This window comes from Stigmatopora argus, chromosome 9 (genome assembly GCF_051989625.1).
Source record: "Stigmatopora argus isolate UIUO_Sarg chromosome 9, RoL_Sarg_1.0, whole genome shotgun sequence".
NCBI lineage: Eukaryota > Metazoa > Chordata > Actinopteri > Syngnathiformes > Syngnathidae > Stigmatopora > Stigmatopora argus.
In genome coordinates this window covers 15,084,772-15,373,129 of record NC_135395.1, presented here as the reverse complement: position 1 = coordinate 15,373,129, position 288,358 = coordinate 15,084,772, and the positions used below count along the sequence as shown (strand labels likewise).

Below are 288,358 nucleotides of genomic sequence, written 5' to 3'. Positions count from 1 at the left end.
TTACTAAAATACAGTGACCATTATTTAGTCATTCATGCTTGTGCATTTTGTCACTGTGCAAAAAAAATAACAGTTAGCCGAGGAGGATCTAATAATGTGCATGCATGGTTTTAATTTGGATCATGCTGTGAAAACACACTATAGAAACCACATGTTTTTACAGTTTCAAACTAAAACAGCACTTAGTAAACCATATTTATTATCACAGGTTTACAGGCGGTGCGCAATAAGTGTGGAACACACGAAAAAAAAAGACAAGCATTGAGTTGTGTCTGGGATTTTCACAATTGTCTTAAATAATATTCTTCTTCAAGTTAGAAAGAAAATAATCAGGTTGAAGGTTTGGAGACATGTCAGTTCCTAAAGATAAGAGAGCCACCCCCCCTTTTTTTTCTGCTCCCACACATATGATGGTTTTATTGCTGGCACTCACAAGTAGAACTCACACAAGTGCACGCACACAAATGTAGCCACAGATGAGAGTCGGGCCCAAAGTACCAGAATTTACAGTAGAATTTAAGAAAACGAATAACTGTCAAAAGGAAAAATGTCTGTAAGAGAGAAAAAAAGTGTACAGGGAAACATCTGTGAAGGGGATCCACAGCTAGAATGAAGTCAAGTAGTATGTGATCCTGTTTTCATAAAGGTTTATCCAATCTAATGTAACTGTAAACAAGTCAACCAGATGTAGATGAGCTAATGGAAATTTAGTAACAGACTTTTCAATTGATTGTGTTATGTGAATTCGTTTGGTTTTGTTTCTATCAGTTTATATTTTGCGCCCGAGACAAAAAGGGGCCGATGAGGATACAGAGTGAAAAAAAATTAAATGCATCAAAGAAATAGAACATCCTCAGAAGATAAAGATGATTATGATAATCATTATTAAGGCACATTTAGTGTTTAGGCGAATATTCATCCACTTGACCCTTTAAAATAAGACTCTTAAGAATAGCATATGGGCAGGTCAATGTACAGGCTGAAACAAAGAATAATGTTGCAGGTTTTTTTTTACAAATTTGCTCACACTATTTTTTTAAACACATGATTATACAATATTCCAACCTTAAAATGTAAAAAAAATGTTTGTTATTTTACATTTTTAAATATCCACTTCACCATGCATAGTTTACATAGTAAATCAATGTGACTTAGTAAATGTACACATCAAATCATACATAATTATTATATGAGTGAACATGCCCCAAATAGTTTTGTTACTAGGAGCCACTCAATGAGATGTTGTTGTAGTTCCCCTTTCTCTTGTGAGATGTAACCTTAAAATCCTCCATCATATCAGATGCGCAATCTGATTTGCATCAAAATGTTCCTTTTACTGCAATTGGCTGGAAGCCAATTCAGGGTGTCCCCTGCTCACTGAATTTACTTGGCTGGGATAGGCTCCAGGGCCCCTCGTGACCCTTGTGAGCGTAAGTGGATCGGAAAATGAATGAAAGAATGCCCCTTTTCATGCTCTTCTAAAGTGTTTATCCCATGGCAGCTGAGATACCCGGAGTTTTCATTAATGTGCAACCTATACACCAAATAAGATGAAATATTTGCTATCGCCGTTATCTCAGCACTCAATCTGTTAGACTCACATTTTGATTTACTAATGCCTTCACTGCAAAACTTCAACCAGGTCAAACACTCATGTTGTTATGCATTAAACATTGGTAAAAGTTGGATTTTTATGTACGGTGATCATTAATGCACTTGTCTCTTGAAAAAAAAGAAGAAAAAAAACAGCCATCACAAATGAACAACCGGAGAAAGGATGGGGGTGGGAAGTGTCCCATTTTTCTATTGTCACATGTGTGACTTCATTCATGTGATTTTTTCTTTGTGTAAATACAACAAGCCTTTGTGTTTGGGACATTAGTGCATCAATCCTGGCTACTGGATATTTGGCAGGTTGTGCATTCAGCAACATTGTAGTTGAGACAGGCTAAAACTTGAGGTGGTGATGTGCTGACTTTATCTGCTAGAACTTCTAAGCATGGGACATATTATAGACATTTTGTTATTCTAAGAGTTGCTTCTGGCAAATCATGCAACAGGCTGCACATGACTCACCCACGTGTGCACACTCAACATACTAGTTTCTCATCCAACTCATAAATTGGTTTAATCATCATCACCATTCCATTTGTTTGACATTTACCTCTGCAAAACACATGGCAAAACTCTCTGTTCAATTCATCATACGAAAATGTTTCTATTAGGGTATTTGTTTCTGCCAGCTGCTCAATTCACCCATGAAAAGTCAAGAATACAATACAGTTCCTTAAAAATTACCACCGGATAGTTGTGTCAGTAGCATATTACTTCCATGTCCCCGCTTTTTGTATTAAAGACAACTGTAATCTAATGCATTATTTTTGCTATTTAATTTGCCTAGCGAGTATAATTACTTTAACAAGTAAATGGGCAGTCTGAAATGCTTCATGGCTTAAGGATGTAAGAGGATTAGCATCATGGATCAGTTTACTCTTGCCTTGGATGAAAGTTTCATTAGAAAAGTTGAATATAGCCATTTCTTTCGGTAATGGTGAACATTCACTACAACAAAAACCAACAATGTATTACCAAGGATATCCTACCTGAAGAAAAGACATAGAACAAACACCTTTCTCTTATGATAAGCACAATTAAGAGCAATCTTAATTGTACAGTGTGAACTGTGATGCCTTCCAGGAATGCTTACTGGCTTCACTTGCCAACAGGGATTGAATGAATTAATGGAGAGATGTACTCCAATTAGGATGAAGTCAAATGTTCAAACATTAAAAAAAACATTTAACGTGATCATAAATTGGGCTTGATCAGGTCATTTTTTAAAGATCGGAATGGGGTGAAAAAGATCAGGTTTTTAAAATGTATTTATTTATTTTTTCTATAAGAATTAACTCATTGGCTGCCATTGACAGTGATAGATGTCCAATCCAATTTAACTGAAGGAATGGCAGCGATCGTATGATCAGGACGGGCATGATCACTCAATATCAGCATTCTTGAATGTCATCAGGACAACTCCTGTAAAGCCCTCGATTGTAGGAAACAGGCCACATCATAGAATTTACATTTAATACAGCGTTGGTTAGAAGCCATGCATTGGGGTCTAATCAGGATATTCAGTCCACATCTTTGGCAATGCTCGCTCAGTGGTTTCCATCTATTCGAACGAAACGTGACTGAAAGTGTGTTCAAGGCAAGGGGTATTTTTCCCCTTAAACTCGATACATTTCATGTACATTTGTCATCTATTAATACCTGTGCAACCAATAAATTTGCCCATTTTTCTTTTTAAATGACAAATAGAATATATTTAAATAGCGACAAACTCATGCTCCAGAGTTACACCCAATGTTTGGCAATAATGCACAAATGAAATGTTCAGATATTTATAATTGAAGATTTGTATACATTAAAATAATTCTTAGAGAGACAATTTTTTATTGTGCGCACCTAAATGTATCACTACAACTACTACAGAATGCTTTTATTGGCCAACAACTCTTTATAAAACCTCACATTCACTTATTTGGAAACTGTCTTTTTAATCAAATTACACATAACATTGGGTTTTATGACTACTGCATTGTACAATCATGAGGTGTGGGATAGAATACACAATTTACGGCAGCTTACAATGACTAATAAATTAACTCTTTCCGTAGCAATGACAAGAAGAACAGAATCAAATTGTTGAGTTCTGAAGACAACATTTTCGTCATTTACTTTATTTGACTCATTCAATGCCGTTTAAATGGTAGCCTAGGCACTGATCATTCATTCCCAACCCTCACAGTTGAAGTGAATACGATGTTTATCACTGGTAAGAAATTACCGTGTACGTAATGGAAATTTCAGCCTCGGGCGTTAATGTGATAAGATTACAAGTCGTTTTGATGGCTCACTTGTAAACACAGACAGCTGTTTTTCGTGTTGTCCTACATCATGATTTGTCTATTTTCTCTGCAGGACAAACAGCAAGGATCCAGGCCAAAACCCAATAAGTGTGGAAAATGGGTGTGTGAGCTTAAATGTTACGACTTCTGCGTGCCCTTTACTAAGGAAACACCTCCCAGTTGAAGAAGCTCCCTTGCTTCACAATGAAAGCAATCTCTTTGCTTTGTTTCCTGATGGCTGTTGAGGTTCAGACCTCTCGGTTCATCCGGGACTCCCCGACTGTGTTTGACTCTTCGGAAGTTTTCAAGAATAATTCTTCCATCCCTCGCCTATACTCGCAGCCAGCCGGGCCGAGGGGCTCCTCACCCCCCATGTGTTCAAAGCCCACAGAGATTAAGCATGCCTTCAAGTATGTCAACACCATTGTGTCCTGCCTGATTTTTGTGGTCGGGATCATTGGCAACTCTACACTGCTAAGAATTATATACAAGAACAAGTGCATGAGGAATGGGCCCAACGTCCTGATTGGCAGCCTGGGATTGGGGGACCTACTATATATCGTCATTGCAATCCCCATCAATGTGTATAAGGTAAAGTGTGTTATTCTGGGTTTCTGTTTGTGGTTTTGCTTCCCTGTTTCACCAGGCAGAAACAGAGCTGAGGGTTACATAATGATTTAAGACTCAATAAACCCACTTAAGTCCCCTAGAGAAAGGCAAAACTCTGATATAGTATATGATGTGGTAAAGCTCCCGTTTTGCTTGTTTTGGCAGCAAGTTTAGCTCTAATATTTGTTCAATTCAATGTCCTATGAATGAAATGATCTGATTAAATCAGAATAGTATTCAGAAACACGAGAATAAAACTACTATTCTGACCTTACATCAATTGCCGTAATTTCCAGTCTATAACCTGTACCTGACTATAAACCGCAAGCAAAAGGTAAAAAATAAAAGTTTATCGTCTGAAAATTACAGTACTATAGCATTTCTTCCCATTTTTAAATAGTATGCAAGTAACTTATGGATGACCAATAGCTTCGAAAATGATTGACATGTAACAGAAGACACATACTCTTCGCAAAACACAGGACTCTTGGGCCAGAAAAAAAATCTAAAGAAAAAAGGGATTGAATGAAAACTCCCATATGACTTGAAATTAGACTTGGGGCTTGAATGAATGTTATTGTTCTGTCTACGAAGAGGGGTCAATTGCCTCGCTAGTGCTAAACCTCATTACACCCTGCCATTAGGAGTTGTCATGAGGTAAACACACAAAAACTAAAACTTGGCCATTTTAATGCAAAGTAGTGTTTTAAAAAGGTCAAACTTCAACAAATTAATTATAAGGGATTTTGTTTACCACAACTTCACAAAGTGAGATAATAGCAGGTTTATGTGTGAACCTCATTTTTAACCTTTATTAAACCAGGAAATATCTCCTTGAGTGTCCAAAATATTTGCCATAATCTTACAGGGACTAAAATAAAGTAGCATTTTTATACTTTGTATAAGACTCCCCAACATTTTGACTACTGCTGTCATTACACCACAACATTTCAAGATTTTATTATCTTCCGGACAGTATTTAAATTATTATGTCTTTGCGCTAAATTGATTCCCTATGTGCAATTTGTTACAGCCTTGAAAAATCTGTGTTAAATTGTGGCTTGTTGGATTGTCTGAAGTAGATAACCACAGTTGTTTTGAATCAAGGGCATTGTTGCCACACGTGTTGAAACATCCAGTTGGCTAGAATCCAGTGGAAGGTACAATCAAATGGACTAATTACACAACCAGTCTGCGCCTTTAAAAGGGAAAAAAAAATACATATAGTATACATATTACAATTGGCTGGAAACCAATTCAGGGTGTATCACACCTACTGCCCATAGTTATCTGGAATAGACTCCAGCACCCCCACAGCCCTCATTTGTGGCCTTTGTTTATTTTTTTCAAGGTAAGATGGGAAAAAGTCTGAACATAATCAATGTTCAATTGTCTCATGAATCTAACAGAATATCAATGAATGTGGATGTTTTGTTTCATTTAAAACAGTTTGAATCTTGAATATTGAATACTTCTGTTATTCCTGTGTAGTGAATGTTAGTGTAACAACAATGGGAAGCAGTCAGAAGTGAGATTAACTGTCAGTGTGTGTTCAAAAGGCCATCGAGGTTTGGAAAAGTAGAGCTTTTTTGCACAAAAAAACAATAACCTGAGACACTGCCCTGATGCTGAACTGATTAGATCACCCCTTGGGAGGAATAATTCATCTGTAAGGAGGCTCACACCAATGTTTGTTTTGGCTTTAACTTTCATATAATAAGAGGAAACACAGAGGAATAGAATTTAGCCCAAAAGTAATAAACTGTTCTCTAACCACAAATTTGTCTGTTTTTATCATTATCCCCAGTTAATAGCAGAGGACTGGCCATTCGGAGTGTATGTCTGCAAGATGATACCATTTGTCCAAAAAGCTTCAGTGGGTATTACTGTCCTTAGCCTTTGTGCTTTAAGTGTGGACCGGTGGGTTTTATTGTAATTTGCAAAAACTCTGCAGAACTGAAGTGCTCAAAGTGCTTAAACCAGATTTGCTTGCAATGCATCCGTAGCTACCATGCCGTGACATCATGGAGTAGGGTGAAGGGAATAGGCATCCCTGTGTGGAAAGTTGTGGAGGTGACTCTAATTTGGGTGATTGCTGTGCTGCTAGCAGTACCTGAGGCACTTGCGTTCGACATGATGGAGATTCCGTATCGAGGCAACAAGTTACGTGTGTGTCTGCTGCATCCAGAGCAGACCTCCAACTTTGTAAAGGTACTGACCTGAATCCATCACATTTGCAAAAAAATGTTATGCCCCCATAATGTAAAATAGTCTTTCAATACCTTAAATGCTGAAGGACAATACTTTTATGAAAGTTAAGGTGTTTGCAACATTGGAAAATACAGTTACTATGAGTTTTTCCATTGTTCCAGTTTTACCAAGACATAAAAGACTGGTGGCTGTTCGGATTCTACTTCTGCCTACCGCTTGCCTGTACAGGAATCTTTTACACGCTCATGTCCTGCGAGATGCTGAGTCGCAAAAAAGGCATGCGGATTGCACTCAATGACCACATGAAACAGGTATAACTGGAAAAAACTGTGGTATGGTGTAAGGTGGTTAATAAGCATAGCAGAAATAATTATAATGATTATTTTATGCAATGTTGATTCTGAATTTAAAAGTGATTATTGATTTATGATCTTGGTGTTAATTTAACACACAGTAGGATGTTTTTCTCTCCAGCGATTCTGACTATTGCTATTGCATATAGACTCCCAAAAATACTGAATTCAACAATATCATTTTTTATCAAGATCTCTTTATATTTTTACTCACAAAATTTAAAAATGACAGTCATTTTCAATCCGATTTGTAGCAGCTTGAAAATACTGTACATGACAGCTTGTTAAAATCACGAAAAATGTAAGTTTTTACTTAAATGTAGAAAACCTTCATTCATAATTATTGTTAATAAAAACATCCATTCATTCATTTTCCGAGCTGCTTATCTTCACAAGGGCCGCGGGGGCATATCCCAGCCAACAACGGGCAGTAGGGAGTAGCCCACCTACTGGGCTACACCCTTAGTTGGTGCCCAGCCAATTGGAGTGCACAAGAAGACTAATAACCATCTACTAATAGCTAGGGACAATTTTTTGAGTGATCATTAAGCCTACCATGCCTGTTTTCGGGATATGGGGAGAAACCGGAGTGCATATATAAACTCCACACAGGAAAGTCAGGAACCACCAGGGACTTAACACTTGATCTCAGAACTGTGAGGTCGATGTAATAACTACTCAACCTCCATGACACCATCCTAAATGTTTGTTTTCTACGACAATATAAATACATACACCAATTTTTAAATCTGATGACAAATATTACATTGTGATTTAAACTTCTCCAGTTTGTTTACAAAAAAACTGTAGTGTAAATGCTTCTGGGGAGGAGGACAACCATTCAATAATTGAATTGAATTTTAGTCCTTAAAATCTGGCAAGATATTTTAACCACTAGCAGCTAAGGTCTGAATTTTTGTATCCTATTTTCTTTTTCTAGAGGAGGGAAGTGGCCAAGACAGTTTTCTGCCTCGTGGTGATTTTTGCTCTCTGCTGGCTTCCACTTCACCTCAGCCGCATTTTGAAGAAAACAGTCTATGACCCAAATGACCCAAACCGCTGTGAACTCCTCAGGTAAGCAAAAACTTTACATCAAGAGAACTCATTGTTCTCAATCTTGGTGACTTCCTGTTGAATTCACTGCAAACTCGTGTCACCACACCCCACAACTTTTAGCTTCCTCTTGGTGATGGATTACATCGGCATCAACATGGCTTCCCTGAACTCCTGCATTAACCCCATTGCCCTCTATTTTGTGAGTCAGAAGTTCAAAAACTGCTTCCAGGTAAGATTGCTAAAACAGTTAAAAGGATATATATCAAGCCAAGCCAAATGCCAGAAAAACAAAAAAATAAAAAAAATAATAACACAAGACGGACGTCCTCACTGTTGGTTTTGTTTTGTTTCTGCTGTTCCTGCAGTCCACTTGCACGTCAACACATATCCCCATTGTGTGTCAGTGCATGTGAAAGTCCTCTCGGGCTGACTCACTGGTTTCCTGCATTAATAACCATTGTGTTCCTGCAGTCTTGCCTATGCTGTTGGTGCTACGGAACATCTACACTGGATGAACGAGGCTCGGGCCTTGGTTGGAAGGGTTCCTACCATGGCAACGGACTAAATCGCTCCAGCTCCCGCTCTAGTCAGAAATACACATGCTCCTCATGAAAACCCAACTGCACACTCACCTCTTCTTTTTTAAACCCAGTGTAACTGTTTGCAATGACAGTCAATGGGATAACAGAGCTAATGTAGGTAGAAGGTTTTTTTGTTTTTTTTGCTTGAAATCTGAAGTGGACAGAAAAACATCAATGGATCAGCCCAAACAGGACTATACCCACAGAGGGATGACCCTAATGTTTCCCTCATTTATTCACAAATTGTGGGAAGGCTCTGGATACACAGTGGACACTTAAAAAACATTTATCAAGACACTTGAATGTCTGTACAGGAATACTTCTAAATTGCAGAAGCACAGTCGGCTAGATGTAAAAAGTTGTAGAACAGAAAGTAACAAGAGATAACTATGCAGGAGCTTTTATAACTTCAAAGAGGATGGAAAGAGACAAAAGTGACTTAGTTATTGCTTTATAAATACTAATCATGCTTATAAATCTAAATGTAATCATTATCCAAAACCAAGCAATGTTTTTGCGTGCCTTTAACAACACAATTTTCCAGAGAAAATCGTATGTCATGCTCCTTGATATGGAGGATAACTACAGTGGTGTGAAAAAGTGTTTTGTCACTGAATTATTTCTTCTTTGTTGTTGTTGCATAATGTTAAAATGTAAGTCTTGTGTAGTAACACAAAACAAAAATACATACCTGAATGAATATTTTAAAGAAATATTTTATTATTTTCATTCTCTAGAAGGAAAAAATTCTAAACCTACATCATTCTTGGTGAAAAAAGTGATTAACTTAAGTTATCATACAGTATTCTTGGACCTTCTCAGTCTTTTTCTGAAATCCAGTGTTCGCTTTAGTACATATAACTTTCATGAAAATGCAACTTTTGACTCCAAAACTTATTTTACCAAAGATCTTGGAGATCATCAAAAGGTCTTCAGGCAACACTGACACAGGACCCCTAAGGTTAGGAATATTTTTCTCCCTTTATAAACAGATACAAAAATTCAAATAAAATAGATGTCTTTCATGAAGGGACCAATCATTTTTTTACACACAAATGCATGTGTATGTACCAAATAATAGCTATTTGGGGAGAGAAATGGCTGCTGTTTTTCTACATTCCCTGCTTGTTTAAACTTATGATAATGTGTTGCAAGAAAACATTTTTAAGATGGTCATCATGTGGTTAGAGCTCTTATTTTCACAACTGTTGTATGGTTGCCGTCATTGGAACTTTCGGGTTGATTGATCAGTCAGGAAGGAATTCACTTCAGAGACCAATGGATAAGTTGTTTTTCATTAGTTGTGAATGATTGTGCTTTGTTTTTAAGCAACCAGTTTTGCTTTTGTTTATACATATGTATGGAGCATATTTTTTATATATATTCATATTTCTATAATATGAACAAATTGTAATTGATAAATTAATTTTGTGTAGACCAGGAGTCTTGTTTAAAGACGTATTTAAATAGACATTGCAAGTGTTCTGAAAGCACTCAATATATTTCATTATACAGAATATTATACAAAAAAATGTATAGCACATGTATAGGATCAATTGCAAATGTGATAAAAGTGCCAATACTTCTATAACATTTTGGATTAGTTTGTGATTTTATTCCTTGTTTTCAGGTTCCACTCATTCATTCATTTTCTGAACCTCTGAACCACTTTATCTTCATTAGGGTCGCGGGGGGGCATGGGTGCTGGAGCCTATCCCAGCTGACTTTGGGCCAGAGGCGGGGGACACCCTGAATAAGTGCCCAGCCAATCGCAGGGCACGAGATGGACAACTATTCACTCTCACAATCATACCTAGGGGCAATTTAGTGTCCAATCTGCCTACCATGCATATTCTGTTTGGAGTGAGGGAGGAAACTAGAGTACCCAGAGTAAAAGCATCTTTTTCAGCTTCTGTCCAGGCAGCGCAACATAAAATAATATTCTTCAGGTAATGGAGTTTTAAGATCGAAATGTCACACCATTTAACAAAAGAACAGATGAGAACAATTTAATGTTTTAAGGGTTATATCAATGTTTTCATACATAAAGGAATGACAACACATCCCAGCGAATGTTTGTGTTGAGGAAATCAAATGTATTTATTGTTTTAAATGTAAATGAACAGTGTTATTACATTATCATTTGTTGCCCACTGTATAAAACAACACTACATAAGTTAAGACATGTTTTATATACAGGATTTTATGTTGATTTTTAGGGCTGATGGTCCTCATTCCATGGGTTGCTCCTGATTCTCTTTGAACTCATTTACTTTTGCCTGAAACAAGCAGAAGGAACATGAATTCCTTTGAGAATCATATGAAAATATTACTTGTGCCTAATTGTGTGTTTATCAGCCAGTTGGTAGCCTTGATTATAAACTGTCAATTCATCAGGAGCTTAATTAGTTGTGCTCAAAATCCTTCCACGGTAAACCAAAAAACATCAAAGTGCACCATTTCCTACATTGGAATTATGATGTGTGACATTCCGACAAAGCCGTCCTTAATCTCTCTCTGATCTGGAGATTTCACAATTTGGTTCGGACATCTAATGTTCTAAAAGAAAGAGCTGTCATAACTAGTTTTAGAGTTGAAGAGATTACTTGAGCTGAATGTTGTTGACCGAGTCATGTGGAGGCTATTTAACGTGTGCTGCTGTTTGCATATTTCTTATCCATTTGGTTTCTACACCACAAACTGTGTAAATACAGGAAGGAAATAAATAAAAAATCATTCCAAACTAATTTATTTTTCACAGTAATTTAATCTTCATTCCCTTCCAAGCAAATCAGATGAGTAAACCATTATAAATTTGACTCACGCGGTGAATTACTTAGCAGAGCGGAACCTTGAAATGTATGACTTCGTATTTTCCTAAAAACTTTACTGACGACTAACATGGAGCAAAGATCAAATAACTCCAGAAAGTGAAATCTATTCATACACAGTGTGAGAGAATGCAAAATTGAGCAACTTAATTTGATGCTACAACTAAGTCTTTCGTGGTATGCAATATGTTAATTCATTGCACGATAAATTTTTAAAAAGAAAAAAAAGAGGTCGGTTTATCTGCGCGCCAAAACCATTCCAAAAATATTTTTGGGTGATTACATTTGCTCATTTTTTAAATTTAGAGAGTATTGCTGACTTTGTTGAGATTTTAAGTCTGTGAATGTTTACCTCAAATGTGTTGAGAACATGCTGGCAAACATCTCGGAGCTGTGTCAGACCTCTCCTTAGAGGCTCCACTGCAGGAGTCCCATCTGAATAAAAAATAAAGCATGTACATGTAAGAAAATGATGACCCACCCAAAAAAAACGAAAATAAAACTGGAGAGTCAACAATCATTTACTTTTATCTCAATTCTAAGACTGCTATCAATTCAAATCTATTGGGACTGTTTTGAGCCAGAAGGCCAAAAGAATGTCTTTATATGACTATTAATGGGTCATGATGGAGAGTGGACAGCAAACATCTTGAACATGAGTGCTTGCTAATTTGCAACACAAGACTATTTCTTCACAGCCAAATTCAGTTTTTTTTTCATTGAAACCAAATGTCTTTCCTTGAATGCCGTCAGTACTTAATAAAAACAACAATTTGTGAAACGTGATATCATTTGCGCCCCAGAACAGAATTCAGATGACAAAAAAAACATTAAGGTTGGAATCTGTCTCTAATCAGCTTGAGTCAAATCAGACTGCATCTTTCAAAAGAGGATCCATACCTGTCAACTTCTGCCGATAACTGCCCTTATAAATGATTATGATTCCCCTTACAAACCCCCCAAAAACCTTACAAACACCGTACGACTTGTACGGTGTTTGTAAGGTTTTTTGGGGGTTTGTAAGGGGAATCATAATCATTTATAAGGGCAGTTATCGGCAGAGGTTGACAGGTATGAGGATCTAAGTGTAACGTGCTCGGAGGGGCATTCTGCATGAATTTATCAAGAATCTATTGATGGGAATGTCATACTTCCAAGTGAGAGTACAGCTAAAGTATTTCATATAGACAAATATGAATATTAATTGTATATTTTCAAACTACCACATGTATTTATACTGCAGAGGTGTTAGTTTTTTATATACACAAAATAGATTACAAGAACAATGCAATGTGGCATAAGTGTAATAAAAACATGGCTGTAGAATATGGCAATCTACTGTTAAATGTTGAAAGAACAAAAGAAAGCGAAAGAGAATTTGCTTGTGTAAGAAAACAAGTCAGCAAGAAATGCATGTGAAAACTAAAAGTTCCTTAACAGACCCATTTAGTAGTTTCACGTTGCAAGAGGAACAAAATAATATCCAATAAACAAGGCACATGTGCCCTGGCTGATCCTGGGCAGCTAACTTGTTTACAGGATGATTTGCATGAGGCCAAAAATTCTCCAAGAATTCAATCTTGAGCCAAAGATATAAAGATGTCTCAGTTTTGTGTTGACATTGGTTGTGATGAATGGTACTTGACTTTTGTGTTAAAAGATTGTTCTCCATTATAAAAATTCAATGTTGGGTTTATTAAAAGCTATGGGACAACTTTTTTTCTTGGCAAAGCCTCATTACAGCTGCTACCCTCGTGAGGATATGCTTTTATGAAAGATAAGGAAGGTATGAAAGTCACATTTCCAGTCCAGGCAAAGCAAATGTCAACTGACTTTCTGAGATCCAAATTTCTGCTCAAGGCAACACACAGATTGTGGAAGTCTAAATGTTAAACAATTCACATTTGTGCAAATGTAATGTAAAAGTTCTCTTTTATCTTTAATTTAGCATTAAATGAATGTAAAGTTTAATGTCAATTCAACCACATCCACAAACAAAAATTTGATGAGACCAAAGACTGAAGACAAAATAAGTTTCAAGATGAGATGCAAGTAATGCCAAACCCAACGCAGCTCAGTTAAAGGGGTTATTTTCCCCCCCAACTTTCTGACTGATTCTTTGCATACCTACATGGGTGTTGTCTTCTCTCTGGGGTGTGCAAAACATAAATACTTTGGGGGGAAAAGGAAAAGTTGATTTTGTTTATATTTTCCCTTAACAGCGGTTACCACAGGTTACTGAATTGGTATGATTTGTCTGGAACAGTTATTCCTCCGTTTGAATTTTGAAACTATGATGATTTTCCTGATGCAACACACCCATTTTCATATGGGATTGGTAAGGCAGGGAGAATTGGCGCAGAGTACAGTAGACTGAAATTTTAATGCCCATTTGAGGGATCACAGCAGGGTGGGGGATTCTAATAAGACACTGGAACAATGTGTTGTTATTCTGGGCCAGTGTTTTGTGAATAGAAAAGTACATGATCCCTAGTTTGTCTTTCATTCATCTGTATTCCATTCCTGTGCTTTGGGGAAAGGCTGTGGAAGTGCTCTAGCACACGCAAAAAAATATCTTATCATGTTGCACATCTGGTCAAAGACACAGAATATTCAACAATACAAATACTAGTCAGGATCAGGTCAGTTTTACCTCGTGTCTGAATCCGAAAGTTGATCTTGCTCTCTGATGGATGGGTGATCGTGTAGCCACAAAACTCAACAGACTCACTAGTGTAAATAAAGAAAGCAAGACATTGTGGATTTTGGTTTCAAATGAGTTTAACATGACTTGAATTTGATCGAAATACTGACTCTTTCATGATCATATATCGCAGTGAGTTCCCCAGTGTGTGGTCTTCATCATGCATCACAAAAGTCACACTGCCCTCATCGGAACCATCAGCTTGGACCTAAAATGACATTGCAGAAAATATTTAAGCAGAGTACTACTACAAATATTTAAATATTACTCTTCAACAGCGCTACCTGGTGGGTCCCACCGCGTGTTGAACTAAGGGGATACAGAGATCCAATTCGAATATCAAATCATTGCTTTTCCAAAATGGTAAACAACGTAGAATTGAGATCGCTAAGTAAAGTCTGGGGTTTGAGTGTACACGTGGTGCTTATTTTGATGGTGACTGGTCCACGTGTAAAGGATCATTTCAACTTACCCTCCGCCACTGTAGCTTTGTACTGTATCTTGGTGCGTAAGTTTACAATCAAACATAATTATTGTCGAGTAAGAGGTAAGGCTATTCACAAAAATCACGGTCATAAATTATTTGTTTGTTTTAAGTTTCTTACCATTTCTAGAATACGTTTCTTCTCGCTTTCAGCAGCCATGCCGATCGCTAACACCTCCCTCAACAATAAGCGTTAAACAACTTGCGGTGATGTCTGTCAGGCAACTGTGTGATGAAGTGATCTTTTTTCTTCTTTTTTTAAAGGATTAATAAAGAAAGGAAAATCGGGAATAAATACATTTTCCTGTGATTTTTTGCTTTCTTTTAAATGTGAATTATGAATCTAAAAATGTAAAGCCCTTCGCTCTAAAATCCTGTTAGGCAAAGACAGAGGTAAAGAGAAAGATGCACGTTACTGTCGCAGTATTATGACGCAACACTCGCTCAACCTGACATTTACGGAAGTAGTTCAACATCAACGAGTCTATATAGTTACTAGAATATGAATTATAAAAATAGACTACATTACCCAGCAATCCTAGTCAATTTCTTTCCGGTCCGGAGGTTGAGTGCTCTAAGCAGAAGTCACTCGAAAGGGATTTGGTAGGTGCGGAAGTCTTGTTATTTGGTCAATTTTTGCGTAACCATGCCTCTTTGATCACAACTTATCAAAACCTTTATGTAATAATTTCATGTGCGTTTTCCTTTACTGTTGGGGCATTTTTTTTACCAGTAACCACTAACATTGGATGTACAACGCTTGGTATTGTCATCATTAGCAAAGAAAATATAACTCCTCTATGTCATCATAGTTTGTCATTCGTGTCCTTTGGGAATATTCGCAATGCGATTTGAATCTCGACCCAGGCATTTTCAGGGCTAGCTATTATCAGCATTCATCCTTCTGTTTTGATTCTACCAGATCCGTAACATCTGTTACCATGGCAATTCTATTTGCCGTGGTGGCTCGTGGAACCACCATCCTCGCCAAGCATGCTTGGTGTGGCGGAAACTTCCTCGAAGTGACAGAACAGATCCTAGCCAAAATTCCATCCGAGAATAACAAATTGACATACAGCCATGGCAGGTAGGTGTGCAGTTGTGCATTTGCTCACAGATTTTATGCTTTCATTCTCATCTTTTAACTCCATATGGTGCTTTGCATGTTGTATAATTTTAGCACTATACTGTCTCACCGAAACTCCAATGAAGTAGTATTACTGTGTTAAAATACAAATATATACTATCAAATGATGGGCGGCTGGCTGGAGCGAGTGGTTAGCGCGTCGACCTCACAGCTCTGAGGTCCTGGGTTCAAATCCAGGTCATGTCAATCATTCTGGATTTTGCATGTTGTTCCCGGGCCTGTGTGGGTTTCCTCCGGGTACTCCAGTTTCCTCCCACATTCCAAAAACATGCATGGTAGGCTGATTGGACACTCTAAATTGCCCCTAGGTATGGGTGTGTGTGCATGGTTGTCCTTCTCCTTGTGTCCTGCAATTGGCTGGCCACCGATTCAGGGTGTCCCCCGCTTCTGGCCTGAAGTCAGCTGGGATAGGCTCCAGCACCCCCGCGACCCTAATGAGGATAAAGCGGTTCGGAAAATGAGATGAGACTATGAAATCAATGAAAAAGACAAAGAATATAGTACACTAGGTTGACGAAGATTTGAAATTCAGCATATTTTTTGGTCTGTTTTTTTAACATAGGGTCTCGACTTCATTGGACTCGGGGTTGTATGAGTCGATAAGCTATACATTGCTATTTTGTATCAATCAGCTACTGTCATTTTCAGCTTTGTCTTAATTTCCTGTGAACCGGGTCTGTGGTAGAGTATTAATATTCTTTAACATTTTTATCTTTCAGTTATCTCTTTCATTACATCTGCCATGACAGAATCATATACCTGTCCATCACCGATGATGTAAGTATTGGTTAACATTATGCTTTAATACAGTATTTCATTGTTTAACGTGCTTCTCATCTCAAGCACTTTACAATTAAACACTTACACTGAATACAATTTTGATTTCACAAATAGTTATAAAATGGGAAAATGTGCTGTTGGTGGGAGAGTTGCATTTCTTTAAAATAAATGGCCTCTTGTGTCTGTATTTATTTATTCCTATTCATTTTTTTACATTTGAAAGGACTTTGAAAGGTCACGTGCATTCAGCTTCCTTAGTGAGATCAAGAGGCGCTTCCAGACCACATATGGGTCACGAGCGCAAACAGCCCTGCCATACGCTATGAACAGCGAGTTCTCGTCGACAATGGCTGCCCAGATGGTAAATTAGAGAACATTTTAATTTTAATTTATTTTTCATGTCATGGAATACATGTTTTCGGGGACAAGAGGTGCAACATAATATGGGATCTCATTTAGTTATGCCTTTTCTTCTGCAGAAACATCACTCAGATCCACGAGGATCAGACCGCCTTACTGAAACACAGATGCAAGTAGATGACCTGAAAGGCATCATGGTCCGCAACATAGGTGGTTCAATACAGAATACAGAATTCTTGGACTGATTAAAACAAAAAAAGATTTTTTGGGGCTGTTTTTGTGTTGTTGTCCCTTTTACCAATCTCCATATTTGTTTTGCAGACTTGGTTGCTCAGAGAGGGGAGAAACTGGAGTTGTTGATTGACAAAACAGAAAATCTGGTCGATTCTGTGAGTAAATGGCCCTTAATGTTTCTTGGAGAGCTGGCCTGGTTTTTCAACTAACATGATGAAAACCTCTCTGTTTTTGTATTTAGTCCGTCACATTTAAGACCACAAGTCGTAATCTGACCCGAGCCATGTGTATGAAAAACCTCAAGTTGACCTTTGTTGTTGCGGTGGTGTGCCTGGTAAGTTATTGTAGGTCACATGGTTAGTTTTGTTAGACAAATTATCATTGGATTATTATGATCCTTGTTTGCTAGGTTTTTTTTAGCCATTATTTTTTTCATAAGAAACTAATGCTGCCCTTTTCAAAAGTTCCTAAAAACAGTTAGGACACTGTGGCAGGCTAAAACTGACTTTAGAGATACTTTAAAACTAAGGATTATGATGTTGCTGTTCTCTTTAGGACAGGTCAAAAACACCAGAGTAGCATTTAATTCATTAAGTTTTTTAAGTGTTGTTCTGCCACATCTACATGTCAACATATTTTTGATTACTACCTCATGTTAAATGTGAAATTAACTTTTTTCTCCACTCCTTTCAGGTGGTTATTTACATTATTGTCTCTGCTTCCTGTGGAGGCCTCACTTGGCCCTCTTGTGTCTAATGAGGAGACAATCGGCTAATGCCCAAAAGGAAAGAAGCGCTTTTTCAACCATTGTTGCCAGTGGACAGAAAAAGGACATTATTCTTAATTTACTTCCTCCCACTGCTGCTACTTCAGAAGAAGTCCCACCCACCCAGGCAGACGGCAGAAAGATGGCCTACAACAGAGAGTGACACTGTAATCTTGTCTTAAAAGAGTTTGTTGGTCTACTTTGTAGCATTCACTTTACTGCATCTGTGTATTCAAACGGAAAACAAAAGGCACCAAAAATATGACTGGTATTTCAATGCTTGTTGTGCACTGAAACTTAATGTATGGAAGCATCAATCTTCAGAGAAGTGCGGAAGACCTACCAGACAAACATTGTCCTGAATATTAATATTGGACAAAAATATATACAAAGAACATAACAAATCAGTGCTTGGAACCAAGTAATATCAAACCCAGATGTTATGAATCTTTGTTTCTTACCAATCATATAGTATGCCATATAGTAAAAGATGTACAGTAATACTATTATACATAAAATAAATCTTGTACATTATTGTGATTATGCAGCTAATATTAAATACCTGTCCTGTGATTAATGATGATTATTCCTAATTGCCAAAAAGGTATTCTTGTTGATGATATCCTGTTTTTGTTTTTACTGATTACAATGATAAACCTAATGACTACATACTATGAATGCGTATTGCATTCACTTAAAAAAAATGCGCCCTGACCGTTATCAAATTAATGTATTTTTGGGGTTGTTTTTTTTAAATTATTTTTTGAAACGCTTTTTTTCTAAAGTTATCTTCTAGGGTTGTTTTTTCTAATAATTTTTGGCCTTCTGTGCATTACATACCGATTTGAAATAAATATTTTATTGAGAAGTTACAGAAGTTAATACTTCCCATGTTAAACTTAGAAGAAAAAAACATTTATAAGTGTTCAGTCTAACTTTTAATAGTATTGTAGATTTTGCTTCCCTAAAACTCGGAATTTAAAAAAATCCCAATATCGGGACTAATATAAACCAATTACAAAATTAATGATGAGGTCATGTAAAAACTCACAAGAAAGGACGATTGCCCTGACGTTGAATCGGCGTGAGTAAAGTGACACGGGCATCAAAAATAAACATTACTCCCGCCCCAAAAAATAAATTAAAATAAGTCACGTGTGCCAAATGGTTAAACATGAAATAGGAGGGAGGGGGGAAAAGGAGCCTTCCATCAATCTCATTAAGTGCGCGTTCCTGGTGTTGGTGCAGGCTCCTGTCACAGGTACTGCGCACTTATACTTTAATGTTTGTTTTAGTAGGTAGCCAAATTAGATCATTAACACCACGACACCGACGTTATTGTGATTAATAGTTAAAGACGGTTTAACGCCAGTTCTAGGCATTTGTTATTTTGAATTCCGTTTATATACGCACTTTTAGTTCATTGATTCCATGCGGCAGCGTGGGTGTGCCGTCAATTTGTTGAGTTTTAGGGAACCACTAATCTGGGCAGGTATGTCATGCCCCATGGGAATCACTTGGTGGAAGATAATCCGTTCATAATGAATGCCTGTCAGTCTCTTTGTGAAAACAGGTGATTTTTTTTTAAATAACGTGACTGTAAATAAAAATAACCCTAATTAGATTCCCATTCTCTGCTAGAAGCACCCTTGTGTCAATACCAAAAGCCAAGTAAGATCATTCATTATTTGGCTGCCACATTTAATTGATTTGAATTCACTTAAATCCTTGCTGTTTATTTTATGGTGTAAGAGTGAATATTTATTGGATCTTTAATCACATTTAACCATAATCTGCTGTATTGTTTTGTTGAAATTTGATTCAAATGCAGACCAGTTTGGGTCACTGTTTATAGCAGCCTTTGCTTTCTTTTTTTAATTTATTTGTTTAATTTTTATCAATTTAATTAATTTATTTTTTGCTTGGAATGCCACTGGAACTGCAAACTTCCTTTTTGCCTCTAATAACAGCACTGTCTGATGCTGAACTTTGGAAAGAGCAGGGGCGACAATAGAAAAACTGATCAAATTGAACTCTCACTTAAATGCTTGTGAAGTAGATGTTTGTATTTTTGATAAAGTTTGCTCTTATTTTTTTTTTGTAAGAGGTAAACCACAGGGAGTTTCTTGACAATTTAGCCATTTTAACTGTGTGTTAACATGTTTCCTGCCCAGATTAGACCACAGTCCTTGAGCGTGAGGGACCTTGCACAGATTAAGCATGAATAGTAAGTGTTTTAGGGGGTCTTACACTCTTGTGCCACAATACTACTCTCATGTTGAGATCTGGTTTCAGGCTCTGTGTGCACTCAGCATTGGGTTATGTCATCCAACTCCGATGTTTTCTGTAAACAATCATTCATGGTGTCTTGCCCAAGAAAGTAAGTTGACTTAAAAACTGGTTAGATTTTTGGATTGTGCCACATCATTCTGTGACACTATAGTCAAATCTTCTCTTTGCTTATCCATTGCTAAAAAGCAGTCTGATCCATTCCCTCATAAAATAGACTTTGGCTGCTTAGCAACAGTGAATGCCATCTAAGCCTAAATGTCTTCGGCCACTCCCCCTGCACTGGGATCAGCAGGGATGTAGTTCTATGTTCACTCTTGGTTGACTAGGAGCTGGGCAGTGCTTGACCATTTGATCAGTGTAGGTCTGCCTTAAACAAACAGCCATTAAAGAAAGAAAAAAAATAGGTCCAAAGTATCGCATATGGGTTTCTTGACTCAAAATGTAACATTATCTTTCCACAGGTGACTGAACACGAGGAGAGAGCTGTTTCTGGACAAGTGCTAAAAGTGAGTCTACTTGGTACTCAGTTTATGGGACTTTTTTGTCTGTCTGTGCAGATTTAGCTATTTATTGAGTGAAATTTCATTCATTAGTTTATTTAGCAAGGTATTGTGGTCTGTCATTTAATTTGACATTGAATAAACAGTATTTCTGCATCAAGATTTCCTGATTAAGAAATTATAGTGCTCAATAAATGAATAAAATTTAAACCTGAGACTTGCAAAATAATCTTTGAATACCACTATAGTATAGTATGTTATGCCCCCAAGCAAAAATTATACTGATGCTAGCTCGAATTGCATTTTGGTTGAAAAAGTCATAAATAATTTGTTCATCCAACTCCTGTTACAATAGTCATCGTTGGTGAGTGCAAGCAAATTCCCTTTCGAAACTGCAAGCTTGATTTTACAACCATCAGTCTTTTTCCATTGGCGTTTTACATATGTTGCTGCCAAAATGGTTTATCCTTTTCAATCTTCTGCATCCTCACCCTCGTACCCATTTGCCCTCATGTCATGGCTTGATGATGACCAGAGATGTAGTTGTTCTTCAATTCTTTCAAATTTCAGCACTTAGTAAATTGTTTACCAGGCTTATCCAGTGTAGAATTTTTATGAAGAATGCTCAAAAATTCCTAGCAAAGTCAACTTTTCCTTTAAACACAGCATTGATCTGGAATTTTGACCTGATTATGCTTTCCCTGATGTGTGCACTAGCACTAGCTGCATTATGTTACAACCATTCTTGTTGCATGGTAAGCTGTGTCAAAACATTTCTTCACCACCATTATTTTTCACCCCCATTATAAACAGATGTCCATTGACGATCAGCACACTGAATGGATTTGTGGAAGCAACAATATTACCCCATCACTCAACTCGCCAGCAGAAGACCAGCTGGGTTCATGTGAAACTTTTCAGCGAAGCTCACCTGAGAATGATAGGTGCTCCGTGAGCTCTGGTGAAATGGTTCTAAGAAGCAACAGTTTTTGTTTGGTGGACCAGTCTCTCTTGACAGTTTCATCCCTTGATGAATCATCTAGCTCACCATCTGCAGCGTGTGCATCTCAACACAATGTATCTAATATATTGACTGCACCCATCTTACTAGATGTATGTGAAAAAAATACTGAGAATTTAGGGAATTCATGTCTTGGCAGGACTATCATACTGTCTGACAACAGTGAGCTCCCCACTGAAGAAGACAATTTGAGGATGACTACATCTATCACTATGCCATCTGAAAATCAGAGGTGTCTTCAGCTGACCATTTCATGTGAAGAATCGCCAGCTGGAAAATTATTGACTTGTGATGATTCAGAACCATTGGTGCATTTCTCTAACACTTTCACACCGGAAAAGTGTATTGCCTTCGAACCTGCTTTGTCAACTATACAGGACATTGTTCGGGTCTCTACACCAATAGTAAACATTAAGAATAACATGCTTCCCCACTTAGAATCTTCTTGCACTGAAAATGTATGCAGCCCAATATTTTTCTCTGGAAAAAAAACAACTTCCACTCTGTCTAAACACTGTGTTGTGGGACAGTCTCCATCAGCCAAAAAGAAGAAAATGGAGGTCAACTGTTCCAAATCTGACTTGACTAATAGAATCTCTAAAGTTATGACAAGAGCATCAAATGACAAAATTGATTCAGCGTCCTCCCCAAAGCATAACGGAGTTCAAACAAATATCCTCACCAAATGCACGAAAAGTGCGCAAGGAGCTACTGTGTTTACTCCAACTAAAGTATGGGATAGCAATGTTTTTCTGTCTGTCACAACTAAAAAGGAAAACAGTCCTCACAGACATGTTACTCCAAGAGCTATGCCATTGGGTGTAACAATCAAAAACTCATCCAAGAATACTATGGGTATTGAAACAAGCAATGGTAGCATTGTCACAGGGCAAACAGCTTCATTCCAGGCAGAAGGCTCTCCAGCTCTGGGTGCTGGCATCCAAACTTTCTGCTCACCATTTGCAGAACCCCCCACTGATAAGTGTTCACGGAAAGATCAGAAACCAACTCCACAGAAGAATGCAGCAAACAAAATTGAGGTCCGGGCACTTTCAGCACTGCGTCAGGGCATGAGGCAGTCTCAATCTTCAACAAAATGTTTGCAGTCCTCACCATGGCCACAAAAGGATAAAAAAACAATACCCACTTTCTCAACTGCTGTTAATATTCCAAGACCTGGGAAGCAAACAAAGCCAGAACCTGTAAACAATTCCTTCCAGAGTAAACTCATCTTGCAAAGTGAGGACGCAAGAGAGCTGACAAACATCAACCTAGAGGTAAGTAGAAATTAATTCTGTGTGTATTTAAAAGTATACTGTTAAATCGAGATTTTGAGCATGATGTATTTGCATGTTTTTGCGTAGGAGTGATGTATTGGGTATGACTGAAATATTCAAAAGCTGGGATTTTTAAGTCACCATTTTTGCAGGTGGAATCTGACAAGGTGGGAACAGGCATCTTGGAAAATAGCAGAAGCCGACAACAGACATCTCCAAACCAACCACGGGGAAGATTTCTTTCTCAAACACCCGTTTCCAGGACTGCTACGCAGCCTATCAGGCAGCAACCAGGAAATAATTTGGGGGTCGACAATAGGGTGTCTAAAGGGGTAGAAACCCCACCTTCTAAGCAAAGAGGCTTTGCAGGTGAAAACACACTGCAAGTACATTTTAGAGTTGTATAAATGAATATACCCTATAGACTTGGTTGCTGTATTTGGGATGATTTTACAGCTTTTCCATTGTGGGATGACACTTCTAATACAATAATCACACTGATCAATCTCCAGTGTTTTTGTGTCATCTGCCAAGCTTTTAATAAGAGCAGTTCTAAGAAAATAAATTCTTAATATTTTTGAGGTTTTATTTATAGGTCTGTAAAAAAATAATAATGGAGGCAATATCCTAAAGATTTGCTATATTTCAGTTGTGAAATTGGGCTCAGAGATTGCAATACAGAATTACGGTAAATTATACATGGTTATTTGTTAGAGGTTTTTAAGTCCTAGTCCTGAGAAATGCAACACCATGTCCCCTGTCTCCATCCTAACCACAGTTCTCCCATTACTTTCCATAGCAGGAAGGCAGCAAAATCAGGCAACAAATCTCAAGCAACAGCAGAATTTATCCCAATCGCCTTTTACTCCATATGCTGGCTCTCGACTACCACGAAAGACTCCGGTGACAACCAGGAGTGGAAACAGGGGTGTGCTTAAACAAACTCCTATTCAGACTGTTTTGGTCAAAGGAAAATTGACATCAACCCCAGGAAGGAGGCCTGGATCAAGTAAGATCACACTGGTGTATATACACGTTTTTTAAATGTATAGTCTTTTTAGATGACCTTCAGTGACAGTGTTCTTGCTCTTGTAGCTGAATGCTTAAATGCAGGTTATTTTATTTATTTATTTTTGATACTACGTTAAAGCACTAATGTGATGAATATTTCCCAATGTACATGCACTGCAAGCTGTTCATTCGAGAGAGCCCCACACTTGTAAGCCCTTTTCAAGGTTTCTTGTTTTTCACCAGATGGGGTTTGTTTGTTCTTGCCTTTTTAGGGTTTTGTATCCTCATATGTTGTAGGCTAATTATTTGTCAACTGTAGACCTGTATAAAGTTGGATGAGAGATTGTTGTGCTTAAGGGCAATATGAATAAATATAACTTTCAAATATTTATATTCTAAATAGTTTCATTAATTTGACTTTAGTAATGTAATTTTTTAACAGAACCAAAACCCCTTCACCTAGTTTTTCCTCAAACATGTTTTTTGCCACAGTTGTACCCACCACAAACACATCTACTAAAACCAACAAAGGAGCTTCTCCGCTGATTCCTTTCAAAAGAACGCCATCATCACGACTTACTCCTCCAACACCAATTAAACCAGGTAAGAAATTTCTTTCTAATTGCATTGAGAATTCCTTTTTGCTGTGTAAACTTGCGACAATAGCTCACCATTTTTATTCTAAAACCAACAAAGGAGCTTCTCCGCTGATTCCTTTCAAAAGAACGCCATCATCACGACTTACTTCTCTGACACCAATTAAACAAGGTAAGACATTTCTCTCTAATTGCAATGATAATTCCTTTTCTTTGTGTAAACTTGCCAAATTAGCTCACCATTTTTTCACCAAGAGCTAAACCTTTGACCAAAAAAAAAACCCCGTTGTGACACTGTTTGCATTCATAGACAGCTACACAGTAACCTACACTGCCATTGCCAAGGACAGGTGTGTCAGCAGTTCAAGTAATAGGAACAACCTTGCTGAAAGCTGGCTCATCTCGTGCTCATCTCACTACTTAAGCGGAGAAATTAAGTACACAGTGAGCACAAGGAGGGCTACAAATTTCCCTATTGGTTGCCCTATTGCTACTTGGTCCTCCCATAACCAGTCTACCCTACTTTACCCCTCCATTTCTAAACCCTACTATCCTGCCCCTACTTTTACACTTCCCCCATCAAGATAAGTGTTGCTCATTTTTGGCCAAAGACTGAAGACTGGCTTTACTAGGATTAAGGTCTTTAAGGACTATGCAATATTGATGTCCTAGCTGGGAATTACATCATGATGACGTGGATGCTTTCTCTTTTCTTTTTGTCTCAGTGGCAAGACTGATTTTTTTTGGGGGGGGAAGCTGTCGAATAGCTGAATTGTCTTACATTTTTAGACAAGAACTTCACTTTTTTGTTATGTACATGGTGACATCCTACATTGATTAATAAGATATGTTTTGGTCTCCAAAGCTTTCCCTTTCAAACATCCACATACGGCTCACAGCTAAAGGATTAATCCGAAACATTCAGTTGTTGTCAGGATCTTGGGAAAACACGTTGGTTTTCCAAGTAGGTGAGTCTGTTTACTTTGTTATATTGACAATATTGGCTTTTTGGCCCCTGGTAAGTAACATTTGCTGTTTTTGTTATTTGCTGTACTTGACTTGTGTTGGGAACTTTGAACTTCTATGTTTAGTATGACTGTTTACTTGCCTGTTAAACAGGGGGTTCATCTTTCATTTCTCCACAGCAGTCATTTTAATTTCATTTAAAGTAGTATACAGTTGGATACCTATGATTAAAGTGAAATCATTATTTCACTAGAATATATATTTTTTATTTTTTTATTTTCCCTTTTGTATACATTACCATTTCATATAAAGCATAAGAAAGAAAAGAGCGCTTTATATTGCCCACATGGGGGAGACCTAGTTATCTTCTTTCAGTCTGACATGAACCAAGGTTATTTTTGGGCTCTGTTGAGCTCCAGTTTGCTCTTCATGTCCTTGATTACAAAAAACAGAAAACTATACCAAAGTATATTATAATTATTCAACTAATGAGTTATTTTTAAAAAGTACAACTAATTAAATGTTGACACGAGGTACACAAATATGGCACTATTATTATTTTAGGACAACAAATGTAGTGTTCCATGTAATGTGAATGAATTATTCCATTGTGCTAACAGGGCTCAAACAGTGACTGATTGTATTTTAATGAACCATGCACGCCATGACCAGTTCTGTGCTGTGATATCTCCTTGACAGGCCAACAAAAAAATCTCAGTAATGTGAAATTTACGGTCCTCTGATTCTTCAGTTCCCGTTTGTTTTGTGTTGACAATTGCAGCCTACAGCAAGTGATTCAGTCTAAAGCCACTTCATATTCGTCTAAAACTTATGACACGGCTGCTGTGAAAAACATCAGCATTAAATTAAAATGTCGTGAAAAATGAATGTCAAGCTAGTGTTGTAATGGTAATGAATGATTGCAATGCTTCTATTTGTAGCACTTGATTGAGGCAATTTTTAGACATTTCATTCCAACTGAGAGGACACATTTTCACCAATCTGGTGTCTTGAAAGTGTTATCAGTTTATTGCCGTCAGGTGCTGCTGGTTTCAGAAGAAACCTTATTGTTTAAATTGTCTGTTTGAGCGGTAGGAACAAAAATCTGCACCCACTGCGGAATATTTTGGATACCCCTGACTTACTGCATGTTTCAGAGGCCTAGTGCTTGTGCAGACAGCAGAGGGCAACCTCATTCAAATAAACCAATCTTGCTGAGAAGAGCTGGTTCAACACTCCCTACCAGTGTGTACTGTTCCTCTGTCAACAGTCTGCAGGGGTAGCCTGCAGTACTCCTGCAACCCCAGTGAGGGGAAGTAAAGAGAGTGGATGGGGAAGTCTTTATCTCACAGTTATGGACTTTCATTCATTCATCTTCCGTACTGCACATCCTCGTAAGGGTTGTGGGAATTGCCGGAGCCTATCCCAGCTGACTTCGGGTGAAGGGCAGACTACACCCTAGACTGGTCACCAGCAGTCAGCCATAGGGCCAGTTATGGACTTTATTTTCCTATTTATGATTTCCCTTCAAACAAATAATGCTTTTCATCTATTGACTTACACAAAAAAAAAAAACATGACACAGGGATGTGCGTGTTTAAGGCTTTGCAACTGACATTGCTGTATTCATTTCACTAATAGCATGCCTCTGTTTTATAGTTGGTAAGCCATGATCTCTTATTTGTCTGTGTCTTCCAAGTGAGTGCACTTGTTGGTCGGGTACGAAATATCGTCATGAACTGATCTAAATCCAGACTGTGTGAGCTAGGTGACCCCTCCTTGTTTACCAGGTCCGCATTGTTCTCGATTGGATTAGTAAATGGAAAAATAATTGCATTCAGGGCATGACGATGCTATCTGCGAAGCAGCACTGGGTATTGCCAGTCCTGTTGATTGAACAGAACATCTGTGGACCATACAACCATGCACAACTTTACAGGGAAGCTTGCTGCCTAAAGACTGTACTGGACTGAGGGTGTTGTTGTCGGACAACATACAGTACTGGTCTTATGGAAGGAGGATTGATGATGATTATGAATGATGTCACAACTCTTGATGGATATTATTTTGCAGTAGAAAAGAACAAGCCCAAGACCTCTACCTGGCAACCAGCATCATCGTCCCCATCCACACACAATCATGGACCTCCAGATGTGGTACCACCCAGTACCCCTAGGGATGACAGAAATGACCAGAGGCTACAGAATCTTGGAAAACTCCTTGCCGCCTCAAACTGCAGATTTGAAGCCATTGCTATTGTCCTGCAGCAAACACTGGCTAAGGTAGGGTAATTCTTTTTGGTATTATTTTAATTAGTTAGTTGTTCTTTATTCCATTCAGAACTAAACAAACAAAGTTCCAGAACATTTCTTAAAGAAAATAGTTTTATGGCATCTGGCGGTGCCGCATGGTATCCTTGTGATGCTTTTGATCGAATCACTCTTGTGCTTGGCAGGTTTGTGAAATTGATCACATCCATAATTGTAGGGTGATGTCAGTCGCCATATGTGAAATGCAGAGCAGTATATGTCAGATCTAATTGCAAATTATTGAAAGTACAATTTCATTTTATTGCATGGTGTAAGAGGTTTATATTTAGACAAGGTTTTGTTGTGCTGGTTGTACGCAGTGGAAACCAGTAGCCCGAGAATAGAAGGCTCTTGCTATCATAGTGGGAGAGTGCCCCCAGCTGTTGACTTGATATGGAAAAATGAGCTTGTGGCTACACCACTTAGACAGCAATGCACATTGTTTCTTATCTTCTGTTTGAATGGCATGACAATGGTCATGGGAGGTAGACAGTTGGCTCTTAGACCAGACGCCTAAATAAGCATATTTAACTGCTTAAAATGATGAAAACATCTAGTAATTTTATTAGTCTTTTTCAGTAACTATAAAATTGGTCATTTGAATATAATATTTGGTTTTATTCTGTCCTCCCAAGTTACATTTAAAGACCGAAACACTGCCACACTCTTAATGATCACATTCAACTACAAGTGTGTTTAATGGTCAGTACAGTAATATTGACAAAAAATAGACTTGTATCAAAATAATTTTAAAAATGCATATAAAGGGCACTGTCACCATTTACTGTCAGTGTGCGACAGATGAACTTCGGGTACTGTATTTTAGCAGGTTTTTGGGAGGGTGGGAAAAGAAACCTTGTGATGTTTAAAAACTGTTTTTTCATTTAATTCCTTGGTTTGGTTAATCTCGGTCCACGTGTAGCAGATTGTTATTGACTGTGAAATGACTTACCATAAAGTGAAACTGGACACCCGATGTGTCACTTTAGGAAAAGGGTGTGCTTGTGTAACAGTGGAATTGTGAGCATGAGGTTTATGAGGTCCACAGAGGTAGTGGTGTGGAGATCTAGTGGATGATTTAATGCTCCTTGGGATGAGATTGGGGGGGATGGTGGTAATGAAGTCGCTGCCTGTGTCCCGCCGGGAAGGTCACTTGGCATCTTAAGGTCTGCTCCATCATCTTTACAAATGATCAAGCTGCTCTATTGCGACTGCTCGCATGTGCCCTCTTAGTTCTCTCACCTCAGTAGGGAGGAGCCTCTTCTTCCTTTGGAAGCCTGCCCCTTTTTGTGTATTGTTTTTAATACAGCAGTTCACTTGGCAGCAAGTTACCTCAGCTATACAAGTGGCTTTTTCCAGGAGGATGTAAGTGGAGGTGGTGTGCCCATCTGGACTGCTTTTTGTCCTGGCAAACTCGATGTGTCCAAACCCCAGTGGGGGTGGGGGACCCAGACATCGAAGCCTGATATATGATGGGATGCTCAGGCAGCAGAGTGTGCCTTAATTCCCCCTGTGCTGCAAAACAGGTATCTTACTTCTAGCTAATTTGCAGGTTCTGGTGTTAGCAGCATATAAAAGGCTTTTGTGCATGATTGCTATTCAGTAGGGAAGTGATGTTAGGTTATGTTTTGTTTTTTTTATTTACAATCATGCCTGACATCATCATTATCTGGTATGTTACCCTCATCAGTACAACAGATGAGCCATTTTAAATTCACTCTTAAGTTATACATCATGATGCAACCGTGAAGAGCAATGCAGCAAGTGCTGGTTCATTACATGGTCAGATGGGTGGAATTAAAGGAACGTTGCTAGCAAAATATTCTTTAACTAAGACTAAATTCAAATTAATATAAAATTTGACTTGTAATACTACTCCCTTGATTCCCTTTCAGTCAGTATTTATTTAGCTTTTTATTTTCATCGGGAGGGATTTATTGTACTTATAAAGATTCAATGTGTGTATATTCTGCTTCACTTTTTTTTTTCATTGTGATGTCAACTGTTTATCAAATTTTACTTTTAGTTTATCTTCATCACCATGTTTTTTTACTTCGTTTTAACCTTGCAGCGTGATGAAGAAGAGGGGAAAGGCCGGGAACTTTCCAAGGAGTTGGTCAAGCTACGAGAAGAGCTAGGTAAGTAAACCACCTTTGCCATTGCAATATGGGAAGTACACATTACATTATCTTTTCTTGTTTCCTTACTTTTTAATTGTCTTTATCTTTAAATCAATTAGCAACTTTTTTTTCTTTTGTTTGCTTGGTTCAAATGCCACGTATGAATCTTAATTCAAATTTTAAGCAAACCATGGGCCCTGATTCCCAGCAAAGATCTTTAACACTATCCAACATCGCACGGACATCTAAAACAAAGATTTTTGTTGATTTCCTCAGTGTTATAAATTGTTTTATGTAACATTTTTTCAGTCATGTGAACTATTCTTTGATATTGGCTGAAAACCCCCTATGTCCCATGTTTTACTCTTTGTCACATCATAGGAAGAGTGTAAAGGTGCGATTTGAAATTAGTATTGCAGTAGGGAGAAAAAAATATTGTGTGGATTAATATACTTCAATGATCTCTGTGATTTGGTATGACAATATTTATCATTGTCGTTTACACTTTGAATGGTAAATGTATTTACTACAGTTTATAATCTGCGAACCCACAAAGGCAAGCATATTTAAACAAGCCTGTCCACTGACTTGACCCATCTAATGAAACAAATCCCACCAAATATTTTATTTAGTTATTCTTAGGAACCCATACACGCCCCACGCACCCCCACACCTTGTTATAAGTGCCTCGGGACTTACACATGACTGCTATTAAAAACTGAGCACTGTTCTAACACATTCTTTAGTCAAGTGGTCTGTCCTCACCTCAAGTAGACTTTGTTACATGGACTATAGCAACAAATATAAGAAAGTTCATATTCACTTTCTTCTGCAAGCTTCCCATAAAACAATAGATTCATGTCTTCATCTTGTAATGCAATACTCTCGGTGCCACTTATCTCAATGTTTGCCATATATTGCCTCTACGAATTTGTTGCCAGAGCATCTAACTTTAGTTGTGGTAGAAAATAGACATACATTCACCATTTGAGCCAAATGGTGTGCCTTTCAAGGGGCAGAATTGGACTAAAGACTCATATGACCAGACCACAGTTGCACATACTTGAGGAATGCAGTTTGTTGGTCTCTTTGTGCCAGAGTCTGATAACTGGTTCCAGTATTGGCTTTGCCTCTTTTCTTGGATCTGGTACGCTTATTCCACTCTGAGGAAGGTGGCGTAGTCACGTTTAATTCAACTAAAGCACAACATCTTAACAGACGATTGAAACCATCAGATCATGCGGGCATCATGTTAGTTAAAAATAGCTAGATTAATCTGTTATTGATTGTCTTGGATGAGCAGGATTCTGGATTGAGTGTTACCACTACTGTTGGTCTGAGCAACACCCTCTGTATGCACAAAGTTAAAGGGCCAACAATAACAAGGCAATAGTCTATGTGAAATCTTTTACTTATTGCCTAATTTTTGCAGTGTCAAAATATGCAATTGCAGTACCTTTCCCCGCATTATCTAGTTACATAAGCCTTATTATTTAAATCATATTTAATTTACAAAACATTTCTTTTGCCTTTCTGAGCAAAAGGCTTCCTAAATATTACAAGTCCATAACCTCTCCCAGCAACTTGGATCTACCAAATACTCTCATTTTGCAGTGAGTGCAGTAAATTCATCCCAGCGGCTGGAAAAAGAAAAGCAGGATTTGCAAGATGCTTTGGACTCTGCAATGCAGAGAATGAAGGAGCAGCACCAGATGGACAATGAAGAGATGGAGCAGAAACTGCAGCTCTTCTACCAGTCTGAGTTTGACAAGCTCCACCTTAGCCACCAGGAGGAGGCAGACGAGACCAAAGCTGTGCTAGAGAAGCAGGTTTGCCCTTCTGAACTCAATGTTGATCTATTAGTACTCGTTTACAGTAATTGTATGAAAACAGTGTATTAAAAATAGTCCATCACATAACTTGTTACATATTATGGATGTACAGAAGTAATTGTACCGCTTCCAATTTTGTTTTTTTTGGGTTTTTTTTTCAAAAGATTGACCAACTCAAAGTTAGTCATGACTTCATAAAGCTGGAATTGGAGAACAGCCATGTGGAACAGATGCAACGTGTCCAACACCAATATGAACAGTCGGTGGAAGGTGAGAGAGTGGAAATTATTTTCATTTGAAAAGATCAACTTCATTTGGCCACTTGAAGATGTTGGTCAACCTAGGATTTATTCATGCTTGGAAAGAAAATATGGTGAATTTAATCTGGAATCAAACTTTTAATTACATTTTAAGAATTTACATTGAGCCCATTTCTTTTCATGGTATACATGGTGGCCATTTTAACTCTGATTTTAGATTTCCACTAGTATATAGAAGCTGACACCAAACATCATCCATCTATCTATATTTGATGGATTGAGCCATGACCCATAATAGGTTTTTGTTGTAATAATATCATGACTTGTTCAGAACTCAGGAAAAGCCTCACTCAGCAGCTGGAATCTTCTTCTGCCAGTTTCAAGGATGCTGAGGCTGCACTCAATGTGAGTTGGAGTGTTGCACTTCTAATGTAAGTAAAATGTCCCTATGTCATGCATTGAACAAATTCTGCATCTTTTCTGCAGGCTCAGATTCACACGCTGACTCAGGAAAATGCTCAATTGATGGAGAAGCTAAGAGCAGAGGAGAACGAGCATCGAGAGCTACCTGAAAGTCAGGTGCCAGTCTCCTTGTTATACAAGTGGGAAAATCATAAACTAAATCAGCACATCCTATCCTTTTAACGGTCATCTTCGTAATCTAGACTGGGATGTTTTGCTAACTCGCTAAAAACATTGCTTTCAATTTCATTGCTTTCTCCTATTCTATGGCACAGCTAGACCGCCGTTCATCAGTATTGAATGAGAGCCAACTCAGGCATCCATATAACTAAGAAAATTGATTGAAAGCCCTCCCCTCCCACTATTGTAGCTGAAAAACGTGTGCAACTTGCAAACCCTATTGGCCATGAGAAATAAGTACCACTTGCTAAAAGAAGCATAAAATGGAAAGTGGACATATTATTAAATAAATGAGTTGCTTGCCCCATCGAAGATAAAACAGGCTTCATTGCTCTGCAGTCCAAGGAAGATTCCTTCTTAATGTCCTAAGGAGTCACTAGATGAATTTTGTTTGGTTTATCTGTCTGTAGAAGGACTCCCATACTGTGTTTCTGGAGCAAGAGTTAAAAAGCCTAAAGGTGGTCCTGGATATTAAAAACAAACAAGTTCAAGAACAGAAAAAGATGATGATAGAAATTGACGGACTGGTAAGATGGAGCTAAAACAATTGGAAAAGATAAAAATTAAGGATTGATCCAGTGATGGCCTTAAGCATTACACTTTTCACCTTATTTGTTTGCCAGATTGAGAAAAATGGGACGTTAGACGAGACCCTTAAGAAGGTCCAGCAGGAGAACGAGGACCTCAAGGCTCGCATGGAAAAAAATTCTGCTCTCTCAAGGTAGGTAATCTGAATCTATGGTGTGTGTGTGGTGTCCATGAGAATTAAATTTATTGTACAATGATTAAAACTTGAAGATTTATCCTCTTGCAAATCTATAATACCTGAGAAATTCCTGATCATAAAATGTGATAATGTTACAACCATTGCTATAAAATTTTAATTAGTAGCAGAAGTGTAGGATTGTTCCTTTTGCAAGCTGTCTAAGATGCTATGTTTTTGGATGCAGGCAACTGTCGTCAGAGCATGCCATGCTGCAGGAATCCCTCCAAAAGCAGTCAAATGTGAACAAGCATTTGTCAATGGAGATTGAAGAGCTGCTTTGGAAACTCCACAATGGGGAAACGGGCAGTCCCCAGAAGTTGTCCCCAGCCTCTTCACCTCCTTCCCACTCTTTTAGCTTCCAGCCATCTCATAGCTCTGACGCCTGCTCTGTCTCCCCGCTCCCCCCCAGATAACCACAGCCCCCTGCTTCCAGGAAGCAAACAAATCAAAAATTTCTGTCACTTGAGGTCACCCTACTGACCCATAAGCCTATGGGGGTGGTCTAATATGGACAAGAAAGACTAAAAATGAAGCACACAAGCACTTAAAATGTAAATTCATGTTCTTGGGCTTTCTTTAGAGGGATGGGAGTGGGGGCATCTCAGGACTTGAATGTCATAAAACACTATTTTTCTTCTTTGTAGTCACTGGATTATTGCCCGTTTGTTTGTTGCTACTATACACTGCATGCACGTAACGACCAAGCTTTGGTGTTTTCACAAGTAGTATGTGGTAGTGGGATCCTACCTGTCTAGGTAAAAGTACACCTAACAGTTACAGCAAGATAAAGCTGGACACTTGAGCAGGTCCAGTATCCCTTCAGAAGATTATGTGGCCTTAAACATGTCAGCTTTCCTCCTTTTGTTGTTTTACATGAGGACCAAACAAATTCTATGCATGTGTTTTGTGTCATCTCCTAATTGGAGCTTTAAAGTTGGGGTTTTTTTTGGCAGGAGGCGGCTACATTTGTATACTAAATATTTTTTTGTGTGGTTATTTGATATTATACCGCTGAGATATGAAATTAATAAACTTGTTTTAAACTTGTTCCATGAAATATACAGGATTAATTTGTTCTTTTGGTATAAGGCTCGGAAAATGTTTGATCTATTTAGGTACTAGGTGTATTTTGTTTTCTTATTTGAAATTCACTGTAAATGTTTCATCTGGACTTTTGTTATCCAAATTTGGTTGCACGTCAAACCTGCTGTTAGGAGTCCAGCGACAAAATTGACCACAGCTGTGTAGATAGGAATTGCCAGTACATTGCCTAGTTCAATTTCATATTTTTAAAAACATGAATTTTGCGATACTTGCTCCATTCCAGAAGTTGTTGCCTGTAGGTTATTAGTTAACCAGTGAAGGCCTTTCGCGTGTTTTGGGAGTGAGCCGGGAGAGCGTGTTTCATTTTGAACTTGTTTAAAAAATGCTCCACATTTAGCTTGTTAAATTGTTTTTGTTAAATATTGGCAAGTTGTCCAACAAACTGAACATTTGGATTTAAAAATTAAAGCTCATAAAAAGTGCTAACGGAAGTGCAATTTGGGTTAATCCTTTATTTAACTTGGAAGCCAAAATTGAACACTTAAAATTGTCCCAGCTGTGCGTGCGTGGGTGGAATTTGTATTTTTCTCCGTAATTTGGTGAGCTTCCCTCCAGCAACACTTATGGGAATAAATGCCTGTAGATGAATAGTTCTGTTTATCAGGGGCATAATGGACTAATATTAGTTACTTTTATTGTTTTTCTATCCATTGTTAAAAGAAAATATCACAATTGATCATTCAGCTTTTTGATATGGCCAGGAGTCTTAAGCTTTCTGTAGTGTTGCTGTTGAGAAAGTGGTGGGGGAAAGAAGCACTAAAATGAAACGCGTTCTGGGCAACTGCAACACATTCCACATGTGGAGTGCATTAGAATGTCAGTCTGGCAAAATTTTCTTCTTGATCCAGATTTTCCTGCTCGTGACTTACAAAGCCACAGCAAAGCACCTAATGCTGCTCTCATCTTTTCCAGTGTCACACTTTAGCATGGAGTGCAAAAAGGAAGTGAAGGTGTGTCGTCTTAATTGGACCCACTAAGTACTCAATCATTCACAATAATAGTTATCCTTGAAAAAAAATGCACACCATGATTTAGCTTCTTTGAGCATGTTTTTAATCAATCAATGAAATCAATGCAGAAGCTATTTTGACATGATGCTGGTCATCACAAGTGTTTCGCCATGCTGATTTTTGGCTTTGCAGACGTACTTTCCGAAATCGATGGTTTCCATGTCTTCCACATTGAGTACGCTTTGTGTGATGCGTATCGTTTGACCCCGCCCCCGATTGATCAGCCTCCATGATGTCTGGACATGAACAGGACGGTGCCCCTACAAAAAGAAGAAAGAAAAAAAATATTGTACATATACCATAGAATGGTACACCCCTGTGAGTTTTACAAATACATAGTATTTTTTTTGTATTTCCTTTTCACAATACATTCTTGGTCTCCAAAAATATATAAAGGTGTGTTCAAACAGATTTTTTTTTGTTTTAGTATGCATTATTCAAAAATGAATAAATTTGCGTAGGAAAGCCATTTTGGCTTTAACATTTGTCATTAACTAATTTGTATATACCTAGTTTCGATCTAATATCAAACTGAAATGAGTGTCTGATTTTCATTTTAAGCCTGGTAATGCTCTTACCTCTCCAGGAAAAGACCAAGTGAAGCTCACGTCGACATCCGGCTCCCCTATCACACTGCAGGTTACATTGATGTTTTCACCTCCGCTGACCAGATCAGAGGAGGCTTTCAGGCTCACAAATGGTGGACTATTGGGGACTGTTTAAAACACAAAGCATGCAACAATATTTTTTGAACCGGTTGGCTTCACTTTAGTTCTCTATTTGAACCACTAAGCGTACAGGTGAAAAGCACAAATAAAGTCAGCTTTACCCTCCACATAGAGCAGCTGGTATTTAGGTGAGACCTGTGGTGTTCCATTGGTCACAGCCCTGCAGTAGAACACCCCCTGATACTCGACTCCAGGTTTCTGCAAGACAAAACCTTTGGCGGGGTCATAGATCACCAAGGTCTCATTGGAAGGAATCTCCTCAGGAGGAACTTCTCTATGGAGCGACACTTTGGCTTGCGGGGTGGTGACACGACACGGCACCACAGTCGGTTTATCAGGACGTAAGTACACGATCTGGAAGTGAATGTCTGATGGGACAAACAGGTTGTCCTTGTCTGCAACAGACGCACAGATGTGTTGACCAACATGTTTTTTAATTATTATTACTGATGTACATGGTTTTAATTCATGTCACCTGAAAAATAGATTTGGGAGGAATACACATGTTCGAGGTCTTTGTGGCACTCTCGACCATCACACACCACCACCCAGCAGCTGTACTGTCCGGTGTCGGCAGCTGAGGGTGACGTCAGGAGGAGTTGGCTGTACTTGCCGCTCTGTATGATGCTGGGGGTGGAAAAGATAGAAAGGGTTTTCAACTTGCAAAAGCATCAAAATGACCACAGGTCTACTGCTCACCTAAGACGAGAGTCATTGAAGGTGTCCAGGTAGGATGGATAAGACCACCCGATGTTGCTGCCTTTGCAGCGGAGCTCTATATTTTTCCCGGGAGTCAGAATTGTGCTCTGGCTCAGACGTAGGAAGCGACCCTTTTCTAACACCTGTGTCAGCAAGCTGTGGCTTCTCCCACCGCCCTCTTTCAGTTTAGGGTGACGAGTCTTCCCACGTTTTCCACCTGCTCTGATGCGGTTCTCACCTGGATCCTTTCTTCTCTTGGCATGCTGACAGGAGCCTTTGAAAAGAAAGGAGGGCCAATTTTGATTAAGTGCACAGTAAAAATAGTTCAGTTTGGAGATGTATCTGTTAATAGTTATAAGATTTTAGCATTCCACAGCTTACAAGTTAATTGGAAACAAATGAGTACATTTAAGTTTCATAAGTTTGTGAGCAACTGCATGAGCAAAAAAGGCAATCAGTTTAAAATAAACTTTTGAAACGTACTGTACTATTAAGGAGTTTTGTAATCCCAACATTTCTGGTCCACGTTATCATCTAAGACTGAGAATCTGGAGAAATCTCTGAACAGATGTCGCAAAATAAGGCCATATACTTTATCAAACACTGGCTGTGATGGACCGATGGATTTAATTATTGTATTCCATTTTTATATGCTTCTTATGCAACATCCCCACTTTACTGGATTTGCCATTTGTGTTATATGTTAATAATTTTACCACATTGGATTTTGAGCTGCTGCTCTTGAGGACTATTTGAGGTTTTCAACAGCTGTAACAACATTGGAGCAGAATGTTTGAAATCCTTTTCCTCTGGCACGTGACCAGTTTCACTGTCTTCTCCATGAGCAGTGAAATTAATCTACAAAAATAATAACCTTCATGCTGGTGAAAACATGTCATGAGTAATACTTTACGATGAAAGAATGAAGGACGGCTGCTAGTACAGGTCAAAAACAAAAGTAGGTTTAATCAGAAAATATCTGCACTCTAGTGAAACTACAGACTGAGAAAACTGCGTGTATGATTGTACTGTACAGCAGTGCAAAAATCAATCCACCTTTTTTTAAAGTGGGTCTTGGGTCAGCTGACTTTGGATAAGCAGTAAGGCACTAATACAATATACTAAAAAGGCCATTGGTATTAAACTATGTATGAACTATATGGTTTCACCATCAATGGCAAAGGGTCCTGCTTCAACCAGGCTCCCCATATTAAATTCAACACATTCATCCATTTTCTATAAGTCAAATTGAGTTGACGGTTGCAGTAGACTTACCATGTTGGAGCTCAACCCAAAACAATGCCAGACAAAGCACAACACAGAGCTTCATGCTGTGCTGTATGTTGGTTCCCAAGGATCTGCAGGGCAATCGTATTCCCAAGAGAAGGTGTTTAAAAGGACTTCACAACAGTAAGGATGTCAGATTTTTAGGTTTGCCAGAACTCTGCAGGCTCCAGCTGCATTCTTCAGCCCTCCAGCTCCATCTCTCATCGAGAATGAGAGAAAAGTTAAAATGGGAGGAAAGTAATGAGGAACTTCTGTTTGCTCCATCTACTCACTGAGATCTGCTGGGGGAAATATCTTCAACGCTCTCTGCTGGCCAAGAGTGCATCCTTCTCCTCATCTTGCCATAAATATAGACAGCTTTCCTAAATAGCGGACATATATGCAATATCCTATCCTTCTCATGTAGGTAATGGAGTGTGACAAGCTTGAAACCTATGTCAAAGCTTAAATACACTTTGTAGACACTTGAAATCTCCCAAAAGCATGTTATGGTATCATGTCTCCAACATAAAACTAATTATTTAACCTAACTAACTGTATGTTTGTGTTTCTGCCATGGCATTGTGATTTTTTTTCCCTTGATGATGAGGAGTATTGTTTTGCAACATATTTAGTGGAAGCTCATGCCCTGCAGATCCTTATTCAACAAATATGTCATACCACAGAAAACCAGTAGGTTGTAGTGCAGTGCAGGCAATGAATAAGCTAGTACGTATAAGAAAACCATGTCTTTGAAACCAGTCTATAAACTATTTATCGGAATCTTAATTTCATCCCTTCACATTTTATGAAGCTTCACAGACAGAATAAGGTCAGTACATTCCAGATACATAATATAATCATACATAATCATAAAAGTTGTAAGTGTAGATGCCCAATATTACAATTCATTACATAGTAGTGTGATAACAAATTGAAGGCAGACACTGTATTAAATTGTAATCAAATATCATCATTCATTCTGACTTCAGCAATTACAACAAAATACATATTCTATAGAAACACTGCTTAACAATACCCTTACTGGCAACAGCTTAGAATATAGGGACTATTAATTGTTACATAACACTAACAGGAACATTTCCTCCCTTTTCTGGTATACAAAGACTGTACTAAACCTACCAAATAATGGTTTAAAAAAGTAAGACTGCAAAATAAAGTAAACATTTATTGAAAGGTTTTTAACCTATGACAGAATGCCGTAAAATTTTATTTTTCTAGTATGTATGTATATGTATGTTCAAAACGTTTTTGGGGGGGCATTTTTGCTATTTAGGCCTGCCATGAAACTGTTTTAATTTTTGCAAAAATGTCCATTAGGCAGTCAAAGTATTAAGCAGACAAACCTGCTTATGAGAAGCGACATTTCTAACAAGTAACATCCATGGTAAACACATCCACCTTGTACTGACAGCTTTAGCCTGCGTGAAATTTACTGTCCAGTGTATTACCTGTCCTTTCCACTGTGTCATAAACACAATGTCTCATACATAGTTTGTGGTCCATTTCAATGAAAGTAGTTTGTGGTCCATTTCAATGAAAGTGATCAAATGAGAGCAGCTGCTCATCATGTGACCAATGACACATAATACTGACATGGCTTTCACAGACTTAATATAGTGAGCCTATGTTACGTAAGTGTTTGTACAAGTTCCTTGAGGCTTTAGTTGCATGTGTTTTGGGCCTGTGTTTCATGTCACAGTCTATTGGTGCTAAAATTGAGTATAATAGTCTTAAAACTGACTGGTCTTCTCTGGGGAGATGAACCGTTCTTCTTGGTTTTCCATTGCAGAAGAGCTGGCAGGCTTGGCACTCCTGCTTTTACCCTGGAGAAAGCGGTGGCGTTCCACACTGTGCCACATGCCATAGCCAAAGTAGATCAAGAAGCCTGAGCGAGAAGATGGAATGTTGAAACAGGATTGAGGAAGAACACAGTAGCATATAAAAATATAAGTGCTTGGAGTAAGGTAAGGTTATATGTGTAGCGCCAGCTTATTATTTAAGATAGACTTACCTATTGCCATCCACACAGAGAAGCGTATCCAGGTGTCACCACTCAGTTGAACCATTAAGTAAATATTAACAAATACGCTCAGAATTGGCAGAAATGGCAAAAGTGGAACCTGTCATAACAACAGACACACATCCATACATAACCTTGAGATTTTTCCAGTTCATCAACCTCAGTTTGTTTCCAGATGTATAATACATACCATGAAGGAAACTTTCTGAGTCGTCTGAGGCTGTCTGCATATCATGCCAATGCAACCAACCAACACAACGAGGCATGCTGACAGTGATACCAGGACCCACACTTCAATACAAATGATGGCCTCGTTGTGGTAAGTGGTCAGATAGCTGATCGCACATACCAGTAGTACTGTTTGGACAACAGATACCCACATAAGCACTTCATTTTGAATACATAAGGTATATCTTCATTTTGTTAATGATACTTATTTGAATATTTATTGAAGAACAGCAGGTTTATTAAAGTCAAAGCTATAATAAGATGTCTCACCTAGCAAACAAATGGAACTGTTGACCACTCTCGAGGAATGCTCAGAGGGAGAGGTGGGTGGTTGCAGAACTGCCTGCAGGACTGAGTCCCCTGCTTTTAGTGTGTTGAGGTGGGACTCAGATTCAGTGAGTTCAGACTCTCCTTCCTCAGAAAACCGATAGTCCCTTTTAGAGGCTTCCCCCCCTCGCTGCTCCATAGCGCCGTCTGGCTGGTACCTAGGGGTGAAGGTTGTATATTAAGACTGATTGACTTTCAGCTAATGGATTCAGGGGTTGCCTCAAAAAACAATAAGCCTCATTTTTGTTATTTGTAAAGAATGCCTGAGGATATGTATGTTTATCTGGAGTTCACCAGATAAAATCTCACTCTTGATTGGTTTGCCTAGGCATCGTCCAAGTTAATTACACACACAGTGAGGACTAACGCATTGAGCAAACACTCTAGAAAGCCTTACCATTCATACTGCACAGTGTAGTCAAATTCAAATGTATGACATCACAAGGTGAACTTTCTTTAAGGGATAATTATCCATGTGGGTTCTCAAAGAAAATTGTACGTAAAAAAGCACATGTATTGTTGGTTACTATGCAAATGCACCTACCTGAGAATTAGTACACACACAGCAACCAGTGAGTAGGCCAGAAGAGTACCAATAGACATCATATCAACGAGAGCTTTGAGGTCAAACAGGAAAGCCATGATGGCTGTACAGAAAAAGACACAACACAATTAAACACGTCACCTGAACATGTGCAAGATCAATCCTTTCTGAAAGGCAGGCAGCACCAGATTATATACAAAACCATTTGCTTTTGCAGGTATATAGTGCATGCAGTCATTTGCACACAAATGATAGCCATACATTTCCTTCATCTAATTAAGTAGCAGGCATAATTGTGTACTATATGTCTTTTGATGTGAACAGTGGTGCTGCTTAGTTTCTCTTTTGTTACAGCTGCGGTTTTCAGTAGGGAGATATGCTGTTCTTTACAACGTCATAACATAAAACCATAATTCAACAAGTTGTTTTTAAAACAACATGACACAAATACGCATGGTGCACGGGCTTTCTACTCAAAAAGAGGATTGTTGATTGTAAAATCGCTGCACCTTGAAAGCAATTTGTGATGACAAATTGAAAGAGCAGCCGATTCAATAATTGCTACCAAAAATAAAACAAATCTGGTTGAATTCCGAAATAAAGATCTTGCATAAGTGAAAGCACTTTAGAACACACTCAACAGTGATGTCCCAGCAACAAAAAGCAAAACAAAATGATTAAAGGTGCATGTTGAATGACTTGTTAGGACGTCAGTCTCACAGCTTTGCGATCAAAGGTTTAAACCCAGAGTCCAGTCACACTGTATGGAGTTGACATAGTGACTATGTGCTTGCGTGGGTTTTCTCTGAGTTGTCAAGGTTCCTCCCACTTCCCATCGACGTACGCATTGGTGGTTAATAGAGAGCTTTACCCTGTCCATAGGGGTTATTGGGAGTGTGCCCTGTGTTTGGCTGGTAACCAGTTCATGGTGTACCCATGGTAAGATGCCATATATACTACTAACAGGCCTCACCGCCTCTGCAATGTGTGTGAGTATAAACAATGCAGATAGTGGATTCATGGATTGATGAATAATACAAATAAAGGATAACTAAAAATATGTTTTGGGATGCCTGATACTCTTCTTACCTTCTCTTCTGTTTTATTTTGGCCTCATCCAATAAAAACATATATAAACCAAAAATTTCAAGACAAACATTGACAGTCATTGGATAGTAAAACGTGATATAGTGGTTATCATGTGCACTTCACAGTTCTGAGATCAAGGGTTCAATCCTAGGCCCCAGCCTTCCTGTCTAGAGTTTGCATGTTCTCCCTGTGCCTGCGTGGGATGTAACCCAGTTGTAAGATGCAGTACAACTTGAGATGAGAGAACACTTTACTACCATCCATTTCCAATACTGCTGATCCTCATTAAAATGTGTATGCGCTGCTGTATGTGTATGGTGCTTGTGCAATTTCATGTTTATTTTCAGAAAATATATATATATATAAAAAGTGGCTGCCTCCATGATTAATAAAATATGAAAAAATGAGACACAACAAAAAGTCTACAATGGCCACCTCACTTAAAAACAACAAAAATAAAAATACACATGCACTTGAGCAAACAATCATAAACTTAAACATGCAGCCATCACCACTAACTCCATATGACAATTGAAAGACGAACCAAGTTCACAACACAAGCCCCTACAATAAGCTATTCCTTGTCTTGGCTGCTTACCCGCAGTGGTACCTGCCACCATGGTGGCAGCCACAGGCGATTGCCGCTTATTCACTTTGGACATAAATTTGAACAGAATGCCATCTCGTGCCATGGCAAAGAGAATGCGTGGTAGGGGAAACATGGCACCCAACAGGCTATGGAGAAGAGGGTTCATGGTTAACTGAAGAACACTGAGGAAAGAACACACTTCACCTGCACAACTGTGAAAGCCCATGTATATAGAGGCATGTGGTAATGAAGAGTTTCACAAGAAATTGTTCAAATGGGGAGCCATGATTTTTGTTATTCAGTACTTTCTTTCACAGTTGATTGGTGTAGAAGCTTATCGCTCCCTGGATCTCACCTGCTACTACACCGGAGCTCATAGTGGCAATAAGAGGGGTCTTCGTTTTAGGATTGATTTGGGCTAAGGCTTTGAAAAGCACACCATCCGCTGCCATAGCATAGATTACACGAGGCATTGGGAAAATGGAGCCCAGCAGACTGCATGAGACAGCAAGAGACATGCAAGACCAACATATTAGTCGAAACACCCCAAAGCACACTTGAGTACACACAACAAACACATTTCACAGCTTTACAGTGGAAGGGGTGTGCCTTTCTTTCCTGAAGGAGAATTGTCCACAAGTATCACTTATTGAAATTTGATGAGCTCCACCAAAGAAAGCACAAATTTCTGCTTAGTTAGTGTTGTCATTAAATCTCAATGTACTTGTATAATGACAATAAAGGCATTCAATTCAGTTATTTTATTGTTTACGTGTCACGGCTATTTGTGCTTTTTCAAAAGCAAACATCAATCAACTAAATGAAGCCAATCAAAACACTAAGTAGATAGCAAAACTGCACAAACAACACAGTTATGACTTGCCAATGACCGGATATGAGGACAATCGCAGATAGCAGACTGTCAATCCATCCATGTTGAATTTTTTTTTGAAGAATGCACAATGAAAGCTCTATGTTCATTGAAGAAAAATGAATAAGAACTAGTTCAAATCAATATGAACTTTCAGCAAGAAAGGCACAATTGGCTCCAGACTTGTTTTCTGTTTTGGTGTAAGGGCCTTTTATTTAGTCACACTTTGTTTTTGTTATTGAAGTGGTTTGTTGTTGTTATATTATATGATTTATTTTTGTTTCAAACTAAATAATTGGCATTGTATTCATTTTCATGGCAGCTGATGGATCTTGACTATTTCTCTTTTATATTAATCCTATGATCAATATACTTTTTAGTACTATTGACAAACACGGATTGCTGAATGTTTTACATGTAATGTGCTTCTCTTTTAATGATTGAGATTAATCTATATATACGCTTGTACCTAAAAAAAATCACATGACATACAATATCTGGAGCCTACCCTAGTCAATCATTTCATAATTGAGAATGATTGGCCATTTAGATTTTAAACAGTCCAATACAATGCAATGCAGATATTGACAAGAGGAAGCCCTTCACCAACAATATCCCATAGCAGCAAAAATCATTCCAATATTAAGACAGCATGCACAATGATTAAATATGTGTATCCAAAATACAATAAAGTCAGTTGGCTACCTTGTAGACAGGGCACATAGAGAACCTACAGCGACCACATATTTGGCAGGGCTCCATCCCACATATTCAAAAGCCATTGGCAGAGGGCTTTTCTCATCCAACAGGTAATATGGCATCATGAGTGTGAGTGCAGCGGAAACACCAAAGTATGCCAGGAAACATACAGTCAGTGACACTACAATGCCGATGGGAATGGCCCTCTGAGGGTTCCTCACCTCCTCACCTGCAGGGATAAACAAGTCGAACTTGTGATCTAAAATCTGGGCCCATCCCTACACCCCCCACAAAAAAATAAGATGTACAAAGTATGATGATTACATTTCACTTGGTCAACTGTGTGGCAAGTCCATATGTTGACGGTAGATTCACAATATATATATATACATTGCGCTGTGTTAGATACTAACTAACCGTATAGATTGTATATAGTTTTAGGGCTGGGTAATTATTTGATTTTGATTATTGATCTTGAAAAAAATGGTTGATTTCAGCATACAGACCATATTTTCTCGATTAAAGATGGCAGAAATGTATGTAACAACAGCCAATCAGTCGACCTTTTGCTCCTCAAGTTCCACTTGAAGGAATCTAAACTCAAAGAAATGACCCAATATAGCATTTGTCTAAACAGAGCCATGTCTTGGAATTACCCTCTGAAAATGACACTACTGTTCTTATGTGTCACGTTTTGTTGGGGTTTTGGATGGATGGGTGTGTTTTCCCTTGTATGTGTTGTCGGCGTGATTATGAATGTATTCCACCTTCTGTGTCTTTCTGGTGCTACTTCCCTCGTGTTTGTACTGGTCTTGTCATCTCCTGCCAATGTATTTAAACCCTGTGTCTTTGTTAATCTGTTATGATTTCGTTATGTTATGGCTGCGCAGCGAAGTGGAACCCAGGAGCAGGAAGCAGGCAAACGCGAAGGAGGTACTGGTGCACAAACTTAAGGTTTTGATGAAGAAATAACAGAACAACCTTACATACTTATAACTGGGTAAAATTAACAAAGAAACAAACTTACCGGGGAATGACAAATACGCACACAGACGAAAAAGATCATTTAAAATAAAATATTATAGGAAAGATTGGTCTTTTTTGTTACCATATCACCCAGCTCTAATACAAAAAAAGAGAGTCGTCAACTACACTCTATACCAACAACGATGAACGTCAAAACATTCATAAGACCAAGCTCTATACCTGTAGTTGCTATGCAGTCAAAGCCCACAAAAGCATAGAAACAGGTTGCAGCTCCAGCTAATGTCCCACTAAAACCGTATGGCATGAATCCTCCAGCTCCATAATCACTGCTCACATTGCCAACGACTGATAGGTTCCTATAACAACCAAATGGCATTATACAGCAATACTGACAGGGTGCTTTGCATTGTTTAAAAAATGTTTAGACTGGTGTTGCTGGTGTTAACATTTTTAACTCATTTAGTCCAATGCAGATCTTTAAATGAAAATCATTACCTGGCTACTATGGTGACATTTACCAGAGATTCTTCTGTTATTCTCCAGTTGTTACTGTCTCCTTTGACAAAGCCGGAGATGATGACAAAGAGAAGTACGAGCACATTGACAGAGGTGAAGACTTTATTTACCCAGGCTGACTCTTTGACCCCAAATGAGAGAAGTCCTGCAGGAGCACAATGAAAATAATTACAAAAACTAACAATTTTGAATCGAACTGACTTTGCATCCATTGTTAATGATAAGTCTAATTAAGACTCTCCCAATAGTAACACGGTTTCCTAGAAATGTAAGTATTAATTTAGTAAGTAATAGAAATGCGACTTTTCCTATTTCTTACCAGACAGCAACAATATCAGACAGACTGCAAAGAAATCAGGGTACGGAGCCAGACCCAGCGAGTTCATGCTGAAGTAAGTTTTGCAGAAAATTTCAATATGTCCTCCTATCATTTCATCAAACGTCCCGCTCCAAGCTCGAGCTACGGAGGATGTACCTGTGACACAAAAATAGAACAAACATCTAGAAACCAGGATCAATACTCACACTTACAGCCAAATACGCCAGTAAAGGGGCAGTAACTCACCAATAACATAGGAGAGGATCAAGTTCCAACCTGTGATGAAAGCCCATATTTCCCCAACTGTCACATAACTGTAGAGGTATGCTGAGCCAGTCTTTGGGACACGAGCTCCAAACTCAGCATAACAAAGGCCAGCCATGACGGAAGCCAGAGCAGCAACGAGGAAGGAAATGACAATGCTGGGTCCAGAATTTCCCTTGGCTACTTCTCCAGCCAGGACATAGACACCCGCACCCAAAGTGCTGCCAACTCCCAGGGCAATCAGGTCCACAGTTCCAAGGCAACGACAGAGCTTGGACTCGTCCAAGTTGCTGAGGTCAACCAACTTTCGGCGCACCAAGGAACGGCCAAATGAGAGAACTTGCGCTAACATGTTGTCACTGTTAACACAGAGGAGAATTTCTAAGAATATCTGAGCATAAATACTTGAACTTGGCATTCCTTTGTGTGGATAGGCACATCCTTTAGTAAATGCTGAAAGGTGTGTTATATGATACAAAAAGACAAAACATGGTCAGACCAAAAGCTTTTGAGGGATCTGAAGTGCGTCTTTCTAGTAGAAATGACTTACAGTTTAGGAATACTGCCAAAACATGTTGCTGGGTACCATTCATTGAGCGAGCATCCCATTATAAATCAATTGTTTGGCGTTATGCTGGCGATCGGACAATTCAAAGGGCTGTACACTAACAAGATGAATGCATCACTACGACCCAGCAACCGCATTCCAATATTGCCGTAGAGCAATTACACTACAGTACACTAAAAGTAGAACGACTGCAGGCTCCTCTAACTGTCTTACCAAAGTGGAGAGGAGAGAAAGTGATCTCAAATTACCTACCTAAAGGAATATAAATATAAAAACTGAAAATAAATATATCTGATAATCATTGTTCTCTCGTTACTTTCTTTATTTAAAACTCAATTAACCATGAAAACCATACAGCTACACATTAATCTCTGCAGAGAACCATGCAATGTGAATTTTTGATGTAACAGCTCATTTCTATTATAATGTATGTATTGTGTTACAGTGAAAATAGTTCATGAATATGGGCCAAATGAATGGACCTATTTTTTTTTGTTCGCCCCTCAATATGTTAAATACTCTTTTCTTCATATTTTCTTATAATAATGATCCGGCTATGGTTGTAAATACAATTAAGAAGGGCAGGTTGACAATCTGAAACATTTACAATCATGGATGTTCAGAAATATGTTCCTACCTGTGAGGTTAATTCAGCAAAGGGAGTCCAAAATTCAGATGGAAAAAGTGCCAAGTATCAAGATTTGCCCGCATGGAACGTTCGCACCTCCATAAAAGTCAAACTGGTGGTCCTTTGAGCTGCAGCCTAAAGTTCTGACTGAATGCTGGACTCGTCACTAATTCACTGCTTAACTGTGGAAACTGCAGTGCAAGTTTTTTACTCCTCCCCTCTGTCCTGAATATTCTTTTATATGAACTGCATAGCCTTGGGGAGGATGTCCCCATTGCCAATTTCCATGCTTGTCATGTGGAATATTATCATTGTGTATCACAAGTTGTTACAAGTTGGCATTGTGCGTGTGCCACATAGGCAGACAGAGTAGAATGGAGTTATAGTGGGAGTAATTGCCTTTAAACCCACTGAGTTCAACAAATGCCTCCTGCACAGGTGCAGATGCTTAGCAAGCACTGATAAATGGTTAGGCAACTGGCATTGACAAACAATGCGGCAAACACTAGTGTTTACCCAGTGCAGGCGAGAGGAGTGCTGCTAAAAGCATAGCTGCTGATTGGTCACTGAAGGATGGACGGACAACAGTAAGGGTGTTGGATGGTCAGTGGTCCTCCATAACAGATGACAAGTATACTATTGCTCAATGTTGTCTGAGCTATTGGACACGTAGATATGAATCGATATTCTGACTGACTTTTGCTCACCGGGGTTATATCAGGGAAAAGAAATCTTGGTAACTTCAGATGCACGTAACTCTTGAGGAAAAGGAAAATCTTACCACCATCTCTCAATACAGCTGTTGTGGAGCGATTGGTATTATTCATTCATTCATTCATTTATTTTCTTATCCTCACATTGGATGCAAGGGTGCTGGAGCCTATCCCAGCCAACTGTGGGTAGAGGACATCCTGTCACACTGGGACATACATCAAAAGTGTTCAACCAGCGGCTTATCATGCATGTTTTTGGGATATGGGAGGAAACCGGAGTACTGAGTATCCAGAGAATACCCATGCGTCCTCCAGAGGAAGGAGATTCAACCTTTGATCTCAGAACTGTGAGGCGGACGTGCTAACCAATTGGCCACTGTGCCGCTTGCATCTGATAGCAGGAAATATTTCTGCGAAAACCAGTTCAAACCAGCTTCAAACATCAGTGGGAAGGTGACAGCTGTCCTGCAAAGAAACCATGCGCATTCCAAACTAAAAGGAATGACAAAAATAAAAGACTGTTCACTGTGTTGATGGATGAACAGATAGACAGACGAATCTATTGTATGCATACAAACAGACAAAAGAAAATTTAAAGATAAAGGAAAAACAGTGTTGTAGCTACTACATAAACCACATTTGAGATCCTGTTACCAGGGAATGTTAGAAAGCAACCCCCTGTTCTCCCGACTCATTGTTGACTCACACTAATTGTGAAGCCAATTGAATTCATTTGCCCACCGATGGCTGCGTGACCTGTCTCAAAAAAGTGGGTATGGTCAACAGAGTGAGTGATGTTTGCCTTGTAGACGCCAGACTGTTCCAATTAACCACTGTTGTCACCAGGGAATGCTCGAGTGAACTTTAACACGGATGGCAGGTATCACCTTCATATATAAAAATGAGGCAGATAAAAGTATATGGACAATTTCAAAGACAGAAGTGAATACAGTATCTTAAGACCATGCAAATGGTCAAGAGTTTTCAGATTGATCAGTGCTGAAGTATAAATTAAGAATAAAAAATAAATAAAAAACTTCACCCCATGCTTTTTTGAATTGAGGTCAACATTACAAAGGTTTCATGTATGACTTTTTAATATCAGCGCAGGAGCCTGCAGCCATTACCTGTGCTTACTTAACGTAATTCTCTTTTTATTAAGCAGGATGAGGACTAATCTGTGCATTCGTTGTTCCATATGTTGACCTCAGTGAACTGCTGAGAGCGATTTCCTTTGTGCAAACAGGTGAAGTCCAAGAAAAAGTACGACTCAATTACGGTAGCTGTGAGGGTGGCTACAAGACAAGGACCTTGGCACTCTACTTTCCAGTTACAGAAAATGCCCCCTTGAAGATTATGTGTCAATTCACTCTCAGGGCAGTTGACTGATCTTGTGAGCAAGTTTAAGACGTTAAAAAGGGCCATTTGCTGATTTATACTGTGTAAGTACTTTGTTTTTGGGGGGGGATTACATATGACAATATTAATAGATAATACAAGCTCTTACACATTAACAAACAACAAAACATTAACAGTAACCATTCTGCAAATGAAGTCAAAATTGGACAATCATATGTAGGTCATGTTTGTCCAGGATTACAACCTAAGCATTAAATAACTGGCTCAAAGGGGTTTTATGACATTACAACCCTAGGATAATTAAATATTTGTTTTAGGCTCTTACGCTACACTGCCGAGATAAAGATACTCCGACAGCCTTTGACATTTTATACATGACTCAATAAGTCCTAAATTTACAGGTGATGTAACATATATCAGTCATAAAACATATGTTCCAAAACTAATATATACATGTAGTACATTGCAGGGCACAAGTAGATAAAGCACAACATTCACGCTCTCATATCGAGGCCCAATTTAGAATGTTCAACTAGCCTATCATGCATGTCTTTGGGATGTGAGAGAAATCCAGAGTACCTGGAGAAAACCCACACAATCCTGGGGAGAACATGCAAAAGTGATGCCTAAAACAACACTGTAGGTTAAAAAAAAGAGGAGAAAAGGGGAAAAAGAGTTCGATTTACTGCTGAATATATAATATAACTCATTGGCTGCCGCTCTGCCACTGACGTTCAAATACGTCTAAAACATATTGACTGGAAGGGGGTGACAAACTAGTATATTATATTCTATCTTTTACCTGCAGAACTTGCTTAGGGCTTTAGGACCCAGCAGTGCAACGTAACTGAGAGGGTGTCCCTGGCACATCATCATGGCTGTGTTTGTATTAACTGTCTCCGTCTTTACCTGGATCGAACCCCACCTTTGACTTTTGTCTATCGTCAGTATTGATTTATTTTTATCTGTGCTTGTGGTTTGCTTCATACCAACCAATGGAGCACATCCGACTTCCAAAGGTAATCACCAATCTGAATGTTTTCATCATTTCCGCAGCGCAAACCTCACTCACTCGTGAAAACATCACCATTTCTGCAAGATTTTTATCCATCGGAAAATGACATACAGGCATCGTGTTAAATAGCGAGGGCCACGTAGACAACCAGCTTGGTGGGCGGGATGGGGGGGCGTATCCTCTATCAATTCATGTCAGTCCACTGCTGTGTCAGAAGTGATCTAAAGTGACGTCATTGGTGCTGAATATTGGTGCTTTTGATTCTTCTGCCTCCACCAGGTGGAGAAGGTTAGGCTGCTGGACAGAGTGTTCACCAAAAAGAGCAGATTGGGCACCCTGTATTTGACGGCCACCCACACAATCTTTGTTGAGAGTGAAGGTGGTATGCGCAATGAAACATGGGTAAGAAGGAGCTGGACAGAATATATTTTTTTGCAACAATACATGAAAAATTCCCATGAATAAACCTCTGGTATGCACTTTCTGTCTTTTCAGGTGCTTCACAGTTTGGTTTACAGTGTGGCAAAACAAGCTGCAATACCATTGGGATGCCCTTTGGTAATACACTGCAAAAACTTCCAGGTTCTTCATTTTGTCATTCCTCAAGATCGGGACTGTCATGATGTTTACGTTTCACTGCAGAGACTCTCCGAGCCAGGTGAATCGCTATCTTCATGTCTTGCAGTTTATAGCCACCACCAAACATGAAAAGTGGCTATGAATTACCAGACCACAGTTTACACAGTGTCTCACCTAAAGACCTCTCTGATAGCTTCCATATCTCCTCCAATAGTGAAGGTGAAGCAATTTCAGAAGTGGACGGATTGATGTTTATTCTCCTTCCCATAAGGGACGTCCCAATCCAATGCTCAATATTGCCGTCCAATATGGCTATTTTGGGAGTATCGGACAGTATTGTATTTGGTCCCAATATCAGATCTGATATTTCTGAGATTTCTTGTGGAGTTACCAAGAACACAAGTTTTCATTAAAACGTTAGATCATTATTTGCCTGCGATTGGTGTGCCTGCCCTCCTTCCTGTTGTTAGCAGGGATAAGTTCCAGCACCCCTGCTACCTTCTTAATGATAAAGCGGGTCAGAAGATGAATGAATAGATGAAATTATACTTTGCATTATTTTTACTGGTCTAAAATTTATGGGGATTGGCACTGGATCGCTATTGGATTGGAATCTGCAAAACACATCTTGAGATAGTCTTCATCTCTCCCAGAACCTGCATGAGAAATAGTTGTATAAAAATTGGTTGATGAATATATAAAATACACCAAGTTAAAAGGCTTTATAAAGTTAACTAATACCCGGCTATATTTGGGTTTTATGCTTTCTAAATAAGCCAGCATATAAATTATACACAAAAAAATGCAATGGATTTTTCTTTCCAGAATAATGATGGCAAAGTATAAAAAAGATTGATTTTTTTATTCTAAACCTGATATGCTATGTGTTAAACTGACACGTGTCCTCATTGAATCATTCTCTAGAGCGATATGAGGAGCTGTATTGCTTTTCCTATAAACCAGACTTTGATGAAAAGGAGAGACGGCAGGAATGGGATTTCTTGGATCTCAGGTCTGAGTATAGCAGAATGGGAATCCCAAACTCCCTGTGGAAGCTCTCCTTGGTAAACCGGCATTACAAGGTCAGGCCACTGGGATTTGTAACCAAACGCACAAACTTAAATACTAAAGTGAACATTGCAATAACTTAGTCGTGTTTATTTTTCTAGGTGAGTGACACTTACCCTGCTGAACTCTTTGTACCCACGTCAACAACTCCGTTAGTCATCACAGGAAGCTCCAAATTCAGGAGCAGAGGAAGATTTCCTGCTCTTTCATACTACTCCAAAGAAAATCATGTAAGTTGGTTGTGTTTATTTTTAATTTTTATTTGCTTATGATTTCCTCATAGGATTTTATTTTTCTTTGGAAGCTAACTGAATTTATAAATCAAGCATTGTCTTTACAGTTGTGTGTCAGGGCAAAAGCCTTTTTTTTTCAATAGAAAAAAAACTGTTAAATATTTGTTACTTAAACAAGTATTTAAATATTCTTCTGGGTGAATCAGAGGAAACATCTCAGCCCCATTTGTATTCATCACCCTTAATTTTCATAAATCATTCTCTTCATCCTTAACACAACAGTAGGGAGTGCTTTATGAGTGTGAGGTCAACTTCCCAGGGTTGAGTGTCCAGTATGTGGAGCACAAAACATACAGTGGTCACGTTTGTTAATCACCCTGGAGGGAGAACTGAATAATAATTCCGATGCTCGTCCCCTGTGGCTAATAAATGGAGATATGAGAAGATGATAGCTTTTTATATGCATGTCAGTGTTTTATATGTTGTGTATTTGCCCCTGAAAATGTCCATTTAAAGTAATGTTAGTAATAGTTGGCCAGATACACTTAATGTAATTGATTAATGAGAAAAATAAGATCCACATGTGAAGTTTCCTTTCACCTCCTCCAAGGCGGCCATCTGTCGTAGCAGCCAACCTCTTTCAGGCTTCAGCGCTCGTTGCATGGAGGATGAGCAGATGCTAGAGGGCATACTGAGGTCCAATCCCCGCAGTGACTTCATGTATGTGGTGGACACTAGACCCAAGGTGAGGCCCATGGATGAAAAGAATGCACTGTAATAATATAACTCCTGCAGTATTGTTGTGTGTGTTCAGTTGGGCTTTGTTTTCTGAACAGCATTTTTGCAGCTGGGTGTTGGCAGAGATGAAACACTTGGAGAAAATCTTGGCTTTACCCTAGGAACGCTGCACTATTATACATCAATACTTGATATGAAACAAAAAACTGTTTATTCATTTTCTGAACTGCTTATCTTCAACAGTAGGCCTGGGTGATATGACAAAAATTGTTATCACGATAAAAAAAAAAATATCAGTCGATAATTATCACAATAACACACATTTTTTCTTTCAAATTTGAAATGTTAAACTTCTGTGAATAAGTAAATAAATTACTTTCCTGGTTATTCAATTATGAAAGTAACTATGTTACCTTATTTTATAAGAAAAGAGACTATAAAATGTGATTTTTTAAAGTATTTTGTTGTTCTGTTGTGCAACTCCCTCCTTACACTAGGAAAAGTAATAATGAAACCTACAGAAATCTTTATTTGTATAAATGTGCCTTCAAACCAAATGTTGTTGTCCAATATAAAATAAATAAAACAATCACCTGTAGACATCATCACCAGAACCTATAATAATATTGAAATTTTCAATAAGGCTGCTGTTTGAGCACAGGTGATTAAGAGGCCTTTAAAAAAAATGCCAAAAAAAGTTATAAACTGATATTCTAACAGCCATCTAAATGCATTTCCAGTTAAATGCCCTTGCAAATCGAGCAGCGGGAAAAGGCTATGAAAATGAGGACAACTACTCCGACATTAAATTCCGGTTTGTTGCAATTGAGAACATTCATGTGATGAGGAGCAGCCAACAAAAAATGCTGGAAGGTACTTTAATCACTAATTCTCACAGACCATTTCTTTTTTTGAGTGTTTCCATGGTGGTGCATCCATCACTGTCTTAAATGCTTTCATCACTTCGCTGTTTATGGAAAAATGTATGATATTTGATATCATATTTTGAACTCTGTCATTATTCTCACATGAGTACAGCAATGTTAAGCCCTACGGCTTTCAAATTCACTCAACGAGATGGCACTGTGCTCCAATCAGGCCTCAATTGACCCCACAGGAAGAATTCTGGTTATTGCGACATGGTGAGCCCCGGAAGACTTTGAATCCATCTGGGTTTTATGTTTGAGCTATTTTGGTTTCGTAGAGTGCACAATCTTCGACATATCCCCAAACCAAAACGGAGGGCGTGAGAATGATATGATTTTGGAGCTGATAAGTTGTTCTGCTTTCCACTGGTCATAACTCTTTGCCTTCTGGCAGTTCAGTAAAATGTTGAGACAAAGCCTCTTTGCTCCAGAGACTACTGGTGAGCCTGATTGCAGCCTTAAATAGAATTATTAGGACCCCCGCCTAGCTGCATCAGCTTAAATGTTTCATTTAGGTGGTAGCCTTGCTCTACTACATTAAATTATCAGAGTAAACTAAAAATGAACCTGTTCACCTGCTCCTTTTCATTGACCCAAAGACATACAAATCTGCACAACTTCATATTACCAGTGAAGATGAGCATCTAAAGTTGTGTCTCAGTTTCGAGACGTCAACAATCAAAAGTACAAAAAAACATCAGTTGACGAAGAAATGTCTTTTGAGTAAAAACAAATATAGATGTGTTGTTTAATAAAGTCTAGTATTCTGTGTGTTTCCTGCCACTGAGACAGCTGTGTTGTGAATGCAGTGTGTGAGCTGCGTTCCCCCTCTATGTCTGAGTTCCTGGATGGCCTGGAGAGCTCAGGCTGGCTGAAACACATCAAAGCTGTTTTAGATGCGGGTGTCTTCATCGCCAAGGTCAGTTTAGAGATTTATCCCTGCTGCGTTCTTCACTACTACTTTCAATATTGGCTTGCATCTGCTGTACTTACTTTCTAAGTTGATAGAAAATGCATTACTACAAATATTGTGTAGTTAAATATACTGACCCAGATTACTACTACACTTTCGGCTTACTCTCGCTCCTACAGTGACCCTACAGTCACCAAACTCCTTTAAGATGATCCGTCTACCTGTGTGCTCCTCCCTCCACTCTTATAATTCACCATATGTTCTACTTTCTTCTGGAAATAGGTGTTAACTATAGTAATTTTCATCGTTTTACTAAAATCCACCACCATCCGTCCTTCTAGGTTCTTATCGTGAATGCCAAACTTGCCCATAATTTTTTCCATCTCCTGTATTTCCTTCACCAACATGCCCATTGAGGTCTCCCCCAATCACTACTCTCTCATTTCTAGGAATGTTGTGAACCACCTGATCTACTAAATCACTCCAGATCTTCTCCTTCTCTTTTAACTCACACACTAACTCTGGAGCATACCCACTAACGAACTATGTTTACCATGACACATCCTATGTGTCTGTGTATACATGCAGGCAATTGCAGTGGAGGGTGTCAGCGTCCTTGTTCACTGTTCAGATGGTTGGGACCGTACTGCTCAAGTTTGCTCTGTAGCCTGCGTGCTATTGGATCCATACTATCGGACCATCAAAGGACTAATGGTACAGATTCACTTTAGGATTCAGAGAAATGCTAACTTTGAAGTAAGATGGTAATATTTATCTGGCCCTTTGTACTTCAAATGTTTCAGACTGGTTAGAGTAAAATACAGTATGACCATGTTCACAGAAAGATCCATGCTAAAGTTGTCCAAGTTGCCATTGCTTTCCCAAAAACTAAAAAGGGAAGAGTTTTGACTGTTTTTCTAGTTAAGATCAGTTCCTCGGGAACAAACACCTTCTATTTGAAGCAAGTAATTTTTCTGAAATGCATAAATGCCCAAATATCATTAAAATCAAACTAAGAGGATGAGTTAGTCTGGTATGTCCAATATTGTTCTTCCAAACCTGCATGCAAAAAAATCGAAGAATTCAACAACCACCTAATTTTTAAAAATATTTTAAGGGCTAACCCAGAAAGCACACACACACACACGTGTTTCAATACTTTAGCCATGATAATATTTCTTTAAAGTCTGTTTTTCTATAATACGTGTGAAGGTACATAGCATACATGACCAAAAATTATTCTCTGTTGAAAATTTCTAACACGACTGACATCTCTTTTTGCACCTAGGTTCTCATCGAGAAAGAATGGGTGTCATTCGGTCACAAGTTTTCTCACAGGTATGATTAAGTTATTGGTTCCGTGACATACAAGTTGCGTAAAGCTCCCTACTTTCTCTCCAGATCCAGCCACCTAGTTGGAGACCCTAAAGAAGAGTCCCCTGTGATCGATCAGTTCTTAGAGTGTGTGTGGCAACTGATGGAGCAGTTTCCCTGCGCATTCGAATTCAATGAAAGGTTTCTGATTACGATTCATAGCCACATCTACTCTTGCCAGTATGGCAACTTTATTGGCAACAACCATCGGGAAAGGAGAGAACTCAGGTAAGAATATCGTTAAAATAGGGTACAAATTTCAACACTTCTTCTTTACCGATTTTGATCTTCTGGCTAAAATTGAATTCGACATCATGTAGACTGCCTGAGAGGACCCATTCCCTTTGGCATTATCTTTGGTCAAACCGGGCAGATTACACCAACCCCTTGTACAGAGCAAACCACAGGCAGACACAAGGACTCCTTCAGCCATCTACCACTCCCTGTTGGTTCAAGTATGTAAAGACATAGAGCAAACATTCATTTAGTAGTTTCACATAAGAAATAATACAAATGTAGTACTTCACAGACATGGTCATCCTAAAGTTTTAGTTTTTGTGTACAGATTTTGGAGGGGATTGTATAACCGCTTTGACCGTGGGATGCATCCTCGTCAGTCTGTAGAGGATTATCTCCATGCCATTCAAGAAGAAACAGAACAGTTGGAGGAGCTGCTTGCCTCTCATAAACAGGTGAACATGTCAACATTTTATTTGTATTACAATTTCAACACTAAAGATGCAATTATCTCTCAAAATTGATAGAGAATTTCTAAACTGGAGGAGAAGCAGGCGTGGAATTCTAGCCCGAAAGCTACTTTTGATAAAAGCCCCACTGCCTGGATTCTTGGTAATGATCTTGAGCTGGCAAACACCCCTCAAGACTACACATCCGATTTCCTTACCAGCAGCCCTTGTCAACTAAAGCCGCCATGCAGCAGCCTGACCTTCTCGCCCCAAGACTTCAACAAAACATACAACTTCAGTCACTCCAATGACAGTGATCGGGAGTCTGGGATAGTGGACCTCAGCTCCCGTTCACCTTTTAGTGAGGAGAGCACCAGAGATCAAGACTCTGACGATACTGCCTAAACAAATGTATATAGTTGTAGCATCTACCACCTGACACACAGACCCACATGGCAATTCAACAAGCACTACCCATATTTATTTTTTTGCATGACGTGTTTTGAATGTTTCCCTGTTGGTTCATAAATCTGTTTGCTGTAATTAAGCACGGAATACTTCCAAATGATGAAGAGTTTAATTGCTTCTTGTCTGTAATGATTTGAGGTCAATTTAAAGTATTGTGTAGACAGAGTATAACATAGTGAAGTACACTCTGTGCCTCTGGGGGTCCTTTATGGTTCCATTATCCACTCCAAAAACATGATTGTACCCCTAGTGATCCACTCAACACATCATTTTGTGTTGAAGAGGATTACATACAAGTGGTCTTTCGGATGTGAATGCATCAATATTTTTCGTAGTAATATGAACACATAAAAATACATGAAATAACAAAATAAAAGATGATCCACTACTATGAACAGGTAGCACTTCACTTAACTAGGCCCAGTGGTTGAGGGGTTAGCGTGTCCGCCTCACAGTTCTGGGGTTGAGGGTTTGATCCCAGGTGTATCCTCACTGTGTGGAGTTTTAATGCTCTCCCCGGGCTTGTGTGGGTTTTCTCCGGGTACTCAGGTCTCCTCCCACATCCCAAAAAACAAGTAGGGTAGGCTTTGTTGAACACTCTAAATTGCCTCTAAGTATGCGTGTGAGTGTGAATGGTTGTTCGTCTCCTTGTGCCCTGCAATTGGCCCGTCACTGATTCAGGGTGTTCCCTGCCAATGGTTAGCTGGGATAGGCTCCAGCACCCCCTGTGACCTTTGTGAGGATAACCTGTTCAGAAAATGAATGAATGAACATTCCAGTGCCACAGTAAATGACTGATGTAATTACTGTACTGTATAGTACAGTTCTGTCAATGAACAAATCACCTTGCAAAAATATTTTTGTATTTTGTAATTATTAAATATTGTTGATGTTAAATGTAATTTATTATAAACAGTGAATAAGTATTAGAGTGTTAATATTATTTTGACAATGCACTTATTTATTCATGCGGAATGAAAGCCTGCATTGTTTGTATTATAATGTTGTCATTTTATGTGAAGTAAAATAAGGTAACACTGTTCTCTCCACTGTCCCAATAAACTCCATATTATTACTTTTGCTACGTCTTTGCGTCGCAAATTCAATAACAATTACACTAATACAATTGCATTTATCCTTGCGATATGTCAAAAAATATCTTGCTGGTGGCAGTTAGAAACCTCATAAGCTTAGGAAAAAACTTATGCTTGTCAATGTTGCATGATGAAAAGAGAGTTTTTTTAATTTTTATTTTTATTTTTTTTACAATATGTCATATTGGTAAAATGCCAAATAGTAGGCTTGTACTTTATTGTGATTGTTTTAGGTAAGATGTTTACTATGGAATCACAGGAGTGCTAAAAAAATGGAAATGAGTTACAACCAATTTAAACTTATTTTGCAATATGAAGTGTTCATTTTCCTACTTAATGTGAGCGCTGAATGATAACTTGTAGTATTTTACAATGTGTGACAACGGTGTAGTAGGAAGGGGCTATTCTCAGAGAACTGCACGTGAATGACGTAGGCACGCTGCGCAATGGGCTACGTGATTACGTCACGCCGTAGGTTAGCTATGATGGCAACGGCAGGTTGACATCAATCTAATGCCGAATTGTAGACTATTAAAAAGTTAGAGGGACAACCGCGGCATAATAACTAAAGTGAATTTAAGAGTTTGAGATAGTATACACGCTTGAAACACACACAAGCGCGCGGTTTGGGGAAGGGTAAGTTCACGTAGCTTCAGTGAGTTGAAGTGGCACCCGAGTATGCGTGAGTGATAGTGTGTGCCTCCGGCCCTAACTTCACGTCTCACGTCAACACACACTCTTGTTTATTCGGTGAACAAGAAACAGGCGTGGGAATGAAATACTGCCAATGCTTAGTGTGAAAGTAGCTAGCCGCTAGTTAGCCCAAAGTGCTGCTTCGAGCTAATGTTACGAGCAGCTTCTATACAGAGACAGCTGCACTCACTCCACACTGTTTGCTTAACTTGTGAATTTCGCTATGCAGGTTGACACGAACACAAATAACCTAATCGTGACTATTAATAGTCAGAGGATAATCTATTTTTCACAGTGAGTGCGTGACAATTACTTTGTCGACATCTATGCATCAATTTCCTTGTCATCTCATGTTACTTAACAGCATGTCTAGTCAAGAAACCATAATGAGGCGCTTTTTTTTTTTTTTTAATTTTTTTTAAACAATTCTCTGTTTGCATGTTGTAGTGGCACTATGCCCGCTGCTACTGTGGATCACAGCCAAAGAATATGTGAGGTTTGGGCAAACAATCTGGAGGAGGAGCTGAAGAGAATCAGACATGTCATTCGAAAATACAATTATATCGCCATGGTGAGTGATCCATTGAGGTCCTGTTATTGCTTGTATGGTTCTCTGAAAGAATGCAATTTAGGCATGGCGGTCTCCCTTTTAGGTAACAAGTTTGTCCTCCGCAGGACACAGAGTTTCCAGGTGTAGTAGCAAGACCAATCGGAGAATTCCGAAGCAATGCTGATTATCAGTACCAGTTAATGCGCTGCAATGTGGATTTGCTGAAGATAATCCAGTTGGGCCTCACCTTTATGAATGAGCAAGGAGAATATCCTCCAGGAACATCGACATGGCAATTTAATTTTAAGTTTAACCTAACGTAAGATGACTTTCCTGTCGCTCTAACTTTGGCATGTTGTTTATCGTGAATTTCATCAAAACTTACCACACGAATTGTATCACGCAAACTGGCATGGAGGTATTAATGCCAGAGTGATTTTGTAGTATGTGTCAAATGTGTTTCAAAAACCAACATTGAATCATCAGTGAAAACTATATTTCTTCCATCTCCCATTTAGAGAGGATATGTATGCACAGGACTCAATTGAACTACTGACAACTGCTGGGATTCAATTCAAGAAGCTCGAGGAAGAAGGCATAGAGTCATTGTACTTTGCAGAGCTGTTGATGACATCAGGATTGGTACTCTGTGATGGGATCAAGTGGCTGTCATTTCACAGGTATCTCGCCACATCTTTGTGAGTATTGTCATTTTTATTCAAGCTGCCTTAAAAATATCTATAAGACCTATATTTACAGGCTTTATTAGGAAATGGTATATGACTAACTGTCCTTCATCCATTCATTTCCCCTAATGCTTTCCCTCATGAGGTGCAGGGGGAGTTGGAGTCTAGCCTCATTGACACTTGACCATGAGATAGGGTCCACTCTGGACTAGTTAACAAGTCAGCTAGACTCACATTTGACTTAATTGTATTTTTTGTAGAATTATAAGGAGCAGTAGATTGAGCATTTACAAGAATAGTTCTACCCTGAGCAGGACAGTGGGTCAGCGTGGATAAATGTCCTATGGCTGTGCTGCGATTTTTCACATCACTAACTATAAAAGTTAAAGCAGAATTTATAGTGCCCCCGGTGGTTACGACCGGGAAGAGCACTCTAATTTGCCTCCAGTTTCTTACGCTACTCTACATTTACTCTTCTTAATTCCAGACAAGTTACATATTTATGAACCATCACTTAACCGATTTATACAACGTATACACCTCTATTACCACTGTTTTTGTGAACACTGTTTGCCGAATTCCTCCGCAAACTAATATTCTTTGCCATTTTCATTTGGTCTGGATGAAGGCTATGCGTTGAGGCCACATACTATTTTTTTTTGTCTAGCCCACATAATGTGTGGCTGTTTTGCAGTGGGTATGACTTTGGATACCTGATCAAGGTTCTCTCCAACACCAAGCTGCCTGAGGAAGAGATTGATTTCTTTGAGCTAATCCGCTTGTACTTTCCAGTCATTTACGATGTCAAGTATCTTATGAAGAGCTGCAAAATTCTCAAGGTAAGCAGCATTCTCAAATACTTTCATCATTCATGGGCTTGACATTTAGCTGGTGACATGATTGACAGGCAATTTATGTGTTTAGGGTGGACTACAGGAAGTTGCTGAACAACTAGAGCTCGAGAGGATCGGACCGCAGCATCAAGCGGGCTCTGACTCTTTGCTCACAGGCATGGCTTTCTTCAAGATGAGGGAGGTAGGTCTCTGCGGAAAAACAAGGACTCTATCACCCTTTTGCAGAGTTTAAATGTTTTTATTGATTGATGCAGTAAGCTTGGGTCTTTTAATAGGCTATAAATTCACCGCCAACAATAGTAGTCAAGGCAAACACAAAATAATGCATTGCAAATAAAGTCCATTATTCAGACACAGCTTTTGATAAATGAAATCATCCCGTTACTCAACAAGGTGCCCAAAATGTTTAAAATGTGCAGTTTCGCACTAAGGCATCGTAAAGTCGGACTTAATATGGTACATGCAAAGTGCAGTTGTTTGTAGATGTCTATGCTCAGTGTGTGTTCTTCCACCAGATGTTCTTTGAGGATCATATCGATGACGCAAAGTATTGTGGCCACCTGTACGGGCTTGGCTCCGGATCCGCCTACGTCCAGAACGGAACAGGGAACGCTTATGAAGAAGAAGCTAATAAGCAGCAGTCTTGACATGACACTCTCGCCACTCTACGATGGGCAGGGCGGGCCAAGAGGTCAAGCTCGGACAACCGGATCATAAGAATGGAGTAGTTGCTTCATTCAGCCAGCTGTTTTTCCTGGGTTCTGTTTGTCTTAGGCAATTGTTATAATTGCTAATAGTGAAAAAGTTCCACAGTTGGCCTCACCAACACGACAGTCCAAATGGTGTGAGTTTCATCTTTCACCCCTGCAAAGCAGTGCAGGCATCTGGATGGTTCAGTGTAATTTAACATGCTTGAAAAAATGGGATTTTAGTTTTACTAAAATATTCAGTAGATTTTTTTTTTTTGCACTTTAAAGTTCTCACTTGATTTTATATGGAATGTTTCAAATGTCTTGTTGCTTTCTTTACTTTCCCATTTTGTTGTGAACCAGCATCGTTCACTTAATGTTCTAACATTTTGCCAACCACAGCCTTAAGAATAACTTTTAAACATTTTAAGTTGTTGTGCCAGTTATCCGAAAAGATGCACAGTTGTACGCTAAGATACCACACTTTGCCAATATTGCCTCAAAACGAGAAAGGGAACTCTTAGTGGGTGTGCAAAATTGCACACAAATAACATTTTCTTTGCAATCCTCTGCTCTCTTTGCTTGTTAGCTTTTTTTCTATCCAAACACTACAATGGGAAGTCTTTAATCCATCATTATGCGTATATCTGAGAAATCTTAAGGCTTGGATTGGAGTTTGTGTGCACATCCTGTCTTTCGTTTACTGTAGCAAATGATTGCACATGTACTGTATGCCCACGTGGTGTCACGCTGATTTCTGAATTGAAATGTTAAGAAAACTCACCTGAAGTACATGCAGTGGTAATCCTGCTAAAACACTGTTGAGAGTACGTATTCATTTTATTTTACTTGAAGTTGCTTTTGTGGAGTTTTAGTGTTGTAATAAAAAGAAAGTAACAAATTTTACTCATTGAAAAAAACATATTGTTACAATTTAATATTTTGGAGTTCTTTTGGATGTTTTTCTGTTTGTGTGGCTTTCCTGCGCCAATCAGGCTGTGTTCGGAACACGAGTATGCAATCTGATACAAAACATTGTTTTGCAAACAAAATCTCAAATTGTTTATAATGAAAAGTTACAACTTGGAATCAATGTCTGAACATTTCTCTGATTTGCAGATTGAAACAGGATGAAAATCACTTTTTTAATTAAAAAAAAGACTTGTAAAGATTGCACAAAAGGATGCCATGTCTACACACCATATAGACAGATAGAAGAATAGAAAAATATCGCTGTCACAGTGGGGCTTAAAGGAATAAAACAAGGTTACATTCTTATGATTAGAGTGTGGACATACAGGTGCATGTCAATAAATAAGAATATAGCAGGAAATAAAAATACAGTAACTATTCAGTAGTTTTGAGAATGTCAAACTAAGATTGCCAGGTTTCATTCAGTTTGGCTTCCTATAGAAATTTCAGCTGAAAGCCAAACCTCTTTGTGAGTGTTATAGATATTTTTTTAATTAAATAAAAATCTTTTGCCAATGCCTACCCAATTTCTGCATTTGCCACGATTCATCTGTGTTGTGTGACCACTTAAACCCGAGTTAGCATTTTGATTATGATAAAATGCAAAATCTATATGATTATATAAAAATACTTCATTCTTGTGTGTAGTGAATCCACAGTCTACCATATTGAGTCACATCTTGTATTAAAATACAGTTCTTGGTTAAACATTTCCATAATATTCCACTTTATTGAGACACACCCATAGTGGGAAACAACCGAACGGTCTCAATTTGTAAAGAAGTAACAACAATGTATAGTACATACAGTTATAAACAGTCATTTGCAGCCAAGCATCAAAACCAAGCTATTATAGCCTCCCATTTCACTGTGCTGGGCTGTTATGAAATCATTTAATATATATTTTAACCTAGTGAATGAATAGCGCATCAGCCTCACAGTCCCTGGGTCGAATATTTGATTGCAAGACGGTCCTCACTGTGTGGAGTTTGAATGTTCTCCCCAGGCTTATGTGGGTTTTCTCCAGGTACTCCGGTTTCCTCCCACGTCCCAAAAACATGCAGGGTAGGCTGGTTGAACACTCTTAATTGCCCCTAGGTATGGGTGTGAGCATGTATGGTTGTCTTTCTCCTTGTGCACTGCGATTGGCTGGCCACCCAATTCAGGGACTCACTCTCACATCCATATTTCACAAAAACTGAATAGCCCTTAATTTTATATTACAGTCACTAATATACTGCATTTTTTGTGTTTCCGGTAGTACACATAACCAGAAAAAACATACAGTTCATTTCATCACATGCAAAGGTTTTCATTCCTGCTGCCACCCCTCAGGGTACACAATTTTCTGATGTGCAAACATTTGGCAAACATATTTGGCATACTGTATTCATCATAACCATGTCTCACTGCAAAGAACAAGGGGATAGGCAACTCTACAGTACATTCCTGCCATCTCTCTGTGCTTTCTCACAATCATCAAAAGGAAATCAAGATCATTGGAATACAAATTGAGAATGATTACACTTTACTATGAAAGTCCATAACTTTTCAAACAGCAGCATACATGCTGATAGACATTAACACTTGTAAATATACTATGCAAGTGATGTCACCATCGTGATACATCCCACATAGCAGGAAGCAGCATTGACCTGTTCAATTCGAAGAAAAATAAATAAAAAAGGGAGGGGGGTTACCTAATGTTTTTATAAATTTTAATCAGATGCAGTAGTATTAAACTTACACGTCTGGAATTGTCTGTGTCCCTATCCCTCATTTTCTGAGGTCATCAGTGGGTTATGGGCACCTAAACAAATAAACAGAGGAATAAAAATGATCATATGATGTCTGAAAAAATGCTCATTTGAAAGCATTGTTACAAAGAGAAAAGCATACCGTTCTTGTCGTCTGCCGCAATTTCACTTTCAATCCATGAGGCGGTACTGCTGAGCAATCGACTTTGACTCTCCCTCATCGGCTTGAAGGAAAAGTGGCATCCGTCTGCATTGCTGGAAAGTAAAAATATACATTAGGAGCAACACACTAATCCACTTAAATAAGGCCTCTCTTGTTCTTTTCTTTAAATCATGAATTAATTATATTTGAGGCATGTTACCTCATATTAAAAATAAAAGTTATATTGCTGTTTGTAGCCATGGTTTCAAATCTCTGATCATGTAGTCACCCAAGCTTCAAGATAATTAGAAAATGTGATGAAGGAAAATTTAAACTATTACATATACTATTATATGGAGATTACCTCCTTATGAATTATGAATTTTCCATCAACATACCGTTGCATTATTATTGCCAGAACATTGTGAACAAACCTTTTTTGTCCAGGGTTGTAGCTATTAGGAGAGGAGGGTTGCTCTGGGTCAGTATTCACCAGGCATGTTGGGAATGAGCAACCATCCCCTAAACTGGAATGTTGAGAAGATAAACATGTTAACATGTCTGCCCAATGGTCTACATTTCCTAACTTTAAAGTTAAAGAAGTAAGATATCTTAAACAATTAAGGTCTTTGCGCTAATATTTTTTTCATTTGTATCCAATGACCTTACCTGGAGAAAATTGGAAAAGGCCAGTATTTAAATTCATCGCCAAAGACTTGACGAAGATTTTTACTGGAGCCCAGACTGAATCCATTCTTGTCAGTTCCGTGGCGAAACACTGGCGCGCGAACAGCCTCTAAAAAGACAACCAAGGAGAAGAAGGTTTGATGAAAGAGAGATGCAACGTCTTTTCTGGACCATAAGTCACACTTATTTTCATAGTTTGGCTGGGCCTGCAACTTATATCTTTTATTTTTTTTTCACTCTGACCATCAACAATCCTATCATTCAGTGTATTTTGGCTACAGTTGTCAAAAAAAAACTGTTACATTATAGCTAACATTAACAGAGGCTTACTTTGTCTGTTGTTCCCTATTTTCCCATTACTCTAATGCACATGTGTCAAAGTGGCGGCCCGGGGGCCAAATCTGGCCGGCCGGCCGCATCATTTTGTGTGGCCCGGGAAAGTAAATCATGAGTGCCGACTTTCTGTTTTATGATCAAATTAAAATGAAGAGTATAGATGTATATTAAATTTCCTGATTTTTCCCCTTTTAAATCAATAATAGTAAAATTTTTAATCATTTTTTTCTGTGTTTTTAGTTCAAAAATCATTTTGTAAAATCTAAAAATATATAAAAAAAGCTAAAATAAACATTGTTTTAGATCTATAAAAAACTGAATATTCAGGGTTTTTAATCCAGTTCTTTTAATCAATGTATTTAAAAAAATCTAAATATTATATCTAAAATGGTCCGGCCCACATGAGATCTGGTCACCATGAATGTGGCCCGCCAACCAAACTGGGTTTGACACCCCTGCTCTAATGCATAATGTTGTACTATAACGTATACTCCAGCGCAACTTATATTTTAAATTCCCTTTTATTGTGCATTATGTGCATTTTATGGCTAGTGCAAATAGTCAGAAAAATACGGTATATTAATGGGAATAACAGAATGGTGTCAGGGCAGGTGTGCATTCTCTAACTACAGTGTAGGGATGCCTGTCATGTTTTACACTTCAGAGCATTTTCATCTGGTTTTAAAATTACATAACCCACTGCTCCCTGCACACATACAAGCATGACTAATAACCACAGAGGTTCATTAAACAAGTGCACTGATGAGCAGATTCATCAGATCCACAATGAAGAAGCAAACAGACACAATATGGACAACACCCACCGAGAGTAGATCTGTTCTTGAAAACAAGCCAGCAGTGATAGATGAAAAGAGAGGAGAGGCTGACTGAAAACATGGAGGCCGAAAAGAAGAGGAACAGAATGTGGAATTTGGCCTGAGAGTCTGGAAAGCCATTCTGTGGAGAATAGCATTACAAATACACAGATACATGATAAAACAGTGGACTACAAGCAGGCAGGGGTGGTCATCTAATATTAGGTAGGATAGCTAAAATTATTTTCTAACATTTTCTATGAAATGTTTCAACCATTTACCAGGTATTCTTTCAGTCGAAAATGGGCTTTACCCCCAGCCTTGCGGAAAAATGTACATATTTGTTATCACTAGGCTAATATCATATAACTACTGCAAAATTCTTCCATAAAATAAATGGCATGTACTTACCATCCAAAATTTAATAAAGTATTGTAGGTCTGTAGCAGTTATAAAAAGGCAATATAGCAGCGAATATGCCAAAAACAGCATGAATGATTTATAATTAGAGAATCCCACACAGTTGTTAACCCTAAGGGAATAAAAAAAAAGGAAATAATGTTAGACAAATACCTTTTCGCCTGTAAATATCACACCATGTATGCCTATCAATCTAGCTTGAAGATGTAAAGAACTGACAATATTTAGTAAGCTTTAGGTTTTGCTTATTCAAAATGACAAAAATATGTTGGTTAATATTCTCATAAAATAAAATCAATTGTGATTTTATTAGTGCCTTGCCATGATAATGTTGATAAAAGATTGATTTTAATTAGAAACCTAACAGTTTATGCCATTCTTTGCTTCTTTATTACTTCTATGAATTTATAATGCCTGTGAAATCAGAGTATGTAAAGTCACAAACCTATTTGAAAAAGATTATATATATAATTTAATAATAATTAAACTAACACTATTTTGCATGAAAGATTGAAAAAGCTTTAGAATCTACAATTTAGTTATTTCAACAGACCTTCCTACATCTACAAAACATACCAGGGACAGTGGTGATCCATCTTCAGGATGCATCTGAAACACAGAGTGGTCAAACACACACATTATTGAATTTCATTCTGTCAGTCACTATATCAGAGTCCAGTTTTTTTTTTCTTGCAGAAAGAAAGCCATACTTATCACAAACAGAACAATGGTGACATCGATCAGGCTTCAGCAGCTGGCAACGATCACAAAAACGGATTGCTGAGGAGACATAGACGATTTAATCAAACCAACGTCAGCCATGCCCAGCAAGCACTTTCAATTCAATTAATTCCTTAAATGAATGCTTATGAACTTGGCTCATAAGATTGCTGCCTCTTAGTGGATCAGTTTTAATTTGACATCCTTTTCCCGTCCATACATTCTTATGCTGCAAATTCTGCCTGACCAACATTTATTTTCCATAAAAACAACCAGACTGGACTTGACTCACCACCAGAGTTGGTGCGTGTGTAGATAGGCAGCTCCTTAGCGATTCTTCTCAGGATCTCTTGCTGAGATTCACCCCGGTCTTCACGCTCCAGTAGCTCCTTGTCCGAGTAGGACAGGCAAAACTTTGTAGAACAGCGTGCAAAGAAAATACAAAGCAAAGCTGTCTTGGCAATGCTTTTTCATATTTCTCTAGAGATTTGTAAACGCTGGTGCAAACATTTTATAGCTTTGCATATTAAAGCAATACCCAGTAAATAAGAGAGACTCAATTGTTTTGTCCTTTTTCAGTTATTCATTCCATTAATGTTCTTAACCGATTAATCTCACCGGGGGCACGGGGGGTGCTGGAGCATAACTCAGCTAACTACGGGCACTAGGCATGGGTCACCCTGACTCAGCTAGCCAATCACATTGCTTTTTTGTCATACTATAGCCAAATGTAAGTTATGTGGTTACTCTAAGAGCTCAGGCTCAAAATGCACCGATCGGCATTCAAAAGTGCAGGATTTTAGCACACCGTGAGGCAGTTTTTTGCACTACCCACAACGCCTCGACTCAAAGTGTCAAGAAAGCTGTATCATCTCACTTACCTCCCGAAGAGGGTTCATGGGCTTGGTGAAAATTGTTTGCCAGTAAGCCCAGATAAACATGATGAAGATGACATGGTACACCATTAAATAAATAGCTGACAAGAGAAAATAAAAGCACAAGTGATCAACTGCCTACCTACTGGACTGGTTGCAGAAAGTGAGTTTTTTCAGCCATTTGAAGCAAATGTTATGGGAGTGTTGCAGTTGACTTAGTAATGAAATATAGCAGTATGGGAAATTATATGTGTTTGAATCGCAATTGTAATTTTTTTTCCTGATAAATGTTATCTTCCTGAAATGTTATAATTAACTTCCATAGCTTCAGAAAACATCATCCAACAGTGTGGAATTTCATTCACATTAACCATGCATGTGAGGTCATGAAAAGTATGTCAGGATAAAGATAAGAAAGACTACTAAAATGTTTTGAGAGAGGGATCTAAACTAGACATCTAACACTTAGAGATTAAATAATTCCTCTTGATTTTAGACATTTGATGAAAAACGTACCCTTTTCCCAGGTGTCTTCAATTGAAACTGCAAAATGAAAAAGGTAAACACATGTAATAATATTCTGAAACAAAAGTCTTATTTGAGATCATGTCCTATAAAGTATACCCTCCACAGTATAGGCTTGTGGCTTCAAACATCTTAACTTTCTTCTACACATTATACTTATAAAAAAAGTCAGTTTCATTTTGTACATGTAATGATGAATTACACTCGTATGTTTATCAAGAGGATGTAGTACATATTTTTAACAATTGCCACCTCTTGCAAATAAATAGATGGTGTGAGTGTCTGTTCAAAAGCAGATGTTGGTTGCTTAAAAAAAATGGGTCAACCGCAGATTGCTTGAGGTGAATTATATAAACCCGACAATGGGATTAACTGAGCTGCTGAACGAAAGTGTCAGCTGACGCTAGATCCACACAACTGTCTCAGTGTCTGTCTGCAAAGCACATGCAACCTACTGTCCGATCCTCATGTTTTTATTAGTCTGTCCCATGTGACTGAATCCATCACAGTTATGGAAAACATTACTTTATAAACAATGTCACCCTCTCTCATGACTAACACTTGAAACAAGCCATCTTCAAACTGAAGAAAGTAATTCCAGGACTCTAAATCCCCTTGTCTGGGCCAGTGTAGAAGAGTGCAAGAGTGTTACTTTGCTTCCAACCCTCATTGACATATTTTTTAAAGGGAGGTTTGCTATTAGTACTAACTTTGCAGGTCAACTGTTTTAGAATTTAGAAATTATTTGTGTACACTCTATTAATTAATGTTCTGAGGGCTGGAAGAGTACAAACGAGACATTTTTGCCAATGCAGAATCTTGTACTCATTAGAATTCTCATTATTAAAATAGACATGAACATGACAATAGGTGTTACAATGTTATATAAATAAATAAATATATATATGTATATTATATATATATATATATATATATATATATATATATATATATATATATATATATATATATAATATACATATTATATATGTATATATGTATTATTTATATGTATTGTTTATATATATATATATATATATTATATATATATATATATATATATATAATCTTGTACTCATTAGAATTCTCATTATTAAAATAGACATGAACATGACAATAGGTGTTACAATGTTATATAAATAAATAAATATATATATGTATATTATATATATATATATATATATATATATATATATATATATATATATATATATATATATATATAATATACATATATATATTTATTTATTTATATAACATTGTAACACCTATTGTCATGTTCATGTCTATTTTAATAATGAGAATTCTAATGAGTACAAGATTATATATATATATATATATATATATATATATATATATATATATATATATATATATATATATATATATATATATATATGAGATCTATACAACTCTGGCAAAATAAATTATGTATTTCAAAATGGTGGCTGAGCTGTCATGACCACATGTGAATTTGTACTCATTTAATCCCCAATAATTCAAGACAATATCATCTTGGCCAAATGAAGGAAACTCCCTCATTGTTCATTAATATAAATAAATATCAAGCTCTCAAACAAACGCACTCTCTCCCTCTCTCACTCACCTTCATACACATCCGAGAGCAAATAGGCATTTCTTACCTAAACAAAGCTGCACAACGTAGGCGAAATATGACCAAGCCACTATGAGTGCGATGAATAGGACCGGGATCCAGTAGAGAACTCTCTTGCAGCCCCGTTTGACATTACACGAACCTGACGGAGCCATAGTCTAGGAGCGGATCATATCCAGTGTGGGTTCACGCGTGTGTGTGTGTGTGCGTGTGTGCGTGTGTGTGTTTATTTGCCAATAAGCACGCGTCTCTGTCTGTGCCCCTAAGGACTGTCACTGCATCGTCTCTTCGGATGCGATCAGCTTTATCAATCCCCCAAATCCCTCCACCATGTGATGCTGCAGCATGCTCAGACACTACACACTACAACAGATCAGTAGCCCCGCCCACCGACATCCATCGCGCCCTCACCGCCCCCTTGCGCGTTGCCATGACGGCCGCAGGATGCTGCAAGGTTGGCACCTTTTTTCCACCTTAGCCAGATGGGTTCAGTGGGTTCATCCTCCAGCGTGGAAATGTGAGAAGTAGACACGCCCATTTATGTGAGTCATGCTGCGTGGCATTTCATGGAGACAGTTATAAATTGAAGAAAAAAAATGTAAAGGCAATATGATTCTGTTAAATACAATTTGCGGGGATTCCTTTCAAGGTTTATTTGAATTTTGAAAGCCATCGGCGCTGCCACCATGAGGTCTAAATGAGTATTGCATTGGAATTGTGCAACGGTCATTTTAGTTGCGGAGCCATTAGTCAAGTGAAATTATTTATTAGATATGAAAATATATCCAAATTAAAATACACTCTAAACTGGTCGCCAGTCTGTCTTAGGGCACACATAAACAGACAACCATTCAGTCACAATCCATGGTCACCGAGTAGGAATCGAATCCGCACCTAGGACCGAACCCAGGGGATACAACCACTTCTTCAATCTTTACATGACAAAATTCAAATATAATAGCCATTTAGATTCGTATATACAGTACTACGTACGTACTATGTTTTCGTTTACTCAAGTGTTTCCGCCCCAGAGGGCTGCCCTGAAGGCAAAAACATTCGAACCCTTCCTCAGTTTGGCCCCACATGCCTCATAAAGCGTAGCACAAAAACATCACGAGTGACTTGCTTCCACTACAGCACATGGCGATACTTGACAGCTGGGCACAACGCGACCCCAAGTAAAATTAAGTTTGGTTACAGACTTTGGGTGGGAAACAAACTCGCGAAGACCTAGAGTGCTTGCCTCAGGACTGAGCATTTAGAGGGTTTAAAAAACAAAGCGATCATCTCCTGGCTGCTCCAACATGTCGACAAAACAAGTGAAGAGTTGCCCGATTCCCACCAGGGTGCTCACCCTGAAAGACTGGTCTCAACTTCCTGACTGTTACAGCCAGACACCCGGGGGGACCCTCTACTCCACTACTCCCGGTGGTAAGAAATGTTATCCCGAATAATGTTGCATTCTGTTGATGGAACGGAATGTACTGTGGAGTTGCGTTAGTAGAGTCGCAAAAAGCTAATCTCAAGTTTAGATTCAGCGCGTCTTATAAAAAACAAATAAAATACAATTAAAATTTATATTAGATATGTATATATATATATATATATATATATATATATATATATATATATATATATATATAATTTTTAATTGTATTTTATTTGTTTATATATATATTTATATTATATATATATATTATATATATATATTATGTATATATAATATATATATTTTTTAATTGTATGTTTTTTTTTATAAGACTTATATGTCTTTTATTTATTTGGTTTATTTTTTTATAATATCCATGTTAAATTGCCGTGGCTTCTATAATACGGTGGTTCATGATTAAAACAATTTCAAAACTATCATATTAATATCCAACAAATATTTTCAAAATTCTAGGTCATTGGATATTGTCTTCAATAATATTCATTTGGATACTTTGCAAAAATAAGAAATGTGTTACTAGTCTTTTTTTATTTTAAAAGTTTTCGAATCTTCCTCAGAGTAAAAGTATTCCATATCTGAATTTGTCCAATATTGGATTGTTGTCTTAGATTTAAAAACAAATAAACACGTGTCTTAGTTACATCAATCACCCCACCCCCAATGTTGTGCAAAGCAGCCAATTTACTTTTAGCAGTTGTAAACATGGTTTCTCCCACATGGATATGGTTCTTCAAGTGGGTGTGTATAATTTGCTGCCAGCACAGTGAAGCTATTGGATGCACGCATAAAAGTGACATTATGATCTATTCATTTTTATGACAAATGTTTAAAATAAATTTCTCTCAAGTGTCCAGTTGGTATTGGGGAGTCCTACAGTACAGGCAAGCAGAAACTGTTGTAAAGATTGAAAGATTACAATGTGCATTTTTTTTGTCACCCCATTTATCAATTCTACCACCCCACATTTTTCCCTTTCCTTTTTTTGTGGACACACTGGTCAGAATGCAATCATTGCATAACATGTTTTTACCCTTTACCCTCAAACGGAGAGGCTCATCAGATGTATACAATAGGTCAAACTCCAATGACGAACACGAGGAGCAGATCACCCCTCCTTTGACATGTCATGGCCAATCATAACAACATTTTATAGCTCACCTTGTTGCGGAATGTGGCTGAACGCCAAATCTTGGTAGAGTGAAAACATGACTGGTAAACAGCTTTTAATATACGATCAATGATGTCGATTAAAAAACAACAACAACAACAACAACAACAAAAACAAATGCATACTTGATCAAGGTATGTTCTCTTTCATAGAAATGTTATAACTGAGCCAAGGGCCATGTGGCTTCAATCTCCAAGTGGCTTTTGCAAAGGGAATGTGATGTACTCTCATTTCCTAGAAATCATTGCACGCCCCCCCCTTAACCCCGCCTCTCTGCACTCTCATACTTGCATGTGCATACACACGTTTGCGCCTCTACAACAATGTGTCTTTTTATGGGAGGGAGAGGGTGTTTGTTTTGTTTCTCCAGCAGAGTTTCATCACATGGATTTCTTTCTTTCTCAAGCAATACCATCTCAGCACGTCCATTTCGAAAAGATAATTGAAGTGCAACTTTGTAAATGAAAAGCAAATTAACAATACATCTTGAAGAAGGCCAATCTTTGGAATTCAGTTGCAATTATGAAGGCTTAAAACTCAAATCAAGACACATTTATAACAGCCACATTATACACAATGAACGTCACTTAAAACAAGAACAACTGTAATAATGTTCAACTACTTATACTGTTTATATCCCCAGGGCAATGCGGCAAGTTTTATAATATTTAACTGTATTTTAGACTTTAAGAGTGAAAAATCTTCATTTTCTTGAACTCATTTCTAAAATATGAGCAGGAGTTTGGACCTGAATTGTGAGAAGACTTTGTGGATTGCAATTCCACGGTGCACCAAATCTAAATATCTCCTAAACCAATTTCTCTCTCAACACAGGTACCCGCATCATCTATGACAGGAAATTTCTCTTGGATTGCAGAAACTCCCCTATTGCACGCACCCCCCCATGCTGTCTTCCTCAAATACCCGGTGTGACGTGCCCTGCTACACACCCTGGAAGCAAACTGCAGGACGTCAAAGAGGAGGTCGAAGAGGAAGAAAAGGACATAACAGGTAAATCTTTGGCACGCCAAAATACCCCTGCGACGAATAAGTGTTAAAGAAGCGATATGTGACAGCAGTGACCAAAAATAGTACTGCAACTAGGATCAAAATATTGATGAGCACAACATAGTATCCGTTTAGGGTTTCCAGATAAATATTTCAACTTCGAGTTTTATGCTGCGTTGTTACACCAAGATTACACTTAAATCCGAGAAGACAGAGACTAACAAATTCCACATTAACGTAAGCAATGACCTTGTGAACATACAGCATGGGTTGTCTACAAATATTTAGACTACATACCAAAAATGTCATGAGTGTAGGCTACAGTCTTTGAACATAAATGTTTCAAACTGTATTGGGTAAAGTGAAGTCCAATTTGTGCATTGGTGCTTTAAATTGCAATTACTTGAGTTGTGTATACATTATTTTGAATCTCTTTTTCTTTTGTCGTCTCAATGGTAATGTAATTGATAATGGATGCAGTTTGTTTTGCGCATTGCTTCTGTTAGCATGTAGTTCTCTTTCGTGTTCTTGTAAATGTAATGAACTCTGATCTTTCTTTTCTGCCATTTGGAACAGATGATCACCAGTTTGAGATGGACATCTAAGCTTATATTTGGCCTCCTATGGAGAGTCTTCAAGTAAAACACCTCCATGGTCAGTACTGACCAAAAAGCGTTGCCTATAAGCTTCCTTTCTTCTTTTCTTTCTCTTTTTGTTCTTTTTTCCCAAACTTTTATTTTAAACAAAGGTTTTTTTGGAACCAAAAAGAATGGAGGATAGAAAAGTACAAATGTATAGTAAAGACATAGTACTGGATTTGTTGCTTGCTCACATGAGAAACAACAGGATTGGAAAAGAGTACTTTGATTTAACTTTTTATATCTTTTGTATATACTACGATGTACTGTCTTGTTTTTTTAAGTTAGCAGATACAAATGACATGATAATTGACATAAAAATGGATGTCAAGGCAGCCTTTTAAGTTTTTTTTCATAAAGTTTCTCTTATGTATGACACTGAATTTGCCACTAAGTGTCTACTTTATTTAAGGGGTCATGCTCTGCTAAAATGTGCCCCTTGTTTTCACAGGAGGGCTTAAATGTAAATAATACATAAAGGAATAAATAAAGGCTGTCAATATGCCTGCGGTTGTTGCATTATTTTTTTATGTGTTGATTTACTTAACTATAAATTCTCATCTTGATGATGTTCTAGCTAGTGTAGATTTGGAACATACCCAGGCTAATCCTTCCTATTACCAATTTCTGGGGGTGGTTCTTGATAAGAATCTATGGGGTGAGGGTTGTCATTTTGGAGCCTGGAATTTGATCCCGAAGTTGCAAAATCACATGTGCATATCACGTATTTAGTTTGCCCACAGTGCTGATCTAACACTCCAGTCCAACTTCCATAATCGGGGCTCGTGACATGTTTTTCTGCCCCACGGACCTGAAGATAACCTGTGTGCAGTCCATAACAGATTGTCTTCCAATGTACATTATCCCCCATAATATCTCGGTTGGCTTGAAATCTATAAATAATGACCTTCAATGATTGTGGTCAGGAACAAGTTTTCGATGTTTTACAAGAACACAATCTACAAACTTCTCAATAGTTTTATTATTCTCTATACGCATTTTGTCTTTTACATCATTTACCTTCAAAAAAAAAGAACCCCACAGCTTAAAGTTGACTATCTAATTGATCGTTACGAAACATTGTCGCAAAAATAAGAAAATGGGAGTCGTTTCTTTTTGTTTTGTTTGTTTAGGCAATTTAATGCATATTCATAACAGGTTTTGCTAGCTCATTCAAAAAGGTTTTATTAAATTCCGACGTGTAGGTTGAGTTTAATGGAGCGAAAAGGATGAACGCTACTTTGTGTTCTGGAAAATCATCTACAGTATTTATTTGTAGGCTTTCTGCTGAGCAAGGTAAATAATTACATAACTGGCTTAAGTGTTTATTTCATTATTTTCTTCACTGGTGGTATTGATACCTGATCCCTCAGGCTGGTATAGTAACTGACTATAGTAGAAGGATCGTATCCCGAAAATAATAGTATTTTAATGACACACTTTATAGAATTGATATTAAAAGCCTTGGTACTAATTTGGTGGTTGAAAGGTGAGTGGAAATACAGTTGTTTTTGCTTTGTATGAATTACAAAGGCATTGCTTGAGTGTTCATGTTCCTGGTTTCCCAGTCAGCATCAGATGGTTGGGGGTGGGGGGTCACTAATCTGTAGATTAAAAGTGGGTCTGGTCTCAAAGAATGAGGGCAGCTGCAGGCATATAGGATGCAAGAATTTCGAACTGCAATGTGCTACAATCTAAACTATTTTAACCAGACATTTTCGTCACACAACAAATAATGTTAAGGGTTTCATAAAATAACTGGTGGCACTATTAGCGCCATAATATCAATGAATACAGTCCTTTTAATTTTTTTCTTAAAGATTAATTGTAGGGTTTTTTTGCTTATCTGTTCTTACAAGCCCATCATTCACGACCTACAGCTTTCATATAATGCATTTTAATATATACTTGCTACATACTCTTTAAAATGTTTCCCCAAATTATGACTAAAAGTTTTGACTTAGTATATACACTACATACTTATTAGATGGCATTATAAAAATGCAATATTTTCATTCAGCTTGCCCTTTTCTACTTTTTAAATTGCATATCTATATGGTAAGAATGGATAAAGGACGTAGAAAACATTCAAACTCCGCTATAGTAATTACATTCTGATAGTATTTTTGACGCTCACACTAAGTGAATGCAAGTTATAGTTACATGCGCTTGATATGGCATTAAACCATGTAATATATTTAATTTTCCTGTATATCTAGCACACAGGGAGCATCAGAAATGTATATTTAAAATACATTTACTGCACAAATAAATTAATCATATAAGATTACAATAATGCATTCCCAAAAGTGACACCCCATAATAAGTAGGACTATTACGCACTTGTTTATCGTGCAAGATGCCACAGTTCGCCAATCATTTTCTTAAAAACTTTCTGTTTACTCCCAATATAAAAATTCCTCATCTTTGTGGGCAACCAAGAAGTCAAAACCTCAGCTCCAAGGTGCTCATTAAATGTTTTGGGGAAATATTTTCTTATTGCCTCACTGTAAACAACTTGACATAAGGGAGATACTCCTACCTGCACATTGAGTTTAAAATGAGTTTGGGTAATTGCTCCATCGCCCTTTTCCACACTCAGAATATTTCTCTTTTTCCATTACCACCTCCCCCTCTTCCTTCATCTCCCTCTCCAGTTTCAGTGTAGGAAGTCTGCTTCAACTGGGGATGATCGACAAGGCTCTATTTTTGTCAGCTACTCCTGTTCAAGGGAGTGGGGGAACATTGCTGGGGTGACAATGTAAACTGACACTCAAACACACGTCCTGCTCGTTGGCATCTATCTTTGAATGAAATGGAGAGTAGAAGTGGCATACGACCATGAGGTATACAATATCTGGATTGGGTTGACAACTTTAGGACCACTTGTACAACATAATGATATTCAATGCAAAGCTCTGTTTTAAAGAAGCATTGTTTATGATTGTTTTTCAATTATTAACATTTCAATAGGCATTAGAGAAACATGTTTTTTTGGGAAATAGTGGTAATACGGTTCTCAGTGGTTAGGCCATTTTGAAATATGATTTGCGGCTCGATCAGTTGTTATTGGTTGATTCAGTGTTTACTAGGGATGCCTCAACCTTGACTATTAGCCAATTACCAAATATGTTCTGTCATAGTTAAAAGGCCACATAAACTAAGGTTGCTACCATATTCACAGTCACAGTAAACAATGTTGTGTACAAATAAGGCAAAACATGAATGTTAAATAGGGCAAAAAATGAATGTTAAATAAGTCATGACCAATTCAGAAACAAAACAAGGATATGTATTGGAAACAAATGATAAGAAGGAAAATATTGACAACATCCACCAAGATTGCACGACTTCCCCTTAAAGGTGATGTACATTACAATTTTATTAAGATATTAATCTCATAAGATTCTGCTAGTGGTTTCAATGTTTTGACTGGAGTAAGAATATCGTCGTCTACTGTAATAATGTTTCTTCCTTATGTATTGCAGATGCTTCATGTGCCTCAGATCACGTGACAAATGTCTGTTTTAACAGCTGCTGCCAAACAGAATATGGCTTCATGTATAGCCACTAGCCAGTAATAGAAATCTTCACTAACATATTCTGCATAGATAAATTTGACTGTGTCGCACCATGTTGTACATGTCAAATGTCAGTTTCCGAATATAACTCTTATTTTAATTTGTTTTTTGGGGTAACTAAGCAACGCAGAACCCCACTGGATCTGTCTCAAGTAATTTCAGAGAAATGCAATCACAAAGCTTTATTTTTTAAATTCCCCCAAATTACTTGTTAAATAAGTTATCTAACTGAAATTCTTTTGTAAAAAGTTTATATTCTTAATTGTGATTGCCTTCTGTTCTATGAAAGCAGACTGCTTTCCTAATGGATACAACAAATTTAAAATAGAATTAATTTACATATGTTTTATATATACTTATTCAGCTAGGTTTAATATGCTTGCAGTTCAAAGGTCATGGATCTATTTATATTTAATGGTAGATGTCATGCTCTAAGGCTGGTAATTTGCTACTATGGTATATTCATAGTATATGCAACATCACGTAATATAGCACCCTTACTAATGTTTTATAAACAAGTCTCAACTCCACCAAACAGGGTACGTGCATCAAACATAACATGCATGCTTGCGCAGTTCTGTGTCTTGTCAATAAATTATTCAAAGTCAAATAAAATGTTTTTTGCTTTAGTAAATGGTGACAAACACTGCAAACCTGTTTGCAGGTACCATCTCATCTCATCTCATCTCATTTTCTGAAACGCATCATCCTCATTAGGGTCACGGGGGGTGCTCGAGCCTATCCCAGCTGACTACGGGCCAGAGGTGGGGGACACCCTGAATCTGTGGCCAGTGCTCAAGGAGACCAACCATGCACACTCACACTCATACCTAGGGGGAATTTAGAGTGTCCAATCAGCCTACCATGCATGTTTTTGAAATGTGGGAGGAAACCGGAGTACCCGGGGGAAACCCACGCAGGCCCAGGAAGAACATGCAAACTCCACACAGATGGAAATGACCTGGATTTGGACCCAGGACCCCAGCGCTGTGAGGCCAACACGCTAACCACTCGCGGGCCGCCCTGTAGGTACCATGAGTACATTTTAAATAGATGCACAATGTTTACCATTTACAACCCCTTTACAACACAACATGCTTGGTAAACACATGCAGTCATGCATAAAAATTGAAAAACTAATGCAAATTTCTATAATTTACAATCATAGAGGATGTATTATCAAATAAATTCTAGAAAAAAACATTAATACATTCAGATTAAATACATTCTAATCTATAGTTTAATTCAATTCAACAATGATGAATTCAGGTATATTTATTTGTGAAGCTCTTGTGAATTTTTTATTATTATTTGCAGTTCTACTGCATGTTTGGAATTGCACTCAGTTGGAACATGCTGCCATCTGCTGGGAAAATACTAAAACTGCAGTCCCCTGATGTTCAATGCATAAGAAGTATTTTTGCGTAATCGTAGCTTGGTCTGGTATGATCTTACAAACGACCTTTCAACTCTTAATGATTAACATGACTTTTTGTCATCTATGTACGTATTATTTTTTTATGTATTTAACTGACGTAGGTCTTCCGGATGACGTCAGATAAGGAGTCACTGGGGGTCGTAGGTTTTGAAATTGCTGTCGTAGACATACTCCATGACAATCGCCTCATTCAGCCAATACGTATACGTCGACAAAGCAACGTTGTTAGTGGTTTTGACTCTGAAGGTTTACCAACGTTTTACACCCGGGTCTCGTGCCTTGTTAACTTTTAGTTACAAATTAACAATTACTTTTGAATAGAATTTTCTGACTGTCGTTAAACAAAGAAGTCTGTCCAGCTATTGTAATTGTTGTCATGGCAAAACTAACTTGTCTCGTGATGTCTGTATTTCTCATGGTAAAAGGTTGCGAAAAGTTGGAAACAAATTGCTAAAAGGCAAGGCTTTCAATTAAAATAACTGGTATCTATGTAGCTTAATATAACTTGTTTTGCTTTGAAAATATTTTGGTCATTCACTCAGATAAAACATTCGGCGTCTATGTAGGACTGTGTAAACATAAATACACACTATACATTTCTCTTCTCTTTTATTTGTGTTTGCAATCATATGAATTTTAAGTCCATCTACCAGCATTTTACTGCCAGATCGACACATCCAATATGGCGGATAGCCAGCATTCAAATCCACTCAAAGAGGGGTCTGTGCGAATATGACTGCATTCAGAATCACGTGTTCTATTTCCCACTAATAAACACCCACCCCCCAGCTAACGTGCTGACGTCATGTTCCGCTAGACGCACTGGACGCTGTGGGAAAGAAACGCTTGTTCGCTGCAGTGGAACAACAAACTTCAAGGACGGCGTTTCATCCAAGAAACAAATCGAATCCAACTACTATTTTCCTGAAGGTAAAGCTTGGAAAACGTTGAAAGCTGACAGTTTGTTGTGTTTTTAAGCCGAGTCATCATTAAGTTCAGGGCGTTTACTGTGCTGGTTTTGGCCTACAGGTGCAATTCGATTGTTTCGTCGACGTCTTTATCATATCGGATTGCAACTACAATTTTATTTTACTGATATTTTACTGATTTTTTAATTTTTTTTTTTAATGGTAAATAGATTTGAATAGAAACCTTGTTAATGGATCGTTATTTTAAAAAGATCATAGGACACAACTGTGTTATGTCGTTGTTTCATTATATACTAACATTGAGGGGCTTAAAATACTATGTTAATAGTTAGATTTGTTTTAGTACTTTATAGGATCATCATGAAAAAAAACAAAAGAAGAAAAATACTGGGATCGACCCGGCCGCCAGTATTTCCTTGTTTTATAAAACGGACGTAAAATATGGAAGGTACGACACGATTACAATGTTTCTTTAACACTGATGTTTTTCCAAAGGATAAATCTACTACAATTACAATTGTGTGCAAAAACGTAGTAGAAAAGAGAAAACTAGAGGAAACTAACCGTGATTTTGGAATTAACATTTGATCACCATAACAATCATAATCAAACAGAGTTTTGGTCTTTTGTTACCAGGGCCTTGTTACAAATACAGGGGCTCGCCATCTGTCAGTAGTGCTAAAAAGATTTTGAGGAAACAGGTTTTTTTTTTTTTTTTTTTTAAAAGCTCTGTCCACTCTTGCTCGTTGTGTGTTTTTGCCACTTTTCTGTCATAATGATTTTATTTGGTGATTCTTAATGATCACATTGACTTTGATTTGCTTTGTACTTTGTTTTCTGCTTTTGCTTTGTTGTTCTGCGGCCTTTGCGACTGTACTGTCTAACTTATAACTATGCCTTTTCTTGCTACTGTCACAATGAAATTTCCCAAATACGGGATGAATAAAGTTATCCAATCCAATCCAATCCAAAAATAAGCACACATTGAGGAAATACACAGGGAAGTGTTGACGGAAAACATGTAACTCCACTCAAAACTGTTTCACTGAACCTAAGCCTCAATTTAAGGGATTTGTTTTCCGATTACAGATACTTATCTGAGATACACTAGTCTGCTTGCATTTCTTGTGAACCTTGGACAAACAATAAACCTGTTTTATTATATTGTTTTATTATATATATTTTTCCCGGGAGAGTGATTATAGCTACAGAGGCTGCCCTGAAGGCAGTCGTTGGTGTTAGCTGTTTATAGTGTACATATAGTGAGTGACAGAGGAGTCTTTCATTTTCTGTTGCTAAAAGTGTTCTGCTTGAGCAATTCCAACCGAGGCTCAAACAAAGAGCACCGATGTTCCAGGAGCCATTACTGTTTTTTTGGGGGTGGGTAGATAGGTAAATGTTTGATTGTTCCAGGTGGAAATTCTGGAAATGCAGCTTGTGCATTAAAAAAAAAAAACATCCTACTCACAAGGTCCAGAGTGGAGCCAATAACCTCGGGACACTGCTTGGGACATGTGAAACTGATTATGCACTTGTAACTCGACACACAGCAAGCTCGGTGTCTTTCAGAGACTGAAACTCTGTGGCACCACGCTAAAAATCAGTCCGTGTCTTCTTTGCATTTCTCTTTTCCATGCTGAATGTCATTAGGCTCTTGCAGCACACTGTGACACTAGCCCCTCCATTTGTGGAGTCTGTGTGAAAAGCAAGTTGATGCTGATAATCTGCTGAGTTGTGATCTACAAATGCATCACAACGCATTCCATGCACTGTAAAATTTCATTTTTCCAGCGTGTAGAATGTGTTGCACATCATTTATGACTACAACAGGCGTGTAACTAGATTATAGAACCATGAAACCAGCTAATGCTGTGGTGTAGGGAAGGAGTTGCATCACATTAGGGGCAAGGAGCCCAGAGGAATTCATTACCTTGTGTGTCTAGAGGGCAAATTACTGAATGAAAATACATGGATTACTACATTTGGCTTGAAATCCAATGCATACAACTGCATAAAAAAAACTCCATGATCAGTTAGATTTGAACTTCTATCAATTTTGTTTATCAAAGTTGACCCAGATGCTGCTAGGGAATTTTAAGTTTTATTTTAATAGTCGCAATAGTTTGGCAAAGGTAGTCTTTCACACCTGACTGTGTACTAGTATGCACACATTAGTTTTACAGATCTTTTTTTTTGTATTAGGTGCAAAAGGTAATTATGAATTTTCAATGTGTGTGCCCATCCATTCCATTTTGAGCCTTGTATTGGAACATGTAGTGTGTTCAACAGACATATTGCTGGTACTGCAAAAGAGGCAAATTAACAAATCAAGTCAATTAACTCATCACCATTCAAGTGTCTTCTCATCAAAACAGTATCTTGCCTTCAAACATTTCAAGTGTTTCTCCCAAGTGTAAGTGCATGCCTGCATTTAGTGAAAACTTCACCTAAGAGACAAACATTTTTACTTGAAGTGTTTATATGTAAACTAACTAATATAATGTTCAGTAGCAGTACTAGCTGCTACTGTACTTGCGAGAATACACTGGTTTTGTATGGTTTTCATTTTCTGAACTGCTTATCCTCACATGGGTCATGGGGGGTGCTGGAGCCTTTCTTAACTGAATTCAGGCATCAGGCGGGTGACACCCTAAATCGGTGGCCAACCAATCACTGGGCATAAGGACATGGACAACAATTCACACTAACTCACACTCATATACCTTGGGGCAATTTTAAGTCTTCAACCATCCTAATCTCTGCATGTTTTTGGAATGAGATGAAACCGGAATGCCCAAAGAAAACCCACGCAAGCTCGGGGGAGAACATGCAAACTCCACACAGTGAGGAATCACCTGGAATGGAACCCTCGACCCCAGACCTGCTAGGCTGAAGCGCTAACCACTCGTTCACCGGACCACCCATTATTGTAGTTATAAAATAAAAACGTGAAAATTATGCTTTGTGCTTATGTGTCCTTCAATGCTCTCTAAATTTCATATTTTAGAAGTCCCAACATTTTGAGATGCAGCATCTTTTTACATGATCTGTTTGTCATGATATGGGCAAGTCAGTGCATTGACCCTGTTTCATATGACATGTTTTATTTTCTCTTCAGATAATTGCTGAAATATGAATCCAGACCAGCCCCCTCCATACCCGGGCCCGTCGGCTCCAATCTACCCAGCCCAGGGCCAACCACCTCAGGGCTACCCACAGCAGGGTTATCCTCCACAGGGGTACCCTGTTAACATGCAACAACCTAATCCAAATTACCCAAACTACCCCCCTGGGGCAATGGGCCCTGGAGGCCCCTATCCAGGGCCAGGACAACCACCTTATCAAGGGTATGGAGGACAACCACAATACGGCTGGCAGGGTGGGCCCCCTCCTGGTCCCATGTATGGAGAAGCTCCTAAAAACACAGGTACGTCGCAGTTGACAATTATTAAAATTATTTATGTTGTTCATATTACTTTGTTATTTGAGAGCATCTTTTTTTTCCTTACAAACTATTTTTGTTGTGCTTCAGTCGGTCCCATCTGATTGCATTCATATTTTCTAATGTTATTTCTTGAGAGCCATTCTCGGAATTGAAAAGTAAAAATATGAGTGATTTTTTATTTTTTTGTCATTTCATCACTTTTAACGTACAAAAAGTCTCTGAATTCTTTTGACAACATTGTTATGCTGTGGCTAATAAATCAGTATCAATGATGTCATGCATGCAGAAGAGTAATAAACAACTAAATTATGATTAAAGTAGGGGTACAGGTAGTGTCGACACCGCAGTGACGCTGTTATTAGTGCGTTCGGGACTCAGTTCTCTCACCAATAATTTCCATATTTTACCTCACAGGTTAGTGGAAAGCCATATGCCCCCATGGAAAGAGCCACATATGGCTCCCGAGCCATAGGTTCCCTACCCCTGCCCTAGAAGTTACTAACTTTGCAGAGCCACAAACTGCAGTCAGATAATCAAATGTACTTGATTTTTCTTTAAAATTCAAGATGGTACATTTATGGCCCATGTCTGTGTAGGACTATTACACAACCATTGAGTTAAATAATCATAAAGCACTTGGAAAAAAAAATCCTCAGATCATATCTGTGGTCAAATTTTGTCAAAATGAACTAGATGCTTGTCAAAACGCCTGAGTGTTCTCCTTTCCCTACACATGAATGATTTATGCAAAAACATGAGTAGGAAGAGAGCTTCTTCGTGTTCCACATAGTGGGTAACACCTATTTGTAGCCTCAACACACACACACACACACACACACACACACAAAGGATGTAACTCGTGACATCCCAGAGCAGTGCTAGTGTTTGTGTAAAATGTTTGCCTTAACCATGGAGATGTTCCCCCTTTGAATAGCTTAATTAGAGGAAGCTCACAATAGATCAACACCTGGTTAACTCTGCTGAGTTCTCTTTGCTCTAATCAACTTCTTACTGAGTCGAAAATATGTCACTCTTTCCCACACAGTATATATGGTGGAGGACAGAAGGGACAACTCTTCAGACACGTGCCTGACAGCCTGCTGGACAGCCTTATGTTGTTGCTGTCTCTGGGACATGCTGACATAATAATTTCTCAACACCTTGATGACCCTCCCGGCTCTCCTATTTCTGTGTGCCTCAAAACATGAGCATCCCATCTCCCCCGTTGGCCTTAAATCTTGTGCCCCTCTTAGTGTTGCCTTCATTTCTTTCAACACTGTGCCTATAATGCACACTTTTTCCCCCGTAAGGCTGCTTTTTCCACTTAACGTCAATGTGAAGTCTTCAGCACCGACTGACCTAGCGACCCGTCGCCATCAGGGGCAACTTTGTTGCAGCTTGAAAATGAGCTTGATGATATATATCCTGAGCATACTATTACAGGGGGGAATTGTTTTCAATCGACGACACGTCCGAGCCACCTGCTTAACTCAGCCCTTTGAAAACGCTATACAAAATGCATGCTACACTAGTGATGTGATTATTGATGTCACTTTTGTATAAGGAAAACCACACAGTTCCTTCAAGTCTTGACCAAAACATAATGCGTGCACTCGTCTGCAGATCATTACAACAGACCTATGTTGTTTTACGTAGGGGATACAGAATGAATATAATTATGGATGCACTTCATGTTTTGTACTGAGAGCAATGTTCCACTCAACAATAACAAAGTCTTTAATCAGATCGGATCTTTATAGTGTCAATTTCCCCTCATCGTTGGGTTTTGCCGCAAAAAATCACACACTAATACAGAGCGGTGCAGTAATTTATATATGTATATAGTGTGCTCAGGCTCGTCTCGAGGGTCTCAAGCACTTTATGATGATTACCTCTGTATGTTCCCTCTCCCTAGCTCCCAGGTGTCAAACTGATTCCAGAAAGGGCCATGAGGGTGCAGGTTTTCCTCCCTCCTGAAACAGCACAGACAGTTAGGCCAATGAGGATGTCTGCTGGAAGAAACAGCACCTGACTGCAATCCACAGATTACAGTTGTAACACAACAGATTGGTGAAGGTGTCGTCTTGGAACGAAAACCTGCACCTACTTGGCCCTTTTTGGAATGAGTTTGACATCCATGCCCTAGCTCAGGGGTAGCCAACTCCCGTCCTCAAGAGCCCCTATCCAGTCTGTTTTCCATATCTCCCTCCTCTACCATACCTGAATCAATTGATCAACTCATCAGCAAGCTGTCCAGAAGCGTCATACCGATCCTGATTATTTGATTCAGGTTTGTTAGTAGAGGGAGACAGGAAAAACAGACTGGATAGGGGCTCTCGAGGACCGGAGTTGGCCACCCCTGCCCTTGCAGCTCTTGTACAAATTTGCGAGCCATTTATTTTGCTTTATTCCAGGGGTGGGCAAACTATTCCAGAAAGGGCCGCAGTGGGTACGGGTTTTCGTTCTAACCTATAATAGGAAACCTTTCCACCAATCTGGTATGTTAGAAGTGCAATCAGTGGATTGCAGTTGGGTGCTTCTTTCAGCAGAAACCTCATTGGTTAAATTGGCTTTTTGTGTTGGATCGGTTGAAACAAAAACCTGCACCCACAGCGGCCCTCAAGTACTGGTTTGCAGACCCCTGCTTTATTCCCAGTATTGCTTTATCTTGTGATCTTCTAATTTGGATTTGTAGCCTCTAAAAGAGTTACCGTATTTTCTTGCATATAAGCCGTATTTGTAACGGAAAAAAGATGACTGAATCAAGGGTACGGCTTATATGCCCACAAGATTTACAGCGTTGCTATAGTCTTTTTCAACAGTAGATGTTGGCAATTTAACCTTTACTATGTGTTGGTTATTTTCTGTTTTTCTGTTTTGCAGTAAGAAAACATCCATTACTGGATGAATTACTAACTTATGATATTGACCCTAATAATGTGCTTTTGATTCATACAGTATCACAAAAATACCACGTGCGATGATTTTTCTGAAGATTTTCCCTTCAAAGTAACACATTTGTACTCCCTATTAAAACCATGAATATCGGGGTGAAAATTATGAATCAGGGAGTGGCTTATACGAGAGAAATTGTAAAATTTCAACTATTTTCAGGGTGCGACCTATATGCGAGAAAATACGGTAAATCTACCAAGGAACAGCTGACAATTGTTTTTCTTTCAAGTTGCACATTTCTCTAGTCAAATCAAATGAAAAACGTTTTTTTTTGCAAATATTGATTTATTTCCTTTCTTTTACCAGATACTAAATGGTATATTTAAAAAAAATGATCAATCTTATTTTTTTGTTGTTGAAGATGCAAAATTTAAAATAGAACATTGTGATCAATAAAACAAATAACCTATTAAATGCCTGTTTTCTTAGAATGAGAATATTATATTAAAATAATTTATTTCCATCAAGTGAAATAATTTGTTTTTATTGAATCCAACCCTCAATTACTATTTTATGGCTATAAAACCTTTACTGCAGCAGCTACAGCTGCGACACATTTAAAAAAAAAGCATCAATAATAAACTGGTCATTCATGCGGCTAAATGGTTAGTGTGTCGGCCTCACAGTCGGAGACCTGGGTTCAAATCCAGCTCTGTCCAAATGTGTGGACTTTGCATGTTCTCCCAAGGCCTGCGTGGGTGTTCTCCAGGTGCTCTGGTTTCCTCCCACATTCCAAACACATGCATGGTAAGCTGATTGGACACTAGATTGCCCCTAGGTATGACTGTGAGCGTCAATGGTTGTTTGTCTCCTTGTGTCGTAGGGAAACGTCATCGCTTTCAACAACTATGATTGGCTAGTGATAGAGTAGGCGGACCAAAGCCAAAGTGAGCCAGCCAGAGATCGCAAACTCCACACACAATGGCCGACGGAGGAAAACCAATGGGTTTGGTTGCAGATTTGCTCACAAAGCCATTTTCCAGATGGACTTTTCCAGGAAAAAAATATTTCTATATATGTGTAGTCAACACTTTCCAATAATGACAAAGTAAAGTGTGGCCATTCATGGTGTAGCAGTTCCCTTCCCTGACTGCCATGTGGGCAGGTGTGGTTCGCATCCCATTTGGGAATCATTTTTCCCTTAAATAGAAACAACCACGTGTAGTCAAGACTTTCCAATAATGACAAACTTAAGTGTGGCCACTTCATGGTGTAGAGGTTTACTCACCTGACTGCCATGTAGGCAATTGGGGTTCGAATCCCAGTTGGGAATCCTTTTTCCCTTCAAGAGAAAAAAACATGTGTAGTCAAGACCTTCCAATAATGACAAAGTAAAGTGTGTTCAAGCCGTTGCTGGACAGACAGACAGAGAATGGGGCTTTTCTCTTTGCTTTTCGGGTTTTGTTATGGAACATTTAAAGAGAGGGGCGCTCGCTGACAGATGGGTGTTTTCAGGCACTTGGGTTGTTGTTCTCTGTGAGGGGCCGCGCCATATCTGTTTCACAAAAACACACCACAGAAGTCTATTGTCGTACACAAATGAATAGCTTCTTTGGAAACTTAGCTCCATCCCCATTATGATTATTGGTAAAGTTTTGTACAGCGAAAATGAAAGATGCAAACCAAATAGCCGGTGTCTATTTTTTTCTTATTTTTTTCTTTAGGTTTTCCTGTCCTTGACTGCAAATACACCACAAAGCTCTAAGAGAAGGAAAAACAATCTACTGTCTAGATTGTTATTGCTTTTGATGAGCTGTAAGATAACTTTTGGACTCTCACAATATTGAATTAAAGTTACCTCTTGTCTGTGATTTTGTCCTGCATTCTTTATTATTATTATTATTATTATTATTATTATTATTAAACAACTGGTCATTTTTGTGTATATGCAAAAGTAACTGAATGAAAATGGATATAGACAATGTATGAACTGAATTTGCAGGAATAGGAATTCAGGGTGTCCCCCACCTCTGGCCCGAAGTCAGTTGGGATAGGCTCCAGCACCCTCCGCGACCCTAGTAAGGGTAAAACGGTTCAGAAAAAGAATTAAAGAAAGAACTCAACCCTAGTTTATTCATTCAAAGAGGGATGCTATAGAAAGCATCCCTCTTTGAGTTTATATAGTAATTTATATGGCGCGACAATGTGGGCGTGGTTACGCAGATGCGTAAATCAAGCACACGCGCAGTGTCTTCCCCTTTGGAGCGGGCGTTTTTCTATGCAGTCAGACGATCTGCACGACGAGGTAAGGTGTTAGCAATTTACTCGCTTAACTGCACGCTACCGGTAGATTTTTTAGGACTCAATTGAGCCAATAATGCCGAGAAATCTGTTCGTTTAATGCCAAGTCGAACACAACGTCGACATTTTAAATATGGGCTCCTTTTCCTCACCGGCTGTGGGCTTCATGTCACTAGCTATCTTAGCATTAGCGTCACGACATTTGACTTCAAAAGTATTTTCTCCGTATTCTCTCCTTTATTGAGTCGTGGGGAAAGACTTTTAATTTAGTCAAACAAATCCGAGATATTAACGGACAGTTTGCTAGGTGAAGGCTCACTTAAAAATGACACCAAGAGGCACAATTTAGTTCCTGGTGTGTTGTATGTAATTATAGTTTTCACTGCGAGTGCTAAACGCCCTTTTCCAATTTGTAATTCTGTTTAAAAAAATCATTTTTACAAAAAGTGTTAAGACAACTTTCTCCGAGCTTTTAACATCAGTCTGTATATTTAATCGCTTTGTCTGGAAAGGGGAAATTAGCGCGGAGCACTCACTAACTTATTTTCATTATTTATCAGTTATTGTAAGATTTCTCTTTCCTGTAATAATTGTTTGGCACTTCCCAAATAGCTTGGTTAAATCAAGATGCAGCTAATCCCATGTGTCCAGAACCATGCACACCCTTGAGGGGAGAGGAGACTGGTTCAAATCCAGGTAAAACTAGTTCCAAAAAACCCCACCTAAACCTATCTGTTGAATCTCCAGTCTCTGTATATGATAACTATAGCTTTTTTTTTTTGCATGCTAACCCTAACCCATGTCCAGACTCTGGAGGACCAGGTGATCTTCCCAGGTTGCCCACTTGAAGATGATGCATCGTCTCTGAACTCTGCTGGTAGTCTTCTGAGAGGTTAATTTATTGTAGAGTATCCAAGTCAAAACATTCTAATCTCACATTATTTTATTGACTAACCCGTTCCCCCCCTATTTTATATGCACGCACCAGGTCCATGTCCAGACTCTGGAGGACCAGGAGATCTTCCCAGGTTGCCCACTTGAAGATGATGCATTGTCTCTGAACTCTGCTGGCAGTCTTCTGAGAGGTTAATTTATTGTAGAGTATCCAAGTCAAAACATTCTAATCTCACATTATTTTATTGACTAACCCGTTCCCCCCCTATTTTATATGCACGCACCAGGTCCATGTCCAGACTCTGGAGGACCAGGAGATCTTCCCAGGTTGCCCACTTGAAGATGATGCATTGTCTCTGAACTCTGCTGGCAGTCTTCTGAGAGGTTAATTTATTGTAGAGTATCCAAGTCAAAACATTCTAATCTCACATTATTTTATTGACTAACCTGTTCCCCCCCCTATTTTATATGCACGCACCAGGTCCATGTCCAGACTCTGGAGGACCAGGAGATCTTCCCAGGTTGCCCACTTGAAGATAATGCATTGTCTCTGAACTCTGCTGGCAGTCTTCTGAGAGGTTAATTTATTGTAGAGTATCCAAGTCAAAACATTCTAATCTCACATTATTTTATTGACTAACCCGTTCCCCCCCCCCCTATTTTATATGCACGCACCAGGTCCATGTCCAGACTCTGGAGGACCAGGAGATCTTTCCAGGTTGCCCACTTGAAGATGATGCATGAACTCTGCTGGCAGTCTTCTGAGAGGTTAATTTATTGTAGAATATCTAAGTCAAAACATTCCAAGATCACATTTTACATGCAGGCACCATGTCCAGACTCTGGAGGACCAAGTGATCTTCCCAGGTTGCCCACTTGAAGATGATGCATCATCCCTGAACTCTGCTGGCAGTCTTCTGAGAGGTTAATTTATTGTAGAATATCCAAGTCAAAACATTCTAATGTCACATTATTTTATTGACTGAAGTTGCAATTTACTAACCCACTCTTATTTTATAGGTGAAGTCCTGATCCCTAAGGTAAGGAGGATCTTATTTTTTTTTTCAATCAGAAATTTCAATAAAAGAGATTTGAGTGTCATTTGTCTTTGTTAAAACACTTGGAGAAAAAAGACCCAAGACCCTCAATGGTCTTTTTTTTCCTTTAATTTTTGGTGTTTATATTCTAAGTCCTTTGCCCAAATTATTTTTTATACTAAGTGTTTACAAGGTTTTTTTTTTAATTTTTCCAAGGCTGTTTTAAAAATGTGTTTATCTGCAGACTGGCCAATGCGATAATTACTAAGTGTGCAAATGTATTTCTTTTAATAAAAGCACTAAAATGTCATGTTACTTGCATTCTTTTGCCAATTTTTTTTATACTAAGTGTTTCAAAGGTTTTTTTCTTTTTTTTTTAAGTGTAATTTGTTTGTCTACAGGTGGAGAAGACTGGCCAATGAATACTTTAATGTGATAATACCTGTGTGCAAATGTATTTCTTTTAATAAAAGCTCTAAAATGTTACTTGCATTCTTTTGCTAGTTATGAAGAAAAAGACATGTGTATATTTCAAGGGCTTTATTTTTCCACAAAAAAGGGGCTAAGATAAAATGCCATCCAGCATTTAAAGATGGTGTTTCCATCCATTGATGATGAAATTCTGCAGAAAAAAAGGAGAGAGTCAAGGGACAATAGACTAAGTCCAACATTAAAAAAAAATAGATTGGGGACTAGTTAGGTAAAAAATTTGACAAAAAAACATTAGATTAGGTTTTACCAACATCAGAAGGGCCATCTCTCCTTTCCTCAGTTAGCAGGCCTCCATCCCACTGCAAAAGAAGGCAAGCAACATTAAAGCCCCAGGAGGGAAAAATAGAAATATGCCAGGGCCCCTATCCAGTTCATTTTCCATGTCCGCCAACACACCCAAATCAAACAATCAAGCTACTGATAAGTTGACCATTTGATTCAGATGTGGTGGGAGGCATGGAAAACATACTGGACAGGTGCCAGAGGACTAGAGTTGGAGACCCCTGCTCTATAACAACAAGTACCAGTGAAGGGATTTTGGTGTCAAAGACTGCCATTCACCCTGTCACCCTTTCTTCAGCGTTGATTTGGTAAACTTGGGTGGACCCTGAAGAGAAGCGAGATACAAAATTAGTATGTACACAACATGAAAATAATAAATAACCTGAAACACAGGTCTTACCTCATCCACAACTACTGCCTTGACTTCTTTGGTCTTCTCGTTGATATTGACAGCTTTCACCTACTCCACCGTCTCCGTGGCTTTAAACATCTACAAAACACCACAGCATGATTATGATATTGTTTATTTAACCATTTTGATGCACAAATGACCCACATTCATTTTCCATGTTATTTCATCCTGGATGAGTTTTGCCAGTCAATCATTTCAAGTCCATTTTCTCTTCATCAACTGAGGACAAATGATTTTACCATGTTTAAACTTGAATCAAAAATGACCCCTGCACTATTGGTGAATGAATGCCTCTTCAATTTTGAAAAAAATAAAAATGAAAAGGTCAAAGCCCAGGGTAAAGGTATACATCAGTGGTTCTTAACATGGGTTCAGTGGAGCCTCTGCCACAGGTCAAAACATCGATTCAGGTCTATTCACGATAACATGCCCTGCGTGACCATTACTGGTTGCAGATGATCACGTGACATTGCTTGGCCAATCAGTGCTGCAAGAAATTTATATCTTGATTTGATTTTCATTCACACTAAATTAGGGTTCAGTATCTCCAACTTGAAAAAATATATATTTTAATTCACACTAAATTAGGGTTCAGTATCTCCAACAAGGTTAAGAACCACTGGCATATATTCTATAAGTGTACCATTTCCTACACCACTGATCCATCCACAAGGGTTCTTGCTATTAAAAATCAACACCAGATCAGTTAGTGTTTTCATTCAAAATTTGAATGCATCATAATGACAAGCTGATTGAGCAAAGCATTGAGCGCTGACATTTCATTATTACACGGGGAGAGAAAATACAAACTAGTATTTAAAAAAAACGACTTACTTTGCTGACAAACAGCCCGTTATGGGGTCGACAAGCTGCTCCGCTTTGGTCGTTTTGGCCACATACTTGATGTTTCCAAGCAGTCCGTGCTCGTTGAGTAACTGAAACACACAATGGAATGATTTCTTTTTAAACATAGAGAGCTATAGGTAACGCAATGTAGCTAATTTGTTTGCAAACATTTTTCGGTGTCCATCCAGGTGGGGCTACATCACGCTAAAAAAGCATGCTCCCGTCAAAAAGCACGTTTAAAATGAGAACAGGGGGATCTAAATCCCCAAATGACAACGTACCGAATGCGCTGCATTGTCCTGTAAGAACTTTATCAGGTCTTTCTTCGGGAAATCGTCACTTCTGAGCAGCTCTGCAGTCCACTTCCGTACTGGTTCCTGGCTCATCCGCCATTTTGAAGGGTGACGTCGGCTATTTGAACTCTGACCTTGATCATGCGTATTCAAAATAAAGCTGCGACACATAAAAAGCATCAATAATAACCACATACAATTGAAATATTTAGGAATATAGCTACATTTTATTCAACAAAAACAATTTTTATTTGTACACAAAATCCATCCTCCAGCCATCGGATTGATTAAAGCAACCGTTTTATCGACGCTTATTTTATGCTGAAGGTGGATTTCTGACCCTGGCAACAAATAATGACTGAAATGTGATTGGTTAAATGCCTAAATATGAAAACACACATCTGGCAGCAGTGTAACCAGGTCAAAAGCAATGAAAGGAAGCTGAAAGACCATTTGGAATTATTTAAGTATTCATGGACAAAAATATATTTAACATCAGTCTGTGATTCAGATATTTTTAGGCCAGAAGAGAAGGCCTTGCAGGCCCTAACGGTCGAGCACTGGGTAATTTTCATGAGAGGATTCATTTTCCTTCCGAATCCATATTACGTACCATTTTCTCGTCTTAATGAATCTTGCTTTTGAAAAGTATGTCAACTGTGCTGAAAATAGCAAGAAAATGGGGGACAGCATGAATATTTACTGTGTACTGTAAAAGAAAAACAACATGAAAGTGAACTAGACATTGTTGGGTTGAAATAAACAATCATGTTTTATTCATAATTTCCCAGAAGAGTCTCGTTTTAGTGAGCGTGTTATCCTTTGATAATACTGATTTGGTACAATTTGACATCCATCACGAGTCTCTTCACAGTGAGGAGGATCCATTACTGCTACTGCGGTTGGGATTTAGGTCAGAAATCTGTCTGTTTCCAAAAAAACAAAGAAAGGAATACAGAAAAAAAACAAAAAACATAAAAACTGCAGACTTATGCTGAAGATATGCAATATTAGAGTGCCACAAAACTATAGTAATACCAGCCAAATTGCACATTACAAGCCACTTCCTCTTAGAAATATAAAACTTGATATTCTCAACAATATTCTACTGTGCTGCATAAAGGTAGTTCTATACACTGTACATCGAAGTATATCTTGAAAAATCATTTTCACAGTTTTAAAGACTTTTATTTAGAGTATAAACCATTTTAAACACTTTATTACATAAATTATTCTTTTAGAGAGTGACTATTATTTGCTCTGGTAGCCATCTAAAATAATACAAAAACAAGATGAACATTTAATACATATTTTACAAAAGAAAATGACCCCATACATTGAAATTCATTTTGAATTAAACTGACTGACTCATTCATGATTGTCATATAGTACTAAGAATAAATAAATTTAAAAAAATGAGTAAAATAAAATAAATATAAACTTACCATTTTTTTCTGACTGCGAGTGGTGGGTTCTGTACAGAAGTGCCTCGGTGAACGTCTCACAATCCTACTGCGACTGAAACGTACAAAACTACAGCATCTACGGAATACGCAACATCCTGAAATTTAGTGTAGTAGTTGGACACACATGTAGTAACGTGTTTCTTCTCCTGGTTTATAATAAACAATGCTGTGTACTGCAACAGTCCACAAATGTAGCCTTTTTTTTTCTCAGTTTACTTCTTAACATTGTCCTTTATGGTCCATTCAAAGCAGTTTATGGAGGCCTTCTGCGTATGTTTCTTGCTCAGATGTGCACTGAATCAACAGCGATGGACGATGGGAGGCCTGAGACAAGGTGACGACTCGTACTTAGTGCTGGACAAACTTGAACGTTGCCTTGTATGTCTCGGGTGTCCTCCTTTGATGTGTTGTTGTCGTGGCAACACAGCAAAGAGCTCTTCACTCTCATCCTTTTGCTTTCAGCGTCTATTAGAAACAGAGGAGCTCTACTGAATATTCCTGGGCGCTTTCAGTATAACCCAAAAATATGGGTGAAAATATCAATCAGCTTTTTTAAAAAGGGGAATCTTCTTATTAATGAAGTAGTGCCTTCTCACTTATTCAGTGTTTTGTTTTTTTCCTTGAAACATTACTCTGTGTTATTTTTGTTGCCCATGGCAGTAAAATTGATAATAGATGTCTGTCACTCTTTTCAAAAGTCCCTGCAGCGTTCCATGAGTAACCCCGTTTGTTGATGAAATCTCCAGAGAAAAGGGTTGAGGAGGCTGGGGAGGGGGGAAAAAGGGGTAAGGGTGAGTAGGACAGATGCATTATGGGCTGTTACCTCTTGCCCATTTCATTCTGTCTAAGGAACTGGATATTGTAGCTGCTGTCAGCCAGTTCTGGATACTGCTCCACGGGCAGTACATAGTAGCCATCGTAGCCTTGTACTCTTCCTGTGGTCAGAAGCTGTTGTCGCTCTCCCTCAGTCCAGAGGCGACTGCCTCCTTTTCCATCTCTGGCCCTCTGCTGTTCCTTGGACCAGGCCCCCGCCAATGCCCTCTGGCGAGCCAACTCCAACAGTCTTACTTTCTCTTCGTCCACCACGTCAACAGAGAGCCCATAGCGGATACTCAGGACGAAAGACGGCACTGCAAACTCAACTGTTACACCTCTTCTGGAGCGGCCGCTGACGGTCACGTTGATGCCGCTCTCCAGTGACTTGCGGCCATTTGTCAGCCCCAAGGCTAACAGGTCGCTGTCCGCCGAGCCAATTTTCACTAAGTAGTGGCAGTCCTTCCCGTCCTGTGTGTAGTGGGTGCCTTCCAGGTACTGGGCGCCATTCAGCACGAGAGCCACTTTGCGGCTGTCGTCGCTAGCCAAGGACGACACGCCGGCTACCACTCTACCCTCTTTGATGGCCAGCATCACCCCACGGCCTATGATGGGTGTACTAGTGCCAAACCAGTGGCCTGGTTTGTCCTTTCGTCTGCGCCGTTCCTTGTTGAGAAGACGACCTTCTAAAGCCATGAATGCCTGGTTGTGGCGCTCTGCCGCTTGCTGCACGCCAGTGATGAGCTACACAATAGGAACAAAAAGAGATTGATGAAAAGCACCACAGTGATCATAGACTGGAAGGATAGAATTCAGTACCTGGCCATTCTCACAGTGCTGGGTAGCCTGCAGCTCATACGGTGGCTCCACAAAGTAGAGCGAGTGTCGAGGGAATCCTGGGATTATGTTACTAAGCTGGAAACCAAACATCACCAGCCAGCTCTTCACATCTACAACAACGAATAAAATATGCATGATATCTCAGAATGGCAAATTTACACAGGGTAGCAAATGACGGGCCTTGTTTTGAATTTAAAAAATGGACAATGTTTTCGTTTGTCAACTCATGCTTGTACAGCACGACAAGTTTGTTGCAAACATTGCGATTCTCTCTTACCTGTGACATAATTTTTCACATCTAGCATGTCACTGAGGGGATTGTTGTTCTTAAACATGTAGAGATTAAAAGGAGAGGGATCTTTTCCAATTTTGGGCCAGATAGTGTAATCAGGTGACGTCCAACGCCCAGCCAAGACGTCATAGTCACGCTGGGTGAAGTGGACGAGCTTGGTCAGAGCATCATAGAGGCCGCCGTGAAAACCGACCACGAGTTGAAATTCCGGGTTCGAGTCCAGATAAACCTCTCCATATGCTGTGTACTGCACCTGAGAGAGCACAGCAATAGATTGTGTGGTATTAGGGTACTCTAAAAACATGTTATAATAGTGGTTTGCAAACCTTTTACAGCAAGAACCACCTGAAAGACTAGTTTGTGATGGATGAATAGTAGCGAGTAGTCCAAGGCAAAATGGATTGATGTCTATTATATTTAAGGGTACTCAATGAAACATGAATAGTCATTGCCAGTATTCAAAATTCAAATAAATTGTACATCTATTGCCAGCAATGGCTGTAGCAGACCAGCATTTTCAGATAAAACGGCAGAGATTTTAGTTATTTTTATGTAATAGTAAGGACAATTAACACTGCACTGAGATTTTGGAAAAAAATAATGAAATGTAACATACTTATTGTTGATTACAGCGAAGTGTAATGTTAAATATTTTAAAAGATTTATTAAATATTCCTTGTGGCTCTTTAGTAGTATAACCCCTTTAGTAAAGCCCAAACTAGATGACAGCAAATGAAAAATCTTTAAACTCTAAACTTGTAATGGTCCCTCGGAACAGATTTTAAAATCTCAAATATGATTTGTCATGAATTTGTTTCATAATCACAGGATACATCCATTTTTATCAGTGGAAAACATATCACACCATGTATCAAACATGGTACGTTTGGCCATATGGCGTGAAGTTGAACATAACTGAATCATATTTGATTAATGCACTGTAGATGCACATGTGGATTGAAAAAAAGGTTGTTTGAACATTTAATTTAGTCAATCTTTTGCTTTCTACTGGGCAGAGTCCACATGAGGTACTTTAATTAAAGAACAATTGGGCTAACAAATACGACTAGTAAAACCTTGTAGTGAGATTACCTGTTTGATCATCTGTCCATTGCTGCTGAAAACAGCCAGTGGCGTGCCAGTGTTGTCAGATGCTATATAATATTCCTCTCCACTGCTTACCTCCATGGCAAAAACATGGCCCTTTACAAACACACAGTAGAGTAAAGGTTAAAAAAAAACTGTATAATATTTGTACTGAAACATTTGAACACACACTTAGCTACCTGGAGGTCATAGTAGAGTGAGGAGATTTCTGAACTTGAGTGGTTGAAAATGTGCGTCACCCTTGTTGGATGGTTAAGATTGGCATAGAAGAACTGTAGGTGCTGTCCAATGCTATTCCTTGTCGAGACCCTGCGACCCAAGCCGTCGTAGTGATAAACAACACTCCAGCCACCAGGGCCACGATTGTAGGCCCTTAGTAGCTGACCCTTAGAATTGTAGTCAAACATGTCAGAACCACGCTGGCTGAGGTAACCATCCTCATCCAGGCGGTATTGGACATCTCCCAGCCGTGTGATTCGATCACGGAGGTCATAGCGCAGCGGCATGATCCGAGCGCTGTTGCCGGGGTTCAGCAGATGAAGATTACCGTTCAGGTCATAGCTGTAACGCCATGTTGACCAGTCATTCACCTGAATTAAAAAAAAAAAAAGATTACAAAGTCCAAAGTCAGTGACAGCCGGCCAGATAACAGTGTCTGACAATTAAAAAAAAAGACATGAATCTATATATCTTATCAAGTCTTCCACATGGGTTATTCACCTTGACGCCAGTAAGTTGTCCATCTCCATCGTAATCATAGCGATACTGAGTGGTGTTGGCGTAGGGCCCGATTTTGAGTTCCCTCTTGACCACTCGTCCCATGCTGTCATACTGCACCGTCATCCAGTACATAAGGGAACGGAAAATCTCATACTGGACCTCCTTGATGCGTCCGTGGGTGTCAAAATGCTTACTCAGTGTCATAACAGCTGTGGTGATAATCTGATTAATATCGTAGTAAATGACCCCGAATTTTCCAAAGTGCTCCACCTAGGACAGAAAGGTTTATAGCGAATACACATTTTACTCAGTCTGGGTAACAGAATAAAAAAAAACAGTGATAAGGTCTTTATAGCATTACTGAAAGACAAAGTACCTTGCCAGAGATTTCATCATATCTGTAGAGATCTACAGGTAGAGGCGTTTCACTGATGACTGGCTTCATGCTTGCAATTCGGAAGCTGTTATCATGGTAGGTGTAGTCGAACCTTGCGTTGACCATCCCTTCCTCACTGAAGCGATAAATTTGCTTATCGATCAGTGGGCCCATTTTCCGATAGCGGATGGTACATGAGAAGCCGCCGCTTTGTAAATTGACCATCTTTAGCACGCCCGCCGTCTCATCGTAGCCGAACGTGACGGCGGTGCTGTCGTACACAATCTCAGATAACTTGGCCAGCTTGCCGTACTTGTAGAGAACACGACGGCCAGTGCCCAGGTAATACGTGGCCTGTGGCCGGCCGTCTTCACTGAAGTCGTGAATGATGGAGGCGTTGCTCTCCGGTGGGTTATAAGTGTTGCGGATGTATCCGAGGGACACGTGCGTGAACATCGTGTGACGGGCGACGCTTGGCATGGTGACGGCCGTGACTCGATTTGAGGAATCAAACTCGAAGATGTATTGCTTCTGGCTCTGCAGCAGTAGCACCATAGACTAGAATCGGGGAAGTTACAAGTTAAATATCTGTGAGTCGTTGCGTTTCCGTAAAGGAATAAATATGACGACTGCACTTACTTTATCAAGGTAACTGTAACTCCAAATCTTTCCGTCCACAAAAGAGCGAGACAGGATTCGCCCATGCGGGTCAAATTCAGTCCTCTCACTCATGCTTCCCCTCTGCAACCCGACAAGCTGACCAGTTGCTGAATAAGAAACATTGACCACTGCCAGGCTGCTGCTAGGCAACCACATTGCTGGTCGGCCCTGAGCATCATACATGATGCGGAGCGTGAACTTGCGGTGATCATCGTAAATCTTCTCTGTACGCGTGTTACGGTCAAAGTCAATGGAGAGGAGATTGCGACCATGAGCCTGGAGAGAAATATACAACAATTAGTAAGATATTTGCATTTATTACTGATTTATGTAGACTTGATGAACTCACCCTTAGCTTCCTGCCAAACACGGTAATTTTTCCTTTGGCCTGTTCCTTCCGCAAACGCCATTCAATGGAGTTTAGACCATTGTCTGTTGGAAGCGTTATATTCCTGCGACCAATCGTAGGGCTGACATAGCCCGCCAGGATGTGGGGCTCCGTGTGAAAACTTATGCCCATTCCGTTGGCGTACATAACTCTCAGGGTTCCGTTGTTACACATTTGGTAGTTGTTTCTTACCTGGTCTTTAGAGAGAAAATAAGGTATGTCAATGGCAAATATGATACAGTAATGATGAAGTACTGCATATTCATTGTAAGTAAAAAGCAGAATCAATAATAATATTATTCAACTTTTAATCTGTTTGACGAGGATGCCATGATTTTGCAACAACAAACGCAAACTTAATAAAATAGATCTATTCGGTTCATTCATGGTATCCATTTATTTGTTTTTCCTGTAATTGCCAAAAGCTTTGTCCATATCCTTGCCTGTTAATTTTCAGCTTTTATTGGGTGACATTATTCATTGCTTAAGCAGAAATGAGTTTAATAAAAAAGACTTAAGTCTTAATGCTCTACTGATCCACTGCTACTCTATGCACAAAGACATTAAATATCTTTATTTAGTCACATGCTTCATCCACAAGCAAATACTTTACATGGCAATTTAGTTTGATAAAATCTGATACATACTTATATAATAGCTAACCTCACTGAATCCTCTTCTAACAAGCTCTACAGTATTTTGAATAAAAGCTGACATCTCTGTAGATCCCTTTACAGTCCTTATCTCCACAGTGTAATGAATCACTGGCAAACACAAGAATGGAATCAGATAAGGCCAGGTCTAATGTTGAGCTTAAATTCTCTCTCCCTGGACTGACAAAACACATCTTAATCACGTTGAAGTGAGTGAAAGGGAGATAAAATTGTTTGGGGCAAAGAAATATATGGCAGACACAAAAGGGGAAGCATGTTCATTCTCATTTGTAAAAGGTGAGAGGGATCAGCTGTTGCCTCCCTTTGAAACCCCGCCATAAATGACAGTAATCCATAAGACCAATTTGTAATAAAGCTCCAGGCACATTTTAACAATGCCTCAAACAGACAAGTGAATGTTTTTTTTCCCACTGACTTGGCAGCAACAGCCCTTAGATAAATCTTTTCTGCACCGTCTGCCTGAACAAGCTCATAATAAAACAGACGCCACTGAGATGGAGGAGGGGTGAGAAATGAGACCTTGAGGGCTAAGGAGAATTTGCTGCGCATGAGTTAATGAAGAGAATGAGAAAGAGCAAAAGAATGGAGATGGTTAAGTGAGTACGTCACCAGAGAGCTGTGCTGAAAAGCCACGGAGTGTAGTGGAAACCTTAAATTACTTACAGCTCTGTGAACATCTCTACCGTCTTTCTCGCACATCACAGGTGAATCACGGAATACTGTGTATTTCAATCGGATTCTGCTGCAGGCCCTCGAAACCATTTAACGCACTGTTTGTTGTCACGAGACTCGTGCTGGTAGGATAAAGGACGTGACAATTCCCCTCCATTTTTCCTCAGCGCTAATCAGACAAAATACGCTCAGAGACAAGGGGAACTGTCTGAGAGTTTTATTTGTATCTTTTTGTGCGTGTCTGAGGACTAAACTTGAGGAGTGAAGAGAACCCACTGCACGCTAATTAATGAATTTGGCGCTGGGAAACACAGGATGATCCCAACTGAATATTACAAGCAATGAATTCAATGTTTTTAACATTTAAACATATGAGCTCCATACGACTGCTCATGTCATTTTATTTTTATTGTTCATGCGTGTCTAAATTGTCTTACCTTGTACCACGGTATACGAGGCTTCTACTGAAGACAGGTTGGTGATGACCGTCACATCGTCATCTCTGCTGGAACTCTCGATATCGATGGTGATAGAGCGTTCAATCTCACGATGGAGACTTGTTACCATGCCGGTAGGATAGGTCACATTGGTCAAACGACCCTCGCTGTCATACCTGAGAGGGAAGACATGAGGTAAAGCATACGTGGCCTCAATAATACAGCATGCAAAAATAAACAATAAAAGTAGAACCTTTGTCATGTAAAGACAACAAATATTTGATTGATCTATCAGCTTTTGACTGCAATTAAATACTGCCACTAGGGAGCAGTATTGTACTATCTAAGCAAGGAGTGCGTAATTATTCCACAAAGGTCTGCAGTGGGTCCTGGTCTTTGTTCCAACCGATGCAGCACAGACAGTTTAAGAAACCTCTGAGATTTCTGCTGAAACAAGCAGCACCTGACTGCAATGAAATGATGATACATTTAAGACTGGTTAAGACTCAAAACCGGCACCCTCTGCGCCCCTTCTGGGACTAATTGCACAGCGGTAATGATGGTTCATGAGGGTTATATTTTTTTCTGTCACACCAAAACACAGCACCTGGCCTAAACATACTCACTGGTAAAAGGTAGTCCATCCAGTCTCGTCAGCTTTAGTGGCGAGCAGACCCGTGTTACCGCCATAGCCCATGAGAGCCACCTCCTGGCCCACGGCTGACACACTCCGCAGGCCTCCGCTGGGATCCATTCCCAAGGTCACCACTTGATTCTCAGGCAGGAGCACCAGTCGGAGCAGGCCAGCTCCTCCGCCTTGGCCCAAGCCTTCTCTCCTTATTTTCATTGTATTGTTGCAGTTGTCGACCAGACTTGCCAATTCGCCATCCGAACCGTAAGTGAAGTTATAGAGTGGCTCTCCGGTGACAAGACTAATGGTTTGGATGTGTAGCCCTTCTCTATTAAAGATGTACAGCTCCTGTTCTCTGGGTGATGCCACCTCGTACCGCGCCCCACCCGATCCTACGTACGGCTGGTTCGACACGGCAGGGCCGGGCCGATTGGCTCGCACTGCTCTGATTCGTATGTTGTTGAGGTCTGCAATGAACAGACTCCCATCGGGGGACACAGCCAAGGAGGTCGGAGAGTTCAAGCCGGCATCTGGGGCGTAACCGTCATCGCCGTAGAAGCAGTTGCAGTTGACGTCATTTTTGCAGTCACAGTCGGAGGCGGCTCCGGCCAAAAGGGAGATTTCTCCATTAGTGCTCACCTGAAAGAAATCCATTCCAAGAGGATATAGCTACTTTAGTTTCATCAGGGAAAAAACTTCACCCTTGAGAAAAATAAAAACAGTCGTGAAGTACCTGTCGAACACGGTTAATCTTTTTCTCGTCTGTCTCAGCAATGTACAGGATGCCAGTGTGCGAAAGGGCAATTGCTGTGGCGCTTTCAAGTGCAGCATGGATAGCCAGTTTGCTGAGGCTGTAGTCAATACCAGGCACCTGGCAATGCATAGGTCGACCTGCTATGATGCTCACCTGTAAAAAAAAAAAAAAAAAATTGTAAATAGGCCTTAAGTTAACTGTAACCATTGTGTGGGTCCAAGAAAAATAAGAAGAACAAGTGTAAAATCTGATGTTTTTCATTGATTTGTTCTGAAGAACAATGCCTGATTTATATTTAAAGTACATTTCATTCATCTTCCGTACTGCGCATCCTCGTGAGGGTTGCCAGAGCCTATACATTTTCAGGACCTGTCATGTCAATAACAAACTCTGTTGTTGGCCAAAATTAAAATCACAATTTTCTTCTATTGTCATGTCAATAATGATAAATGCGACATCACCTGACTGGATCCAGAAAACAGTTTTGGAAAAATACTGTATGTTGCTCTAACAAAGGTTTAATAATGGCTTGATCAAAATTTAGCACGTTTTGTTCATGCCATCAAACCTTTTTTATGCTGTTCTACGTATGCTATGCTTTAAAAGCTTTAAAATTATTACAACATTTCATGATGGAATTTTAAAATTATAATTATGTTGCTTTAACCCAAGAAAGATCATTTCTATTATTTCCTTTTGGAAAGTTTAATAAACTGTACGCAATTCAGATATTTGGGGGAGATGGTATCTTCATGGTGCTTTTTTTTTCTGGGAGACCGTCTGGAAATCAGGAGAACTTAATCTGGTGGTGGGAGATTGGATTTATGCTTGGAAATCCGGATACTCCCGACAAAATCGGGACACTTGAGTGTGAAAAACATGCATGGTGGGCTGATTTATCACTCAAAATTGTCCCTTGGTATGAGAGTGAACTTGAATGGGTGTCCATCTCCACACGATTGTCTGTGAACCAACTCAGGGGGTACCCCACCTACTGCCTGTTCTTGGCTGGGATCGGTTTCAGAACCCCCTGCGACCCTCGTGAGGATAAGCGGCTCGGAAAATGATTGAATGTATGAAAATGTTTTTGTTGCGTGCATACATGTTTGTGGCACAAACCTGATGATTCTCAGTAATACGCAGAATGACATTGTTCTCTAGGACATAGAGAGAATTGTCCATAGGGTTCACTGCTAAGTCTGTGGGCCACTCCAGGCGTACCTACCATGCAGATACAGAAGTTAAACGTCAGATAATCGACAGCACAGTGTCTGGTAATGGTGATAATTTGAAAAGAAGCCAAGGTCTCCACTCCATTTTTTAAAGTAAGTGCAGTCTTCACTCTCATTTGATCCATTCATTTATCCACTGACTTTTAAGAGGTGACTAAATCAGAATGTCCCTCACCTACTGGCTGCGGTCCACACAATTGTCATAGCTCAGCACTCACAAAGCTGTTAGATCATCATCCATCATGCCAGCACCTCCACATTTTTCCCCACTTCTGACTAACTCTCTTACCTGGCTCACGTCCATGCTGGTGTCACAGCTCAGTGGTCGCACAGCAGTCAAATCGTTGGCCCCCAATAAAGTGGAGATGATGCCGTTTTGGTCCACCTTGCGAATCATAGTGGCGTCCACAAAGTACATCAGCCCATTTTTATCTACGGCAATACCTGCAAATGCAAGAGAAGCACTGTGAATGATGACCCATATAACTCCTAACTCACAACAATCCGAGACATCTCAAGTCAATTAAAGCTGCGGAATCAGGCACTTTCTCATTGGATAAGGAACAAAGTGATGCAGTGACGGAGAGCCTGCTGAACTCTTCGATAAGTGTTAGTTTTGGGATGAGTCACCAACTTAGGAAGTGAGCTCATGCTTTTTCTTGTGGAAATTTTTAGTCTGCAAGAGGCTTTTTTTCTTTAAAGGTAAAATTATTTTCCTAGTATCCACTTATTCACCCTGATTCTCAGTCCGCTTTTATCTCCATTTCTTCCGCTTTTTTTTCTAACCAAGTGCGGCTGTCTCAGCTATACTCATAGGACAGCAAACATTTAGACAGGTGCGTTTGTTTGAAGCAAGCTGGCTTCAAAATATTTTCTAGGTCCGCTGATACTGTATGTAAGAAAAGACGGCGGCTCAGCAAAGGCCACACAACAAATGAGAAACAAACTGTCAGAACAAATACTATAGGCAGAGGGAGTGTCTATACAGCATGTAGTGACAGGTAAGAGTGACTAATGTTTAATATTTTTTGTTCTTTGATCTGCTATTGCAAACACACGTTGGATTTACATTATCAGTTTCACTGTACAGAATTCTAACGGTGCGACATCCTTGACAGTTTGGTGTCACTGTTCACAAATCTAATAATCCTCTAAAATAATTCCATTAACATATTACGTTTTTCATTAACCTGATTTATGGCCTGCTTTTGTCTTTGTCCTCTTTAGTTAAGGACAAATTGTATGTCGAGAAAAAAAAAAACAAAAGCACAATGAAAGCATCAAAGAACATCCCGCAAGACTATATATTATTTTCCGTTCAAATTGATGATTACAATGACTATTGAAAGAAGTTTTACTGTTTCACTCAAATCCTAACCTACAGCAATATTTAATATAGTATAGATTTTTTTTTTTTAAATCCACTTTTCAATACGTGTTTGAACATGTACAGTATTTTATTATAATTAGCTAAATCTACATTATTGCAAAAAATAATAAAAAATGGTTTGGGTAAAAAAAAAAAACATTAAAAAACTGCAATCAATGGAATGCATTGTGCTCCAAATGATCGACAGCACAGCCTACATGAATAAGCGCCTTGGCTAAAGTGAAACTAATGAAAACCATTATCCGCAGTTATCCTCATTCATCATTTGATTACATACAAATCTGAAGAATGAGATCAATCAGAATAAATGAATGTAATAGCAGCGCTGTAATCATGACTAAATATACAGTTTGCTCGCACCACATGGCCTCATTGCACTTCCGCTGAGCCGCTCACCTTTCGGACTCATAAGTGTAGCTTCAGTGGCTTTGCCGCCATCGCCGCATCGTTCATCAAAGGGCAAGCACTGCTCTCCAGTCCCAGCTACGACCTCAGCATTGTCAGACAGCAGGCGGCCACCCGTTAATGAGCGAACACGGAAAATTCGTCGGGTGTTGGTGTCGGAGATGAACAACGCTCCAGATAACGGATCAACTGCCAGGAAGTACTTATTCGTTGGATTATTGCTGTGAGGAAAGAAAAAAAAACAGCGATCATGTTTCCGTCATGCCTTCAAGTATGCTCATTATTTTGTAGATGTTAAATAAAATGTCGAACCTGTGTCTAAAATCTTTGTTTCTGCAAGAGGAAACGAGATAAAAACAGACAACAAAACAAATATTAATCAAATGGGTCTTTACACAAAGTCGGGGGAAAAAAGAACTTTTAAGACTCCAACATTTTTACATTTTAGGTGGTGTCATTACCTTAATTCAAGGATGCCAGTGGTGTTCATAGAAGGGAAAACCCTGCGTACAAAGTTAAGGTCCCCTACGTAGAGGCTGCCATCGATGCCCATTGCCAGGGCAACCGGTGCGAGCAGCTTGTTGCCGTCTGCGAGGCCATTACAACTTGGACAGGAGATGCTTCTTCTGCGCCCGTTACCCATAATGCTACTGATGACTGGAGGCTGCTCTGTCAGAAAGATGTTTTCGCCACTACCCTTGTGAAGAATGCCTGCACATAAATAATAAAAATCCTAACATATAGGCATACAAGTACTGAATATGCAGTACTTTAAAGTATAAGTGAATAGATAAATAGAAGGACAATCAGATATTAGATTAGTACTGGATGGATGGAAGTCTCATTGAATGAATTAAGTATGAATGTATAATGATTAATGCACGAGTAAGGGATAACTGTATTATTTTATCCTCTCCAGGGCTTCGCCTGGAGACACATGCATATAACGATGAATCTTGGTAAAGCAGCAGTATTTTATTAACTACCCAAGACATAGTTGAGAGCTAAGTAGACAAAGTTTATTAGTTTTCAAGTGTGAACACTAGAAAAACTAAATGTGTTTTAAGATAATTTGTTGAAATTAACAATGTCATAAAGGTCAAATGTTTTATGGATTTCCCTTTTGACAAGAAACTTTGAGTGAAAAGAAAGATAATATATGCCAAATCAAGCCTAATGTTTTATCTTGTTTTTGGTTTTGGATCCTATTCGTGATTGCATGCTTGGTACAAAGTAATGTGCTAGCAATACTTTGAGCTGGAACAATAAAGGATAAATATTGCACATTTAATAAAAAATGAAATTAGTCTGGCTCCATATTTTGATTCATACAGCATGAGTGGAACCAAATAGTAATTAGAATAATTCGATAGATAGGAAAAGGTACCTAAAATTCAGATAGAAGTAAGTTTAAAGCTGAGACTGTTCCATTTTATGAAATAACGCTAAAGGCTTCAAACAAACTAAAAGCAATCAAAAGAAAATCTTTCAAATTAGTAGGGTTGCCAACTCACTGCTTCGTGTGTTAAGTATATGGTGCTTGTCCAATGACCAGCCACCCAGATTGGTTGGATCCAGCTCATAGCCTTGCAGTGTGGCAGTCCTTTTCTCCCACAAAATGAGACTGGCACACGACTCGTACTCATAACCCACAGACACTGCATGTTAAAGGTCAAAGAAACAAACATAAGAAATTAAATGAGACAAAGAAAAGGTGCAGCATCAATGAACAGGAATAGATCAAAAGCACACCCATTCCCATGCCATTTAGGTTGTGAATCTACAATGCAAACCAAAGCTAGTTAGCACCTTTATTGAACTCTGCATTAACACCTGAGTCACACCCCAAAAAAGCTGCTAAATCAATCGGAAATGGTGTTAATTGGGCCAGATAACTGTAGGACCTTTAAAACTGCATTATAAGCCATATGAAGTAGTTATGAACACATTTTTTTCACAGATGACTAATGCAGATAAAATAGTTGGTACGTCGAAAGATAAAATAGTAGAATTTAGGCTGAGTTGAATCAAGGTAGTTATGGCAAGACCAGTGCCACTTTATAAGTGGGAGCATACATCATTAGAGTTGTTAAACTGAAAGTTGTTAAACTCACATTTGAGACTTAGTGAGTGTTGTTTCCATCACCTTTGCAAGTACTGCAAACAACAATAACGGTTGAGAATAGTGATGACAGTTTTAAAGGCGTGGTACCACCGTCTAATGACATACTGCACCTACGCTCCTATAATAGCCCCTCAAAAAAACTCAACTACAAATACGCTTGATTAAATTTGACATTCACGGAAAATAAGACATCCTGGGGTGGCGCAATACGTGTAGACAGATATTATGCTAATCAGAGGCATATTGTTGCCCTGGTGGGAGCTCAGTTGTTTTATCGTCCGACTGCCCTTATGGAAGGCGGGATGGGATTCCCGCTTGTGGGTTACATGAGGAAGGGCATCTGGTCTAAAGACTTGTTTGCCCAATCAATCATGTGAATCGACTCTTTTGCTGTGGCCACCTCTGTGGCTAAAGGGGTGGATGGATACACAGGCATATCAACACTGACGTGAAAATAATTGCCAAAGTAATTTTATCTATATGAGGAAAAAGAAAAAAACATGATTATGTATTAAATTTTAATATTTATTAATGCTTTTATTAATTTCCCCCAAAATGATATATTCATTGTCATATTTTAAGGAGGTGACATCTTTTTTAATATTCTGCCAAGAACCCATCCTTTTGTAATTTCTTGACATTTTTTCAAACCATATCAAATGGATTGGACGCCAATATCGCTGTAAATGGAAGGGAATGACTTGATAATTATAGTACATGGTAATGCTTCATGCATTTTCTTGGTCTGACAAGCAATTGTGACAGCAGAAAGTCATATCACCGAGGGCTGCTCCGATAGTTAACTGCTAACTCACCCTGAAGGCTAATAACCCTTCTCGAAAGTTCCAGTTGACTGGTTGAACCAAATGCAGTTTCAGTGAAAAATAGACATGGAAATACCCACTTAACTGCAGCTATACTGCATAGTGGATTGCAGCTGAGTTTCTCTTGTATAATATCTCCTTCAGGCTCTCTAATTAGAACTCGCTCACCCTGTCATACCCAGAATGCTATTACCGGCAAAGTTTCTAATCTTCTCAGTAAGTGCAAGGATTGGAAGAAAGAAAAAAAACCTTTGCCCCGTTGCAACAAAAAATCCTTTTGTCCCCTATACTCACCGACAGCCTTGGAAAGCCCGTAGACCCTCTGTCCATATGCATCGGTTTTATCCCAGATGTAGGTATAGGCTAAATTTGGTGAAGCATGGAACCACTTCTGAAAGAGGTGGCCTTCCACCGCCACCATGAGATGAACCTTCATCAGACCCATGGACACCACGGCTGGGGTCATGGTCACCTTGAGCAGGGAGCGGTAGCCCTGGGTCCTAGAACTTAGGTAGCAGAGCTTCAGACTTGTGCCAGGCACCTCGATCTGCTCATGCAGCACCTGGAAGACAGAGACGAGATGACAAAAGAAAAGGATTAGAGGGGGATTAGAGAGAAAAGGGAATAATGAAGGTCACGGTTCCACTGACGGCTGAAGGACAGAAGCAGGGAAAATATAAGGAAATAGAGAAGGAGGGAACGAGGGAAAGAGGGAATCTATTGAAGCGAAAGCAGAAAGAGAGCCATAAAAGACGGGCATAAAGAGGAGCGGGAAGAGAGCGATGGAACCAGAAGGAGGATTAGCCGGCTGCCAGGGGTCAGTGGTACTGCACCTGTGTCTCCGGTATGATGGGTTTCTCCCCTGGTTTGGAGCTGAAGAAGGAGGAGAGAGGGGATGCAATCACAAGAGGATCAGGCCTGATGAAGCCACTCAGGTCACAGCCGGGGATTGTGTTCTCTTCTGTCTTAAGCACCACAGTGTCCATAGCATAAAACTGGCTCCAGGGTAGCCACACGGTGCGCTCCTGGCTCAGGAAGGGGGCACGTTCGAATCGCAGAGTCATTGATGCCCCACCGTTAGCTATCAGGTCAAACCTGGAGAGGTTTGCAAGGAGAGGACGGGAATGAGGTACAGACGGGGAGTGCTGCAGAGGATGAAATGTTACACGGACTCATACACCACAGTGACTCTCTTCTTCCAACACAATAAATACACTGCAGCTTTAGGAATAGTTCAACAAAAAACCTGAAATAAATGTGCATTCATAAATTATTTGATATCAAGTCCAAAATATCTCAGGCCAATATGACAGAATTTTTTGTTGTTGTTAATATGAATTATTTCATGTTTTACATATATCTTGTCACATTTTGCAATTTTTTTCTTGGTTTGTGTTTAGATGTGTTCAAAAATAGTTTCTTATTTGTATAATAAACTTTGAAAGGTGTGTGCCTGAATGTGTGTTGAACAGTGGTGACTCATCTTGAACTCTGACAACTGAAAGAAAATGATGTTATTCATCTGACACATTTATTGAAGTCTGTAATGAAACCGCTCCTGAAAGTCAATGTCAACTTTGATGTTAGCGTGCAGTTGTTCGGAGGTCTCAGCATTGCTTTGCGCAAACTGAAAAAGAAAAGCAGTGGTAAAAACTGCGGAGAATAGCAACAGAGTTTAACAGACCTAAAATGAAAAAGTGAGAATTATCACAATTAATGAGTGGAGGACCATTTGAAGAACCGTTGGATTGGAATTTAATGATGATTGCCCAACAGACTTAAATCCAATTTATAGAAAAATGGGCAACCCATGTGATCCTAAAACCAAGCTGAAAAGTGGAAAGAAGGGAAAGTTATAGATCTGTGAGGGGTTAGTTAACAAATTAATTACAATCTCAACAAATACAAACAGGAAAAAGCAGAAGCCTAAACTATTACAATTATGTTGGAGAACGATGGATAAAGCAGACTTTATGTAGAGCCATTTTAGTGTAAAAATTAAAGAAATATTGATAGGCTTTGAGATGAGAATTTGGTTAATTTTTTTAATATGTTGGGATTTAAACACTAAGTGCAGTTTCTCAATAATACGCAACATACAACGCTATCTTCTATCAATTTGTAAATTTCCCCATACATGCTGTTAGCATGTTAAATCAATAGGTATTCTACTAATTAATTAAATTACTACATGGGGGAAATTTCAAATAATAATGTGTTAGATTTGGCGATATATAATTATAATTTAAGTCAGTTTAACTTCACTTAGTGTAATATTAATTATTTGAGGTAGTTTCTTATGTTCAACAATGAATTCTAGTTAACTATTGTACATACATTCCATCCTGCCGCGTCAGTGTGTATCCATAGTGGGGGTAGTTGACAAAAGACACGTTCACCCCCACCAGAGGTGTTCCATCTGTCGTCAACACCTGACCTCGGATAAGGGATGCCAAACTGGAACAAGACGAAAGAGAACAAAATTAGAGAGAGGTGCTTAATCTTTTGGCAAATCCATCTATCATTTGGTTATGTATTAATTGCTCTGGCTTTCAATTACTTCATTTGGCCTTTCGTTCATGTCACTGGTTTCCGACCATTTACAAATTAGTCACAATCAGCAGCCCTAGCCTTGTAGATTGTTTCCTATCAATCTCTTAAATACACTAAGAAAATGATGATGACTATGCATATTAATTCAATCACATTATCCTCACAGGGTTGCGGAGGTGCTGGAGCCTATCGCAGCCTACAGTGGGCAACGGGTGAGGGACACATGGTTATACATTTAGTTATTAGGTTTATTTCAGTGTGGTCTGCACACTTGCATAATTTTTGCATATAGTCTCGTATATGAATACATACTGGGGTATTAGAGTTGTCTTATTCACATATTTTTGCACCCGAGTTCGATGCCCTTGGCATTGTATAGATGGGAAAAAAGTAATTCAAAATGCAAAATATGACCATGCAACATAAATTATTCCTCCTGCTTCACACGATAGCTAACATAACATTTTTCTTCCACTGTTAACTTTCAATTCCGCTATGTTCCATAGTACGGAACAGCCAGATTATTTTGTTGGTTTGTAACCTTTAAACATGAAAATTAAACTGGTTAAAGATTTTGAGACTCTTTTTCAATCAACTGACTGGTTCAAAGTCTTAACAATTTGGCTGTTTGTTGCACCATAGTGGCATGGCAACAAGAGGAAAATACTTGCAGTGGTACTAGCTACTGGTTAGAATCCCAAATTAAAAAAGAACAAACAAAAAATGATAAAGCTTAACTGGACTTGGAATTCCTTCAAATCCCAGAAGAGAATCCCAAAAACATGCAGGTTAGGCTGGATGAACACTCTAAATTCCCCCTAGATATGAGTGTCAGTGTGAATGGTTGTCCTTTGTCTCCATGTGCCCTGTGATTGGCCATCGATTCAGGGTGTACCCCACCTGGTACCTGTAGTTAGCTGGGACCGGCATCAGCAGCCCCGAATAATCTCAACAATAATATACAGTATTATTACTCGGCAGTTCTTCCTTACCTGGAGTTGAATGGGTTTTCTCCAGGAATTACATGAGTACCATCCCGTGACACTAGCATCTTGACGCGATCATAGAATGAGTGGACACGAGCCTGGGATAAGGGGATCTGTTGAATGACTTGGAGAGGATCCCGGGAGCCTCGACAAAGGGGACTGTTTTGACAGGGACTCTGGATACAGCAATCTGGGTCCATACAGTCTGTTAGTCCATCTGAGGAAAAGGCCAAAGCAAAAATGTGTCTGTGATGCAAAACCATTTCCAACAAATTAATCCAATTTAATTGAACTATTTGATGGCTTAAAGTTCATATTCATGTAACATATTGAAATACAATTTGCAAATTTCCACAAACATTTTTTTCTCTCTGTTTGAATTCTAATCTCCATCCCTTCATGGTATTCCCGCTTGCCCCCATTCACCTCCTTCGTTGTCCTTGTTGTCGGCACAAGAGGTCTCCATGGCAACACTGCAGCCAGGGCCCCTCCAACCAGTTTGACATTCACAATGCCAACTCTGCTGTCCCATGGTGCACTGCCCATTCCCATTACAAAGGTTAGGACAGCCATCTGGGTATGGAAGGGGGCAAGATAAGAGAGAGGAGCGGAGAGGTGGGATAATAGAAGAAAGGCCAGGTGATAGTTTTTAATTAAAAAAAATGAAAACAGTTATATACATAGATATACTCTATAGTGTATTCTATTGCGGTATTAATGCACTAATGTGATTCATGTGTAAAGGTGACTTGGAGTGTAGCAATGGTCAATTACATTCAACAGGTCAATTTTGATATGATTTTTTTAAACTGTATTGTTCATTCATCTGCCCATCTCTCTCGTTATGAGTCAGTTCATGTACGTAATGGGATTTTGATGGTGTGGGAGTAATGCTTTCAGAAAGTGGCAATACATGCATTTAATTGAATACGAGCATCCAAATGCATGTGTATGCATAAATCGCAAAAAGAAAAAAGAAAAAACTCAACTATACATTCATTCATACGTCTATAACCTAATGTGCTAGAATTGAGTGTATTGCCTCTACTGCAATGGAAGCATTAATTTAACAATGCGAAATGTCGGAATCAGACTTTCAAAGCAATAAAGACTTCGTGGTTTAACACTAGTAGTTGTCAGAGCGCGACTAATGGAAACAAAATTGGTACAACAACAACAAAGGACGACAACATTAAAAAGGACAATAGTATACTGTATATACATTGTGCCCTGTGTGAAATGTTATATAAAAAAGAGAAAATAATTCAGACACCTCTTTTAAATGCCACAAATCAAATGTTATAGAAATGTTCAAATCATCATCCTAGAGTAAAATCACGATTGCCAATATCAACATTGTTTAAAGAAAAGGGACAGCAATTACTAGACGCATTTTCGTTTGAAAGGCAACATTATAAAATCCACATCACATGTTCTTTTGAATATTAGACACTGTAAACTGCACTCACCCCCTATATTCAATCTCTAACGATTTTTGTTAAGGGTCCATACTGAAGTGTTTTTGACGCTTTAGGCCTCCTACTTGAATTCTGAAATATTTAATCACATAGACCTTTTAATCCCAAGAGAACACAGTGTGTATTTAATGGAAAAAGAAAGTCCAAAATAGATGGCAATAAAACATTAACAAAAGATACCTCTGTTTAGTTTGTATCTTTGTTAATGTTGCCATTTAGTCTCACTCAAACCACCCAACAAACTTACATAAATATGAATTGCACCTTTGTTTTTTAGCTCTGCTAAAAATGTGTCACATTCTAATCTTTTAGGGTGAGAAAAAGACATCATATTCAATGACAACATTTTCTCCAGCAGCAAAAAGACACAAATAAACTTATCACAGTGATTTTGTAAATAAATAAGAAGCATGACTTGCATTTTGAAGAAGTGAAAAATAAAGCTTAACTGATAAAATACAAACATGCAAATCGCTTCACTCCTATACACACATATATGGACACCATCTGAAACACACAAGATATGAGCTTGACTAGTAGTGTGACGGCACAAAATACGAAGGACAAACTAAGTGAATGAGAGATTATGAAAATGAAATGCTTTTCACTGCGTCCCGCTATGTAGATTAATGAACACAATTTAACTCAAGTTGCACTGTTGGGTTTTGCCCCCTAACAAATCGCCGCATCAATAAAGCCATGCATTATGAATACAAATAGTGCAATCTAACCCATGGCGGCAGCTAAATTAACAAGCATTTCTCCTAGATTGGCATTCTATCACATGCCTAAACCAACAGCAGTCGGAAAAAAGGACTTTTAGGAAGACAATATGCTGACTTGTTTGAACAAGAAGTACTTTAGCAGACAGACAGAGTTGGGTATAGTAAATGAATCCTTTTTTTGTGTAAATATGTCAAACAATCAATCATATTCTGGACTCCACACAGTGAGGATGGACCTGTGATCGAAAACTTGATCCCAGAATTGTGAGGCCGACACACTAACCACTCGGCCGCTGGGCCACCTTCTTGTAAATATATAAATGTTTTAATAAACTATCAGACTGAAATGTATTATTTCTTAGCAATGAAGCCAAAGAACAAAGGCAGTTAGCAGTGATTGCCTATTAAATGCACTTTCCATTTAAAGCAGTGATACTTATGAAACAACGAGACAGGACAATCCATAGCCGGCATTGATCGGGTTTCCTGGACAGGCCAACATAGCGCGCTTCGCTCTTTAATGCGAGGCCTCGTTCAATACCCACTCGTACTAACTAGAATAAAGTGGGATTTTCAGAAACTATTAACTCCACCCATCACACTAATGTTGTAGTAGTACTCTGAAATCTCTTCAAAATAAAGCTAAATTGTCTCTGCTTATGGGTCGTCACACCCACACTTGTTTGTGTGTGCATCTGAGTGTATGGACCCAGAAAGATAATTCATAAGAAGGAAGGAGTGGGCAAGGAAATGAGACAGCCTGATGGAAAGATTGAGAACAAAGTGCACAAAGAAAGTTAAACTTGACATTAAAAGAATACCTTCTAGAGCGTTCTTTTTGTTCGGCTTCACCTTTTCGAAAGGTCGTACGCTAAAGGTCATAAATATAATTTTAAGATTACTGCATAAAGGTAGCAAAGATAATACAAAGCTGTCATTCTCATTAAAATACCACAATGCTTCATTTGTTTCATTAATCATTCCCGGATCTACTTTTTTGTAGTTATTTCCTTGGTCATTAAAAAAAATACAGTAAAGGCTATCACAACCAAAGTGCAATAGCAATGTTAATCGGTTGGTTGAAATGTAATTCAAAGTGACCCTTGGTCAATGAAAAAGAGATCCATCTTTTTTTCAATTTTTTTTCTTAAAACCTGATATGGAGAGAAAGCTTGGGGCCCAGGACTGCCAATTTCCAAAAAGGCGTGAGTCAGAATGTATATGGGTTGAGTACAAGGTCACCCTGGCTTGTCTTATATGCACAAAGAATGTTTGAATGCTCAAGAATGACAACATAATAAATCGTTACTCAACTAGACATGTGGAGGAGCAAAAAAAAACAGAGCTGAAGAGGGGACAAGGTCATCAATCTTGTTCAGGCTATGAAAAGCTGTATTAGTCGTACTATTTTAGAATACTTTTCTAATATTTTTTTGAGAAATATTTCATGACAACCACACTCCACAATTCATATTTCCAGTTAAATTCAGTTTAAACTACTGGTCTAGGTTATGCCCCAACTATGCCTTGGGAGCATTTTTTTTTCATATTTTTGATAGCTGCGAATGCAATGCAATTTGGAAAAAATAGGGCTTGAATTTATCAGGATTTTTCTTTCATATGTGCATTGCCAACACCATATGGTTACAAAAAATGAGTGTAATAATTAGTATGACCATGAAAAGGTGCCAAAATATACAAATAAAAAGCCACACACACACACTTAATAGTTCTGTAATTTTTTCATCAGCAGTCTATAAAATATTCCGAATACTTCAAATACCCTTTCTGGCTCTCATCATTTTCTCAATTAGTGAAGTGGCATGGTAAATACATGTCTCGAATACCGCAGTTATATCTGAATCTTGTGTTTGAGTGTTAAATGGGAACAGTCACTGCATGCATTCACAGCACAGCGCCTCAACACTGCCGATACCACGCTCGGCTCTACGGCACCCCGCAACTGGGCTCAATGACACCAGGCTCCTGCAGTAGTGCACTGCTACCACAGGGAGTGCACTACATGCAGGAAGTTATCATTGAGGCTGGCATCCTAATCTACGTACATATAGCACCACAGAATCTATGGAGCCAAGCCAGGCCAATAACCCACAAATGTAGCAGCTAGCTTCTACCACCACAGGCTAATGAACAAAACACCAGAATCAAGATACGGTACCTGCTTTGTCAACCATGCTCCCATGGTCTGCAGTGGGAGAAAACGTGCAAAAAAGGTAAGAGATGGGGAGAATTCAAAAAAATTAATAAATGAATAAATAAAAGCAAGTAAATAAATGCAAGGAACATCATGCATAGCCGAAATAAACAACAGGCAAACTGAGATAAGCTGCGAGTGTCTGCTGCTGGTGAAGTTACAGCGCACCAAGCTGAAGCCTGACAATTCTTTCATCGCAGACTGATGCCGCAGCCAAAGCTGCCCTACTTTGTGAAGGGGGGGAATGAGGAGATCATAAACTTCTATTCCCCTGCGCTTGCGTATGTGTCAGAGCAAGTTGTGTAGGAGAGTATGTAAGTGTTAGTCTTATGTGTGTGTATCAGATTGCAATCACAGCTCTTCCAGTGACAGGAAAATGAGACATTGCAACTAAAAGCTCTGTGGGTGAATCCAAGGAATCTGGCACTCATCCATCTGGAGTGACAGTGATGTCAGTACGAGACAGTGATTGATCGACATGGGGGAAACACACAAACACACAGACTGTTCACTTTTTTTTTTATATCAGTGAGGTGAAAAGTTTCCCCTTTTATCATATAACCTTTGTATATAAAAAGCTTCCTGCGCTCATAAAACTGCAAAATCTTCCTCCTGATTTTGTGAAGTACCTTCTTTCTGCCCCGATTGCCCTCATTCTCCATGAACCTTCTTAATCTTTGCCAACTTTGTTTTGCCTAATCTCTTGAGCAAAGTTGAAAGGAGCTGACAGTTTAATTTGACTGGGTGCTGCTGGAGCACATTAGACACCTGCCATACACACTCAAGCACACACATTTTAAAGTGTTCTTACCAATAGTGCAGTGCTCTCCATTCCAACCCTGGTGACACTGACACTTGCCATCCTTGCAGGTTCCATGTTTGATGCAAAGCGGGTTGCACACACGCTGGTCACAGCCTGCACCCGTCCAGCCATCCTCGCAGCGACAAGCTCCACCCATACACACTCCATGTGTTCCACAGTCTACGGAACACACCTCTGCAGGAGAAAAAGGAGATATAGAGTTTCACTGATATCAAATACGTGCTTAGAAATGGACAGCTTGGTAATGCTGACTTTTGTTATTAAAACCTTTTTCCTCTCTCATTGGGTTTTTTCAACAAAGCTGTGGCAGAATTTAACTTGAGATGAGACGGATGCAGCATTAGATCAGATTTGAAGGAGAGGTATTCTATGTTTTTGAAACTGTGTTTCTGCATACTTAAGTTTTGAAATGACTGGTTTTCAAATCATGGGATAATGCTTTAACATCAATTGCAATTTGTAGTGTTTCATTTTAATGCTTAGTTTATTTGAATACAAGTTTTTATTTTCTCCATACAGCATATGTGAAAGAAATTTTCATTGGATTTATCGCCTGAACTTTATTCAAAATTCATGCTAGGCAGCTGTATTAGGCAGCTGTATTGGCCCGAGACATAGTAAAACTAGGAAATCATAATGTCCCCAACAAGTCACCATATGATTACCAGCAATTACTCAAATTACCATCAAGTGAATGGTTTCATAGCAATAATTGCTCACGAGGTTTTTTTGACCATTCATTGGCACATGAAGAAGTGGAATTGATACAGCGTTTGCTATCATCAGCTAAGATTTAAAATCTGTGACTTTTTTCTGTCAAGAAAACTTAAAGCAGGGGTCTCAAACTTGCGGCCCGCGGGCCAACTGCGGCCCTCGGGACGATAATTTGCGGCCCCCGTCTTAATATGAAAGATCGATTTTTTTTTTTAAAATTTTTTTTTTTTTTTTTTTTTTACCCCTTTCCCCATGATGGCGCCGTTTAAGTGGCAGCCAGTGGCAGTAGCTCTGTCCACTCATGTTTTTCTTGTTTTACAGCATGTTTTACATGAAAAATTAGAGGGAACATTGACATGCACCTGCTTGTGGCAGGTGTGATACTGGTGTGCCGATAGCGAGCAATGATGATGTCGTGACCGGATGATTCGCCTAAAGACGTTTCGCCAACGGACGTTTGACAGACGGACAGGTCGTACTAGTATTTGTTAGTTTAATGATTAAATACAAATACTAGTATTTGTATTTAATCATTAAACGCTGTTTTCAGCTGGATTTGACCGAATTTGAGAGCATTTTGAGCCGTTTGGCGAATGGACGTCTATAGACGTTTTTTTGCCTCCATCGCGATATCATCCAGTATTTGTATTTAATCATTAAATGCTGTTTTAGGATGGATTTGACCCGATTGCTGTCATTTTACGGCTCGGTTCTGCTACATCTGCCTGCCCAAGAGTGCTTATTCCCGGACTGCCATTGATGGTAGACGAACATTGATTTTTACTATAATTTGGACAACACCGGCGGCGGGCCGGATTAAAAATCCTAACGGGCCGTATATGGCCCGCGGGCCGAGGTTGAAAAACTTGTACACACACGATCCGGCGGGGCGAGCGTTCGAATCCCGTTTCGGCGAAACCTCCGTTCGGCCGAATGAACGTTCGGTGGAACGTCCATTCGGCGACCTGCCCGTCTGTCAAACGTCCGTCGGCGAAACGTCTTTAGGCGAATCATCCGAGTACCGATGATGTCGCTCACACTGGTACTCAGTGCGCTCAGGGAGGTTGTCTTTCTGCTCAGACCAACAAAAAATTAGAGGGAACTTTGGTTCGGAGCTGAATGAACCAATCACGGTGAGGTATACGGCTCTGGAGGGCGGGACATCGGCCGGGCTGTCCAGTGCCTCGCTCACTCACTCATTCATTCCTCCAATCAGCTGGGCGGAGGAGAAGCCGTGAGGCCGATCACTCCGCTCGGCGCGCACACTCCTCCGCTGCTCTCAGCATAGAACTGAATGAGGCGCTATGATCCGTGATCCAGCCTGTGTCAGTGTCTGTAGCCATCTCCGCGATTGAAACGGAGAGCGAAAGTGCACATGCGCCACAAACCCGCGCGACTGAATGTGAAAGATCAACCCGAGACTCATTCCAAGTGGAAAAACATATTACAGAGCCCCAGAGAGGTCTCTTTCAAAGCCTGCCGTGAAGAGAAACGTCGGTGATGAGCACAGACAGTTTCAAGAAAAGTGGGGAGTGCAATATTTCTTTGTTGAACACAGGGGCACCCCGACGTGTCTCATTTACACTGAAAAAGTTGCGGTGCACAAGGAATACAATTTGAAACGTAATTGTACTACGAGACATGCTGAGGAGTACGAAAAATACCAGGGAGATGAGAGAGCCAACCAGGTTGCCAGTCTTAAAACACGTCTTCTGAGGCAACAGGATCTCTTCAAGAAGGCTACCAAAGACAGTAATGCAGCAGTCAAAGCTAGCTACGCCGTTTGTGAGTTGATTGATCCTGTGCTAAGTGATCCCAAATGGCTCATGGACTTGGCTTTTCTTGTTGATATCACACATGAGCTTAATGTACTGAACAAGAAGCTACAAGGCCAGGGGCAACTTGTCAGTGCTGCCTATGACAACGTGAGAGCATTCTGCACTAAACTTGTGTTATGGAAAGCCCAGCTCTCTCAGACAAACCTTTGCCATTTCCCAGCATGCAAGGCTCTCGTGGATGCAGGCACACCATTCAGTGGTGAGAAGTATGTTGAGGCCATTTCGAAGCTACAGGAGGAATTTGATCACAGATTTGCAGACTTCAAGACACACAAAGCCACATTTCAAATTTTTGCGGACCCCTTCTCCTTTGATGTGCAAGATGCCCCTCCTGAGCTTCAAATGGAGCTCATTGACCTGCAGTGCAACTCTGCACTCAAAGCCAAGTTCAGGGAGGTGAGTGGAGAAGCAGACAAGCTTGGGCAATTTTTGAGAGAGTTGACCCCCAGCGTCCCTGAACTTTCCCGAAGGTTCAAGCGGACCATGTGCCTTTTTGGGAGCACATACTTGTGTGAGAAGCTCTTCTCCACCTTGAACTTCAATAAGTCCAAGTACAGGTCCAGACTTACTGATGAGCATCTTCAAGCTCTACTGAGGGTCTCCACTGCTTCCTCCCTCAAGCCAAATGTGACTGTGTGAGAAGAAGCGCTGCCAGGTCTCTAGCAGCAAGGAGTAGGCAAGAGAAGCCGTGTTCAGAATATTTCATGTTCAATGTTCCATTCAAGTTCAGAAAGTTAAAGGTTAAAGAGCTGTTAATAGACATTTGAAACGGAATAAAAATAATTCATTTTCTCTACTTAGCCAGCCAGTGTATATCTACTGTATGCTCATTAGTATTATTTGGTTTTGTATTACTGATTGATTTATTTTTTATTCATCTCTAAGTTAATTTATTTAATTCATTATTTTTTGTTAAAAAATAAAGATATTTGATAACGTTGGAATGTTTTATCAGTGCTTTTCTTGTGGAAATCCTGATGCGGCCCAGTCTCACCCAGACTCGGCCTCTAGCGGCCCCCAGGTAAATTGAGTTCGAGACCCCTGACTTAAAGCATTGCTGTTTTAGCATGTGAGAATTTTCCGCTTTTACAAGTGGCTCAACACATTTTAAATTTATTGCAGCTTTTATTGCAGTGTGTGTGAAAACTTACATTATGCAGACAAATAGATACTGTATGCATGTTTTGTGCACCTCCTTTATAGCAGCTACTTGTAGGCAGATGCATGCGATGAGATGTAATGAATTTGCTTATGTGCCTGAGACCCCTGTGTGCTACGGATGCAATATGCGCAGATGTTTCAATACATGTTACGCTTGCTGAGGGCTACTGCTGAGTAGAATATTGTTGTTTATATTAATGTCAAGCATTGCTACACTTTTAATGAATGCTGAAGTACTGCTGAAAATCGCTTCTAGCTTTTTATTAAGATACTGACTATAAAAAGCATCCCAATATGTATGCACAGGAGGATTGATTTTCCTCTTCATGATGTGAATTTATTAGTAGGTAAGTGGCACCATATACTAGAATTTTCAGCATTCTAATTTTGCGAAAGAGCCTGTTTGTCCTCAAGTATAATGGCCATTAAAAATTGAATTGATAATGCTAAAAGGGTACTAAATCCTCCAGAAGGTGAACGAGAAAAATATGGTCATATTTCATTTCTCTCTTTTCCAGTTTGTTTCCCTAAATAATAGAACAGCTTTTCGATAACAGCATTAGGGGGTAATTTTTATTACTCTGTCAGACTATGCCTTCCTTTGGCTGGATATTATATACAGTATATTTGACCTATTTTGGCATTATCTACCAATGTTGTTTTAGGTGTGATACTTTTAAGGACTTCACTAAATAATTCATACGTATTTCTATCCATCCAACCATGCTTACAGCCGCTTATCCTCATGGGGGTTGCAGGGGTGCTGGAACCTATCCCAGCCAACAATGGGGAGTAGATGGGGTACACCTTGAATTGTTTGCCAATTGCAGTTATACACATTTATACACACATTATTGTACCATGTTTTATCAGGTTTATGGATTAATCCGAATAGACATCGCTACAAAAAGTCCCGGAGAGCTAGTAGGTTAGTTTTTTCTACCTATAAATTATTTGCATTTGAGTTCCCCCCCTAATCATGTGGATTTTCTTTAGATTATATTTTGTACTGTAAACTGTAATAAATTTCGGTCATAGTGAATACACCCAATATCAGCTTTGCCATTTCCTATTTGATCCTTAAAAGAACATATGTTTATTATTTTTTTCTTTAACACTTTATTCACAGGGGAATTTCTGGTTTTCTATATAACAGTATAATAGGTAAATTAGCTTTATATCATTAATCTTGACAAATGTATGATCATTATAGTTGAAGAAAAATGAATGCTAAGTGTTGATTGCATCTGGAACTTTTGGCTGTATTACCTACCCATTGAGCAGTCAGGTCCCATCCAGTTCGGGTCACAGCTGCACAGCCCAGTGTCGGAAATGAAAGCTCCATGGCCATGGCACTGGTCCGGACACTGAGCCCGTGGCAGCTCACAGTGGAGCCCTCCCCAACCTGGCTTGCAGTGGCACTCCCCATTCACACAGATGCCATTGTTGGAACAGGTCGGGTCCAGGCAATCAACTAAATGGAGCCAGGAAAATTCAATCAAAATAGCCCAACTAACAAAACAAAAATGTCACATCAAAGCTTATGTTTGAAGAATAATTAATAGAGTAGGTGATAACAGAAAGATAAATGATAGGAGCCTTGTTTTTATCTTTTGAGTTCATAATGGAATAAAAAACAGGAATAGCAGACATTACTCGGCAACTAAAGTAAAAAAATAATGAATGGCAGCATCTTTAAATGTGTGTCACAATACAAGAGCAACAAGCCATAATAACACATTTTGTTCAAGAATAATATGTGCATGTGATATACACCCAGGAAAATCTTCCATATATCTGGTTCTCAGAAAAAACAACAACAATTCCCACCACAAAAGATAAACAATTTGTCAAATTACCTCCTCTCAAGACCCCCCATCCTCACCTACCCCTACCCCGCCTCTACCTAGCTCTCTTTGATCCGTCCTGCTCACTCAGCCTCACCTTGTCCATTTTCCACTCCTCAGCTACTCCTGAGCACCCCATCCCTGTGCACACATGCTCACGCATCACAACCTCTGCCCTCCTTTTGTGTTTGCCTGGCAAAAAAGGCGAATCACGGCTATTGATTTTCATGTCAGCAGCACTCCAGGTAAATTGTTTGAGGTGAGTCTGATGGGATGAATTTCACATATGAAACCAGAAGAGAAAAGATTGAATTGAGAATAAGAGCAGTGGGTGATGGTGACCTTTAAGGTGGCTTTTGCTCTTGAACTCCCTGGTATATCACTCTCCTAAAAACACTTTTCTTTCTCATTCAAAGCCTCCCAATCTTATCGGTATGCATTTGACTACATCGTTGACTATCACCCTTACATCTTTTATGCCATTTTCTCCAATTTTGCTCATCTGTCTTTCTGACGGGCAAGATTGCGGCAGGCTAGTGCTTCTTAACAGAGATCAATAGACGTGATTTAATCGCTTAATAAAATTCTGCAATGTGTTTGGCTGCAGTACCATTTGTCAACATTGTGTATATATGGAGGGAAGGGATGCTTGTTCAATGTGAGATCCTGAAATGATGAACTGTCACACTGGAGCTCACTAAAGTGTTGCAGTGGATGTACGATGTGCTTGCTTGGCTCCAAGCAACCATGTTTCGTATAAAATAATCATCATATGTGAAATTGCAATGGCTGGCTTTAAATCAAGCAGGCTACCACAGGGGGCATGCCCATCCACAATATTGGCTTAATTATTTACCGTATATATATATATATATATATATATATATATATATATATATATATATACACATTATATATATATATATACACATATATATATACATATACATACATATATATATACATATACATACACATATATATATATATATATATATATATATATATATATATATATATATATATATATATATATATATATATATATATATATATATATATATATATATATATATAGTATTGTTAATAAATAAAAACGAAGAAAAATGCTGCAGTAATTTTGTTTGGTCCTTTTTCCAAAACCTGAGTGCAAAGGAAGCAGTTGAGACATTCCAGATCTTTCTACATTTGCTTTCTTAGTTAGATAAGTTGATTCACAAAATATTAGTTCAAACTTATGACCGTGTTAAAGGACTATTTTAGAGGGTTGAACTTGTATTCCAGCAATGCCAAACTAATCACAGTATTGGTTTGCTGGGATGTAAATTATTCAGTTGTGAATTCAAAGCCAAATTAAACCTAAACTCTCTTCTGACCTCCTTGATTATCCTGCCATTATCAGAGTATATATAGACCTCGTCTCACCTTCCGCGCAGCTCTGACCCTTGTAGCCGATGGTACACACGCAGTTACCATTGGTGCAGCTGCCGTGGCCGCTGCAAAGAGGATCAAGGCATTGTGTGACAGGAACATCACACTCAGGTCCTTTCCAGCCACTGTAACATGCACAGGAGCCTTTATCGTATTGGCCATTTCCACTGCAAAGCACTGGACATGCCGCTGGAGGATCACAGGAGAGCAAGACACAAAAAAGCAAAAAAGAAAACAAAAAAAAGCAATTAGCCTAATTTTAAAGAGCCTTTTGTAAGTCACATTGCTCATCTCAATACATCATTTTTACCCTGCCTTCATTGTACTGGGAGGAGGCTAAATAGAGTGGTTAAGGGGATGAGGAGGGGCGTTGACACAAAAAGTAATTAAAGGTAAGAGGTAACTAAACTATTAATCAAAGCTGTCTATCTCAGGTGAGAACAGAGCAAGGGATACATTAGTTTGACGAGCTGCCATTCATCATCAGCCATATTGTCACCGCTCTAGACGGGATCTTTATGACATGACTCTCTTTAGGATGTTTTCCTTTTATTAGACAGTTGTAAAATGAAAGAATACCACGGTTAATGGCCGATACCTTTGGAGCAGTCCATGCCATAGAATCCTGGGAAGCAATGGCATACACCAGAATTGCACTCTCCGTTACCATGGCAATTGCGCGGGCACTCTTGCACGGAATCTGTGAGGAAGAAAGTGTGATATAGAGGGAGAGAAAGCGTCATCATCAAAGCATCCATTACGCCGTTGGCACCATTCGCTCTTTGAGATACTATGGTACAAGTTGAGCAAAGGAGCTCAAAGTCTCACATATCAAAAGGAAATGATTTAATCCTGCAAACGGTCTTCTTTCACCATGCGAAGTGAATGTCTTCGTTCCTCAGAACGCTGGCCTCTATTTACGCTATCGATCTAGATCAGGGGTGTCAGACTAAGGTTGGTTCACGGGCCGCTTTAACGTCAACTTGATTTCACGGGGGCCGGACCATTTTAGATATAATATTTAGATATTTTTTTAAATAAATGGATTAAAAGAACTGGATTAAAAGTCCTGAATATTCAGTTTTTTATAGATCTAAAACAACGTATATTTTAGCTTTTTTTTTTAAATATATTTTTAGATTTTACAAAATGATTTTTGAATTAAAAACACAGAAAAAAATGGATTAAAAAATTACAATTATTGATTTAAAAGGGGGAAAATCAGAAAATTTAATATACATCCACACTCTTCATTTTAAATTGATCCTAAAACAGAAAGTTGGCACTCATGATTTACTTTCCCGGGCCACACAAAATGATGCGGCGGACCAGATTTGGCCCCCGGGCCGCCACTTTGACACATGTGATCTAGACTGTAATATTAAAGGAAATAAACATTTACTAATCACTGAACCAGTTTATTGTTAAGACTGCTTCATAATTTTGGAAGTAGCTTACATCTTGGCCGGGAACGGAAAGACACGAATACACTTGCAATTGTAAGATGGACGTTTAAGTCTAAAATGTTGGTGCTGTATTCACTTTTGTGCCACCAAATCCACTGAAAATATGAGGTTTTTGGAAGCTATAAATCTGGCCTTCCCTTCTCTTGTCTTGATCTATTCCTCTAAATTGCCAACCCTTGTCTGCCTCTTGTCCTAATGCCACCTCTCTTCCACTCCTCACATCCTTCCCACCACTTCACACCATAGTGGTTCGCCCCTACCATAATGACTTTCCACCAGCCCCCTCCTCTTTACTCTCCACTCCACTGTGCCCTTGCCACCTTGGCCTCTGCTCCTCGACAATGCTCCTTGTGTAAAAGTGGTGACATGAGACGGCAACACTGAATCTGCTCTGCTTGACTCATTCTGCCAGGTTTTCGTAATCATGCCCTAAACACACTAGATAGTAATTGCACCCCTTCAAGTCTAGCAAACAATTAATTTATATGATTAAAGCAGAATCCAGTGTTTGACAAACAAGTCTACAAAGTCCTTATCACCAAGATCATGACTTTTCTTCTGTTGGGGTTTTATTCATGACTCTTTGAAGTAACTGCGTAGTCATCTTTTGTCCTCATGGCATTTGCTGGTAGTAAACATAAGATACTTTGTGTATACAAAGTTAAAAATTCTCATATTTTATTGTCACTATTATTTTTAAATTGATGAAATATAAGACTAAAAGTTCAGAGCTTATAGAAATAACTCTTGCTAAAGGTTGTTACAATAATCCCTTAAAATGTATGTATTTTTGAATAATGGCGAGATACATTTCAAAAGGTAAGGTAAAGCAATATGAACAATTACAAAAACAGACCATAAACGGAGTTCATACAAGTAGCAGAGCTATTTTGAAAAGCTCCGCATTAAAGTGTCATTATATAGACATCCACCTACAAATTTACTCTGCTGACTTACCCATGATGTTTGTGCTGAAGGAAACTGTCTCTCTCTCACGACCATCATTGTAAAAGGCCAGATGCCAGGCGCCAGAATCCAAGTACTGGACAAAAACGGCCTCATTAAGGACCACCGTCTGGATGCTCCTCCTTTCTCTTGGAGACTCAACCACGCTCCATTTCTCCTTCCCATCCAAGCGTTCCATGTAATCATACTGCAGGAGAACATGGTAGTAAAGTAAATGCGTATGCGTGTGTATCTGTGTGTGTGTATATATGTACTATTAAAGCTATATACCTGTGCATGTGAAGGGGGAAGGCCCTTACGAATATAGACTCCAAACAGGGCATCTTTGCCCAAAGAAATGTTGAACTTGAGGAACTGGGCTTGACTGAGGTACAGCAGAGACCTCCAAAATACACCTGGCGGGACTTCTTGAGTGGCTCTCCTCCCTACATCAATGTTGCCGATGTCTATACTACTGTTGCGTCCCACCCATGTACCTGGAACGAGAGGGGAAGAAACTACTTAATATGCAGTTAAACGCATTCATCAAGCATTCACAATTTATATCTATATCTGCTTTGTATATTTGAATATGATAGAAAAAAATACTTTTAATCGTCACGTTCATACAGAACTAAATGTGATTCACTGGGAAAATGGATGAAAATATGAAATCATTGAATGAAAGCCTTTATCATCGCTCTTAAATAAAAGATTTTTGAAAGGATGGATAGGCAAAGAAAAGCCACAGCAACCTGCAATCAGTTCACACATCTAATAGCAGTGGGTTTGCTGCCCAGAGAGGGAAAATGGTACGGTATTCAGAAAAGCTAAGAAATAAAAGTGACATGGAGGGGAAAAAGATGGTCCTTTCAATATTAGCGAGCTAGGGCACAAAGTGGCTTCCCAAAGTGAAACAGGAAAAATGCACAGGAGTCCTTAAAAGGGTGAGAGACAATGCAGAAAGGTGGTGGTTAGCCTGCTGATATTTTATTTGGCTGATAGACTGCCGATTGCAGTCCATAACTCTGCAGAGTGGTTAAAAAGCTCTTAGCGATGGCACAGCTCGTACGGTGCCATATTTTATGGACATCTTTGAGTTGGTGTGAGCCCAATTGGGTACAAAATTCTATTAGCAGCTGACAATGTTATTTAAAAGCCTCAAAGGCAGTGTTGGTGTCCTGTAAATTGCTTTAGTCTTTCCATTTGTATAAGCTTTAAGGATAAAAACAGATTGAGTGTTGGGTTCTTTGAAAATACATTTAGGTAAAATAACTTTGTTATTATACTTAAAATGATAATTTGTTAAAATAGGCTGGCTACTTTTGACATCAGCTGTGGTTGAGATCGTGATAACTACATATATATCTCAATTTCCATGGAGAGAGGCTATTTCTGGGTGTAAGTATGTGCTGTTGTTCATACCTCTGCCTCCAGAAGGCAGCGTGGGCACATCACTGTTCACTGGCACAGCAGCCCCCAGCCCGTTGTTTAACACCGGACCCTCCGATGGCTTCAGCTGCCATGTCAAACCCAATAGGTTGATTGCTGCACACAAAGAGAATGGCAACAGAAAAGAGGAGAGTGAGTGCGTGTGAGGACAAATGACAAGAACAATGCTGTGTATAGAAAGTCTAGGATGATAACAGACATGCTTGAAAGCTAATCACGCCATGGAGAAACTCAACCCTCTAAGTATAGTCTGTCATCTACCCGACAGCCAGGGCCGCTTTAGAAGAATACTGTTTTTATTACGGGGCAGTGAATATCAATTAAAAAAAAAATACAATCTGTGAGCTCAGTGGGACATAACCGAAAGCATAAATTGAGGGAAGTCTGACAAAATAGACAGCAAGCCTATAAAAAAAAGTTTCTTTTTTTTGTTTTTACGTTTCTTTCCTCTATACCGCAGCACCTTGCAATCGTCTTTCAAGCTGACAGCGCCTTCTGCTTTTATTTGGGACCCTTAACACCGTCTCTCAGAGAACAGGTGACAGATTGCTCTCTGAAGAGATCACTCTATGACTCTTTCTCTTGTCCTCCTTTTCTCCTTCAATGTTCTATTATTGTCTGCGGCGGAAAAAGAATGGCGTTTGAATCTCATGCTTTTTAAGTCCTTTCTGTCTTCTTAGTCAGAACTTTATTTGAGAGATGAGTCCGACCATCTCATTTTCAAGAGGTTTCTCATTATATGTATCCTGAATAATAATTGTCTTATCACCATACCAATGAATATCTATCATACTGAGAAAGAGAATTCCTGTTACATGAAATGTGGAAGAAAATACATTTTCAGTATTAGGGAGAATGAAAGAAATTGCAGCATCTTCAGTTACCATTAAAGAGAAATAAAAATTCAACCTAACACACATCTTAATAATAAAGAATAGAAATGAAGTGTAGTGTCCGTCAATTTAGAATTTAATTTCTTCATGCCTTTTTAATATGAGGAGGACTGGAGTTCTTTGGGATTGAACAATCCTCTACCCCAGGTGTGGGGAAACCGGTCCTCGGGGGCCGTTGTGGGTGCAGGTTTTTGTTGCAACCAATCCAGCAAAGACACTTTAACCAATGAGATTTCTACAGAAAACGAGAAGCACGTGACTGCAATCCACTGATTGCACTTGTAGGACACTAGATTAATGAAAAAGTATCCTCTTTATGTGTTGGAATCAAAACCTGCACCCACTGCGGCCCTTTGTGGGATAGTTTTCCCACCTCTGCTCTAAGCAGTGCCTAGTCAAGTGCAAAACAAATTCAAATGTCCTTTAAATTATGTTAAGGCGTATTCACACCTGCCCTGTTTGGTCGGGAGCAACCTTAAACGTCTGTGGTGTGGACCTTTTGGGCTGGTGTGAATACAAATTGGCGAACTCTGAGCATCTAAACATGTGGTTTGAGACCTACCAGGAGAGGTCGTCTCGGTTTGCCTCCGAGTGGACCGTGTTTCGGTCGCTCTCATACATTGAGCGAACCACTGGTTTCGGATGAATGCTGAAATCTTACTTATTTGTATGTGACAGGCGTCCGTAGCCAGGTCATTTGCAAAAATTGCAAGGGGAAAAGGACGCACCAAAGAAAGCAAACTAAGGAATTTCCTTGTGCGAATACGCATTCAGTAAATTGGCATGCAGTACCTCTAAAATTATTGATTCGTAGCACCTAACAGTGCCACAAGCTTATCCGAATTCTAAATTGTTTGTTTGCAGTTTTGTTTTAAGATGTGTGAGATCGTTGTAATGCAAAATGTGTGCCCTGTCTCAGTCAAGTTTGGAAAGCACTGGTCTATATGGCATGATACAAGGCTTGGATACATGAGGCTACGGTATGTATAATAAGGGCGTTATGCATGACTCCCAGCCTCAGGTGGCTCCAAGCTATGGGAGTCTGTAACACCTGCATCAGAAACATAGGAATCAATTTTTCTCTTGTCAAATTCTTTCTCCACTTGTCAAGGCTTTGCACACACTAGGAGGAGTGTAAACGTTGCTGAAAAAAGTGGATGTAGCTTCAGGATTTGCTCTCGGGGCACACTGATTCTCACTCCACACGTCCCATCGCTACTTGTCTGTTTTTGGTGTCTTTTTTTATTATTCATTCTTCCCTCCCTCCACTGCTCCCAGGCGATGGAAGGTGCTGACACCTGGGCTATATGCCCAGCCTCCACCACTGTCAGCTCTTTTTTATTCTTACTGTGGGAGGAGGTGAGAAGAAGAGGAAGTGTGACTGGGAGACGGTGAAGGGGAGTGTCCTCCTTTGTCTCTCCCAGCCACCTCTTGCCCTCTTCTCTCATCGTATTGACCTTCATTTGTGTCCCATGTTTCCTTTTTGAGTCTCCTATTTTTTTCTTCTTATCTATAGTCTGTTCTATCAATAGATAACAAAATCATGTAACTCCATGCACACACACATACGTAGAGATGGTATCACAGGAGGGAAGTCGATGGAAAGATTACTTGCTGAATCAGATAGGATGTATTCAATACTAAGTCCTTTGTGATGGCGCTTTCAATTTGGGTTATCCCAAGAGCATAACCAACTACCATGTTTTTTGCTGAGTAGTGTGTGTTTGTATCTGCATAGGTCTGTGTTGGTGCAAAGGTGACCGATAAGCAGCACTTTTTCTCCTTGGTGATTGGGACAGCAACAGGTTCCTTAGCAACAATAGCGTTACTTAGTTACAACACTGCCCCCCAAAAAAATATATAGATTTTGCCCGTTCGTGATGAAATAATGTGTATGCATTTAAATGCAATTTTTATTTTAGCACAATGTATTTATTTACTGTTTTAAGCTAGCTAAAATGCAACATAGCAAGAGCAATAAACTACTAAATTGAAGTAGTGTCTGGGCTCTGGTCGTTTTGTTTGTAGCTATCTCTGTCACTCTTGTTCATTTTGTCACATGCGCACATGCACCAAAACACACCCACACCAGATCACAGAGAAACTGGTTTAACAAGCAAATGAGTTGGATTAAAAATAGATCAGATGCTTCATGTGTGTCGTTTTCATGTAATCTCAATGCATAATTCAGAGAGGCAAAGTGCTTGCCGGTATCATCTGCAAAAGACAGCTACTGAAGCAGCAGTGGACGTAATACTGTGACAGAAAAGAAAGAGTAAGTGCTGGTGGACAGTGGAATGAAGAAGAAGGGAGAAAAGAAGGAGGTGACTGGTAAACTCTAAGAAGGCCAACGGTCAGGGGCTTCATGAGGAAATCGTGCTACGCTTGGCAAATGTCTGCAGTGAGAAGAGTCAAAAGGAACAGAGAGAATATGGAAAGACAGCAAGAACTGAGAGAATATTAATGCCCAAATCCCCTGAGGATGAAAAAGAGCAAGAAAACAGGCTAGGGATGATGTTGCAGGAAAAGAGAAGATGAATAAGGGCCATGCAGATGAAAAGCGGGAAAGGGAGAAGCGGAAAGGCAAGATTTAAGCGACAAATGGCTTCGTATTCATTGACTGGATGGGGAAGAAAATGGTCATGATTCATTGTCTGACAGTAAGTGGTTCACAACATGGGCGATCAGACAGAAATACAATGCCTCTATGTCGGCATTGTGCGTTTGGGAAGTATTTATATGTCCCGGGTAAAAGGATGTAAATTGATTTCTGCATTAGAGGACAATACAGTGTGGGAGCGATAAAAGAGGGTGACTTTTGGTAAGGCTATGTGCCAAAAATCCCACTGCTGGGAAATCTTGTCTTGCTATCAATTCTCTGAAATATGTTCTAAATTGTCATTTCTCTCTTACTTTCTCTTCTCGCTTTTTTGTCTCTCAAGTAAGGGTATCCAATGGAAAAAAAAGTACTACAATTGAAAAAATATATATAATTGTGTGTCAATGGTGAGAGATGTCACTAAGCTAAAATACCAAAGTCATTAATAAATGCAGGAGCCTAGAGCTGGTTAATATATTACCACACAAATATGTCCTCTAGTGACAGTGGCATGACATCATGCTCATACTAACAATGTTTCTTCTTTCCGTGGTTTTACTTTTGAGCTAATGCCATTTGTGTGAAAACGTACCTTTTTTGTTGAAGCATTGTTATCCCTACAGATCTGTTCTTAATACAAAAATATATAAATATAAGCATGGATGTGGGATTGCTTGCCTCCTTTGTACGCACAGAGGCGGCTCAATTCTTTCTGCCATCTCCCATGGCCATCCAATGAATGCATATTAACTGTTTTAATTTGCCACTAAATGAACAACTCTGACCTCTATTAGGATGGTAATTGTAGCCGAAACCAGCCCTCCATCCCTTTAATTAGTTTAGGAAGTCTTTCGCCTGCTACCAGCCTACGAAGTCCTCATCGCCAAGATTATGATTTGTTGGTAATACTAATGCTGTATTTTGAGTGGCACTTTCAGAGATGTATTTATTTTAATTCATTCAGCGCTTCATTCATTTTCCTTACCACTTATCCTCACAAGGGTTGCGGGGAATCCTGGAGCTTATCCCAGCTGACTTCGGGCCCCAGGAGGGGTACACCCTGAATCGGTGGCCAGCCAATCGCAGGGCACGAGGAGACAGACAACTATTCATGCTCACACTCATACCTAGGGACAATTCAGAGTGTTCAACTAGCCTACCCTGCATGGTTTTAAGATGTGGGAGGAAACCAGAGTACCCCTAGAAAACCTACACAAGCCCGGGGAGAACATGTAAACTCCACACACTGAGGACCAACCTGGGATTGAACCCTTGAACCAGAACTGTGAGGCCGACACACGAACCACTTGGCCGGTGGGCCGCCTTTATATATTCATATTAATAAATTTATACTCACTGATGGTGGAATTGGTCATTCGCCTGACTTAAGTGTAGGCAGTGTGGGATCGATTCATGGGTGAGTATGACTGGTTTTCTGTCTTTTTGTGTGAGCTGCAACTGAGTGGTGACCAGTTTAGGTTATAGTGTGCATCATCCTAATGTCACTTGGGATAGGGCCCAACATCCTGTGAGCCTGAGAAGCGTAATCAGTGTCGAAAATTAATTAATAATTAATTCATAATATACATATTTTTGACTATCGTGGTGTTAGTTTGCAGAGGTGTACAAATGCATTGTAGAATCAAACTTAAAGCTATTTGTAGTGTTTCTGTCACCTGAAATGAGAGCCCAATAATACAATAAAGCAAAAAAACGAGTAAAGTTAAGTGCTAAAGAAATCATTTTTATGTGCTATTGTGCTGTGCTTGTACTCATATTAGAAACAGTAATAATAGAAAATGGACGTTTTCATGTCATACATTTTCTTATCCATTCGCAATATTTACAAAATTGTCATCCATACACCTCCAGCAAATCTGCTTTCCTTGCTGATTTTCTAGACATGGTTTTTCACATGGAGACAGTATGAATTTTGAGGATCAAATGATCGAGAAATGATAGTGTATACATTTTATGGTGTATTCATCTGCATGTGTGCTTTATAGACTATTTGTTGTAGAAATTGGCTTCTCAGCTAATACACAAATCAAAAAATCCTTAAGCAACACAAAGAACATCAAGAAAATCTTGTTCCAATATGCATGTTCTAATTCAATTGTTCAATTGTTTGAAAAAAACATGGACTATGCGGCAAGGTTAAACTCATTCATTCTCACTTATATTGCTCTGTCCTACAAAAAGCTTTCTTAGATATCGTGGTGCATGAATAAATTAAAGCAAAAGGAGAAATAGACTTGTTAAAGAAATAGATCCCAGAACTGAGCATTAACTATATATTTATGTCATGTGCCAACATTTTCTTCTATTAAGGCAAGATTTAGATCAATTTATTGAACTGTGACATTAAACTGAGAACTTTTTGTGCTTCTTTAAGCAGATAACTCCACTTTTTATATCTGTCTGATTTTATCCGAGACTAATTTACCCTTATTTTAAAACGAAACAGAACAAAAAACTCAAGTACACCTGACTGAACTTACATATTTTCTGCTTGGATAAATTGAAATGTTTATATTAAATCACTAGTAGACCACACGCATACTCAATCACTAACCATGACATGAAATTGACACACACACAGTGCAACACCGATGAGACCTTCTCACCCAGCTGATGCAACCTAACTGAAATTGACTGCAACGTAAAAAAGTTGCTCAACACAGTGACACCTGCATCACACTTTAGACGTGGGAAGTCACTCAATCACGCAGCAGAAATAGCTTCCTTATTGGATATTGAGACGGCTCCGTACGATTGTAGCCGTGCATGCCCAAGACTCATGTACGAGTGTTTGTGTGCACTTTGAGCTAAATGAAGAGATGTGAATCTGAGCGATGTCCTCCTTTCTGAATCCTCATTTCCTGCTCGGATAGCTCTACCTTATCCTCCCCGCCCGCCTCACTTTGTCCATCCTCCACTTTCTCTGTTCCAAATCAACCCATTCTGCCACTTCTCATCCATCCTACCGGTCCTCTCCCTCACATCGATCTGTATTAGAAACAGGATATGAGGAACTATGCTATCTTATCATAGATCAGAGAGCGAGAGAGAATGAGTGAGGGGGAATGAAGGACGGCAGATGGGAGAACATGTTTTGGAGGCCAAGAGACAAAATGGGAGAAAGCAAGAGAAGACAGAAAACGAGATTCTCTCATGTCTCTCCTGTTTCAAACACAGGGCTAGGGGGACATAATTGGACTATCAATTGAGCTCCGATAAGACCCACACTAATGACTAAATGAATGAGAAAATAAATGAATCAAACAAGGTCTTGAATGCTAATGCAAGCAATATGAACATTGCCTGGCCATGATGTTAGTGAAGCTGCTAATTGAAGGTGTTGTGGGTTAAATGCAATAATCAGAGCATGTGATCTCACTCAACCTAAATATCTATCAGTAGTTCAAGGATAAACACTAATGTTACAAACCCTTATGCAAGCTGTGCCCTTGTATGGGTTGTACAATGGAGATGACAATTTATCCCTCAGGTGCAGATGGTTTAGCACCTTGTGTGCAGGCCTGGCTCTGCCCTTTTTCCTGGACTGGCAGTATGTGGTAAGAGTCGAACCTTTCTCGATGTGACAGACCCTGCTGCTATGGACACCAACTCCACGGTCGATTCTTACAGCCAGGTTCCTGCGTATCACCATATGCCCGACTGTGTCTTCACCTTTGCAAAATCTCATTGAATGGATGAGAACACACACACACACGTCTACTCGTTGGTGCTGGCAAGAGCAACACATCCTGACCTCTAGCTGTTCTACCTTGGATAAGCAGAAGGGAAGCAAATGTACTGTAGAAGGATAAGTGACTTTGGGGTCAAGAAGTGAAGCTTGAAGCGGCTCCACATTGTGAAAACATTCATGAAAGACCAGTTATTTGAACAGGATTATGATATCAAGTAAATAGTACTTTGCCATCACTTTTATATTGCGACACAGTCTCTCAATACAGGGAATTGTTATTCACAAGAACCTTTTTATGTTCCTCAAACAAAACAGTTTCAAAATGAGATGGCCTCTTTCAAGAAATCTGATTTTAATGAAATGCAATCTTGTTTGTGAGTGCTCTATGCGCACACCGTGGCAGAGTGATTGCCTTTTCAAAACAACTGTTATTCAGCAATCTACAACCAGCAGTCAGGCTACAAGTAAGCAGGGAGCGAATTGTGTATTTTGTAACTGTGATCAGGATTAAACTGCAGTCAAAGTACCACCTGTGTGTGTGTGTGTGTGTGTGTGTGTGGGCCCGTAAACATGTAACATCTGCCATCACCTCCATCTTTGATGTGTGAAAGATCAAGCACATTTCTTTCTCTTCTTTCCTGTGTTCACATTCAAACTGCAAATTGTTCTTCACTTTTGTCATCGTTTCACTGCTGTGTCCTTCACAGTTGCTCCGTCCTTTTTCTGACTCTGTCACACTCCCTCTGTTCTCTGCTCGCTGTGATCAATTAAGAAACATTAGTCCCACTGATATTCCTGGCGACATAACCTCAGGAGGCTTCTTTCTCCTTCATCTCTCCTCACTTTCTTCTATCTGCACCTGGCTGTCTCGTCACTCCAAAAACTAGCTTCCATTACTTGACTATTTTCTCTGGGAAGCCAGCAACAAACCATTTTTGAGTATATCGCCTCTCCCCAATTGCAGAGTATTTTGCCCTCGCCTCATATGGTGCAGACTGTGACATAGCGGCCCCAACCTCACTCCTCTCGGTGTCTTCAGTCATCAATCCTCTTTTCCTTTCCCGCTTAAGTTTTGGCAACATGGTGACATTGACACATCTCCCTTCTTCCCATCTGCCCTCTTTGCTCCAAACTCCATTACACCCATTTCTCGTTTTTTTGCCCTTTTGCCTTACACTGTCGGCAATGTGCCCTGCACAATGACGGACCCACATCTGCTCTTGTCTGCTAGCGGCTCACCTGTATCCTAGCAACCTACCTTTCCTTTTGCGCTGGTGCTTGGAACACTTAAAACAGACTATGGGAAGCACGCTTTTCCATTTTGGAATTTACTCAAAGCATGCATGGGGCACCACACTAAATGCTGTGGATTTCTCATACACAACGTTTTGCTAGATAAAGTCGAAATACTGTCAGGCTGTTCACATATTTCAATTTCTCAAAGAATGTCTGAGAAGCTCTGCTTGTGTCCTCAAAAACTAACCAGAAAGAAAACATGCCTGAGGGCCAATACACTTACATAGTTGTACAATGAGAACCAAGTTACACGTGTTCATCCTGTCGCTTGTGCTCACACAAAAGCGCTCATGCACCAACAAAGAAGAAAAGTGCTGTTCAGGCACATGTGTCCTGGTGTAATTTATGAGGGGGGGCCCTGGCCGAGTGCCTCGGAGACATCCTCTTCACGCTGCATGGCTTTGGGCACTCTGTTCAATCCCGCCTGTAAGCACCATGATCTAGATACATGCACACGTGCGCATCACAACAACAATGTAGAAAATCCCTCTCTTTCGACTAACACTCAATTCATTATTACGGGAACAAAAAGCTAGGTAAACACAACGGTTTCAGGCTTGGCAGCTCTACTAGAGCTCTCTTTTGCTCAGACAAAACATCAAAACCATTCCTTTACAACAGAAAAAAAAGGTTTTTAATTTTCCAAATTAACATTTTACATTACATGACAAATTATAGCCATCTTGACAATTACTATTCTTATTGTTTGAAATAGTAAGAAATAATAATTAATGAAAACTGAATGTATTTTTCTACTAGACATGAGCAAATTAAAGTAGTTCTTGTTATTTCAAGCGGGTAACCAATTTATCTAAAACCTCATTAAAATTGCAACACACTCAAATGCATGAAACTCAACCGAGGGATTTTAGCTATCACAGGAGTGAACACAGAGAGCATCAGACATCCTGGCTTGAGGGCACATTAAGGCATGTAGATAAATAGATTCTACGAGGGAAACGGGAGAAGGGGGTAGTGATCAATCAATTCTCTTCCATGCATGGAGACCCGCATACCCTCTGATGGACAGTAGAACTAAAAGCAGCATAGTTTCCTGCAATGGTCGTCCATTTGGGTCCTTTCAGATAATCAAAATGTGCATGCAAACTCCCAGCCCCCCAAAATACGATGTGTCCAAAAATGATAAATGATTTGCATTTACAGTATGTGCTAGTTAAGCATAATGGGGGAGCAATTTGAAGAGGACAGATCCCCCTGGCTACCTCAGCTGCCTAGCTCCATATGTGGTTGTCCACTGTAGTGTGACCGTGAAAGCCCAGGAGAGAAAAGATCTGTCTTAATGCCAGGGGCAAGGGGCCTTGATCTGCTCAGGAGGATTCTCAAGGGCACTCTGTGGGGAGAGGTGAAGTGCGCCCACACACACCCACACCCACACACACACACACACACACAAGGACCTAAACACGGCTACATGCACCAATATGACAAAGACACACAAACACACGCACACCCCCACAATCTGAAATGTGCACCGTTTGCACAGTGGCAGTTGACAAATCAAGGCAGGGAGTTTGGAAGCTACAGATGGATAGATGGTTTGTAATGTACTGTAGATAGATGAATATCAATAATGTAAGGCAATCTAAATAAATCATTTGAAGATGATAAAGAGTGAGGCTGGAGCATGTATTTTTGCAGATGTGATGTTTGCAATGGCTTCGCCACCCCTCTCTGTTGATTCTTGTCTCTCTGGGTTGAGAGGTCAAACAAGCGCTTGGTAACACATCTGCCTGTACCACATACCAGGGAAACATTCTTTGTCTGATTATCTCCCTGTTTTGGATTCTAGTGAATCACGTAAAAAAGATGGTATTTATCTGTAATAGATTATAATTAAGAATTCTTTGACTGTCACGACAAAACAGTCGCACAATTGTGCATGTGTGGAAAATAAATCATCTGCTTCAAAGCAAACAATGAAATGTGCCTAAAATTTTTGAGTCAGGGCGTCAGACAGTACACAATAGAACAGCACACAGTAGGACGGCACAGATTGACTCCTATTCAACCCTATTCTACTGTCGTGGATTAGCAAGTAAAAGACCATCTTGGGCTTAGTGTGCACCAACCGTCTGAGCCGCTGTTGGCTTATGGATTCACAAAGGACTTGTTCCCAAGGTAGTGGACATTAAGGATTCCCATGTGAATTATCTGGGCATTACCATACTACAGAGAAAAGTCGCAAGTCAGCTCAGAATGTGCATGACAGAAGTTGCTAGGTTTTATATTCACAGCAAGCGAGTGTAAGAAATCATTTATGCGACAAGAAATGCATTGTTTCATTATACTGTTATTGCCCTTTAATTTTAATTTTTGTACCATTTTTTTTCTAACTTACACTGCACTGTGTTCTATTTTTAACGTTGTATCAACTAATCTAATATGTAGATGTAGATTTAGGCAGGCCCAGGGGCCGAGTGGTTAGCGCGTTGACCTCACAATCCCGGGGTCGAGTATTTGATTCCAGGTTGGTCCTCACAGTGTGGAGTTTGCAAATTCTCCCCGGGCTTGCAAGGGTTTTCTCCAGTTACTCCGGTCTCCTCCCACGTCCCAAAAACATGCAGTGTAGGCTGGACGAACGCTCTAAATTGCCCTTAGGTATGAGTGTGAGCATGAATGTTTGACCGTTTCCTTGTTCCCTGCGATTGGCTGGCCACTGATTTAGGGTGTCCCCTGCCTGGTCCCCGTAGTTGGCTGGGATAGGCTCCAGCACCCCTCACAGCCCTTGTGAGTATAAGCGGTTCAGAAAATGAATGAATGTGGATTTCTTTAGACGTTTCACTCTTCAGTTCAGTCTGGATGGCCATCTTAAACAGTATCCAACCCTGCTAGAAACGGGGCTCCTGTCTTTCAAAAGCAGGAAATTAAATTTCTTTGAAAAATAGTAGTCAAAGAACTCTTACCGATGAAGTAGGACAATAAAATGGCCAGCAGAACAGCTGCGGCAATGGCAGTCACCGCCGCACATTTCCAGCTGCAGTACTTGGACGGCTTCTTTAGCTTGAACGCAGAGCGAGAAAAGGTGTTTCTAGGTAGTAAGCGAGGGGGCGGAGAATACACCGTTCCAGAAGTGAGAGGGTAGCCAGGGGAGGAGCTACTGAACAATGGGGTAGTCCCTGACGATGTCTTGAATAAGAAGTGCCTGAGGAAAAGAAAAGACATGTAAAATGTTAGTTACATGATGTGTATGGTGTCACAACAACAGGGTGATTTTTCTAAAAATAAAGTATATGTATGTCGATGCAACTCTAATTGCTCCTGCGTGGAAGAAAAGCGGAGGCGGTAGCTTTTGCTAAAAAGCACATGAAGGCTCCAAAAGTCTTTTTTCCATGGACTGAAGCTTTTATGTGTTGGAGCGTGTGAAAGAATGAGCGGAAAAGATATTATCACACAATGAGATAGAAGAAGAAAAAAGGTATGTTTGGAGAAAGATTTGTGAGGAAAACATAGATTGAGTTTTTAGACTTGGGTCGTATGTGTTCAGTTCTTGGCTCAAAGCTCCTCTCTATAGTACATTTTCTGTCATTTCAGAGACTGACTGAATAACCTTAGGGCACAAACTTCCATTAATTATTTGGTTTTCCTCTAATTTCTTTGCTTTGCTTCACACAACTTCAAGTATATTTCTGAGCCTTTATATAGGTACTTTGTATGGCAGCTGTGGACAATATTTGCTTTTCCTTTTCTTCCAGTCTCAATGGCCGACTGGGGTCAAGGAAACGAGAGAGGACAAAGGAGGAATCGAAACCATCAGCCCTTCGCTCATATTACGCATTATCCTCTGCTATTGCTGCACCTGCTCACATAACAAATTCTTCAATCACACGTTTCATTCTCTTCGTTACTCATTTCCATGACTATTTTTCTGAATTCCCAAAGCAACTTACATTATGTATCCCTTCGTGCTCCTACAAAAGCATTTACTATAAACTCTGGCATATTTCTATCTGGAAAGAAAAATATAGATATAGAGAAAAATAAACAACATGAAGAAACTTTTTACAAAAGACAGCAAGTAGAAACCAGCACGTCTATTCTCAGGACTTCTTCAGCTACGGACTGATCAGATGATGTTACGTCCCTCTATTTAGCCTTAAAAATGACTGAAAACAGTTTAGCAGACATGTATCGTTGTGCCCTGACATTGGCAAAGCTGGGCCCCCCAATAAAGTGAAAGCATAAAATAAAGGAAACCTCCAATGGAACGTAAAAAATACTAAACAGCCCTAACCCTCATGTCGATGTACATACAAATGTTTACATTTTAAATATAGCATATAAAGATATTCTGTACCAGCTAAAGGTACAGCAAGGGTACCTATGTATCTAACACAAATTGGTAGAAAGTAACATTAAAATGGGTCTCTTCATTCAATATCCTTTCTTGTCTAACACACACACAAATGGTGCAATACACTGGTTTCCAGGCAATAAAAGACAATTTTTAGAGACATTCGGGAATGGAGTTTGTATTTTCTCCCTGTGCCTGTGTGGGTATTCTCTGGGTACTCTGGTTTCCTCCGACATCCCAAAAACAAACTACTGTCACAGTTGACAGTGTGGCAATCAGAGACAGACAACCATTCGCACTTAGTCAAATGACCCCTGAGTGGGAATCAGTGCCCGCTGCCCACACCAAACTCACAAATGAACCACTACTTTACCACCATTTTATTTTATCTGGGTAGTTCTTCCAGCATAATTCTAGGGATGAGTGTTGCAATTGAGACATGAGTGACTTTAGTGTTTTTCCCTGACTTTGCGTTATGTTTGATTCAGATTAGGCAAGGAGGATCAGACATAATCCGACACTGTTATGATGATGGCTATGCAAAATATGTTTAGCTACACTCAAAAATTTATCCTTTCGGTGCCCTTAATAACTATTGTTTCATAACATTATATCTACTAAGTCAGTGAGACAGGTGATGTGCTCAGAACATGACAATACTGTGGGAACCACATTCCATTCTCGATGAATTATTCAGCCAGCCTATATTGTCTTCCACCCTCTCATCATCACATGCCACTGATCGCCGAATTGCCACCCAGCTGGATTCCTCTCTTTTTCTACTTCCATGGTCCTCTTTTTACCTGTCAAGTAAGTTTCAAGACAACAGGGAAAACAGGCTGGAGAAAAGGCAACAGATAGAAGCAGAAAGAACGCTTGCACAAAGAAACATGAACTTATTCTCTAGACATAACTGCCTCTTAGTGACACATCCATTAATATTAATATGCATGCATCGGCTTCCACAACCCCAAATGTACACGCACACATGTATCAAGGTCAACCAGAGTGTGCCTTTGCTTCTACTCATTTTCACCCCCTGTGATACTGCTGGCAGAGACAAAACAAAATGCAACTGATTTGTACAACTAAAGGAAATTGTCCCTAGGTATGAGTGTGAGCGCTAATGGTTGTCCGTCTCAGTGTGCCCTGCGATTGGCTGGCAATCTATTCAGAGTATCCCCTGCCTCCTGCTAACAGTTGGATGGGATATGCACCAGCACCCCATCTTGTTACCACCTGATGATAACGGGCATGGGAAATGAATGAATGAAAAGGACAATGCTTGCATTCCATGTGAGACAATCCACAGAATATGACACATGCATTTTTGTCGTTCTTTAGATTGACTACACGTAGAGGGGCTGCTGTGAGCTTAGTGTGAGATAAAAATATGTCTACAAGCTATACTAATTACTACTAGGAATGGGAAGTGTCTAATGTACTCTGGGGAGGTAATTGACATTGATTTATGTAGCAGAGGACCACGGAGGATTTTTATCATAGTGGGCAGCTGGCAATCATAGCTCTGTATCATTAAGCTTGGTTATTTGTGTGTGTGCTTGGATCTGTGTGAGCAATTTGGAATTGTCCTCGGTGGTCTAGCATGGAAACGTCACACATAATTAGAGAGAGCTGACAGAGACCCCTCAGCTACACCCTTTCCTCCCGCATGGCTTGAAGCAGCAAGTAACGGCTGCTATATAACACACATAACGCTCATGCACACATTCATTCACGAACTGATGCACGTTTAAATGCAAGGACTCCTACCCACGCAGAAACAATCAGAACTGATGTGGGTTTTCTTTTATGAGATTGCCCTGCATGTGCTTGAAAACACTTAATTTGCATCTACATGGAAACAAAATGAGAAGAGAGGATGGACAGGGGGGTGAAGATTAGAAGAACGGATGATATATTTTCACTGCCTTGCAACCCCATTGAGAGAAAAAAAGGACCTGGACAATTAACCACAGAACAGAGAGCGTGCTGGGTAATTAGCAGGAAGTCAACGCTAGCATTTCCCCTGACTGCAGACGTTTTTGCAATCATGCGCGTGTCTTTATTTGTTTAGTTCACAAACATGTGGTTTATGTGGATATTACTCAGGGAATCACATTCATCAAAAGAGAAAAAATCGGAAGTCAACTCTAGATGGAGCCTGATCTGTGTATAAAAACCACTAAACCGCCGGGCCCTACTGGAGAATTGTTTGAGACTATAATTGTTGTAATTCGTACAGATAATTAAGAACAGATGAAAGAAGAACAATGGCTATCCATTTGATACATATTCTTGTATCAAAAGGAAGCCATGATTGCTTTTGAAATATTAAATGCGTTAAATTTACCTCATATAATGTGCCTGTATCCTGTATATTTTACTTGTTAATGCTACAATGCAATAATAATAACAACAATGTTCAACAGACACAACTTAAAACAATTGTTTTTTAAAATCCCATAACAAATGAAGATCAAAGACCTAGATGAAATCAGAAAATAGTGAGTAAGTCTTGTCTAATACTTAGACTAGTGGTAAAGTATATAGCGAACTCTAACGCTATGAAGATACAAGTCAAGGGCCTATTTCAAGGAATAAAAAGGGAAGGGGAGTGAAACCTGCTATGGTGCCAAAGTCAGTGTATTATTCTAAGGTGTTTGTGAATAACAGCAGGAAAAGTGTGAGTGTTAAACCCTTTCATCTGGAAAAGCGTGGGAGTTCAAACACCTCCCGCAATTTATTCCACTCCAGTCATTCCAAAGCTATTATTTTCCTGTTCCATTGTTTGTGTTGTTTGAAGCAAATAACTCTGATGAGCTAAAATCATGACCTTATGCTGAGGGAATAAAGTGACACATTGTTTGTAGATGCACTTAACAGCCTCTGTTTTTTTTCTCTTTGCAGATACATATTTTGCTTGATTCCATATCCTCTGCAATTCTTAGGGGTAATGTTTGCCAAATATGTTCCACATTAACACATTTGGTGCTAACCTAGGAGATCAACCTCCTTTCTGACAAATTGTAATCATGGGAACCATAGTACTAAAACCAATTAATTTTCGCACAGTGCCAAAATAACAGATGACTCCCTGGAATGGCTGTATTTTGTCGTTTAAAAATATATTTTTTAAATTGTTGAGAAACTTTCCCTTTATTTACAGACAACAATGGCTGAATGAAATTTTAGCCTCAACGTTAAATAAAATATCAAAATGAAGGTCAGAAGTCCAGTGATTGGGGCGATACCTTATGAAAAATACTGACATGGTATTCCTACTGTGACTTTGGTCAGTGTCTGAATAGTCGGCTTATTGCTCTGTGCATATTTTAAAGGAAAGCAAACCAACTGTATTAATACATGTACATATAATGTAAAGCACATGAGCTACTGTTCTTTCCTTTACTGTGGAGTCGTTATGTTTAATACCCCTGTGCAGATTTTCAGCTGTCTGTGGTAAAGGTAAATCGTTATTGCTAAGCACTTTTGAACATGTCTCATTTTTTGGCATTTTCTCAGATGTATGAAATTGAATTATCTTCAAATTTGAAGGACAAAAAAAAGATTCATTGGTCTATTTTAATCATTTTAAAGTAGCACATTAGGACTGCCTGTTTTGTATTGGTTAAATGCCTCATGTACTATATTCATATGCAGGTCCATAGAGGCATGAGCAGGCACATGCTTTGAGTATAAAGCTCAAAACTAAAAACCCATATCAGTTTCTCAAGGGAGGGATGGACTGCAAATCAGGTGTTTTATCACAAAAACACCAATAATATGAATGTGCGCTCATTTTCAAAGCAAGGTTTTTGCAGTCTAGTCCAGAAACACACAATTCCAAATAAATTCAATAGTTTTATCTCACACCAAGAGGAAAAAAAACATGTTATGGCATCTACCTAGTTTTCTTTTTTATCTTCTCTCTCTCCCACCAAACAATCTCCTTCTCCTTTTTTTCATTTCCTTATGCATTTCTCTCTCCCACCCCAACCAAATCCTACAGTTAGTTACTCCTTCCTATTTCCTTGGTTCTATCAATCTTGCATTCCCAGGTTATATTTCTTTGCCATAGATCTCTTCCTGCCTAGTCTGTTTCCATCCCTTCCTCCCACTGCCAGTCATCCAGACTCTAGGGTGTTCTGAGGTGATCAATCTTCATCCTCCCGGGGCTGTCACATTATAGGGTCAAGCAAACACATACACACATGCACACCATTGCAACGAGTGGATGACAAATGCCAAAATTTACATATGATTCAAATGAGGAAAGTTTGCATTCAGGCAACAGAGAAAAGCACTTTGGTACTGATAAACACAGACAAGCATAGGTGTCCTGTGTGATTTAAAGTTTTTTTCTTCTAAATTATTGTCATTATTACTATTTTACAATCAAATAAATTGACATGATGCACACATTTCTTTGGTTCTCAACCAGTTATGTAATCTTACAAAAACATCATTGTTCCGTTTCCAGTCCATTATGGAAGTTGAAATTTAGGGTACAAATTACAATTTATTCATTACTTCCAACCTATCCAGAACCAAAATTTGAGACTGCAGGGTAATATAGCAACAGCCTTGCATGTTTCTATCACATAAAAAAGCTAATAGCAAGACTATAAGCCACAAATCAAAATTCCAACAATGCTTAGTCAATCATTTGTTTATGTTACCACTATGATAACACAACACCTACTGTAATTTTTAACCAATGTTTTAATAATATTTAGTCATTATGACAATAATGATATCTGCAAATTGTCCGTACTGAAAACCATAGCTACATCGGACTTCCACATGCATCACTACAGACCAAGCATGAAGCTGCGATCAGTGAAGCTGAATTAAACATAGCCAGGCCTCATTAATGTTGCAAAGGGCCAGCACACTGGGGAACACATGCAAAACCATCAGCGTTGGAAGACTGTGCCCAGCAGGAGAAACATAACTACAGCTTACAGAGTAAATGCTCAAGAATGTGCATGCAAGTAAGCATACATATATATGTGTGTATATATATATACATATATATATATATATATATATATATATATATATATATATATATATATATATATATATATATATATATATATATATATATATATATATATATATATATATATATATATATATATATATATATATATATATATATATATATACAACACATGCCTTATGAACTGCAATGGCCTGGAGGAAGGGCCCACCCCATAAGTGCTTTCGCGCACAGGGAAGAGAACATTTGTAAGACTAAGGGAAAGGTTTGCAACTCCTCCTTCTTCTCAGCAGGTAGCACAGAGACAGAGTGAAGAATAACGGTAGTGTGCTTCAAGGTGTTTTTCCTCATGAAGAGGAGGTTGAAGTAAAGGCATTTGATAATCATATATATATATATATATATAATTTTTTTGTGGACCACTTCATTAGCAAAATGTGTTTTTAGCATCAACAGTATTAGTGTGACTACCAACTCATTAGTTGTAGCTCTGGATGACTGTATTTTTGTATCTTTTGCAATATTCCTGCCAAACATTCCCCTAAAACCTCCAGGACCAGCATTACTTACTCCACAGCATTTATTATTTCTCCCAACAGATCCTTCTAACACCATCACCCTGTGCTGACAGCAATGTTATTTAGCCGCATGTCTCTCTGGCCTTTCATTCCCCACTATCGATTACTGAGCTCCGCTTACTACCATTGGCTTTGGATATCAATATCAGGTGAGCAGATTTATTGTAAAAATAGAGGGAAAGAAAAAAATGTATGACCTGGTTTCCAGAGGGACATTGCTGTTGAGCACCCAGCTGTCTTGGAGCTGCACGGACTCTGGTGTGGTCGGTCCGTCACCGGATCCTGGAGCTGGAGCATGAATGGGGTTACGACCCCCTCTCAGGGTGTTTCTGTTCAAGCTGTTTGCAGACTGGTGCGACAAGGTGTGATGGTTGTGTGGTGGTGGCAGTGGAGGCCGTAATTTGGACTGGGTGTGGTGATTGGCCACCCCTGGAAGAAGACAAAACAAATGATTAAAGACAAAAAAATCAAACAGCTCACAGAGGAAATAACTTTTCGAGAGTTAAATTCAGTAAGAAACCATTAGTGCCTCACACTGGGTAATCAAATTGTTGACGCGGGTGTCATTTTTTAATTGTGAGAAATCATTCAAAAAAAAAATCAATTCATTCAAATTTAAATCCCAGCAAAACATTAATTACCACAGCTTTTTTATCTTTATATATATTGTTCAATGTTTTAGCAGCACTTTAACTTTACAGCAGAGGTAATGTGTATGCATTTGTTTGTGTGAGCAATATTATAGCACTCAGCATAGAATGCTCTTCCCTCATCCTTGCTCTCAGACTTGGGCGAAACATGTCAGCTAGAATCTAATACTGGCCCTTCCAGCACTGAGCTAATGGACTGTTGAGTGAGAGAGCTGAAAAACAAACCCAGATGACCCAGACAACAACACCCATTCAAACATCCTATTTCTGTCTGAGGCTGTGTGCATCATAACCATGAGCTTGTATTATTGTTTCTGCATAGAAATCGATAAAGCAGATACTGTACAGTAAGCGCAAGATATATGTATATATATTTTTTACATGCATACATACATACACACGCACGTCTAAGCTTACACCCGTTACAAACTGTTATTTAATATGAAATTAAGATATCTTTGAACTGTCCACATATTCCTTTCTCTATATCGAACACATTGAATTGTAAAATATTCCAGTGGCTCCCTTTGCATGTTACTTTACTTATTTCATCCATAGGCAAGAACCTTCATACAGTAGATACACCTTGAAGTGGCATCAAAGAAATCTCTCGCAACACAGTCAAATATGGTATCATATACTCAACATATTCTTGAATTTGATGAGGAAATACAAAGCAAAAGAATATGAGATTTGTATTGTCTAATTCTCTCCTTCAATATTTATTTTTAATAAGTATTCAGGGCAGATACAGGGCAATGGGCTCCCTTGTAATTCCCGCTGCTTGGAAGGTGACCTGCTTCAAATACCACAGGGATGGGTGCCACCGACATGGCGTTGTGGAACATATGCTTGTGAAAGAAAGGAGAGCGGTGAGGCGGTGGCCTGACCTAATCTTAACAAAATAGACACCACACATCTGTTTGCAAATACAGAAACTCTCATAGGAGAACAAACACACATCTATTTGCATACACTCGCTGATGCAAAGTAAAACACTCCAGCATTTTAAAAAAATTACAAAAACAAACTCTTAGTTTATACTTATGCACACAGAGTGTAGGAAAAATATGAACAGGTAGACGTTCCCTGTGTATTGCTTTTTTTCCACCTTTGTAAAATAAAGGACAATGACAACTACAAAAGCTTTACAAAAATGCATAAAATTGGTATAACAATACTACAAGTCTGAAATATAGCCTTTGGCGCTGTTTAGCACCTCTGGTTCACAGATCTGTCCAAGGGTTGAATCTCTGTAAGGCTTTCCTTTGTAGCATTTTTCATGCATGTAAACATCTAATTTAGAAACCCTCTCAGCCAGTTCCTGCCCAAAATCAACTGCAATATGTTCCACCCAGCCCAGAGTCAGATTGAGAAGGAATAGTTTTAAAAATTGGTGGTGGCCACAATACTGGAAGGCAACTCTAGTTCTGAGGAGGATTATGTATGACAGGGCTCTAGTTAAACATAGTTTAATTGCATTCAAACACATTAAAATTTCACAGTGAAACAGAGCAGTACTATGTTTATAACTTACAATTGACAGTGTTTATGATTTTTAAAACTAAAATCTGTGACGGAGCCACAGTTTTATGGAAGCATAATAGAACTCACATTGCTTTTTTAATCAAAATTAGGCAGCCCATTAGACATTGTATTATTTCCCTTTTCATTTTGGCCTTCTAATTTTTCGTGCAAAAAGAAGGGAACAATGCACTAGATAAAAGGCATTTCCTACAGTAAAGTATACTGAGGATGAAGTATTATAAGTGATTGTTTGACTAAATTAGTATTGAAGGAATAACATGCATTATTTGACACATTCAAAATGTGTTGCAATGTTATATAAGACGTCCAATTAAGAAGCCTTACAGCCCTCACATGGGCTTGACAGACAAAGGCTAATTGTTTGGTTTTTCTGTCTCTTATTTTTTGAAAGTTGATGAGAGAAAATACATGTTCTCCCATTTCAAACATAGTGATCATTGGTGATGTTAGATAACATTAGTTATGTCTGTAAGAGTAAAAAGGCCAACATAAATCAATTTTATTTATTTTTCTTCACCTGTAACGGAAGTGCAGAAGAGAACACATATCAGATAAGCCCCCCCTGCGGAGACACGCACTGCACAAAAAGGGTACAATTCAAGCAAATGACTCCATTAAGATGAAAATAACAGACCGATCCATTGGAATCGTCCACTTACTTAAATACAGGCTGTAGGTAGGCTAATAGGTTGTTCTACTAGAAATCCCGTTTGACAGAAGATAAAATGTGGTGGGTAAACAGAGCAATTAGGGAGCAGCCAGATCTTATTTTATCCCTCTGCCTTATCTCTGTTTCCTCTCTTTCACTCACTGGGTAAACAGCAATTGTGGCAATATTTTCTCAACGATCTCTGTTGGGTTTTCAATCTCAACAAACGTTCAGAGCCCATCTGACTGCAATGTGGACTGACCCAGCTTATTCCCACCATGTCCCTGGCGCCCAACGAAAAGGACAGTCGCTATAAACCGCAGGGTTCATTTCCGGCTAATCCCTTGAAGTTCATTATATCCTCCAATTCAAAGGAGACTCATTCAGCAGAGGGGCATTAGCCTGCTAACCTGCCTCACTTCTAAATAACACTGTCCTGTGTGTGTGTGAGACGGAGTGTGTGTTTGTGAGCGGATTGCCAGCTGGCAGGAGGAACCAGCTGAGACAGTTTATTTTTCAGCCCTGGATAGACAAAGTGTTTATTGACATTTTCTGTGGATAACAGAGAAAAGTTGCTAGGCTCAATGTGCATGTGTGTATGCGTGTGTGTGTGTGTGTGTGTGTGTGTGTTTTGGACAGAAATGCGTATTCAGCAGCTAAGCAGCCTCATTGCAGCTCTGCCACCCCTCTACTTCATTGCCTACCCTTTTTCCCCTTTCACTCCGTTTTCAATTTCTTTAGCTCAATTGTCACGTCCCCTGTTCCCATCCTTCCTTTGACAAAACAGTAAAGTTTTCAATGCAATGTTTTGCTGATCCATTTGTCTCTTTACACTCTTGACAGTGTTAGTTCATGCAGTTTGAGCAAATCCTCATCACACATGTTTTTCATCCTAATATGTCAACAGGCAAGAGCATGAGGCGAAACACACACAAACGTTCACAATGCTTTCATCATAGGCACAATAAATAAAGTCACAGAAAGTCAAAGCTTAATCTCTCAAGGTAAATACCCTCTAAACTTTGACCAATAATCCCAGTCACACAAAACTTCAGTTTGTACTAAGTATATTGATGCAAAGTAGTTGCTGAAAACAATAAGAATGAGATGCCATTATTGCAGACGTTCAACCTTTGCCATCAATTTGACTGTTTCAATGTCCAATATTGCAATAGTAAAGAGTTCATGCCATTGTTATGAACTTTTTAATGGTTGGTTGACTTTCACTATCCAATGATAAATAGTTTTTATTTTGTAACTTGAACAGTCCAGCGTGAAAAGATTTAGTTTGATTAAAGACATTCCTTTGTACAATGAACAAACTTGCACAATGACACTCTGAAACACATGAAAACACATGCCTCTGCCTTGGAGAGTCATCTTTGTCTAATTAGAAGGTAATAATCCGCTAGAGAAGAGTAATCACGATCAGCCAAAAACAAACCATGAGCACAGATGTGTGTCTTTCACCCACACTCATACATTTGCATATGAATGCACACATGATGTTATAGGAATGTTACCTTTACATAAGCATTATTAGAAAAGACAACATTCGTGCACATGTTCTTGGTTTTCCTTTGTTTCTGTATATATTTTTTCCAACAAAGCAATTAAAAATTTATCACATTAGCAGTGACTTGAGTTGACTTCCCTGGCAGCAGTAAGCTAGTCACTTTAAGTCTAAAAATAGCCTAGCTTTCCCCCATGCATAATAAATGGCTAGAGACAGCACTAACGTTAGCTCTTTCCTGGAGTGCTCAGCTATGCTCCGTTTGGCCGTCTCAGCTCTCCTGGCGTTCTGGGGAAATGTTCCCAGACATGTGCTCTGAGCCAGATATTATTCCCACATAAACATTCGCAAACCCAATTCCCAGCCAATCCACGGCAACTGTGTTCCATTGCATTCTCCGTCATGCTTGACTAAAAAACACAAGACATGTCTGTCCACCTGTTAGGTTTGGTAATGGCAGACTACTTTGCCAACCCGCACACACAGACAGGATGCCGCTTCCTTCAGGATTATCTCACTATGGTCAGTTTCTGCTTGGCTTGGCCAGTCTCATTTCCTTCTCAGCATCCACTCTCTACATCCAACACATATGGTCACACAGGCCCTCCTTCATGCAGACAGACATGCAATAACATGTGGGGTGTTTTATTTAATTGAAGCCATTTACATGTCCTCCAATATGCCAGGAAAGTGCCAGGCTGCCACTCCAAACTCATTTAGAAAACAATCTAAAGACCCATGGCCAATAACACTTTGCAGTCATTGGATTCCCAACTTTTCCAAGTATTGAACTCCACTGTTACAGCACCTCTCAACATCGCCTTTGTTATCTGGGGTGTTTGTTTATTTTCTACATTAATTGGATTCGGGTAACTTTCCAAATCTTTCTTTCATTATTAAAGTAATAAAAACCAAAGTTTTTTTTAATTTAGTCTTTTAATACTGTCACTGAAGAAGTCCCATTAAACAACTTCAAAGGTTTGTCGCCCTTGCTTGCAGCCTCTATGTTTATTAGCTCAGCCGAGATTTGAAACCCCCGCCCAGAACAAAAAGCGTGGGTGTACGTGAACTAGAGCAAGACATTGAGAGAGTGTGCCTTTGAGCCTCAGTTTCCTTCTTTGCCAGAGTCTGCCATTAGGGTGTCAGTGGCAGAGTGAATTTATTTGCTGTGTGGTTACTGGGCTAATGATTGATGTTACCCCAGCAAACAGTAAACCAATTAGAAAGCTGATGTAACGTCATTTTAAAAGCCTCCTAATCACGTTCTTCTTGAACCTGGGACCCGGGCCTTCCCTAATGAAGATTTATACTGGATCAAAGGAGAGCCTAACACCATTAACAATAGATTGTATTCCACCAAAAATCACATTAGGACTTTCCCTTTCCCTCCCATCCGACCTTGGCTAAATATATCTGCTGATTACAAGTTCAGCGACACAAAAGAAAAGAGAAACAAGGATGCGGAGACAGAGAGGGACACAAAGATATATCTAGTTGGCCCACAGTTACTAATTGTTAAGACAAATGTGTATGCTGATGTACATCATTGCAGTTGCGTAGAGGGAAATAAATTGCTGCAAGCTGCTGATACTAGCACACAGGGCCTGTGACTACCACCAAGAGAATTTCAAGCGATGACAGAGAAAGCTGAGAGTTGGCCAAACTCCTTTACTATTATTTTGGAACACAATGTCACCTGCTTTATAGATTTATATCCCCTTAGATTTCAGTCTGTGCAGATTATTAACAGCAAACTGTATTATATATAATTAAATAAATGCTATGCAAAGATAGCTCAGAAAATGTGGTTGCTGTAACTTGGATCATTGCTATCCTATGCTAGGGGGACATTTATTTTAATGTAGTTATAAGTCCAAACTGATAATAAATATGTAAATATCTACAACAAATAGTCTGTTTATATGCCCATCTTTCAATCCATTCCTTTCCTAATGTTAATTTTAGTAAAGTCAATGTTGAACCACAATTTCAACGGAATCACCGATTGTCATTGATGAAATTTTGGTCAAATATTCACAAAAATGGTTTAAGTTATTTGCATTGTTCATTTAAATGATTTTGTTCCATTTCATATTTAAAAACAAAACAACATGTGTACATAAAATACAATAATTCAAATGAAATAAATTAATCTTGTGTTGTTTCTGCCCCTTTTTAAAATTATCAAAGCGGGCTAATTCCACAATCAAATTCCTTTTGGTCTCTCTATCTCTCTTTTTTTTAAACTATTGTGCAAATGACTTACTTCATCAGTGTTTTCATAATTATTTAATTCACTTGAATTGAATAGCTTTTTAAATGCACTCATTTTGCTTGCCTTTTGTTAATGAATAGGCTGTTTCACAATATTACCCATTCAGTCCATCTTTCTATTACGCAGGTTTTAAATCTACGTATTTATTTTATCTTCTCATCTCTCAAAAGTGAATTTAACCAACAACATAATAGGAAACTAATTTGAAAATATGACATAAAATCAATCATTACATTTTTGCTGTTATTTTTAAAGTGTATTCCAAAATAAAAACGATATAATTTATACACATCCATTTTCTTATAGTTAAAGAAAATTTAAAGAAATAACCAATTTAAAAAAAAGATTAATAAATTATATATATTTCAATTCTCGTGCCTGGAGTAGAAAAGACAAAAGCACAATGTAGAGCTATTGATTGGCCAGCATCTAAATAAGATCAGCAAATGGACGCATAATGATATAATGTGAAGATGTGATGAATGGCATGAACATATTCATAAAATTAAAGCATGATAGAGTGGATGAATGGGTAGTTTTCTTACCCGTGGAGGATGTCTGGGCACGGAGCAAGTATGAGTCATCTGGGTGGGGCTCCAGGTGAGAATGGGTGGAGTTTTTCTCCAGGAGGGGAACCTGGCACTCCCTGATGGGCGGAGACGGACCAGGAGAGGGGTGGTGTGGGACGGACGAAGAAGACGGATGGGACGGAGGGAGCAGGGAAGAGGAAGAGGTTGGAGGCATTGGGCGACCTGGAGGATGGAAGGAGAGAAAGATGAGCCGTGAAAGTTTGACAAAACAGATGGTGAGGACTGACTGTGATGTAATTTGATTTTGATGGTACAGATAAAATTTATAATCTGTGTGAATAAGTGTTAGTTCATTCATGAAAAATGAACTCAATCTATGTGTTTAAGTTCAATGAACTTAAATACTTGACAAATTTATTCTTTGCTTGACTTATGCCTTCAACTTTTTATTTTAAAAAAAAGGAAGAATGTGCTCTCCGTCTCACTGGAATGGGATGATGGGATTTGAGTTTTCAATTGGGACCTACATCAATTCTACAGCCATTTTCTACATGGGTACGATACGAGAACAGTCATTCTTTAAATAGCCAGAGCCATGGGACATGTGGACAAAATCAGGCTGTCCCGTACACCAAAGAGACAAAAGACGGATGGAGAAAATCGCTCTACTCTCCAAAGGTTTGAAAATCAAGGACAAAGGCAAATCTAATAAATTCTATTTAGAGAAAGAGCAAAATATAGAATAATTATATCTGTCATATTTGTAGCTCAATCCATCAACAACACTGATAATTAGGACACCGAGTTCAACTAATCCACTAAAGAACTCAGGTTATTATAGCCACTAATTAAATAGTTAAAAAGAGGAAAATGTCACTATGATAATCATGTATTTCCTCTTGATTGTACAAACTAAATGATAGCCTTTGGCTCTAAGATTTCATTTACAGTGGAACAAAAAAGAAGCACAGAATAATGTGTTGTTATACACCTATGGTACAAGCTTATATATATGGGTGCTAAAAAGGAACTTCTGGTGAGCTTGTTTTTAGCTCATCACATTTCATTCAGCTTTTGACAATTCACAAGGAACATCAGGGTTACAATATTATATTGTATATTATCTTCTTTTTTAGAGCGGCCCGGTGATGCGAGTGGTTAGCACGTCGGCCTCGCAGCTCAGGGGTCCTGGGTTCAAGTCCAGGTCGGTCCACCTGTGTGGAGATTGCATGTTCTCCCCGGGCCTGTGTGGGTTTCCTCCAGGTACTCCGGTTTCCTCCCACATTCCAAAAACATGCATGGTAGGCTGACTGGATCCTCTAAATTGCCCCTAGGTATGGGTGTGAGTTTGCATGGTTGTCCGTCTCCTTGTGCCCTGCGATCGACTGGATTTAGGGTGTCCCCCGCCTCTGGCCCAGAGACAGCTGGGATTGGCTCCAGCACCCCCACCAGCCTAATGAGTATAAAGCGGTTCAGAAAATGAGATGAGATCTTGCTGAATGTTGTTAAAACCCATACAAAGAAGTGACTTTGTCAACCAAATGTTTTTTTTTTGCTTAAATGGAATGGATGGATTTCTCTTGCTCAACCAGAACATTTGTTGCAGCAAATTTACTAGCAAGCATTTGACCTCGTTTCAAAGCAGATGAGACAAACCAATGCCACTTCCGGCGTCTGTGTAATTTTGAGAGTTGATCTCCCATTTGATCACAGCATAGCATAGCAATACACCATATACAGATGTATTTTAAATAGATATAAAAATGTCGCTTTTAATTATCAGGCATCGATAAAATTGACTTTAATAAATTAAGATGTTATTCCTCTGCATGCAATATCGTGCCATGAAACAATTTAGCGTGCTATCAAACAGAGTATTGGCATAAAGTCTCATCAATGTGAGATGCATTTCTCAATAGGTGCCATCATGTCTTTATAGAAATCCATATATAAGAAGAGGAGCCAGAGGTCCGTCCTATTCAAACTGGCCCAGCTTGAAGCAGTGTGTCATGGAAACCGGAGCTGGCATCGATCCCCGCCTAGGCATTAACTGCACCCCAGAGAAAGGTCCAGATTTATCTTCAATATAGGAATGTGTCGGCACGTGTGTGTGTGTGTGTGCGTGCGCAGGTGTGCAGGCAATTGTGTATTCACATGTGCGTGCTTCCGGTCAATCTCATCAATTCAAACTGAGAATAAATGTAAAAGCAATGGCAGAGCAAATAATGGGTCGTACATGAGGGAATAGATGGCAAGGGAACATGACAGGGCAGAAGGAGTAGGCTGTGTCTATGCAGAGGTCAACTTGAAGAAAGGACATGAGTTATACAATATTGGACTGAATGACAAAAATAAAAATTTCTAGACTTATTTTTCAATGAAAAAAATTAAGCAAATTGAGACAGGGTATTTAGGTGATAAGAATTAATGAAGAAAAGCCAACAAACAAATGATAAAAGGGCATAAACAACCTTTACTTATGTAAAACAAGCAATTGATCTCCTGTAAAATCAACAATGCTCTCCTAATTATGTTTGAAAAAGGATATAGTTGTTTGCATATTATACAAGGAATTTAATAAGGATGTTGGTGACAGTATGCAATGGTAAACAACTTCTTATGGGCGTGCGTATAGCAGCCCAATTCCAAGCATGATTCATTTTGCCTGGCATTATTGTGTGTTCACACAAACAATTAGCCTGAATGGTGTAAGGTGATGTATTTTCTGGGGTAGCCATTAATATTTTAAACCATTTTAATTACAAAAGAGACAAAAAATTACTATAGTTGGCCAAAAGCAATTAAGGCAACTTTAATCTCTTCGGCAATTATGCTGTGGGGCATCCTTAACTCAGCCATTTTTGCCCGCTAAATTTCTGAGAAAGGTCAGTGAAAATTGGTTTGTGTTATTAAAACAAAAGCTTGGCAATGAGCTCTCACGGTAATCTGTACAATCTGATTCTTTCCATCTTTGTGCCGCCTCTCCGGTCATCTGTAGGTATTTCTTCCCAGCCCTCACTTTTAAATCAAATGTGCTGATTAGTGCAGTGACAAAGTGCAGTTGTCAGGAATGCAACAGTGAAGCATGAAAATCTTTGACTTTTGGATATAACATTATTTCACAACTCTGCTGTGGCATTACAACGGGCTTAGTTCCGCTCGTCGGCTTTACAATGTCGCCTCTCTTCCCTGTCCTTGCCGCTATTTCTGTCCCCCGGTTACCACCGCCCACCCACCTCGCCCCGTCCATCCGTCCACCCATCTGGCTGAGGTGAGCAGTGGTCTGCTGAGAAGGGTGTGCAGAGAGTAGAGGGATGGAACGACAGCTGGAGTGCCGTCAGAAAAGGATAGACAAATTACCCTTCTAACGAGATCCGTTTATCATCTCTTCATCTACTCCATATTTCCTCCCAGCCTTGGTCTCACACCACTACACACCTGCACGACAACAGTGAAAAGGAAATAATCCCATCCCTCGACTTTCGATGCTGCCCTAATTTCACTGCTCCTGGTGTGCAATTTTGTCAATCTGTTTGCACGTCAATTAGAGAAATAATGACGGGGAGATAAGATGGAGATTGGAAATGCGCCAATGAATTGTGCACAGGAAGATGGATAAAAAGAAGAACTGGGCACACCCATGCTGGCACATGTGGAGAACCATTACCACAGCTGCTGTCATCACAGATGTTAGACTGAGGGGGAGCTGTCAATCAGTGTGTGCACATGTACATGCTTGCATTACATTCCGCATTCATGGGATGTCATCTTAGGGCCCTTTGAGTTGTTATCGAACTCTTCCATCTCATCTCCATCACTTCCTTTCTCCTTTATGCCTTTTTCCGCTATCTAATAGCGTGGTGAGATTCACACTTGTGGGAATGAGTACAACAAATGGATGGCACACATTGCAGCTATCAATAAGTGGTTCCTGTTTGCTTTTCAAATCTTGAATGTGTGCTGTCACATCCCCGGCCTTTTTCTGTAATCAGTGCTACTGCAGAGAAGGAGGGATAAGACGAGTACAGAGTGGAGTGAAAGATAAGAGTGTGGTTCAACAGACTTGCGCAGCAGACAGAGCTTTAATTAATAAAGATGGGCTTTTGCAGCTTAAAGAGACGATTGTATCGCCGTCTCTGTCTTTGATGTGTAACACAGTCTGGCCTTCTCTGGCCTTGAGCTATGCTTTTTCTCTCTTTCATCTTTGCTTGCATTACTCCAACCCAAACATATGTAGTCCCCCTTTCCGAATAAAACACACACAAAAAAAAAGTATTCTTGACGAAAGCCTTCAGATAAAGCAGCAGCATGGGAAAATGCTGCACAGATATACAAAACATTATGCCCAAACACCATAACACAGAGATTTTAAAATATTTTTGCCTAAAGTAAATAAAACTGATGAAAACTCTCTAAATTATTGATAAGCAATAAGGCCAGCATGAATTATAATGTGAAACTGTGACCCTTTACCAAGTTTTAAACAGTAACATTTCTCCTGTCGCCAGATCGATTCTTTGGCTTTGCCGCTACTTTCACATCACACTACTTGTGAAATGTTCGCTTTGACAAGAAAATGGTTAATTAAAAATAGTTGGGAATCAATTGTGTTTAGTCAAATTATTTGACACATTAGGTATTGAATAAGAAAAATAGGGTAACATATACACAATCAAACTGACTGCAAATTTTGTTATCTCAATTATATGGATGTGACTGACGACAATCACTAGTCAGGCCCAATAATTTCTCAGCACCTCATCAGTTTCATTCCAATTACGCCTGCCAAAGCTGTAAATGTGTAATTCATCTTCTATATTGCTGAAACATTTCAGCCACCTGGCTCTGGCTGCAAAGTAGACCACACAGGGAACTGGTAGCCAATCAGTTGCAGGGCCAATGGTGACAGACTCCCATTCACTGCGACCTGAACTGAGTGGACAGGAATGCACACAAAGTCAAGCAATTGTACCGATACAGAATCAGAGCCCAATCTGTATTGGCTGCAATCCACAAACTTTTTTGTGACACACTCACCCAAAAGAAAGACACGCCTTCGATGTTTTGATAAAAGAAAAAGATGAGAGAAGATAAATGCCAAGCTGGGTGGCATAAAGAAGTCAAAGTTGTTTTTAAGTGGGAAGTAAATTGTATTTTGCACTATGCCAAAGAATGACATTAAAAAGAATTGACTTTAAATAAATGTTGTATGGTAGCAAAACATTAAAAAAGTAGTGTTAATTATTGTATTTGACTATTTTACGAAAAAATATCCAGGGTGTAACCTGGACTGCATCTTCACCTTTCTCCAATTGCTGTCAAATGTTACCTGTTGGAAGATACTGATTTCATAACACCCCACACAATTTCCCAGACTTTAATCTCAGTCAAGTTGTATCATTGCTATTTAGTTCATGTGGTTTCCTTTGATTGTATTGGTTTACCTTATGGATTTGATACACCATATGAATAAAATTACTTCCATTTTATAATTACCTAAAGCATAATTGTGGTGCAATTTAAAGAGAAATATTTTTTTATTATTACACCAAAGAAATATTGACTCTGGTTCAATCTTAATTTTATATTTTTAATTTTCTTCATTCATGTCATCAAGGGCACAGTATGTATATTAAATTTGTTTTACCCAAAGACTGAAGGAGAAACATGATTATTATTTCTTGCGAAAGCTATTATATAACTAAAATGCCAATGCTATTTACTATAAATGTAATTCAGAAATAAAGATAGTGTATTCTTCCCTAAGGGTATAGAGAACTTTTAAAAGAAGTTACTTTAAGTCAAATGTCATAGCCTTGCAGATGGATAATTACTTTATATATTAAAGCAATGTAAGATACATGAATGGCATTTATTCCATTTTTATTTTAAGAAGAGCAAAGACCCACGGAATAAAACAAAAAAACAGAAGAAAAAAAACACTTCATCTTTTGACCTAACCACACAAACTCAACCCAGAGCCTCCCTACATTTGCTAATTGAAACATGCCTTCTTGTTGCTGTGAAGCAGGTGCGTGTCTTGAGTATACACATTAGAATGCTATACTCATGTTGTCCATTGTCAGATGTCCACTGTGTAACTCGGGGCAACCATGAAGACTGAATTTCCATATAGATTACATACATGTTTTTGCTCCTGTTGTGGATTGATGGTATTGTTATAGATTCTTTCTTTGAACCCTTTCTGAAAGCAGTCAAAATAAATAGCCTCCTCTTTCCACATCAATGCAGCCACACACACTGGCGCATGTTACAAACACACAAACGTGAGCCTGCCCAGGTGCAAAGAGACAGTCATTCTCTCAGCCTTCTATTACCACTAAACATGCTCTTTAGACTAAAACAACCTGCAAGAGAGTCATCATCTTTTGGCGCGTGTGAAATGTGTGTGTGTCTGCGCACACTGTGACAATTCATACGCAATAAACCTGCTATTTATAGGTTGTGCAATAAGAAAATAAGAACAATAATTCCGTTAAAATGAAGTCTATTATTTTTTGTTAACACAGATCAGCCACTTGAGCATGTTCAGGGTTAAAACCCTGAACAGAAAGAATGTGTGTACAGGATGAGGCAATCTAAAAAGTAGATAAATATAAAATATCTAAATATATTCAAATTAATAAAGAATGTTGCATGAATAATGTAACGTGTATCATAATACTACCATCTTGCTTAATTGTACTTTAGTAGCTGGGTGTGTTGCTATTTTTACATTTACTACAATGTTTTGTTTTGTATTTAAACTAAAATGACCTACTGAGGGTCAATAAATGTATAGTAAATAATATATAATTGTGTATGACCCTTAGACTAGTATATATTTTTTGGTACGGCAGAAATATTCATACATTGCAGAACGCATTTAGAACAGCAAATAAGTTTCAAAATGTGTACTGAAGAACCATTGTTTGTTACAAATAACGGAGACTCAATGGATGTGCATAAGCTATAACACAAGTGTGTAGGCAATTAAAACTTTTTGGGAATGTATGTTAGATAAATTAGGATTGGTCTTGTTAGTGAGTTTTTTTAACTTCTTAATGAACTTCTCAAGAACCGATTCAATTAAAAACATAAATACATTTAAAAAAAATCTCTAAATGACATGGGATAGTTGAAAAGAGACCTTCAGACCTTCTGCCTATTAAACCTGGTAAATTAGGCCATTACAAAAAAACTACATGCTAAATATGAATATATATATAAAAAGAAACCAGAAGTCATATAAAGATATACCTTTTATAGATGTGATACTCATTTACCATTACATACCTTTGCAACTTTTTACAGCAAAAACAATGGCAATGCTCTTTTTTTCATGTCGGTAAATGGTAGATCTTACATGATAACGGTCTGTAAAAGACGCAAGTTTGGCAAATATAGATTTGGGTCTCGCCCTGCCTAACCAGAACCGACCTGAGCGTGCAGTCTGTTCGAACCTCAATAACTGCCTATGATGTATACTATGGGCTATGACAATGCTTAAAATAAGAAAAATAACAATGTAAACTTTGGGGTATAAAATCAATATGAATAAATGGAGGGAGCATTGAATGAAATAATTTGTTTTCCTAGACTCACTAGGTCCTTGAGAAGGTAAAATCAGCTTTGTACGTATGTGTAACCTCATGGATGAATTTCATTTCAATGAATACTGCATGTGATCTCACAAAGTATTTATAATGTATGTGTGTGGTTCAGTCAGCGCTAATTTCCCCGACAATTAAAAAGATTGGGGCTATAGTGCAGTAACTGTGATCTGTATGAACTAATTGTATTTAGACGCTCATGATGAATATTGTTCTGTAGCTGAAGGGAGAAAAATGCCTGCTACTCTGATAATTACATCTATTTTTGGTAACGACAGATCAGTAAGAGATATAGAGGAAAAAAGGAACCAGATCAAAGATAATTACTATACCTCACTTTCAGTAATTGTGTAGATTGAAGTATGCAGGTGGGGGGAGGAGGATGAGTCAGGATTGAACATTCCAGATGCGTATATACCACAGAGTAATCTGAGTAATTATTAAATTGGGACACTTGTGTGTTTGCAATCTGAGAAACATCTTGCATAGCACAGATTTGAGGTCTATTGGATCCGAAATGCAATCAAAACAGTATTGGACAAATGATAAAGTACAAAAAAACAGCAGCAACATTGATGGGATTATTTCATAGAGGAACAATTCTTGCGACATATAACCATACTCTCGATTCATGTGTATATTTTCAAAGGCAAGTTGCAGTAAACTAACTAAACAAACTAAACAATAAAATGAAACTCAAATTGTGTTCCAGTCTTGACTTTTGACTAACTTTTAATAGTTTAATTCTGTTTAATAGCTTTCCTGATTACTTCCACAGACCTTAATTATCACAACTTTATTATATTAGAATCCCAATTTATTTCCCAGTTAGTTGCACAGCGGATTTAGAGGATTTGATTTTCTGGAATGTCCTCTTATTGCAAATGTTATGAGGTGTTTTGGCCCCAGAATAAGCTTGTACCTTGAGCTCTTCATTACTTAGGTGTCCTCATCGTACATCGTATTATTAGCTGCTGCTGCGGCGAATCAGATGTTAATTACAAGCACATTATTAGTTTGATCATAATGTTTTGAGAATCTATCACAAATTTGTGCTGCATGTTCCAGGTTGCAACTGAACTGGGATGCACTACCTGCATTCCTGCAGCCTTGTGTTTGTGAGCATGATGGGTAGAGAGTTACATTCACTATTCATGTGGATGCCTTCTGATGTAAGAGCTTCTCTGGTCATGGACGGCTGAGTGGAAATATGTATGTTGTTGACAGGGAGCGCTGAGTGACAAGCCTCTGAGAGCCACGTCAGCCATGTCTGTCTGTCTTTTTGTTGATGTAGCAAACGGAGATTGGACAGCTATCTATCCATCAATCCACACTTAGCAACATTTTCCTTCCCATGCATTTTCTATACTGATCTGCTTTACTATCTGGGTCACAGCAGGAAATGGAGCATGTCCTACGTAATGATGGGCAGTGCATGTCAACTAAATTAACGGTATCAATTATTCGTTCAAGTAATTGAATGACTGGGGAAAAAGAAGATTTTTCATTGGAAAATGTGTTTTTGGCAGGGGCATTTTTGACAAATATTGTTTATTTGGTGTTCTTTGATAAACAGAGTCAAAGTTTATGGAAGGTAACCCTGCCATGAGTGCTCTGCCAGCCTACAGAAAATAGTTTGAAGCAAAACATGGTTGTTTTGCAATGTGGCCAGTACCCAATTAAAATAAAAATCTTTGTTGTACAGATGTTGCAAGACACTTCATCATCCCAACACACTAGCCAGCATCAACACAAGTATCTGTATTTTCACTTAATACCTGTGTGGAAACATCAACTGTGCAGCAAACTTGGTGCCAGTTGAGCTTTGAGGTACAGATTTTTGTTGACCTACTTTTAGAGCCGACTTATCCAAACAACTTTTTTCCCCATTCCTCCTTATAGCCTGGAAATGAAGTCCTGCTGATCAATAACTCTACGATTTCCCAATCAATTTCAGAATATCAACCATTGATTTGTTTTTAAATCTCATCATTATTGATACAAATATATTTAATCCTTGCATATTCTATTATCTTTAAATCAATCAGCCATTTTACCAGTTTATCAACAGTCCAATTTCTATCCATCCCTTTTTCCTCTTTCCTTTATTTACTATTCATCTCGCATATTAGTCACCTACGTGTATAAGCCGTACCCTTAAAATTGACTGAAAGTTGTTGAATTCCACAATTTCTCTCGTTTAAGACGCCCCCTGATTCACAATTTTCACCTCCATATTCATGGTTTTAATAGTGAGAAAATCTTAAGAAAAATCATTGCACGTGGTATTTCTGAGATATTGTATAAATTGATTGCTTGATCGATTGCACATTCCTAAAGGGTGTTGCCTGCACGTAGACAAATTCAAAAAGGGAGTCACGTGAGCAGTACAACCAGGAAGTGTGCGCGTAGCGGTCTGGTTTGTCATCCCTAGGTAAGAAGGTGGCACCCTGAGCGAGCAATGGTAAGGACAAGTAAGTGAGTTTTTTCACGTTTTATCCAAGATGTGGTAAAAAAAAATTCTTGAAATTTCATTCATGGATGTCAAAATAAATGTCTTGCGTTATCACCTTGCAGTTTCGTGCATGTGAAGTCTAATTTGAGCGCATATAACCCGTAATCTTGATTCAGTCTTATTTAGCGACAAATACGGCATATATGCGAGAAAATCAGTAATATTTAAAAATGTTTTTTAATCTTTTACCTATCAAATGCCTAGCCAATCTGTTGAAATCATCATCCAACCTTGCAATTAGCTCAGCTTGCATCAGCAGACAACAGGAATCGAGGGAGTATGAAGGTTCCCATGCTGATGGATTTTACATGCCATTGTGCAACCACAAGTACACTAGAGTGTGTATTTATGTGATGCTTTTACACAAACACGCTCTTGCAAATGTGATGCAACTCTCCAAAGGGACAACCTGAAAAACCTTTTGTGCCCAGTCAAGCAGATGCAAAAGGAACAGGTGAAGAGAGATTTGGCATTAGCTTCTCCTCACCCACCACACTTAAAACTGATGCACCCACTAATATCCCTATGAACTACATACAGTAACTAGGAGACGATACGAAATGCAGGTTTTTTTTCCCAGTCAATTTAAGATGAGTGTTGAATGAGATTTTTAATTATGACATGACCCGGGGTATATTAGTGTATATTAATGGGGATCATTAACCTAGAGGTAACTAAGACCCCTCCTCCATCTTAAATACAATATATAGCACCTTTGATGCCTATCCTGATAGCATCTATACATAAATACATATATTATATATAAAAATAATATAAAAAAAGATATAAAAAGATGTACTGTACGACTTAAAGGAACACATGATATATGTTCATGTATTTCTGAAGGCTATAACATTCATTCAGATAAAAATGTGAGTACCCTTCCTGATAAGAGTATTAGCTGCAATTGTGGAAAAAAAACTATAAAGGGACAAAGTAATCATGGGTGACTACATTCACACGACCATAAGCATGCATGGATATATGTGTAAAGACATCCTTCTGCACACAGAGTTTCTTTTATTTCTTTTTCTGTTCACGTCTCTCTACTTTTCCATCTCAGCAGTTTATCCCGTCATCTTTACATAACTGTGATGCCCCACAGTCTGCTTGAAAAGTATTTATTTCACAGTATAGAAATGCAACTTTACTTGGAACCAGCTAATCCACAGTGTATAAGAGCCAATCTGACTAGCTACTTTCCTCATGTCCACAATATAATCTGTCAATGCCACAAATGGAATCCAAAACATCAATATGATAATCAATACAGTCCAGTGTGACAATTGTGGCGCAGACCAAAAGTGCACAGATGGGCTACATACCAGGAAAATTGAAGGAAAAGATTTTCATTGTGTTGTATAGCTACATATATATAATTGTAACGCAGGGCATTTTTGTGGTTACATGGAGAATATAGTTTAACATTTGAGATCTGCGATATTCTGTTCTGTTACCCATTGATTGATAGGATACAATGCTACTCTCCAGTACCCATTTACATTAAACTCTATTAATGTACATGCAGTATGGATGAATGCACCACGTAACTTTCTTTCCCTGGCCATGGCAAAGGGAACTATTGTACATGCTCTTTAAATGAAATTCCTAAATGTGTGCCGTTACTAGTATGTGTGTATGGATCCTATTTCAGCACATTAATTGCCATTCCCAGTGGTGTCAGAGCTCCAGTGGGACATCTGCACCTTCATTAGAATCTACTGATCATCATGCTGCAGTACCAGGAGAGGGCCTGTTTCCCTCTTTCATCACTCTTTCTTTGCATCTCAGCGCCTCCCACCCATTCTGCCACCCCTCATTGTTTTTTATACCCTGCTATATTCTCAGTCAGCCTCCGCAGTGTTGTTTTCTTTAAACATCGTCTGAAGCATTTCTTAATTCATCAGTCGAATGCTGGGAGGAAAACAGTAGGGAAAAACAAGAAGCCATTGCAACAAAGTTGCTGAGATAAACTTTGAAGGTGGTCATGTTCTTTAATCTGGAAGTGGCTGCTGTATTCTGTATTAATTTCATGATTTCCAGCAACCAGTCGCTCATGGTTCAACATTTCGTTCACTTTTCCATCTTCACCCCCCTCCGCACATCCTCCCTGTCCACATCTTTGCACATTCTTTTGCATTTTAATTTTCTATCAGCCTTCCTTTTGTCATTATCTTGTGTTAATACCTCTGTCTCAATCCCCAGCTCAAGTGATTTTACCTCCAGGGGGTAGATTCACTAGCACTCTACAGACCCTTACAGACATGTAACGTACCCCCGCCTCCCCAATTGCCCTTCTCCCAGGCTAACCCTCCTCTTCTTGGTGGATGGAAAATGCCAGCTGGAGGAACCAGATAGAAATGGGTCCAATTAGAGCATTTGGAAACTGAAAGTTAGATAATTAACTGTAATTTGTTAACAAACTGGCTTTTCAACAAGACCTTTCTTTCTGTCTGTTGAATGGAAAAGTTAGGGTGGTGTGTCACAGGCCTCTTCCCCCTATGCCCCCAAATAATGCAGACAACTGCAGGTACATGTAGTACACACACACACACACACACACACGCAGGCGCATCAATATATAGCCCTACAGCCTTCACATCTAGCAAACCGAGCTCACATACCCATACAAATGTGAGCTGATCTACTTGCTCAGCTGTATTTACTGCAACGGCAATATGTTGATTACGTTAGAGCGGCTGATTATTGCGGTGTGACAGTAAAGGAAACAAATATCTTTCATAGGCAGGCATCTATCTCAGCGAGAGGGCTCCTAGCTATAGACTATAGCACAAATGAGTGTGTCATGTGCAGCTTTGACAGTCACAAAGAGAGGGCAGGAAGATGAGGAAGAGAGGGAGAATGAAAAGAAGTGAGTGATGGCACAAATGAGAACAAAAAGTTAGAGAGGCGCCAGATGGAGAGGGGGGAAACAGCTGAATAAAGAATGAGATGAAAATGTGGATGGATGGAAAGAGGAGATGAATTAGGAGCAATTCTCTCGGTTTTGTGAGGCAGTTTCCCCCCAACAAAGGGATAATGATGGTTAGAGGCAAGAACAAAAGGGAAAATATGCCATGTAGGGTAGAAAACATCAGACAACCACACACGTGCTAGGAATCTGTAGGGTATTGGTGGCTGCTACAGGTTTCAGAAAGACAGTGTATAATATGTATAATACTGGTAGCATTTGGAAGAAAAGGATCATAAGTGTTGAACCTAAGAGTCAAAAGGAGGATATGATGATTTTGAAATGACAAGCTTAACATGCAGTGACAAAACAAGTGTGGCCCTTTTTATTAAGAAAAGATGAAGATAAACTGTGCATCTGCCACACTCCATACACACAGTTGTTAGCATTTATACATTGATCATCATGTATTTGTGAATAGAAATACATTTACACTTTAGAACCTGCAGGTGAGACGTGAATGGATAAATATATATCAATTATGCGCGAGTAAATTAACAGGCGTGACCAGAGATGTAAGCGATTGACAGCAAATTATTCCCATCAATGGAAGCCAATGAATTAAGCAGTTACTGTACCTGGATTGTGGCACTTCTAAAACTAATAGATGGAAAAAAGTGCCAACACCTGAGGATATTTATCAGATCCCAGAGTCAGATGGGGCCCTCTATAATCCAGGAGTCCAGAGTAAAAAGCTTCACATTTTTCTTTCATTTTCTGTACAATTTACCCTCACAAGGGTCGCAGAGGCTGATTTTTTTAAAACTGTGTGGCAAGTTGAAAAAACATGCAAGGGATTGTTAAAATAGCTGGATGGATAAATGCTGTAGATCAGAGCTGTCCAAACTATTCCACAAAGGGTTGCAGTGTGTGCAAGTTTTTGTTTCAACTGATCCAGCAGGAACAGTTTGACCAATGAGGTTTCTTCTGAAATAAGCAGCACCTGACTGCAATCAACCGATTACTCTTTTAAAGCACCAGATTGGTGAAAATCTATCATCTTCGTTGGTTGGGATGAAAATCTGCATCCACTGCGCGCCTGTTTTATTGTAATGTAAAAACTAATGTAATGCTTAAAGTAACACTCTAAGTCTCAAAGGAAAGCAAACAATCTCTACATCTGGGCCTCTCTCTGCAGGCATGGCTGGTGTTTTTTTCCCACCATTATTTTAGTTCAAATTAGAGTACACTGTCCTCTTGTAGCAAAGATGTAATCAATCCTCAGTAAAAACCACAAATTATGCTCCAATAAAGTTTGATTTTCTCCAGTTCTCTGATTTCACATACTTTTCAGTTTCCACCAACTCCATCTCTGTCCATCTTTTACACCTCATTAGTAATGATAATACCCTGAGTAATGGAGGATACCATTCACATTATTTGTTTCTGTGTGCACGAGATTGTGTGTGTGCCAGGAATAGAATGTGTCTGGGAAGAGGAGATGAGTTTCCTCCTTTGATCCCATTTTACCGTCTAGGTTAGGCCACAGAATAAATGCGATGGAAATGCAATCACAATCAGTTTATGTACAGGCAAAGACGGACTGACATAAGGACACAGTGACACACTGCCATACACACATGCACACAGAGAAACATGTTCTCCATACCACTACCCCAAGCCAGTCATGCAGAAAATAGTTTTGGACATCCTGAAGAGGAGAGGTTAGTCCGTGTGTGGTGAAGGGGGACTTTTTAATTTACATTTTTAATGTGAAATATCGTTCAAAGAGGGAAAGTTAGGGATCTCATTATACCGGTCTTTTATTACACACAAGTCACATCAGTCACTGCAATATGTGCTTAAGAATATGCACAATGTACATAAACCCGTGTAATAAACCTGCTGGGCCCTCCAGCCATTATAACTAGGGAAAAACAGGCCATTTCTTTGGCATCATAAATACAGGGACTAATAATCAGCTGTTTCCCATATAACATATATCAAATGGACAGTCTACATGGACACTCTCCTCACAATCATAAAATCTCAGACAGACCCAGGCTGAGTTGGGAAGGGCATTTTCACTTTTTCAATCACTGATAAAGAAGAAGCAATTATACAACTAGACTTTAGAAAACAACTTTTGATTATTTATCAGTCCAATAAACAGTTTACAATTTTGATCAAGTTCCCCTCTTTAATGTTCTCATATGTAGCAAGTATTCAAAGAAAATAACTTAGTGCAAATAAACTGCAACAATGAGAACCCAAACCTGAACTTAAATGAAATGGCATAACTGACAACTATGCAATTACTGCATTAGAATATTTAGGAATGCAACCCAATTAGCCACTATTATTATTATTTTAGAGAGACTACTAATTCTAAATCTTTCTGTACCGCTCGGCTTAGTCAACTTAAATACTTGCTGTCGATGAGGATGTCCTGGCTGCAGGGTCAGAGAAAGTTAGTAATGTCACCCACTGGAATTGTGGGTGGCCCTTGAGAGGCCCCTGGGGGTCCTTGTGGCCTCTCTATGTCAAGAACAATCATCAACGGGCCATCAGACTGACATAGACGATAAGGATCAACCACCTGCAGGAATACAAGTGCTAAAGACACACACAAGTGTGGACGAGTTTGCTTTTTAAAATCAGTTAGTGCACACTTACTGGTTAAACAGTCTAAAAAAAATTAATGAGAGTTGTATTGAGTTCGGTGAAAGATGCAGGTACACAGATAAAGAATAACCCAAACCTAACCTTACACGTGTTTCATTACATCTGCTTTTTATTCTAACTCCTTTCATGCTTTTTTTGTATGAGTTTCCTGCAGTTCTGAAAGGTTAAGACAGCACTGTGGGAACTTGATCACTATTGTGCCTGGCTACTACTCATCAATGTGAACACATAAATCGAGTTGAATTTCTATTATTTTTTTGGAAGTAAATCTTTCTTATTTTCCTTACAGCCAAGATTTAAGACAGCTTTCTTTGCAATTATGCTCATTATGCTTCTCATTTCATTTCAAACTGAGTTTTTTCCTCTGAAGACCTCCTGTTGGGAGGGACAAAAGAATACAACTTTTAAAGTCTGCTAAACAATGAGTCATTCATAGACACATTGCTTTATGAAAAGGCATCAAGACACTCCCACTGTGGCAGGGAAGTAACATAAAGCCTCTCTGCTAATTATTCATAAAGTGCCTTTTGCTTTTGCACTCGCCAAAGAATCAGAGAGTGAGTCACACATCCAAATTGCCGAGATTTTCAGGATTAAACAGATGGACTTGTATCAAAATATTGGAGCACACTTGGAGCACACATATGCCTGATCCATGACTCGAGGTTTATCAAAGGGTATCAATGGCTCCAGAGTACAGTCTGGCCAAATGCTGATGGCATTGCCTTCCTTATGGGTTTAGTGCAGTCAAACAGGCATGTGGATGCCTGGGATTGCTGATGGCTGTGCACTGATTAATTTGGGTACATGATGAGGGATGGGTCAAATCAGAATGCAATGATGAGACTAATCAGGCAGTGAGCTGTACTTTACCCCTCATTTAAATATGGTGACCAGAAGCTATTCTAGTTGTTCTCTCTTTTGAAACTCTCTCTGCATCACAGTTCAGCCACAGTAGAAGTTATATCACCCCACACTCCCCAACCCTCTCTTTTTGAAAACACTTTTTCACCTTATATTCCCCTCTGAAACTTTGCACGCACATTCAGCTTGAACCCATTTTGTTTGTAGCTACTGGGGTAGAAATATATAGCCCCGGCAACTTGAACAACAACAACAACACTAACATCTATCCTAGAGGTGCTGCAAGGGTGGTGGGATGCCTCATCCCTCCATGGTTTCTCCCCGGGGAACATTCCCTCTTCCACTCATTTTTATGCTCAGTGTTTTCTTAACGAATGACGGAGTACCTTGCTCGTACAGAAGCGATTTCTGGTTATTGAAATAAAATAGAGAATCAATAAACAAAGGCATGACAAACTAGATTTTTATCTTTGTTTATCATTCTCACATATGTCGACTCATTCCTTTCTCATTTTCCCTCCATCAGTTTCCCTCCATCACCCTCTCTCTGGTGGAGCATAGTAATCCCATTAGGATCAATATTCCAGGCGAGTGAGCATCCTTTCACTGCAGCAATTACAAACCTTTAGAGACATAAAGAAGAGCATTTCTTCACAGCTTAGACCATCAATCAACTGTTTAGCTTCAGAGGCATAGGCTGTGTATGGGGTGTTTGTGTATCAGAGAGAGAGTTTGTGTAACCATCTTCATTCTAATTGTTTTGTGTGTTATTTACATGACGGTTAGGACTTTTTCCCCCTTCTTTATGGATCATATTATGAAGGACTCTGAATACATGAGAGTTCCTGCCCATTTGTCGCTGTGACAAGGGCAAACCTTGTGTAAGGATGTATTAGAAATGTCCACAGTGGGAATTCACTGCTTAGCCAAAGGGTTAAGCTTTCCCTGCCTTTATGCTATGTGTTCCACTCCCACTGATTCCCAAACTAAAATGAGCTTACACAGCAAATATATCCCCTTTGCAGCAACTAAAACGGGCATGTGCACCAAACACAGGCAATTATATTCTATAAAATTGGTTAAACTAGTTTATTTTGGCAGATGTGTAGACTTCTTGTTATTGTAATTTTTCAAAAAAGGCAATTTCTTGCTGAGACGAATCGCACATCTAAAATCATCTTGGTCTCCCTCTAAATAGCCTCGGTTCCTTCATCTCTGTCTCCTAATGAGGTGGCGTGACTGACAGAAATGGCGAGGGCATATCAGTTCTCATCTTGTCAGCTCTGTGGCCGCTTGTGCCCCTCGATGTCGCAGGGCAGCTCTTTGCCTGAAGCCCTCTGCCTTCCATCTAGCTAACTGCTCCACAACCCCCATCTGGCACGTCTCGCCTTGAGATAAAGTAAGCCCTAGTTGGTGTCACTCTGGAGGCACAATTGATGACCAACGGTGGATAATACTTTAGTCGCAATAATACTACTGTGGTGAATGGAAAATCTACATCATCAAATGAACTCAATAAACAGTATGCAGCTACTCTAGTGAGTAAATGTGATCAAAGTCTAGGTCAGACTTTAGGAGAGCATAACATTTTAATCAGTTGTTGACTGGAGCATACGATGGAAAATGCGCCACTTCAGGACGGCTGCCGCTGCGTGTATTAAAGTGAGAGTCCTCTTTAAACGAGCAGTGAGAGACAGTATTCAAAAGGTTCAAGCAAATGACAGCTCTAAATGGAAGCTATTTTTACGGGTAATGCAAAACTTAATTTTAGCCTGTGGCTCACACTGTCAGTCGGAACCTTTCTTATGGAAAAAAAATCAATTAGACTATCATTAAACCAGACTGATGATGAGGTTCTGTTTATCGTTTACTGCACATTATTAGTTTCTTCATTTAACAGGCAGCGCCTCATTTACTGATGATCCATTCAACAAAATGTTGTTCTAAAAGTTTCTAAATGTTTCGAAACGTGAATACATTTGTGTTGTGTAAAGCCATTTCTATGCTAATTTCATTTTAGAAAGACACAAAAAGTGAAAAATAAATGGGGGGACTGGTTAGGCTTTCTCTTAAGTTTTGTTGACAAGACATCAAATTGAAAATGTGTGAAAACCAGAAGGGTGGGGAGAAAAGACTGGATGGAAACCTGACTAGTGGATTAACTGCAAAATTGGTGACAGGAAGCACAAACAATAGAAGGCCAAGTCTAATGCCAAACCATCATTCAACAAGGCTGTTCTTCTGCTGAAAACAGCCAGGAACAGATTGAATCCTATACAGCCAGCACTGTCTGTTCTTTGCGTTCATTCTGTTTTTATAAATCTCAAAGTACTAACACTCACAAAATGCACACTCCAGTAGTGAGTGTGAGCATCTCTTCACAACCTTTCAGGGACAAATTTGTCTGTTTGTCCTCTCCACCCATTCCCCTGTTCGTGAATCTCCCAATGGAGCTGATGCCCATCCCATTCCATCACATTATCCCACTTTGCGCATGTCGAAATACTAAAAGTTGTTGATTGGACACGCAGATACACACAACATAAATTGCCATTCTCATCTCCAACATGTCAGTCTCATCCCCTAGAGATAGATGGAGAGGACAAACAAGGGGACATGGGATAAAATCAGAGCAGAGGAAGAATCAGGGTGCAGGAAATCTTCGTCTGAATCCGTCTGTGCACATTTTCACCCTTCTAGATTGAGAAACTCCCACAATATCCCAGTGCGCCAAACCAAATGTCTACTACTTCTTCCTAATCTGAGCTACAATACTGCAAACAGAGTAACACTTGTTAAATGACTGTGAAGACAAAATCTTTTTTTTCTTTCACTTAACTTGACAATTAAACACAAGTGAAAGCCTCTGATGAGCCAAACACTGATTTTCCAAAGGATGAAAATATAAAATATCTAGAAGAAATGCTCATAGGGCAGGTTGCTGTGAGCTCAGTAAAAATGACAGTTTTTGAGGACTTGCTTCTGTGGATGCTGGTAAGTAAATGTGTTGACAGTCTGAATGCCTCAATCAGGGATCTGCCTGTCCATCAGCATGCCGACTTGGTTGACCGATGAGCATGAGGCCGTATAAAAAAAGAAGACAGAAATGAACGGGCGCATCAGAAGAAAAAAAAGAGCAGAATGCAGCACGAGTTCGTTTTGCGCCACAAGAGAGGAGGAGATTCTAGGCGTCTAAAGATAGATGGAGGTGACAAAAATTGCGACCAAAGAAAAACAAAAGAATAGCTCCTGTAGGTGTGCGTATGTGTGGGCGTGCGTGTGGTTTTGAAGTGTGTGCATACCAGCAGGGAATTGTTTAGGTGAATGGCAGGGTGTAATAAGAATTGTGACCTATTGATTGGTTGAAGAATGATGTCTCAGCTTTCAAGTGCAGTGGTGGAGCTGAGACAACAACACACCAAAAACAGTGTTTCATTTCAATTTGGGTTATCTTTGATTTATCTACTTTGTTACCATATTTGGCATTGAACCATAGCCTGAGGGCTATTGTGTATCATCGTGTCTCTTAAACAGAAGAGGAAGTGTTATTTTTTTCTTCAAAATTGACAAACCAGTTAAATGACTATATTGTTAAGACAATCAGTGGACCAACTAGGGAAACAACAAATATAAGAACAGTTTTCCTCCACTTGTACAATTAAAACGCTGTGATTTATATAGGCTTTGAAGCCTGTTCAGTCTTAGTTATGGCAGTATGAAAACACACCTTGCTAAAAATCTTCAATAATCTTCTTTGCCTTTGATCTTGCAGGCTATCTTCCATGAAAGGTGGGAGTTACTGTGAAAAAGCCAGGGAGGATAAAAGAGCAAAACTTGACCTTGATGGTCCGTCTTGACTTTCAGGATTACTCATAACAGCAAATGACATGAGACCTGGGGATGCAATAGCCTACTGATAACATTTGCTCTCACCTGTCTCATGACCCATTGTGTAAGTGTTTCCATGTTAGCAGAGATCAGACGAATAAAGACACCGGATGCCTATGAACAGTCCAGGCAATTCAAATGCCACAGACGTGATTGACTAGTTGACCTAACCTGTACTGATATGTCAATGAGATGGATCATGAAAGAACATCAAACGTAGATAGCTGAGCGTGTGTGTGTGTGTGTGCGCGGGTGTGTATGTGTGGATGATCAACTGCCAAGCTCTTGGTCAATTATTGACGACTATGTTTGATGTCTTGAAAAAAAAAAAGGACAGGAGGGAAAGGATGGGCGGCTATACAATGCTTGTCCAGGAGAACAAAAAAGGCAGTTTATGAGCAAGCCATTCATGCATTGAATCCAACTGCATTGATCATTCTTTAGTCAAACACATTCAATGCTAAATACTTTAAGATACTGATGGATGGGTTGCCATTTTCAGACAAGTAAAACCGTTTTAGAAAATGTGCCGGTTGGAGTTGCTCCCAAATTGTCTGTTTCTAATGTAACTTAGACATACTTTTCAAAGTAAATGCATTTTTATTCCATTGCATTTATTTATTTGTACTTTTTGGACACCGCACATAGAAGTAGACGAGCGCCCGTTTGCATGCAAGGGCAGATGTCAGAGTGATGGGTCATGCATGTGAAATGACACACGGCTGCACCCCTGAGCTAAGTTCTGTAGGTTGAAATGACCATGTTTGTTTCGGTCAAAATAGCCCTTCCCGGCTGCCCTAGACAACCTTCTGTTCCAAGAATCTTTGAGTAAAATCAACAATGACAACATTTTGTTCATATTTTTCACATTTCATTTGTTCACATGTTCTCTAAAACTTCAACTCCATTCAAATTCAAAGGTTGCAATGTACATGATAATTTTTTTCAGGGACTTTTCCATCCAATGTTTACATGCCCGCAACCAAGTTTGAGAAGATATTTACAGGGCTTGTCCTTTCCAGAGCCCATCTCAACAATCTGTCGATCTGATGAGATCCAGTGGGAGATGGACTGATGCAGGAAATGCATATACAGTACAAGGAGAAAGATGGGAAAGAGGAAGGTGAAGGTGGAGAGTGGGCTCCAAACAACAATGAAGCAAAATAAGAAGATAAACGAGGTGCTATTTCAGTGGCAGGATTTATGTACTGTCAACATTACCCCCGCTATTAGGGGGAATCCAATTACCCAGTGCCTATCCTCTCCATTTTCCCATGGAGTAAGGATAACTGAGCAATAGAGTGAAGGATGAAACAGAAACAGAAAGTGTGAGGGGGTAGAGCAACACCTCAGCATATTTTTTCAAATTTCTGAAGCATTCAGATTTCATGTGGCGTAAAGGCCAAACTGATTGACGGTAGCAGGCAATTGAGATGCCATATGCGTTACAAAAATAAGAGTGTAAAAGGACATTAAACTCCTGAGTATGGACATGATTGGAGAAATTATAAGAAAGAGACAAGAAGAGGCAATTTGAAAGGATGGAAGCTCCCTCTAGACTTATTTCGATGTACATCCACTTTGTCGCCTGATAAATTATACATGAAGGATGCAAAGACAATAATTATGGGGCATTTTAGTGCAGAACCACAAGACGAGGGCAGACATAGCGGCAGACTAGCATAAAACGGCAAGGAAATTCTCCATGGAAAGATCTCTAGAGGGTGCAAAGAGAGGAGGAATCAGAGTGCATTATGATAGTACAAAGAAGATTACTTAAGTTTTTGTGGTAGGAGGTTCGAGTTAGCTGCCATACTTAGCAATGCATGCTCTTTTCATAAAAGTGCGCTCAGATGAGGACAGCTTTTGTCTCATTGGGATGTTTTTATGACCTTGCCTGCAGCTAACCAACAAAACAAAAACATACGTAATGTAGAAACTACTATCTGTGCTGTCTACTGCGCTCCATGTTTTTTTTCCACTGAGTGTCTATTAACAGTTTTTTATTTTTCATAATATCGATTAAACTTTAATCTTTTGGATGGATGAGGAATATCAGCACACATTTACTATGCTGTATGTGCACTCACATTAAACTACACTCGAAAGCTGCAAGTCAAAGCGAAAAAGAGAAAAAGGCTGCATAATCTATAAATGGGGAAAAAAATGGAAAAAATGCGCCAATGTAACAAAAACAAAGGGATAACATCAAATCAAACAGCGCCTCCTCATGCAATGTTCCCTGCTCAGATATAGCAGCATGTGTGTGTCTTTTATCTTGCGTTCTACGGGGCCCGTCGCAAAGCTGGGACACGAGCAGCAAGCGATCACAGCAGTACTGTTGTACCCTACGCGTAGCCACTTAACCTAGCCTGACTCGCTCACTCAATGCACTCAATAGCTGGTCTGGCAAAATGGAAAGCTCGAAAAGGCATGCTGTTTACCATATAAGCTATAAAAAGAGGCAGAGCCTTGTTAATGGTGTGTACCATCCGTGTACTTATCCTCTATGGCTAGGGGTGGAAAGCTGTGTTTGTGCAAGTCTTTATTTTTGTGTGTGTATATAATCCTTAGTGGCTAGCTGGAGGCAATCCCTTCACCATCAGCTCTAAGGCAAATAGCATTGCAGCTCCAACTGCTTCTTCTTGCAAACAAGCACACATGAACATACACACAGACATTGTAATGAAAGGTCAAATTCTTACCACACCACTGCTCTGGCCAAGAAACCTAAATTGATTGATTTGACTGCATTCTACTGCAGGGTAAGTGAGAGGAATTGAGGAAAATGGAAAAAGAAGACTGGCTGTCAGAAATGGGCTGACAGAACCTGTCAAATATAGTCGAGGTTGGTAAGGAAATAAATAAATAAATAAAGTGGCAGTTCATTCTGATCCAAATAGGCAAACCCTGAAAATGGGAATTAGTCTACAAGATGCCACTATCTGTGATATAGACAAAAATGCCTGAGCCTGGCACAATTGATGCGTGCAAGTAGAGGTGCGACTGGATCACACTATTCTGGTCATGGTGTCGGAAGGGAGAGATTTGTGTGAACAGATGGTGTTTACCTAGTAGCAGGTTGGTTGGATCACCTAACCACCCCCGCTCGACCGACCACACCATTTTAGCACCACCAACCATATAAAACACAGATTCAAACACCCAACACCAACAGACAGACAGGCAGTCAGCAAGTGATGTGAGGAACAAAAATGGACCATTATGTGTGCCACTCCTCACATCTGAATGAGCGGTAATAATTCACCAAGCTGCTGTCGGGGAAAGGATGAAGATAAACGAGGGCTGACAAAACCAGAGAGAATGCAAGAGCAAAGATGGCAAAAGGAACAGAGGAGGAGAGGAAAATGGGGCCATTGGTCTTTTTTCCTGGTTTGTAGTTATATAGGTCATGTTTTCCTTTGACAAGAGAGTATAGGAATTTGTAAATCTAAAATAATAAGGCGTTTTTCCTGTAGTGACGCCTCTGAAGATGGTCTCTTCTCTTCATTTTCCGTGGCCCATTGCACAGCCAGCCAGACGCCACCAGGTGATCGAAGAAGCACAAATGAAACAATGGTGGATAAAAAGAGTACGGCTGGTTGATTGATTCTCATGTCAAAGGAGGAAATTTGAAGAACTATGTTATATATATTCATATTGCTGAGAGGACTACAAATATACAAAGAGCTTGTAATCTTCAAAGGACACATTTGTGGCCCCTGAGTTTGAGAGAAAAGGAATGTTTAGTATTTCGTACTTTTCTTCAGAGGCTCTCGCTTTTCAACACCTCTTTTTATGTAGGAGGCTGGTGAGAGAGCTGAGGCAGAATGACAATACCCCTTTTCAATGATAATTTTCACTTCCCTTTGAGAAAAACAGAAAGAAGCAAAATGGACGGAAACCAAAAATGACCACTTCTACATCATTTGGGGTTGTTTTTTTTCTGATAATTGGGCACCCCCTCAACGGCGCGCACACAGACAAAGATGGCCCAATTGCACGGTGAAGTCTGAAAGCGCTCTCTACAGACCAGCTTGTCTTGCTAAAATAAGGCAGTTGGGAAACAGAGGAGTTTCTCTTGTGTGGTACGCAGCGGAGCACTAAAAGCTAAGTGGAAATAGAAAAAAAAGGCTCTAGAACTATGGTAGGGCGTAGGAGATGTTAGAGTAGTAGAAAAACAGATGAATTGAGATGGGGATAAATTTGAATGTGTGTGTGGGAGTTGTCAGAGGATATTGAAAAGAGTAGAGTTCTATACAAGTAAAGGAAATATATTCGTATGTAGAATCTTAGTGCCAACTTCAAAAGCAAAAAAATCATGAATGGTAAATAGGTTTGTTACACTTTTTGGACTTCTAAACTGTTCTCAATTTGTAAACATCTTGAATAGATTCAAATAAAACAAATACAATACTCATGAAAGGATAATAAAAATAGCAGTTTCATTTCTGAGCTGTCTGATGGTGTGGTGGATCTCTTGCCTGACTGGTGCAGGCAAGCACGGGATCAATTCCCATTCGGTGGCGATGTGGTTGTCAGTGCTTTGTAATTTGTTTTTAATGAAAATGCCTTTGAACTAACACATGATTTATAGTATCTGTTCGTTGACAATATTAGGTCACACAACAAAAACAAGCAATGTTCTGTATTTCCAAAACATTATTTTGTAAGCAGTCCTTTTTCAGTAGCTTTCTGCCTGCACTATAGCAGCCAAAGTTCATGTGCTGGCTATGCAAATGAAATGACCAGTCAGATGTTGACACGCCATGGATCATATCCTTGACATACAGTACTGTTTCAATCTCACAATTGGCGCGAATATGATAGGACATGAGTACAAGAAGGAAAAAACAAGTCTGCAAACAACTTTTGCCTGATCTCAGAGTCACATAGTAGTGGCTGTAGGAGCAGTAAGAGACCAAAGATAAGGGATAAGAGATGTTAGTGTCTGACGGGAACCATTCCACAGACTGTTGTTTTCTGCTTTCCATCTGCAAACTCTTTTCTCCCTGCAAGCCACTGTGTGCATTTTAGTGGGTGAACGACTGCCACAGTCCTATAGCCTCCCGAGAGAGCTTACTTCAAACAGACTGAGAAGCACTGCCAAGGGTTCACTCAGTGGTTGGGTGGATGTGTACACATTGCACACATTTGCATCCATACAGTGCCTCCCTCTAATTTTTTTCATCTGCTTTGCTATCTCTCTTTACATTTCCCTGCACACATAGATTCCGATCAAAGTGTTTCTCCAAAATGTCACATCACATGTATCCCTCCGTTTTATGACAGATATAATTATACAAAGGGCAGGAGATATTGTCCTGCATCCCCGGGGAAAAAAGTTCGCACTGATAATAAACAAACAAGACTCCAATTTCTGCCAGGCCTGTGTACGAGTTGTCATCTCACGTCAGAGCCTTGCAATATAACCAGTCTCTTTTGCTCACAATGCTCACTGATGTTTGCTCAACGCCACTGTTGGTGAGGAAAGCCAGTGTAGGCCTTGAAGCAGTGTTTTCGCAATATTAAATAAATACATATAAAATACTTTGAACAGTGAAATGGCATTGACTCAACTCTAATTACATTTGAAAAAGTGTTGCTGTACTTGCACAGTCAAATAGGGACGTTCGAGGCAAATACTTCTGACTCAAACAAATGAAAAAGTTGCAGGGAGGATTCATTGCCATTAGCACTTCAGAAATTGACTGCAGTAAAGAACAAAACAAACAAACAAACAAACAAACAAAAAATGTTTACCAGGCTTTCTCCCTCCCCATTTTGAGTTCATCCTCGTTTCATCTGCCTTGTACTTGAGGTATATATACACACATACAGACACACACAATCTTACATATTGCTCCTTTAAGTATGTTTGCTTCCCCTCATGTTCCTAAAGCATGCTTGTTTGGCTAATGAAAGACGGGGGTTTCCTTTGATCGACCGGCAGTCATTTAGGAACTGCATCATTTCTAGGTTATAGGCTCCGGCTCACCTGCAACACTAATGAGGATGTCCCAAAAAAAAATGAATTAATGAAACGGTAGAAATCTTTTTAAGGTACATTTTGTAAGAACATCTTTTGGATCCATCATTGCTGTTCAGATTAAATTATACGTCCTTGTTCCCTCTATTGAGGTGTTCCTACTGCCTCTCTAGGTTCTTCACTGCAAGAAAAGAGAGATGTCTACCTGCTGGATAATCCAGAATTACATCTGTAATCCTCTCATCATGTTAACTGCACCCTCAACACAAATACATAAAACTTGTGCAGATGTCATATAAAACTAGATGTATGTATGTATCATTCGATTCACCCTGCATTGGTGGCAAGCCAATCGCAGCGCACAATCAAACAGACAACCATTCACCCTCACTCATTCCTAGGGGTAATTTAGAGTGTTCAACCAGCCTACCAAGATTGTTTTTGTGATGTGGGAGGAAACTGGAGTACCAGAAATCCCACACAAATCCGGGGAGAACATGCGAACTACACGAGGCGCTAACCACTCACCCACTGTGCTGCCCAGATGGCAGTCAAAATAATTAAATGTCAAATGACGTAAAATTCACACCTTTATGTGTCACTTTTTTTATCAGTTGCATTATCCCGTCGGAGCGTGTGTGTGTTCTTAAATAGCCTATGAATAGAAGGCACAGTTGATCAATAGCAATCTATGGCTCGCCTTCACAACGCAAATGGAACCGTGCCTGAGCTGGCATTTGGCCAATGCCATCACTGCTGGATCAGACTGAAAGTAAATGTGTGCGCATGAGAATGCACGCACTAATATGCACTTTCAGACATCCATCAGAATGCATTAACGCAACAAAAGGTTAAGAGTCACAATTTGTGTTTATCTGAGAAACGGTCAAAGAAGCAGAGAATACAGCACAAGTCAAACAGATGCAAATTGTCAGATAAATGTGCTGTGTTGTTTAAGTATCCAATTGCTAAGAATTTTTTAACTGCTTCTATTGCAGAGGTCCCCAAACCGGTCCTCGAGGGCCACTGTGGGTGCAGATTTTTGTTCCAACCGATCCAGCACAGACATTTTGACCAATGAGATTTCTGCAGAAAACAAGAAGCACCTGACTGCCATCCACTGATTGCACTTGTAGGACACCAGATTGGTGAAAAAAGGTGTCCTCTTTCTGGGTTGGAATGAAAACCCGCACTCACTGCGGCCCTTTGTGGAATAGTTTGGAGACCACTGTTTTATTGGCTTAAGTAGTCTCTTAGTTCACATGTAATATTTGTTTGGCGTACATATATTTCAGTGTTACTTTCCAATAGCCTCCTGTGAGTATGCTCTTGTTAATATGTATCCCATGGCAGACCTATATTTAGCATAAAGGTAAAGCTGAAAAGTACCAGCCCAGCAGAATAACACTTCCGTGATGCAATTCTCCACCGTCTGAGCTGCTGTCCTCAGACCGTCCCTAAGAATTTGTCTCACTTGAAAAGGGTAGTCACAGCTAGGGTAGGGAACACTAGCCAGCGGAGTGAGCTTACTCACTCTTGGTTGGAGACATAAAGGCTCTTCTCCTTTTTCTTTTTCAAAGACCAGAGGAGAATGTTTTTTAGAATAAGAAAATGATGTTGAGTTAGGGACGTGATGAAGAGTCAAGTTAAAAAGTTTACAAACAGCACTGAGATGATTCAATGAGTCACTGTTGCCTATTCAACCCCCCCAGATATAATAAGTCTCCATACATGAATGATGGCACTTCTAAGACATAAAACTCTAATACAACGCAAAGACCGGGATCAATTTTTCACTTGGCCATGACTGTAACTGTGACACGCTCATCCGTCACACCGTTAGTCGTAGCAAAGATCGATCACTTGCGGTGTTAGTGTTGCATGGCTAACAAATGGGATAATACAGCATGTTACTTTTGTTTTGATTGAGGATTTAATGATTACTTGTTCCAAGGGAAATTAAAAGTAGAATTAATATGATGAATGTAGGTGTAAAATATATCTTTTAATGTGTAATTGGATAGTGCACAGATTGAAATAAAATGATTTCAACATAAGCTTTTCATTTAATTGTTATATACATCTCACATGCATGTATGCACACTATACATTTTTATAGTAGTAGTAGTAGTATATTCTGAAAGAATTGACACTGATTGCAATTATTGTTTGCCAAAACTAATTTGCTTCTATTAGAATGCGAGTTTTGCTTTACAGAAATGGCATGAAAATTGACGTGCAAGTAATAATTTCTGGTCCAAATAATGTAAAACCACCAGAATGTCTTTGTAAGAAGTTCACTTTTCTTCTTTTTTACATATTAGTTTGTTTTTTAATGTCACAATAATCTTATGACTTTCATTGAAAAATAACCTAAAGATGAGGCCACTTTCATACTTTTTGACATTTAAAAAAAGTTATTAATTAAATAAATTACTGATCATTTTTTGAATCATAATTCCCAACACAATATAAACAACCACAATGATAGCGTACAGTAACTGCCCTATGGCACGTTAAAACTGTTACAGTTTTTGAAGGAACTCAGATTTGCCATTTTCCTTGTCTGGGCAATAGGAGAGGTAAAAAAAAAAAATTAATGAATTGCTCCTTGTTTGATCTCTCATCATTATCACTGTCACTAAATTAAACAAACATATCCCAAGATTCCTTGTATAAACTGGAGAAAGAATAAAGATTATATCAAGTAATATGGTTGCATGGTTATTTTCTGGTGATAGTGTGCTATCAAGGAGAGATCTTCTATGCATGTTATGTTACCTTGATCATTTTGCGTGATAAGATCTAATATGTTTGAACTACGGCTAATTATTCTCACCATGAACGAGTAGCCGTTGATTTGACTAAGTGTGAATTCATTTAGAAATGACTATGTTCTTACATACTGTTAAAATGTTTAGCTATTCTCTGTGACAGAAAGATAGTGAGAATTTTAGAGGCTAAGCATTCACACGAAGTAACTGATTTGATGCTGTCAGCCGTGGATGGAGGGGTGCTTCAAGACAGGGCACAAAGTAGATGTGTGACACACATGGCAGCGCCACATGCAGATGGCACACATGGATGAACAGCCAGCGTGGTGAAGCATAAAATCGGCCACCTCGCTGGACCCCCCTCAACCCCCTTTACCCACCATACATACACATGCATGCACTGAGAAAAGCAGTCACCCTGCCAATGCTTTTACTCACCCAAATCACCACTGTGAAAATTAAAACCAACTCACGTCCACACATACACACACACACACACACACACACACACACACACACACACACGCACACAAACGCACACAAACACACCCACAAAAAATCCTTAATGCAACATACATAGACAGAATGATGGAAACTGCATCTGCAAAATACTGAAAAGACAAATTTTTAGCTTTTGATGGAAAACTTTTTCACATCAACACTATCAATCCTAACAATTGCAATCAAAAAAATCTATCTCAATGTTTTCATCATTGCTCTGCTGCAAATATTAGATTGACTAACTGGCTGACTGCATTACTATCAGAGTGAGGTAAATCCTTCCCACTTGCACCGCCGATAAGAGACTGGACAGATTGCGCATACAAAAATGATGATGATTTCCACAATGCTAGTCTGCATGTTTATTAGACAAGCTCAGTTGCTGATAGGCCTACACACAATAAAGTGAGGTGTGTCTGGGAAGGACACAAGGGACTGAAAGCAATCTTCCAGTTGACCTTGAGTGGGGAGGAGAAAATGTGTGATGGAATGGGCGAAAAAAGCCAACACGGTAAAAAGGAGTGAAAAACATAATCTATCTCCAGTGGTGGAGGGAACAAATGCTTTTACTGTGATTGAGGACGACTCAACCTCACAAGCCGGCTGAACTGAAATCATAGCGAGGCTAATTTTCCTCATGCAAAACCCAATAAAGAAATGAAATAAAAAAGAAGATAGCGCGTAAACCTGGAAGAAGCGGGAGAAGTGCAGTGGTTAGAGCGGAAAGCAGTAAAGAGTCTGAAGTCGGTGGAAACACAGATGGAGAGGGAGTGAAACAGACACAGACAGATGGACGGGGCAAAGACAGAGAATTACATGAGTGGCCTTTGTAGATGACTGTCACTGTTCACTTTGGAGTCAGCATTGCCTTTAAATGACTCATGGCCAAATGATCGCACTTTGCATGTGCTTGCGTGCATGTGCATGTGTGTGTGTGTGTGTGTGTGTGTGTGTGTGTGTGTGTGTGTGTGTGTGTGTGTGTGTGTGTGTGTGTGTGTGTGTGTGTGTGTGTGTGTGCGTGTGTGTCACACTAGTCTTATATCAAAGATTTTATTTTTCAACCATCTGGTCCCACACATGCTAATTTGTTTAGCCGTGACACGGACATATTAATCGGTTTTGCTTTTTTTCCCTTCTTTCGCAAACTGTGCTGTTTAAATGCATGTCCTCATTTGTCTCCAATTTACTCAGATGAATAGTCTGAATGAAATATATAGACAGTTTACACCAATTCTTCAGAGGAAGACTTCTGTGCTTTCCTGCTCTCTACTTTCTAACATTTATGATATAATGATGCCCACACACACAATGAAAAATACATTTTTCATTTATTCATTCATTCACAGGAGATGGACAACCATTCACACACACACTCATACTGAGGGTCAATTTAGAGTATCGAACTCACATCAAGTTTTTGAAATGTGGGGCGAAACCAAAGTACCCAGAGAAAACCTACACAGGCCCAGAGAGAACATGCAGACCCCACACAGGAGGACCAAACTGGATTCCAACCCAGGACCCCAGAACTCTGAGGCCGACCAACCAGTCAACCACCAGGCTGACTGAAACTTACATGATTAATAAAAAAAGCCAGTGGTAGATAAAACTAATAAATAAATGCATAAAAGAAACAAGTTCGAAAATAAGTGAAATGATGACATTCATCACGACAGCAGAAAATAAAATGGCACAACTCTCCTTAAAAAAAATCATGGGGCTTTCAAACACTTCAATTAATCGCTAATACATAATTTAAGCTTTCCACTAAACTCTTTCCGGCCTTCTGACATTAAACTGTTGCCATAGCAGAGAAATAACTAGATAACTGACGGGCTAGCCGTTTGTCGCGTCTTCACTGCCTGTCATCATTTTATGACATCTTGCCATACAACCATCTGAAAATATATCAACAAAGAAATATCTATTGGACTTGAACTGTGTTTGTTGGGATTTAACTTGTTCAGTGTTCTGTTCCTGCTTCACACGCCTCCACTTCTTAGGAGCTGTGTAGAGCACGCATGCACACTGATCTCTTGTGTTTGGTTTAAAAAGATAGACATTTAAGCCATATGTCTGAATTTGAAGGAAGCATCTACTGCGCCCAAAGGGGCAAGAGTTTTGTCTAGCTAGCCGTAGACAGATAAGTAAAATATTAGATTTATTATTATTATTATTTTTTTTTGCTTAAGCTTTTCTGAAAAACAACCAAACATCTATAATTCCATAAAAGGTGCTTTTCAAACATGAAACGCAAAACAAAATGCTTTATATTAATTAAAATGAACACCTCTTGCCACTTATTGTTAAGAAAACAGACTCACAAGATGATATACAGAGGTTAAAATAAGGTTGTAATGACCAAAGGACCTGAGGCCAGATGAGGAAAATTCCCATTTTCTTTGTAATTTAAGCTGTAGAAATGTGCTAATATTATTATTATTTTTTGCAAAAGTCAACACTCAATACCAACGGTCATTTGTTAGAGTCTTTATATATGTATACTGTTTCGAACAAAAACATATCATTCATTTGTAATCTATCACCCATTTGAATTAACCATTGAATCAACGTGAGTAATAAAATTTACAAAATATAATCAATTTAAAAGCCTATATTTTATGTGCATTAGTTTTCTAACCTGCTCGTGCTCTTATAGGATTACTGTTAAAACGGATAAACATTTCTTTGGTCGGAATCCAAACTCGCAGCACATACTAGACAAACAAGCACTCACAAATTCACAATCAGAATCACACCTACGGACAATTTAGTCTTTAATTAGCCAAACATGCACATGGATAACATGTGAATCTTAAACAGCCGGAGTCTGTAATCAAACAAGTGTCTGACAGTGGGAAAGCAAATGTGTGCAATTTCAGTACCTTCAGAGGCCTCTAAGTGGCACTGGTGCCTGGCAGAGGGAGGAAAGGTCAGGGTAGACATACTATGTAGGAAAGACACTTTCCTCAATAGTTATCAATTAATCTTGATTTATTTGAATATAAATTGATGATTAAAATAACCTTGACGTTAGTATTGTAGTGTATAAAATTATCAGATGCTGAAGTAAAGGCAAGATAAACTTCTGTGAAATTCCATGCAACAGCAAATGCGCCTCTCTACAAAGCTCCCTTGGATGTTTCAGAGAACACACACAGACCCTCCTAGGTGGCATGTGTTGGCACTGTGCAAAAAAAAGGGGTCCTTCGCCTGGGGGAACTGCAGGTGTCCACAGATGGTACTCTGTCTGTGTCACACTATTTTTTTCTCTGTTTCTCTGTCACAGATGGACTCAGTCACACCTACTGTATTTCTCTCTCAAATAGCCCTCGGATACTTTTTCATTCAGCATCAGCATCTATGAATGTTTATTTTATGTCGTAAAGAAGGAAGGTTGATCCAGCTGTCTATATTTACTGAAGTGAAATTGGACAAGTAGAATTCAATGTACTACAATATTTGATACATGTGAGATTTGTGAGGGTGGGGGGGGGGGGGGGGGGGCGATTGGACTGATGCATTTTGCAAGTCAATACAACTACACAGTTTGCAAATCAGGAAGTGAAACACTAAACTGTCATCTGTCATCACAGATCAGTAAGTCAGATCCCTCCTAATTAGTTACCATGGGTACCACAGGGACTCGTTGCTCTAGCATGCCAATCATGTCCTGTCCAGCGCTCAAAAAAGGACACTACTCCTCGGCTGCATATGATTGTGTTTGTGAGTGTTAGTGTGCATAACATTTGAGTGCGCAAGGAAGAGAAGTTTTTATTAATAATGTTTGTCAGATAGGTGGCACATGTGTCAGAGCCGCTGAGATAGTTTATGTCACGCTGCGAGAGCCTGAAGGAATGGTTTGATTGGCTAGTGCAGGTTTTTACCCCACAATTACACCACAGTTCAAGTCAACTATATTCCACACAATGTATATTTTAAAAAAAGCTCCCTGAAAGAGCAGAAACATCAATATCTATTCGGGAGAAAACAATGAAAATCATAAAATAGAAGTTCCAAAATATGTTGGTGGAAAATGAGTGGCAATAAATCAATATTCTAAATGTTTTAGTTTAAAACCACAAGTCCATACTTTTATTGCAATCGGCTATCTGTCACGCACTACTATAATTAACATAAACTCAAACAGTGATCACAAACAAGGTGGGGGGAGATAAAGTTTTGTTCAGCCTGACTTTTAAAAACTGAACAAACTGTACACACATACAAACCCATGTGTGAAGAATAATGCTGCGATTCTCAGATGACAATTACAACTTAAATTGCACATCCAAACGATGTACGTGCGCACACACAAACACACACACACACACACACACACACACACACACACTCATTAACATATATACATTGACATATTCAAAGTAAAAAACAAAAAATATAAAACACACATTTAGGTAGCCAGAGCATCACACTGGTTAAGTAAGATAAAGACTATTGTTATAGAAAATATTGTCTGCAGACAATACACATGGATGTGACTGCTATAAAGTGACAGGCGTCTGGGGGTCTTACCTGTCTCATGAGAGAGGGTCTTTGTTCTTCCTGGGTTGGCTGAGTGATGCATCGCTCTGCACTTTGCTTTCTGATTAACCCTCTCTACCTTAATCTCTTCGTCTCCGCTGTTGACAAAGAGCACTTGTCTTGTTTCTAAATGTTCGTTGCGCCTGGTTTCTCGCACTGCTTGTCTTTTTACAGCTCTTCTATTTTCTCCCCTCCGTCTGTTTTGAGGCACGCTCGGAGAAGCTCAGTCCACTTGCTGAGTGCCAGAAGCGCTATATAAATACACTCGAGCAGTGTGGGACAAGACACTAAAACACACGTGGAGCTGTGGCACTGCAGAGACGGATGCTGCACACCAACATGCTTCAGGCAACAGAAGATGAGCACGGAGCTTTGCCAGGAGAATGCACGTCTTTTTGTCCCCCTTCAATTCTTGTCCTTACTCCTTTTCTAAGCTCAATCCGTCAAACACCAAGGTCAATGCGGACACAGGGGGACAGGATGGATGAGGAGACAGAGGAAAAGCGAAAGCCTTTCAGCCTGTAGCAGGCAGAGCAGACGAGAAGGAGAGATGTGGCTGCAGCTCCATCCTCCATCTGGTCACGGCTGAGACTGAGAGCAGACTCATCGCGCGCACACTCCCCCAACGTTCTCTCTACCTCACCCTCTCTCCCTCTCTCTCCCATTCTCGCTGGTCTAGTGAGATACAGAGAGAGAACGAGCAACTCTGAGAGCTAATGAGTGAGCTGAAGGGATGGAGAAAGGGATGGGAGACAAAACAAAAGAGTGCAGTTTTGAGAGAAGGTTGAGTAGGTGACAATGCGTCTAATGGACAACAGGAGTGCCTGGAAGAGGAAAGCACAGATGTGGAGTTGGCTCTGGAATAAGAATACAGGGACGAGACCAGGAGATGAATGATTACAAAGAAGAAAAAAACAGATAGGAGGGTAGAAAGAGCTGCAGAGAAAAAGCCAATATGTCATATCTCTCATGGGACGTACATACATTCTCAAAATGATCGACCATAAAAGGGAATAGAAAATATCACTCAGTGCAACCTCCCGAGACGTTGTAAACACTGCAATAAAGGGTGAAATAATCAGCCGGTCATCGTTTCCATGCATCACATCACCTTTAAGAGGTGGTCCTTTCTTTAGGTACGAAAAACTAAATTTTCAAAGATTCAAAGACAACAGAACTAATTGAAGGATGAACGATTGACATAAGCACCTTCATAAGTGACATTAAGTCCTCATGATAACCAGCAGAGGGCATACATTTAGCCTTAGGTTCACTCAGAAGGATGATGTAACCGATCTTATTAATGGTGAATTCTATGGAAAAAACCACGTAACTTCAGAAACACATTGGACAACTCACGTCCAGAAGTATGCACACTTCAAACGTTGTATAACGTCCTGAAAAGATGTAAACCATTTTGTCAGTGCTTCTGCCACCGACGTGGATAATGAACCATGAACAGTAGAAGAAGAATGACAATGACCTTTAAGTAGACAGTGATTGAAAAAAGAGCGAACAGTAGTCAACCCCCCTCGAATAGCATCTCAAGATTTGAAGAATTTGAAATAACAGAGAGCGCTCATCTGCAATGGTTGGAACTGCTGAAAAGAAGACCAACCTCTTTGCCACGGCTGAAAAGGGCCATTGTTAGCCTCATTTTCAACCTCTTCACATGACATTGTCAGATATCATTATCTGCAGTACTCCTGTGTGTACATAGGTGCTTTGTATGTGTCAGCACGTAGGTGCATGTTCACTCATACCAATGTGGGGATCAAGACTGCTGTGCTCACATATAGTTCGGCTTTCTCAATATACACACTTTCATACACAGGTGCCAAGACCAGATTTACAGCAGAGGCGGGGCCAAGGAAGGGGGCATGGAGGGTGTGGTGGCGAATTGCGGCTATGACTTCATCCCAATAAAGCTATGAGTGGCGCCCAGGTAGACTCAGTGGGGGCATGAGGGGAGATGGTGGATTTTTAGATGAGGTGTACATCAATTTGTCATGATGAAAAACTCATCCGAGACAGAAACAAATTGCTTTCTTGACAACACCTTGTAATACTCTATCATGCACACATGCACACATTCCCTTTTAAAAGCCCTGCACTGCACATGCGCATGCACATGCATGTCAACAAGTGATCAATTTTCTTCATTCACCAATTCATCTTTGCCATCCAGCATCATTATAGTTGTGAATTCTATAACTCTGTGTATACGGTTGCATGGGGTAAAATTGGGCTTTTCTTTCTACTTTTGCACAATGAGGAGTCTTGACTTATTACGGCTGGTGTAATATGGTAGAAAATAAAATATATAGAAGCTTTAATGTATACAGATACAGTTTTACGGATTAAAATGAAGAGCATGTACAATTATTGTTATTTTCTTCAGATTTTTTTCTGAGAAATTTCCACCAACATTCTATTTGATTAAAAAGTAATCTCTGTGATTTAGTTGGACATGCTAAAAGCAGGTACAATTTGGAATGTTATGTACTTTTCCACACAATGTGCCCACTATTTATTCAACAAATGAAGAACGGCAAGCAGGGGCACACATCAGTGCAAACTGCAGTCTTATCCAAACCCCGGTCGAAATTAAAAGGTGGCATCATGAGGCTTTTTGTCTTAAAACTGTGCAAATTATGAGCATTATTCCAAAACAGAAAATTGGGATGGGCAAATCCAGATAGGTGCTTTTAGTGGGCCCCAAAAGAAGCTTGGGAAAAACATAAGAGAAGGTTGATAAATGTAGTGATAACAGTTGGTCATAGAAAGGATTTCATAGAAAATGGGGATAGATTAAAATAAAGAGCCATAATGGGAGAAGCGATAAATTGAAGATTTTAACAAGTCGACATTTTAATTGACTTTTTAATTATCTCGTTTTTACAGCCTGAAAATACAGTGGTACATTAGTTCACCCAATATTAAACTATTAACTGGGCACATCTGTTGCTTTTTATGTGACTTTTAATAACAACGCAAAAAGAAGGAGCAGTGTCAACAAAGATTAATTTCATAAGAAAAGATAAATAATATATTCATTCATCTTGCAATACCACTTAGCCACACAAAGGTTTCAAGGGTTGCTGGATCTGATCCCAGCCAACTTTGGGCAGCAGGTTTGGGGACACCCCAAATTGGTTGCCAGCCAATCGCAGGAACAATGAAACGGACAACAACCCACACTCACAATAACAATCACACCGCTACTGAGTAGGAATCAAACCCAGAGTGCCCATACCGAAGTCAGGTGGAAGAAACACTCGACCAATAAAGTCTCACAATGAGAAATGTTTCTCAATGGAGTGCCAAGCTATCCCAAGTTTTAGAGCCGTGCCAGTTGAAGATGATGCAACAGTGAGCTACCAGTTGGGCACCAGTAGCCCCGGGGATAACTGAATGAGAGAAATGTGGCTGACAAGATAGTGAGCCTTTTACCCCAGATACTGGAGTCACTAGCTGGCTATGAGCTTTTCCCTGAACGACAGGTCTACAAGTTATGAAACGTTATTAACATTAATGCATTTATTGATCTGTACATTACATTTGTGGTACTTTTTTTACAATTATTGCATTTAAAGTTTGATATGTGAGGTGCACCAGTACGTTACTATCGTCATGTATTTTAGAGCATACTTTTATAGCTTATATAGGTTGACTTTAAAAATTCTTTGTGAGAAAAATGTTACCCCCAATACCAATGATAATTCAGGAAGGTTTTATGACAATGGCACATAAATGTCTCAGTAGATGATAATTTGGTAATGGAAATGGAAATGAATAATTAAATTCCCATTAATTAAATTCCCATTTTTCTGCAATGTTGTAAATTTTAAAAAAATAAAATCAAGTGAAAGTGTAAACCATCTAGAAAATCAGTGTGTTCAACTTTAATAATTCCAGTTGTCTTTGGTCTAGTTTTCGGCATTTTTTGCATCATCAAACAAATAAGGTCGTCAGTAACACTTTTTTGGTCTTTCCCCCGTGTAGTTTCTTTTTATTTTTTCCCCATCTCTACTTGTTACCCCTATTCGACTGCCTTCTGAACAAAAACCTTGAGGAAAAAATGGAGGTGGGTGGGAGAGAGAAGGGAATAGATGGGAGAAAGGTGTGCTGGAAGGTGCCCCCTCAGGTTGAACATGGTCATTTGTCATGAGGCTGAAAGCTTAAGAAAAGACTAGTTAACCTTTACAGTTGATCCTCGTGAGACACAGGAATAAACACACCAAAGCAAAATGCCTCCTCACGCCAATGTATCAGAAAACACAAACACACGCGCACACACACACACACACACACGCACACACAAACACACGCGCGCGCACACTTACACGCACGGACACAAACACACGCGCACGCACGCACACACGGACGCACACACGCACGCGCTACAGGCACGCGCGCATGCGCACGCGCACACGCACACGCATGCGCACACACACAAACGTGCGCACACACTAGCATGATTTAAAATGCACGATCAATAGTGGTGAAAGCATTGAAGAAGGAGCCACCAGCACCCTTCACAACTCTTCTACCTCACGAAAGCTTGGTCGCCTCCAAGGTCTTTTTTCCTTCAGTGTCATCCTCCCCCATCCCCTTGAACCCAACACACCAGCCAGAGTAATTAATCACCTCGTGTTAATGAGCTATTAACTAATAACAGACTGACATGCCTCTGCCTGCATGTGAACGTGTGTCTACGCAAGCATGTGTGAGTGTCACCAGGGCCACCCTCAACACACTCATGTGATTAATAAGGTTAAGCTCTTATTAGGCAGGGAGCACAGCAGTACACCCACCAGCCTCCTTGTGCATGCATTAAAAATAACACCAAAATCTTGCCTTTCTTTCATCAGCATAACTGATGTTGGCTTCATATAAAACCGGAGTTCGGGGAAAACAAACTAGGGCATGAGAAAAGAAAACTTCAATGGTTTTATACATTTCACCATACATCCTCATTAAGGTACCTACAAGCTGACACCGTATAATAATCACATTTCAGCGACCAGAAAGAAACACTGAATTAATTCAGACTAGTACTTTGTCAGCTCAACACAAATGAACTTATTAAGCGCCATGAAGTGCAAGGATTTTGCACTCGTTGTGCTTTTGCCAGCATTTTTCACTTGAGTGCAGTTGTCAGTGATTGATTATATTGAAAGAATTTATTAATTTACCTATTTTTACAGAAAGGAAAAGTACTTTTTGTCCTCACCTCACCTTTATGCCTGAGTACAGCAAAGCAGAACCATGGACAGCGACACAAAAGGGAAAAGTGCTCTTAGCCTGATGCCCTTGCTTTAAATATATACACACGCACACAACTTAAGAGCTCTAAATAATAGTGCTGAAACCTGCAAACACAGTATGTGCAATGCATGTGCCACTACCAATATTCAATGTTCTATGTCTTTGACTCAAACAGTGTGTCCCTCTGGAGAAGTTTTGCACATATTGAGGCTCATTTGCATTCTTCCATTCCTCTTATTTGTGTGTGAGTGCATGTGTGCAGCTTGTGAAGTGAACAGCTGCCTAATGGTCATAGCTCTTCAGAGACAGGTCTTTGGGAGACACATTGGGGGCTGGGGGCAATAGAGGTTTGTGAATAAACACATGCATGCATGCACACATGCACAAGCTGACACAAAAAACAGGTATAACTTTAATCAGCTCTGTAAGCAAATTGTGACCATTGACCAGATGTTTCCTTCCCAAAAGTGACATTGGGACATTTCCATAGTGTTCAATTTTGAAACAGTGGAAAACCAAGATTGGCATGAGCAGTCTATAAACACAAAAAAGCAAGGTTTGATATAACTATGCATGCAAATATAAATATGGAATAATGTAGGTGTAATGTAACTACTGCATATTGATGTAGCTGAATGTCCTAAGCAGTTGATTGTGGATCTAATTTTGTGCCAGGCTGGTGTCATTGATATATGTGGGCTATCGAGGATAAACACATGGATGGCTACACAGAAAGAGCAGTGAAGTATGTGCGTAATACCTCGTTTAAAAAGCAAAAAAGGGGATTGAGGTTGGATTTTGTGGTGTACTGCAGGCTGAATGCGTCCTGTAATGATAGATGCGGCTCAAATGTTCACATTTTTCCTCATTTTTACATAATCGTATAGGTGTACAAATCCAAATATTAAGAAAAGAAGCTTTTCACTAGACTGAACAGCATGCACGTGCGCACAGATCCTAAAGATGCGATCTGTAAAAGTCACAAAGAGTAAGAGAGCGTTCAAGCCCCTTAGTGTGAAGTGTTGAGAGCTGTCATTTTACAGATTTTTACAGGGAAAAATTGCATGTTTGTTTTTTACCCCATGAAAAAAAAAAGCTTAAGCACAAAGGTAGGATCATTTTTGCATATTCCATATGTTGGGCCAAATTGCCGCTCTTCAATCATTAAATGATGATGTCCCTTTGCCAATATAGACTATAGTAATATTTACTCAACCTTGAAACAAGATAAACATGAGGCTTTTACATTTCTGTCAGTTAATGAGAATTTATATCCTCCAAAGCAAGATCCAGGCTGATTTCGAGGACCAACAGCTACAATATGGGAAAGGGGAATAATTATGTGCTGAGATGCTATATTGGCCAATATCAAATCTAGTAGATTATTTGCAGGGCAGCATGGTGGTAGAGTGGTTAGTATGTCTGCCTTACAGATCTGAGTTCAAAGGGTACAATATCCCGAGGGTTCCCTCCCACATCCCAAAAACATGCACGGTTGGCTGGTTGATCGGCTGGCAACAAATTCAGTGTGTACCCTGCCTATAGTTGGCTGGGATGGGCTTCAGCACCCCCCACAAGTATAACCAGAACAGAAAATGAATGAATGTGATCTACAAGAGGCCAATTCCATGACCCTGTCAACAGAAACAAAGAATTTGAGATAATTGGCAAACGATAGCAACAAATAAACTGAATAGAGATTGATCTTTATGCCATTTAGTAGTTGATGCAAGGGGGCACATGTAATTAATGGCAGTTCACAATATATAAGGATGTTTGCATTCCTTATTTTGTTCCATGATCCATTCGTGAATTAGACAGATATAATACAAACACACTTTGTCCGCTAGTTTGATGCTGATAATGTGAAGCAAAGTTTGGAGGAATCAATAGGACAAACAGGGGACGTGGGAGGTCTAACATGGAGACAAATGACCTCCCAACATCATAGAATGGGGAGCTTGGCGAGTAAATAAAGGTTTAGATTTTCAGAATAAAGAAGGCCTGAGACATGGAGAATAAGATCAATCTGAAGAATTGATGGGCTCGTTATTTAAGTTTTTTTTCCCAACCCTCTAAAGATGATAAATCTCTCCATGGGGATTTTAATCAAAGTCCAACAAAGAGCGTGCACACACGCATCATTGCAACAAACCTGTCACAGCTAAGTAAACAATACAGTTCAAACGAAGGGGAAGACAATGTGAATAGGTTTTCAACATGAAAGATACACAAATTCAAAAAAGCTCATAGAGAAGTTTTCTGTCATAGCCACGCACTATTTTCCAATCACTGGGAGGGGCAAACCCGGAGGCAAATGTGAAAAGTGAATTCTGATGTTAAAATGCCCTCTTTTTAACACAATAAGGATAAAGTAACTACTTTACACACACGAAATACAAGTAAACTATACGAAGTGAATTCAGCTGTGGAGAGGAAGGCTGCACACACTGGGGGTGCAAATTTGTGCGAGTTCATTGTCTGGATGAATTGTGCATGCTACAAATAGTTATCTTTAGTCGATAAGTAATTTCAATGTGTGAGCATTGTAGATCACACAACATTAATTCATTCCAATTAGACACGCTTGAATTCTCAATACAACATGAAAATCACAAAACATAACACAGTAAGGGTTGAACTAGAACAATGGGGATGGATGTAATGTGAAAGGGTTGAAAAAAGACCACATATGAGTTTGGGGGTTTCTGTCATGATGATACATGAGGAGAGTAGGGTCTCCCAAAAGGAGATGTGTAAAAATAGGATTGCACCTATCCCTTGACATTTTTCCCTTCTTCCCATTTATCCAATCACAGGTCTCTTCTGCCTCTTATTCCTGTCTCCTTTCACCCCTGACTCTCGTGCTGTTCTCTCTTGGCTATTGCCCTCTGGTATTTTTCTCCCAGCATCATTCCTTCCTCCTCTTGTTCGGATCAGCATGTTTTATTTGTATTCACTTTCGGAATTTACCAGATTGATTTGAAATCAAGGCAACTTGATGGAGTAGTGGTTAACTCGCCAGACTTGGGTGCGGGCAAGCGTGGGATCGATCCCCGCTCGGTAGCGGTAAGATTGTGTGTGGGAATGGTTGTCTGTCTCTCTGTGTGCCCTACGGTTGACTGGCGACCAGTCTAGGGTGTAGTCTGCCTTTCACCCAAAGTCCGCTGGGATAGGCTCCAGCAACCCTTTTTAGGATGTGCCCATTGTTAAGTGATAGTGAGGTCTACTTGAATGAATACCACACCCTCTCTCAAAGCTTCTTAACGCATAATAAATACATAAATAAAGAAGCAACCCTTTTAAGATAAAGAAGACTCACTAATCAGCTACACAATCTGACATGTCGGTCTGGCTGGGTGAAGAGCCAGAGCCATATTTTTTTCAGGCTGCACTGTCATGCAAAACCAGCATTGTGCAGAAACACACACATTCCCATTAGGTGTCAGGCACCAGCTATCATGTCAAAGTCAAAAGATAACAGTCTACGAATTTGCAAAAATTATCATCTTATTAGCGATACACAACTGATTGCAAATGATTCAGGGTGTCTGCCGCCTACTTCCCACAGTTGGCTGGGATAGGCTCCAGCGCCCCACCACCCACATGAGATTAAGCGCTATGGAATTAATGAATAATTAGCTGCTTGTTGCTGACAGTATTAGGAGTTATTTGTGTTTGATAATGTGTCCACATGCTACAAATAGTGTGGGATATATGCTGCCCCCTTCAGTAAAAATCCTTTGATTGGTCTTACAGGTTGGGGCTTTGGGGGCACGGTGGGCGAGTGGTAAGGGCGTGTGCAACACAATTCATGGTGGACTATGCATGATAGGTTTTCCCCGGGTATTCCGGTTTTCTCCCACATTCAAATACATGCATGAAATCTGATAGAACACTAAATTGTCCTAGGTATGAGTGTGAACATACATGGTTGTTCGTCACATTGTGCCCTGCGATTGACTGGCAACCAATAAAATAACTAACTAAATAAATTAATAATAATGTCTCAATTAAATTGAAAACTATGACGCACGTGACATTAGCTCTGAGACACTGCTTATTTAATTATGTTGTATCACAATTGCTGCACCAGTGGTCACATGTTATACACTTTCCTGCATCCCTTGCACAACTGTCCTTGAACAGAACTAATGCACTAACTATATTAACATAGTTAATTATTTGTCTGTAACAGGTGTGTGCTGTTGTTTTGTTATACTGTTTTTGTTTAACTTTCAAGTGTCAAGTACAAATTCAAAATTTCTCACATACTTGACCCAAACATACACACCTCTCACAAAAAAAAACGGCACACAGGCAGCGTTACAAGCAGCATTACATTAATGTGATTCACTTGACCCCCACATAGAGAAAAGTTACAGTTTAAATCAATACTGAATTTTAAGTCGGGAGACTGTCAAGGTGATCGAGGTGAACGAGCACAAAGCGCATGTGCACACATTTGGATTGACATGCAATATACTGCTGCAGCCATGTGATGACACTGAAGCCATAAATCTCAGTCAACAATTATGCACAGTGAAAACAGGTCCAAAAAAAACCCCAAAACATTCTCAAAAATAGAAACACATTTATCTCCACAAACATGGCTCAATTTGCACCCTGAGGTTCAAGATGAGTAAATCAATATGTATTTCTTTTATCGCATCATTTATTTTTATCTACTGTCTGTCAACTTCGTGAAGGGATTTGAATTTAAATGTGTCCATATAGTCTTTTCTTTTCAGTTTGTATATATCTAGCACATACTTGCTTTTGCATAGTTGCAAACTTAGTATCTATTCAAAGTTGAAAAAAGCGTGAAGTGTATGACTGCCAATCATCATATGTTTCTTGGCCAGGAGAAGCGACTGGAACCAAGGATTTTCACAACGGTGGTGTTAAACCTGCTGGCTTGCGATCACTTCGACTGGACACCAGCACAACACACATATAACATATCATATTTGGGCATTGTATACTGGGATAAATTCTGGGTGAGGGAAAGTCGTGTTTGTAATCATGCTTCGATATCATCGTGGATAGGAACAGTCCTCTGTCGGCCAATTGGTTTACTCAATTGGACGAGTTACTGGGAATAAAATGCTTTGTAGTGGCCAGAGGTGATAGACGCGTGCATGTGATCTTTTCTTTTCTGTATTCGTTTGTTTGAATTTCTTTGCTAATTGGTCATTTAAGTAAGGGAATCTTTAATGTGTTTTCCAACAGTTACAACACAATAGGTGTTGCATGTATTTGTGTTAAATCTGTCGAATGATGCAACTCAGGGTGAACAATTTGGACTATCATAAAAACAAGGGGAAACAAAGATTGTTGGCGGCTTAGGCAATTGGCATATAAAAGCAACTTGCTATATCGTGAAAATTTCAATACCAACACACAAGATGTGTCTTTTCTGGGATAATGACATGCAAACCCCATAACATTGTTCAACATCAGATTCAGCCATGTTCACTACTGGCAGGCCTTAATCTTTTTCCAACTGTTTTTTATCCATCCAAATCACAGGAAATATGGGGGTGGATGCGTGCGTATGCAGTCGGTGTGTTTGTTAGTGAGTTTCAAATTGAAGACATTTGCTGTACATGATGAGCCTTTGCGATATTTTTGTGGATGGCCAACCCTATATCAACCTCAATCAACACATGGCCTCTGTGAAGTGTGTGTGTGTGTGTACATTGGGGTTTGAATGTGTGTGCGTGTTGTTAGAGGTAATGACTTGTGAGACACAGCCAGAGATCGGGCTCCACTCAACTTGTAGCCTAATGTGTAGGTCTGAGAGCACAAAATGGGATTTTTTTTGCTTTTTGATCTCATGACACAGATGATGGAAAGGGGTCAACATGGACATGTGCGTGGGTAAACTGGGAAGAGTGAGTAATCTCTCAATTTCCACACCCCTCTCATCCCACAGCACCTATCTTTGGATAGGTTCAGAACTTAGAGTCAAGAACACCACAGGTCTAATTGCTAACGGTTGTTGCGGTGTGAGTGTGTTAGGGCTGGAGGAAGAGGGTTTTTCTTTTTTGGGGGGAGGAGGGTCTGTTCTAGGTTGTAGTGTTTTTTTGGAAAATCAAATTTGCATTTTCATTTTCATCAATCAATTTAGAGCAATAGCAGCCGGATGCTGTTGTGGTTCACTCGCCTGCTTCAGGTGCGGGCAGATGCGAGCACGATGCCTGCTGGTGGCGGTATGGCTGTGAGAGCGTATGCTCATCAGTCTGTCTGCCCTGTGGCTGACTGGCGACCAGTCTAGAGTGTAGTATGCCTTTTCGCGCAAAAACTATTTTTAATGAATAATTCATTGTATCATAATGCAAAAATCTATGTTTTACGTTGATATTACAATTCTTGGTGTAGTTTCATTACATTATAAAGGTGTGCCTAAGACATATAGTCTGTGGGTGTATGACACTCACAGGCACAGAAAGAACAGAAACAGTATTTTCACTCTGATATTCTTAGCTATAGCTTATCCGTCTCCTCGGGTGTTGTTAAAAACAGAATACAGAGGAAAAACGGTCACCATGGCAATGGGTATCTCTTGTGTCAGCAGCCCAAAAAAGTACACACACAAAAAAATGAAATAGAAATAAATAAAAAGCTACTACTCGCGCGAGCGTCGCACTTAATGTCAGTAATAAAATGCCCAGTTCATTGCAGGAGAACTAAAAAAGACTGTGAAAATGAGGGGGAAAATGTGACTACCGAGAAAAATCAATATGCAACTGAACAAAACATTTGAAAATGTAATTAAATCAGCAGAACACTTGCACATTAGGGCACTATGCCGATGCTTTTTCTTGAAAAGGTGTCTGTGATTTTGCTCTTAAGTTTGTGACGATATTCGGTTGCTTTTTGAACAATGTGCTTTGGATCAGCCGACTTCATGGGGGTTTCAAACATTAACATAAATATAAATATATTTCACAGGAGCCATTGTAACACTACTAATTTCAACATCAAATAGCTTTTTCAGTGTTATATTATCTTTTGTGATCATATCACAATGTCATTTCACCAGGTATTCCTAACCTTTTCACATACATCTGCCATTGACCAAACATATAGAAAAATTGCCATAATTGTGTACATACATTTTCTGATATTGGAATAAAATGAGATGAAAAGTACCAGGCTGGAGCAGAGGAGGAGGGAGAAACTTTCCATATATATAATGCCTAAACAAAATATTGATATGAATAAGTAATGTTCTCAGACTTAGCACTGCAAATATTTATTTTCCATTTCGATATATGGAATAAAACACCTTAGCTACCTCTATCACATGCTGCTAACCACTTTAGTAAATTTTTTACCCCACTTCATTTTTACTTTTATGACTGCATATTTACGTGTGCACTGTATAGTGAAGCTTTAAATATCATTGCAGTTGGATAATAAATCAATTCAATGCTTTATTGACTCCTTACAAAAACATTCTTTGTTTTGGTCCTTACCGGACAACATCAAAAGGTTGATCCTATCAACATCAATACAGCACAACAAACATTTAAGGAGAAAGTTTAAGCAGGTTTTGCAAGAAAAAGCATCAGTTAATTTTCTTTTTTGCAATAATGGAATACAATTATATAAAGGTATGTGGTGCATTTATATGTGTCCGTGAAATCTCGTTGGTCTTTCTAAATAGGGAACTATAATATATGTACAGTATGTAAAACGCTGAATTTGAGAGTTAAATTATCAAACATGTATTTTCTATGCCTATGACATTGCAAAGTATCCCTCAGAAACAGAAGTGTGTATACCTACATGGAGTAACCCATTGATTCGATTTAATGGTGAGTTGATTGTGGAATTGATTTCAACTGTCCTGACAGGTTTGTCAGTCTATAGTGGACCAGGTTTCGGTGCAATCAGAGGAAAAATGAAAGAGGCATTAAATGATTTTGACCAGTCCACTTGGAAAAATGACATGGCACACTTGCATAGTTTAAGACAATAATATGGATTCACACATCTATTCTCTCCTTTTCTATCTGACTGCCTTCAAAACAAAGTCAAGCTACTATAGTGAGTATTGAGTGGAGACAAAATAGTTTGAAGAGAAATATTGACATGAGCGTGGCCATTTTTCTTTGGTTTTCCCCTGCTGTTTTCAAATTAGAAATCGTTTCTTTGTTTGGCATCCACGCTGTGACGGAACAGCAAGAATGACTTCATGGATTTACATCAGTGAAATGCCACCGGGCACTCGAGGACTGTTTGGTGATGCTCTCTCATTTTGTCAGTTTTTCTAATATGAAGGAGTGACACAAGAGTGAACCATGCTAATAGTGTTCCAGTCAGGAAAAATGACCAGCTGTGTATTCCATAAGGTACAAAATGCAGCTGTTGATAGGTTTTAAGTCATTTTATGCAGCTCTCACATAATCTACATAAAATATTACTTTGTACATTTCCTGGTTTAAACTGGTTCTACTTTGTTTTTCTTTTTAGCAGACAATTGTGATCCTACTGCCTGATAATGACGTTTTAATCAGATTCTTGATTTTCTTCAAATTAAGCTTCAGTGCAAAATGCATGATATAATCACATTTACAAACAGGACATCAAATAAAATCCGAAAATTAAGACACTATAAACTTTGAGTCTAACAGCCCTCCAATTGGCTGGCAACCAATTCAGGGTCTGTACACCCCTTGACCATAGTAAGCTGGGATAGGCTCGAGAATCTCTGCATCCCTAGTGAGGATAAACAGCTAGGAAAGTGAATGGATGAATGACTAACAATGCAAAGACACTACAGTCGCTCTGTGAGCGAGTGTTTTTATGTTTTTGCAAAATGGAAGAAAAAATAACATTGCAGGGTGGCCTCACAGTGGGGGACCTGGGTTCAAATCCAGGTCGGTCCACCTGTGTGGAGTTTTCATTTTCTCCCCGAGCCTGTGTGGGTTTTCTCCGGGTACTCCGGTTTCCTCCCACATGCCAAAGATATGCATGGGAGGCTGATTGGACACTCTAAATTGCCCCTGTGTAGGAGTGTGAGCGTGAATGGTTTTTTGTCTCCTTGTGCCCTGCGATTGGCTGGCCACCAATTCAGGGTGTCCCCCGCCTCTGCCCGCTGTCAGCTGGGATACGCTCCAGCACCCGCGACTCTAGAGAGGATAATGCAGTTCAGAAAATGAGATGAGATCAGAAATAACATTGCTAATAGTGTATTAAAAGTCATTTGACGTTGTTTCTGATGTATCGTGCTTGCATCAAGCAATCCCTCATTGAATGTCTGTTAAAAATACACGGGGAGTGGACAGTAGAAATCACAAGGCGATGCCAAGCTCATAACACTACAGTGCCCCACACTACTGGGCTCGATGAGACTGCATGTGGTACAGATCGATATGGATTAAAACGCTGCGTGAAGCTACTTATTGACTCTTCTGCTATGCTGTCTGAAGTAAATGGGTTGAAGTATTATTCTTGATTGCAGAATTTTAGCCTTTTATAATAAAGGTGGAGTCCAAATGGTAAACTAGTGTGAACTGAGGGCTATTAGAAAAAGATGAAATAAACTAAAACACCAAGACCAGACAATTTATGTGCAACGTGTGCGGTAGTTGCCAAGTTGCATAGCTGCAATTTATGGAAGCTTGTATTCCACCTGCGACAATTTAGATAGCGCACACTCAAACAAACACACAGGTCGGGTTTGACGGTATAGGTCTCAATCCCCCCAGCAGTGCTGGACTCCCCATGGTGCTCTGCAGGATTTCAAAGATTATCCAGGCGCTCACAGAAAGCCACTGAATGTTAATCCGCAGCCATCTATTTAAGTGTACTGTTAAATCTCAATCGCCCTCTCAATCATTCTTCCTCCTCATTCTAGCCCACCATCTATTACTCTAATTCCTTTGGCTGAATCTCCTAAAACTTGCCCACTTGATCCTCTTTCGATCATCTGAATTTAACTCTCTCTTCATTTCTGATTTTCTTGGGAGGTATAATATCTCATCCTTACTCGCTCTTCTGATTCATTTTACAGCTTGGTCCACTACCAGATGAGTATCGATCCCTTCATTGACCCTTTAAAGTCTTTAAAGCACAAACCACTAAATATTTGACAGCAAATTAAAATTATTTTAACTCTGAGCATTTAATGGTCCCTCGAAACAAAAACACTACACTATAAAATTGATGCTGACATTGAGCAAAACGTGGACTACACCCTGAAATGACCAATGACAGTCAGACGTACGGCGCACATAGTGGCAGACAACCATTCTGGTCCATACTGAATATAATAATTTTGTGTTATTTTATGAATGTGTGAATTTTTGGGGAGATAAACATGCAAGGGGGATCTGAACAAAATGTAACCACAGTGGCAGGAGTTTTTAAACATGTGAATGATGTAACAATAATTACAATTTTCATTTAGAAAAAAAAGGCTTTTCAACTGACCGAAGGATGTTTTAGTCACATTTCAAGCTCAACTAAAAGCCTCGATTAACTAAGTTATAACTACTACAAATACATCCAAAAGAAGTCATTTACAGGGGCCAAACAGCACAGGGAGCACAACTACATAATGAACATGGACAAATATGAGGTGGGTGGGGGTATTTAAAGAGAAGCTATAAACGGTCATGACTTACTGATCACATAGTCCCCAAATTGATCCTCATTGTCCGCATCATCTAGATAAGCTATAAATGAAGGAAATGAGAAGAACAAATGAAAAATATGAGGAATAAAGAAAAAGGTTGAAACAAAAAGCAAGAATAATCAAAAGAAAATTGCAAACAGGCAAAATAATGAATACTTTAACAGATGCACTCAGTGTAAGAGGATCAACATAACTACAGACATGTCTTTTTCATGAACAGTTGATCAAAAATTTCTTTGTCTTTCCCACAAAGGGAGTAAATCTCTGACTGTCAAACCTGAGAAAATGTATTTTAAGAACTATATAGATGATTATTCATTATTGTCTGAAAAATTCTCATTCTGCTTCCCTTGCTCTTCCCCCAATCCACTTGCTTTCTCTGCTATATTTGAGGACGACATGCGAGACCATTAAAGCCCACTAAATTTTCCATTACAGCGGCATAGTTAAAAATGTGCTGACAATGATATACTATCTCTAGACTGGAGACTGTACTCACCTGATGATTATACTGCTTAATCTAGCCAATTACAAGCAATAAACTATTGTCACGTTTGGCAGCTGTCAACTTGTCTACCTTTTCAGATTTTACGGTCCTCCTTATTAAATGTTTATATAATGTATATTGCATCAGTTTTTTGTTGTTGTGCCAAATCTCATTTATATGGTTCCACACTGTGATGTAAACAACCCATTTCTTTGCCAAAAGCCATACATCCTCTTTTAGCCATTCCATGGTCAGCTGTCAGTGTCATTTTTGGAAGGTGTTTATAAAGCACCAACTCAGAGTGAGATCAGTGAGCACTGAGGGACTTACAGTGGAGCGTAAAAGTCACTGCCATTTTGCTGACTCAATAAATTAGGAGTTCCTAACTTCCTCAAGCAGAAACTTGGGGGAGAAAAAAATAATAAAAGCGCAGCGGGAGCTTGAACTGCCGTATGTTAGCGGTGCATGTTGAAAGAAAAACATATTCATGGGTTATAAATTGAGTAAAATTTAAACAAAATATATGTGCATATAACAGGAGAAATCATTAATAATAGCTTCAGAAGGGCAGAATTGTACAAAATGTGTCCCTGCATAGTAATAACAGGGCCATAGAATGAAAAGATCTCAAGAAAGTCAGACAAGGTCCTTGGCCTCTGCGGGGAGAACATATCTGCTCAGGAAAGAATGGTGACAAGTGTTGTTTTGGCAAACACAAGTTGTCTACTGTAACAAGAGCCAAGGTGAGGATGGCATCACCTGGACCAGACAGAGGAACGTGAACCAGTCTGATATGTGCATCAAAAGATCTCCCGTAAGGGATATGACAAGACCGCCCAAGATGATGATGTCTGGATTCTACTCGTTTGATTTGTGCAGCACATTGTAAGCCACCTGTGGGGCCACATCTGTGTAGTATGTGCATGTTTGCCTGGCAGAAGGACAGTACTGATATTTTTACTATAACTGGACATTATACTTGTCATGGCAAGGAGCAATATCAGCTGGGATCGATCCTGTGTTGTGCTTTTTCAATATCTCTCGAATCTATTACACTTTGAAGAAATTGCAAGCTGTGTGTGAGTTCTTTATTTTTTTTTTATTTCCTATCACGGGGAACACTGATCACACTAAGGTTAATTTTAAGAAACATACATTTGGGTTAGGTGCCCCAGGGATACCCTAATTTTCAACAATGTCCAAGAGCAATGCCAAGGGTTTGTTTTGCCAAGGGGGTGTGATGGCTTGCTTACCTCTGATCATTGCTTCTTAGACATAAATAAAATCAAGATTGCAAGAAAAAAAGTCTATTTTGACCATTCTTCCAATACTGTTAACAGAACGCTAATGAGTTGAGCCAATTGCTACGCTAATGCTTTACTAGGTTTACTATTAGCACTCAGTACTCAACACTATCTATGGACATGCCAAAGAGGAGCGTGGGTAAAACAAGGGTAATCAGTATGCTGAGTACTATTCCTGATGGCAGAAGTTATACAGACCCCTGACTTCACCTGAAGACCCACGTGTACAGGGGCATGCTGCATTAATGTGTATTTCTGTTTTTCTCACATCTTGCAGCATGTTAGAAGAAGTCCTTGAACCGTTTTAGTTCAGCGGCACGTAAACACACGAGCATGCGCACACAGCCGTGTGTGTATTTGTGAAAGCAGGCTGTCAGTGCTGTTTTTACACACCATTCATCACAAGCTACTAATTCTGTTAGACCATTGTCGAGGCGTTCGCACCCCGCATTGTTCCCTGAAAACTCATTCAGACTCTAATGCTGACAATGCTTCCAACACACATAAACATATGTTGTCTTGGACTCAGTACCTCTATGCACACACAATCACACACACCCTCACACACCCGGAGTGGTCAGTGTTGGTATTTAGCAGGGGTGTCTAAACTATTCCACAAAGGGCCAGAGTGGGTGCAGGCTTTACAACTGATCCAGCAAAGACAGTTTACCCTATGAGATTTCTTCCAGCATCACTTGGCAGCAATCGACTGGTTACACTTTTAAGACATGAGATTGGTGAAAATGTATCCTCTTCTTGGGTTGAAAGGGAAACCTGCACCCAACGCGGCACTTGAGAATGAAATATTAGGTGGAAAGCAATCTCCAAGTCCCAATTTCACTTTGCAAATCTGTCTAGTAGTTCTGATGTACTTTATTTCAAGAACGAAACAACAAATTTCTCCCCCTGTCAAGTAGAGGATGAGATCTGCCAACAAATATTCTGCTGTCAAAGAGGATACCAACAAGTATGCCGATTTATTCGTAAAAGTCACCTCTGGTCATTCTCATCTATCTCACCCTCTTGCTAAAGCGCAGGCTTGCACCTATCAACATTTCCAAAACCTATTCTAAAATGTACTTTTGCTTGGCACAGACTGACACAAGTCGAAATTTAGGCTGCCTATGAAAAGAGTGGCCACAGTAGTGAACATAGTGAAGAAAACCATCAGAAAACACAAGAAAAGCCGTTTTATTATGCTTTAAGAAACAGAGGTTTCAGTATACTTCTGACTATGCAACAGTGGGAACTGAGCATTCCTGTATGAATACAGAGTTCGACAGAAAGGCCAAACTAAATTTAGTGCCACCTTTTCATTCTCTAATTATGAGATTAATATGTCCTGTCACACACGTCACAATGGTGCTCCATGATTTATTATCAGGTTGAGACAATGGAAAGATTGAGTCAGAAAGGGAAGACTGAGAAAAATATTGTTTGACGGTAGCTAATTAGCATTCCAGCGTGATTAGACCCTAGACCAAGCCGTACACCGGTGTCTTTATTAGTCAACTCAGCTACCAAGATTTTTTCAGGGTAAAAAGGAAGAACACATTTTTTTTATGTTCAGCGGGATATAGGATGGGCATTAGATTATCATTCTTTATATTTTTACCTTGCTCACACTGACTGTCAAATTTTTCATAAATAAAATGTGTTTAACTGTATGTGCAGGCCGTTATGTCATAGCTGGGAAATAAACAAACAAGCAAAAAGAAAATCCCAACATGATGCTTATAAATTAGGAAAGAAAAAAAACCTAATGTAAACAATCCCAATGTACTTTGTGAAATCAATTGTATTTAATAATCTAACCCACAAAAAGATTTTGTGAGTTCATTCAATTTGCATGCATAAGAATAAAGATCTGCCATTGGTGACAGAAAACTATGTTGCATTTTTAATGCAAGAAAATACAGGACCCTGGGACACAAGGACAAAGCAGTGCAATGTGGAGCACAGCTGTAAACCAATGTTAAAGGTGGACCTTTTTTTCATCTAATACATGTTTCAATCTTTTTTCGTCCTGATCAATGTGGTCCGAATAAGGCCATTAAGCACAACTGTGGGAATTTACAAGCTCTCCTTTCTCCTGATGGTGTTTCCAGACGGACTTTTTATGCGGCAGCGCAGATTAAGACAATAAATCTCTTCCTCCACTTTAGCAAAATGAAATCTCCTGCTCTTCTCACCCATATTTGTTTGTTTCACTGTGGTGCTTGCACAAATTGAACTTCAATCAGCTTTGCTAAGTCAACGTTCTACTGGCTTTATTTTAATAGTGTCTGAAAGGTGCATTAAAAGTGAAGTGTCTAGATTCACTACTTGACAGGTAAGTGGAATGTAGAAAAACTTTGGAATCTATCTGGTGAATTTATTATAGTTGTTGCACCAGCGGATAAGTTGCACTAGTGAAATAATTTACAATAAAAAGGGGAAAAATGTATCTATAGGTTGAATTTGGGGGGGATGGGGGTTAGCAGCATTTTAATTTATCAGAAACCAATAACAAACATTTTACGTTAAAGTAATAGTAAAATAAGGAACAACAGACAAAACACATTAATGTAACATATTAACATTTTTTTATAACTATAGCCTAAAAACACAACGGAAGCTATTGGTATTCTGAATGAAAACAAAAGACTACGGAAAAAAAACACGGTACGTAAGTTGTTCTTAAATGCTGTATATAGTTTAATTAATTCAACAGTTAAACATCATGTATGGTCTTAAAATAATAATAATAATCACTTCTAATGTTTATCAAGTGATTTATGGCATATATTATATATTTGTCATTTATTGACCTGCATGTTTCACTGTAATGTGGTATTTTTTTGAATTACACTAAGCTTCTTGCCCAATGACATTAAACAAGTTCTGATTCTTATTCTACATATTAGTCCATCTATTGTTTCTATCATTCTTATTCGTGTCTTCTTTTTTATTTTAAATTATTCCTCTTATAACTGAGCTTTTGCCAGTATTTGTTCTTATGATAGAACATAATAACAATCTACATGTTATTTTGAATCATGAATAATACATTCAAACATTTAAAACGGGTACACCATCAGAATGTAGAAATCATGATGTTACCTTTTTACCCCCATCACTTTTATAAAATCAGCATTTGGTAAACTCAGTGTTTGTGAATGTTGAAGAAAATGTGTCGAACAGTGACTTTGGAGTGTTGCGTAAAAAAAAAATAGGTTGGCTGTTAAACTCAGAGATTTATCTTGGGGTGTGTGCATGTGTGTTGTGTAAGGCATCTGTGTCCGTTTGACCTGATTCATATATTCAAAAACAATACATTAAAAATATTGTAGTTTTGTGATCACATAATACATAATCTGAACCAAACTCTGCGACAACATCCTTGTTTTAATCTATGGTGAGGTGCCCATAACAAACACCAAGTCTAGCAAAAGTGCGCACACAAACAAATAGTTATTTACTTGATTTCTATCATCGTTTCTATTTTAGTACTAAGAACTATAACAGTGCACACATGCCCATTCTCCCACATCAAGACACATGCCTTGAGGGGAAACCTAGACCTTTAAACTGACACCTGTCACTCATGCAAGAATGCTCCACCAACAGTAGCTGCTGATACATGGCAGCATGAGACAAAGAAAAAAGATGACGATACTTGGAACATGAAAACAGGAGGTGGGGGAAGTAGAAGAGGAGGAAGCCAGACTTTGGAAGCTTATTAGAGACGCTGAGAGATGAGAGAAGTGCAGCTTGGCATTTTGGCACATCACCATCTTTTTGATTTGTTAGCATGTGTTTATGATGTTTCTCTGTCTGCCTCAGTCAATATCTATTATTAGACCCTCAGATCCTACCCTCGCTGTTTTGACACTCTTGTTGCTGCTGCTTTACTCACACACATGAGCAGGATTTATACCTACACATACCTCTATAACCACAGAAAAGAAATATACAGTCATCTTAATTAGGCTTGCAGGAGTCAAATTGTACTTCTGGGTGCTTTGAGGTGCCATCAGTGTCAGATGTTATGTTTGGACCAAGACGTAGGAGCAGAGGTGGGTGTTTCTCATTTCTCAAGGCGACTAAGTAGCTTAGCAAGGGGCTTTATCACACAAACTCGCACACACAACTCACTTTTATCTGGATTCCTCTCTGACTCTGATGTCTCTACCACTCTGGCCCAAAGCTATGAGTCACTAGACTTGAGTAAGCTAAACACCTATGGATCTCAAGATTTTCTCACCTCATTCAGACACCTATGACGCATTCAAAAGTGCAGAATTCTTTTTATCTAATGGGCTCTAATTTGGAGAGTAAAATGACACAATTCAACATATATAAGTGTTCTTAACTCCCTACCATTAGCAAGTCACAACTGACATTTTGTGGTTTCCCATCTGTCTCAATTGTAGAATTAAATTCATTCAGGACTTGCTCATCATGTTGCAGAATTTTTTTTTCTATATTACACCAGTCATGTGCAAACTCTTGAAAATATAACACCTGTATTTTTTTTTACATTTTATGCTCATATGAAAATTAATGTGGACCTATGTGTATTTTTAGCTTTTTATTATGGCAACATTGACATTATTTTATATTTGTTTATAGAATGGTTTCCCCCTACTTTTAAAGTAGAAGAAGGAAAAGCTTTCTTCAAAACAAAAATAGACACAGGCTCTCACTTCTTGTGGCTGGCAAATGATAATCATAATTTACTGCCATATTAAAACCCTAATTCTAAAAGCCTCAAAAGGCTTAGACTAAGAGCATGGGCAATGTCTGCAGCAGATATTGTGGTCGCAAGATTAGTCTAGTAATTAACCACAAACCAATTATTTGACATCCGGATGAGAGGTGCATCTTAGGTAAGGCGTATCATGATGAGTTTAATGGATGCGGAGCAGTTTGATCAGTTGACACAAGTCTCAGATTTAGAGGCCCAATAGCCAGACAGAGGTTTAAGCACATCTGTTCAGGCGTCTGATGAAAATGTAATTAATTAGGCTGTTGTTTCTTCTATCCACTTTTCATTAACCTCTATTGACACATCTGAGAATCTCATGTGGCGGTTTACGACTACCTCAGGATTAACAAGGAAATTGGATCGTTGCAATAAACAAAGTTACTAAAAGAAAACGATTCCCCCCTAGGAATCTTTCAAACACTCAGCTGCAAAGCAACACTCAAAATTAGTTTGCTTCCAAAAATACAAAATTATGTTTTCAACAGAAACAGAGTCACTCAACAAACCCGTGAGTAAGTGCAAGCCAATAAAAAGATTCAAACAAAGTTGGTAAACTGTGTACAAAGTTTTACCATTCATTCACACCTGAATCAGTCAATGCGGGGGCGTACATATTACCACATCCAAACACTGCTTTGCATTAATGTCTGAGAAGACTAACCTACAGTCTGATACCGGTTTTGAGAGTTATGACAATGCCAATACAAAATGCAATAATTACTTTTGACTGATCAGAGTTTGTAATGTAGAGCTGAATAGGTGGAATATGTATTATAATGTGTTATATAGTGCCAATGGATCATGTCTTCCATTCGAGTGTAGCTGTAATGTAAAATCACACCGTGTAGCAATATGATGGCTGCGTGTAAAAAAATGGTATGATGCAGATATGGTGTACTTGTAAAAAAGTGAATTAAATTAAAGAAGAAAGTTGATATAAAAACAAACAAAAACCAAAAATACATCCCCAACAATCTTATAAACATTAAGCAGCAGATTTGTCCAACTACGAAGTCATATGAATCGTACTCATTATGCTTTAGTTGGTAGATAGAGCGATTAATTCGACTTGTTTACCTTAGTGAATCACATAAGATTGTCTCTAATTGAACGTTTTGTTGTGTTTCCATATTAGATAATACATATATGTATTTGTTCTGTGAGTTTTTACTGGGAATCGTGGGAATTCCTCAAAGTACTTTTTTTCATCTTATTTTTTTGTTTTCTGATCCGTTTTGAATAGTTGTATATTATCTTGACTACTCATACGGGAGTCCTACCTGATTCGTCATCAGACTTGTTGTCGTTCTCGGAGTCGGTGAGGGTCAAGGCAGAGTTCTCATGACTGGACACTCCGGAACTGCGCCGAGACTTTACCCCTCCTCCGCCAGCCCAAAGCTGAATTGCTCTGTCCGGTGACAGAGGGCCGTCTGGATCAGAATCTGCATCGGATCCGGCACTGAGGGAGTAACCCCTTTGAAGGAGCCCCAGTTCAGGACAGTAGGGGACAGCGGCAGGATGAGGAGTAGGTGTTTGATCACATACTCCTAGTTCAGCCAGAGTAAAGTTCCCACCTACAAGTAAAACACAGCCATTAAACAGGTGGAGTGAAAGGCTGAGGTGGGTAACAGCAATAAAAGTGGTAAATGGAGCCATTCACATAAGTGGTTACACAAACAAATACGCCAACCAAGCATACAAATCTACAACTACACAGTGAGGCAAAGTAATTATAAAACTTTGGAGAAGGAGGCTGAGAATTGCTTTTGTTCATGCACTCAGGAGGCAAAAGATGACAGCATGAATCACTGAAGAACTACAAAGACCTGCTAGAAGGAATACTGTATATGCTGGTCTCCAGGAACATTGTAAAAAAAACAACCTTTAAGGTGTGGAGTGCTGACTTTATTTATAGCTCCTTATTTGTGCTGCAAATCCTGTATGTTGATCAAAACCTAATAGAGATGCAAATGTAATCAGGCCACACGGTCGGAACATTTTACCGATTAATTCATGGTAGGATCTGAATGTTGACCGCATTAAATGTAGTCGACAGCAGTACCAGCAATGTTGCCAAAACTATCCCTACTTCACCCCTCAATTCTAGATAGACTGACTTGTCTCACCTAAAATAAATATATAAAATTATCCAAATCAAAGCACATCAAAAGAGATCAATAGCAAAGTACCACAGCCCAATTAAATTCAAGCTGAAGAAAAAGCAATTAAGGGAAAAGGCATGCTTAACCAATTTATTCTTAAAACTAATTAAAAGAGTATTGTGGATGCAATCTCTCACTATCAGCTGTTGGGGTCGACGATTCAGATGGAAAAACAGTTGTGTTTCACTTCATTAGCAGTTTGTAAGGAAGGCGAAAGGGAATGGAGATGAGAGTGGCGACAAGAACCATCCGTGGTGGTGGCATACTATATGAATGAGCGCGCCGAGAATCGCACAGCTGCGTGACTCGGTCAACTGTGACTCATCAGAAGCAATCAAGAGGAAAAGAGTTAAAGTGATGAAATCCATCTGCTTGATCTCCTCGGCTGCACTTAAGAAGCTTGGGAAAAAAACTTGAAAAGTGAGCATAAATGGATTGGAGGGCCTCAGGAAACTTTGAGTGTAAAAATAAACTTATGGTGTTTATATACACAGCCACAACAAACAAATCACATCTACTAGCCTGAGCCGACAAGTTTCTAAACCACTGCACATATGAACTATAACTACAAATCTAAAGCTTTAAATTGATTAGAGCCACACTTCTATACTCTAATCACAAGTCTATAGACCAGGTCCTCGGTTTTGTTACCATACCTGAGATGAAGTATCGAAGGACTGGTGAAAATTCCAGGAGGCCTGAGAGAGTAAAAGCAGATGAAGCCAGCAAAAGGAATGTAGGGTTCTAGCTCAAATAGCTATTCTACGGTGTATATTTCAAACCCAACTACAACCAATTCATCACATAAACTGTCAATCCACACAATTAACATCCCTAAAGCAGTGATTATATATGAAACATCCAATCACATTTTAATCCCAGGAGTGGTAGACCTAGTCTCGTGCTAGGGCTATCAACATGTAGTCAAAGAAAGATGGATTAGTTTGAGAGTGTGCAGCAGACATGAAATCTATCTCAGTTAGGTCATAACTAGAAACCCAATAAGATGTTTGTTACTTGATATTATGACAAATGTAGAGGGGCAATGCTGTGCCATATCTTAATTAGATCAATGTCGTTCTCATTCAAACTAGACCACAATTCCATTACTGTGTCGTATTTTTCTGCACTTATAGGCCACCATATTAGGCACATCAGCACAAATTGAAGACCTCTCAAGAAAATCTAAATAAAAAGTATGCAAATGCAGAAGAGACAGGTGATCACAACATTACAATACCTTTACCTAAGCTCCCTGGTATGTATAATTTATGTTCTATGTGCTAAAAGGTTTATGCTATCTCTCAATTTGTTGATTTTGTTGACATTAAGGTTACGTTATGTTGCTGCTGTGTTTTCTACATTTAGCCAGTTTTTTTGTTTCATGTGAAGCTACTTTTACAGTATTACATTAAGGTTGCTTTATGCTAAATCAATATAAGCCCATTTATGTAATCTTATAGTAGTATATTAAAAGAAACTGTCTGCAAGGACAAAACACAATTTTAATGATTCAAAAAAAGGCCTGCAAAATTAATCAGATTTTCATAGTGATCACAATTTTAATGTAAAAAAACATTAATCCTTAATTTGACCTGATGGTTAAGCAACTTCTCAACCAAAATGGAGAGTGTATGCCATGTAGAGAAAAAAAAGGTATTATGTATAGTCAATTATCAGAAAAAGTATTGGAGCATTTGGGTGTCTAAAAGCTAGATTATGCCTCTATAACAGTGTTTCCCAAACAGTGTGCCGTGAGCAATGGTATGTTGTGCTCCAGGAAATTGCAAGAATTCATACAATGTAATATTCAGAGAGAAAAATTAATATGAATATAATGAGATTAAAATTGAACTACTACAAGGTTAAAATCAAAATATGATTAAGGTTAAATTATAGATTGTACTTATTACAAGATTCAAATTGTGAAACAGTCATTTTGTTGCTTATTTTTCTCTAACATGAACCGGAAGTTGTTTGGTTTCTAGGGCATCAATTTTTGCCGATGTAAAGTCTGTGTGAGCACAACTTTTTTTTATTTTTGTGAAATATTAGGATATCTAAGTATTTTTTGGAGAAAAGTCCTAAAATTGTGTGATTAAAAACATTACATTGCTTATTTTTGCATCACTCGAACTGCAAGTTGTTCAGGGTCCGCAGACATTAACTTTTGGTGACATTAGGTCAGTGCGGTGTCCCTTGAGATTTCTTCAATGCGAAAAGTGTGCCGCAGCTCAAAAAAGGTTGGGAAACACTGCTCTATAATGTAATACCTCTGAACATTTTGGAAAAATAATAAAACAAAACAAAAATATAAGTTACACAATTGGACTGGATGTATCTGTTTGATAATAAGCAGTAGTTTGCAGTCATCCATTAAAATAAATGTACTTCCCTTGATAAGTCATTATGGAAGCATGCGGTCTGAAATGTTAGTAATTTCCTGTGTTTGTGTGCCCCTGTACACGTGTAATTGTTTGTGAGTAGAACGTTTTGTAGGAACGTACTGCCTCTCATTAGAAATAATGCTCCTTGTTAGCAGTTTAACAGACAGTGTGTCTCAAATAACTTTCTATAGGTCGATGTCCTCTCACCCTGCATGGTGTAATTTTTCACCAAATCAGAAAATGCTCTTTTTCTGTACAATTAGTGCATTGAAAAAAGCATTTCTTCCTAAAACCTTGACCTGCAGCAGTTCATAAATTTGGTGTCTTTTGACCATTGGAGCAATGTTTATGAGGCATGTTATATTCATTAATTCATTTAACTTCAGTTCCGCTTATCCTCACAGGGTTCGGAGATGTGTTCATCCTCAGTTCTGCTTATCCTTGCAAGGTTCAGGAGATGTGACATTCACTTATGAGCTAAATTCAACAAGGTGAATTAATACTCCATACCTTTCCAAATGCAGTAAGTAAACAAACCGTGATCTCAATGCAAGCTTGTCAAAATCACATCATTATTCTGGAGGTGAGGATGAGGGCACTGTTGGGGATCCAACAGAGGCCAGATATCTTTTAATGTGCCTGCTTCTAATTCCATTGGCCCTTTACTTGGATGCTGAAATTGTAGGTTAGCTGTCTAGATGGAACCAGTCGATCACAGCTCTTTGTTCATTAAAACTGCAGATAGCACTCACATATGCACAAATCCCATTCAGCTTCCACCAGACAGTGGTCTGTATCAAGCAAATGTTTATGTAAATTGCCACTTCTAAAGTGCACCCTCTTGGTCTTCATCATAATAGAATTAGAAAAAAAGACAATGATTATGTAAACATATGCAAGAGAAATACATGAATTTTCAAATATATGGTTATTGTATCACGGTTCTGTGCTATGTATGAAAATAATCATAGTTTAACCTACGTAATATGTGATGCACTTATATTCAAGTGCATCGCATATTACTAATGTTAAACAACATGACAGCTATTTTGTGTTTGCCGTGATTTCTAAATTTGTCATGTAACCACACAAAAAAAAAAATCAACAACAAATTAATGTTTGTTTTGTTTGAGTCAAGAGTCTGTTTGCTGACTTTACATTGTAATGATGTGGAGGTATGAGCTTGGTCTGCTTCCAGAAACGAATTGAACCAAACAATTGTTTTAGCCTAGCCATAACTCATTTGCAGTTACTCTAACATTGTGTTGGCCCGGCCTACTATAGGAATGTCATGTGCAGATAGTTAGTCTTTATCATGGCTCTCCAGACTCATCAATATGAATGGCAATATCTGACAATAGGGGCAGCACATATGTCTTTATAGCAACTCAATTAGGCCATTTAGATACTTGAAAATACAATTATATGATTTTCAGGGTCCATTGAAGCTTTCAGACATGTGCCCAAGTCCGATTGCAGTATAACAATTTATATAATAGTTACAGGCGGCCCAGTGGCGCGAGTGGTCTGCCCCACAGCTCTAGGGTCCTGGGTACAAATCCAGGTCATGTCCATCTGTGTGGAGTTTGCATGTTCTCCCGGGCCTACGTGGGTTTCCCCCGGGTACTCCGGTTTCCTCCCACATTCCAAAAACAGGCATGGTAGGCTGATTGGACACTCTAAATTGCCCCTAGGTATGGGTGTGAGAGTGCATGGTTGTCTGTCTCCTTGTGTGCTGCGATCGGCCGGCCACCGCTTCCGGGTGTTCCCCGCCTCTGGCCCGGAGTCAGCTGGGATAGGCTCCAGCAACCCCCGCGACCCTAATGAGGATAAAGCGGTTCAGAAAATGAGATGAGATGAGATAATAGTTACAAAGTTTCTCATAGTATTAATAGCTCAATATGTACCAAAGAAGACATTTGATAGTATTACAGTATTTGGGCCATTCTCATCTCTCAAAATTGGACATTACTTTCCATCTCAATAGTATAACATCTTGCAACATATAACTCATTCGACATCTGAGAAATGTAACTTTTCATTATCAGTTTTTTTTAGTCAAATGTTTTTGTTTGTTTGTTTTTATTCCACAGGAGTGACATCAATTCATGTAGAATTAGTGGAGTATCTTATAAATGACAAAATGCAGACTCTGTAATGTCGTTCTAATGGTGCCTACTGCTCAAATTCATCCTACACGTATGAAGTGACATCTGATCTTTTTCATGGCATAAAACCCACAGGGGCTATTGCACCTACTAACGAGGTGCCTTATATAGGAGCGAGAAATGTCACCATTCCTTGATTTGTTCTGCCCTTGCCCAGATGAAAAGTAGTCTGGTGTGTACAAGACACGACAGGACATGGCGATGTAGGTAATATGATTTTATAGGAGGGCTTGGTACTGAAGCATGTATTGTTGAGCATCGAAAAATTTCTTATCCCTGGGCAGGTGTCTTCCCAACTAGTCATTATTCGTTTCCTTAATGTTACTGAATACACGTCAGTTATAATATATTATGCATGTTTGGGAAGGGGAGGAAAAAGGAGGTTCACCATGTCAACAGTTGTCATCATCATTTATTTAATGGGCGTAATTCTTACGTTGTCTTTTGCTAAAATCACACATTTCATGAATTTCTGCCCTGAAATGTGCAGATTTAAATTGAAGGCGATGAGAGGAGCACTTTTGATTGTCAATAGTAAATTGAGTTGGTAGCACTCATGGCCAGAACGTGCCCTTTTTCAAGTGTGCCAGCTTTTGAAATATAGTCAACTCTTGGTTTAACCCACCTGCGCACATATTTACACAGACTGGTCATGAAAATAGATCCGTAAAATCCGCTTGCAAATATACATATATGTGCCATAAGCGGACAGTTTTTATGATTTACTCTAAGATTTTAATTTCTTATTTTTACATTCTTTCAATATATAGTTCAGGCATAGGCTTAAGATCACAAAACATAATTGCTGGAATAATATAATACATATAATTTTCGTAAAACAAGTCTATTGAATCAAATGTCTTGATTCAAGTTCAATTTTACTGGCAGATATAAATTTAAGGGGGTTCAATGTCATTTATGGTTTCCTTTGGGAAATAATTGAGGCAGTTTTTTTCTCTCCCCTTAAAAAAACAATAAAAAAAACATTAAATAAAGATTAAATCTAATATTATTTATCAAAGCAGTCTTCAAATGTCACAGATCTGATTCCAGCTGCTTTAGCGAACATAATTAAGAGCTGGGCTGATCATAGGTAAAACAAATATTAATGGAGAGTATTTTCTATCTTAATCAATAGAATCCATTAGCATCCTGATTACAGTGAAATGTGATAAATGGCAACATCAGGCGGGCAACTAATCATTCAGAAAGGTATAATTTTTGTGACTGAGGCTAGGCATAAGCAGTATCAAAAGTGACTTATACATTAGCTATGTGACATATATGTAAACACATCCACATCCACATATTCTGTGGCAGGGGAACAACTTTAATTACAGCCTTGGAGACAAGTGACTCAGTCGGGAGGGGAGCACTTGATAACAGTGACATTTACAATCTGCCTCATTTATCAAAGGCTGCCAAAGCAGAGTCAAAAGGGCCATTACACAGTAAACATAGATTAACTCAATCCCACATTCAACATAGACTGTTGATAACTTATTTTTATTTCAAAATAATTAACACATTACTAAGTGTAACTAATACACTAAGTACTAATTACAATATTTGTATATATTGAAGTCATTTGAAATATTTCTGTGCTTAATGCCTTACACATAAGTGTCAATGAAAATGTGTTTTTCTTACCTGATAATTGTGTTTATGTTGAAATGTATAATTGTCACCAGCTGTCATGTATGAGAAAGAGAAAGGAGCTGAATGCTGCTCAACTAATCATACACTAATTGCTGTCATTTAAATTAAAGACTACACCTGAACATGTTCTAGGGTGGATGAGCTAAATTTCTCATGCATGCAGACATGATTGGTACAAACACAGTTGATGCACGCAAGCATTATATAATTTTTCTACTCTGACACTTGCATATGTTGGTCAACAATCTAGCAACCAAAATACTTAATTCGCCATCTTTGTTGACATTCAAATGTAATCGAAAAGTAAAAAACAAATAATCAATATAATCAAAATGGTAAACAATGAAATGAGTGTGCTTGAATATAGAACAGCGGTGTCCAAACTGGCCGGTAGGGCTGCTCTGGGTCCCTGTTTTTGTTCCAACCAATCTAGCACAGACACTATACACTCGAAAATTGTCTCTCACACTGCCAATGGCTAAGCTAAATTATATCTCAATGTACGTTCGTGGAGAACTCTAGTTCACGACAACAACAACAAAAATTCATTCAGTTCTCGCCGAGGCTACTGTTCTATTTTATACTCAGACGCAAGTCAGTGGTATTTACTGGGATTCAGCTGGGTTGCAATCCAGAACCCCCCACGAACTTTGTGAGGATAAGCAGTTCAGAAAATGAATGAACTTATCGTTGTCTTACAGGCTAATTTTGCCAACAAGGTTATTGTTTTCCCACTGTACCAATGATTGCTTTAAGTCATTTGCACGTCGTTGTACCTATCAAAGAACAACTACAGGAATTGGCTGTGTAGCACCAAGGTGGATTAGAATGAGACTGAGGACAATTTTCAGGTAGTCCTTTATTCAACCAAACTCACGACAGAATCCTTTAGTGTGTCAGCAGCTGGGAGAAGCACCAAATGCCAGTGAGAAAACAAAAGATGGGATGAATTGTATCTAATCTCTTTTCCATTTATTTTTAATAGTGTGCAGCTGCATTGTTCTCTATTTGATCATCACTTGTCCGGGTGGACTCGACTGCATGGGAATGCAGAAACATCAGTTTGAGTGAATACACACTGATTATTTCAATAAAAATCTATGTGCACTGCTTCTACATGAAAATGATTTTGATCTACCACAAAATATGGCTAAATTAAAATATGCATTTGTGGCTTTGTATTTAACAAACAAAAATAAGAGCAATGCAGCAGTCCTTGCAGTGGTAAAACTTTCAAGTATTGTGCGTACCACACGAGCGGCCAACAAACTCCACATTACGAAGAATACTGCCATCATCTTTTACTTATGCTCCGAAATGCTTCAATGTTTTAGAGATAAGTGGCATCTGTTGTTTCTGGCATGATTTCTAAATACATCCACAAGATGGATAGAGGAAGTTGGGACGTTGAGAAAAATCTTCCAGATGTGAAATGCCATGAGACCAAATTCAGAAAATGCTACTTAACTGTTAAAAAACTTAAAAACTCCTCAAAATAGCTATTATGATCATTTTAATGCCCATTCTGACTAGATGTATTACTCATTTATTCATCCACTGATTTTCTCACTTTGTTTCTCCCACTCGTCTTCATTTTCTGTCTACTGCGCTCTCCTCCTCCTGTGGTGTCACAGTCCTTATGGTGATGCAACACTGTTGGTCTCCTGTGGCCACACTTCCCACGATGCATCTGTGGCTATGGGCTTTTGACAGTGTTGATAGGCTGAGAAGAATTTGGTATTGACCACACTAGTGGGACGTCATCTTGGTGCAGCACTCAAGTGTGTCCGACTGATACACGAGAGGTTTTCAGAAATCAATGATGCAAATCAATCTTTGTTTTCCCTTTACCATTTTCATCTTCACTTTTACCTGTATATACATATTATGCCTATTAACAAACACTTCATTTCTAACATCTTCTGCCTCTTTTCATAGAAAACTGAGCTTTGCAAAATATCAATCCCAATGAATCAGACCCCTTTCCCAAGTCAGGGATCAAAACACGTGTCGCTTGTTTCATATGCCTCTGCAATATACATGTGAGCAAGTGCAAGTTTTAAGAACATGCGGAATAGAGCAGACATGCCCTATAACATTGGCCTAAATCGGCTAACTTACCGGTGGACACAGGGTTCATTATGACAAGCACCCGAGTGACAAAGGACTACTACTAGTAGTTTTTGAAACAGTTGGACTAATTACAATGATTGGTTTCCACACAATACAAACCAATACAAAATATAATGAGAAGGTTAAATTTATGATTTCTAAAACTTCTGTACTATTCACCCGACCGAATTCTGGGAATTATTTGAAAAGCCCATACTTTAAAGTCAAAACATCAGCATATGCGGATCGAATAATGCCAAAATCCTCAGGTAAAGTTTTGAATAACCATCCAAGTCAAAACTATATAACTTTGGTGAAGTTCAGTGCCTTACTACGTAATGCTCATTTTACATGAACTGTGTTACAATATTGGCTCAAAATCTTACCTGGTCTTGGGTATTCATCAGCCTCGTGGTGAACAAGGTCAGTTACACAGCCACTGTAGTGGAGTCTCTGCTCGTGCTCGAAAGCCTTGAGTGTCTCACTGGAGCTATATGACTTCTGGGTTGGCACACGACACTCATCTGCCTCCAAGGATGAGGTGTTGTAGGGGGACTCCTTGGAGCAGCTCAGAGAATGATGCCTTCGATCCTTAAGATCCATGATGGCGACTGTGTGAGGGACTGTTTCTGAAGCAGGTGAGAGGGTTTGGGTGGATCAGCCTCCAAAGTGGCACCGCGAGAGTGTATCTCCACTTCACTAGCCTGGAAAACAGGAATAAAAGACGATGGCATTAAATCAATTCCCACTTTTTCCCCATCCTGGTAGACGATACACAGTCATTTCACATAAATATATTGTATGGTGAATTGACATGCATTCAACCACATATATACGCAACATATGAATACCGATAGCAATTTCTGTGACTACGTGAGCCTAGTGAAAAAATGTCAAAAAAGATTCAAACTCTGGCAGTCATCCAGCGGATGTCAGTACTGCATAGATACAAACATATAAAAAGGAGAATAATAATGGGGTCGGAGAATAAAATAAAACTGTAGGTGGAAAATAAATAGAATTAAAAATGAATAAAGAATATTATTGTTAGACACAAGTAAAAGTGTAAAGAGGACTGAAAAGAAGACTAATGCAACAGGAAGGATGTAAGAATGAGAGAAATGACTTTGGGGCATTGCTAGTCTCTCCCTCATTATCACAGAGAATGAATCCCACTCCTTCTGATTCTGTGAGGGATAATCGAACACACCCAGAAAACAATTCAAAAACACCCATATACACACAGATCCACAAACAGGACACACACACCTATATGTCCGTACAAGAATTAGTTTCATGAACTTGACACTTACAAAAATAACATAGAACACAGACTAATATGTACATGGAGACCCTGTTGCCTTTAGTGCCTCTGTTGTCTAATGTAATTTTGTCAGAAGCAGCCAGTCATCTTAAAATGTATTCTCACTTTATACATTTGGACACAGATTATACATTATGATACTAGAACAGCATAATACAATTGCAAGAGCCAGGAGCAATGTAGTACATTAGCAGCCAAAGATTAAAGTGCAACAATGCAACAACCAGCAGTCATTGACAGCAATGCCCCCCCACCAGCAGCTGCCAGCACAGGGTATTTAAGGTAAAAAAATAGACTGGCTGGTTCCCACTTGCTTGAGGTTAAATGAAGTCTGGTCCAACCACTGCATTACAGCAGCAGATTATATTTTCACAATTCCCAGTCTGGAGTGTATTTTTCTATAGCAGGACATGTAAAAGCTTTCCAAAATCAAGGTAAAATTGGATTCTGAGAGTGTGAAGTAACTAATTGCATGCAAGAAGGGCTTCGGAAAGGAGACAGAGGGGGGGAAAAGAGTCCAGAATGGGAGTCAATCCTTCAATGAGGGCTCATTTTAAAATGCTTAGGAAGTAGTATTGAAAAGTGCCCTGCTATGTGCATTGATTAACAGTGGGATTTAAGTCTCATAAAGAGCTCATTATGGTCTGGTATCCATCACACAGGCTATTAGGAGTTCAACCTTAATGTGTTTGTACCTTGAACGGGGAGGTAGGGAATCGAGAGGGAAATAGTGGGGACACTTTTGCATTGTATACCCAGTGGGCATGTGCATGTACAATAAAAGGTAGGAATTATAAGATAAGCGAAAAAAGTTATTAAGTGAAGATCGAAGTGATCTGCCGATCTTCCTACATCCTGTCGCCATCTAGCTTACTTTGCACCCGTTTTCTTTCGCGCCTCTCATATGAATTCTAATGAATTAAGTTTGCTTAATTGTCGTTTCAGTTTGTGGAAATGATGAAAAGTAGAATTCGAGAAACACTATGGAATTGCAAATGAAAAGAAGTTCCCTACAAAGTTGACCCTCCGCCCATGACCGTAACAAAGCACAAGTTTCCCTGTTATTCATAGAAAAATCAATGCTTTTTCTACCATTATCTACCATGAACAACATGTTTTTGTACAGGACGTGTTAGATACAGTAATTAGACCTTCTGTACATTCTGCTAGTCCTGTTGTACGTATGTCGACTAACCAAAGCATTATCAAAACATGTGTACCTCAATTTGACATTCAAAAAAACAAGCATTAATAGTTAAACAACATTATTTACATAGTTGATCGTAATTTTATTCAGTGGAAACACTTTTGGCTTTTCATCTGAGGGGTTGCTACGCAAAACCTTGGAATTGGTCATTATATTTGGATCACACATTTTTACATTTTTACGCTGATGCCCTTCCTGACTCAAGCCACACGAGAGAATCTGAAACAGTCTGTTTTTTTTAATGTTTTTATTTTTTTAAATAGGAAATACCTATGAAAATTGAGCTCAATGTGTTTGAAAAATATCTACACCCAAAGTAGGCATACTGTACATATCAATGTAGTGGCTTTTCATGAACAAAACAAGAAACATCTGTTTTGGACTGTGTGTGAAGCAAGCCACACAAAAAGGATTTTGAGTTAATAGGTCATTTAAAAGTGTAGGTAGGTTTAAGTGCAAGATAAGTAGGAGGAGAAAGGTCATTAAATGAGAGACAGACGGATAGTGAACAAAAGCCAAGGGGGTAATTCACAAGGTTTGGATCGCATATCAATCACATACCACCTACAAGTGCCTTCTTCAAGGTCACAGAGACAGCCATTTCTAGAAAGTAGCAAGCACCTAACTTAAGCTTGTCAATTACTCAGGTGACAGGAGCCTTGTGCAGGGCACAAGGAGACAAACAACCATTCACGCTCACACTCATACCTAAGGGCAATTTAGAGGGTCCAATCAGCCTACCATGCATGTCTTTACAATGTGGGAGGAAACCGGAGTACCTGTAGAAAACCCACACGGTGAGAACAGACAAACTCTACCCAGGTGGACCAACCTGGATTTGAACCCAGGTCCCCCACTGTGAGGCCGACACGCTAACCACTTTAGTATCTCACATGGTGGCTTTTTTTGTGTTATTGACAGAAATATTTGTGCAATAAACGAGCATAATGGTATCAAAATACAAAGGTTTGCATTAAGAGTTGGAAATTGTCACCTTAGAAATGTCTAAATATGTGAATTCCAAATTGCATGTTTTATTGTCAAAATTGATTGTATATTTTTTAACAATTTAAAAAATGAATGGTAGACCAGTATACAATGTACTACTGTGAGCTTAGAACCTGGCACCATAAGCAAAATCTGCTCTGCCACATAACAATAAGATCACTTATAAAATCATTTGTCACTAAACCTTTTTCTACATTCCAGAATGTATGTGTATTTCTATATCGGGGTCAAAATGATCAAGGCTTCTAACAATGAGGACAAAAATATTTTTTTTCATTTCAATTAAGATCTGAATTTTGCTTTTTGAGTTTGAGTTCTACACTCATCTGAAATACATAGCACGGACGAATGACAAATCCACATATGTCAAGGTAAATCTTTCACCTTCCGTGTTCTTCTTTTATGTCCACTCATTTTGTCCTTTGTTAGAATAAGAATAAAAGGGCGTGCAACAATCCGCCAGAGTGCCAAAGAGCCTCTGTTTATTAGACTAATCCTTAAATCCACATTCTGCAGGCCTTGCAAACGCCTCACAAAGCTCTAATCTGAATCAAAACAAAGGGATTGGAGATGGCATGGTCCCTCTCTCTGTGGCTGCCAGTGTGGGTTTGGGGTGATGTGCTGGCTCTGTTGCGTGATCTTGCTCATCACATCCATATTTGCTAAAGACTGATGTGTGCAATGCAAACCAACCTTTTGTGTCCTGTCAATGCAGGCTGACTGCGACAAGTTAGGCAGTTAGAGCCAAGATGCAAATAAACTGGGTAATTACACATAGCTCAAAAACTCACAGGAGACATGAGAATAAGCTGTGCTAAAGAGAGAAAGTGACAGCGTGAAGGATATAGCCAGAATAACTAAACAAACCAAGCTTATAATATAGACAGAACATGATGGGAAAAACAGTCAACACACATTGGTGGATACAGCACCGCAACAGTTTCTACTGGGAAAAACAAATGCCTAATCAGTCAGTTATGGGGCAGCAACTCAGTAAACGTACAAACTCATGTGTTAATGGAGAGTCATCTGAAGTTCAATCCGAGGAATAAAAAGGGGAAAAAAGACTGAATTTGGCAATGGTCACTGGTGCCAGACGGGTTAAATTTGAAACAGTTAATCCACTGGTATTTTTACTACAAACAGCAGAGTTTAAAAAAAAACCAAAGTGACTATATATGTTTTGTTTGTTTAATTTAGTATATATTTGAGTGGTTTTAGAAGGCTTTGTTTTAAGCAAAGTAGATGGAGAAGAAAACAGTGAGTAAATATAATGGCTTTGGTGATTTTAAAAAAGGGTTTCATGAAAGAAAATAGTGTTTCATACAGTATCTACTCAATTCAGTAGAAGCTTGTAATTTTAATTAGGTTTCCAATACAGTGAACACATTTTAACTCAATGTTTTTGTTGTAGTTGTTTTTTTTAAATGCAGTATACCTACATAGTAATTACAGATTATACTCACTACTTTTCAGTGTCCACTTGTACATGCCGACAGGTCTCCTGTCCACACTTATTGTGGAATGGAAAGTTATTAAAAATGCTGAGGCGTTAGACTAGAAATGAGACAATAAGAGGGACAGTGAAGGTTAGATAGTTTGGAGACAAGGTCAAAGGAACCAGACCTCGGTCATTTCCAAAGGAGTGATAAGGACTACATTGGTAGAAGGATGCTGAGGGTGCAGGTTCCAGGGAAGTGGGCTAGAGGTCAACCCAGGAGAAGATGTATGGATGGGGATGTATAGTGAAGGAGGTGGCCCCTTACGAGACACGCCAAAAGTATAGTAGTAGTACAAGATTGTGGAACGTTATGAATTCATTTCCTCTAAATGAAAATGAATGAAGACAGGTACTACTGTCAATTTTAATGAGAAAATAATAGGTTACTTAAATTATATTATTTGTCGTACATCGAGAAAAAAACGTAGCTAAATATCCATCCTTCACCAATTCGTGTCAAAGGTGAAAGAAAAAACAAAATATAGACCATCATGTTATTCATCTTTTTGAATTTGGAAAAACAAATAACTATACAAGCTTACCTTTTATTTTTTATTTGAGTGTGCAAACTTAAAGCACAAAGTTTCAAACATACCATTTTGCAAGTGTATTTGCTCAGAGGAAATGCAAATTTGCCGCATAAATGTTTAAGGTTCAGTGAATAGATTTAAGAACTGTCGAGTGTAATTTTTACTGGTGTAGTAAGTTCATTTTAATGGCTACGTTCACAATTACCAGCTTTAGTATGCTGTGTCTATATGAAAGAACTCCTCAAAGATGTTTACCTTGTCAGAATATACAATGTTATTCCCCTTTCATTAAAATCAATGTCAGCAAAATAGTTTCTTGAACTTGAGTCACACAATTTATTGTTGAATCATGGATTATAAGAACACAAGATGTGGTGACAAATATAAGCACAATTATTTATTTATGTTGGAAATTTTATCTGATAAAACAGTGATACTTTTATAGACTATGTTGTATTATAATTCACGTTTGACCTACAGATGACCAGGTCAATTTTACGAGAGTTATACTTACTTAATATACACAAATAGTTAAAATTAATGGAAATGGTGAGCTATATAGTTATTGAAAAAGTAAGAACAAATGACACAAACTCAATGTATTATTATTACTATTATTATAAAGCTGGACGGTCAGGCTCCAGTTGCACACTATTAGCAGAAGCCTGTCAGAGTAGAAGCACACTACTTCTTCAGTGAAGACATTCCCCATTTAGCTTAAATTCTGTGCAATCTCACACATACAGATTTTTTTCACTGTTGCCCTAGGACAGAGCTGCAATAACTTAGAAGTACAGCTAACAGTGAGTTATTAAAACAACCGAGTGCTGACAAGGTCTGCATTCTGTAGGCAAGGGAAAAGGCCAGGGTTTAATAACTCAGTGTCATGCCTTGACATTCTTACCATCTGTCCGGGTAAAATATTCATATTTGCAATAAATGTCGCTGGGGACAGACGGTGACACTGTCTAATTAACACTATGACAGAGGTGACACTCAAAGGGCTTTGGCTGATTTTAACTGTACAACATGTTTCACTATGTGCTCGTTACCCCAGACTTGTACTGTATATGCAGTGGTGTATCGTGATGTACATTCAACTTCCGCACTAACTTTTGGAGGAAAGTTTCTCATTGTTCCACCGAAATGTTTTTGAAACACAAACAAACACAAAAAATAGTAACTGACAGCCAGCTGTTTAGAACCAAGGTTGAAGAAAAAGCCTGCAAGGAATAAATCCCACTATAGAGTAATTTCCTTGGGCTAAAATGTCAAAAAGCTAAAAAAAAAAGGAAGGGAACATAATTTCTGACTTACATAAGGTGTTTTTGCTTGTGAGGTGTGTTCAGAAAAAACAATTCAAAACAAAAAAATGTATCTAAAAAATAAGTCTTATATAAAACTTTTTTTAAAACGTGTCTCTATTGCATTATAACTTGTCTATATATAACTAATTTGATATTTAGACATACACGGTGTATATATATATATAAATTATATATATATATATATATATATATATATATATATATATATGTATATATATATATATATATATATATATATATATATATATATATATATATATATATATATATATATATATATATATATATATATATTTTATTAGGGGCACAGTTGGGCCATAAAACAAATAAAACACAATAGAATTGGACTGGAATATTCCAATCTTCAACTATTCAGATCAAATATAAATGATAAAATAATACATTTGTGCATTTACCCATTACAATGAGCAAACACATGTCAAGAATGTGCACAAAATCTCTACTTGAGTGATTTAAAACATAATTCACCCACATTTACCCGTGTCTGTGCACTCATTACCATCGCTGGATCATGAGAGGCTTTTGTATGAAGTACCTTTAATGCGTTTGAAAGGGAGATATTGGACTTCGACATGAGATTCGAGGCACTGTGTGTCTATCCTGTGTGTACCACCTGCGTTTTTTTTTTTTTTTTTTTGTCCTGTAGGGTGCTCTATGATGCCACTTTTCCACTTGTGTTACTGTATGCTCGCACACTCCAAAACCATTAGATTCTATACAAAATCCCCACATTGAGAACTTTAAGAGCAATCAGTAAACTTGTAGCCTGCAGAGTGCATCTCTATTCTCTTGATCTGTTACAGGATATCATGTCCTGATTGGTCGTACTGTTGCACGTTATGTGCACCTTCAAAATCTATGGCCTTATCTGTTCTTTCAAGCCTCCACATCGATGCTCCTTTATGGATTCAAATTAAGAGTTAGAATAGTGTATTTTTACTGCAGATATACATTTTCCTGATTAGGTGACTGTACTGTAAATGTCTCCAAAGGCATGAGCTCAGTGGCTTCAAATGATGTTTCTGCCTTCAGGGCCAGCAGAAGACAGCTACAGCCACTCTAGCACCAATGACATAGCTGACTGGTTCCATTTAGCATGCTAGATTTAGCTTCATTAGGCAAGACGTGGCTGGGAAGGCACACAGAAGAAATTAAATGAAGGGTAAGATGGGGGGCTGACAGATACTGGAGGCTTTGGTAGGGCCACTTTACAGAATGGCTGAACAAAATGTAAAAACAATCTCATCAAATCTTCTAGAGAACTGCTACATCTATAATGACTAGGCATAAGAGGGATTGATGGGTATTGATGACCTGTTGGCAGAAAAATATGACCGCAAAGAAATGGCAGTCAGAAATGTATGCTTGCTAAATGGAGGTAAATTGTGGTACAATAGAACATTATAGGGCAGTCTTTTTCACTAGATAAAAAATAGACAATGAAGGCTGTTGCGGGCATAAAGCAGATGGGGTCACATTAGTGGATGTGTGGCTCTTTGAGAGATTATCTGTGCGACTAGTGGCAGCACCAGGGGGGTTGTCTGATGGTATCTGCACAAAGATGAATGGATTGGACAACGTTCTTCAAGGTCATTAATCAAAAGAGACACATTACCTATAACCTTGTCACTTACTGTAACTCCATGTGTAGTGCATACAAAAATTCAGACCAGAATGAGAAGGGCGCACAAACAAGATAGGACTTTTGTGTGTATGCCATCAAGCATCAGCATGTGGCCTTATTGAGTACATCCCCTTCAGAGAGAGAAGAATACAACACACGTCGTCAAAAGGCATCCTCGGACAAATGGTGCGAGGTCAACACACTCAGACCCAGCACTTGCTTTGGGTCCATGTCACAATAACAGCTGGTGACAAATAGGTTTCTATGGCAACCACAGTGTTCAAATCGAGAGGGAAAGCAAGTATCTCCGTGTTCATCGCAAAGTGCAGATAAACCCGGAGGGTTGCCAACTTGCCATGTATCGTGAATATTCTTAACTTGTCCACGATTTTTTTTTAAATACACAACGTGGATCCTATAGTACATATTTCTGCAGCAAGAGGAATACGCAAACCGATTTTTTTTAAACAGGTGCTGTATTAGTATGTATATGTTTTTGTCAGTATACATATTTATTTTCCAAATATAGTTAGTAGAGATGTTCCAAATCAGGTGGCTGTAATGAACAGTTTCAGCTGCGCGTATCTGGTTTGGTTCACTTGCGTACCACTTTGGTTTTGTTTTTAAGTATATATTTTTATTTAATTTTATGAACTTAGTGTATTTTATTTTAAATATATATACACCTGACAAAAGTTTGATTGTTTACATTTTTTAATACAATTATTTTAAGTGTTTTCTCCTGCTTTTTTTCTTGCAGAAAATTAACCTAACTGAGTACTTGAAGCAACCCCCCAACCCTGTCCCCTAATATTAATAAGTACTAGCATTTCTTTTATTAAAATTGAATGCAATTTTTCTTGATAAAAGGTTCTAAACACTACTTACTTTAGTTGAAATGAAGATTCACCAATAGGTTTTATTTATTTATTTTATGTCCAGAGCCCTGATGTGGTATCACTCCAAGTTGTACCCCACCTTTTGCTAAAATTGAACTAAGATTGCTTTCAGCTCACTTGAAATACATAAACAGGCATTGAATTAATTAATTCATAATTTTTTTTAATTGAATTTTCTTTCTTTTGAAGATTTTTTTTACTTAATCTACCTTGGCAGTTGTTAACAACATAATATGCATTAATGGCTTTAAATAGTAATAGCCTTTTTTACCATTAACATCAGTTTAAATTTGTGGTTCAACTATTTTTTTAAAACTTGTCTGTGGGCTCAGGTTCACTATCGGGCCTGAGATACATTTAGTACACTGACATTGTTTTTCTTGCTCTTCCCTTGTCACTGCTCAAAAACTACCTAATGAAATGTGCATTAAATGTGCTATGAAGTAGTGAACAAAAGTGGTCATATTTATTTGTATACCGATTATATTGTGAAAGATTCAAGTTAACCGTTCCCATACCTCAATGCACAGGCCATTATTGAATTTCATGCTCAATGCCCATTGATCACTGCTTTACATTCCCAACGAAGAAGCTTGAGGTAATGCAGCATTGTTTTTTTCATGTATAATGTTTAGGCTTCCTGCAAATACCATCTGATGCAGTTCCAATAACTGCGAACAGTTGCATTTAGCCAATAGACTGGGCTCATTTGGTCACGAAAACCACATCTCAATTCATTTGGATTGATGTAAAATGCAATAGCATATTTTAAGTGAATAGAGGAGCAGAGTGGCTCAGAAATATAGGAAAATGGTTAGGGAAGCAATAAGACAGTTGTGGGGGATTTGCTGATTCTGTAATTCACCATGGATTGCCTGCTTCTCGTATACTTCAATAAATGTAAAGACTGAGCCTTGTGCCATCTCTCCATTCCCATCTACTCCACTTAAATATGAATGACAAATAAAATATAGATGCTCCGCCACTTCCGTCAGTTACTAAACCTGTCTCCGTGTTCACTCTGTCTCTTACTGTGTCTCTACTGTGACCTTTTGTAGCTCTAGCTGCAGTATAAACCTTAACACTTAATGCTCACTTCATTAAGAGATCTGATGGTATCTGATACCAATTCCGTCAAAGAAATGCAGCTATGATGTGCAGGAGAAAATTTTGAGTAGGAGAGTTGCTTTAGGTTGCCTCAGAAATAACACACAAATGACAGAGTCATTCTGATAAGTGACTTGGTGTGAGTCATGGCACCTCATCTGTCATGTGAATAATCATTGCATGTGCGAATCTTCTTCACGACCCTACACTCCTTGTTCTCGGCAAGCTGCTGAGCTTCTCACTCCATTTGCTCCAGACTTCATACACATCTGCCCACAAAATTCACCCCCCAACTCTCTTAAAACACACACTACTGAGTCATTCAGCTCTTAAACACTTATTTGCAATCTCACATGAACAACAGCGGTCACCGCAAAACAACCCCCTCGACTCTGCTTAATTACGTAGGACTCGTTCACAGTGGGTTCGTGTACCAGCTTTTGTGTTAATCTGTGAATAAAAGCGTGTGCGAGACTGGGTGAGAGAGAAATGGTAGAAAGAAAGGAAGTGTGTACAAATTTGTTTGAAAAATTCAACGCCCTTGCAAACTTTAGGCAACTCAGACAATCCTTTATATGTAGCCAAAGACATTGCATGTAAGAAAATCTGAAGCCTCAAAAAGCTCTTGTGAAGTGGAGGATAAAAGCCACCAAGCAGGAGAGTGAGTAGAAAGTTGGGAAGGGGGATTGATGCACTCTCCTGAGTAAGGAGGTGAGGAAATGCAGTGCAGGGAACATATATCTCAAGGGAAAATAATACTTCATTGATGTAACAATTTCCCTTTAACCTCAAACAATACATTTCTAAGCAACTAGGGACAGAAACCTGGGAGCTGGCTTGGGATTCTTTAAGTTTCCTATAAAATGCTTGAGCAGGAGACAGAACCTTTTTTTATGTGGAATGACATGTCTTATATAAGAATTTGGCTCTGTAATTAACCCGCTCATTTGCTAATTTAACTGTAATCAAGCCTCTCATCTTCCCCAGTGGGGTTCCGTAGCTCTTGCAAGAGACAACGCAGGTTAGTGATGAGCTACATTCTGAGCTAAATCTGCTTTTCCTTAACAGCAATAACAAGTTTTTGGGAAAGAAATGATTGTATTCCAATATTATAGTAATAGGCTAAGATCTGACTCCACCTCCTTTCTTTCATACATTAAAATAGGACGAACAGAGTAAGCCTTTATTTGTTGCCAGCAGCGACTGATGGGTAAGGTTTATTGCATTCAATTGTCTATTAGATTTTATTAACTTCATACTGTAGTATAAACCTCCAGACTGGACTTAAATGGTGGCATTTTGCTCGCAATTTAATGCAGGGTAAAAAAAATCCTGTCTTCTTGCTATTGGACCACAAAATGAGTTTTTTGTTGTTGTTTGTTATTCTTAAATCTATTTTTGTTGTTAACTTTGACTCGGTACTTCAACACAGTACTTGCAAAACACAAACATCAAAAAGACTAGTATGCAAGACAACTTAAAGAATATGAACATTACCAACAGCAAGGCTCAAGAGGATTCACGCTAAAGAATATAAATAAATTGATGGATGGACGAATGACCAATCCAAATAATAAAAAGCCTATCAAAATATGAAATCATTATTATAAACATTGTTTTGAAATATGTTAATACAAATGATAATAAACATGTCAACAAAAATATTTTTGACTATTTATAGATTCCTTATGATAACATAACAATTTGTCCAAGTAATAAATGTGCACACAATATATTACTCAACCAAGTGGTGTTGCTATACTACTTCTGTATCTTGGTAGAGCTGCATATCGCCTTCCAGCAGTAATCATAAGCTTTGACTGGAAGACAGTAAATGACTATGGTCGAAACCCTCCAGAAAGGCGTGAGATAAACAAAATCTCACATCACACCACATTAATAATACTTATCCACCGCCTCCGACAATGTAAAGCGCAGCTATGCAACATCACGTTTGAGACTTAGTATGTACTTTGCCGGTCCCCCCTGCTTGTTTAGAACCAAAAGACAGTTGTTGCGCTATATAAATTCTCGTTTGAAAAATGGGTTAGATGAGAAAGGAAAATTTCAGTTACACGCATAGCACAGCAAACATGTATGCAATTATTTACAGGTATGATACAGAAGAAGTTCAGCACTTCAAACACAAGATTATATATATATATATATATATATATATATATATATATATATATATATATATATATATATATATATATATATATATATATAATCTTGTGCATTGGAAATAACTATATAATATACACTGATTTTTACGCAGTACAGCTAAAAGTAAAGCACCAAAGCATGGCTAGAAACCTTCCAGATATTCCTAGAAGGCAGATGGGATGAAAAATGTGCAGTACCTGTACTTGTGACTAATGCGTAACACATACAGTAGCAAGAAACAAAGTGTCACTCTCACACAAAAACATACTGCATACTTGCCAGGGAGTATGCAGTCACATAAAGAATGAGGATAAATTTAAAATTCATTTCTGGTACACGTAAAAGCGATTACATTTTTGGGGAGTGAAGATTTATGAGTCATACCTCTCATAGTGTCACATAAAACAAACTTCGCCAGCAATGTCACTTAAAACCCACCCCCTGCTCTGACAGATAGAAATATCCGCTCCAAGTTTCCAAGTCTGTGAAATATTCATAAGTACCTAAAAGACAAAACTTTCAATGTAACAAGACCCCCCATCCTTTGTTGTTGCTCCCTATCGGATGCTCACTTTCTTTTTGCTCTTCCTTTCCAACTCTCTCCTGTCTGGTCCCTTTTTTGTGGCTCCCATGAATTATGGACACTTGCGGAAACCAATATCTCTGATTGTCCCCGTATTAGGATACAGCAGTGCTGTGCTGATCAAGAGTCTTCTTAAATAATCATGAAAGCCTTTGTCATGCAAATTAATGGCCATGCTGCACTTGGGTGTTCAAAGTAAAGATTGATGTTGAACACCTGAAAACAAGTTTCGACTCAAGAGTAAACTAATGTGAAGGTATTCTCGTGCAACCCATCTCCTGTGATTGGCTGGCAACCAGTTCAGGGTATACCCTGGGATAGGCTCTGTTACTTCAACAATCGTGAGCACAAGCGTTTTAAGATGTTTTGACGTCCCTTAATCTAAAAACCAAAAATATTTTACTGTTTTGATAAAGAAGATGTATTAACTGTACAATTAACAAGGACATTCAGTCTGCAATGTCAGTTTTCATATCTGCTTTTCATTTTGTGTTTTGAGTCTTTGAAATGGAAAATTTAAAGGCACAATTTGCAAAATCTGCTTGCAAAGTAAGCATTGAACTTGTTGACTTATCCACATTTCCACTTCACCATTCAACATTTGAACAGTTGAAGCTTAAATATCCTTTTTTAGTTAATTGGAATGCTGAGTGCTTCTCTTACTGACCTCCTGAAGAGACTGACTTGACCACAATTCTCCTGAGAAATCGAAGACATGCAAATTGCTGAATTAGCACGTTTAAAACATGGTTCAGATCTGCTAGTAGAGCTTATATGGGGTCATAAACTGTTTCTATTGACAGATTCTGAAAACTCCAGATATGGCAAAAAGACAACCAGCAGCCCTGGTATGACTTATCACATTAACACATATCTATTTATTTTGATGGTGATGTGCTCTTCAAGGGCAGTGTGCGCTTCTTATTTAATCCTCGTTTCTCCACATTATGCTAATTAGGCCCAAACTCATAAAGATCATACTAATAAGTGTTCATTTCTCTATTTTCTTTTTTACCTGGGTAATTTTTCTCTTAGTAGTGTACTCTTCTTGTTTGTTCACAAAGGGTCAAAGAATTAAGAACATAAACACAATTTTACCCCCCTGTCATTGACGTACTATTCACCTAATGATGTTAACCATCAATTTTACAACACATTTAAAATGAATTTTGTCCTGAAAGCATTCAGTCAAGCACTGTATGTTTGGTTTACCGGTGATCGTGAATCCAAATATGCTGTGTGCCTGCTTCATTGCCTGCTAGAATGGCAATGCACCATCACCTATATTTTATGTTCTCGCGGGTAGTAACCAATCACAACATTCTTCACAACAAGTCTCTACAAATCTTGTTTGGCAAAACACCAATACTCTACTGTACTTTTGATCAATTGATATAGTGCTGCTCCTTAATTGCACAACAATTCAAAATTTTAACATGGTATTTTCATTCATTCAGGGGTGCTGGAGCCTATCCCAGCTACATATGGGCACACGGCAGGGGACACCCTGAATTGGTGGTCAGCCAATTGCAGGGCACAAGGAGACAGATAACCATTCAAGCACAAATCTATAACTAAGGGCAATTTAGCATACTCCAGTAGCCTAACCAACCTATCCTGCATGTTTTTGGAAGGTGAGAGGAAACCGGAGTACCCAGAGAAAACCCACATGCAAAATCCACATAGTGAGGACGCACCTGGGATCGGACGTCATAACTGTGAGGCCCACGCACTAACCACTTTTCCATCAAGCTGCCTTGAGACCCGGGGAGAACATGCAAACTCCATATAGTTAGGACCCGCCTGGCGACGCGCTTACCACTCGGCGGCTGGCCGCCACATGTTATTTTATTTATCCTAAGTTTGTTTCACATTGAACAGTGTGCTTCCTTAAAGAATCTATAAATAAAATGCATTGAGCACATTGATATCTATCTACAGGCCAAACAGGTCTCCCGTGGCTCTTTCTTTCTTTCACTTAGTAGCTGCAGGAGTTTTTCCTCTAGCTGTGAAAATCAGAGTGTGGCTCAAAAAAGATAAAGCAGAGAGCTGAGGCGGCTTTTGGGGAACACCGTTGCCAGACTTCAGAACAGACATCAGATTTTCGTAAAATACGTTAGTTGCCAAAAGCACTGTTTTTGTTGTTGTTTTTTTCCTCAAAGACTTTGCCTTTGGATAGGAGCTGCATAAACTTTAGCACGTTTCCTGTCAAAATCCTCAGAGTCAAAGTGTTTGCCTTAATTGCTACAGACTATTCTCTACAAAGTGGAGGAAAACTTTCAAAATCAAAAATTTGACATCACTTTGTATTTGCATATTATAATTAAAAATATGCTGATCAATATTAAATGTCATTACATTTTAACCATGCAGCTTCATAATAATGTGATTTTTTTCTAATTCAAATTGACACCAAATTAATACTGAAATTAGCATGTACCCCTGAACCCATCAATCAGTTGGCTGTCTCATATCACCTTTTCCTCTCCCGTCTAACTCATTTTCACATGTTGAAAGAATCATTACTCACAGCTACTCCAAAGCTCACTGGCAGTATTTTAGTGTACACAGTATATATATTTAATCCAGGCTTCACCAGTGGAATCCAGGCAAATGAAATGGGATTATGTGTTAGTATGAAAGCAAACAAAAAATGTTAGCTTTGCTGCTTTTTTTTGTCACTTGAAAAGAGGTATACTGTATATATTGCATGTGGCAGCTGAGAAAATGAGCCGGCAGTACAGCATTTATGGGACTACCAACAAGGAACTACACAAACAGAACAGAGAGATAACATGGAGAATTGGATGGAAATTTAGATATGGTATCAGGGCCTAGATCAGGGGTGGCTCGAGAGCCACATGTGGCTCCTGGCCGAAATGAATGCAGCTCTTTGCTTCCTGTCCTGTCATATTTTGTATATACTGTGGCTCTTTGTCTCTTTGTATGTTTGCCTAATTTTTATTCTCTCCTAAAACATTAAAATCCATCGTGGCCCATTAAAAACAAATAATAAATGATATTTGAAAAATAATTTGGTTATTAATGTCAAATGAAAGCAACATTTATTTTTAAAAAAGCTACAAACTATGACTGCAAGATAGGGAAATTCACAAATAAATAAACATTGTGAAGAGAACCTTGTGCAACTCAACCTGCCCTCAAAATGTACAGTTAAAATGTCAGTAAAAGTAGGCAGCAAAACAACAAAACACTTTCAATCAAGAGATATTTCCTTACAACAACTCACTTTTAAATAATAAAAATCGGCAATGTGGGAATTCTACACAAACATTACTGGAAATCAGAATTCATTTTAGCAGAGCAAATCCCCATGTTTCTTTTTTATTTGCATTTTAGACATTAAAACAATAATGAGCTAGTTATATTTAAAGGTTGGAATTAATTTTAATGATTGTTTTACATATCTGAGCATGAACAAATTACACAAGTCTAAACTTATTCGGAGTCGCTAATGCAGACTATCAATGTTTTCAGTGTGTGACAACCTAAGCAGTTCTGAAGATATTGGAGCCATTATCACACAAACAAGTATATTTAAGTAAGTAAGGTAAGTATATAAAGAAACAAGTAATTTATCCATTGCCAGCATTTTTCCTTCAAAATACCTGATTTGGTATCAGCCAGCAAAAGCCACCTTAACAACCAATATATCAACATTGTATTTGATTGTTGGCTTAAAAATTAAAATGTAATACCATTCAACAGTAATTGTTAATGGGGTCTCTATACAAATCACACCTTCACATTTGTTCTATTTACCCATTGCAGTTCTGCTTTTGATATTTAATGACAGTTACCAACTTAATAGTTGAAGACAAAAGACATGAAAAACAATACACAAAGGTCTATTCACTTTATACGCTAAAAGGAAAACAATAGACAAAAAATACTGCAATCCCTAGCTATAACAGCTTAGACTTTACTCGAGACACTTTCCACAAGATGATAAATTCCTCCAAAAGATGAGGTCTTCTCTGGCAGAGTCTGCCTTATGTGCTGGTTATACTCTATGTTGAAGTACAAACAAAACTGTTTAAATAATAATATTGCCAATAAAAACAAAAATAACAGCTTTTGCATACACTGGTGCCTGGAAATAGGAGAGGATTTGGCTAACGAGTTTTACAAGTCACAAATTCCACCACAATTCTCGATATGAGTGTACTGCTACAGGGTAAGAGCAAATGTCACGCCATACATCGACGATCTTTTCACATTGGTTTCCTTGCAGTGGAAGGACACGAGAGGCTGGTCACAGTACTGTGCGAATAAACGTGTTTTTCTACTCCCAGGACACCTCGTATAAGAAGAACACGGAGAAACAATACATGAGACACACATTTTCCATTTACCCAAGCTACGTGGAGAGAAATACTTTTTACTGAGTCTTTTTACACAGTACAGAAGAATTACGTATGATTTGTCTAGTAAAAAATGCATGTTGGAAGAAGAAATTGATTGTTTTTAGGAGTACTGGAATGGTTTAATTGGTTTTGGACAGCAGCTGGCAGTAGTGCAAGATACCGTCGGATCAGATAGTAACAGCTACATGTTTAACAAGAGGTAAAACAAGTGCTGACATTTTCATCTGGTGAAGGATATGTAATTTAGTCAAAAATATATATTTTAATTTGATGCAGTTGAGGTCTGTGTGGAAACTGTAGCCCTAAAACCAAATGAATTCAATTAGCATGTTGTGTCGACATGGAAACTCTTCAAATTATTTTCAGAAAATTAAGACACCCTGGGATAAGCAGTTTTGAAAATGAATGACTGAAAATTAGGTCAATATTATCCATAGGGACTTTTGGGAAAGCTAATCGATTCTGCTGTATTTGCTCTGTATTTGAGGAAGAGTTATATCCCACCCTTATTGTTAAAACAATGTATGATGGACAGAACTTATGTTTGTATGATGTCTTGGGCACCACGTAAGCAAATATAAAAATTGACCCACCAGCTTTACCAGCATTTAATGATTATTGATGAAGTTGTTTAGTTAAACAGAGACCAACAATTAAGAGTCTGGCAGTACAGAGTCTACTCTAATAATGAGCTGGAGCGTGCCCATGTCTGTGCACCTTGTACTGAGGTGTGTGTCAAACCTAATGGAGGCGCTTGTTTTAATCCCACTTGAATCTTAAAGGCTTTGCCGCTCCTGTCAATGTCAATGTCTATACAGGCTTTATCTCATGGGGCTGAAGTGTGACAGATAGGCCAAAGGTTCAGCAGGGAAAAACGAGTCCTTGAATGGGCATAGGATGGTGGCTTGTGCACTAGACATTTTTATCTGTTATTTACATCTCATTTTTGCACATTGGCAACTTGACCTGACCTCCCATGGGGCACTGCAAAAGCCAATCAAATCATCCACTTTGTCACAATATTAACACTGTTGGAATTTTTAACCTTATCTGATTCTTTAATTTTATTACGGCATCAAATTTTGGGGCTTGTTTCTCATTTTCAGTTTCTGCTTTACTTCAATTGTCAATATTTAATCATTGTTGTTTCTTTTTTTAATGAGCTAAGCTGATTCTATGCATTCATTTAATTTGTAGCATAACCACAGACTGGCTGACCTTTTCCACTCCAGCTGTTGGTATGTTTTTGGGAACCACTCATGTCCTATGCTGTCCACTGTCATTGACTTTTATCTAACCATATTTTCATACAAAGATGATATTCATTCCCTGCACAGAGTTAGAAAAAAGTGAGCAATTGAGGTTAAAAAAAGAAATGGTCATCCTTTTTAAAGTACTATCTGTCTATGAAATACATTCTCTTTATCTTATGTATACTTAGGTAAGTGTGTGTTACAGTGACAGTACCAGACCTGACTGGTGGATTACCAAACATCATTTGAGACACACACACACACAATCCTAAAACAAAATCTGTTGATGGATTTAGGCACATAGTTGAGTATTTGCTCATTGCCACTTTTTGAATGCCAATCTTATCTAGGAAAGGATTTATGATGGGGCACACCTCATCCCTCCTGCAAAACACAATCTCAATTGTACTGAGTGCAAGCTTATTCTCAACCAGACATCCTTTAAAATTGAAGCATTTCTCTAATACAACAATTGGACATCTCTATCTCTTTTCAATGGTTTTTTAGGTTAACATTCAGGTTGTTGATAGTATTATTCACAGTATGATGTTTCAAGGTTTAATTTCTTTATTGATGTAAAGAATTTGTGACTTCAATATCTTCCAGGAAAATACTACATGTTGGATAAAATCAAGTTCCTGCCAAAGATCAGGGTCTAAGCATGGATCATTATTAGGTAGTGTTAAATTACACACTAGACTGTATTAGGCTGTGCACACATACTATTAGACATTAGTATGAGACAACACCAAGACCAATAATATGATTATTCCCACTGTTTTGGGATGGCTTTTCACAACATTTTGGAACGTGGCTGCATCCAAACAACCAAGAGAGTAATTGGAATGTCCGTGATCATATCTCAAATGTGTTTAGAGAACAGGATAAATGTCCAGGTATTCCATTCCTTCCTCACCCTACTCATGCAACCATGTCTATAAGGACCTTCTTTGTTGCACTGCTTATACATTTTTTTTTAATTCTAAAAAGTTGAAAGCTTAACATATCCACCTGGAACTAAGGAAATACTGTCTTACCTCTTGATCCTAAAAATGTAGAAATGTGTGTTTAAGCCCGTGGGCCAAATAGTGCATTTCATGTTGAATATGCTGGTATTTACTGTCGAGTTCCTTTTTCCTTCAGTACTGCAATTCCCTGTCTCTCTCTTTCTCTTAAAATATTTTCATCCAATTGCTAGCCTACAAGCATCTGCCAACCAAGTTGTACTGCAGTATCTCTCCTTTGTCTCCATTCTTTCTCTTAATTATGCTCCAATGCCTTCATATTATGTTTGCTCCTACTTTGTCAGCCTAGAGCAGACTTTATTTCTCCTTTTTGCATCCTGGTGTTGTGTGTCTGTGTATCAGCTGTGCGCTGAGAGGGAGTTTCAGGCTGATTAAAGAGATGATTTATCGGGGCAAGATGTTGAAGAAACTCCCTGATCGCTCCTCAACTCGTGTCCCTTCAAATGAGCTCGGTCTACTCAACCAACCAACTACTCAGACCCAAAAAATAGGCATTTATATTCATGCATGTACACACCAACAGACAAGAAAACCTGGAAACCTATTTTGTTTTTAAATTATGTTTGCACTTGCACACGTCTAATGTAGCCGTTAAATAATATGTCATTCAAATAATGGGAATCAATAAAGAGAGTAAATAGAAACTATACAGTGAACCCATAATTAATTAAAAAAAAAACCCAGATCCACATTTACGCACCGTGAAACAATTTTGCCTCATAGCAACATTTCACCATTCAAGTGGGTTTTCTAGCATGTCATTACTCATTGATTTTGTTTTGTAAATTCGAAAAGCAAAAGGAACCGTACTGCTGAAACTTCTCAAATAATCATTGTAAGTCAGCAACTCTTACATTTTATTGGCATACGAGCCATACTTTGAGATTATGCAAGTGCTGGATTCAATGACATATTTGAACGTTGTGGATTAATAAAACCAACAATTCAGATTGACTAATACTCAAATGGCTGCAAATGTTCATTTGCAGACATGACTCATATTTATTACCTGCATGATTTCTGTCCAAATGAGGGAATAAAATCACCTTTAAACTGTCGTTTATTGCGCGTGGTTTGCATATTATTTTTTATTTTGTTTACGATTTGAAGTCATTTTGTCTTATTAGGTCAACATTAATTTAGGAACCATACCAAATTCTAACGTGAACTGTATGAGGTTGTTGTACTGCAATTGTAAAATTGCAACGTGATAGTGCTGTTATTAAGAGTTGGATTAGGTCATTTAAATCCCCAATGAAGTCTCATCTCCCAGTTGCGCTCCCTGCTACTGATATATTCTCTCTGTCCTGTGGGAACAATGAATATTATTTTAGCTCTCCACCATTGGGGATCGTCTTTCAGTCTTCCTCTTGTTGGTTCTCAGGCCAGACATTTTCCAGTACACAGATTTTGAAACATTTCACCCATCAGATGAACGCAAAAGAGACTGAGACGTTTTGGTCATGGGTGCAGACCTCATTCCTACTATCTACTACACTAAAAGGGTGCAACACTAAATTCTAAAATTTATCTCATCTCATCTCATTTTCTGAAACACTTTATCATTCACTTGGGTCGTTGGGGGCCTATCACAGCTGACTTCGGGCCAGAGGCGGGGGACACCCTGAATTGGTGGCCAGCCAATTGCAGGGCACAAGGACACAAACAACCTTTCTCGCTCACACTCATACTTAGGGCAATTTAGAGTGTCCATTCAGCCTACCATGCATATTTTTGGAATGTGGGAGGAAACCGGAGTACCGGGAGAAAATCCGCACAGGCCGGGGAGAACATGCAAACTCCACACAGGTGGACTGACCTGGATTTGAAACCCAGGTCCCACACTGTGAGGCCAAAGCGCTAAGCACTCATCCGCCAGGCCGCCCTCTAAAATGTATCACAAGTATATATTTTCAAACCAGTGAAACTGACAGGGATCAACATGAATGATCACGTTTTAGTGTCATTGACGACGAGCAACATCTAATTGAAATAGAGTCAATGTCTAAAGCAGCGACTGACAGGCAATGAGTTGAACAAATCTTCCTGGGGTAGTATTTTTATTTTTTTGTAAAATATCATCAAAACATTTTCTTTTTGTCACATTGAAAACAAGCATTGACACAGAAGTAGTGACAATCCACATCCCTCAGCGGCTTATAAAAATATGATAGTCTCAGAGACACTGGTCTTTATTAAGAATGCATGTCTCCTAAAAGATTAAATCAGAAAGCCACTTTTACCAGCCTGTAACTTTCACTTCGCCATTTTGTGATTAAATGGTCCCTACCTCACCTTTCTGTTCTATCCACTTTCTGTCTCCCTTCTTTAATCTACTTCTGCCTCAGTTAGCGATTTCCTATATTTCCCAAGAAGCATTTCACATGCTCCAGAAAATGTGCCTCGTTTCTATGAAAAGCCAACGCTACTGCAGATCGCAGCCTCTTGTGATAGAGAGCACAATCATTGCTCATTGTGCATCGGAAACCTAACACATGTACAGCTTATTTTGAAACTGCACAACGAATTATAGCTACATATGTAGTGAAGCAGAATACAGTGGTACCTCGAGATACGAGCTTAATCCGTTCCGGGACTGAGCTCGTATGACAAGTTACTCGTAACTCGAGGTAAAGTTTCCCATTGAAATGAATGGGAAACAATTTAATTCGTTCCAACTCTCTGAAAAAAACACCAGAAACAGGATATTGGATTGAAAAAAAATGTTTTATTTCTTATAATTCGCCATATATTGACAAAGTAATAAATAACGAGTGGTTTAATAGAAATAAAGTGTTTAATCTAACTAAAATTGGCCGGATTTCGCCGAGGGGAGAGGGGCTTCGTTTTTTTTTTTCCCTCCACACAACGCACTCGTAAACAGAACAAACACTCCACCCTCACGTTCGCTATCGATGGGCTGTTTGCTGTCGTACTATTCCCTTCAAAATATTCCGAAAATGATGCACACAAATGTCCTCACAATCGGAGAACGCACGACCACTTGCCAACGAGCAGCAAGCAGTCTTATCAGCGATCGCCCCGCTGCTCATCTTCTTCTTCTTCTTCTTCTTCTTCTTCTTCTTCTTTTTCACCTCAGGCGCCTGAGGATTACCCTCAGCAGCGCTAGGGCTGCCACTGGAACACGGATAAGTTCATCCAGGGAGTTGCCCAAGCCGCGATGGTAGCGTTCGGTCATTAAGGCCGGACAGCGGAGCCATAAGTGTTCAGACGACTCTGTTTCCTCGTCGCACAGGCGGCAGCGATCCGAGTCGGATTTCTCATGGGTAGCTGGCTAGCGGCTCCTTTTAGCTTGTAGTATCTGTGTTCGCGTCCCATCGAACGGCGCCTATGATAGAGTTGCTGCCGGGGATACTTTTGCGAGCACGAGTATACTTCATTACCCAGAAAGCCCTCTTTTCACCGCGCATGCGCGTTGTGCGTTTCCTGGTCTGAATAGCTCATCCGGTGCTCGTAAATATTGTTATACACGAAAGATATGCCAAAAAAAATGCCATGGCAACCTGGCTTGGTCGCATGACGAAACTTTGACCGCATCACGGGCGAATTATTCGATCGAAATTTCCCCCGTAAGACGAGCATTCCGTATGACGAACGGTCGTATGACGAGGTACCACTGTATATTCTGATCAGTAGATGTTTGAAAGAAAAGAAAGAACAAAAACAATGCTTTTGAGGGGGATTTTAAATCAAAGGTATTTTACAAAGTGTCACAAATATCAATCAAACACTGCTGGTTCTATTGTTGCAACTTTGCTGTGATATGAAGTACTGGGGATTGCTGAATTTTTTTAATAGATGATGTTTCAAGATAGGTATTGTGCATAGGTAGATTACTTAGTTTTGGCCTTTTCAAAAGTATCTAGCAAATAGATCACTGAACACTGGCTTTTATTGAGCTGTTACAGCATCAGGTAGAGCAACGTGCAGCAGTAGTGACTCTGACATTTGGCAAGAATAAAAAGCTGCTAAAACACAGCAATCACAATGGTGTTAGGCTCCAGGACTACACAGGGGGAATGGAAGCCACCACAAAGTTGAACATTAAAACAAAAATAATACATCTTATAGGCACACATGCATTTTGTGATGCCATAGGCTCGAGTACAGAAAATGGATATTCATTGACAATTACAATAAGTAATTGAGGGTAATTTGTGACACATTTTTCCGGCTAATAAGTGCCCTAAATTATACAGTATTCCATGTTATTATGTTGAGGGGGCCTCTTCCTGGAAACATTCATTCATTCAGTTTCCGTTCCACTTATCCTCACAAGTTTTGTGGGAGTGCTGGAGCTAGATTTTTGTTCATTACTGCCCAGTTTAAGGTAAGCTAAACTGAAACACTAAACACACATGTAAGATGAATTACATGTACTGAGCAATATTGAATGAGATAAGAAGAAAATGTCATGTGATTTGGCCAGATTGCCTAGGCCTAGTAAAATACACAAACACACTAACACCGAAACCCCCCACAAGCCACACACACAGATGTAAGCTCCCTTTTAAAAGCTGCAGAGAAACCAGGCTGAATTTGTCCTGGTACTGTGGAGTAGAGTTGATTTAAGTGAGGTTGGCAGCCATGGATGACTGGGAGCCACTAAAGCTTTGGTCCGCTGACATTATCCAGCCCCTCAAATATTACACAACCACGCAGTCGTGACTGTGTGACTGTGTTTGTCTTCTTTATTTTGTATTTCATGTCCAAACAAAATATTCATTCATTGCTCCAAAGACCGGAAGAGGAAGCACTAGTGCTGCTTTCTGTGAGACAAACGTGGTAATCTGAGTGGATCAACACTGATCCTCTTTGACCATCCAAGTGTCAGAGGTCACACAAAGCTTGAGCTGGGGGTAGAAATCAGAGCAGATAAAATATTTAGGAGCCAAATTCACCCAAAGCAGATTGAAAAGGATCAACTCGGGAAAATATGGATAAAAAAAATCCAATTAGCAGTTGACATATAACTGTGTTGGAATGAGGTGAGGGAAAAAAACATATGCCAGTGGATTACTGTGACACGCATATAGACAAAGCCTCCAAAAATCACAGTATATTAGGGCAGGGTCTGGCTATTAAAATATTGTGACAGCTGCAGTTCCAAATCTAATGGCTGTGGAGATAAGCTTTTGGGCCCACAGTATAGTCCAAAAATGAGGCAGAACTCAAGCAAACAATATAGATGGGTCAGCAGCGCATGACCCAAACCCATCTTTAACCTGCAAGATCAGGGAATCGCAATGTTTGGGGCACAGTTATCACCGATGTTCTAGTGTTGGCACTGAAATGAAAAACCCAGTCTCTGGCTCTCAAAAGGACTGTCACCCACTGAGCTTCTATTTCTTTAGTCCAGCCTACTCGGTGTGAGATCCACTTTCCACTGGTACCCAATGCTGTTTAATTGCTTTGGCTGGTAAGGCTAGGGCAACACCCACTCTGAAATAAGAAGAAAAGGTCTCCATTGAAATATGTGTAATGTGGCTAAGCAGATATGAGACCGCAGGATGACAAAATCCCAATGGTATTACTTTTTGATTGAGAAAATAAAATAACTAATCCGTTATACCAGCACCAAGCCTCATTTGTTCCCCTGATTCCTCGCAGCCATTAGCAGCTTAAGACTCAAACAGATCACCCAAGATATCAAAGAGCTGTGGGATAGATTCGAACAATTTAGTTGGCCAACATAATCCTCTGTGTGGAAAAAGAAACAAGTTTGAATATAGTCATATTAGATTTTCTGATCCGTTGTGATCTAGGTTATTGTTTTGCTCTGCCAGATTATCAGGAACTAGAAAAAACATCGGACAATGAACTCACTAAATTCTGTCAAAATTAATTAGAATTTGATTTTTTTTCCATGTAAAACTGTGTTCATCTCTTCTTTCTGATATATGATTACATTAATAGTACTAAAAATTGTGATCATTTTCACTCGTATTGAGCTTTTATTTATTTTTATCTTGAAGGAACATACTCATTTTAATGGTCTCCTGATTCAACTATCTTGCTTTGCTACTCCGTTTTGTAAAAGCACCATGATGGGGACAACATTGCACGATAGATGAATTTGTTGTATGTGTATCCAGTACACCTTTAATAAGTCCACCCCAGGGCACATTGACTAAAAAGTGAATACATAAAAATACATTAACACTCGGATTTCTACCCAAGGACAATTGAGAGACTTCGCTAACCTGCGATGGCAACACGTTCAGGCTCTAACCCTCTTCCTGCCTATAGTCAGCTAGGATTGGCTCAGTCACCCTCTGGACCTTTTTTTCTTCTGAATTTGACATAATGAACAGAGGCTGGCGAGGGTGTTAAGTGATTTTGTCAATGTAGCCGGACATGTTAAATCCATAAAAATCCCTAAAACAAAATCCACAGAAATACCATATGGCTACAGCCCTCCCTGTATAATAAAATCTAAAACAGGAATAAAAAGGTACTTCTTTGCACCCATGTTTTTCTACTCATTATCTTATTTAGCTAGTGTGAGCTTATTGTTATTGTTTTGACAAATGTAATGTAGAATTTAATGCAATATGGAGGTCACTTGACTTCAATTATGAGGGTACTCATTAGCAGGATTGTAAAACTGATTGTATTTTCAATGTTTTGCCAATTAAGTAACAGTAGATTTACTCAATTAATTAAATAGATTGTGTCCGTGTTTAACATGGTTGTCATTTATGACAGCATTGTTAATTGTTCTGAAACAATCTACATGGGGCATGGAATTCAATAAGTATAATAAGTGTTTCTATTAAGAAAATAGCATAAATGGAAAAGCAACATTTATTTAAATCTGAATTGTACATCGGAGAAAACTGGAACTGCGAATAACTACACAGGTAATTCACGTAAACAAAGTCAACATCAATAACAACCCAAATGAAAAAAACTAAAAAACACCTCAAAATAAAAACCCACTTCAAACTAGGGATGCCCTAAACCTGATTTTTCAAAACATTCTTTCAAAGATAAGTTTGGCCAATTGCGATCCAATTTTTTAGACCAGTAAAAATGATGCCCGTTACTGTCTGATAATCCAAAAATAGTTGTATCAACAACAACAACAACAACAATAATAATAATAATAATAAATAATCAATATATAGGTTTTTATCAACTGTGCCAAAAACAATCTTAAAGCAAGATAACATCTAGTTGCCACTAGAAGCTGGGGATTGAATTTTTAAGCGTGGTTAGTCAAAAGACATAAATATAATTTATTTTTACTCAGAAGACAATCATGTGTGGCTCTGTGAGCATCAAGTGTGCGCCAGCCTACATTATGAGGTTCTATTTTTTGTTTGTGTGTGTGACGTGAGATTAGAGTGAATCACAAAGATTTGTGGACATTTACTTTTTTTCTGCAGTTCGGTTACAAAGACACTGGCTGTAGCTTGATCAAAATGTCAGGACATGAGTTCACGATCCAAGAAAAAAAGTGAGTGGAATGTAAGAAAACTTGTTAAGGATTAGAATGAATCAAAGTATTATATTTAGACATAGAGGCTGAGTGTGTAAGATTCCTATTTTCTGACTAACAGAGATAGAGCTGACCGCACAAACATAGCTGTTACAAACATATGGAAAGAGTCCCAGCTTTTCCTGTGCTTATTAAGACATTACATCTCTTTACACCTAGCTGTGCTAATCCTACAGCCTTATGCTCATTGGTACAGTAGCCAAGTGCCCTTATAGAGAGGCTTTTCGCCTCATCCCTCACTTACTATTGTACCGCTGTGTGCGTGAGTATCTGTGACCATGATGAATGGACCAAGCAAAAGAGGAGAGGGTGAGTGTCAGACATTGCGCAACTAAGGTCACTTTCTGGATAGAAAAGGCAGAGACTATGGACAAGAAAGGTAGAGGGGGAAAAATAAAGCATCTTGAGAAGGGGTTGCACACAAATACACAAATTCTATTTAAACACATCTACATGCACTCTGGCCCTGTTTTTATGTCCTTCTTAGGCGCTCATGTATTTGTGTGTATGTGTACGTGCAAGGCCGGGGTAGGTTAAACTTGTACTCCTAAAGTGTTCCCAGAAGAGATTAATCATCCTGTGCTCGAATGCAGCATCTTGGTCATAAATCATCACCTGACCCCCCTCGCTCTATTGCTGCCACACGTCGCGGAGAAGTCAGGGTAAAAAGAGTGTCATACTACAGCCAGGGTGTGCACATAAATTGTTTGATCGATACATGAAAGTCAGGAAATCAAGCTTATTAGCAATTAGAACATGATTTATCAAACAGGTAGTTTCTAATCAGTAGAAAGGCTGAACCAAAACATAAAGGACGTTTAGTTCCCAAGACATCCAAAGAGTAATATGTGATTAGTGCTTTATTAGTGCTAAAAGAGGAAGAACCTTATTCTCCTACAGTGCATGGGATTTTGAAAATTTTGAGGGAATGGCTTTACTGCTGTTTTCCACGATTCTTTTAGTTTCAGAATTACAAAGGGGAAAAAAGCCTGCAGAGCAAAGTCAGTGAATTGTTCATGTTAAACAGAAATGGGCAATTATTCCACAAAGGGCCGCAGTGGGTCTTGGTCTTTCTTCCAACCGATGCAGCACAGACCGTTTAAGAAACCTCATTCAGGTTTCTGCTGAAACAAGCAGTACCTGACTGCAATCAACTGATTATACTTGTAAGACCCAGGATTGGTGAAAAGGTGTTGTATTGTTCAGTTGCACTAAAAACCTGCACCCACTGCATCCCTTTGTGGACTAGTTGCCCACCCTGATCTAAAATGATATTTCAATAGATTATAAAAGTGTTGTGATGGTAATAATGTTTATTTAATTGGCAGGAATGTACTATGCAATTTAGCTATGCCTGGACTAATAGTAATTTGTGGTTTTAGTTTAATATGTATGTTTTAGATATGATAATATGTCACCTTCCTTCCATGTGTTATCATGTTTTAATGGTTAAAAGTAAATAGCCTACTATAAAATAGTGCAGTGCTAATCCTAATTAGTGGGTATCTTGAATTCTGTAATGTGTTAGGTCAGTCCATAAGAGAAAATTTAGCGTTGTGTAATTTTTGTGCATGACTGTCTAGTTGAACAAATGTTACATGATTAAGGTACCATTTGGTTACCCCTGCCATCTGGCCTTTCCAATTGTTTACATGGCGTACTTGCTGCATGTTCATTTGCAAGCAAGGCTTCATGGTTGTAACATGTTGTTGAGAGTGAAAATCTATTCCCATTTTCTGAATCTTTTGCTTCGTGTCTTCATTATTTTTATAGTGTATCTCATTATCATTGAAATTGACAACTACAAATTGCATGTTTTGCTTGGCCTCTAAAAATGCTATGTAGCTGCAATGAGTGCTTTTGCATTTTCTCTCCATTTACTCAGTATTTTTTTTATCCATCACTATTCTAATTATCTACAAATAAGATACTAGACTGGAACTTCAGTTGCTACACAAGCGTTTGAGGGTGGGGGGAAAGCCAGTGGACACTCCCCAAATGTTTAAACCATGCTTTTACACCTTTACCATTGAATTATGTAGTAAATGCTACAATTCAGCAAGAAATAAAACATTGGTTCTCTCAGTAATGTTCAATTCCAGAAAATTGATTCTTTAATAAAAATTCAACAGCCGAGTTTCAATATGTTTCTGAGCTTATTCCTTTCCCCTTGCGGAGGAGAAAAATATCCTAGTTTATTAAATTACTTCTCTGAAAAGTCTCGGAGGACGCCATCTTAACTTTCTCCCCTTTCACAAGGCCATTCTAGACTGTAACAAGGTATATCTGCTTAGAAAGGCAGAGTAAAAGAGAGAGGGCATGAAACCAAAGAATTGGACATACATTACATTTTATAAATTCAATGGCTGTCAAAGAGCTTCTGGTAATTCCACTGAATGCAACTGGGATAAGAATGATCCCATAAAACAAGGTTAAGAAAGTTTGTGTATAGATGAATAGAGAAGCTGCTCTAATTTGAATTATTGAATGGGGAATTTATATACACGTGCATGGAACCATATATGTAATATATATATATATATATATATATATATATATATATATATATATATATATATATATATATGCATACATATATATACACACATATATATATACACATACATATACATACATATACATAAATATATATATATATAAATATATATATACTAAATAACAGGATGCATTGGGGGTATTGCAGTATGCCACACCAGACTTAACAGTAATTTTTATCTGATGAAATAGCATACTTGACATTAACTCCATTTACCAATGAAGCACCATAGATAGAGCTGCCAGGGTGGTATATTTGGTTTGAAACTAACAACAGTAAACAGAGGCTAAACCAAAAAATAAACAAAATATGCACGTTTTGGTTTTCCAGTAGATGAGGGGAAATACATTAGAAATGCCATAACTGATTATTTGCTTACGTGGCGGGGTAAACAATAGTTGCATACAGCAAAACATTTGCCATAGCAATGCACTTTGAGAGGTCAAACTGCCAAACTACATAAGATAGCAGACAAAACCTCAGTAATCGACCTAATTGACTATTGCGACTAGTATGCAAATCTATAGGGAAGAAGTGGTTCTAACTCTGTTATCGTTTACAACCTGTGTATGCTCATAAAGATGTTCGGGGACTTACTATAGTTATGCCGCTCACACTGACCACCTAACCTGTATCAGTTGTTCAAGTTCTCTCTGCATAACTGTGAGGGGAACTTGAAGACTCTGTACCATTTAAACATTGGTCAGTGAATCAGTATTACCACACTACTGGTCACATTAAATTAATGACCATGATCATTTGCACAATTGTCCATGTTTCAGACTTTCTGCACTACTGGTTTCCTCACAATGCTCAAAGGCTTTCGGTGTGTTTTTGCCGTTGCAGTGATGACCCCAGTGGGAATAAGACGAAAATCCACTACTATTAGACTAATCTATCAAAATCGACAATTGAAAATACATTTTAAAAGTATCCTTTTCTAAGCGGAAACATTAAGGATTTAGGTATCTAAATTTACAGGCTTTTCTAATTTGAAGTATACACTTCTGGTTACCATTTTTGCTGATTTAAAATGAGGAGTATCCATCTTGGCTAGAACAGAAACAAGTAGGCTGCAAGAATATCAAGGAGGATGACTGGTGTGGGGAATAACCAATAAACAGATCTATCTTAACTGCTTTGTGGTTAAGTCTAGAATCCCAATTACCACTCCAATCTGGCATAATTATGAAATTATGATTTTGTGATTAACAACACAACTATTTCCCTTACCATAGGGGAACAAGACAAAACTGACAAACTGGCCACCTACAGTAATTAGTTGTGGAAAAAAACATACCAATATTGTGAAAAATAGATATACAAATGTCCTTCAATTTAATGCTATCAATTAAGGTCAAAATTTCATTTGATGATAATTTAGAACACAGCACACATAAATCAACACACTAAAGTGGACATCATCGTAGTTTCGGTAATTGTGCCTGCCTGTAATGTCTTAATTGATGCATTTGTGTTTTTTTCCCAAATATAAAATACACATTTGAATGTATTTTGGCAGTAGAATAACACTGGCTGCGCTACAAACATTCAGCCACCGTGCGGGGTTCATTAGCTAACTCTGAGTGGGCTTTGAATTGGTTTGGAAGGACAAACTGTATTAACTGGGCCTTCAGTGCCAACATGGGTCATTCCTAGCGTAAAAACGGCATTAGTGAAATTGGACCCTTGAGGTTTTGTAATGCTCTTTTCTGTCTGTTTGCCTGTGTGAAAGTGTAATACCTACACACAAAAAAAGCTACAGTAAAAGGGTCACAACAACCAGAGAAGAAGGAACACTTTCCCTATAGTGTGTTTATATGATGCTTTTGTCTATTTATGAGCACATGGTGTAGACTGATTTATGCATTAGGGTTATTGTGTGAAGCCTCCGTCTATAATCCCCTAATCTGCTGAACTCTTGAAATCACTGCAGTCATCTGTCAGCCAGGTCACAGAAGTGCTCAACAGTAAAACACATGCACACACATACCCACACAGTGAGAGTAATTTAGTCAACAGGGTCAACCTCATTCAGTCTAATAAAGATTGATGCTCCTCTGCCCAAACCTCGCAGGTGTTGTAGTAAAATGTAGACATACATAACCCAAATAGTGGCAGTGAGTGGAGGAAGAGAGAGGTAGTATCCATGCTAATTGATTTCACCAGTGAATTTTTAAAAAATTAACATTGCTGTAAAGAAATAATGTTTGGATAAAGGTAAATCATCAAAATATGTTCTCAAATGAGTGAATGAGAGAATTATTAAAGGTGTCAAAATTAACAAATATTTACTGCACATTGGTTTAATTCAAAATGTTTCCACAGGCCAAATGTTTTAAGAGAGTCTGATTCTTTATTCTTTGTCATCCTATTCAATTTACAGACTTGTGTTACGAGGTTAAAGTTTTGCAAGTTAAAAAAAAAAGAACTTCCATTTTTGATGGGCAAATCTTGTTTCTCATTTTTAGGAATCAGATCTCTGTAAAGGAGATTTAGGAAATTTACTATAGTGATGTCAGGCATCTAATCTAATGGTACATAAGGTCCAGCAAGGACTCAGACTCTGAAAAGCTCTAATGCTCTGATGCTTGTGTTGCGTTTAAAGCTCCAAGGTCCGTCTGTTTATATGTATTTATAAACATGTCTTTGTGTGCGCCTGGGTTTGTGAGTGGGAGTGGCTTGATGGGTATGTGCCAAATAGGACACCCTGAGGGTTTGTCTGGAGATCGCGGTTGACACGGCCGGCTGTTGTCCAGGGTGTGCTTCAATTAGTACTCGTTCTTATGAAAAAAATAAACAAACAGACACTGGCACAAACACAAAAGGAGGCTCAACAAAAAGGTGAGAAGGGCTTGTTTAGGTGAAAACATTTGCCCATGATAAAGATGGCATTTACTATAAGAGTACATAGAGAAAGTACCTAGATAATAAACTTCCATCAGAAGACTGCTTTCTTTGGAATTGCAAACCTCCTTGAAAGCTCAAAAAAAAGAGTGAAAGAAAGACAAACTACAGAGGCTGATAGATAACACAGAATCATGACTTCTTGAAGTGAGCTAAAAGTAGAGGAATAGGAGGAGGAGAAGTTACTGTACTGAGAGAAGCGATACGAATTTGATGGAAGTGTGATCTCAGCAGGGCACCTGATAAAAACTGCGTGCTTCAGTATCAGAAATTTTTGGTGACTGTTTTACACTGGCACTTGTGAGTGGGACGTTTCCCCTTCATGTCATCTGACCAGAAAGTGACAGCGCTGCATTTGGGATGCAACCTCAACTTGCCAACGCATTATGTATACAAGTATGCCAAATTAATTTTCATTCCCAAATGAATGGCTTGGCTGTAGACTGGAGCGATGCTGCAGCTTTCAGCCTAGATTTACAAAGTAGTGCCTGAATGTCCAGTTTGTGTCTGTGGCCATCTTCAGAAGATGTCTATATCCGTAAACTTTCAAATGAATGGAAAAGCACATGGCATTAGTTTTGGATTAATTAATAACAAAATCCATTTGGATAGTGGGATTTGCTCACTATCTGTGAAGCAAGTTCAGTTTACCAATTATATAGTATTTCTATGCAAATGCAGTTTCTGCCCCAAAATTATATTGGCAAGACTATTTTAATTTGGTTTCTTCAAAGGGAATTGTGTGTCCTTGTCATAAAGAGAATTTAGAGAGGATTCATGGTAAACAAAATAGCATCGATGGCATAGTAGTTTGATTGACAGTTGGCACATAAGAGGTGTGTGGTTGGAGCACAGTCATCGGAAATGCCTACCATGTCTCAGAAGCATCAGAAAAACATTTTTTAAAGCTTTATTACATAAACTGTAATTTTTTATTCATGCAAAATTGGGAGGCTTGTTGAAAAGATTACATTACTTTCGCCCAATCTAACAATAAGGTATAGTGTGCTAGATCACAATTTTCAGCCCCATTTTTTTTTTATTGTATTAACACCCCAGAATAACAGTCCAATGAGACAACCTTTAGTCTAACGAAGTCAAAGAACCTGTAGACTCAATAGCTTGGCTAATAATAAAAGAACAGTACTGATTTCAATCTTGGTGCTCTCATTTGCCCCCTACAGTGTGACTTCTATAGCAGGCTGCCTCCCTCAATGTGGAGGCAGAATTGTGTCCTTTGCCTCACCATAAAAATTAAATACATTAGCAGACGATGGGTAATAAGATGTTTATGGAGTCTAAAAAGTTTGGAGATGTGAAGAAAGACAGTACACACACTTGAGAGATACGTTCTCTATTGAAGACCGCACATTTTATCAATAGATCCAGTTCGACAGTGCTATCTCTGCTTTTAATAAGAAATTATACCCAATTATAGCTCAGGCTGGTTTAATGCTGCCACACTTCCCAATTCAACTTGTGTCCGTATTTGAAATCTACAAATTAAGTATATATTTTAATCAATGAAAAAAAATATTATTTTTGAACTCATCGAAATGAAAAAGCAACGACTAAAACATTAAAACTAATATTACTGTTTGTTTTTACACTACCCTGACTGCAAATTTGGTATTTTGATTCCATGTGGTTTATTGAAACATATTTTCATTGGTGGATGTGATTAGAAACATTACATTTGGACATGGCACTTAATTTGTGAACTTCATAAAACTAAGATTTTTTTTCAATTACGTTACAATGAACATACTGGATATTGTAGGACAGCAATATTACATTTTTGATCACATACACGCTGCCTAGAATAGAAAATATCCAGTACTTACATCTTCCCATCTTAAGCAGTTTTAGGCTGTTTCACAATAGAATAAAGAGTTCTAAATATGGAAATATCAGAAAGCAGACGCAACCATGCAGCAACACTGTATTCTCATGCACGGTGGAGGGTGGACAGAGAGGGATCCCAGGAATGACAGGTCAAGCATCAAATTAAACCCATGGTCACTCAGTCAATGTCATGGTGACAACCTCATATTCGAGAAGGATAGAAATGGCTGCCCTGTCCAATATCAAAGATAATGGTGATAAACCTTGACCTTTCACCACAAACCACAATAAAGTCCAAACCCTTGTGTTTGAAAGCATTGCCTTAAAGACACCTGCGATTTAATGATTTAATCATTTCTTCCAAAACTGCATGACGTGTGTGACTGCACCCATGCATGCGTGCAGTTCTCCGGAACACCTGCGCTTAGAAATACCTCCACGCACGCCACGCAGCAGCGCATACAAGCAAAAGAACCATTATCGGTCCCATTCATGACTGTGAATATTAATCAATGAAAGACATTTCAATGTCACCAAACCACAGCGATCCCACGCTCTTTGACACAAGATTTTACATCGTATGCGCTTCGATCATCCCAACACAGCTGAACACAATCAACGCGAGCGTTATTTCTACCAGGATTTTTTTTTTTAAACATCACGTACCTGATTTCCAGAAATCTGCAATGTTCAGCGCATAATCCTCTTTCTTCCACTTGCAACTTTGCGTCTCCTCACCGAACGAAAGGGCGAAACACGTGTATTTTACTGCATACTTTTCTTCTTAGAAAAAAAACGCGCTACAAGAAAATGCGGACAAGCTGGAGGAATGAATGGCCAAAAAACCTTTCGCGGAACATCTTAGCAGACGCGGGACTCAAACGGAGCAATCCATCCAAAGCAGGGAGCAGGGAGGGGGGAAAAGAGCTAACTTTATAAGCAGATTTAACTGTAGGAGAGGAAATAAAGAGTCAGATAAGCTGTCGGACATGCGGTGGAGACATCAACAAACGGCAACGACCGAGGCTCGGGAGCGCGCGTTCACGGTCGACACAGCGGTCATTATTATTATCTGTGCGTGCAGGCTTTAAATCCACTGTACACTGCTCTATGCAGTAGTGTTTGCAACAGAACCGATTTACTCATTGCTTGATCATCCAGCTGGACTATTTCATCCAAATCATCATTTTATTAATTCAATCAACATCTGATATTGTGCAATTAAACAGAATCGGGTGGAACCATCGTTGCTTAGTTCAATGTTTGTAATTAAAACAAACAATCAAATTAGTAAATTTCAAAGGCTTGGATGTGGATGTTATGATTGCAAACACCGAATGACAGGAAGTTGACATAAGGCAAGATAATGAGGACATACAATTAAAAAAAGAAGGCTGAAAACTACTGCTCAATGTGCTTTTTAATGTGATCCCAAACAAGATTAATCAACCCTTACAAGTTTTAATTGACATTTTAGATGGAATGCAAGGAATGAATGAATAAATGACAATACATGGTAAATCAACCTATACGCTTATCCATATACAAGTTTAGGATGAAATACAGAGGCAACAAAACATACACTAAATACAACTCAAACATAAGAACATGTAACATTTCATAATTTAGAATAAAACCAAAGTATAATGTTTTTAGAGTAATGAATGAACACGTTTTCACATCTACTATAATTGGCAGTAATGCAACATAATAATGTTTGATAAATGAAAATCGCGAAGACACAGCGAAGGCATAAACTCCAATGGTGTCCAAACCAAGGAATTAAAATCATTTTAGGCAGGTTTTAAAAAATAGAAACCATAAGCATCTAATTATAAAACTCGATTTTAAAATATCCATAATGGGACGTGTATTCGTTTTAGTGCCATATTTGTGTGCGTTAATAAAACACATTTTAATCGCAATGTGATGGCTAATTATTCAAAGGCGAATACCTAGGTAGGTAATTGCACTACTTTGACAAAAGTGATGTCAGTGCATCTCAGGATTCAAGTGTTCTACCATATCAGGTGTACCAATTATGAGACCTCATGGCTCTGTGGCGACCATGTCGATGTGTCCTTGAGAGAGATACTGAAGCCCATGTTGGTCCTGATGCTGCGTCATCATTAGGTGAATGACGATATAGTGACAAAGGGCTTTGATTACCTAGAAGTCACAATACTACATACAAGTGCAAACCCATCTGCCCTTTACCTATTCTTATCTAGCTAGTAAATATATTTTCAGAGCAAAAGTTGATGCCTTTGAACATGCCAGCTTGGTAGAGTCCCCACCTATGTCCCAGTGCTCATTACAGTGGGCCTTATGCATCTCCATTTAAATAGTGTGCCCAATGCACCGCAAGCTACTGTTCACATTAGTGCACTGCTGCCTAATGGGATTTTACTATATTAGCAAGAATAGAAAGGTGCAATAACGGGAGCATGCAATCATGCACCATAACAAGGAACGCATAGTTAACAGTTAGACTATTGCTACTCCCTCTATGAGAAAGCTGTAAATACATATTTCCCTGTGGAGGTATGATAACAACTTCTGCTTATTTGAAAACACCCCCTAAAGAGAACCTTGTGGCTCTTTTGATAAAGACTTTATTTCAGAGCCATTTTTAATGCAGAACCGGGGATTTACATGGAGCATGATCCATCATTGAGACTCTTTTTTTTTTACACTTAATTATTTTTCTATGTTTGTTTTCTAATTCTCCCTTGTGACTGAACGGCAACTACGGAATAAATCGTCATTCAAAGATGGTTCGATGAGCTCAAGCACATTCCAATCCATCAACGAGTAACGGAGAAGTAGGATTGTTAGTTCATGTTCTCAACAACAAGAAAAACCATAAGAATGTCTGTAACTTTTTGAGCTTATCCATGTTTGGTCTAAAAATAGGGATATATATAAGGACAAGGTGGTAAGGATTATATTTGGATTCATCCCAGTGGTTGTTGGAAGTTGCCTCTCAAGATGGGGGGTGGCAGGTTTCTTGTTAATCAAAAATGTAGATTTAATTGTTTCTTATGTTATTGAAATGCGAGGTGTTTGTTTTTCAAATCAAGTAAGATAACAATAACAACACCTCACTGGCAGAGCGTAAATTACAACAACCAAAAAACATTCCACAGCAATTTTCAAAGGGTTGACACAACTCATATAAAATAAGGAGGTGGGGGAGAAAAGGAAAATAAAAGTGAAAATAATCACTTGAAGGCAAAGCCTGGTGAGGAAAAAAAATGTGGGTATAAATACTAGCCTCCCTTGCTCTTTGCATCATCATCAAAGTTCGGGAAAGAAAGGCATTTATTATGTGGTGTGGTTTACACCTGGCTGCACAAGAACTTTCACTGCCCCCTGCTGCTAAATCCATCGACAGTTTCAGAAACAAACATTTTGAAGCTGCCTTGCATGTCTTTCCATATCCCATAATAATAACTATTTGATCAAATAAAAATAAATGCACACAAAAAGCATTTAAACATTTTACCTGACACTTTGATGAAACAAAATGATAAAACGTATTGTCTCAATTGGCTTTATCTCAATCTCAATAGTTATGGGAACACCATTGAAAAATACTTTCAAAATAATTTGTCCTACCAGATGTGCCTTCATCAGATGTTCAGTTGCTGTATTCGTTCCATGAGCAGGTGAAAGTGCTACTAACAAACATTCCATAAATTTATGGTAAAATAGTCAATCAGATAAACAATTACTCGGAGTTTGTGTTCAACCAACTCCTTCAAGTATGATCACCCTTTGCAAGTTTAGATTTAGTGGTGAATATTGAGTTCCACTACTGAAAATAATTAACATGAAATCAACATGTTCTTTGGAGTAGCTCAAATCAAGTGGTTTTACCTCAAAAGTATAAGTAGGCTACAAAATACTTCAAAATAACAACGGGATAAGTATTCAATGATAACACTCTACTGTGAAATCACCAATTGTACAAACCTGGAGTTTGTGAGGATTCAAAAGTAATGATTTGCTGTCTTTTCTATCTATATGTACTTAAATATGGCCTCAGGACACACCTAGAGATTAGCCTTAATGTTTCTTTTAACACATACTGAGTAAACATCGATCTGGCTCCTCGCCAGTCCAGATTAGATCACCCAGAAGCTGCTTGACATTTTGTCATTTTGTTCATCGCTTTAAAATATGACTGCACGGAAACACCCGCCAGCATTTGCCTACAGGGTGCCTGTGGTCTTCTATGCACTGTAATGCCAAAGCAAAAATCCCAATCCTAACAGGCACACTTTTATCATTGCGGGTCATATTTAGGTTAATCAAGTTTAATTAACAAAGCATTTTTCTTATTGGTAGGTTTTATAAAAAGCATAGACAACTATCTCCAATCAATTTAATTTATACACATGCAAATATTCAGTCTCATCTCATCTCATCTCATTTTCTGAACCGCTTTATCCTCATTAGGGTTGCAGGGGGTGCTGGCGCCTATCCCAGCTGACTCCGGGCCAGAGGCAGGGGGCACCCTGAATCGGTGGCCAGCCGATCGCATAGCTGTGAGGCCCACCTGCTAACCACTCGCCCCACCGAGCCGCCCAATATTCCGTCTCTTACATATTATTCCTTTCATTAAACATCTCACAATATGATTATTCATTCATTAATTTTCTGAACTGATTATCCTCACAAGGGTCATGGGGGTTGCTTGCTACCCCAGCCTACTATGGGCACTAGGCAGGGGACACTCTGAATCGGTGGCCAGACAATCGCAGGATTATAATTAGAAAGTGCTAATTTTAAAAGTGATGGATCATCTTGAAATCTGACCCCTGAAAGATGTGTTGCTCGAGCCTCTATAAAAGAAAAAAAATCCCCAGGCAAATTGTCAGATGCGATATGTGTAGATGAGTTAGCTGACCTTTCTCACTTATGAGCCAATATTAGCACAAGCCATTATAACCTATCAAAGCCTAATGCTTAATAGCCAATGCCCAGGGGTTCTTGAACCTTGAAGCACTCAAGTTGTGAATTGCATTATTAGTGCTATCTCTACTATTAGAGGCACAACGTGTCAGGGCTTCTCTTTAACCTTGTGCAGGGGGTTCTCCCCCAGACATCTATCACTAGCAATAATGCCCACATCGTCAAGGGTTAAATACCACCAAAGAGAACAGTCAAGCCCTTGTCAGTGGGCTGCGTGGTAATGGCCTGGCTAACAATAGAAACATACAGTCCACTGTTAATAATATAATCGATTTGATGAACTTACAATCAATGTGGTGTCATCCAAGTGGTGTTGGTACTTTTAGGGAAGAATAACAGCTCTAGACATGAACAGGAAAACCTGCATAAAGAAATGTGGTTTAATATCCTCACTACTGGTGTGCTGGTGTTTAAAATCATGCATTTACTTTATGAGGGTTTTCTCTGCGTTGTCAAATTACAGAATAAAAATGGGAATTCAGGTGTCTTCTCATTTTCAGATTCCTCCTGTGCTTTAATTGCAACCACCGTAGTGAGAGCTTGCTGATGTGCGTCATTAATAGGTATGGCATAGAGAGCGACAGAGTGGAGGAAGCCAGCTAGTCGAGTTGCAGCCGTCTGCCAAAAGTGCATCAAGCAGTGGGGGGCAAATGAGCATTTACAGTATTTGAGGGGAAGGTTGTGCGTGTGTGCGTGTCTGTTTACATGTGAGCAGTGTGACTCAAGAACAGCATTAGAACTGTCAGCATGTGTCTAGAAGCTTCAGACCGCTTACAGAGCAGCGGGGGACTTGAGGTAGGTGGAAAGTAAAGGACTAGGCGATAGGGCTCAGTTATAAAAGTAGGGGAGAGGTGAGAAATGCTAAAGGGCTTTCTGAGAGATAGGCCACAGCTGGTTTTTAATTGAGTCACACTTTAACTCAGCAACGTTGTAGATCATGGATGAGTCATAGAAAGTTATTTCCTGAGTCACCCAGTTTATTGTTTTAAATATTTAGAGTGAATAACAAGGACGCAAAGATACCATGAGTTTTATGTTTGGGTCTGGCCAAAGGATAAGTGCTTAAGACGATTTAGCGGACTGTGAAAAAGACAGCAGACTCTGATGATTCTGTTTGGTTCACTGACTCAAGTTAGGGGACTCACCAGAAACACTGACTAAGATGATCGGACTCACTGGCTGCAGTTAAGTCTGCTAACTCAGGACATACACCGAACAAACCCACCCAGTGAAAATTTATATTCAATTATTACTTAGTAGGGTTTGTCTGGTTCAAGTACCTCATTGTTCGGAAAGAATAAATACGTGATTAAACACAGGGAAGGTTTTACAGTAAATGCCCGATAAATTGGCAGCAGATTGTATGGTGACGATGATGAATACAGTGGAAGAGAGAGCAAAACAATAATTCATGAGTCAATTTTAACTGCAACACTGTTATGAATTTACTATTCATCCTATACCTAATATGGCATCCGTCTTTGAACTGGCTCACTTGAACTATATTATTAAGACATGCTGAGTAAATGGAATCAAGAGTAAAAAAAAACCATTATTCAATTATCTTATACAAACTACTGTTGTATGTATATAATATGCATCTAGTCTGTTTGTGTAGGACTGTTGCAAAATTTCTATTGTATGTTCCACATACGTGATCACCCAATTTAATTATACAGTCTGTCCTGATTAAATACAGATTTATCTTTTAAACATCAGCTTTAAGAACAAGTTTTAGGGTCAAATTTCAACTTAGTGGGCTATAACTATACATTTAAACAGCAGATTTAGACATGGTTAGGATTAAGGATGCATGTACAGTGTTTGTCTTTTCATATCGTGTATCGTGCAAACTTCTGGTTTTCTGGTTCCATATCAACAAACTGAATAACAGACAATGCTTATAAATGGATAAACTGCTTTTGATTATCAACTATAAGTATCTAACAGTAATGTTTATGTAAGTTACAATGGTTTCTAACACTGGTAGCTGATTGTTAAACTCACTGTAGTTATCCATTCATATGGAATGTTGAATGAATCATAACAAGACCCTAATTTACCAAAGAAATCTTTGTAAGGTTGCAGCGTAGTCACGAAGATAGAGAACATACACACGTCTCAGAAAAAAATGGGGCTGTCTATGAAATTGCTTTTTTTTATTCTTCTCGGAGTGCAGCTTCTCATATTTTATGTCATTATGCATAGACTAGGTCTCCATTGTCAACAGGTATCTTCAAAACAAATACAATGTGAATTCTAAATCCGTATATGAGCATAAAAAACATACATTCACTCATACTCGGATTGGCTTTTCAATGTATTCATATTTTAGACTGTATCTCATCAGATAATGTTTAATTCATGTTTTCATGTCTCAAGCGATATCAATTTTTACCTGCTTGTGCATATTGAAAAGGCTATTCACACTCAACGGGTAATATTTCAAAACAACAGCACTAGCCCCAAGAGCATATAAGCTGTATATTAAACATCATTTAAGCACTAAAAAATATCACAAAAACGGAAACACACGAATCCCTAAGGATTCTCCTAGATCCAGTTTCATAATACATTTTTACGACTAATCATCGTAAACATTTATAGAATGCATTGCAGGCATAAAATTCACCAAGAATAAATGTTCACAAAACAATAGTAAAGTGAATCAGTTAGAACATTAAATATTTTGTCTTTCTTCGCTGGATTTGGTTTTTACATTACACCCCGAGATCCTTGTGAGGATAGGCGGTGCAAAAAATGAATGAACAAATGAGTGAATGAATTACAAGTACAAATTTGTCTGAATTAATCTTGTCTGTGAAATAGCAGTTAACAGGCGCAATGACCTTGAGGGTGTTTATTTTAGTGTTATTGTCTACAATAGCCTGCAATATAGTATAACATATGTTTGTACGCTTGCATGGCCAAATACGTCATGTGCTTATTTAGATGTGTTTGTGACTAGGACTGAATTTAACAGTTCTTTCCCCTTGGACATAGACCAATTTTCTCGGTGAGGAGTCTTGTGACTGCTATGAAAGAGAAGATGGAGATTCCTTTTTGCTTCAGCTTGGCCAGTAAATGGTGCATGCCTCCTCCCATCAATCACAGAGCTACATCAACAGACAGCTTGCTGCCTAATATACACCTCCATTAGGGTTTTCAGGAAAAATCACTTGAGTCTCAAACTATATTCCAAGCAGACATTCCTATTCTCACTAAAACAATTGTACAAAGAAGGTTTTATACGGCAACACACTTAGTAAGTTGTTAGTACCGTTTGTCTGCTTCACAGTGGGGGGATTGACAATTTTGGTTCTTCCTCAAACAATGACAAAATATGGCCTTCCCTTGCAGAGCTTTTCGATACTACTTGGGTCATAACATTCAATGGGATGGGCACACATATTCAAATGAATTCTTCCCATGAAACTAGAAAAAAAGGATAATTTTTCAAGTATAGAGGTAAACATGGAGCACTGAAAACCTACTGATGACCTGAAGCTAGTCTAGCAATGCAAATATAGTAAGGATGTTCATCTTTACCGAATCAATGTAATCCTTTTTAGAATGGTTTCATTTTCTACTTTTAAAGCAATAAAACTACCGAATTATGTTTCTACCATCATGGTTTCCTTGCTGTCCCTTTTTCTTTCTCCATCAAAGAAAATCTCTCAGCTTATACCCTTTGGTTTCATCAGACCCAAGTACTACTGCCTTTCAAATATGTATCATTTCTGTATTTCAGGTATTCTCTGAACAAGTTCAATCCGGCTTTGATGTATTGTTGGAGGAGCTTTTTTATTTTATTTTTTTTCTGTGATGATGTCCATGAAATCCACCATGATGAAAACTCCAAACAACACTTTACATGAAACATCAAGTCCAGATTAACAACCATCAACTGAGCGCTTTTTGACATCTTCTGTTAAAAAGTTCTTTTAAATAGTGCGGAACAGAGCTGTTTTTTTTTATCATGGAAAGCTTGAAAACTTCTGTAATTACTTTTTTTTGTTAAGTAATCATCATATCATATTCTATTTGAAGTCAAACCTGATTAAGTTTGCCCCCCTTCTCATAACACAACCTTTAATTAGATATTTCTGAACACAACCTTTAATTAGGCATTTTTGAACTGAGTGTGTTTGCTTGTGCTCCTTTTTTGGTGTGACACGTACCCTTACTGTCTATGAATAGAATACAAAGCACTTAACACTTTTTACAACAATGGTGCAATGATTAAAACACTATAACTAATTTGCTTTCACTGCAGAAGTGTGTTGACTGGAAAGTTTATAGTGGAAATAGTCAGGGAAAGTACAGAAAAAGACATTGCTTCCAGGGCAGTATAATTTCTTCCAAAACATGTATGTATGCTTCAGTATTAATGGCGCTTTTACAAATAGTATAGGCAAATGAGTTACCCAGGCACTAACACACAAATATGCCATTACAGATGAAGATTTTTGACTTGACACCAATGACAATCATATAGAGAAAAATGAATTTGCTGAATCTTTCTGATTCAGATGAACCACTTAGTTGAATAATGACAAAAGGACATTTTTGCATATCACTCAAGTTTTCCATTTCACCAAATTAAGCTATTATAATTCTCAAGTGATTCATCTAATTTTGCAGTAATATTCCAATCCGAAAAAAAAAACCATTTTTGCGGAGTTAAGAAAAGTACATTTGGTTACAAAGATGTGGTGGAATTGTTTTGATAATGCAAACAATAGGAATGTGACATTAGGGCATCATATCATGTTATCGTGTGGAGAAATGAGTGATGCAGGAAAAATACATTTACAATCGCTGTCAAGTCTCTGTGATTAATATTTGTTTGTCAGGTATAACTTTAAAGGTGTTCATCATTTTTACATTTTAGCCTGCAGACATCAAACAGGAATAATGCTTTATACCGATTGGATCTCGGTGAGTAAATTATGAGAGGCATGCATGTAAACCTTTTCAATTTTGTGAATATTTGTGAAGGCCCAAAAATAAATTTCACCCACATTAGAAGGATGCTTGGGACAATACTTCTGGATTTGCAGTCTGGGATGGTGGTTTTCCCTTTCAATGAAGGGGGAACACAATGTTCAGCCATAGTGATACCCAACTCATTTGGAGAAATAAGATTCTTTTGTCAGTTATAAAAGGATAAATCCAGTCCTACATATCAATTTTTGAGACCAGCCTGAGGGAACCTCGTGCACTGAATTGTTAATTTATATAATTTCTGCTTTTATTTTAAAGACATCCATGGTTTTGGTCTTTTTAGTACCTGTTCCTACATTGCTTTGCTTTATAATTACTTATGTAATGTTGTCAGTCTGATTTGGATAAATATTTTAGGGACCTGAACTCCTATCTGAACTCAAAACAACACCAGAGGAGAAGAACATTTTGTCCAGGAATTAATTTAATTGGAACCAACTGTTCCCTCCTTGTTGAAAGGGTCTAAAATTGTTCCGTAACCGGTCATTGGGCCGCCCCATGGTGTAGAGGTTCACTCGTCTGACTTCGATGCAGGCAGGCGTGGGCTCGATTACTGCTGCTGGCGGTATGATTGTGAGTGCTGACAATAGACACAATCAAAATTATAGCAAATGTCTGTGGTTTCAGACCAGATTCCCTAGTGTGTGCAAAGGTCTTTTGTGTTTGTGTTAAAACAAGAATGTCGAGGCTATAAGTAAACAGAATAAGTTTTCTCCATAACTGGCAGTACTCATCCTTGGGGGAAGTATAATGGGCATGTCCACTTGGGAGGCTTCTGTGACCTCTCGGTAGAGAACCCGGCTACAGACAATGATGTCTGGGTCAATTTGCGTGAATAGCATCAGTGACCTGGACAAGGATGTGCAGAGGTTTATGAATTATGGATAGATTCATATCATATCGATAGTCAATATGAATAGAGTTGTTTCTACAAAAATGAAAATGATTATAATACCAACTGTAACTGTTAATATACTGGCAATCAGGAACCAGACACCTTCACTACAGTGACTTTAGTATATATAAAAAAAGACTGATCGTATAAAGACAGGATTAGTATCTTCCTTGAACTCTTTGTTTGGGGAAAAAATAGACTATTAAAAATTTGTGCTAGATGAAGGTTTTAGTGTAGACACCATATTTAATTTAATTTAAAAGGAAACTAAACAACAGTGTCAAGTACAGGTGTTACCCATGCATTCAAAAAGGAAGAGATTGTCACTCTGTGACAGCTGGCATTTTAAAAATTTCTCTCTCAACCCTTCCAATACATAATTCTTTTTTCAGACACTTTCATCTGGTTTAGCACTTTAACATTTTCCAGGTGGATTCACTCTGACTAATCCTCTTCGTGTGATCTGTGGCAAGGCTTCAACAAGAAGCAAGCCATCATCTTGCTGAGCAAAAAGTGAATGTTTATCTTCATTAGAGCTTTCAGTGTTCTGTTTTAACATCCAGGCATTCTCCCCATAATCCATAGGGTGAAGTGACAGTCATGTTATCAGTGGGAAGCCTAGTCTCCTAACATTGATACATACAGGAATGTTAGCCCTGCATATCTTTATTACTACTACATTGGCAAACAGTCAAGGAAAGTAAAACTGGAGCTCATGTTTCAAATTTAGCCTCTCATTTATCTAAAGAAGATGGTAATACTTCACACAGCCCATGATAAATCAGCTGTCTCCTTTTGAGTTGAATCTATTTAATCTTGTAGTTATTCTGCACCTGAAATAATAGTGAAAACATACTGTATATCTGGCAATACAGTAGCTTGTCTTGAATTTGAAATGACACAGCGATAAAGTATATGGGTATGCTAATCATTTGTTCAAACATTCATTCAATTTCAGTCGTATAAAAATGGAGTCTCTCCTAGTGTACTTTCGGGAAAATGCAGAGTGCACCTCAGGCTGCTCTGCAGTCAATCCCAGTATGCTAGACATGCACTTTTAACTGTGCTAAACGTGTGCATCAACAAGGATGTGAGACTGCTTTTAACTGTGGAGGGGACATGGAGGAAATCATAGTGAGGGACACTGGGGGTATCTGGTCAAATCCAATGCACCTGCTGGGGGACCAGTGGTAGTGAAAAAGGAAGGATCAGAGAGATGTTCCACCTGGGTGCACTTTTTAGGACTGAGATGAGGAGGGTAGCGCAGAGGGGTATTGAACATCCAAATACTCCCATCTTACCCAGCAATCCTCTATTGGGCCCCAGTGATATTGAAAAGAAAAAATGAAGAAACATGACTGTGTGGTGCAACACAGGGTTCTTTTTCTGCAAATATGGTCCAGTTGAGCAGAGGACAAATACCAATCTTAGGGGGCTGCTTCTCATTCGTTCCCCCCTGAAGGGTTGGACACGCCACCACCAGCCGCTAACAAGCTCTTAACTCTTTGTGATTTATTCTCCCTATTTTATGGAGAAGAATGGGATGTTGTATGCTGGCAGTGGTGGGGAGAATGTGCTTACCTTCTAATATGTCTGGGAAGCAGGACAAATAAATGTGTTATTCTAAGTTTAGACCACCCTGATATTCTGTTGCTGCCCCACAGGCTGGCTGCAATGTAGAGTTGACACATACATCTTACACTGACTCTATGCTTCCTCCCTGCAGGGTCGCCAGCAGAAAAGAACACATTTTATTTCACTGTGTTGCTGCGTTTGAGAGGTCTCCGCTAGTTATCAAATTGATCATCTGTTGGATGCAAATTACTGCCCTACATGGAAGCACCAGGCGGCAGCTAGAACTCACACAGCACCTTGGACAGATGGCCTCCAAGACCACACCGGTACTCACGTACAGCTCCCTCATTACATTCTTCTCCTAACGTGTCTGCGACTCTGCATCATCGCGCTCATCACCCCCTACAACTACTAACTACATCAGTTCCAAGTTGGTTCCTTTCTAGCATGCATAGGTCAGCCCACTTACTTTATTCTCTTCTGCTCTTACTTTTCCCACTTCTTAGTATTTGCGGACTTTCTCCCCCTCTCGCTGAGTGTGTACACCTGCAGACAACAAGCTTCAGCATTAAACCAATCCATCTAGCCTTTTAAGTTATATATGGGGATGTAAAGCTGATTTATTTCCTAAAATTGCCTGTCCTTTATGACACTCTAGCAGACTGCGGCACCGATAGCTCAGTGCAGAAGGCAGAGTAGCAGAGTCTGTGACCTATTTAGGAAACTGGCAAGAGAGCAGCCAGGGAACATCAAAATACTTCAAAGGCTTCCTTTGAATCCATCGTTACGGCCAACTTAGTGTGAGCGTGTGTGCACTCAAGTACACCCACACAAGCACATCCAAATAAGCTACATCTGAGAGTGCACAATTTTCATCAGTTTGCAGTCTCATTCCCATGCTCTCTGTCACTCTCTGTTTCTCTGTCTCTCTCTCTTTTCTCTCTCTCTCTCTCTCTCTCTCTCTCTCTCTCTCTCTCTCTTTCTCTCTCTCGCTTACAGCATCCCAAAACACACACACACACACACACACACATTGCTCTTCCAATATAGTCTGTCTGAGCGCTTCGTTTGAACTGTGTCCCACATTACTAAGTATGGAGAAGTCAGAGAAATCACATTTAACGCTGTGTCTGCTCCCAGCATCATGACTCAGGCTGCACCATGAAATTTTCTTCTTGGCCTAGATGTACGTATATTCACAATTGACTCTGATCATACATTTCACAAAGAAATGTCTACACATATTAAATCTCACTTGGAAAAAATGTGTTTAAATTAGTGTCGGTAAGGCAGGCCTTCACTGGGATTACTTATATTCACTGCTTGTCTCTGGGCCTTTGTTACTAAAGTTCTAAACTAAGTAAAGTACAGCAGTACATCCACTTAAGAAATATTCTGGTTATGAAACACCTTAGTTTGTTAATTGTGTTTGTATGTTTTGTCAAATACCAGACGTTTGCCCCCTCCTCCTCCTCACTCGCCCTTCAACAACTTTCATACAAAACTTGTACACATTGATACATGGTTTGTTTGTAGTATATTGAGGACTATGCAATGAAAATATAAATCTACCACGTAAAATGTGTCCCTACTTATGAAAAATAGAAGTTACAAAACCACTTTAGGATCAAATTCATTTCGTAGGTACCGCCGCATATATTGTAGTTCAGAACCACGGACAGCTCTCACCACGGACAGCTCTCACAACATTGTTAGACCCTATGGACACAAGCATACCCAACACTCCTAGACGTGTAAGAAAGTTATAGTGTTTAATGGCTGTTCTGTTGCCAATTTATAGGTAGTGATTTGAATTGGGATTCGAGTGGGTGTGGAAAAGCGATCAGCACATTTGAATTTCAATCAGAAGCATTTTCAATAGTTGCGCAAATTGCCTTGAATACTGGTGTCATGCATATAACTTTGCATGCCTCGTGCTCAGCCAAATTTGTGAATAGTTAGACTTCTCATCTCCTTTAAATAAAAAAAGAGCATTCATTAAATAAAGCTTTGTGTGCTCTATCATTATTTGCTATTGGCCTGATTGTCATAGTAGCTACTTTCCAGAGTTTTCAGTTGGATAAAACCTAAGTATTTTATTGATAGTAAAGTTTGCATCCATACATGATGTATTAATTACTTATGTAACTTCATACACACCTGTGCAGATATGTATATGTTTTGTGTTCATGCAAGTAGAATAATATATTTTATTTATTCATTTGGATTTTGGGTCACAAAATTGCAATGTTGCTGTTTCATGTGTGCATTTGTGTGACTGTGTACTGCATTGTACCATGGGGTCATTTCCTTGCGAAGCATTCCTGTGCCTTGAAGCATTAAATAAATGGATGAAAGTGCAAAAAGCATTATCGGCCCTTTTAGTGTATCAAAACAACCAACAGGACAATATAACCCCTGTGTAAATCACTGGTCATGTTTAAGCAAGAAAGCTAGGCTTCATTTTTTAATTTAATTTTTTAAGGAATATTATGAATTATTTTCTTTGGACCAGAAGAAAAGAATGCTTTCAAGCATGTGTGCAGTATTATTATTTTTGACCTAAGATATTTGTCTATGTAGAATGTGTGTGGTGGAGCTGATCCAAATGGACTTCATAGGGATCTGGGACAATAACGGGGACTGCTTGCTCTAGGCAGTGAGACTGAGGGGTAACATCACATAATGTGCAGGATAATTGACTTCTCTGGGGGGATGCTGGAGTCATGAATACATTCAGGGCACTGGAAATAAAGAGTCTGATCGAAGTGCCACAACAGGGGGCCACTGAAGAAATGTTTCGTTCGCAGTGGACAACAAGGAAAAAAGAGAAGGAGCTTGTTGTCAGTGAATGGTGTACCTCCCTACCCAATTCCTAACTCTAGATGGGTCCTTGGGAAAGAAAAACAACAACACATAACACAAAACTGTAACATAACTGTTTGTTAGATCGTTTGCCAGATGTCTAATTCTCTCAGGAATAAGGCAAGAAATACATTTCGCACCATTGCATCACATGTGATTTATAGGTGACACAGTTACTTGTTGTAAGCAGTTAGACTTACATTAGAAGTTGTGAGTACAAGACTGAACTGTGAGCATTTTTGCATGTTTGCCAATCAACATTTGTGTCTGGTAATCTCGATTCTGTCCTTCTTGCAAAAACACTTAATATAGGTTGATTTGGGTCTTAAAATTGTCTATCAATGTAAATGTGATGCAGTCCAATCCAACAAGTTAAATATCAGCTAGTTTCTAACTAATGTTCAAACTTTGGTTTACCAATAAATAAAGTAAACTAAAACCTTGATCCGTTTACAATGAAATGCATCTCATCTCATCTCGACTCATCTCATCTCATATTCTGAACCGCTTTATCCTCATTAGTGTCGCAGGGGGTGCTGGAGCCTATACCAACTGACTCCGGGCCAGAGGCGGGGGACACCCTCATGGCCAGCCAATCGCAGGGCACAGGGAGACGGATACGACTGAAAAATCTGCAGTTACACCTGAGTTTACCAAACAAGTTAATGTTTTGGTGTGAATGTTCATTGCAAAGAGTAAACACCTGCTGATAAGAAGAACTGTAACTAGAAATGATTTACTCCAAATCACCTTTGATGCTGAAGCTGTTGACACTCCAGTTTATGTAAGAAAAAACAGAACCAGGTTTTAAACGGTAGTCTTGTTGCGGTCACCGTAGACCTCTCTCCAGTGACCTCATGTGGTTTCCTGATGAGTTGGTTTTCAGGAGATAATTAATAGCTCAAAGCCCCGTCTTGTCTAATGTAAGTACAATTTTCATTTCCTTAGCTAACACTCCTGACAATGTCCTTTGAGTAGCTTTGGTGAATGCATTGGACCCGATGGAGTAGTGTGTGTATTTATTACAGGAGTGAAAGCTCAAGTTTTTTGTTCATGACTTATTCTTTTTGTCTTACTTACTGCATTACCAATTCCAGCAATAAAATAAATAAATAAACAGTAACAGATTATTTGAATGAATGACACTTTTCACTATTCTCATAATTTCAACCAATTTATAGGAATAATTAATAATCATTTATAGAATATAGAACTCAAAATTACAAGATTTTTTGGGCCGTCAATATAAAATAAACTACTTAAATTAAGATCATGTGAAATTTCACATTGACCTTGAGTTTAGATTGAATTGCTTGCTTGTCAGACCATCTCTCCAGTCCCTTGAGCCTTCCACTCTCTCCAATTAATTTAAGCTGTCTTCAGCACCCCAATCCCAATTTCCCAAGTTCCGTTGTACATCACCACATCCGGCAATAACGCTGCCAGTGCAGCACATACACAGAATGACAAAATGTCAGTCAAAACATTCCTCACCGTGTGCTGATGCAGGTTTCTAACTTGTTGTCACGGTAACACTGTGGGACCTTTTCAGGTGTCATAGAAGATGGAATAGGTTACCCTCCACAATCACATCACTGTATTGCTGAATATGGATTATTCTGCATAGTTACATTCCCATTATTTGTGGAACGCGTCTTCTTACCAACATTCCCCAAGTTACAGAAATTATAAATGCGCTTCTAGCTTGCTGGTGGGTCATCTAATTGATAAATTATCTTTCCTGCTATATATGGACTTTCCCGGCACTCATAACTACAATTGACTCCATATGGACTCAAGAAATGGAGAGTCAAAGACCCAAAGTTGAAAAGCCTGAACTAAGAGATTTGCATTAGAAGTCTGGCCAGCCATCTCCGCCCTTTTTGTCTTTTTGGCAGCATTTGTATTTGCTTGCTTTTCCAGGAGTCAGACATGAAGAGAGACAGCTTGGAGTGTGAGGCTTGATAAAAGCCTCATTAGGCAGGTAATTGCCAGGGTATTCTTTTAAATCTTAATTACATGAAACGCCTGTATTTCAACAGTGATACCATCTTGTGACATAAAAACAGATGCTCAAATGTACTATATGTCTCGTGTATCTTGTGTAAGTGACAAATTCTTCTTAACACTATGTTTGTCCTCAATTTCCCACACAGCATGCAAATATTTAATAGTCAACCATATGGCCAAGTTAAAACCTTTTTAGAGAAACACGTGTACTTGAATACAAATGGTAAAAGACCACAAATATTTTTCTTAATGAGTCAAGGATCTGTTTTTTGACACAAGTTATTAATATGTTGATAACTCCCACCTGTTTAAAATTGTGAGCAAGTGCAGCCTGCAAAAAATACCAAATCATCGAAAAGAATGCAAATGAGATAGATTTTGCAGAGAATATGATTAAACAAACATACACATACTTAACAATGTACATAAACACACATTTTAGTGTAGAAATATTATGGATTCTCCTTGTAAAGCAATAGATTAACATGCTATTGTCTATTTGTCTTTCAATAGATATTTTCAAAGTGGGTTGGAGAAGCAATGTCCATAGAAGAAGTAATTAATTTATTGAATTGGTTTCAGTGGAGCAGAACATAGTAAAAGTAAAGATAAATAGACATTCAAAGACCTGTATTGAATAGTCAGAGGTTAAACTATTGAACTTCTCCAATGATTACAAAACTTTGAACCAATGAATAAGTCCAAAACTGTAATTTTCAGTGTTTTTTTTATTTTTATTTTTGCCAAGATTGGAATTTGCTTCAACTCATCTAAACTCAACTTTATTTGCATAGCACTTTTGCAACAAATGCAGCTTCAACAAAACACTTTAGCTTTCAGTTGTATCCAAAAATTTATACATGGAAAAATATATCAAAATATGAATATAAATAAAATATATTATTACATATATTTTAAGAGAAAAACGCCATATGGGTGAATTAGCTGAACATGTGTGAATAGCACAATTCACTTTTTGGGAGATCTTGTACTTTGGAGGTTCTGACCTTAATTTTGATAGCCTTTTCTTTCATGGAAATGACATCCAATAATGTTAGTCAGTCTAGTATTTCCACCCAAAGGCACTCTTAGGAGGAAATTGAAGTTTTTCACCACAATTTATAGTGAAATCAAGTAGAAACTGGATTCATTTTCTCTTGTTTCTCATGTTCACACATAAAATCTTATGGGACATAGGGTTGGATGACAGGAAGATGAGAGACAGAGACCCATCCTTTGACGGGTGCCTTTGGTTGGTCCCATGAGTACAAAGAGGGTCAAGGCTGGTGGACCAGGCAAACCAGTAGCTGGAGCATGCCTGACAAGCTGCATCGAAGCCACTGACACATCTCTGTGTCTGAGCAAGACTCAAGTGGACACCACACGCTGAACATGACTTGAATCTCAAACAGGGCCACTCAGGCAGAGCGGTTTGAATGACATGACTACATATTCTGCAAAGTGTCATAAATAAATTCAAGAAGTACATGTGATCCTCAAAGATATACTGTAACCAAAAGAAAGTCTTCTTTATATCAGAAACACTCTCAAATGTGACAAAAATGGATCATAAATGTGCACTTAGTATCCATTAGCCATGTGTAAGTCTTTTATTTTTTATTTTCATTAGGTGCCAAGTCAATTTTTGGTGCAAAACAGTTTAAGCGACACCGTATTAATGGCTTTCTCTTGGTGTCATGCCACTAGTCCTCCACCTGGTATCCCTCTTCTTCAATCTTCTGGTAACATCTTTTCTGAGATGGTTTAGCACTGGGAGTTTCATTTGGGCCTGGAATTGCACACATCACAGCAATATTGAATCTAACCAAGCCAGACTGCAGCAAAAGGACACTTGGACGAGTGAAATTGGATATTCTAGTAGTTCAATACATTTGAGGTCAAGACTGGAGAGAGTCAAAGGCAATTATTCATGTTTGGCAGGGAACCTGGCTGAATTATGGAATAAAACAACACATATTAATGGTATTATTGCTAGAATCAGTAACTCTGAGGAATTCTCTTGGTTGCATTATGCAACTCACTGGAGTACAAACAAGATGGACAGCAGACTCTTCCCTACCATTTATTTTTGCTTCCAAAAGAAAACAAATACTAGTATTGTTTTTAGTGTCTTAAATTAAAATAATTTCAATAACATTTTTTTTTAACTTTTTAATTAAAATTTCTTCTTGGAGTACTACCTACCGGGCTACTCGAACTTACTGAGCAGACACTTTTGCAACATATTTAATGTTAACTGAATGAGTCATTCCAATGTTTTTGTTCCCAAGCTAGTGTGTTTTCCATTTAGAAGGGAGGATCAATTTTCCCCTGCAGGGTTTTCCCAGTATAATGGGTAGTTGTAAAAGGACAACACTCTTTATCAAATATCCCTGACAAAAATGTTTTTTTTCTTGCTTGTTATTAAACGTGGTACAACCGAAGAGTTTACAGTACCACATTGTCTTTGCCCCATACTAATAATTTAGAATGCCGTTCAACTAATATAGTTCTACAACGGTGACAAAAAGACACTAATAAATAAATAAAATTACTTGTCTTGACCATTGCATTTGTTTGATAAACAAATAAATAGTCGTACGTCTGCCATCCCCATCATATGTACTGCGTAGATAGATTATAACCTCACCGTGATAATAAATCAATTATATTCCAATTGATTCAAGAACACTTTGACAGCACAGATTTTTCTTAAAAAGTCCAAAACATCCAAATTCATGCAGTTTGGAACACACAGAATAATAATTAGCAATATCTCAATTCACTTTGATAAACTATGTACCAAATCTTGATGTTGATGATTTCAGATTTGATTTCTCCTTCCTAATGCCAGATTACATTACAATCATGCCTGGTGGGTCTGGTGGTGTCCACAGTAGAAAAATGAGGTCTGATTTATGGGTACTGCAAGAGGATAACAGAAAGACATTATACCAATCTCTGCATGTACATAATGCAATTTTCTCATCTCATCTCATTTTCTGAACCGCTTTATCCTCATTAGGGTCACGGGGGGTGCTGGAGCCAATCCCAGCTGTCTCTGAGCCAGAGGCGGGGGACACACTGAATCGGTGTCCTGCTGATCGCAGGGCACAAGGAGACAGACAACCATACACACTCACACATATCTTTTTTTATCCAGTTATTTTATCAGGGTTTTCTTATGAGCTTTTTATCCAATTGTGTATTTGTATGTTGAAGGTCAAACATCATGTAAGTCATTGGTAATATTATACATATTCCTGGTGTTGCTGACAATTTTTATCATTTTTTATTGCAATGATTAAAGCCTTCTTAAACAATCCATGAATTTTCAACAAAACTGAACCTTTTTTTCAACAATCCATACTATAAAATAAAAATGTATGCATGATTCAACATGATATTGCATCAGCCCAACATTAGCAAATCCTTAAGACTACAATATCTTACCTTGTTCGATATGTAAACTCTATATTGGGAGATGCCTAGTCAGTTATATTGGCCCACTAGTCATTGGCAAAGTTTCTTGCAGTTATAAGGGTGTATATGTCAATGATTTATTTTTTTAGCCATTACTATTTCAATTAATTTTGTTAGTTTTCTTCTGTTCATCCTGTGTAATTTGTTCACCTTCTGAATGATATAAGCCTGCATTGTGGTAAACTGGAGATGCTTCTTCATGAACATTGAGGAAAGGCTTGTTGTGGCCCACATTAGTGGCTGATGCCTACAATCAATAGCAGCTAATTACAACCCACATTGATCTAGAAGGCCCACTAATTTAGTGTCAAGCCCAAACCCACTTTGGACAGAACCATTGAGGCAACTCCATTCCCACCCTGTGGCCCTGTAAACATCTCTCTCAATAGTCATCAGCTCATTATCACTGAGGAGCAACTTGTCGGGCATTTGTCTGTCTCATGGGATTAACTTCATCACTGAAGGATTGGACACCTGGATTGGAAATGAAAAATTCTCAAATACTCACTTCACTTGCTTTCTGCCTTCTTGGAGAATGGTTAAAGATACTCAAAGCATGGTAATTTGGAGTTTAATTTATTTCTTGGCATGTAATTGCAAGAATGGACATTTTGCATTCCAGGAGGTTAAGAATTGCACAAGAACATTTCAAATATAAGGAAATCTACACATTAATATACAAACATTGTAATTTCCAATTTTCTCCCCCCAGAAATTTTGATTTAAAGAAGAGCAACAACAAAAGAAGCTGGGTGCAATAATTTTCCTCTTCTGTCTTTTTATCTTGCTTTTGTTGCAAAGAATACTTTGTTCATGGGAATCCTCAGTTTGTTTCACCTCTGCTTTTAGCCATTTTACTGTATCTTAAAATCAGTCAATCTTTCAGCACTACATAACTCTGCACGGAACACTGCTTCATGTAGCACCTCATTGGCACTTTTCCAAATTGAGGGTTTTCACTCACACACCTACACTTTTTGTCTCCTGTTTCTTATCAGTCTCACCTCATTTCCGTCTCTTGCTTCAATTGCTGGATCACCCCAGGCTCCTTTTAGTAAAGTCCATATTCATTGCCACTGACTTTAACCAAAGGAGAGCTGAGAGTATAATTGCTTTTTGGACTTTGGCATGGTCCTTTTATGGCATCTTTGAGTACAAACACATTTACATTCACAAATAAACCCGTGATTGACATAACATACCGTGTATCTCTTGTTGTTTAACACATCTCAATCTAAAGTAACCCACAATAAGTGTCTGAAAAAAAAATGAAATGAAATGTTTTTATTTATTTATGTATTTTTTAAAATCATTGAATGCCCCATAATATGTGCACTGGCCTGATGAAAGGCAAAATGTTTCCCTTTATGAACTTTTATTAATGTCTCAATGTCCTTGAAAAAAGTACAGTTATATATATATATATATATATATATATATATATATATATATATATATATATATATATATATATATATATATATATATATATATAAAATATAAAACAAAACTGCATTTACTACTCTAGATTATTGTTAGCACAACATGAGAGTACAAAAAAAAGGAAAAAAATGACAAAGTTAAATAGATAAGGACAATAATGTCCCGCAAAACTTGAACACAAAAACATTTCAGCATAATTAATGTCGTCACTGACAGTAAACAAAATGCAAAAGTGCTTAATGAGACAGCTCAGACATAATAAACACACTCACACGACTGAGATCCTTTAGACAACAGATTTCATTAATCCTAAGATTTTGAGTTTTGCTATAAATGTGGGTAGATCTTTAATAAATAGTTTACTAGAAATATTACATTGACATAAACTGTGGACTTTTGCGTTGCATATCACATAGTGCGAGAGGTGAAAATTAAACTTTATATAATGTCTATTCAGATATTTTGTATTTTGTAAAGACACTAAAACATTGAATTGCAGATGCCATTTGTTGATTAAGGAAGGTTGCATTATTTGCATCCAGTAAAAATAGTGCGTTTATCATGATGGGAAGTTTGTATTTATACTCAGTATGCAACATAAAATGAGTCTTGGAAGAGCAACTCAATTTGGCTATTTGAATATTTAACAATTACAGCATTCATTTAATTTTTTTACAAAGTGCAGGTCAGCAGTTTACAAAATGCCAGCGATGATAAAATCATTTCTTTTGTCCCATTTTTTTTAAATTTAGATCAAGAACACATTCGCACCAACACCAGACACACAAACGTGCACACACTGCTTTTCTTTGTTAAAGTTAAATTCACAAAAGGTTATTTGAACAAATCCGCACACATAGCCCTTTCCATTATCAAGATGAACTGCTGATGTGTCTCAGTTCTCAAAACAAATCTGCTAAGTCAGATACCACTCTGCCCCTCGCCAAAAGAATGCCCGCTGCTTGGATGAATGTGTTTTTCTCTAACATATTCTCTCACCTTGCAGTTCCCTGCTGACAAAGAGTTACAACTCTCACTCAACTTCTTGAAACAAGTCAATGGTGAATCATTCAAAAATAAAGAACAACTATACAAAATGCTGAGCCATATTTTAATCAGGCCAATTATGGTTCGCAACACATAAACTGATGGATTTGCCCAATTTGGCTCAAGTATCATTCAATATGACTTTGTGAAAGGCTGACTTTTTCATTCATCTTGTAAAAATAACTTCATGTTGAATGGGATGCCATGGAATTTTGCACAAATAATGCCAAGGAGTGATTAGCATATACTAAAATAAGCTTTTTTCAGCACTCCAAAGGTATGTTAACATATATTTCATACACTACCATTGTCCGTGACATTTTCGTTGCGAGCACATTGCAATAATGACATTAACATTTGAGGAAGCATTGGGCTGTGCCAAAATTCACTGTCAAATAGAGTCTGGCTTTATGGTCTTTGGTTCCAGTGAACAGGGTACACCATTTTTATTTAATGTTCACTATGACAGAAGACTGTAAAATTATGTTCACTCTAACTTGTGCATCAACACGGGCAAATGAGAGAATAACCAGACTGATCTCTGATCATATCTCTTTGATTTAACGAGTATGTTCACTAAAATATATCCCTTTGGAACACACCACTACATCACACAATTTCTGAACAAAAAATTGTAAAATACATTCATTTTCCATAATGCTTATTCCCCACAAGAGTCATGGGAGGTGCTGGAGCCTATCCCAGCCAACTATGGGTAGCATCTTTAAGTACAATTTATGTAATCTTAAGGAAAATGTATAATGGAGATATAATGTATGCAGAAATATACTTTAAATAGTCTCTTTCTGCTGCAACGAGCTCATTTCTAGGGGATGGCCATGTCTTACATAACTGTGTGAACGTTCATCTTGTTCCATGATGGCCGTCATCAATTCCTGACATATGCCAGGCATAGGCCATATTCTCACTTTTACACTATGTGTGGAAACGGATCACAGTCCGAATGAAACACCCTCATGGAGGCAATTAAAGCCTTTTAACTTAATGACTCAGACACTATACTGTTTTCAAGGCCCACATGGACACATTACCAAACACAAATACAGTACCTGCCACCATGTCAACAACTTCACAGAACAATCAAGTAAGTGCCGCTTATCAGAAGTGAACACTGTTAGCTAAGTGCCTCTGCATGATAGTGTATGAAGAGAATTGTCAGGCAACCAGATCTCAGTTATTGATTTTAAAGCTGCTCTGGATCTTTTAGCGAGTCCAGCTTAACATGTCATTGGTGGGGAATCTTACTGTGCGGGGTGATTACTTGTCAATAAGCCTCCGCTGCTGCATATTGGAGCCTCAGTGACACAAAAAACACACTTCAAAAATATTCAAACAGAAAAATAAGGTTACTGTAAAACTAAAAATTGATATATTTTGAAATATTTTTTAATTATAGAAAAGGTTCAGTCATCTGATCATGGTTGCTAAAGGGCTATTCTGACCAAAATTGTATCTTCCATTTTCATAGGCCAAACTTACTTTCTCTAATCATCTGAAGAATAATCTGTCTGGTATTTTTGACACAATTTGACATCAAATGTGTGAGTCCCTAACTGCACTATGTACAGACATTTGCGGACAGAGTGCATTCCTATTCCAATGGCGAGTTTAGCAAGCCATTTGCTTTTTTCTCCCAAGAAATATTTTCTATAGTTAAAAAGTAAATTTGGGTTTCTCAGGCTAAGTGGGGAGAGAAGGGTAGATAGAAAAACAAGAGAGAGAGAGAGAGAGGTCAGTTGTTTTAGCTGCTGCTATTACCTGCCATCATGCTGGTTGCGCAAGTAGGAACGTATTTTAAAAGTCAATCCACCGGATGCGGCCATCATATGTAGTTATCCAATCCAATCCAATCTTGTCTATGCAGCAACCCCATAGGGTACAGTAGGCAAAAAACCTCCTCGTTAATAGCCCTTTAAGTGTTCTGAAGTAGCATGTAATTGTTGCTATTTTAGATTAAATTGTGCCATTTCTCCTAGAATACAAACTGACTAACTGAATTCAGATATTGTGCTAGCACCAGCAGCTTCACCAGGGGAAGCCAGTACTACTGAAAATGCCAAAGTCACTCTTAAGAACTGGAACTAATGGTGTGAAACACAATGTAACTGCAGTGAACAGCATACACCCAATGGCATTACTGGCACTTGGCTGCAACACTGGGATATTTAGGATTACAAAGCAGTTGGTAAATATGGATAAATTAATGTATAGTACATTACAATGTAAGCTGTAAATAAAGTGATGCGTTCATAACTAATTCTAATAATTCCTCTTTCTTTATCAGTTTTTTGAGTGTACTTGTTGCTTTGCTACAGGTCATTTGTGTGAACTGTGAAACAAATACGTGAACAAACAGGGGAAATGTAATGTTATTTGAATATGCAGTACCACATCGATTGGCCAAGAAGTTTTCATCCCATGTAGACTTCGCAGTCGTAGATTCCTTATTGGAAAAACGTTCTTAACTCCATATTTTTAAAGTGCTACACTGCAAAAATACACTAAAATGTACCTTGTGTTATAAAATTAGTACAGACATGATTTCGCAAATGAAGGAGAACCTTGCTTTCAGCTGGTTGAACACATTTTATTGCTTATGTTGTTCCTTCTAGACTCATTCTTTCATAACAAAAGGACCTGAATTCATTGTTAAAACTACACAAAGCCCTGAATTGGAAGAAATTAAATCACGAAGTGTAATATACCACATGTATTATGTGTTAGAAAATGTTTCCTGTTTTTTATCTTCATGTTGATGATGACAGTCCTGCCCTCCTCATTCTTCTTCCATTTTTGAAAAGCTTCTAGTAGTTTCATTTTCCCCCTGTAGCACGGCCTCACATACTCATTTCATTTCTCATTTACTGACTGATAATCAGAATGTCATTACTGTGTTCACACTGGGCCCTAGTAGGGGTAATTGAGCTGCATTGAAAGGCATTTGAAAGAAGGATGAATAATAGGACTGGAGATTTAGGTGGCTGAGAGGCAACGTGGACCTGGGACTGCCCCCTCAGGTGTTTGGCTTCAATGGAGTGGCATCCACCTTGGCATTAATGGTTTAACACGGTTACTTCACACTGATTTTCTAGCCTTGGCACATCTAAGGCTGAAAAGTCATCAACACTTATTTAGAAGAACGGGAGAAAATCAATAAAAAGGTTTTTAAGAAGGTCAAAGTCAGGCATCAACAATCACTTTGCTCCATGGAACACCTGTAGATTAAGATGCAATGGCAGGTCATTTTGTCCTTGACGTGGGTGCGTTTATGAGAAGTCCTGTTCATCACATCTGTACACTGAGCACGTCCACCCAGGTGGAGGTTAAGCGCATTTCTCACTGGGATGCTACAAAGACTTTATCTCTCATAACGACTCCATTAGAGCTGTCTATGTTTCTCTTCTCCAAAGTGACTGCTTAATTAATCAGTAGCTCAATGGGTTTTAACTGCTGTCTGCCTTGTCGTCCCATAAACAATACATTACATCATGAAACATGTTCAAATTGACTTGAAGTTGCAGTGACAAAACAAAATAGCTGCTCCATAGTGGCTTCCCAGTAGTTTGGTCCTTTAGCTGTAACAGTAAACTTCAAATTTTCTTATAAGTGTATTTCAGAGTAAACTCAATGAAGAACGACATTGACCTAACTGAATTGTTCGTTAATACACAGCAGCTGATGTTTTTTGCTGCAATGACCCAACAGAGACAGTAACTTTGAACACATTAGTTGATAGTATCTCACTTGTTATCCCCCTGATTTGGCTCCAGACAAACCTCAAATACATATACATCGTTATTTGTATCCTACATACCAGACAGTGGAATGTAAAAAAAAAAAGGTTCAAATTCCCGCTCAGACGTATACCATGAAAAAGGCTAATGGGAGCTCTTTTACTAGCCAACATCATTTGTTTTGTTGTTCATTCCTCTCCACCATTCGTTGGTTGTAGCGTGGCAGCTTGGCACAGGACCAAGTCTGTTTGGCCTTGGTGGTACATTTCCATCTCATTCATCACCTAAAGACAGATAATCAGAAAGTCATTACAGTAGCTTGACACCAGTGCTTGCCCCAGGAAGAGAGAGTAATTGAGAACCACAGAAGGGGACAGAGTAGACTGAGCCAAGGCAATGTGGTAATGAATGTGAGATGTCTACATAACGAAGGTGGGGGTAGAACAACAGAAATATGGATATTCAGAAAGTTTGACTGACAGTTGAGGACTATTTGGATGTGTGGATGGAAACGTGCAAAAATATTATACATTTGAAGTTTCAAATACACCTATTAACACGTGGAAAAATGTGCTTGCTTACCTTGCATATTTTTAAATTAAGCCTCAATGAAAACAGTTGGGCAACTTTACACATATAAAGATAAATTATCAATTTTTCAGCATTTCAGTTTTAAGATCAAAGGCTATGCTTGGATCTGTCTGTTCAGAGTTTACATGTTCTTCCTGTGCCTTTAGATCAGCGTTGCGCAAACTGGTCCCCAAGGGCCGCTGTGGGTGCAGGTTTTTGTTCCAACCTTTCTGGGCACAGACAGTTACCTCAATGAGAATTCAGCAGAAAACAAGAAGCACCTGACTGTACACCAGATTGGTAAAAAGGTGTCTTTTTTATGGGTTTGAATGAAAACCCGTGCCCACTACGGAATAGTTTGCCCATCCCTGCTCTAGATTGTCCTTAGGTATGAATATGAATCTGTGTCCTTGTGCCCTGAGTTTGCCTGGCAATCAATTCAGGGTGCACACCCCCTACTTCCCATAGTTTTGTGTTGTATGGGTCAGTGGGTCCTTGTGTGCTTGTTTTTATGTGTGGGCTTACACTTGCCTAAGTAAGCACATTCTTTCCAATACCAGTAAAATGCACCATTAATTTTAGACAGCACCAAGCATTTAATGGTAACACTGCAGTTTCAATGTGAATATGTGCACCTCAGCCAAAGATAAACACTCAGATTGCAGACTTGCAGGCTATAAAAATATGAACTTTGTTGGTCAGAATAAAACAAAAGCATTTCCACACAAAAGCATTGTTCCGATGCTTATGTAATGATGAAACACCTACCTATGTTTGACAAATTGTAAGTTGCATATTTTGTTGTTTAGTCACCAAAAGTTGCATAGAAATTTGGAAAGTTTAAATGAGCCACTTGTACATTTTAGTTTCGGTCCTGCTACCTGCGGCATTTGAGATAACTCACATTCTTCTGACCTTATTTTCCACCTATCTTCTGTGTCGTGTTTTGTTTATGATTTGGTCAACATGTCCTCTAATTCATGCATGGGTGTCATGGAGAGTGTCACAGGGAAGTTGAGCAAAACTATTTTACCACGTCAAAGTTTATAAAAGTTTAAACAGTCACAAAGTATTAGTGAACAAAATGTTATAGTGATTTTGATTTTCCTGGATATTTATTAAGTATATAGATACTTTAATGTACAATAATGCTTTAAGTAACCTTTTGTACTATACATTGAGTCGTGTATAAAATGATATCAGTCCAGTGTGACTAACTGGCTAAATCCATGTTATATATAAAAATGTTATGTTTTTATTGCTTCTCAGTGTGTTCACCACTGTAGTGCAGACATACAACTGATATGATAATTTTCCTCTAACCTAGCTCAGCATGTTACAGTCCATCGTGGTGATTGAAGCTTGAAGAGAATACAGTCGGAGCAAAGATAGCTGAAGGCGAATTTCTGTTTTTACACGTTTCTTCATTCTCTAGGAAGGAATTCTTATTTTGGCTGCAAAGTTTTTGTTGTGCTGGAAGCTTATGGCCACGTTTGTGCACGTGCAAACACTGAAATCTCTGCAAGTTAGTTTTGCACAGTTTTTAATCTTGGATATATCGTGTGATGTCAGCACATACTCTTTGAATCACATTGTATATACAATCATTAAAGTGCCACAAAATCCAACATTTCTGAAGTAAAGATTCATACACTACAGTTTCAAATTTACCTTAAAGTTGTAAAGTTAGTTGTGATGACTGTATTTAACTAGCCTTGATTCAGTGAGACGGCAAATAATTGACATTCACTTCTCAAATAGCAACCACTTATGATTTGGCAAAAACAATGGCCACCTGGACTCATTTTGAACAAGACTATTATACCAGGGAAAAATGTATGAATACATGCCACAGTTTTCCCTTTCCAGCTGATCTGGTTTTGGCCAGAAGAAAAATTATGATTCACAATTTGTCAAAGAAAACACAAATCATTTATCCATTCATCCATTGTGTGTACAGGTTAGCCTTGTGAAGGTGACCGGCACGTGCAGCCAATCCAAACTAATTTGGGATAAGAGCCGGAAAACACTGGTCACTGGTTGTCAATCAAAGGGAGATACTCAATCGTTCACAGGTCCGTTAACACCTACCCATTAGAGGCCTCAGTGAACCCAGCCAAGATTTTTTTTGGCACATTGTATATAGTGAGATGCAAGTGCAAATCAATTGGCTATTGTGCTAAGCTAATAAAATACCTCAAAAGCAAATGTGTGAGTAATAGTTTTATCTTAACAACACTGAGAACATGAAACCTCTACATGATTTTGCCACTGTTCATAAACAAGTATGGTTGGAAAAAAAGTTTAACCACTATGCTAAACCAATATTTTTTATTGGTAGTGTCAGATTTTACTCAGCAGCCTTTAAATTAATGCAGTAAACCTATAAATCACATGATGTCAAGTGAGTTCTGGTTACAAATCATTTTTTAAATCTATAATTTGCATTTTCATTGTGTTCTGAATTCAGTTTGCTGCTTCAAAATGTATGCTCTATTCAATTTGAAATCTTCACATGTTTTAATAAAGGTCAGCATCTAATTTGAAATGGAAAATATAATTTTAATTTAAAAAATGAGATGAAACGTTTTTCCTCTGCGTTGCCAGTTCACTCAGTGCAGTGTTAATTCTTTGAACATGGGAAAATTGTGTCTTATTGTTATACTACTTAGAATGATTATTGAGCCACAGTACGGATACTGCCCACGACAATATTAAAGTGCCAAAATGAAATCATACTAGTATTACAATATAAATATCAGCATGAAAGCATGAATGAATAAAACATGTCAATACCATAATTCCTTGTGTCCTTGTACTGAACAGAAGCGTATACAAACGATGGAAACTTAGTAGTGGTTCAAGCACTGTGCGCACATAAGTTCAGCACTTTTGCAAGTTAACTTAAATGGATAAACAATTTCACACCCTCTTGTAACTGTATTTACCACAATATATGTGTGCAGAATGTACTGTAC

At 38.7% G+C, this 288,358-nt stretch overlaps 11 protein-coding genes and 2 long non-coding RNA genes across 30 annotated transcripts in view; 7 read left to right on the top strand and 6 right to left on the bottom strand.

The window, feature by feature from the left end:
* LOC144082635 (endothelin receptor type B-like) overlaps window positions 1-9,428 on the top strand; it is a 10,179-nt gene extending 751 nt beyond the window's left edge. Inside the window, exons 2-8 of the mRNA XM_077609910.1 lie at window positions 3,985-4,502; window positions 6,328-6,440; window positions 6,527-6,731; window positions 6,893-7,042; window positions 8,025-8,158; window positions 8,261-8,369; window positions 8,612-9,428. Coding sequence (XP_077466036.1) covers window positions 4,116-4,502; window positions 6,328-6,440; window positions 6,527-6,731; window positions 6,893-7,042; window positions 8,025-8,158; window positions 8,261-8,369; window positions 8,612-8,752 — 1,239 coding nt within the window. The 5' untranslated portion in view covers window positions 3,985-4,115 and the 3' untranslated portion in view covers window positions 8,753-9,428. The remainder of the gene's footprint in view (window positions 1-3,984; window positions 4,503-6,327; window positions 6,441-6,526; window positions 6,732-6,892; window positions 7,043-8,024; window positions 8,159-8,260; window positions 8,370-8,611) is intronic.
* A 1,368-nt stretch (window positions 9,429-10,796) lies between these two features.
* On the bottom strand, window positions 10,797-15,156 carry LOC144082634 (DNA-directed RNA polymerases I and III subunit RPAC2-like). The gene is made up of 5 exons (XM_077609908.1): window positions 14,862-15,156; window positions 14,367-14,464; window positions 14,206-14,282; window positions 11,905-11,987; window positions 10,797-11,000 (listed from the first exon to the last, which is right to left on the bottom strand). Exons 1-5 carry the CDS (start codon window positions 14,898-14,900, stop codon window positions 10,953-10,955), a joined length of 345 nt encoding a protein of 114 aa, XP_077466034.1. The 5' UTR covers window positions 14,901-15,156; the 3' UTR covers window positions 10,797-10,952.
* Window positions 15,157-15,193: 37 nt separating this feature from the next.
* On the top strand, window positions 15,194-18,604 carry LOC144082444 (vesicle-associated membrane protein 7). 3 transcript variants are annotated; one of them, XM_077609616.1, is made up of 8 exons: window positions 15,194-15,343; window positions 15,663-15,827; window positions 16,607-16,664; window positions 16,891-17,028; window positions 17,147-17,237; window positions 17,349-17,416; window positions 17,503-17,595; window positions 17,955-18,604. In XM_077609616.1, exons 2-8 carry the CDS (start codon window positions 15,682-15,684, stop codon window positions 18,015-18,017), a joined length of 657 nt encoding a protein of 218 aa, XP_077465742.1. In that variant the 5' UTR covers window positions 15,194-15,343; window positions 15,663-15,681; the 3' UTR covers window positions 18,018-18,604. The 3 variants fall into 3 exon arrangements, with proteins under 3 accessions (XP_077465742.1, XP_077465744.1, XP_077465743.1); XM_077609618.1 differs by having other exon boundaries at window positions 15,304-15,347; XM_077609617.1 differs by lacking the exon at window positions 15,194-15,343 and having other exon boundaries at window positions 15,356-15,827.
* A 2,043-nt stretch (window positions 18,605-20,647) lies between these two features.
* Window positions 20,648-34,782, top strand: LOC144083000 (uncharacterized). The gene is made up of 15 exons (XM_077610518.1): window positions 20,648-20,676; window positions 20,781-20,825; window positions 21,633-23,117; window positions 23,270-23,486; window positions 23,917-24,126; window positions 24,621-24,731; window positions 27,764-27,972; window positions 30,071-30,137; window positions 31,734-31,948; window positions 32,116-32,221; window positions 32,543-32,616; window positions 32,698-32,790; window positions 33,264-33,380; window positions 33,477-33,574; window positions 33,804-34,782. Exons 3-15 carry the CDS (start codon window positions 21,633-21,635, stop codon window positions 34,030-34,032), a joined length of 3,231 nt encoding a protein of 1,076 aa, XP_077466644.1. The 5' UTR covers window positions 20,648-20,676; window positions 20,781-20,825; the 3' UTR covers window positions 34,033-34,782.
* Window positions 34,783-35,753: 971 nt separating this feature from the next.
* On the bottom strand, window positions 35,754-38,922 carry LOC144082672 (platelet-derived growth factor receptor-like protein). The gene is made up of 6 exons (XM_077609960.1): window positions 38,436-38,922; window positions 37,161-37,434; window positions 36,937-37,088; window positions 36,563-36,856; window positions 36,312-36,448; window positions 35,754-35,993 (listed from the first exon to the last, which is right to left on the bottom strand). Exons 1-6 carry the CDS (start codon window positions 38,488-38,490, stop codon window positions 35,805-35,807), a joined length of 1,101 nt encoding a protein of 366 aa, XP_077466086.1. The 5' UTR covers window positions 38,491-38,922; the 3' UTR covers window positions 35,754-35,804.
* Window positions 38,923-39,185: 263 nt separating this feature from the next.
* On the bottom strand, window positions 39,186-48,539 carry LOC144082671 (cationic amino acid transporter 2-like). Of its 2 annotated transcripts, none has more exons than XM_077609959.1 (12): window positions 48,109-48,539; window positions 46,886-47,262; window positions 46,640-46,795; window positions 46,300-46,465; window positions 46,024-46,160; window positions 44,824-45,046; window positions 43,257-43,393; window positions 41,570-41,672; window positions 40,969-41,183; window positions 40,661-40,827; window positions 40,462-40,570; window positions 39,186-40,335 (listed from the first exon to the last, which is right to left on the bottom strand). In XM_077609959.1, the coding sequence occupies exons 2-12, from the start codon at window positions 47,253-47,255 to the stop codon at window positions 40,181-40,183; spliced, it is 1,938 nt and encodes a 645-aa protein (XP_077466085.1). In that variant the 5' UTR covers window positions 47,256-47,262; window positions 48,109-48,539; the 3' UTR covers window positions 39,186-40,180. The 2 variants fall into 2 exon arrangements, with proteins under 2 accessions (XP_077466085.1, XP_077466082.1); XM_077609956.1 differs by lacking the exon at window positions 43,257-43,393 and adding an exon at window positions 43,603-43,742 and having other exon boundaries at window positions 48,109-48,538.
* Window positions 48,540-51,003: 2,464 nt separating this feature from the next.
* On the top strand, window positions 51,004-59,251 carry LOC144082815 (phosphatidylinositol-3-phosphate phosphatase MTMR7-like). 2 transcript variants are annotated; one of them, XM_077610247.1, is made up of 14 exons: window positions 51,004-51,190; window positions 51,466-51,588; window positions 51,682-51,844; window positions 52,690-52,847; window positions 52,935-53,063; window positions 53,677-53,811; window positions 54,545-54,677; window positions 55,540-55,649; window positions 56,232-56,357; window positions 56,932-56,981; window positions 57,045-57,245; window positions 57,338-57,472; window positions 57,583-57,709; window positions 57,782-59,251. In XM_077610247.1, the coding sequence occupies exons 1-14, from the start codon at window positions 51,167-51,169 to the stop codon at window positions 58,106-58,108; spliced, it is 1,941 nt and encodes a 646-aa protein (XP_077466373.1). In that variant the 5' UTR covers window positions 51,004-51,166; the 3' UTR covers window positions 58,109-59,251. The 2 variants fall into 2 exon arrangements, with proteins under 2 accessions (XP_077466373.1, XP_077466372.1); XM_077610246.1 differs by having other exon boundaries at window positions 55,519-55,649.
* Window positions 59,252-59,672: 421 nt separating this feature from the next.
* LOC144082171 (CCR4-NOT transcription complex subunit 7) lies at window positions 59,673-63,830 on the top strand. 4 transcript variants are annotated; one of them, XM_077609095.1, is made up of 7 exons: window positions 59,673-59,901; window positions 60,406-60,529; window positions 60,634-60,827; window positions 61,027-61,188; window positions 61,862-62,033; window positions 62,119-62,229; window positions 62,564-63,830. In XM_077609095.1, exons 2-7 carry the CDS (start codon window positions 60,413-60,415, stop codon window positions 62,693-62,695), a joined length of 888 nt encoding a protein of 295 aa, XP_077465221.1. In that variant the 5' UTR covers window positions 59,673-59,901; window positions 60,406-60,412; the 3' UTR covers window positions 62,696-63,830. The 4 variants fall into 4 exon arrangements, with proteins under 4 accessions (XP_077465221.1, XP_077465220.1, XP_077465218.1 ...); XM_077609094.1 differs by lacking the exon at window positions 59,673-59,901 and adding an exon at window positions 59,911-60,252 and having other exon boundaries at window positions 61,889-62,033; XM_077609092.1 differs by lacking the exon at window positions 59,673-59,901 and adding an exon at window positions 59,911-60,252.
* A 589-nt stretch (window positions 63,831-64,419) lies between these two features.
* On the bottom strand, window positions 64,420-74,293 carry LOC144082170 (palmitoyltransferase ZDHHC2-like). 3 transcript variants are annotated; one of them, XM_077609091.1, is made up of 14 exons: window positions 74,210-74,293; window positions 69,978-70,004; window positions 69,468-69,562; window positions 68,879-68,999; window positions 68,577-68,646; window positions 68,443-68,475; window positions 67,858-67,978; window positions 67,728-67,766; window positions 67,456-67,588; window positions 66,278-66,404; window positions 66,043-66,135; window positions 65,609-65,721; window positions 65,457-65,519; window positions 64,420-65,364 (listed from the first exon to the last, which is right to left on the bottom strand). In XM_077609091.1, exons 1-13 carry the CDS (start codon window positions 74,256-74,258, stop codon window positions 65,479-65,481), a joined length of 1,062 nt encoding a protein of 353 aa, XP_077465217.1. In that variant the 5' UTR covers window positions 74,259-74,293; the 3' UTR covers window positions 64,420-65,364; window positions 65,457-65,478. The 3 variants fall into 3 exon arrangements, with proteins under 3 accessions (XP_077465217.1, XP_077465215.1, XP_077465216.1); XM_077609089.1 differs by lacking the exon at window positions 74,210-74,293 and adding an exon at window positions 71,630-71,817; XM_077609090.1 differs by lacking the exons at window positions 67,728-67,766; window positions 74,210-74,293 and adding an exon at window positions 71,630-71,817.
* Window positions 72,698-76,373, top strand: LOC144082173 (eukaryotic translation initiation factor 4E-binding protein 3-like). The gene is made up of 3 exons (XM_077609096.1): window positions 72,698-73,032; window positions 75,054-75,230; window positions 75,804-76,373. Exons 1-3 carry the CDS (start codon window positions 72,906-72,908, stop codon window positions 75,830-75,832), a joined length of 333 nt encoding a protein of 110 aa, XP_077465222.1. The 5' UTR covers window positions 72,698-72,905; the 3' UTR covers window positions 75,833-76,373.
* Window positions 76,374-90,400: 14,027 nt separating this feature from the next.
* On the top strand, window positions 90,401-92,871 carry LOC144082080 (uncharacterized). 9 transcript variants are annotated; one of them, XR_013303130.1, is made up of 10 exons: window positions 90,401-90,458; window positions 91,067-91,150; window positions 91,262-91,346; window positions 91,443-91,539; window positions 91,636-91,732; window positions 91,830-91,926; window positions 92,027-92,116; window positions 92,175-92,272; window positions 92,369-92,388; window positions 92,787-92,871. It is a non-coding gene; the product is annotated as an uncharacterized LOC144082080 (long non-coding RNA). The 9 variants fall into 9 exon arrangements; XR_013303135.1 differs by having other exon boundaries at window positions 91,830-91,937; window positions 92,369-92,871; XR_013303136.1 differs by lacking the exon at window positions 91,830-91,926 and having other exon boundaries at window positions 92,369-92,871.
* Window positions 92,872-92,910: 39 nt separating this feature from the next.
* Window positions 92,911-93,546, bottom strand: LOC144082082 (uncharacterized). Its single transcript, XR_013303139.1, has 3 exons — window positions 93,402-93,546; window positions 93,125-93,176; window positions 92,911-93,007 (listed from the first exon to the last, which is right to left on the bottom strand). It is a non-coding gene; the product is annotated as an uncharacterized LOC144082082 (long non-coding RNA).
* Window positions 93,547-95,378: 1,832 nt separating this feature from the next.
* Window positions 95,379-258,847, bottom strand: LOC144082081 (teneurin-2-like). The gene is made up of 38 exons (XM_077608915.1): window positions 258,417-258,847; window positions 223,336-223,653; window positions 213,742-214,035; window positions 205,910-205,960; window positions 155,729-155,935; window positions 148,746-148,977; window positions 141,575-141,813; window positions 130,124-130,246; window positions 128,990-129,195; window positions 128,711-128,906; window positions 126,886-126,987; window positions 126,282-126,476; window positions 124,283-124,483; window positions 119,285-119,470; window positions 118,438-118,464; window positions 114,482-114,628; window positions 114,062-114,272; window positions 112,854-112,973; window positions 111,350-111,611; window positions 110,811-111,078; window positions 109,082-109,225; window positions 108,029-108,278; window positions 107,880-107,900; window positions 107,559-107,788; window positions 106,062-106,216; window positions 105,660-105,761; window positions 104,520-104,693; window positions 103,782-104,425; window positions 103,156-103,331; window positions 101,334-101,569; window positions 100,964-101,260; window positions 100,325-100,882; window positions 99,949-100,218; window positions 99,408-99,818; window positions 99,214-99,324; window positions 98,107-98,374; window positions 97,809-97,939; window positions 95,379-97,733 (listed from the first exon to the last, which is right to left on the bottom strand). Exons 2-38 carry the CDS (start codon window positions 223,550-223,552, stop codon window positions 96,996-96,998), a joined length of 8,400 nt encoding a protein of 2,799 aa, XP_077465041.1. The 5' UTR covers window positions 223,553-223,653; window positions 258,417-258,847; the 3' UTR covers window positions 95,379-96,995.
* Between the last annotated feature and the right edge of the window lie 29,511 nt (window positions 258,848-288,358).

Coding starts and splice junctions, on each gene's coding strand:
- LOC144082634 (XM_077609908.1), bottom strand. CDS start 14,900: ATGGCTGCTGAAAGCGAGAAGAAACGTATTCTAGAAATG. Junction 14,283..14,366: donor CGATATATGATCATGAAAGA/GTCAGTATTTCG, acceptor TATTTACACTAG/TGAGTCTGTTGAGTTTTGTG. Junction 11,988..14,205: donor CTTTCGGATTCAGACACGAG/GTAAAACTGACC, acceptor TTTTTTATTCAG/ATGGGACTCCTGCAGTGGAG.
- LOC144082444 (XM_077609616.1), top strand. CDS start 15,682: ATGGCAATTCTATTTGCCGTGGTGGCTCGTGGAACCACCATCCTCGCC. Junction 15,828..16,606: donor TTGACATACAGCCATGGCAG/GTAGGTGTGCAG, acceptor TTTATCTTTCAG/TTATCTCTTTCATTACATCT. Junction 16,665..16,890: donor ACCTGTCCATCACCGATGAT/GTAAGTATTGGT, acceptor TACATTTGAAAG/GACTTTGAAAGGTCACGTGC.
- LOC144083000 (XM_077610518.1), top strand. CDS start 21,633: ATGTCCATTGACGATCAGCACACTGAATGGATTTGTGGAAGCAACAAT. Junction 27,973..30,070: donor TGCAGCAAACACTGGCTAAG/GTAGGGTAATTC, acceptor TTAACCTTGCAG/CGTGATGAAGAAGAGGGGAA. Junction 33,381..33,476: donor TGATAGAAATTGACGGACTG/GTAAGATGGAGC, acceptor TTTGTTTGCCAG/ATTGAGAAAAATGGGACGTT.
- LOC144082672 (XM_077609960.1), bottom strand. CDS start 38,490: ATGAAGCTCTGTGTTGTGCTTTGTCTGGCATTGTTTTGGGTTGAGCTC. Junction 37,435..38,435: donor TTGGGTTGAGCTCCAACATG/GTAAGTCTACTG, acceptor TTCTTTTCAAAG/GCTCCTGTCAGCATGCCAAG. Junction 37,089..37,160: donor TTCAATGACTCTCGTCTTAG/GTGAGCAGTAGA, acceptor TTCCACCCCCAG/CATCATACAGAGCGGCAAGT.
- LOC144082671 (XM_077609956.1), bottom strand. CDS start 47,255: ATGTTAGCGCAAGTTCTCTCATTTGGCCGTTCCTTGGTGCGCCGAAAG. Junction 46,796..46,885: donor GATCCTCTCCTATGTTATTG/GTGAGTTACTGC, acceptor TTTGTGTCACAG/GTACATCCTCCGTAGCTCGA. Junction 41,184..41,569: donor GTGTGTGTACTAATTCTCAG/GTAGGTGCATTT, acceptor CTTCACCCCTAG/GTACCAGCCAGACGGCGCTA.
- LOC144082815 (XM_077610246.1), top strand. CDS start 51,167: ATGGAGCACATCCGACTTCCAAAG. Junction 56,982..57,044: donor GGTCACAAGTTTTCTCACAG/GTATGATTAAGT, acceptor CTTTCTCTCCAG/ATCCAGCCACCTAGTTGGAG. Junction 57,246..57,337: donor CGGGAAAGGAGAGAACTCAG/GTAAGAATATCG, acceptor GACATCATGTAG/ACTGCCTGAGAGGACCCATT.
- LOC144082171 (XM_077609092.1), top strand. CDS start 60,182: ATGCAGGTTGACACGAACACAAATAACCTAATCGTGACTATTAATAGT. Junction 60,828..61,026: donor AATTTTAAGTTTAACCTAAC/GTAAGATGACTT, acceptor TCTCCCATTTAG/AGAGGATATGTATGCACAGG. Junction 61,189..61,861: donor AAGTGGCTGTCATTTCACAG/GTATCTCGCCAC, acceptor TTTTTTGTCTAG/CCCACATAATGTGTGGCTGT.
- LOC144082170 (XM_077609089.1), bottom strand. CDS start 71,756: ATGGCTCCGTCAGGTTCGTGTAATGTCAAACGGGGCTGCAAGAGAGTT. Junction 67,589..67,727: donor TTCGACTGAAAGAATACCTG/GTAAATGGTTGA, acceptor TATTCTCCACAG/AATGGCTTTCCAGACTCTCA. Junction 65,722..66,042: donor TACAACCCTGGACAAAAAAG/GTTTGTTCACAA, acceptor TTTACTTTCCAG/CAATGCAGACGGATGCCACT.
- LOC144082173 (XM_077609096.1), top strand. CDS start 72,906: ATGTCGACAAAACAAGTGAAGAGTTGCCCGATTCCCACCAGGGTGCTC. Junction 73,033..75,053: donor CTACTCCACTACTCCCGGTG/GTAAGAAATGTT, acceptor CTCTCAACACAG/GTACCCGCATCATCTATGAC. Junction 75,231..75,803: donor GGAAGAAAAGGACATAACAG/GTAAATCTTTGG, acceptor CATTTGGAACAG/ATGATCACCAGTTTGAGATG.
- LOC144082081 (XM_077608915.1), bottom strand. CDS start 223,552: ATGGATCTTAAGGATCGAAGGCATCATTCTCTGAGCTGCTCCAAGGAG. Junction 126,988..128,710: donor CTTCAGCACAAACATCATGG/GTAAGTCAGCAG, acceptor TCTTCCTCACAG/ATTCCGTGCAAGAGTGCCCG. Junction 99,325..99,407: donor CACTCTACTATGACCTCCAG/GTAGCTAAGTGT, acceptor GTGTTTGTAAAG/GGCCATGTTTTTGCCATGGA.